This window comes from Neopsephotus bourkii, unplaced genomic scaffold (assembly GCF_033783945.1).
Source record: "Neopsephotus bourkii isolate Nb327-2 ecotype Australia unplaced genomic scaffold, CSIRO-AGI_Nbou_v1 NB_1493, whole genome shotgun sequence".
Classification (NCBI taxonomy): Eukaryota; Metazoa; Chordata; class Aves; order Psittaciformes; family Psittacidae; genus Neopsephotus; species Neopsephotus bourkii.
The window spans coordinates 4,380,360-4,668,717 of NW_026901969.1; the positions used below are offsets into that span (position 1 = coordinate 4,380,360).

The 288,358-nt window shown below is 37.6% G+C and overlaps 3 protein-coding genes and 1 long non-coding RNA gene across 4 annotated transcripts; all 4 read right to left on the reverse strand.

The window, feature by feature from the left end:
* Positions 1–11,905: 11,905 nt before the first annotated feature.
* PTPRQ (protein tyrosine phosphatase receptor type Q) lies at positions 11,906–139,869 on the reverse strand. Its single transcript, XM_061369360.1, has 63 exons — positions 139,738–139,869; positions 138,988–139,108; positions 135,838–135,975; positions 135,110–135,245; positions 133,714–133,968; positions 133,302–133,519; positions 129,955–130,141; positions 129,020–129,304; positions 126,518–126,802; positions 125,598–125,867; positions 124,019–124,279; positions 122,556–122,686; positions 122,246–122,375; positions 121,745–121,895; positions 121,167–121,273; positions 120,591–120,688; positions 117,414–117,576; positions 115,532–115,792; positions 113,972–114,132; positions 112,920–113,031; positions 111,883–112,109; positions 107,801–107,870; positions 105,927–106,126; positions 104,754–105,003; positions 102,973–103,101; positions 102,081–102,227; positions 100,495–100,667; positions 97,988–98,198; positions 96,109–96,246; positions 95,809–95,988; positions 94,892–94,999; positions 92,351–92,632; positions 89,275–89,457; positions 88,488–88,589; positions 85,994–86,114; positions 82,363–82,523; positions 80,663–80,808; positions 75,574–75,739; positions 74,818–75,108; positions 74,263–74,538; positions 73,334–73,485; positions 71,354–71,495; positions 69,679–69,948; positions 58,656–58,988; positions 52,196–52,317; positions 48,670–48,856; positions 46,182–46,426; positions 45,460–45,526; positions 44,738–44,896; positions 43,295–43,517; positions 42,779–42,852; positions 37,724–37,823; positions 36,803–36,931; positions 28,902–28,928; positions 28,154–28,235; positions 23,209–23,299; positions 21,764–21,840; positions 18,916–19,050; positions 18,678–18,803; positions 16,388–16,536; positions 14,577–14,712; positions 12,675–12,798; positions 11,906–12,403 (listed from the first exon to the last, which is right to left on the reverse strand). The coding sequence occupies exons 2-63, from the start codon at positions 139,033–139,035 to the stop codon at positions 12,366–12,368; spliced, it is 10,146 nt and encodes a 3,381-aa protein (XP_061225344.1). The 5' UTR covers positions 139,036–139,108; positions 139,738–139,869; the 3' UTR covers positions 11,906–12,365.
* A 4,704-nt stretch (positions 139,870–144,573) lies between these two features.
* OTOGL (otogelin like) lies at positions 144,574–237,784 on the reverse strand. The gene is made up of 60 exons (XM_061369305.1): positions 237,706–237,784; positions 236,702–236,741; positions 235,572–235,620; positions 233,381–233,441; positions 232,649–232,798; positions 231,316–231,414; positions 229,641–229,795; positions 226,970–227,091; positions 224,738–224,943; positions 223,336–223,463; positions 222,682–222,788; positions 220,443–220,549; positions 219,618–219,743; positions 218,793–218,901; positions 218,498–218,544; positions 216,954–217,099; positions 215,318–215,441; positions 213,532–213,709; positions 212,555–212,679; positions 210,980–211,189; positions 210,084–210,249; positions 208,731–208,805; positions 207,536–207,588; positions 206,709–206,871; positions 201,821–201,928; positions 200,458–200,596; positions 187,088–187,247; positions 186,739–186,743; positions 186,477–186,623; positions 184,665–184,784; positions 182,374–182,490; positions 179,639–179,795; positions 179,066–179,092; positions 175,827–175,994; positions 174,049–174,327; positions 173,625–173,742; positions 172,304–172,383; positions 170,963–171,412; positions 168,581–169,485; positions 167,743–167,920; positions 166,714–166,856; positions 165,316–165,339; positions 165,093–165,185; positions 164,245–164,434; positions 161,754–161,968; positions 159,776–159,917; positions 159,256–159,441; positions 158,557–158,769; positions 157,555–157,659; positions 157,164–157,271; positions 156,700–156,801; positions 155,452–155,556; positions 155,326–155,366; positions 154,323–154,386; positions 153,770–153,948; positions 153,441–153,545; positions 152,542–152,661; positions 150,530–150,575; positions 146,813–146,892; positions 144,574–145,746 (listed from the first exon to the last, which is right to left on the reverse strand). Exons 1-60 carry the CDS (start codon positions 237,782–237,784, stop codon positions 145,546–145,548), a joined length of 8,445 nt encoding a protein of 2,814 aa, XP_061225289.1. The 3' UTR covers positions 144,574–145,545.
* A 5,392-nt stretch (positions 237,785–243,176) lies between these two features.
* On the reverse strand, positions 243,177–247,464 carry RPS16 (ribosomal protein S16). Its single transcript, XM_061369372.1, has 6 exons — positions 247,376–247,464; positions 247,229–247,283; positions 246,401–246,502; positions 245,553–245,649; positions 243,521–243,568; positions 243,177–243,371 (listed from the first exon to the last, which is right to left on the reverse strand). Exons 2-6 carry the CDS (start codon positions 247,274–247,276, stop codon positions 243,226–243,228), a joined length of 441 nt encoding a protein of 146 aa, XP_061225356.1. The 5' UTR covers positions 247,277–247,283; positions 247,376–247,464; the 3' UTR covers positions 243,177–243,225.
* A 29,819-nt stretch (positions 247,465–277,283) lies between these two features.
* LOC133220899 (uncharacterized) lies at positions 277,284–284,603 on the reverse strand. The gene is made up of 3 exons (XR_009727804.1): positions 284,358–284,603; positions 279,881–280,045; positions 277,284–278,498 (listed from the first exon to the last, which is right to left on the reverse strand). It is a non-coding gene; the product is annotated as an uncharacterized LOC133220899 (long non-coding RNA).
* Positions 284,604–288,358: the final 3,755 nt, after the last annotated feature.

Sequence of the window (288,358 nt, forward strand, 5' to 3'; positions counted from 1 at the left end):
TTCCAGAATTCCAGCTGTTCAGTACTGAGATTATGTCCTGAGGCTGGGTTCAATTAACAGTGAACTTGCTTAGTGTTTTGGGGAAGTTTTAAGCTTCTCACAAAGTCATGTATCTGAAGTAAGAGGAGAAAACATGAGACTGGAAAAGAGCAATCTCACTTTCTTGAGTTGTACAACATTCTCTGACAGAAGATAAATGTGTGCTGACAGTGTTGCCGAATGGAAATTGAAGCAAGAATTTAATTATCAATAGAGAAACTGCTCGAAGTGATCAAACAATTTTTCCTCACCAACCCGAGCTGTCTAATAACAAAGACATTGTAACTCTTTTTATTTCTGAATAAAGTCACTCAGTCATCTTAGTTATACACAGCACATTCAAGAACCTCATGCACACATGCACAGACCAACAGTCATGCCTGTTAACTCAAACCAGCACCAGTATACATAGAGTTGTAAATAAGACTGAAGTTAGTCAGACTGCTTGATGAGACTTTTCAAGAGCCCCATAATTCCCAAGTAAGCCATAATCTAGGATTGTCTTATTAACTGTATCAGGCGCTTGCAAGGAATTAGCTTTCTGACTGTCATAGCTTTGTTTTGAAATGACTTGGGATTATTTTCATCACAAATGGCTGAGGTAATAGCATGAATTCTTCATTGTTTGCTTGCAGCTTGGAAGTACCAGACAACAGAATCATAGACTCATAGAACTGATTTGTGTCTGATGAGTCCAAGTTATATCAACAGCTTTCTCAGCTGAGCTGTCATTGCATGCTGCTGATCTCAAGAAGCAGCCATGCCAAACTATGGTGAAGGCAGCATGAAAGGCACTACTGATATTCTTGGAAGAGATTGCATGCTGGGATTTGTCAAGTTCTCATTGTCCTCCATAGCACTCCTTGTCCAGTTTACTAGCATCAGTTCAGCAAGATTGCATCTTAGTTCAGATCTTTATGATCTTAACTCTGTCATTCCTGAGGCAATGCAGTACTAGCAGGAACAGATTTGGATTGATCTCAGCCATTCTTACTTTACTTTCTAGCATAAGAATTCATATGTGATAAAAACTATTGAGCTGAACCAAATGTTCCTTCAACATTTTCCTTCAACAATTATCAGAGTCATCAGACCTGTCATATATATAGTCTATGGCCATCATTCACACACTTACTCTTCAACACAGTAAGCTTACAAAAGTAGTTAATGGATCAGTGTGCCTCTTCCAACTTTTATTACAATAGAAAACAAGTTCCATATAAGAAATATATGTGAGAAATTCCCTGCTGGGTCAGTCCATCCAGCAGAATATTCTGGCTATTTAGAAACTGGCCACTTCTGGTGCCTTTGTACTTCATTAGTATGAGCAGTTGTCTAATCGGGGATGTTGTAGGGCACATGCCTGCCCAGTTCTGTTAGTGTCTGTTTACAGATATGTTGAGTTTATCTAATCTGTTTTGGAGCACCCAGATAGTGTCTCACCTTCCAAAGTACTTTTTTTTTTTGTAGTTACTTACATCTATCTGATTGATAGAGCTTGCAGGAGCAGGTCCCAAAGGACAAGCCAGCGAAGGGAAACCTAGATAGATAATTCTTCTTAAACTAACCATAAGGATCTCACAGCTGCCAAGGGACAGTAGGAAATGTGTAGGTTAGCATACGGCAGTGAGTAGTAATATCATCAAGAGCTGGTTCCCCACGGGACTTAGGTGCCTGTGCCCCTAAGTGGGTTATGAGTGAGATTGCAGAAGAGTATAGATAGGCATATTCTTAAACAGTAGGAAAGAGGGACTTGGAGATGAAATGTTCAGCCTAAGTTTCTGTGAAAATACTGGAAAGTGACACATTATTTGTGTGCACCTGTAGGAATACAAAGGAGTGACTAACACCAAAATGGAATAGTCAAATTTCCATTAAAAGATCTTCAAGACTGTGCTGTGCCAAATCTGTTTATCGTCATAACATAACAGAATAATTCTTGTGACTATGGGATAAGCAGAAGTCACTTTCTTGATTTTAACGTTTTTTTATAGTTTCACATGACATCCTTATATGAAGAGTAGGAAAAAGAAACTCCTATGGCTATTCAACTCCTTGGAAACTCATCAAAGGACAAGTCTCAGATGAGGGACTTCCCAGGGTTTTGCTCTGGGAGCTCATATTTTAATTAATAACTTGGATGATTGAATAGAGAATATGGTAATCGAATGTGCAGATATTACAGAGATGACTTGAATTACCAGCTTTTTGGAGGGCATGCTTAGATTTCAAACTGATTGTTACAAATCAGAACTCTGGTCTTTAATAAGTTTTAGTTTGAAGAGGAGAAAGGCACAAATGGGCATTTAGGCAAGCCAGATCACTGCAGAAATATGGACGGAGTAACTATGTAGGTGGTAATTCTACAAAAAGAAACTGATGGTTGCAGTGAATCATAAGATGAACATATGACATGATGTTTAGAAAAAACACCCACATGGCACTAGGACATGCCAACTGGAAGGAGGTGCATGAGGTAGTCCTTTCATCCTGTTCTCAGCTGGCTGGTAAGATTTCAGCTGTAATTCTGGGCCTGTTTTCAGGCACTGCATCTCAAAACAGATACAGCTGTAACTTTGTCTACGACACAGAATGCTAACAAGAATGATGAGAGTCTTGGAGACATTGAGTAAACGTTGAATGGATGTGGTGTTAAAGAGAATAGGAAAGTTAAGAGAAAGTGCTGGCAGTGATCAAGAAAACAGTAATAATTGCTGCAAAGAAGAATATAGTAAACCATTGCTGGTGATTATGTGGATAGAAAACAATATATACAATTAGTTATAACAAGGCACATTTAGGCAAGTTTCCTGATGGAGGGATTTAGTCTGGCTTAGCTGCAGAGCAGCAGCTATATAAACCTCTCCCAGGAGTCATGTAGCCTTCAAGCAAAGTATGACAGACTATGGGACTTGCTAAGATTCCTTTTTTTGCCTGATTTTGCTATGAACTGTGCTGTCATTGTTCCCTATTAGAAAGAACTTTACTTTGTTTGGGATAACTGAGAGGAATTACGGATGGAAAAAGAAAGGCAGTCTCAGTATGAGAGCTCTTGCAGGGAGGGAGAAGATCCAGCCAGGGTTCTGTAATTTTTTTAATGCTGTACCTGGCTGAACAGTTGCTTTCCAGATTCCATGTGAGAGCCTGCCCCCCTCAGGCTACAGCCCTTTCTGAATGAGTATATGAACATTCTTGGAAGTGGCACTACTGAGGCAAGACGGATAGTGCACATGTGATTCCCTGGCAGCCTTAGCCCAGGGATCAGCATATTTGCCTGAAATGTGACAAACAAGGATAAACAGATCCCTGTTGTGAATCAAGCAGAAGATGAAAGTAAATCACTGTCTCCTATGTATTATTTGAGTGCTCAAAAGGGATTTTCTCCTGGGTTCTTTTTAGAAGGATAAATCAGAATTGGCAATTCTAACTTAATTAGACAGTTAAATCATAATTGGATGAAGGTTCCCTAACAAGAGGGTGCAACAACTATAGAGCAGTGTGGGTATTTTACTTTGCCACTTTTTATCTGCATTGTCAGTCCCTGTTGTCTCCTAAGTTCCAGTCACAGTTTCTGAGAGAGCCTTTCTTAAATGGCTGTTTTTCTGCATGCTTTCAGTTTGGCATCTTACTTGTCAGATGAGGATTCTGATCAACGGCAGGATGTCCAAGAGTTAAGCACTGTAACATTTATATGTTCCTGAAAATCTCTAGCACAAGCCAACTCCTATTTTATGTCATTACTCCTTTCCTTTTTCTATACCTCTCTCTTTGACCTTCAGATAAAAAAAATAAATAAATGAAAGAGTGAGAAAAAAAGGAGAACTTCACACACAAAAGAGCTCCATGGAATATGGACCTGATTGTAATCTCTCTGGTGTGTATACTGAAAGCTTCCTGTGCCCAAGAGCCACAAGTGTGCCTGGTATACAGACAAGCAGAAGAAGGGCACATGTTTGGAAGGCTCGCCTGCAGGAGATGGATGGCATTGACTGCCCTGTGATCTCACTGTTCCATTGTGAAACAGGACAGGGCTGAGTGTCTGGGCTATTTTGATGACGTTGGCCTCAACAGCTTCTACTGGCTCACTTCCTCCTGAAGTCAGGGGTTTGGATTACCCAGCAATGCTAGCAGACCCTCACTGCCAGTCATGGGATATTTCTTTGGCATGGAAACTGTGTTTGAATTGTGTGTAAGCTGTGTGTAACACAAGGCTAGCCTCTGCTGAAATATACAGCCTAACGTTATTTGTGCAGTCCTTCTCTATGCAGAACTACACACAAATTCTTCTACAGGATATACAATTTCGATCTCCTAAATGTGATTGAAAATATCCTATATAGACCATAAAGAATCATCTAAAAATAGCAATAGGAAATCTTGTTTCATTTGATTTGTAATCTCTTAGAAATAAATCATAAGGGTTTCCTTACAGATCTGCTTCTTTGGAAAGATTAATTTCTAACCAAAGTTCACCAAAATACTGACTTGTATTTTTCTTTCTCAGGAGAAAGGAAAACACATCATATGATGCTGAATATGAGCAGAATATAGTATTTCTTGATATAATTAATACGCTATTCTTCTCGCCTAAGTATTTTAATATGCACCGTGTCAGACACGTTGTTCACAATGGATTTTTGTTAACTACAAGGTTCTTTTCATACAGATATTGGCTCCATTAGCATGGTTTCTTCAAGCTCATGTCTACGTTTTAAATCCTTCTGGAATTGACACCAACTGTCTATTTTGACACTTGTTCATTAGTTTTCTCTCAATGGAAGCATTCTCCTTCTTTCAGCTGTTGTATCAATTTTATGTTTCACAAAGTCTCCTTACAAGACAATGCTGAACTTTTTTCCCAGTTTTGGACAACCAGATAATGACTGCCCAAAGTGATTCACAGCTCTTATCAGAGCAACTCACCACTTGTTCCAGTCCATAGTCAAAAAGTGAAAGCTGCAGTCTGACTCCCTGCAAGTTCTTTTTGGTTTAAATCAGAATCAGTTGTTTCTGTATAACAAGACTTCATGGTCATGACTGTTAATCCAAGTCATACTTCCCTTTGCTAACCTAAAGTAAGCTAATCACGCCTGACCTGACCCATTTAGATGTTTTACTTTCAAGAGCTTGAGTATCTGCTTGGGCATGTGTGTGTGATAAAGGATGTGTGGATGTGATATCTTAGCAGCAATCACAAGTTAAAAAAATATTGGCATCTGAAGTTAATTCTTGTAATTTTTCTATTATTCCAGACACACAGCCAAGAGACTTTTTTTTCCAAAGACTGGAAAAGCAGGAAGGTGCCTCTTGTGACATGCACCTGCTGGGCTCCTGGAGTGCTCACTTGGAACCTTTCTAGAAAGATATTAGCTTTCTGCAAATGCTGTCTTAGCTAATGCCCTCCCTACCACTAGCTCTTTATTACCAGGATGAGAAAACTGAAGGGATAGTGCAGGCGAAGTAAAGCATGTGTGATGGTGCCCATAGTGGCTCTTGACAATCTACTGGCCATTTCTTTGTTTTGGGATGAAGTTATAGGAGAAAGAATGCATTACTTTGACAGTGCTCTTAGTTGTGATAGGTGGTGTGAAAAGGCATTTTGGGAGAAAATGCTTTCCTCACAGACCTTCCAAATACATAGGACATGTAAATATTAGGAAAAAACGTTTCATGCAAGTTTCTTGTCTGCTTGCTTGCTTAGGGTGTTGAGATACACAGAAATTAAGTGATTTGTTTCAGACATGCAATGTCTGTGAAAACTTGGAACTAAACACAACTTTTCTCCCACACTAGCACAGGACCATCTTTCTCTGTCTGCCAGTTGGCTCTGGCAGCAATGTCAGAGATCCCTTCTGTTTCAGGGGGAGCACACCAGTATGCAGGAGAGGAATGTTTGCCTCATTAAATTTGGTGCGGAGTTGGTATAGCTGACACAATTAACCTCCATTAACCAGCAACCTGACATGGCCCCAAAACCTGCTTAGGAGTGCCAGTGAAGGATAAGAAGAATTGGAAGGGCAGAAAGAATGGGAAAATCAAGAAGTGACAAATGCATGTGCCTTCTTGAGTACTCAGTCACATTCTTAGTTTACAGTACATTCAGTAGATGTGTTCCTACAATAATGGCCACACCACAGGAAGTAAGCACATTTATGAGAAATTGCAACAATATGGACATTATTATAGAATATCTTTTATCGAAGTATCCTCCTTTATGGCTGTTTTACCAGGACAGCTCAGTATTTTCCTAAGACAGCCTATAACTATTCAAAAGTCAATATATTCCCAAATTTCCAGTCTAAAAGAGAAAAAAACCACAAAGATATAAAGGAGAGAAATGTGTGAAACTTTAAATGTTAACTGTGATAAAGGCAGCATGTCTTTGTACGTTTAAGGCACTATTAATACCAATTGAACATGAAGTTTTGCTTCTTAGTGTCCTAAGCAGCAAAGATGAGTTGCTGACAATGATGGCAATGCTAGCCTGAATTTTCTTTTTAGCCTTGGTAGAGAAAGGTTGAGATTAAAATCCTCCATACAAACATCAGGTAGTTTTGGGAACTTCCTCTGGACTCCCTGACCCGGACAGTGCCTTGTCAGATAACTATCCTGTTCTCAGAAGGGAGCAAGATTTTGTTCTAGGCAGCCAGTCCCCTCAGGTCAATTCCTTGTGCATGCCTGGGATGCAGTATTGTGTTCTTGCAGGTCATTTAAGAATTCTGTGCACAATACACAAGCCCAGATTGATGCTATGTGCATTGTTTCTTTTATACTGGCAGAGAACTAGTAGAATCTCTTAAGAAAAATAGTTAAATGGAGCTACTGTGAATCCCAGCAGAAGACTGATAAATGAAAAGGCACAGTTCTGTAAGTGCTATATGCTGGATTCTGAGAAAGGGATTACCAATGTATTAATCAAATTAAAAGTGGATAGATTTTATCGGCAATTATCCTCAACTGGTAAGCACGTGCAGACAGCAGACTGAGGGAGAGAGGAGGACATAAAGGTTTAATGCCTCCATTAGTGGAAGAAAATCTTCTTTGTCTGTACTATCTGCCCATGTTCTACATTTGTGGTGTCAAAATATTTGTTTATGTATAAAAGATTAGTGAAACAATGGACTAAATAGATTGCTTTGTTTCCTAGCACTAAGTTGAACCACAAAGGATGTTGCCAGCTGTCATAATCAGTGTTTTTCAAGTGAGGCAGGAACACTTGACAGTAAAGCTGATTGAAGTGCGATCCTGCAAGAGTGCCCTGTAGCTTGCAGTACTCAGCTCATAGGTTGTGTGATGTTGTCCCAAGTATGCTCTACGCATTCTAGGACACACTTCCTGCTCAGCACACTTTATGGAATGCAACTGTGAATGGTGGAGCTTTTGTTGCATATTAGGTTTCCAGTATCCAAGAATTCTTTTTATATCATTCAGAACTCCATCTCCTGTAAAATATTTTGGGAACATCCTTGTAAAACTTCCTTCAGCTCATTATTGACTGTAAAGAGTGCTGGAATGGTTTATACATTATTACAGTGGATAGCTGGGTGCAGCTGTCATCCTACAAAAAGATCACCCTGGTAACACCAATCAACAAGCAGAGTAAGATGATCCAAATATAACTGAAACCTTCTAAATGTTGTTTTTCAACTGCATTGCAGAGACACAACTTCATGCAAACTTTGCATGATGATGTTGGATCTGTTGTGAAAGGTACCACAGACATTGTTATTCCATGCTGCAAAGCCACTGATTTTCAGTTTTCCTTACATAGTGGAATCTGAGAAAGAGTCAACATGATAAGGGAGCTGTGAGAATAAATAATTAAAATGAGTTATTAGTTCACCATCATTTGGGAGAAGGTAATTAATACCAAACATTGGATTCATCCAATGTGCAAAATACCAAACATTGCAAAATACCAAACATTGGATTCATCTTGCTGTCTTCAGCTGGCACTGAACTGAACCAGTGCTACAGTTTGTATCAGGATTTACTATAGCAGTAGAGGGAACTTATGGGTAGGAAAACAGTTAACAATTGTATACAGTGGCAATCCTGCAAAGACATGCAACTGATAGCACAGTTCAGCTCTGAGATCAGCACAAAAGTCGGTTTGCACTTATCTCATACCTCATAAACATAGCCCCAGAGAGGATAGGGCAGAAAATGTATTCTGGGCAAGCGCCAGCACGGAAATGCAGCTGATACTCTGTGATGTCATCCGGAAACCAACTCACAGGGAAAGGGACAGAGAAAAGGTTTGAACTAAAACCAGTACACACCTTACCCAAGGTAAAATGTATAAATGTAGGTCATGCCTGCAGGATTTGAATTCAGATGATCCATATTGCTGTTTACAAGTCCTTCTAATACAGTCACAATACAGCATTAGGAAACAGAATAAAACAAAGAACAGTGTTGGGTGGACTTGTCTTTTCAACACTTTTCAACATACATGAAGTGGTGACACAACAGTCATGGAGAAGTGTTGAAAGAGTGGATCACTTTCAGTACATTTTCTGTGACTCATTTCCTTAAAACTGACAAAGATATGTCCAACCCCATGTGTCAATGGCTTCCAGTTACAGTCTATACACCCAATGCATTGCAGGTTTTGCAGCACTGAATGGGCAGGTAACTTAATTATAAAACAAACCTGAATTCAATTTTACCACATGGCTATCCCCTAAAACAGAGAGCTAACTCTCTGTTAGCTGTTTTAGAACTTTCATAGTTCTGAAAACAAAAATGAATTTGGATCTATTTTTATTGTTTAATTTCACGGATAGACAATAATCTTGTGTAACGCTTAATACACATGGAATACATATTCTGAAATAGGTACTTTTCCAGTTTAATTTTAACTTGCAGTCCAAATATTTTCAGAAAAAAATCTCTTCTGGCCACAGACCTCAAGGGGTTTTGTCTCCTAAATCTCTGCAAATTCATGTCCACATACAGAAGGCTTTGTCATACCTGTATGTAACCAGGAAAGCTTGCTTCTGTGTATCTCAGGATGAAGTATGATTGATTCATTCTTTGCTGCTTTGTCTCTTAGTAACTGCATATGAGCACACTTTGAATGGCAGCAGTACACAGATGCTGTTACAGAGATTAATACACCTTATTAATCTTTCACACAATGCTATGAAATTGAATTACTGAATAGCTCTGTATATACAGTAAAAGCACGGTTTGAATGCATAAGTATTTTTATCACTCCTGTAACAGTATAAAAAAGCATTTTAAATGATGATATTCTGCCTTTCTATTACTTTTGTAAATAGATCTGATCAGTTTTTGAGGACACTGACAGTAGCCTCTTCCAATGATATCTAACAGAACTAGCTATCAAGGCTGTTTCTTCTGTGTATGGAGATATATCTGTTTATATAGAAACTCCCCGAATAATTTAATACAGTATTACCTAATTTCAATACAATTGTAATAATCCTGCAAAATTTGTGCATTCTTCAGTTTTTGTTTATTCAGTTTCTAATTTTGATAGAGTACACTCTTGCTAACTTATGAGCACCAAGAATCTGTACAAAATAAGTGGCATCATTAAAAATGAAAATGGTCTGCTGCTTTTTATATATATTCATTCTTTAAAAAGCAATTTGAAAAATTCTGCTTGCTTCTGGCTTTCCAGTTCTGTCAGTAGCACACTACAGGTGTCACTGTGTAAATGAAGGAGGGCTGGAAGATAAGAGAGTATGTGAAAATTCTTTCTTCATGATTTAACAGTGGTATGGGGGATCTTATATACAGGTCCCCCCCTACCCCTGTAAGCCACTGGCAGGCAGGCACACAAGAAGGTCAGTGAACTACTGCTGTATTTACACTGAAAATCAGTTATTGGAAAGAACTTCTTGGAGATACTTCTTTCCCTGACCATGTATCTTATGAATTGTGGCCAGTTTGTGCTTAATATTTGCTTTTACCCTTAATACACTACAAAATGGATCAAGGTAGCATGTATCAGATTGCTTTCATCAAATTTTACAATAAACTATTTGAATTACTTTCTATTATTATTATTTTTCCCCTACAGAAATGAGAGTCCCATTTTCTAGTAGCTAAGTTGTCAGACAAGCATGCTACTGAATGTAGTGTTTGACCACAGGCAGGTCTCTAAAGGAGGATGTAGGAATCTTAGTTGTTAGGTAAAGTATTTTATAAAACATGAAGCACACTTGGAACTTCTGGAGTTCATCTGTAAGTTGCATACAGCTTCTTAGCTTTCTCTTTCAATTGAAAGGGGAATGACACACATACAGATATCCCACCACTGTGGATATAAGATTATACAAGATTATGACTCTGTAACATCAATTTACCACAGTGCTGCATGTGCTGCTACCAAGTACAAATACAAATCATGAAAAACATCTGTAAGTCCCTATAAGCAATTTGTCAGAATACTTTAAAGTGCATGTATAATAAATGAAGAACACATGTTTCATAGGAACCAAATGAAACTAGAGCTGTACTGAATGCTCTGCCAGAGACTTGAACAGCTGTGGACATCACCTCTTTCTCCCTGCATCCAGCTTTAAAAGGCATTGTTTTCTTTTTAGCTTGACAGGTGATGTTTACAATACTGTCAGTCTTCCTGAAAGACAAGTTGCCCAAAATATCTCTGCAGACCATTTCCATCTCCTTAAATGCTGTCTCTTGATTTTCATTTTAGGTATTTGGCACTTTCTGCTACATTACAAGGGGTCCTCACTGCACCATCCTTGCCAGCTTCTCCAAAGACATCAAACACCTACCGTTACTTATGAAAAAGTGTCATGTTACATACTGTATAGCATTTTCTGTCTGCGAGCTCCAGCTAAGAGATGGCAAGTTTTGTCCATTTACTATCCTGTTCAGAGTGTGTGCACACAAACACACCCACAGATACACATCCTCCAAGGTTCTAAAGAGGTTTGTCTGATTTCCATAAGCTTGATGCCTCAACAAGGCTATGGATTTCTACTGTCTAAACAGAACATGAGATGACAACCCCAAAGTCATTTTGCTATTATGTTTTGCATCTCAGATTAAGGTCACAGTTTTAGTGTTACTCAAAATGCTACATTTCTTTACACAGAGAAAACCTTAGCAAGCAATGCTTCTCCCCCATAGTATCAACTAAATACTGTCACTTCCATGTAAAACCAGGGCACAGAGTTTGTCTCTCTAGTCTTCCTACTCTACCACTTTTTACTTTGCTTCTCAAATAAGAGAAAACTTCTCTCATTCCTGTTTCAGATCTAGTTCTGATAATGATAGCCAGGGGGCATGGAAGATGGCTTTTATCATTAAATCTCCAAATATTAATTCCCAAACTTTTCAGTGTCTACAGTGATTTGCTAAATCTGAGGAAGAAGCAGCAATTTTTTAACTTGACAACTCTGTGATATAAAATATATTGCTACTAAATTTTGAGTAACCTTTCAAAATACCAGTGTTATATTTAAGAAATGTGAATGAATTATAAATGTTCTATCACTCATGTCAATTTAATACTGATAGATATTACTCTGTTGATAGATATTACTCAAGTCAATCTAATAGAACAACTGTAATATACATAATAAATGTATAGTTTTACTTTCTCTGCTTGAAAAAGTAGCAGGATTGTACAATACTAACTTCAGCACTGAACATATGCAATCACCATTGTACGTTTAAAAAACACAACCTGCTGATTATAAAATGGCTTAAATAGCCCCAAGTGTCCCTGAAGAGCTACTGTATGCTCTGTAAAACCTGAATAATCCTCCCTATGTCAGAAGGTGACTCTTCAGCTGTTCAGGATCACGAGCTGATATGCTACCACTCGTAAAAAAAAGATTTAAAATACAAGAACATACAGTTAGGTAAAGATCACTGCTGTAGTATTGGAATTAATCTGCAAGAGCTGACAACATTGAAACCCATCTAGCAAGAAAGATTCAAGGAACTGTAGCTTTTACTTCAAACCACAAAGAACACAGCAAATTCACATCAAAATAAGTTCAATGGGAATATGAAATTTTTACATCATATTTGGCTCATTTTTCTTATAACTGGAAAAAAAAAGAGTATGTTTAAACACACTTTCTATTTAAATATATACTGAATGCAATATTCATGTAACACCAGAAGTGCAAATCATTATCGCTCAGTGACCTGGATAAAATACTTTGAAGGCACATTGATAGAAGAAAAGATGTTTCAGTCATCTGTGGTTGTTTTAATCATCAAAATAGGGGAATTCACTTTGGCCCCTGTGCTTACAAAAATATGAATTTGACTTTCAAAGTTGCGTTATCTTTAATGTGTAGTCTTAGTATTTACATGGTAGTTTCTTCCCATTCAAGCTCCACATCACCTACAAAAGAAACAGATACATTTGATTAACTTACCTAGTAAATAAATAGTGACTAATGGTAGATAACTGCTTTGGCTGAATTTGAAGGATCTTGAAGGGAAAAAAGTGGAAAGCTTAAGCAATGAGTGTTTCTGTGGGTGAGACTGAAGATAGAAATTTACACTACTGAAGTCAAAACCCACACGTCAAAGTATTTTTTTCTGCTTCTTCATTTGGACAGTCAATGCACCTGCTATGAAAAAATATTTTGAGACAATCTGTAGCTCCTTACCTTCCATGGCATCCAGAGAGTCCATCTTTTGCAGTGCTGAATAGTTTACAAAACATATGGGCTGACTACTTCCCTTGATTGTCAATAGATCCAATACACATTGATGCAAAAATATGTATTGTGCCTGGAAGACATGAATTTAAAGACATTTGATTAAAAGAAAAATGTACTTCTAATACAAAAAAAAAAACTTTCAAATTTTCCATATAACATCAAGACATTCTCAAAGTAACTACAGTTTAACTCAGCAATCTCAATACTTGACTATGTCGCATATGCCTGATCCAATTTCACTCACTAGAAGGTATACTGCATTAAAATTTCTCAAACCATGTTATTCCTTATGCCCAGTAAAGATATATTCAATTAGACTAATCATAACTGAGACTAACAGGCTATTCCATCATTTTCTATAAAGTTTTGTTCTGTGAAAATACATTTGATTACTTTTTGCCACTAGACTGAAGAAAATGAACCACATGAATGCAATATTTAGATGAGAAAATTTCTGTCTTTCTAGTATAGAGAAAACCAGCAGGGTGCACTCAAATGCAAAAGTTAAGGCAAATCTAAATCTATGTGTTCTAGGAGCATACCCCATTGCTAAGAGCAAAAAAGCCCCACATTACTTTTAGTAATACTTGAACTGTAGGATCATTTTTAACGGACTATAATGCAAAGAGTAGGCATCTGAAGTTAATTGCATATTTCCAAGGACATAAAGTAACTCTGGGTAAGGACTGCTGAAAAGAGAAAAACAAAATAAGGCAGTGTAAGAATGAAACAGAGAATGAAAACAGATAGCAGGAAAATATGTACAGGCTGAAAATAAGCCAGATCACAGACTTGTCCAGATTGAAAGAGACCTCTTGAGATCATCATGTGCAACCTCCCCACTGCTCAAGCTGGGTCACCTAAAGCATGTCGCCCAGGACCTTGTCCAGATGGGTTTTCAATACCTCCATAGATGGAGATGACCAAAATAACTTTATCTCCCTTAACTTTTGCACAGGTAAATACATTAGTGTAATTTTTCTGCTCAAAAATTGCTATTTTGTTTCAGAACTGCCATCAGTTTTCAATTTAAGTGTCTCAGATTTACAAGAGAAATTTGCTTACAAGGGTATGTTTCAGGGTCACAGCTCTAGAGCCATGGGTAATTAAAGCAGATTTTCACAGGCCCCTGAAGTACAAAGTACTTCATTACATTATACTTTTTAACAGCTTGCGTACTGAAGCTATAGCACGGCAACTAGCCTTTGTACTTGACTTGGCAAGATGATAAACGGATCCACTAGACAATTATGGATTTCTAGAATAAAGGTCTTAAGTTTCAGTGGAGTTAAGATTGCTTATTCCAGTTCAGAAGGCAGACTGTGAAAGCTCCATCATCTCTTGCATTCACACAGCTACTTGTGAGCATTTAGGAATGAAAATCTTTCTGGGTTTGCCAGTGGAGAGTGGAGCATACATACCTGGGGTATACATGTGTGACAAGTTATTTTCCCAGTTAGAATGAATGACATTCTTAATTATTTTAAAGTCTTTTTTTATGACTGGAAGACATTAAATTTTCCTTCAGACTTTGCCTTATTTTCAAATTATTCTATTCCTAGTAAAAAATGCAAAACAATGATGAAAAAAATATTCCCACAATTTATCATCACAGGAAAGTCCTGGCACTTGTTTAGCTGCAGCAAGACTTCAAACGGAAAAACTAAAAGGTAATCAGGCTGCACCATACAAGAAACAGCATGACATAGTATTGCCAGAAGGTCTCACAAAATCCTCTGAAGTGCAGTTGCTGAAGATGAGGTAAAGATATAGATAAATATATAAATAAATTATTAATTTTTTATTATATATAATATATATTATTATTTATAAATATATAAATCTTACCAGATTCTGTACCATACACATTCTTTCACTTCTTAACTCAGCTACAAGCCCATAGATATCCACAAAATCATGGTCATTTACATGTTGGGTTAAATGGTCAAGTGCAATATAAACACCTGTTCTTCCAACACCAGCACTGTAAACACAATACACAAGATAAAAGAAAGTTGGGTTTGTTGGTTTTTTTTTAGCATAAAATACTTTCTTAGAATATTCTGGTTAAATTAAGCCTAAGTGTGAAAAGAAAACTTCAGAAAAATAAATCTTTTTCAGTATTTAATTGTGTGTCTCCTTTCTGAATGGGATCAAGTGAAATTTGGATTTGTGCCATGTTCTAATTTTGATTTTGCAAGGGTTTGCACCTGACGAACGAGATATAAATAAACCAAACCTTTATAAATGAAAAAATGGTTCTTCAACTTTTCTGTGAATTTTCTAGAGCAAGGTAATTAAAAGCAAAAGACATCACAAGATTTTGTGAAATCATACTTTGCTTCTGTGATTCTTTTGGTATTTGAGACAAAACAATACGGGATTTTCTCAAAATTGCTATCAGTGTAATAACTCTGCAATCAGTGTAATAAATGGAGAGTATATCACTGCAGATAATCAGGAAATGTAGAGCAAAACTCTCTTGAACCTGCAAGTTCTAATGAGCTGAAAGTAATGAATGAGTTTTCTGAACATAAGAATACATGATGCCACTTTATAACCATCAGGAATTTGAGCACAGGTGGGATATCTGGCCCTTGCTGGCCCCTTTAAGTAACTGTGTTGTGAAAAGGGGATAGGATTCACTGCAGAGTGGCCCCAGGGAACTTTAAGTGTCCTCAAAACAACAAAAGCTGTGGTTTTCTCCAGTAATAGTCTCCCTGGCCCCTGCAGTAGAGGGAAATGTCAAGCTGCCAGTGACAACCATACCAAATAAAATGAAGCTTTATCTCCCATTGTGGGTGCACTCGTAAGACACTGAGGACAAATAAAAAAAATTCCCACGCATGATAAACTGGATAGTTAGGGAAGAGATCTGTGGCACCAAACCCAGCTTTTACTTCCACATATTTTCAGGTTAATGCTAAGTAACAATGAGAAAGAGAATTAGCTGCAGACCTCTGAGTCCAGATTGCTATTTTGGAGTGTGCCCACTCATTCAGTGGGAACTCGGACCTGCGTATGAAACACAGGCACACTCACCACTTTCATGAAGGCTTAGCCTTCCCCACGCACTCTTTGAAAAGCACTTTAAGGGTGTTGAGTATGAAATCAGTGGGAACCATGACAGCTGAAGAACTGTAACCACCAAACTATTCATTTAAGAGCATAAATATAGATTTTAGCTGTTTACAGGCATCCAAGTTTGAAGTCTGGCATATGCAAACCTTTATTCCTATTTGTCATTCTCTGTGGCTCCCAAATAGTTTCTTCTTTTTGATGCGATGTACATTTTGAATACATTTTTTAAACTTACTTCTTAAGAAGGGCTATAATTATAATAGAGGTAATAAAACACGTCATTCCTCTTCTTATGATAAAGGGAAAAATGAGATAAATCTAGCAATACCTTATGGTAATTGTTAAGTGTTTCACTGACATCACCTCAATGGGTTTTTCACAAACAGAAAAATAGACATGCTCTGACATTTTAATTCCTCGAAAGGACTAAGGAGCTCTGCTAAACAAACTTTCACTGCTGTCCATACTCAAACCATACCTGTGTACTCAGTTTTCATTGTCTCCTGGCAACTTCCCTAAGCATTAATATGCATCTGAAATTCTAAGACACTAAATGATGATTTGGTGAATATGCTTACCTGCAGTGAACCACCATTGGTGTGTTATCATGTGCTCGGCTTGCACGGATAAGTTTTACAAAATGGATAATTGGTGCAGTAGTCTCAGGGACTCCATGTTCTGGCCAAGAAGTGAAGTTACACTGCCGCACCATCATGCAGTCTCCATGCTGAAGAATGTAAGATAAAGCAGTTTTTGCAGAACAAATGTGACAGAAGATCCAGTAAGCTACATGTAACCTTCTCAGCAATTTCATGTTCAAAAGGAAAGTCAGAATAGCAGCATTGTAATAGGCACTTTTATCAGGGGATCATTTGTGTTGCATGGATCTGATGGCAGGTCTTTTGAGAGATGGCATCAAGTCCATCTTTCAGGAAGTACTAATGACTTCAACAGTCACTCTCCATTTGGCTTCAATCACTGTATCAATATAATTTGTAGATTACCCGCTGAGGTTTCTATGGTTCAGTTAGAAGTTTAGTGAACTGGGATGACAAATTTATTTAGGAGAAAGCAACCATTCCATGGTTGATCTAATGCAGTGAAGGCTAACACACATACACTGGTAAACAGCTATATTTTCTAAGTAAGTGATACCCTCTCAGTGAGAGCAGCAACAACAGTGGCTCAAAGAAAAAAGCAGGTTATGATCTGATATCTAAATTAACTACGAAGGACGTAAGAATAAAAGCACAGGATCATGTCAAAGGCCTGTCTAGACCAACAAAACATGACAAAAATGTATCTAGTTCCACAGAACACCATTGCCATCTTAATAGCTTCTGACTTGTGAACTGCCTTAGTCAAGAGATGGTATCTCAAAATTTAATAGTAGTTGTCAGAATTTTCTTATACTAATTTCTCCAGGTTTTATGAAGCCCTATAAGACTGTAGTATTCACAGTATCTAGCAGCAAGGAGTACCACAGTGGCAACTGTTGTGTAATGAGCCAGTTCCTTTCTTTTTTTCATTTTGAACCAACCATTCTTTCTTTTCATATTGCAAGAAAAACTGAAAACTTTGAACAATTACATGGAGCAACTACTGTGACTCTATATTTGTAAAATTGCTAAGCGTAAAACCAAAAGAGAAATTACTCTGGACACAATATGGCAATAACTGTGAATGATTTGCCTCACATATGCCTTTTACCTTCATTGGAAGATCATAAAGACTCTACCCATTTGTGAATGGAAGATGAAGTACAATCTTAAAGCATGGCACATTCAATGACGTGCTTATAAAGGACATCATAGATTTTTTGTGCAGCATAGTTCAGCTATAGTAAATGGATCACTTAGTTCAGGTTTTCTCTTTTCCTTTTTCCTTTCTCCTCTCCTCCCTGCCTCACCCTGGTTAACACAGGTGACTTCACATTTTCCTGGCATGCATTTTTACTCTAAAAGTTCCTCTTCTGGTCTTGTTTACTCTATGTCTTGTTTTAGCTGAAAAAAAAGTTTGTCATCTCTCATTTTAAAATGTTCAGTTGTCCTGTACTATGTGCACAACATATCCTTATGGGGTGACGACTAAGGCACATGCCACAGGATGGTAATGCATGTATTTGGACAGCCAACTTCAGGTCCTAGTATATGTCTGAACTACATACAACACAGGTCAATGTTGGGAGTGAAAAAGAAGGCTAACATTGTGATTCATCATGCCCAGATTGCTTTCTGAGCCTACCTGCTGGTCTGACTTAATAGTGGGTGCTAATTATTCAGAGTGGAAACCATAGTTGCGGGTTGTGGCAAAAATGAACATCTATGCTGTTCCCCCCAACCCCCTTCTCAGGACATGGAGTGGGAGCAATACTGATGATTCTGTTTTATACTGGGCGAGTCTTCTGGGGGTGGAGGCCAATATGTCTGGTGGTACAAGGCAAAACAGCTGTGCTGCACCAGAGAATCTTGCCCTTTAATCTGAGATGGATACATTCAAAGGGATTTGTATGATCCTAGAATGGTTAGGATTACTCCTTTCTAGAAGAGACAACTGAGGTGTCCAAATAGAAACTTCACCTCCCACCAGACCAGAGATTCAGTAACCTTGACAGGCCCTTCATAGAATGTTGGACAAAAATCTGAGCTCTTTGAGACAGAAAATGGGATAATTCTCAGGAAAAAGAAACTAAACCAAACCAAAATCAAATAGGAATGAAAATAAAATGCAGAAAAAGCAGGCAGTACCGTGCATACACTTTAACAGATTAAAAGTATACTGAGGGGTACTTGGGTGGGATGGAGCACATTTTATGTTCTTTGAGGTGTTGGATGGGTTTTACTCAATCGCCTTCTGGTTTTGGCTTACCCTTTCAATTTTTAGATCTCTGATGGTCCAGTCTATTTGAATGTCTTCCATCAGTTTAGTAATCACTATATCCCCAAACACAGTCACCGGCTTATTATCTTCTGGCCAGTACTGATGACATCTTATCTGCAGGGAGATGATGACTAATTAACAATGATCATATTATAATCCTGACAGAAACTACATACAAAATTTCCAATTATCTCAAATGCTGTTAATTTGTACAGTGGTAACTCACCCGTCCTTTTTCAAAACATTGTGTAAGCATCACAAGTGTTTTTGCTCTTGTCTCCCACACCATTCTCCAGAAATCACCCACTGTTCCCGGTAATGGTCCCTGAGTTGCAATAAACTCATTTGGACATAAATAACCCTAAGAAAAAGAAAATATTTAATACAGAAGTTGGCAAGGAAGAAAAAAGTTTGCATGTGACTCATAGTTGTGCCTGTAGCTACCATGCCTAAGATTAAAACCTTGTCAGACATACTAAATGAATTGGCATAGGCCTGGCTAATCACTGCATGGCAGATGGCCTTGGCAACCTAACGAAGTAATGGCATTTTCTCCACCACACAGATAAGTTATGAATCAATGGTCCAATAAAGTTTGGGAAATGCCATCCCGACAGAAATTCATTTAGCAGAGAAATTACAGGGACATCAGGGCAGTAATTCCCATTTAAATATATCCAAGCCTTCCTATTAACCAGGATATAGTCTTACTTCAGATTTACCCAGAGGCCACCAAGAACTATGTTAGGATGTGGCCAACAACGTAGATAGCATTAAGGAGCAGCGGAGCCAGGGAAGCAATTAAGAAGTGCTCTGAGAGCTAGTGCAAGCTATACACTGCACTGATGACCTTGTCCTTCCAGTGATGACCAGGGATTGATGTAACTTAGGCATGGAGCTTACTCAAACAAACGGTCTAAGAGAAAAGGTCTTCAAGAAGCCTACTGTACATCTTGGCTTTTATTTTAGTGCTGGCTTCTGCTGTTTAGTTCATTTAGAAATTAATGTAAATCTTGGGGAGAAGGAAGTTTATTGAACAAAATCAGTGTAAATGCTGTCAGTGCATGGGTTCTTATGGATCTGTTTCTACAAAGAAACAGGAACTCTTACGTACTACAGAAAGTCTAAAATAATGACAATAGCAGTAACAGCAATAAATTTATGCTGCAGAGCTAGCTGTCTATAATATCACAGAGTACTGCCTATTGCTGAAAACAACTGACACAGTGGTTTATAGCACCACCAAAGTTCCTTGTTGGCATTATAGCCCTGTAATTCACAGCTGCCTGTTACTTACTCCATCTATAATATACAGAACAGGTGGCAGTGAGAAACCATGTTAATCCTTCCTAGTTTAAGAGTGAGGTGAGAAACTATAATTCAGGGATGCAAAGCTCATGGTTCAGTTACTGACTTCTTGTGGTTTAACCAATGAAAACAAAAGTAGAAGCTAAGTTCCCATTTGTTAAAACTATATACAAGACCACTTTTTCCCTTTCTTTATATGCACGCATATGTACATTCACCTAAATAGTTATGTAAACACACACACACATATATTCACAGCTATATGCATTTACATATACATCCACAAATATGGAAAATGAGAGCATATGAAGGGCAAAGCTTTAGCCCTGAGATATGGTAACATTACAGTTGCCTTTTCATTGATGAGCAGTGACCTAAAGTCAGCATGCAGCAAGATGTCTCTATGCAGTAAGCACATGCAAAATCTCAGCAGGGCACACTCTCTGCGGCTCGCTTTTGCTGCAGCTTTTTTGGAAGTTGCTGTTATTGTTCCCTGCCTCAGCCTTGGCATGTCAGTTAGTGACAGGCAGGGTAAAGACTAGGCCATGCTCCAAGCTGTCTGGTCTCCTTCTCAATGGTTCTGTGTATAGTCCCAACACCAGCTAACAATGTGTCATGGCTCTTCCTACCTGCTAACTGTCAGAACTAGGACATTCCATGTAAAGCGAATAAACAGCTTTTGCTAATTACAGAGGAAGATGCTGTGAGCTCTATTGCTTATTCTCTGTAAATGTCTCTTAGCTACCTGGAAATAACTATTTCTACTTGCCATTGTGCCATCTATTTAGACTACAGTCTGCATGTCTAGCTACATGTTTGAATAGTGCTTACTGCATATCAAGTCTGGACTGCATGTGAGACCACCAGCCACTACTACAATAAGTTAAAAGCATAATTATGTCACTCTTGAAGCTTCAGCAGGATTAAAATGAGATAAAAATATAGATGAAGAATATACTGAGAACACAATTGGAAAATGGAAAATCTAGGAAGAAAGCTGAGGATGAGAAACACAATATTAGTTTATTCTTCAGGAAGCCTATTATTTGCATTTTACTCCATAGAATCATAGAATAGTTAGAGTTGGAAAGGACCTTAAGATCATTCAGTTCCAACCCCCCTGCTATGGGCAGGGACACCTCACACTAAACCATGTCATCCAAGGCTCTGTCCAACTGCCAGGTATTGAGCATTCACAGCTTCCTTGGGCAGCCCATTCCAGTGCCTCACCACCCTTACAGTAAAGAACTTCCTCCTTATATCCAATCTAAATTTCCCCTGTTTTAAGTTTTAACCCATCATAACTTTCATAAAATAATGAGGACATACCAATACTGCTTACCAAAATTACTACCTATTTCTGTGAAACATTTCAGTTCAGTTATGTTTACATTGCCCCATTCATATACAGTAACTCCAGCTGCCAAACCAAGAGATCAAATAATGTCTGACCTAACAACTGACCTCAGTGGGAGTTTCACTCTTGTCTTTAACAATAACGGTATGAGACAACTTATAAAAACTAATTTGCTGGACACAGTTTTGATTATCACTGAAAATCATTGCTTAGCAATAAAAATGGGATAATTTGTATTTTAAACTAGTCATGTTCAATCCTGCAGGAGTGACTTGAACAATGCCATGCCTGTAGCAGCTATAGTGAATGAAATTAAAATTAGAATTCTGTTCTACTTGCAAGTGATTTTTTGACTCTCTATTCTACCACAAAACAGATACAGTAAAAATGTGAGAGATTTTCTACTTACAGACACGTAGCTGGCATTAATGTAGTCAGAACCAGGAATACCAGCATCAGGCATCAGCTTTACTCTGTTGTTATTATCTATCATAGAAAAAAAGTCTAGTTAACTAACAGATTTGTTCCAAAAAACCACTGACATATGTAACAGGTGTTCCTGGAGTGCTCAGAAATCAAAAATACTGTTACCGTTGCTAACAATACTTGACATAGTAGAACACTAATTACAAAGGGAATCTAAACAATTTCCATTTTTGTACCGTGCTCCTTTAATGTCCCAGACATACTTTAATAAAATACTTTTTAATTAAATGGTGACATGCCAAAACCTCCAATCTGATGTATGTATCGGAGAATCCTCTGCCTAAAGGTAGCCTGTGTACTTCAAGCCATGCTGTTCTAACATAGACAACCTCAGTGTGAATCAGACAGCAGGGTCCAGGATCTGCCAGTCTTTCCTACATACTTGCTGCCCAGGTAACAGATTTGAGCCTGATCTTGGCACTTTTACATTCTTTTACATAAGGTAAGGTCATTATTACAGAAAAAAAAACAACAAACAGTTGAGGGTTTTTTCAGAAATGACAAAACCTAGGAAAGATGTCATATGTGAATAGGTAAATGCTGAAACCAAACATTTCAAATTTTGATGTTTGGTCCTCAACTTAGAAAAAAAAAAAAAAAAGAGAATATAACATTAAAAATTTATGACACTTATCTCTTTATATTTCGTAAGTAAATTTTTAGCGACTGTAACTTGGAGTGTATCTTGAACAAGGCAAGAGATAGCAGGAGCAGCTGCTCTGAAAAGTTAATAGCACAGAATGTAGCATTATTAACCAAGGAATGCCATGCTCCTCATCTCACATCACAGCTAATGCCTAAAATAATAATGACATTTCTTGTCTTATTAACTGAAAAATGAAGCAGTGTTGAGTACAGAGAGACAGACTCCCGTCTCCTGTGATAAAATCTAGCCTTGGCTTATAAGTTATCATACAGTCACTCTGATCTTCTGTGGAACCTTTGCAGCATATATACGCATATCCACAAGAAAGCGCACCCCGGCTCCTGAGGTAGCTGAATGCACAAATGTGGATTTTATACATTTAAAAAAAATTACTTCTCACTAAAGAGGAAAAAAAAAAAAAGATGATGAGGAAGAATGTTAAAGAGTTTGAATTACAAAGCTAAGAAATTACTGAGGCTACAGTTTCTTGCACCTGTATATTAAAGCTTGTGAGAGCAAGTTTAAAGCTACTCGCAAATAAAAATGTCTTTAAAAAAACACAGTGAAAAGATAGATTACTTGACTGCAAATTATTTCATAATGTGGACATGACTGTACTGCCATTTCAAAGGCTGATCAAACAAATAGGGTTGCATTCCAAATATCTACTGCATTATTGAATGTAGAGTGCAAAACAGGAGCTGATCGGTAAATACACATACATGGCTTTATGTTCGGGAAACGATTCTTAGACCTGTTCCAAGGCAGATCAGCATCAGTTGAAGCAAGGTCATCAAGAAACTTGGGAAGTTCCTGTAGAGGAATAAATGTTTGTTGGCATACCTTTGCATTTCACCTTCTGAGAATATAAAAAATGACACAATCATCCAGTAAGATGAAGAATTCTTTAGTTCTGCAACAGAGTGCATTTCTAAGAACAGCTGGAAGCATTACAGGACATTCCACCTCACTGTCAACCCCAGTTACACCAGCAGTGTTAGATGCAGCACTGCAGACAATGCTGTCAAGTTGAACAATTAAAGCTTACATGAACTTTCACCATTTACAAGTCTGGGTAAAGTCAGCCTCTCACCTTTCGTAGTTCTTTTCTGTTTTTTCATGAAGTCACATGCTTGGTTACCATGCCCTACTGACTCAAACTTACTCTTGAATAATGCCTTTTCCTGACTCCTGTAGCTTGAGAGAGTTCTTGCCACAGCATGAGAACTGATGAGAATTTAGTTAAGTTGAGACAACTGGCAATTAGCTATTGTTCATGGGACTGTTTGTGAAAAGGGCAGGAAGAGTTATTTTGGGCTGAATTGCAGTTTCATAACTGCTCATTAGTTCTATTACTGAAAGCCAAAGATTGATAAATCATTCATATTGAGGAACTTATTTGATGGGAGTGTTTGTGTGCATAAATAGGCATAATTTCCAAAGCTGAGTAAAAGAGTGGAGATAACTTCATAACTTCTTAATGGAGAAAACATATTGATGTGATGATCTTGTGTGATAAGAGAATAGAAAGCTCAGAAAAGACAGAATTTAGCCAGAATTTCTAAGTTAATAACTACATGAACTGTAATAGATTTTTGCTTTTTCACAAATGTCATAGGCAAGTCTATTTCAACATCTAGCTAAGACACAAAGGTAGAGATCTACCTATTGCTTTGAAAGTGTACAATACAAAATTTTGCTGCTTGTGCTGAGTAATCCCTTCAAAATTTGTCTTTAATATTAATAGTCTCTAGATGGGCTACTTCCAAAACCAGGGCAGACTGCCCTACTATCAGATTCAATATTAATTATTTTTAAGTGGTCTTTTGCTCAGGTATTTGAGACAGATAAATTAAATTTAATGTGCAACTATTAGCAAATAAAAAGACAAATGAAAGAGGCAATGAAAAATGGAAAAAACAGAAGTATTTTTTATGCCAGTGTTTTTGTTTCATTGTTAATTCAAATATTTTGTCGGCTTTATTTGATGGGTTCAGATACTAAGAATAATTTAAGATAAACATTAGCAAAATGGGATAGTTTAAAACCTGATGTAATAAACTAAGTCAATAATTCATCTAATCTGATACCCTATTTTTGTACAATGGATAATACCTGACATATAAAAGAGACCTGAAAACCCTTGAACTGTACCATATGCCCATGAGAAACTTGTTTCTTTTTCACTATCTGACAAAAATCCTGTGGCCTGAAGCATGAGGACTACTCCACTTCTCTAGTTACATCCTCAATAATATAACTGCAAGTGCTTCTGAACATGAGGCAAGAGATGATTCCACAATGAAAGCAAAGGACTTTCAGACAAGGGACCTGACTTCTCTTCCTGGCTCTGACACATCCATGGGGAAAGACTTAGAGGAAGAATTGCAGAGAACTAGAAGCTCATCTCCCTTTGAAAATTAACAAGGGACTAGATCCCATCCATGCCCTTCAAAATCTAAGTACCTATGTTTCCTAGGGATGAAAAGTCTATGGTTATGCCCCTTCTAAAGAGAAAGCTTCTGACTTAGAATCACCTTATAAAGAAATGCTGATTTTACAGTTATACCCATATATTACATAATTACAAAGCATACTTAACAGACATGAAATAAATAAAAAACTAAATGAAGGATTGTAACATACTGTAGAAAAATGTATTTAAAGGCACTCTTTACAGTTAAAATATTGTATTTCAACCAACCTCTGCAATACTTAACACAGAATACTCTTTTACCCATTCAGTTGCCTCTGCCTTTCGTCTCAAAAATCCCTTAGAGAAGTAAAGCCCCAGTCCTATAACTGAACCTAGAGAACGATCCCTGTTTGCAAGACACAGTAGAGTGACTTCTGTGCATTCCTGTCAGGATTTGGTAAGAAATGTAAAACACAGCTAAGGGTGGAGATGTTAAAATTCCTCTCATTCAGAAAGTTGAAACACTCCCACAAAGTATCTGTTACTGAATTTTGCATGAAGGAAAAACAAAGATGAAATGCCTGTGGCATTTTGTGGGTGTTATGGGACATGGGATTCCTTATCCCGTGTGTGTCATGTGAACTTTAACTTGCCTCATTTGCCTCACTCCTCTGAGTCTTAGCTTGTAGAGAAGGAAAAGAGAAGCAGATTATGGCATTTCTGTAATGATGGTTTTGTATCTGAACATGTGCTCAGAAGCCCTCACCAATTCTCAGTCTAAGTGATTATTTTCAGAACTGGGGAAAGACTATTTGGGTTCCCAGATTCAATAACAGTTTGTCATAGATGCCATTCTTCTTTACAGATTCATAAAACTGAAAGAATTGATTTGCTCTTTTTTTACTATAGCACTCTCGTGGTACTATGGTGACATTTGGAGGTATTTTAAGTTTTTATTCGAGAACAGAACTTACTGTGAAACACTTATACAAGTACTTCTGTTCAGTAGTTTCACACTTACCAGAAAAACTATATTTTTTTAAACTTCTTCTCTGATAAGCAATAGATTTAGGTCCATTCTGAGGCCCAGATTCTCTTTCCATCATGTCTACAGACAGGTCATGTTCACATGTGGAAAACCCTGGAAATCTTCCAGGCACAGAAGCTTGATCAATATAGCAAATTAAATGAGACCAGGAATATCCCTGGATTCCAAGACTAAGTGAAACAGAAAGAGACAAATTTATCCTAGATAATTCCAGAACAGGTTTGTTGTCTACAAACTGCCGATTGTAAATGATACCTAGATTACTTTACCTACCAAAATTTATCTTGGAGCTGCCTGGGAAGACTGGTAGCTTAAAGAAAATTCAAGCCAGGAAATATGCTAACAGTTTATTAGTGTAAATTTTCATATTCTCATTTACAGTTCCTGGTATACTTGAATTTACTAGTACAGAGAGGCCAGAGAGCCCAAGCAAGCTGAGCACCTTGTAGTTATGTGCTTCAGACATAATGGCCCATGGTTTTACACCTTGATCTTATCTCTCCTACACACATTGTAGGAGCCTTCAGTCATTTACGTGAAACTAAATGCTCCATGTGGATGGAAACAAGGTCTGGCATTTTTTTTGTGTGCAATGCCCATTTCTGTGCATTGCCATTTCTGACGTAATTTCAAGCGCACTGTCAATCCTATTTGTCTGGTAAAACAGGTACTACGGATACCATAGATCTACCCTCAGTCAGGGACTGGACACACCCTCCAATTCTGCCTGTCCTTGGACAAGCCATCTGGGAAGTTATCACTATCCTCTGAAATATGGAAGCTGAAGCTCAGAGGGAACATTGGAAGCCCAAATGACATATGAAACTGTTGATTATAAGCTGACTTTATAATTTAGTTGAATGAGGCCTCAGCTACTTGTATTTCTCTAAATTTGAAATGGATTGCAAGGATTTTGATTTGATAAAACACTATTGTTTAAGGCATTACAATGCTGTAAGGCTTACCCAATGTGGGTCACACCTCAAGGAAGTAATATTAGAAACTTTCCAGTGATAAACTTTGATATGTGAAAATGTTATTGCTAGTAAAACTTTTCATCTGTTCAGTCATGCATAATATAACTATAATCAGTCTTGTTCGAGTAAAATAACACTTCTGCTCTTGGAAAAAAGTTCTTACTTTATTGCTCAGAGAATTTTATGGTGGTTTTTATTATTAAATCCAGACCAATTTTACCTAAGTAGCATAACAAAAAAAGCTGTAGGAAATACCATTAATCTTTTCACACTTTTGTTGGTTTTCCCTTAGAGACTGAAATATTATAATCTGGCAGAAGAAAAGCCAGTTGTTGAGTCTTCATTTTCATTAATCCAACTGCTAAGCCATTCATGGTAAATCTATAAATCCAAAATAATACAGTCACTGGAGACTGACAAATTATTTTTGTGGGGGAAAATGACTGTATGTGTTAAAAATGATGATGATGATAAAGATTCTGGAATAATGAGAAGATATTGTTAGCAAAAATATGATAGCTGTAAAAATGTTGCTTAATGAAAATAGTGAAAACTTTGAGATTTAAATTGAAAGTGTATGTGCATTATACATAGCATATATTTCAGAAGGAAAGACAAGCTTGCTGTGTTCATCTAACATAAGGAGTTGAAGGCTATTCACATGGAGGTGATTCTAAAGAGTATGAACCATTATTTGTAGAAGAAAAAAAAGCAAAGTACCATGCACAACTTTTTTACTTTCTGTACTGAGACATATGAAAGAAAAACATTTCCGAGTTCCTTGGCAGTATGACTGAGGCCTGAACATTTCACAGAATAAATATCAGCTCTGGTTTTGAGGTCATCATAACTCAGGAAAATTAACCTATTTAAAGCAGTTAAATATATCTGTGTTAGAAAAATATTTCTAAATGAGCTGTTATCAGGTAAACTGTGTAGGCATTGCTACATATGCAAAAGCATAAATCTATGGTGTTCTTGCAAATATCAGGGTCTAAAGATCATCTTTTGCTGACACTTAAGTGAATAGTTCTGATCAGGTGGCAATGTAGACTGAAGAATCCAAATCAGTGTAATATTACTTTCTAAACAATCAACCTGGTAATTGGGTATTGATTATCAAGGCCAGAGTCCTTCACGGCCTTGCCTGCTTAAAATGGACATGAAATGTGACACATGAAACGACTGAAGGTCTTGTGATGTTGTGACAACTGCTAGCAACATACCGAAAATTCTTCCTGAAACTTTAGGTTGTTGCTTGTGCAAAGCTCTTCAACATGTTGTAGGAAGGATTTCTTGCTTATTGGCCTGAAAGTAATGACAGAAGAATTAGAAACCTATAGGGAATTTCTATGTCATTCTTTTTATTCTTATTTAACTGTAGTTTATTAATAAACTGCTTTTCAGTTCAGAGGAAACTAATACTTAAGAGGCAGAAACCTGTGAATTACTTACAGCATGCTTATTTAGTTTGGTTTTAGTCACTTAAAATAGAAGTATTTTCTCCTGTTGTTTTTCCCCTCACCAAATTCCTAATGTTGCTAATGTTAACAGTACTGTAGGGTTGGATTGTTTTTATAGGTAACAGCATTCTAAGGCAAGGTTTTGACATTAATGGAAATTTGTAAAGTTACCATTCCATTCTAAAGTGTATAATACTTCTTTGTCACACAGAAAACATTTTATACATTGCGAGATTTTAGACATATAAAATATTGCAATGACTTCATTCTCATAATGACATGGTTTTTAAACCCTGAGGAGTTTAAGTATCCTTGTATTACTTCCCAAGCTAAAACACAGACATGCAGGCTTCACCCCGGAGAGAGAGAAAGCATTTCTCCAGTTACCATGCAATTAGTCATGCTTTTATGATTTATACGCAGCTTGGAGTTTTTCCCTAATAAACAGAGGAGAGAACCACACATTGAGACTCACCAATGACCACAATATAAAACTCTTTAATCAACTTACTTGAGGGATTTTCTATAACTAAGCAACCTGCAACAGAGATTTTTGTTAAACGTAGCAAGCTGAGAATTAACCAATATTGTGCATATGTATAGGTTTTAGATTAAATACGCAAATAACTGAAGTGCCAGATTCATTTCTCTCATGGATTGAAATACTATTATATGTCAGGTATCTTGTGTGACTGTCTTGCTTCATTTTTATCTCAGGTACTGGCAGATATCGATATGGTAGTTATGGTTCCTATAGATCTCTTCAGACCATTTTACAGTGCTCTGGGCTCATATAGCCCTGGGAAATCCATACTTCTAGCACACTACTTCATACACATTGACAGGCTTCATTTTATGCTATGTACCCATATTGTTCTTCTTAGGGCCGTTTCAGAGCATAACGGTAGGATAAACTAGACTTAATACTGACATCTATTTCTGAGCTAGTCACTCTGAATTCCTTTTATTATCAATGAAAAGAAATAGCTGTGATATTTACCTCATTTTATGCAGGTATCTAAAATAGGTCACAGATGAATCATGCTACAGGTGTACTACAGAATCCAAACAGCTATGGCTGTTTTCATAAAGATTTTAAAAATGAGTGGCTGTTTTTGTGATCATTTTTACATGTTCACTGCTCCTTTTGGGGCACAGTGATTTTAAATCTGTGCTACATATTAAATCTTTACCTTGAACCCACAGCACGTTTCACAAAGATAAGCATAAGCATCTATACTCAGGGGTTTTTCAGACGACCTTGAAAATTATCATCATCATCACCTATGAATCCGTTTTAAAAATGTCTCAACAGTATGCATTTAGACACTAAACTTTGGGCACTCAGACTCACAAAGCTTGTCTAAAGGACCAAGCCAAAAAGTTTGAATTTATACAGTTTAAAATATAACTTGCCTCTTCGAAAAATATAAAAATATATATTTATGTGTCTGTCTCTCCATAAATCATGCATTCTTACAATCAAATATTACAAAACCAATTTTATAATACAAATACGAATGTCTACTGCTGCCATAATTTTAGTAGAGAGGACAATTTGCCTTAAAAATACTTTGATGCATGAAGTTATTCTTAGAGATTTAAATTTTAAATAAAATAATAAAATAGATTAATGCAATTGTTGAATCATTTATTATTAAGTATCAGAAAAATTAATTTCAAAGCTGCTGAAGATGCCTTTGAACTAGGTACTTTGTTATGACAGTTCTCTTCACAAAAAGCAAACAGGCTATGAAGCCTTGGGTCAGTCTCACTGGTGTAAGAAAATGTGCAAGAATTCACAGAAAATGGGCTCAAACTGAAAGTGACAATGTCCTTTACCAGGAGAAGGAGAGCTTTAGAATGAAAAAAAGACAAAAGATGACAATGCATGCAGCTCTATTCAGACCGATCCGACATCTAGCCAGTGCTTATTGTATCACTATATTGTTTGCATTACATGGCAGATGAAACTATCTTCTAGTAATAATGGCAATATTACAGGCCTAAGGTTTATGGAAGAAGAAGTATTATTCAGTATCAATAATTAGTAAATAATAATTAAATATTAATATTAACAGTATTAATAGCTGTGCCAGTGTACTGCACACAAATTTGTCTTTGAGCAAATAGCAAACTTTTTTAGACCTTTTTTCAGGAGAAAATTATAAGCAGTTTCTGCCAAGAAATTAATTTGGTTTTCCTTTGAATTCACCTACCTTCACCATAGAAAAAAAATATCATCTCCAGTTGACATCCCAGTAGTTTTTTGAATACTACTGGCTTTCCTCCTCTCAAATTGATAGCAATTAGGGGCTTACTGCACCTAATTTGCAGCAAGCAAATGCAGATTAATCATTACTGAATAAAAATTACATATATGCTGTACAGAAGCAACCTGGGTGTACCATTTGGTGTTTCACTGCTGAAGGTACATGGAGCCAACAGCAAAGAACAGAGGAGACCAGCACAACTCAACAGCACCACATACTCAATATTTCCTTTTTTTACTTTCACTCAAAGCAGGGAAGTAAAGCATTGACACAGCTCAGGAAAGGAACTAAACACAGTGTTCCACATGCTGCTTTCTAGCTAATTTTTTATATTAATAACAGGTGATTTTTTTTTTAAGGCATAATCATATAATATTTTTCACAAGTACTAACCATTTTTAAAGAAGGCACCTACAGATTGACACTTGAATCTATCTGTGGGCATTTAAGTGAATAATTTGATTTTCAGAATTACTGAACCCACACTTTTATTGGTAGCAAGTGCATATTGCAATGTCTTGGCGGCTCAGAAAATAGAACAATTTAAATGCTCATGTGAGAAATAATGTCTAACTTGAAGATCATGGCAAAGATGTTGGCTTTATTGTGTAAGAATCTTTAGAAAAGATGAATTTTGTATGCTCAGTAAAGAGAGCTATGCTGTTTCAGCATCCTCAGGCTTCCAAAATTAGTACTTTTTACAAGTCTCTTGACTTAGAATATGTAATAATAATCTTACAGTATTTCATCAGTGAAAAAATACTCATCTACCTCTAATCTTGCTCTTCACATTTCCCAGTCTTTTCTACAAAACATAAACGTATATCACTAAATCTTGATAAGACACAATTTAGAATCAATCCATGAAGTTGCAAATTTCCCTATTTCAGATGGACAATTCCAGATTTCCACTTGTTTGGCTTTGAAACTAAGAAAGAAAAACATTCCCTAAGATAAAGAACGCTTTATTGCCTTAAATCTGATTTTCTTTTAAAACAGAGTATTGTTTCATGTGGGGGATTTTTTTGAAGTCTATCAAAAATCTGAATCCCACTCAGATTACTTATGATAGAGCTAGAAAGAAGCCATTTATTTGTGTTGGCAGTGGTAACTGAAGACCATATTGTCACACAGACTCAGCTTTCTCTCTGGGTCAATCATCTAAAATCCACAGGGAATTAAAACTTCGTCCAAATAGAAAACAACAGAAATGAGTATGTAGGCAAAAGGCTTAACTCATAAGCACCACTGACACTTCCTAGGACCAACGGAGGAACTAATTTTTAGCAAGTTAATTGAAAGCAATATGGAGCTTAACCCTTCCTAAATATTAAAAGCCTAAGGAAAGAGAACACATGGTCATTTCTGCCATTGTACCAGGACACGTACATTCATAAACGTTGTACTCCTGGGATACAAAGTTCAGGAAGCCTATTTTTGATAGTTTATTACTAAAGGGAAACTTGTTGAAGAAAAAGGCAAGGCAGGAGCTATGCCTATCCCCATCCAAAAAAAGAAGAAACAGGCTGATCTAGAGAAAACAATGTGTGTGCAGAAGTGTTACCTTGAATACAGACACCTACTGAATGTACAGTATATAGGCAAGATCAGACAATAATTTTATATGCAATACTTTTCCATAAAGAGCTCTAATTACCTGGTGTTTGCAAGGGTTACAGTGTCTGTAATTCAGAAATATTTCTTCTTAACCCGTGCCACGTTTGCTTGACAAGCTGTTTCACACAGAATGAAACAAAAGCCTCAAAGCATCCACTACAAGGTGCAACTTCTCAAGAAAAGATTTTGAGAAATGGGGACCCACATGGCTTTATCCTTTCTGCAGAAACCACTGCAAAAGGAGGGTGCCAGAGAGGCTGTCTCCTAGGTGAGCACCCAGAATGAGTTCGTAGTCACTCACCAAACCTGGTGAACCCTGAAAATTTAAAGACAGAATCAATTCACAGCAGATGAGCGTCTGCTTGAAAACGTGACTTGCAAACCCTGTGGACATGTTACAAAAAGTGATGAAAGGCCACAGTATTCATATATTCATTGTGCTTCATGAACCAATGTTTAATTCTATTTAGACTGATGGGATATGTATGTTTTAAACAAGGGTTGTTTTTTTTTTGTTATTGCCTATTTTATACCAGCTCCATCATCATGGAGATCAACATAAGTCCAAACATTCAAAGTTAGCATTTGGCTTCATAAGGCAGGTCTCAACTTGCATCAAATTCAGTAGAACTTAATTCCCTGCATGCTCTCTGAAACTACATTCTATTAATTGATTGCCTAACAAAGACTTGATGAAAGACGGTGTATATGTGCAAGCTAGTATTAGTATTTTTCCAACACTGAAGCTTTTAAAGTAAATTATTTTCTCATGACCATTATTTTAAGAAATTTCCTGGGAACTGGGAACTGCTGTGAATTACCTAATTTGAAAAAAAAGTTGACCCCCAAAAGGTTTCAAAATTGTCAAAATGAGGTACTTGCGCTTTTACATTTGATATTTTTTCTACTTAAACTGACTTTCTTAATGCAAAATAATTCATACTAAAAAAGTCATAAAAATGTGTGAAATAAAATGTTTTGATTAACCTATATTGAACATATGCTGAGTTCAGGTTCATTGAACTTTTCAAGCTGTTGAACTTTTGATCTGCTAAGAATGGTAAAAAATATTTCAAGTCATATTCTTACAGAACAGAAAAAACCTTTTCTACTTCTTTTTATTTCTCATGTGATACCAGCTGCACAAATTTTCTGAGAATATGAGCCAAGATGATAGGCCACAATCCACTAAGTATGAGAGAATGTCTGAAGAGACAATATATGAGAGAAAGTTAAGAAGGATCTCATGGAGCAGGCTAGAGTATCTTGATTGTGTCAATGAATTGTGTCAGCTGCAAGTCCGTCCCTTTACTAATTTAGAATAGCTAACGTGATAAATAATACACTGGCTGAGAAATAACAAAACTTCTGGCTTCCAAACCAGCTCCTTCAAACGAGCACTGAATGGGATGATTAGTAGGTAAAGAAAAAAATCTCTCATATTTTTTTGTCACCTTAGATTTTCACAGGAACTCCCCATTACCCTCTCAGAGTAGAAAGTATACCTAGTTGGACCAGATTTCAGGTGATTTATTGCTATCAAGGAAATACAAACAAGCTAGCCTGGAAAAGGATTCTGCCCATCTATGTTTTCCTCATGGAATTACAAGATGCTATGAACTGAAATCAGCATTCTGCAACAGAGCACGCTTTGCAAACACAGCTGAGACAGTATAGCACAGATGTACAGCAGTATGTTATGCAGATGCAGTGATACACAGTCCTTTTCAATTGTAGTCATCAACATGTAATACAATAATTTAACATGCTAATGTCACTCCTTTAACCACATATCATGAGAATGGTAAGGACAACACAAGAACTGGGACTGTGATTGACTTTTACATAGCTATTCCCCAAAGGCATCAGGTACAAGAGTTTTTTTGTCATGTAACTCTGGAAGTCTGAAAACAGGGAGCAAAAATACTAGACGTTAGGTTTTGCATTAAGCTGCCTTTGTGCATGCTGCCATGCTTCTGCCAGCTTCTTGGTATAACTCATCATGATTAGGAAGGACATATCTATATGAAAGACAGCTTTAGAGACCCCTAAAAGGTCTTCTTTGGTCACTGACCTTACCAGTATAGAATCTTCCATGCCTTGAAACGTTCTTTAAAGCTTACAAAAAAGCTGTAATAAACTAAAAAGTTTTGAGCAGATGAGGGATACCCTGTCCCTCAATACTACATACATGTTATCTAGTAGCATCCTACAGTACATTTATTGACTTCTAGTTGAAAATACGGCATGAATCCTGTCCTGAGGAACTCTGTTAGTGCCTGCAATTTCAAACTTCAACAATGTGTTTTAATATCCAGCAAGGGACCTGGGCAAGGAGCCTGCTGTAGCTTCAGTGCTGCTACTGTTTGAAAAACAATAATCCAAAATTTAACAGCTGCATCATGTACCTTACATGACTGGCAGAAGAAGAGAGTCTTTCATTTTGGCCATTAAAGGAGTGAGGAAGGAGGAAAGATTAAAATACAGATGGAAGGACATGACAAATTGCAAAACAAAATGTGAGACTGGCTCTAAAATAAGAGTGATGTAACTAAAACTTACTGTTCAGAAAAGGCCTTGCTGTACATAAATCACCTCCTGAATGTAAACTATGTAAGTATGAAATATTATAGTTTGCAATTACCCTGTAGAGTTTGAGACTGTACAAATCTAAACTACATATAATTTTGACAGAAAAGTGGCAGAACAGTACTCTGTAAACTGATAAAGGATGTGACTGTGTGCATATGTTGCTGAGATTGAAGTGGCAAAGTACAAAACAGCTGCAGCGTAAGTGGGTACAAAAAGCACTTGAAGGGAAAGATAACTTCTCTTAATTACATACATTCTAACTGCTAACTGCTGAAGGAAAGAAACATGTTTCTTCTGTCACATTTGCATTACATTTCAAGTATAGGTTATATGTATCAGTGCTATATTGTCATAATGTGTTATAATGTCCATGTAAAAATTGCCCTGATTTATTTCAAAATAGTTGAGAAATTGTTGTACCTTAACATCAGGGACTAAAAATAAACATGATTTTATGATGACAGTTACCACTGTTATTAGTATAGCTGCAAGGATGGCATTTCAATTAACTATATAATTGAAAGTAGCACGGTAGCACACAAGTTAAGAGAACACAATGGAAAACACACCATGTTGCTTCAATAATACAAAGAACTTACTGGATGACAAATATCTCCTTGCGTCTAAAGAAAAATGAAGAGTATCTGGAAGTAAAATCCATTAACACTTTAGTATATAAACAAAACTAGTACCATTCTTATTCAGCTAACAGTTTGGAAACAAGGCCATTTTGAAGATCCACCAAGATTATTTATGAGTCACAGTTATCACAGTGCATTGTCAATGGCTCTTTCTTCAGAGAATACTTTCCACTGTTATTAGAAAACATAACAATGCTATTTGAATGACACGTGCCCCACACAGAACATACCACAGCCATTATGTAGATGATTTCCAGATGATTCTTAGTATGTTTTCACATCTGTTACAAGCAGCCATTCCTGTGTGCACTATTTTGAATAGGTTTGTACATGCAACCAACTTACTCTGTACCACACACATAGACATATACACACTCAAACAAAACAGGTCAACAGCTACAACCTTTCATCTTTCAGCTATTCCTAGTCTGCAACAGTAGGATGCCTGACTGCTAAGGCAAGACTATTTTAGGCTTCTCATCTTTAAGGAGACTGCCTACTACAGTGTTTCATCTCTGACACAGCAGGGAAAATACAGTCAGGTAAAGAATGTTCACCAAACATTTCTAACTTAGATGGATGTCATATATTATTGAGAATCATTATCGTATTTATTTGGTGAATAATATCAATTTTCCTGGCAGTCAGAAAGAGCTCTTTTACTTCTGATAAATACCTGACAAGATTCTTTGTTGGACAGAAAATATAAATAGCCTGGAATTGCTGCACACACCTTAAAGGAGTAGATGTCAGGAGAGATAGTGTGCTGAGCCCATAGAAACCCAGATATGTAAATTCCCTTATGGAAAAAAAAACCTTAATCTCAAACTAAACCAAAAAAAAAAAAAACCAAGAAGAAGAAAACACTCTGTGCTTTCTGAATTTCTATTAAACAATGGCAGATTTGTTCCTGAATTAGTTAACTTAGAACTCTAGGAGTTTGACTCTCAAAGTGCGTATGGAGTTTTGCAGTCTACATAAAAAACTGGGCAATCAAAAAACCTCAGAAATTCTGCATGTTTAAAAATATGTAGCCCTCTTTTTGGTAATACAATTAAACAGTGATTTGCACTTAGATCTTTATCTTGTAGTAAAAAGAGCTGAAGATTAAGTGATTTTCTAAAAGCTAGTGAGAAGTGTCTTGAGGATGGAGGTCATTCTTTGAAAGAGGATCTCAGTGACCTGTGTAAATAAAGAACACCACAAACACTTCCAAACAAGCAAAGGTCAGAAAGGGGTCATGGCTACAGCCCCTTTGGACTGCTGTTTTGCCTAAGGAGTATGCTTACCGTGTAAATCTCTCATCCTTCAGCTCCAGGTCTGCCACTGTGATCAACTGATCCAGTTTGAACTTAGTGTCAATAATTTCAGCATCTCGTGGGGAGTATGTGCCTCCCTCTTTTTGCTTTTGCCGAATTCTGAACAGAAAAAAATGGTGAAAAATAAACATGCAAAAGATTTAAGGACACATATGTCAATACTTTGATTAGTCAGGCTGAAACTGAAAACTGCTTGTCAGCAGTCCTTCTCTGGCCTTTATTCTGTTGTCCCTTCCAAGAGTGTAATTTAGGCAAATCCACAGTTACATTGTCTAAAATTCATACGGAAAGAATCTAGACTATATATTCTTAGTTTTGCTACAAAATCCTTTGGCAATCCCTGAATGATGCAGCTGAAGAAGAACAGAACTTCTGATTAACGAGCTGACAACATCATTTATGCAGTACCCAGTCTGCTTCTTTACATAGACATTTTGTTCACAATTTGAATTAAAATTCAGATTTTATTTCACATGTAAGACTTCAAAGTATTTAACTGCTAAATTTATTAGTAAGACAGAAAACAAAGTTTAGAGTATTTACTTCATATCAAACTGTCAATAGTGTTAGCCATCACATTAACTCCAACCAGCTGAAATGCCAATCTGTATCCTCAAGTCAATAGAGAAGTGGCTCTAAAAGGGTAAGGTAGGCTACTGCTCCAATTTACCCTCTGGAGAAATTGTTTTTTCTCCTCCATCTATGGAGGTTACTGTCACTAGATTAAAGCCTTTGTGAATCCCTCACTATGTTTCTACATGAAAGACAACAACAAAAAGCAATGCATTTTGAAATGACAGATTGGATCCATTTCTAGGATTGTTTCAATTCTTTTTCAAAACATTTCTGAATGCTTGCAAACATGTTATGGTAAGGATACATAGATCTCACCTTGCAAAGGCATATACTGCAGCTACCAAAAGAACAACTGAAAGTATACACAAAGTCACAGCGAGGATAACTTCTACAGATCTTCCTGACATTCCTTCACCTGCAACAGAAAATGAAAATTTAGTATTTCATAGACCCACTGAAATTTTTACATTTCTGACAAGGTGAAATTGAGAAGCAATGAGAGACTTTTCTGTCTGTACAACTGCATCCATTTTGTGTCATTAGAAGTGCTGCTTGGGAAAGAAAAATGTAACAAAACCGAACAATTTATGTAAAGATTCCTAAGCACTGCTGCTCTATGTAATGCTAATAGTGTATGTCTACAGCCATGTGTGCAACTATCCCCTGGTGCTTTTCAGTTTTACCTGTTAAACAGGTGAAGGTGGGTCTACAGTGCAGTAACACCAGTCTGAACACTAGCCTAAGCTGAGCTCCTACTTCAGCTCAGAACAGACTGCTCTAACAGGAGTCATTAAACTCCAGAAGTGGAAAAGGAAAAGCCACAACTCTAAAGAGTGCAGCCATCACTCACTGTAAGGCAAGAACAATTTAGGCCAGAGAAAGGGAATAGAAAAGCATGTCTATAAAAAAATGTTGCTAGGGGAAAAGGAATGGAAACATCCCTTCCACTTGCTGCTCTCTGTGGTAAGGCCCAAATATTAGCAACGCTGAAGAACAGTAGAAAAAAATCTCCAGAGAAGCCTCTAGAAAAGTTCTATCTATCTAACTATCTATCTATCTATCTAAACAGTGAAGTCAATGATAAACCCTACAGTTAGTATCACTCTAAACATTGCCAATGCTATTAAACAAAACAGTGCTGTCAGAATACCCACTAAGAATACAAAAATAACTCTCTTACTTCTTTGCAACAGGGAAGGACTATACATGTCTGTAGAGGAGACCAAGGGAAAGGAAAAGAAGACAAAATAGAAGACATTATAGAATCACAGAATCATAGAATAGTTAGGGTTGGAAAGGACCTTAAGATCATCAAGTTTCAACCCCCCCTGCCATGGGCAGGGACACCTCACACTAAACCATGTCACCCAAGGCCTCGTCCAACCTGGTCTTGAACACCACCAGGGATGGAGCATTTACAGCTTCCCTGGGCAACCCATTCCAGTGCCTCACCACCCCAACAGGAAAGAATTTCCTCCTTATATCCAATCTAAACTTCCCCTCTTTAAGTTTTAACCTGTTACCCCTTGTCCTATCACTACAGACCCTAATGAAGAGTCCATCCCCAGCATCCCTATAGGCCCTCTTCAGATACTGGAAGGCTGCTATGAGGTCTCCATGCAGCCTTCTCTTCTCCAGGCTGAACAGCCTCAACTTTCTCAGCCTTTCTTCATATGAGAGGTAGGTGCTCCAGTCCCCTGATCATCCTCGTGGCCCTTCTCTGGACTTGTTCCAACAGTTCCATGTCCTTTTTATGTTGAGGACACCAGAGCTATTATGTTGTGTAATTCTGAGAAGCTACAACTCAGTACACGGTGATAACAAACTCCAATAACAGAATATCATAAAGTAGGTTTCTATGCAAAAGGCAGTGTCAGGAAACCTCGTTTTGATTATTTCCCATCTCATCAGCTGTGTATTTCACATGGAAAAAGTCTACACTTACACAGGACTACCAGCTGCCCCACAATGATTTGCTGAACTAGTTATTAGAGTTTATGAAAAGATTATAAACTGCCTTGATGTATTAGAAGTTTAAATAGTATTTGTCACCACATTTTAATTATCCCATGGAATAATCTTGACCTTTCATTGTAGTATGGATATTACATTTGCAATGTCAGTCATGGGTTATGAGGAAGAAACTGCACTTCTCCATCTCAAGAGGAGAGCTGTGGTACTCCAAGTATGGTTGAGTGGGAGCACCATATTAAAACGTACCCTTCACTATAATTAAAAAATCATTATTGCAGCTGTGCACTCCAGTAATTTCTGCTTCAGTGTTCCTCCCTAGTAAAATTCTTACTGTTTAACAAGAGCATCTGATGTCTGTCACAGAGAACTCTCTCACAAGTTTTCCATATTCTTTTTCTGCTTCAGGCATATTTAACATGTAGTATTAAATGGCACAGGCACAAGGTTAGCTTTCTGGTTTCCGAGATCTACCTATTCTGTAAGTAGACTTAGGAACCAAAATAATGTAAAATTCAAATTAGTATTTTAACTACTAAATGAAAGTGTAATATTGGAAAAACAAGTATTTCAGTGATTATTACAGAGGAAGATAACTGATTTATAATTAAATTGCAATACTGATTTCAGGCAGCATAAATTTCTTCTGAAAAGATGCTGTTACAGGTGGAATAGAAGTAATTGGTCACAAAGATACCTAAGAGCTACTGATATTTCTGATACATTTTCTGGGTTATGCTTCTAGAGCAAGTCTGAAGTTCACATAACCAGAGCATGTTCTAAAAGGAAACACTTGGGCAAGTTTCCTCATGTTATGTATCGAGAGAAAATGTGTCTTATGATATATCAATTTGATGTTATTTCACAACACCTGTAAGAATGTATAGAAGAAACTTCTACTTATCTTTTCCCCTTGTTTTGTTTCTTGTAAGACAGGCTCAGGAATTTATAAGTTAAGGCCAGACAAGAGTTTTCTTTAGTGCCCATTTTAAAAGCAGTGCTTGACATTAAATTTTAGCACAGAAGGCACTGGATGGGTATGAGAAGCCATGGATACCTGAGAAATTTATCGGGTCTATTTATTTTCCTATGACATTTTGGTCAGCATAGAAAGAGATCTGCTTCTTTATGATCTACACCAAAGCCAACAATGCAGAAGTGAATGAATTGCACTGTCTGCCATTAAAGCAAGACTTCCTTAAGCATTACAGACTTTTCTGTTAGAAACGAGAAAGTTGCCCAGAGGACTGGCTAGAATTGGACTCATTTCCAATAAACTTGTTTTCCCTGATTGGACATGCTGTCTTTCCCATAGTGGGCAAACTATTTGCTTCATTGGCTTAAAACTTTTATACTCAGAACACATAAAGACAACTTTTGTGTTGCACTTTTCAAAACATTCAGGGCTAGAGAAATAGTGCCAGATCCTTTCAGAATATTCAGGTAGTGAATTAGCATTTCAGGATCTTCAGTATCAGATCATGTAACAAATTTCTAACATGTATTAGATGAATAAGGGAGCTCCTATCACAAAAGATGAATGCCAAATGAAAAATAAGTGCCCACTAAAATTCTTCTGGGTATTCATCCAGTTGTGTTGGGATCCCTTTTTAGAAAGGCAGGGCTAATGCTTAGATAAGTAAGTTTTGGCTTACCAATATATTCAAAGAACTTACAAATCTTACTATGATCTGCCACAAGCCTTCAACATTGCCATGGAGGAATTTATGCTGGATTTGAGACCCCATAACAGCTGGTCTATTGGCCAGTGACATCAGAACCAGAGGGATTCTATTAGATGATATCAATTTATTAACTAATATGGAGTTTTGTCTGCATCTAAAGGATGAAGAGCTAAAGAGTCATGTCCTCTGAGCTGATAGTAGAAGAAATGATCTGCAACTGAAAGTTTTCCTGCACTAGGGTTACTGGAATAGAGTCACAGAATCATAGAGTCATTTAGGTTGGAAAAGACGTTTAAGATTATTAGGTTCAGCTGTTAACTTAGCACTGCTAAGTCCACCACTAAACCATGTCCTTAAGTTCCTCATCTATGTGTCTTTTAAACACCTCCAGGAATGGCAATAATCACCAAAGCAGCCTGTTCCAATGCTTGACAACCCTTTCAGGGAAAAAAACTGCTCCTAATATCCAATCTATCACTCCCCTGGTGCAACTTGAGGTCATTTCCTTTTGTCTCATTGCTTGTTATTTGCGAAAAGAAACGAACACCCACCCTGCTACAACCTCCTTTCAGGCAGTGGTAAAAAGCGATAAGGTCTCCCCAGGCCTCCTTTTTTTCCAGGCCAAACAACACCAGTTCTCTCAGCTGCTCCTCATCAAACTTGTGCTTCATCAGCTTCATTGCCCTTCTATGGACCCATCCCAACACCTCAATGTTTTTGCTGTAGTGAGGTGCCCAAAACTGAAAACAGGTTTTGATGTGCAGCCTCACCAGTGTCGAGTACAAAGCGACAGGCACTTCCCTTGTCTTGGTGGCCATACTATTTCTGGCAGAAGCCAGGATGCTCTTGGTCTTGTTGGCCACCTGGGCACGATCTCACTCACGTTCATCTGGTTGTTGAACAACACCCCTTTTCCTCCCAGCAGCTTTCCAGCCACTCTTCCCCAGGCCTGGAGCATTGCATGGGGTTGTTTTGAGCCAAGTGTAGGACCCAACACTTTGCCTTGTTGAGCCTCATGCCATTGGCCACATCCCATCGATCCAGCCTACCCAGATCCCTATGTAAAGTTTTCCTACCCTCAAGCAGATCAACACTCCCACCCATCTTGATGGCATCTGTAAACTCACTGAGGGTGCACCAGATCCCCTTGTCAAGATCTTTGATAAAGATGTTAAACAGAACTGGTGCCAGTACTGAACCCTGGGGAGCACCACTTGTGACCAGCTGCCAACTGGATTTACTCCATTCATCAGCACTTTTTGGGACTGGCCATCCAGTCAGCTTTTAGTTCCATTCACCAGCACTCTTTGGGACTGGCCATCCAGTCAGCTTTCTACCTAGCAAAGCATAACAGCAATAGCTCTACACCAACACAAAGGAAAACTACATGAACAGTAGAGCTTCTGGTAGTTCACAAAGCAAGATGAGATATACTGGCAAAATGGTATTTTTATGGGTGTAACTGAATCTCTTCTAATAAACATTGCCAATACTGCTTCTTTATTTAAAAGTCCAGGCTGAGGTGAGACGTCCTGACAACCTCAAAAAGACATACAAGGGAATGGGTAAATTTTCTTGGCCATTCTGCTTAAGCTAGGTCCAACAAAAATAGAGATTATTTACCTTAGGGGAACTATTGTATTAAAAAGAAATACGGAATTGTCTAGATTCTTTGGAAATAGAGAAATACTTTGGTAAATTACACTCTTCTTACCTAATGTTTTGACAGGGTCAGAATAGTCAGAATCTGTAAACTGTCCTTTAACATTAGTTGCTCTGAACTTAAATCTGTGAAATAAAACCAAGAAAAATAATGAAAAAAAAAGTTAATGTTCATTTTATTTAATTTCACTTAGAAACTAAGAGCCATTTGTCAGTTTTAGTATAACATAAGCTGGAATCATTATTCACCTGCTAAAGAGACATTACGACATGCATCGATGACTCAGTGTCAATAGACCTTAAATGTATAATCAAACTATTGATTACTTATCTTGAGTTTGAGTTTATTTATTTTAAGAACACAGTCAGCACCTATTGGTACCTGAAACATTTAAAAAAAATTGTCTTCCATGTTCATGCTCAGCCAAAAAAATTAAAATCAGAGATACGTGAAAGTCACTTCAATCTCCACCTTTGCATAATCGAACTACACATTTTGTATGTTTATATAAATGCATATTTCACTTAAATCTGCCTCTGGGACAAACATAGAGACAAATGTACTTACAGGTACTGCTTTCTTGGTTTTAGTGGGCCATTACATATTTTGTCTTGACTGCCTGGTATCATACAGGTAGTATCGGCACCTATGACATATATCTCTTCTTTGCCACTCAGATCTTCTTTTCCTTCTACACATGGTGGGTTTGGAAAACCTTCATTTGTAAAATATGGTCTTGGTCTGTTGAAGTAGGCATCATACCACTTAGTAACATTCCCATCATGCTGAGCTGTTGCCAAGAAAAGGAATAATCAGATACAATTTGCATTCTAACCAGACTTAAAGAAATTAAGTAGGAACCAGATATTTTAAGAGTTATCAATGCTATTTGCACAACCAAGTCTATAAATGTATTTGCAATTGAACACAGATTTCCTTATTATCAACACTATCTACATTTTGTTGACTCAGAGTAAGTTAACTAGAAAATTCCAGGGGCAGTCTTGTAGAAGACCTCTGCCCATAGATGATATCTCTTGTACAAGATTTTGAAACTGAGCATAGATAGTAAAGACAGTAAAAAATGCTTCCTCTGAAGACAGTGTAGACTGCTTCATAAATGAAATTACTATAATTCCATAAGTGAACAGCACCCAGCAACTCAGAAGAAAAAACTTTAAAATGTTGTTTAACATGGTATTTGCATCTCAATCAGCTCAAGAGAAATTTCACATCAATAGCTACGAAGTAAATGCCTGTAGGATCAGTGCTAAAATGCAAAATTCAGAAAAAGGTGACTTAATGTGTATTCACTTAATGTGGATGCTTTACTTCTATACTTTGAAAGTAAGCAAAACAAATTAATTAAATACCTGGAATTTGTCCTTATTAGGTAAAGTAACCCTGACTATATGATGTCCTATCACGAAACTCCCACTCACGTTGGTGGGCAATCATTCAAAAGAGTATTCTGGCATTGTTCTTATGTTCATCAGTCCATACAAGGAAATAGACATTCTAACCCATAGTCTACAGAAGGGATTTATATAAATTCCTCTGCCCTGTTATGAAATGGAAACATTAACTGCACATTACTGCAGTTGATATTTTACATTTACAGGCAACACTAACAGCAACAGAAGAATAACCTTGTAATAAAATGTTTCAGATTTATTTATCTTTCAAAAATGTCAAATGTATTTTTTATTCCCCAAGGAAATTGGAAATAAAGACATGCAATAAAAACAATAGGCCCAGAATAACATTGGTGACTTAAACCATCATGGATGACTCTTAGTTGGCAAGCATTCCCAAAATCCAGTATCAGCCCACAGGTCTTGTGAACGAAATTTGCTCTAAGTACTGTTGCCACAGCTAAAGTGACTTTGTTTACTGTTTTCTAACATGAAACTACTGCGACCCAAGAAAAGAAACACAAGACAAACAGCCTGAAGGTAAAGAAATAAAACACCTTGAAAACAGATTTCAAGAGAACTGATAAAATTCTACCTCCAGCTTCCACAACAAGAACTTGAATCTTCTTGATAGGGCCATGATCATCACTGTAATAACATACTGGCATTCTGATCGTCATTGTTGTATCTGTGACGAGTAACGCCCCATTGTTGTCATAAACTGGTGCTGGCTTCTTTTTAGGTCGTGGCGGTTCTGTTTTTAAACAAAGATATACCACAGAGTTTTGTTCAGGCACATAGCTGTGTTATGCAGGACAAATCTTCAGCATATTTTCAGGACAACCTAATGTCCTGCTTAATGCCTTAAGCCTCTACAACCTGTGTTCTGATAAATAACTATTCATATCAGTTTTCCATTCAAAAAGAAAACAGTAAAAAGATCAAGTCTCAGTTTTTCACAAATTCCAATCAATGACTATTTATTTCCACAATTGTGACACAATATACTTCACAATAACTCTCCGACATTCTTCTAAGCTGTTCACTGATGGCAACTAAAATATTGAAGTCAACATGATTGCTTCACCAAGTCTGCACATGGTTTACAGTATCATTCAGATACAGATAGCATATGATCAGTGACAGGGAGCAAAACTGAGCACTGCAATAAAAGTCCATTAGTTCTGTCTTCCCGTTCCTACATTATGCAGGCTCTATATAATAGACAAAAGCACACAGCTGTATAGTCATATCTAGAAAAGCAATTTCTTCAGCATTTATAGAGATTTCAGCTAAAGGATACTTTATGAGACATACCTTTGATATCCATGGTTATTTTCAGTTGAATTTTTGGACCTGCACCAGCACCATTAATTGCATATACCTTAAAAAAACCAAACACTTTTTAAAATTAGTATTTGCAATAGCTTCAATGTGGCCAAATCTGGATATATTTGAACCAACAATGAATGGTGAAGCACTCTTCTTGTCATTCACACTTTGCTAGAACTTACTTCATATTTATTTACAATCCTAAGTTCAGTAACACTTCATCGCTTGTAATGTAACTCTTACAAAAAGAAAAACAAGCCCACTTAAAACAGTTTTGTTGCCTCCTCTCATGTCCTAGTCTCTGATTATTTGAAAGGACTTCATGCACATACTTCTAGCAAGCTCCCCTTGCAGAACTGGACCTTTCATCTGAGCCAAATGAACAATGCTAGTAGTGGAATTAAGGGACAGATTTAGTCTTGTACCTGCATAAATATGTCACAGGTTGCTTTGCTAGCACACGAACTGCTGGTTCAGAGTACAAAGCTAACTACTGATGAGGTGTCTTGCTCCTACTCACTCTGTCCTCTTCATTGCTCCCCTCATTCTTCAGGCTTGTCTCTCTTTACATGTCAGCTAACACATGCCAGCTTCATGCCCCAGCTAACACTATGAATATTTCATATTTGGCCTAGGTTTGAGCTCCCTATTCAGACTAATTTTTCACTCTGAGAGAAAAAATCCAAAGAAAAGTTATCAGTTCTTACGCTGACATTATAGGTATGTCCTCCTTTTAGTCCTTCTATCATGGCAGTGACTGATTGATCTGTTTTATCAATCACACTAAGATTGTGGATCTGGATGGCAGCAGGGTCATCTTCATTGTAAACCATAGCTTGATACACCTGAATATTTCCATTTGGTTCAGATGGTGGCACAAATGTTACCTGGAACTTTGTTACTTCATCTGGTATTTTCTGAAATGTTATGTTGTTAGGTGGATCTTCAGGCACTGAAAAAAATATTTCAATGAACTACATAATCAGTTTACTACTATTAGAGTAAAACCTGAAAAATTACAAATTATATTTTTGCATATCAGTATTATTTTATTGGTATTCTCTGTTTTTATTAAAGATATCTCAAATACTTATTACATATATAAATATTTATAAAAAATTAAAAAGCTAAATACTTATTGAAATCCTATTCTTAGTGATAGCATTTAATAACAGAAACATAAAAAATAGTTATTAAATAACCCTCAGCAGTCTCTACTCAGAGAAGTTTCTTCTTATTTTCTACTCAGAAAGCGTAAAGGCATCATTATACCTTGAAGTACATCTGGGGTAAACAAATCCTTGCACTGGTTGACAAGCAAGAAGCAAGTGTTAGTCTTGAATATCCTTTTGTGAATGCCCTCTGTCAACAGCAAGCTGCCTCCCAACATATGAACAAGCCACCATGCTCCTGAGAGCCTTTGCTTATCACAGCTAACTCCAGGAAAAAACTTTCCACTAGCTGATGCCTAGACACAAACACAATACACATTTTTCCCAAAGAGAGTTTTTGTCAAACACTTATTCCAGTAGCCTATTCTCAGGACAGCAAAGGTATAAATCACTTTCCCAATACCCCTATCTGAAAGAAAAGGCTGTAACATTCTTTCTAGTCAGCTAAATTATTTATTGCTCTACCTGAGCAGACAAGTATGTAGCGTGACCTCTAAATAGTGAAATCAAGAAACTGAAGGTAAACACATTCCCTCAGCCAAGGATTTAAATTCAGTTGTCTTTTACTTTTCCCATTTTTTTTATACCAGCCAACTAATGCTTACTCAGGCTTCCCTGGAGTAAGTCTGTGTAAACTGGTCCTAACTCAGCAATATGCTAAATTGTACAAACCAAATGAGACAAGAAGATATGGAAAAAATAACTGTTCCTCTCTAAAGTTACTGCACCTCCTAATGTATCTCATTTTCACATAAGAGAATGGGCTACCAAAAAAGACAGTTTGCAGCTACTACCTGATTCAATATTCATTCATTTTTCCACAATAAAGGGCCATATCAGACCATAGGGATATAAACAGGCCATGAAATTCTTAGAATGCAATGTATTAAAGGCATTAGAGAGTTAAATATATATATATATACACATACACTCATATCATTACGGACATCAGATTTTCATACATCAAAGGAAAGATAAGTAATAAATCATTGTGTAGTAGGTCTAGATTTGAAATTAAATTGAGAATAAAGCTGAAAAAGCTGACCTCACTAGAGATAAGGCAATTACAGCTTTTACACTGTTGATAATTAGTTTGAATGAAACAAAATTTCAGCATCTTTTCAGAAAATACTTTTCTGTTGTTTGGCATGTTAGCTTGTTTAAATATCCTCAACGAGCAATTCAAAAGGGTCCTTTCCAACCCTAACTGTTCTATGATTCTATGAAAAGCAGCAAAGATATTAGAGCATAACCAGAGACTATATATGCAAAGCTAGGACTGTATCTCCCCATGTACATGTGTTTATATATACTCAAAAAAATGCTACCTACTTTTCTGTAACACAGCCTCTCAGTGTCATGAAGCCCTTACACAGTTCCTCACTCTCTCAGTGTTATTTATCTGAGTAACTTAACTACATCAGCAGCTTTTTTCACCCTAGTATCCACCTCACTCTCCAGATTGTTTTGAAGTTGTGGAACAGCTGACTTGAGCACAGATCCCTCTGGGCCTTCACTAGCAACCTCCTTCCAATGTGAATACACAGATCATGTCCTCAAGTCAATACAGGTACCATTTATAACTGGTAAGATTCACTTTTTTTTTTTTATGTTGAAATTTTGCATCAAGACCAAAGACATTGTATGGAGTTTTCAATACTCTCTTAAGGAACAGCCACCTCCACAGGGGGAGTGACCCCTTCCTAATACAGATATATACACATGTTAATACAGATAGGACCTCTCCCCATTGACATTGTAGAAGTAATCTAGATGGCTGTATTCCATTCATCCATATTTATGGGAAGCAAATTACAATCTCTGCATTACTAAGGGTAAATCTTAGTATTTATCATCACCACATTTTTTTGTTGACTGTCACCTTTTTAAATATTAGAGAAAAAATACTGTGAGAACAAATCTGCATTAGAAATGCACCATGTGTTCAAAACTCTCGTTTATTTGGCAGATGAAAAAAAACCCTGCAAAGTTTAATTCATGCAAAGTAAAGAAAAATACAAACCTGCTTCAAAAGTGGAGACAATTACTGGAGAACTAGCCTTGCCTTCAAGGAGTGCAGCATTAATATCACCTGTAAAGGCTATAATTACTACAGAATACCTTGTAAACGCTTTTAAATCATAAATTTCTAAGACTTTGCTCTCATCATTTGTCTTCAGAAATTGAGCTTTATAATTGTTATTATCTACCTGTAAAATAATAATAAAAAATATTTCAAGACATGAAGCAGTCAAAAGCAGGATATTACTATTTGAACACTTCATTTAACTTTTATTTTTCAATTTTTCTAACCATTTGTATAGAAGGATTGACAAATACACTCTAGGTACCAAGACTAAAAACTTGCACAGGGGAGTACACTCCCATCTCACCCATGTGTTCCCTCTCTAGCACTTCACGTAGTTAGGATTAATACTCGGTACTGTCTTCCACCAAACAAACATGAACCACTTAGTAGATACTGGGCAAGGGGATCTCTAGTGACCTGAAATGGAAATCTAACTGGGCAAAGATGCAGAGGATGAACAGCTATATAGCAGGAAACTGTTTGGAATATAAATTAACAAAAAGAAAATTGAGCAGCAATATATAAAGTTGATATGATTGCAGAAAATGCAATTCTGCCTGGGATTTATTAATAGAAGCAGTATTTGTTAGACAGTGTGGAGGGACTAATTCTCTCACTAGAAAGGCTAAAAGGCAGAATAATTTGAACTCAATCTAGAAAAGAGAGAATGGTGGAAGACATTATAATGACTTCAAAATACAAAAAAGAATGTTACTAAATTGAAGATAATCCATTGTTTCTAGTTTTAATGAAAACACAAATAGAAAATTCATTTACACCAAAAAAAGTTTACAATTTAAAAATTACAGAACCTGCAATGGTATACCTAAATATGCAACTAAAACTATGACTACTTAGTTGAAAACTAGAACAAGCTATTGAGGGTTGTTGAGCAATTTCAGCACTGGAAATTTTTAAGAACAGCATAATGAATCATTTGTGAGGAAGACTTCAGGTACACTTTTTTTCTGTGTCAAAGGAGGATATGGACTGGAATATGTCCTGGGATCTCTATCATCCCTACATCTCCAATAATCTGTAGTTCTGTGGAAAAAACTGGTGTGCTGGGCTTTATATCCAATTAATCACTTCTAATGTTAGTTTAAAAAAGGATTAAAAGGAAAAAATGGAAACTTTTCTAATATTTGATTAGGTATCGCTTACAAAATTATTTTTATGTCTATTCCCACTACTTCAGTTAATTATGTTTTCATTATTGTTTCTTCAGTGTGTAACTTGAAAGAGAGGGTTAGGTAGCTGTACAGTAGCTTTCCCACTGGATGAAATCTGTATTAAATGCAGCTGCTAAAACATTAGAATAGTTCAGGCATAGCTTTTATTTGACAGATATGCATATATCCCTGTGAGATTTAACCTGAACTAAACTTTCTGATGGATTAAACAGACATTCATTTCCTGGGAGGGCCATCAAGAACTGAACCACTTTTTTCTATCTGTGAAAAATCTGGCATATATTTATACAAGAGCTAAAACACAATCATAGCACTACATCATTAAATGCATTTCTGTTCTTCCTGAAGTTTAATGGTTCATCTTCCTTATTCATTTTCAGTAATGTTTTGTTCAGGACTTCTTCTAATTTTAGTAGGCAGCAAGACAAACTAAAACACGACTTGGAGGAAAATAATGAGAGAGTACTTTTTAGTTTTTCTGATCTATAAAACTGAAAGAAACATCCTAGTAACTAAAACAGAACTCTACAACATTCACTAATAAATACTAATTATTACCTTTTAGGAATAAAGACATCACTCAGAGTAGATGGAAATTATTCTGTTCTATGAGCCAATTTTTATAAATCTTTAGACACTCAGTTGAGAATTAGAAAGAGTAAAGTTGTACATACACAAAATTTGTGGAATTTGGAGTCTTCATAAAAAATTGTCCACTGGGACAATAAAATGTATACTCAAATTTTCACTGAAAAAGATAGTGACAGCTTTATTGACCTTTACAAAGAAATAGATTTGTCTACCGAGATTATCTAAAGAACTGACACCTGTAGTTACTGATTATTAGACAAACAACATCTGATTACAAGGAATCCCTAAACATAAAGCTAGATATCTGAAATATATTTGAAACAAACAAATGAACAACTTCGTAAAACCAAAACCAAAGCCCTCCAAATTGAGCATTTGGAACAGGTTTTTAAGTTCCTTCCAAATGCTGGCAGGCTCTCACATGAAACATTCCATAGTTCATCTTACATCAGGAGTTTTACTATAACTTATATTGATAAGGCATTTATAACATTTTCATAGTGTAGAATCAGGTAACACCCTGTTTATAATATAGGAATTATTAGTCATAGGAAAAATCTGTTAAATATTACACAAATTACTCTGTAGATTTACTGAGGAGCTTAAAAATATTTGGTATGTTTTTAATGATCTCTAGCAATTTTAATTGCAGAAAAATCTCAGCATTAATATTTTAGCAAATCTGTAATTCTTATACCTAATTTAGAAACATTGAAAATATACACATAATAGTCTTACTCTCTTCTCAGATAACTGAAAGAATTTTCTGTTTAAAACCTTTATATAATTTAAAGTAATTTTTATTATTTTTTTTTCCCTGTTACCTAACAAACAGGCTGATTCAGGACTTCTGAAGCCTCAAACAGCAAGATTTCCTGGCTAAAGTCTGGTAAACTGCTTCCCATTTTCACTAATATCCCTGTCTGCATAATTTCTGGAAGTACAGGGAATCTATATCCTATTCAAAACTTTTCATGTGCTCTAACTTAGAAAGTTTCATATCTTGCCACCAGGCCGGAAATGAGGTTTATTAACGGTTGTTTTAAAGAGTATTGTAAGGGTAGTAGAGGATGAAAAGAGAAAGGCCACTAGAGCTTTTCTCTTAAGTCAGCCTCTGTTTTTGCTTATAAAGATCAAGGAGGAAGAAGTGTTATTGCTGTGCTACCAAATTACAGCTAATCTCATGGACAGAGCACTAAGTGGAGAGTGGGAAATCTAGCTTGACTTGACTCTGATGCAGTGCAACTTTGTAAAAGTCACTTCCTGTAGCTAGGCTTTCTGCTCTGGTTTGTAAAATCATGACAATGAACTTTTCCTTCCTTTGAAGAATAAAAACAATATTGTTATTTTTACTGGTAAACAGCATCGTTGTTAGAAAGAGGTACACCTCTGCAAAGCTCTGCTACTGTTTTTCTGTATGCATTTATAGCTACACTTGGTTTGAATTGAAGACCTCTTATTAGCAGAATTTTTTAATACCAACTAATCTATCTCCCATTAAGGAATTTATAAATGTACAATTAATACTTGTGTGGAGTTTATGTGGAAATAGACGCAGTATATTGTTTTTCAATCCAGTTGATATCTATCCTGTAATTCCTATGAGAATATCTGCTGTGGTGTTTATATCACTAATCATCTGTATAACTACCAACAGTAAAACAGAGTTGCCTTACTGAGGTAATGTCTATGAGGTAGCATGTTGGTCCAGTAATGATGACAGGTTCATTCCAGGTGATATTAATACTGTGTGGAGACGTGGCTAAAACAGACACATTTTCTGGAGGACTGTCTGGAGCTGTAGGAAAAAAATACATATGTGAGTCATGGTCAAAGAAGTCTCAACAAATAACCCAGCAGTTTTAGCTGCCAGTAGAGAGTATTTTTCAGTTTGAAAGTAAATTTTGTGACGCATTTAACAATATACACTACTTAAATAATTATAAAACTTTTTCTTTCTCATATACAAAGCATACAGTGTGATTTAGAAACACGTCCATCTTTCATTGCAGTTACTACAACTTTTCTGGAACACTAACAGCCTACAACTTCATCTTAAATTGAAATCACAGGGTTTTTTTAATTACAAGTTATTTATATGTATTTTACATGACACAAGCAAAATATTTACAAGCATTTTATACAAATAGGCAAGTATAATACATTTATGTTGAAGAAATCATTCAAACAAGAAATTGTGTTTGCTTGTCTGCATGCTAGAAAAAAATTTCCAGCAATGTTGGAAAATAATAATACAAATAATTTTACACAGAAAAAAAATTATTTTCTAGATTTCATTTCAACTTAACATGTCGAGAAACTCCAGAAAACACACACACAAAAGTGATAGGTATTGTAAGCAGGCAAGATTGTTCACGTTAAGAAACAGGATTTTCCTAAGATTTCCTTTTGTCAAGGTGATGTGTGAATTAACCTAGTTATTTCTTATTCATGAATAAGAAATTAATGAAATCATAATAACAACATAGCAGTTCCCAGTAAGTAGTACTACTTTTTCATAATGACTATGGTGAATTTCAGGAAAACTAAAATTTGAGATAGAAGTGACAACAGATGTGTAGCTAATGCCAGAACTTGGATCCATGGTGCCTTTTTTTGGGATCTACTACTACAAAAAAGACAACTGTGATACATATCAGTGAATAGCCTGTTGTAAAAGCAACAACAGATTTGTAAATTTTTCCAGAACTTGGCTTTAGGGTGCCTTTTGTCTACTAAGAAAAAATGCAACTATGATTAACACATACCAGTGAACAATCTGTTATAAAACATAAGGAAATATCTATGTGAATCAGAAGACGTGGTCTCTTTTCTCGAACATGATTAATGCATGAATATGCATTTTTTCACCATTAGTTATTAGGTAGGAGGGCTTAATGGGCAAAATTGGAGTGTATATTCAGCTACTTAGTTTTCTAGGTACAAAACAGGTTAGGAAAAGGAAAAACAGCATGGAAGGAGGTATGTAACTCTGGAAATTATGTGTGAAAGATTAATGAGGATAAATCACAAATTTTGCACTGTGAAGGTCAAAATTTTGCACTGTAGTGGCAGAATGAAACAGGAAGACTTGAGAGTTGATAAGGTCATATGAAGAGTTTAGGGTGCTGGATATAGGGGGTAGATTGCTGTGCTGGGATTAGCAGGAATATACTAGACTTCGTAGGCAGGATCAAATTCAACCACTGGAAGCAGTCCCCAAAAATACTGAATAATGTGAACAACTGAATGAAGAGTGTAACTGAATGAACTATGAAAGCATATGAGGGGTGATGAAAGCAGAGACTGCTCAGAGAAGGCTGGCTGTTGAGTGGGGAACTAGAACAGATAAAATACAAGGGCAAGTATGTTTCCTAAAAACTAGAATTAGCACTTTCCTAAAAACTAGAATTAATTTGCAGTTAATGCATGTCAGACTTGTTGCTTAAACACTGTAAATGATGCTTTCAGTAACTATGGCAGGCTATTACCTTTGTCACCCAGTGAAATTTCTCAAACAGTATAAAGTTACAAATAGCTTAGTTTCCAAACCCACCAAGTTTTCAAGGACAATTTTTCCTTACTTTTTTCATAGCATTAATAGAGCGTTTAATCTCTCAATTTATCTTTTTTTCCAGAAGTCACTTTAGGTTTATGCACTAGACAACAGTGGTGTGAAATAATTTTAAAGCATAACCAACCTCAAGTTAATTATATGAATAATTCCCATATGCAGTTTGCATTTGATACATTTTAAAATCTTTGCAAGAAAATTTTGAGTCTGCTGCATTTAATATACTTATTTAAAATACATCTAAGCATCAACGCCTGTTTAATTTTCATCATGAAACGTACAAAACCAGACAACTGAATTATACTGAAATTTAGGAATATTTTCTGAAATAACCAGTATAATTACAAAGAAAGAAAACTAGAAAGGGAAATGTGTCTAATGGGTCTCATGTCTTACAAAAACCATCCTTTAAAAAGCTGTGCTTCAGTGGGTAACTAACTGCCATGTTCTGATTTAGGTTTGTTTGTGAAATGAATCTAGTCAATACGAGGCCACGATATCACTATACCCTTTCTCTTATAAATCACAGCAATTTACTCAGTAGAAGTGACCTAGTCTTATTCCCTCATTCCCCTATAATCCAATCACTTCCTCTCATAAGCACTTTTCTCCTGGTTTTCACAATAATGCATTTTCTGTAACTAATAACCATCATTTCCTGATTATCATGCTTCTATCCTTGCACAGGAATGTGGGTCTTATGGAGGTCAGGGTCATCTTTCCCATCCATCTGTGTCCTGATGCTAAGGCAGCAGTTAAGTATGTTAGCTTTAAGATAAGTCTGGATAGCCCATCATTTAGCATAATTCTCAAAAATAAGACTGAATAGCCTTGTAACAGAAATCTATGCTTGCCGGTTTGGTTAAGACCATATTTTTTTCTTTTTTCCTATAAAAAATTAAGTGTGAGGTTCATTTATTTTATAATCATCTAGGTTATTTTTACCTACATTTAAACATTTAAAGTTATACTAGGCCATGTTTACTTTCTGAGAGAATGAAAAGAACAAAGAAGAACAAATTTTCTCAGGCAAAACCTGCCAGAAGAAAGGGCATGCAACAAGAGATTACTTTTCACCCATTTCTTTAAGTCTACCAAGCAACCAGGTATCAGCAGGGATTGGGAAAGAAGGTGCTGAAAAGAGAAGCATAACCCTTTGCCCCATGCATCTATGTCCTAGCCTTCATGGGACATTCAAACATCTGGGATTTTCCTTTGTATCTCAGTATATCCTGGCATTAGGAGACTTGGCAGTTTACCAAAAAGCACTGCATTGTGTAACTGTATGAGATCCAAAAGGAGGTCAGTGATCTCAATTCAATTCATTTTCCACCTAACACGTACTCACCAAAATGTTTTTTCTGTTAGAAAGGCTGTTTAGCCAATCTCATTCCCCTTATAAACGTAAAACTCAGGGCAAGTGCAAGTGTGAGGGAACGAAGTATGGAAAACACTTCTTGCCCTTTCCCTTACTGTGACACAACACTGTAATCTTCTGTACTGGTAACTATATAAATCTATGTTATGTTTAAAATATTTCATCTTGCAGAATAGATTTGGCTCTTGTGTAATCCATCAGCTAAGTAATAACAGTGCCATCAAACTACTTTATGAGACAGTAGGACAATTCCTGTGAGGATAATCTGCAAGACAGAAAGCTGAGCAGTTTTTCTCTGCGATGTGAGAACTGGATGGTAGTGAACAACCTATAATATTTTCCAGGGACTAACACTATAACCACCTTCAGTACAGAGCACTTTAGTAGCCTTAAATTTACCTTCATAATGAGCAACTGAAATAAACAGCTAAAATCCTCACCTTTGTCACTGGATATTCAGAATTATTAGGTATTTCTCCTTTAGCACAACAGTCAAACCCTCAGCACTTGTAAAGAATAGGGTTTCTCTTATGTAATTTTTGCTGTTGTTGAAGTTTCATATTCTGGGAGAAAAGTCTAAGAGTTTTCAGCTTAAATGCTGTAATTTCCTGAATATAACAACTGTAATGCTTTCTTTAGGCTTGACGGAAACACAGATTTCTGAGAACGCAATTATTTCTGAAGAAAAGGCATTTGCCCATTATTTCCAAAGTAACTTTCTCTATGGCAGAAGCAATGTCTTGCAGACAATTCTTGAAAATCAGCAGCAGTGCCTCACTTTTGCCCTCATATCTGCAAACACAACTCACATTGATTTTATGGGCTAAGTACTCAGGGTATTTTACATAGCAGCTAAGCACCCTTAAGCCCTAACAGACCATGTATATTGGCTGTGCACCAGCAGGCTAATCCAGAGGATGCTTGGCCCTGTCCATGAGGGAAAGGAGAGGGAGATCAACACCTGTTCTCTCGATACACTCTGCAAGGCTGCCCAGAGTGCTGGATCTGTGCATCCTGAATTTCTCTTCTGTGCTACCTTTGGAAAAGAAAGAGGGGAACTAAGGTTTTTTAGTTGGTTTAACAATATCTCTATGGATGACTCTTTGGGAAAGTATGAGGTCAGGTAGCTAGAGGCCTGCACTTGCCAAAGCTCATCTGTTGCTCAGAGGGGCTCCCAGCTCTGCTAAAGCACACCAGAGCTGCCAGCTGGCTACCGAGCTGTGACACATCACCTTCCCCTTTTTTGCCTCCCTCAGCTGATTGCCATCACTCCAGCAGAAAGACCTGCACCCCACCACAACATCTGGAATAGTGTCCATGCTTCCTTGACTCCACAGCAGTGTGTTTTACAGGCAGTTCATCTCCTGATGTGTCACTGATTTAGCTCACAGGAAATTTGTTGCTGTCCACTTCCATTATCATAGACACAGGCCAGCAAGCCCAGACACTTAGGCTGGTGGAACTTTGTTAACTTCTACCCCACCACCATTTGTTAAACCAGCTAACAGAGCACAGAGAGGATCTACTGTTGAAAATGACACTCTACTGTCATGGAAAGGGCTTGTTCAGCCTAATGAGATTTTTATACTTTTAACTACCTCAGTAGGACTGATAGGAAACCAGTTCTCTCGTAAGGCAAATTATTACTGTCCAGAGAGGAAATCGTAAAAAGGATCCGAACTTTATATGCTTACATGTGTTTCCGTTATCTGCCTCTCTGTCCAGTTTAAATCCCTAAATTTCCTAAACTAAGCAATTACTTTAAGAGAAGTATTTGCACTTACCAGCAGCTGAAATTTATCTATCTAATAGTAAGAAATCTCCCCAGAGCTGCTGGCTCAAGAGTCATACAACTTCTACTAGCTATTCTCTGCTCCATCTGGGGTTATATGTTTTTTTTATTTTTTTTTTTTTGCCACTTCCATTTAAAATACTGCATTAATTTACAGGCATAGTATTTCTGTAAGAACCACTGGACAAAGAAGCTAAAAGCATATGAAAGTGACTCTGCAGCTGGTTCCAGTACTTTTCAATCCCAAGGACTGCTTCTGTGCTTTACATGAAAAATGGGCTGTTGCGATGTCCACTCTCATGATGTGTGTCCAAATCTATTTGCCCTTTGGGGCTTAGAATACTGCAACTTCTCATTTGCAAATTAAGACAACAATATTTCCTTACCTAGTGGGAAAACGGTGAGGTATTTAAAAATAAATGGGTGTATTGTTGTACAGAGATGAGCACTATATAAAAGCCCCCTGAATTCATATTACGTGATTGGAAAAAACATGAGTGGAACTAAATAAGTATGTGACCACTAAGCAGTCTTTGGTATACAGCTATTTAGTCCTTGGTATCTTTATTGTGATCTGGAAGGGGAAAGGAGTGAAGGAGCTGGGGTTTAGTCAGGCCAGTCATGGTGGTTCCCAGTTGTTCTACAAGGGCCAGAGGCTGGCTCTCAGACGTGCTCTGATCTAGGCTGGCTGCAGACTAGGAGGGAAGGTCATATGTCCCCATGACAACCGCCTAAATAATTTATGTCTCACATTCACTTCTCTCAAATATCTAGTGATGACTTATCTGTGAAACTAACTCTTAGAAACTAAAATCCTTAGCTGAGACATGACAGTTCTAATATGTATTATGGCAGTCCTGTAGGTGTTACATGGCTACTCTGACTTGTAATCTCTTTAGGTGGATACGGTATTGGAAAGAAATCTTAATTAATCTGAAACTATTGCTTAAATTCTATTACCAGGATCATACAACAGAATTTCAGGAAAGCATTACAATGTTAGTGAACAGATTTTTAGTCCAGGAATAAGAAAAAGGACTACTTTCATTGACACACCCCACATATGAAGATGTACTGAAAATGGCGTATCAACCTAAAATTCACACTTACCAATTCAAGACATGAAGTAGGGCTAAGGAACAAAACTGCTGTTGGGTAAGCAGTATATATAGTAGAGCATACAAAAGGCATTACAATCTGAAGCCCTGCCAATGATCTAGACCTACCACATGATTTATATCATGATATTTCATACATAAAGAGCTACAATAAATCCTTAATAACTTCACCAGTATTGTAAGTCTATGAAGAAATAACTTCTACCAACTGTTCTTGTTTAGTTGATGGCACATTGTTACGGAATTATTACACATGGCAGACATCCTTACTTACAGCCAGGAAGTGTTTGCGTAGAAATCCAAGGTGAAGAACTTCCATAACCAACATTTGTACTGGCAGCAACCGCAAATCTGTACCATCTGTATTTTTTCAGTCCATACACTGTCTCTTCCATCTGGTCATCCACCACATTTTCATATAGATATTGATACATTTCATATTCAATGCATTCCTTGGTTTCCCAGTCACTGCAGTGGGTGGACTGTAGCTGTGTGGTAATCTTGTAGTTTTGAAAGTATCCAAGGATAGATTTTGGTGATCTCCAATTCAAGGTCACACTTGTTGATTGCACATTGGAAAAAACAATATCTCTGGGAGCACTAGGAACTAGAAATTAAAACATTTGTAAGATATCTTCATTTGAATGAAAAGCGATTGCAACTATAACCCTCTTACCCAGTGTTGAAAAAAAATTCTAACAAGCATGTCGAAAGATGAAGATTCAGTTTCATATGATTAATAAGGACTAATTCCATTGGTGTAAATCACACTGTACACATACAGGTATTGTACGTTTACTATAGCTTTTGAAATAAAGAAAAGTACTTTTAGGTGTGGCATGCAGGGGCAGCTTTGGGAGGTGTGACATTTATGATGCTACATTTGGAGCAATGTCCCAGCTGAGAGAAGGCATATCAAGCAAAGTTATTTTTGGCCTGCCCATAGGATCTTTTACTGCTGTTGCTGAGATTCCTCACCTCTCACTTAGAAATACTCATTTGTCTCCCTCTCTCCTGGTAACATGTGAAATCCACAAGCAACACCTCAAGGTTTTTTAAGTAAGTGTCCTGTTTCACCTTCTGAATGCAATATGTTTTATCTATTTTTATATAAGTGCTTTACATGCTATTCAGCAAATAAATTAAAACACCAACAGGAAGAACTAAATGGTATGTCAACATAAAGCAAAAAAAAGAAACTTCCCATAAACTTTGCTTCCATGTATTTATATATATATATGTATATGTGGGTATACACAGGTTATATTCATGTGCACAGAGACAGAAGTAGTGCATGTATGCACATACATACACATACACACATGCACACCCATTTGTCCACATCTATATTAAGCCAACAGTGTACTCCCAGTTCTCACAGACTGGATGCAACATATGGTTTTGTGCTATATCACATAGTCATACAGTAAGCTAATATCTCTAAGACTCTGTCAGATAATATGAATACTGTCTGTGGCAAAAATTGTGCAGAGAAATCAGCTCAGAAATCATTTTGTGCACTTAGCTTTAAAGAGTGCTTTAGAGTCTTTAGGGGAAGAAGTATCACTAGTAAAAGAAAAACACATGATACATCCTCAAATTGAAACTAAAGAAGCCCCAAGGCTTAGGGAAGAATAAAAGGATCCCAGACCAATGTTACTGGGAAGAAAGAGAAAACCCTCTTTTCTTTTCTTTCCTTTCCTTTTTTTTTTTTTTTTAATCCTTGTGGGAATATATGATCTCTGCTTTCATCTGCAGTAATATATTTCTAAAAATCACCATAATGTAACAGGCTGAAACTTTTTCACTAAATACAAATATTTAACGAGAAATGTGAATTCCGAGTTAAAGCAAGTAGAGATGATGGAAAGGTTGAGAAATACACATCTCTTCAAATGAGCCCAAAGCAGGTGGAGCCTGCAGGAGACGAGCCAGGGTCAGGAACCATGGGCACTTTCCTTGTCCTTACACCCAGCTTACACACACGTACACGACACTGCAGCTTGCAATAGCCCTGTATGCTCCCACCCTGCTACACACTAACCAGAGACAGAACAAGAGCGAGCTGCTTAAGAAAAAAATCTTTGCTAGAAACAGCATTCATCATCATCATACTTCTTGACATGAAAATTAAAGTTGTTTTGCTCTATTGTTATTAGCATGAAGAGAAGTACAGGAAGTAGCACGTAAAAACAAACCAGGCAGTAATATTCTTGCTTGATCAGTTTTGGAGACGCAATACTGTTTGTCCCCTTTCAAAAGAAAAAAAATCACCACACTGCAATATTTTCATAATAGCTCTATAAACTAGTTTTGCTACTTGTGTGAATTATAAGAAAGGACTTAGTTATATCACTAATTAGTGGAAAATAAAGGCAGAGAAGTTTTCAATGGTTACTATAAAAGCAATCTGTATTTTCCTTAAAAAAACATGTTGTAATATAAGTTATTAATATCTGTTAAGATACTGAAAAGAAATGAACACTACACACTCAATTAGGATGATGATAAAATGTGGGATAGAATGGATAAAACTATTGCAGTGAAATGAATGTTACCATCCAGTCTCACTCGCAACTTGAATTAGAGTATTTTTAAGACGCATTACTACATATTACAAAAATTAAAAAATAAAGTGTCAGCAATTCCAAAGACATAAGAACAGGTGAAAATTAAAAGAACTTTAGAAAATTCAATTCTCCTCCTTCTTACTCAGAGGGGATTACTCTGTTTTTGATAAAGAATATGATCTCACCTTCCCAGGTACGCAACTCCAGGAACTCTTGCTGCTATAGGAACAGCCAGACCTGGCAGGTTTGGAATAAAAGTGTGAAAGTATGCAACATGGAGATAGAAACAACTGGCTATAATGCCTCTTAGTCTACTGTTGCTAACTTCCATCTGCTGAAAACTGATTATCGGACTATACTCCAATTCACATGAAAGACTGGATCAAATACTGAAACAGAGTCTTGGAATAAAGTGGATAGTAACTGGTTGCTTGGTGGCTGCCAAGAGAATGCTGGAAACACGTACCTTCACTTCACAAATGTGCAACTGGCAGAGCCATGGTTGGCACAACTGCAGCCTCTGCACTTAAAACAAGGCAGGTTAAAGAGGCTAGTCGCAGGCAGAAAGAGCAATGCCCATTGCTAGGTAGTATGATGGGCTTTCATTCTCAAGGAGAATACACTTTTTGCTCTGTTTCAATATGGATGATGACATTAAAAAGAACTGGGAGCTAGCAATGTTGCAGTAAAGATGGAAAAGATCCTTGGCAGTTTCACAGAACTAGAATTTTATCAGGAATAGTAACAGTGGCTCTGATTTGTGCACTGTCACACAGACCTAGAAAAGTCTAATAAAGCCAGCCTCTCCTTGTATTTGGTGGAAAGACAAACTCCCAGAGAGCAGGGGAAAGAATGGAAGGCAGAAAAATTATTTTTCCCTTTCCATCCTTTTTCCCACTGGGTGCAGAAGGAGCCCATATACATCACCGTCAACAAGGCTGAAGCTGGCATGTAAGTTTTTCCTGACAACACTACATGAAACCCATCATTGTGAAAGATCAACTTGCAGGTATCATGATTTCGGACATATTTGACAAACACTTCTTTCATGCAAAAGCTGTTATTCCTATTTTATGTCACCATTTTTTTCAGTTTACTATGAACCACATAAAAAAAAGTATTTCTAACCTATGAAAGAAAGGGTTGGTCAGGAGAAGACACAGGAAAATTTTCTCTGAGAATGCCTACACAGACCTTTAAAATGTAATCAGAGCCCTAAATGTTAGTCAGTTCAAAATCTAGTCAATTTTATCCCATTGCTTCCATAGACAAGCCAAATCTAAGTGTAATCTTTTATTAGATCATATGAAAAGATGTGATCTGAGTTTGGAGCAAATTAGAGGTTTGGTTCAAGGGTCACAGTGAGGAGCAGTGACACCCAGTGGCACACTGTTTCTTGCACTTGATGACTGTGTTCAATGAGACAATTTCAAGACAACTACACTATTGGGTTACAGATACAAAGAGGATTACAATTACTCTAGCATGAAGAATCAGATTTCCATTCCTCAAGAATGACTAAAATTTCCCCAACTTTTTCTCTCCACAGATGGTACTGATTTGAACAAACCATTCCATGCTTCCTAGAGTAATCATGCAGCTTGTTTAAATTTTCTAAACATGACTCAACTATGATGAAGTGATCACTGTTCACACTAAAAACAATTAAAGCAAAAAATTGCATCTTTGTCAATTATTCCTTCAGATTAAATTGAAAGCATAACGAAGATTTATGTATCTGCTCTTAAACACTGCTGCTTTGATATGTGCCTAACAGGGACTAGATTATTATCCCTGGTTTCTAGAAAGGTGCATTTAAAGAAAAAGCATGAAAAAGGCTGTGTTCATGGTGCTGTAGAACACAAAATGTGCTCTGATTAGCTAGCTGGCATACTAGTACCAATTCTATATTTAAATTTCCCAAGAATAATGGGTAGGATCCTTAAAGTCTCATCATCGCGTATCTGACAGTCTTTACCTATTGATCTATATTGCATTTGCTATAATGCAGCCAGTTCTGGGAGTAGGGAGTTTTTCAAAGTTGAAATTTTTGTTGCAATTCATTCTATCATTTTCCACTTAATAGCTTGAAATTCAGCTTCTGAAAGCCAGCCAGAGTGCTGGCAGAGAAGCTGGCCATGAAATATGGGTGAATTCAGTTTCTGGACTAGAGGAGGAATGAGGTATTGTCAGGTTCATCCACCATTGTTCACTTGATGGCCAAATTCCAACAGAAAATGCCTGAAGCGAGATCCACATTGGATTTTAAGCTCCTAAAACCTATTTATGTGCCTTAACTCCCACTGAAGTTGACAGGAAGCTAAGCACCTAAATAGAAGTTACTTTCACAGATCTTGGCCTGGTTCCCTATGCTCATCTGGCTGCAATGCTAATCAGCCTTTCCAAAGCTGGTAGATGCCTCTGAGATTAAGTTTTCATTTGAGAACCTAAATTAAAACAATTCCTGGTAGAAAAGGCACCAGGACTGTGAAAAGACTCGGATCAAGTTGAACTGGGCCAGGTGAGAACCAACAGAAATATCTGGTAGAAAAAGTCTTCTTCTCAATACAAAGATAACCTAAGGGCGGGAAAGGACAAACACACACACACACACAGAAACTACTGAGAAAGAAAAAAGTTATGGCTTTCTGTAAAGACTTCTGTGGAAAGCAATGACTACAGCTGTGCGGGCCGGGAACAGAAGACGGTAACATGATAGGGCATAGTTCCTAACAAAGTTAATAAAAAAAAGTCTGCCTACAGAACAGCTGCTTGTAGCTGGAGTTTGGATTAAAAGAACAGCGGCAGCCTAGAAGTCTGTTGGGTGGTATTAAGAGCATCAATAGGAGGAAAGTGAAGAACAAAGTAGAACAGATAGCAACGGGCACACAACCAAAAGACTTTATAAAATGGAGGTATCTGCAAAGAAATGTAATATTCTGCTTTGATTATTAGTTTTTGAAAGCTTAGTTACCCAAAGGAGTTCCCTAGTTAAGCTGATAACCCTGACCGACTAAATACTACCTTAGTATAGACTGCTAGCTTCAGGGGTCATGATATAAATTCCTGATCAGTACGAATAAGGACATCACAAATAGGTCCCAAATGATTTTACTAACATAAAACCACAAAAACCTGCAGGCTGTTTTTCCTGTGACTTGGGAGTGATACTATCAGACATGCTTTAACGGAAATTGCAAAGTTGAGAACATGTCTTTAAAAAGCCTCTCTGGACCGTATTTCTTAGTCCTTGGCCCATTAGAAAAGAGTCTCTAACTGTGGGATCTAAGCATTGACAAATCAAATCCTACAAATCTAGGGAGAAATACACATCTTTAAGATAAGCTTAGAAAAGCAGCGAAAAGCTGTGAGTACTCGTGTTTTAAATTAAGTAAGCATACTCAGCTTTCCAACAAACTGGACCACTGTCTACTGTTCAGTAAACAATACATTTGATCTGTAAATGCTTTTAGTGTCAGCTTTGTATGTATACATCACTATCATTTCTTATACTTAATGCAGAGTTGACCTAGTCCTTACCAAAAAAAATTCTTTCATCTTACACTATATGATTCTTCTATTTTTATCCACCTGCTTACAAAAATAACATCAATACAATTTCATTGGCAGCAACCAAGTGATACCTGCATTGGTCTAGTGAAGATTTGACATCAACATCAAATCCATTAATTTACATTTGGACATAACAACTAATGCAAAAATCTAAAAAAACCCTCTCCTCATTACATAAAGAAAATTGAAGTTGGGAAACAAAAGTCAGTTTCAGTCATCTTGGATAGAAGTGTTTCAAAGATTCTTAGTCATGATTCACTCCATAATTTTTGGATGCTTTTACTTTAATGCAGTTGGGAAACATGAACTTTCAGCACTGATTGAACATATGTGGAACACTGCTCTATCTGTAGTAGTGACAGGGGACACTGAAGCTCTTCCATTTTCAATGCTGTGGCTCTGCAGTAGGTTAATCATTCTGGATTATCAGGCCAACACACTTCACTGCACACTGCATTGCATACCATGCTGGGGCCCTGAAGAGCCCTTTAGGGTACAAGCTTAAATATTTTTTCCAGTGAATTATGGTCACCTGTAGTTCTCTTCCCAAGCTAATGAGGAAATCCATGCAACTCCAACTCAGAGCTGCCATGTCTTAAGACATGGATTTATGGTGAAGGAAACAGAGAATTTGATTGGATATGAAGATGGCTTTAAGCTCCTGCTATGTTTTGTGCAGGCCTAGATGAAACAAAGGCCCGTATTTTCCAACAGACACTTCCATCCTGGAGATACAAATACAGAATCTTTAAAGGCTCTCCTGTCTAGAGACAAAAGACATTTTGTGCAGAACAACAGACAATGTTAATTTGCTTCTTGCACACCAAAACCTAAGAAATTTTCCCGTTACTAATTCTTTGAGACACTACTCATTTATGCACATATGTCTGTGTAGAGCTACAAGTTAGTTTAGCCAGCAAGATTACACACCGATTAAATAAAAAAAAACGCTTTTTGGGCAAATTTCTAGTCATATTTCTTTTAAATGTAAGTTATGAATGAATCTCTGATTAGTAGATGTCATGGTTTAACCCCAGCCAGACAGCTTGTTCACCCACTCCCCCCCATTCTTGCCCTCCCCCTACTCCTGGAGGGACGGAGAGGAGAATCAGAAAGAATGCAACTCCCACAGGTGAGATAAGAACAGTTTAGTAACTAAGATATAACACAAATCACTACCTCTACCACCAATAATAATAACGATAATGGAAATAACAAGGGAAGAGAATACAACACCTCATCACCAGGCGACCGATAACTCGCCCCCCCAGCCTGACCAAGCACCGACCAATACCTCCTCCAACCCTGCAGTCCGGGTAACTCTCCCAGTTACATCCTGGGCATAACATGGTGTAGTATGGAATACTTCTTTGGTCAGTTTGGGTCAGGTGTCCTGTCTCTGCTTCCTCCTGGCTTCCTCTCCTCCCTGGCAGAGCATGAGGCTCACAAATTCCTTGGCCAAACCAAAACATCATTGTTATCAGCTCTGTTCCCAGCCCGAAAGTCAAAACACAGCACTGCACCAGCTACCAAGAAAGAGAAAAATGACTGCTACTGCTAAACGCAGGACAGTAGAAAACAAATGGTAAAGACTGTCACCATAGTACAACAGGGGCCTCAACCTGTTCCAAGACACTGTGTTCACTTACTTAAGTAGGACTAGCAGTAAGCAGGGAAAAATTACTCTGCACGTCTTAATATTACAATCACTACAATGAATATTTTCAGAGAAGAATAAAAAAATCTATCAAGAAAAATCTAAATTAAAAAGACTGAAAGAAGCAGCAGTTTTCTTTCATGCTTTGAACTCCCCAACTGTTTTATTTTTATTCTTAACTGAGTTACTATGACAGTTGTCCCGCACTTGTGAGTTAACTGAAACTTCACAGCTTTAGCATGACTTTTGGAGAGCTTTCCTACCATTTTATGGCTCTTTCTTCCTTCTAAAAATTCACCCAACCTTAATGAGATTTTAATATATGCATTTTCTTGAAAATAATCCAGCTATTAAGTCATAAAATCTTAACACATTTATGCACATACACTTGCTATATTATCTTTCATACCCTTTATAATATATTTAATCACAAAGTAATACTACTGTTAGACAGTTTTTAGAACATACTGCAGCCTACAAAAGGTGGTTTACCATGACATTGGAGCTAGATTAGAGACAAAACTACAAATCTCCTCATAAATTTAATCTCCATGATTCATATTTAACTGTACCCAGAGATGAACAAGTTTACATTAAAAAAAAAAAAAAGGCAAATAAACTTGCTAAGAATGTAAAGGTCAAACACTATGCAGTGAGACACTGAGCCAAATTCGATTTCACTTTATGTCAGAAATAAATGCATTGTCAGTGACTCAGTGCTGGCTGCATATGCTGTGACTAATCTTAGACTACCATAAATAAGAAGTTGACAACAGCTATAAAACTGTTTCCATTCCCATCCATGAATCTCCAATTCCTAGTACCCAGTCACTACAAAACAATTCATGCAAACACACAGTGAAGGAAATGTCCTAATAATAACTAGTTTGTTGTAAATATGACTAAGCAACATGTAAACCAATGCTAAAACAGCAAGGAAGGGTCTGCCCAGTGTTATGTGGCAAACGAAAACCCCCAAAACCCAACCTGTAGTGTAGTATAAATCCTATAAATCCTTCACTTAGGAAAACTCCCCATGATAAGACTCATAAGCCACATGTTGGTACAAAATAAAGTATGTTCTTTTTTTCTCCTGCTAGTACAACTCTGTGTTACATATACCACAACAGGCTAGCAGTCTGCCTCTCAAGCTCAGGCTTAATACCACATCTACAGCTCCTCCAGGCTCTCTTTGAGCACTAACTAATAGCCAACTCCAAATTTCTCAGAAATCACAATAGTTAATTTTCCTAGGTTCCAGGCTTCTTTAATAGTACTAGAAGCCTTTCCCACATCCTCCAAGAAGTGAGGAAGCCACGAAGCTTCCTGCTATCTATACCAGAGGGTAACATGCCTCTTATAAGACCATGTCCAACACCTGAAGGTTTTGGACAAGTCCAGTTTTTAATCATGCATCAGCCCACCTGTCTGCATACCCATTCCAGTCTTGCTTGAACTGTGAGCCAGGGTTTGCTGGTCAGAAACCCTGATTTAAAAGAAAGGGTAGAGAGTTTGAACTGCAATTGAGAACTGTACTTTGATGCATGATCACATGCATCCACGTTCAGCACAGTAGTTAAGCTCACTACAGTATTTCCAGCCAATGCTGTGAGATATGAGCATGCTTATCTCTAATACTTAACACTTCCTTCGAGGGTGGATTAGAAACCTTGCTGATGGACAGAAGTTTCTGAGCAAACAAGAGAGTGGATTACTCAGGCAGAAGTCTTAAATCACCAAGGTGCCAGGCAGAAGGCATCAGAAAATGGCAGAATTTGTAGGGGAGCTGTTGCTTTTGGGGAATTTAGAAGGAACATTTTTACTATAAACAGGTATGAATATGCCACCTTATAGTTCAAAAATAGGAAATGTGTCCAGGCTTTAGTGGAATGGACAGTATTATGAGGGTCAGTCATCACAGTACAACACTGTCTGTTTTCACCATGTTGGTCATATTATACCAGCAAAGGGCTGCTCTGCTTGTCCTCATTTGGAGCTCAGCCATTTGATCTGGAAACAAAGCAGCAGTAATTCAGCTGGTGATACAGACATGGTCTAGATTCATTGAGACATGCACATTCTCAAGTCTGATTGTAAGAAATGTGGAAATGACATCTTGGAGAGATCCTCTTAGGAGAGATCCAAAGGTTGAACTCGAAGAGCTGTATGCACTCAGGAAGACACCAACAGGAAGTCTGAACGTAAGGGTAAGTCTGACCTCAATGTTTAGATGTCTGCACAGGGTTCTGCTGCCCTCCTCCACATGTCAGCCAGAACCTAAACCCCCTTGCAGATACAGGCTACTATTTGACAGAACTGAGCAAAATGCACTTTTTCAGTTGAAATGTATATGAGAATGAGAGCCACAACTCATCTTTTAAGTTACTCAATATTACAAAAGCTAGGTTTGGTTTCTAAGCATCAGGGGATACAGTTTTGCTTCCCCATTCCACCCCCATGCTTCCCAGTGATCCAGCTGTCCTGAATTATAGAGCTCCTCAATTCCACTGCTTGAATTGATGCCACTGAAGAAGGGAAAAAAAACCCAAACCAAAATAAATGTTGTAATCACTCCTGTAATTCAGTAGGAAAGCGAAGACTTTTTTCTGTGTCCTGCTTGCTGAGCATTATTTTTTATTTTTATATTAAAAGATCACTGAAGAAGAAAATTAACCCAAGATAAATAATCTCAAGAGTAGAAATCATCCCTGACTGGGGAAGAGAACTGAAACAGGCATTTGCTTCCTGGGGTTGCGGTTCCTCTCCACTTTCAGTTTAGGAGCTAGGCACATAGCTATTTACACAGAAGCAACACTATATTTTGCATATAATTTCATCTCCAGGTTTCAGGTTTCAAATGAAAGCACAGCCAGGATTGGATGAAATGTGAAGTGTGCATAGAAAGAGAAAGGAGGACACACGTTGGGTGAGAATTTTGTACTCCAATGCCAAAAAGCCTGCCTAAATTCTTCTTTGGATTTAGCTCACAATTTTCTTTCTTGTTAAAAATTACTATCCATCGACAGGAATGACAAAGTTTGCTTGAAGAAGTCAAATTCTTCTGAACTGCACAAACTATGAACAGCTTTATTGTCAATCAATGCAGTCATAGCATTGGGCTCTGGTAGAAACAAAACAAGAAAAATTTTGCTCCCAAGTTTTTGTTCAGATGCACAATATCAAATATGTTAAGGGCACAAGGAGTAAAGCAGAGATTATAAGACAGAAAAATAATAGGTGATCAGAAATCAATAAAGTAGCCATTTAATTTTAACACAGAAAAAGGTAGTCTGTGCTTTTTTAAATGGCAATTAATTCTCAACACCAAGTTTATTCTAAAGCAGGACAAACAGGAAGCCCTGTTTCTCTCATCCACTATTAGCAAGAAATTTAAACAACAGAAGGATTTAGTTGCCTGAATTGAAGCTGGTATTTTGGTCTGCTTGTTTCATAGTCACCATTTAAATTAAATAGGATTAATTTGAATAATTTGTTACCTTTTTCTGGAAGTGTAGTAGCATTGCAGATCTGTTCTTCACCACCACCAGCAGACGTTGCAGCTTTTATTTTAAATTGATAGGTAATATTGGAAGGCAGATTTCTAAAAATATGCAGTGTATCATAAAATGAAAAATTTGTAGAATTTCCTTCAACTGTTATGATGTAATGAGTAATTACACCATTGGATGAAGCAGGAGGGTCCCACTGCACCAGGATCGATTGCCAACTCATTGCAATACAGTGAAAATTCTGAACGGCATCTGGTACTTAAAAGATACACACACACTGAAGATTAACATTCCCACACAATTAAAATGGCAATCACAATGTAGTCAGAGAAGCAGACCTGATGTTTATAGCAAGGGTCAAACTTTCCAGTAGCAGACAAATTGATAAAAGAAACACACAGAGAACAAAAACATGTTTTGGTCCTCATTAGATGGCTCATTTCCAAAATCTGGGCTGGAGGAAAGGAAACAATGCTGCAACTAGCAGAGCATACAATCTGACAAAAAGCTGTAAAATTACTAGACCACACTCCTGTGGGCAATGTCTTTCCAGCATGTTTTAAGAAAGTATCACAAGTATGGAACGTCAGTGATGAAATGAGGCAAGTGATGGATGACCATCGTTCTTGGGCAGGACAGCCTCCAGCTTCAGGGATCCAATTGCCAACCTGAACCAGTTCAGCAATGGCCCAGACGTCTCATAGTTGTAATTTCTGGGTACAATAAAAAGCATAATTTCTCCCAGAACCCCTGCTTTATCAGCTCTGGAAAGAATATTTCACTTGAAGTGTGGTCTTGAAAAAAATGCAGTCACCCCATGGGATATTTTGACACTTCATGTGCTCCCTTTGCTGTCAGTTTAAAGGAACCTGGATGTTCAGACACAGACCTCTAACCCATGCTAGTCCCCTGGCACTCACAGCCCTTATTAAAGTACAGGAGCCTGGGGATCACTCTGACCTGGCTAAGGAGCTACAGTTTTGCACAAAGGCCTGTTTCACATATCTGCAGAGCTCCCTGGCTCTTTTTAGTAAATGTTGAATATTCACTTTCATGTAATACAACTTTTCGTTTCAAAACAACCTTCAACTTCAAAAGATATGTAGAAAGCACAAGCCAAAACTGCACATAATTAATCAAGCCTGCTATATTGTGTAGTCCTCCTCAGTTGTTAGGAAGAATAAGATCTAACAAGTTAGGATACTTAGTGGCTATCTTCCCTTCCAAAAATAAATCTTAAAAAATGTTAAAAATTTGTACTTGTTTAACACAGTTTCCAGATCATTTGCCAATCTTTTGTCCAGCTGCTTTTGATACTGCTAAAGTTTCAGTTATTTTCACAGGGATCTGAATTAACGCTTTGATCTACAAAGACTGATATCTAATTTTCCTCCCTTTATCTGTGATGCTATTAAAAGATTTATAGTAGCCATATAAGCCTTTCATTTCAGATGAGGACATTTCTAATTCTATACTTCCGACATCAAACTTCAAACCCAGCCTATCTGGTACAATAGGAATGTGAATCAATGTTACACAGGCAGAAGACGATGAGATAGTGTTATGTTACATTTCTTTTGAGAGAAGAGGAAGACTGTTGTTCAGCCATACAAGGAAAATACATACAAACAGAAATGCAACTTAGGAAAATGTCACATCTAACCTGATTCCATTGTTGTAAATTGAACAGCATTACTGAACTGATTGCCATTCCCAAGCTTGGTAAATGCAGAGACACTGATAAAATAGGGGCTAAATGGTTCTAATCCAACAAGGTTTGACTCGTGGTTTGAACCTGAAATGTTCTTAAAGAAGGAAAAATTATTAGTATGCAGTTAATCTGTGTAAACATTGTGGGCCTCACCTTGAACCCACTGAAAAGAACAGAAGATTTACAGCCACAGTCTTGCCTCTTCTACTCTGAGTAGCTTTCAGTCAAAGTATCCGTTGAACTCAACAAAAAAGAATTCAGGGTCAAATTCTTCCTTTCCCTTATCCTCTCCCTCTTTCATTGTGGCTCACGAGGAAGATATGCCAAGGGATGGTATCATAATTACCATAGTGTTGTTAGAACAGATTAACTCCACATATGCCTTTTTTTTACCAGTATTGAAAATTTGTGTCACCTCCACATTGCCACATCACCCCCTCTCAAATTCTACTTCCTTATTACATCACTGCAGTGGAAGATGTCCTGGACCATAATTTCTTATTTCTTTTACTCTACCTTAGCCAGACACAGAGACTAATGAAGAGCTTTGGAAAAAAAACTAAAAAAGAAAAAAAAAAAAGCATGGTTCAGTTCCTGGTAGGTTTTTTTTTTTCCCAGGGAAGGCAAGGCATGTTTTGTGCAAATGTTGAGCGAACTATAATAGCAGCAGAGAAAGAGCTGAATTTCAGCAAGAAAACCTTGTGAACATCTTGTGGGATCCAAGTTATTAGAGAATTATGGTCCCTAACTACAGTATTTCTATATAAATTGCTCTGCCTGTCTTGCTGCCACAACCTAAATCTACTTTCTTGCCCATGTAAGATCACATGAAAAAAATGTAAGGCATAGCAGATGCATTCGAGTGCTCCAGCCAGTTTCTGTATTCTAATAGGGTTTGAGTCTGCCTCAGATGGATAGAAGTGAATAATCCTTGGTCGTCTCCATGAGTGCCCAAAGAATGTGTTTCCAAAGGCAGCTGGCTTTAAAAACCACTATTTCTATTCTTGTGCTCCCCTCTTCCAAGGACTATGGAAGAAACTGGGATGACGCCAGTATTTGATTCCAAAATTGGGAATAACAGCAGCCTGTATAGGAGGTAGCACAGTAAGCCACAATGATTTCCACAATACATACACTTAACAACACAAGCATTTTCTTGCATGTTGTGCAAGAACTGTATTGCTGAGGGAGCTGGGAACAATGAGGTTCCTCACAGTTCCACAGGTTCCTTACCTGCATGCTTTAAACTCGTACCTCACTGCAGCAATGTCTTTTCTCTGTAGCTTTTACAAGTGTCTCTGGTGAACAGAACTCACTATATGATTCTATGATTCTATAGTTTACAAGCCCGAGATACAATCCTGGCCTCAGCCTGCTGCCTTTACAGTCTCTTGATGCCACCCAAGCAAACAGATTTAAGCAAATACAAATGTCTTGGTCAATTTTTGCATATAATTTTATAGCATCTATTTCAGTTAAAATTTATTCAGTTATCCTTATTCTGCAAAAATAAAAAATGCAAACCTCTAAACAGATTTAGCCATTTTTCAAGATGACAAGGAACGTCTTTCTTTTTTGAATCTTGAAAGTCTGCAGATACTAAATAGTGAAACAAAGAAATCCACAAAACAAGCAGCTTCTGTCATTAGCTAACATAAAACTTACATTGAAACATGAACTGAAGATTAATAAAGCTCATCATTAATGAAATATTAGAAGCTCAAAGCAAATTAAAATCTAAGAATTCTTTTCTACCTAATTTTTGAAATTGAATTACAGGAATGGTGGGAGGCTGCCTTAATAAATACGAGTTTAAAGGAGATTCATAATTCTATGAGCATAACAGACATTTAAAATATTTGTTATATATTTTATTCCCAGAGCATGAAAAGAGTATTTTAAAAAATTAACCACTGTTAATGATAAACATACCTGATAAAATAGTTTTCCAGTGTTGTTTTGATAAATCTTAAAATTATAGCTCATAATAACACCATTTGCCTGGGGACTTGGATCCCATTTTAGCCACACAGAATCCGCAGTGTAGTTGGCAATGGTCAAATTCTGAGGTGGAGCTAGTGGCACTGCAAAAGAGAAATGCTACTGAGTTCCAGATCACAAATAAGCCAGGCAAAACCAAGCACTTTGGAGAATCAGGACTTTTGTTGCCATTTGTATCTAAACTCAACAAAACAGTACTTCCTTGCTATTTACATATTTTTCTTTCTCTTTGGCATCAAACAAATTCAATTAACCTGGAATACATGTGTAGTCAGCAAGGGATCTTTTTAAAGATCTATTAATCTATTCATCACTTAAACAACCCCATTGTCAGAACTAAGGCATGTCATATCACATATATTGCTGGAATGCAATCTACTTCACTTCCTACCTCACATATTGAGTGCAACTCAATATACATTTACAAGATCTATCATCTACCATGTGGGTGAGAAGAGGTCCATGTAAAGGAGACCTGTGTGAATGTGTCAGAAATACTTCCATGTTTTATAATATCTCAATTATGTGGAGGTATGAAGAGAAACGTATTGATGCTTGCTTCAAAATCCCTGACACTTGGCAAACTGCAACACATTCCAAAGGCAAAAAATACATTTCTCCCTGGAGTTATTTTTGTAATCCTGTGCAGAATGTGACCTCCTCTTGCACACTGTGGTGGGAGGAGGAGAACTCGGAAAAAACTCCCCTTCTAGCGTTTCCTTCTGAAAGCTCTTCACACACACACCAATGGAAAATGGATCTTTCATCTCAGCTTTTTCCAGATCTGATGTTCAGATCTAAGACAGATGCAGTAACATATGGCAAATATTTCAAAGTTGGTTACAACTGAATTTGCTCACCTGACTCATCTGTGTAAAACTGAAGCATGGAAAATGGACCAAGTCCTTTTATTGTTCTTGCAGCTGCATAAATGCTGTATAATGTGAACGGTAGAAGGTCTTCCAAGACGATAAAATTATTGGTGGTAGAGAATGAGCTATTCCTTTCTGGACCAAATAAATTTAAATCATAACTTGTTATAATACCACTTGGCTTAACAGGAGGATCCCATGAAATCATTACTGAGGTAGTTGAGAGGTTTGAAAATGTTTTGATTATAGGTGCTGATTCTGGAACTACATGAAGAAATAAGAAAAAGAAAAACAAGGATAACCTCAGGAAAATACCAGTTACAATGAAAAGTGTCTTTTAGTTATCAATTAAAGTTGTGCTATGACTGGAAAATTCTATTTCATGGTCTCAACACAGAAATGTCTAGCAGTTGTTTGTATAACAAAAAAGCTTTAAGTAATATGAGAAAAATAAACAATCTTTTCTGGTTTTCCCTTTCTAGAAAGCTATTTAGTTTTTTCTTCTACATTTCCTTAGGAATGAATAAAATATACTTATCTTACCATCTTCATCGGTTCTTATATGCAAACTTAGAGCATGCAGTTCAGAAGATCCTTTATCAGTGGCTGGCGTGATTTTCAGAATGTAATCAGTATATTTCTCCAGATTGTCAAAAACGATGCTTGTGTTGTAAGTAACGAAAGACAATACCTTACTGGTTCCCAGTTGCAATAAACTTAGAGAAACATGAAAGAAGACTAAGCCATTTGGCTGGGATGGTGGAAGCCAGCTTACATTTACAGAAGTTGAGGAAATGTTTTGATAGACCAGATTTTCAACAAAACCATCTGGGACTATGAAAGATAATAAGCAAAAAATAAATGCATGTATTACAGTAATAAAGCATCAAAAACTAAAACAGAAATAAATGTTCAAAGTATTATTAGTCTGCAAATCCCACTTGTAGTATTTTTTACAACTTTTAAAATTCATTTATGCTTCACTATAAAAAGCAAAATATTTTGAAGGCATGTATGAACAGCCATCTATGTTGAATTTGTTTAATAAAAGTCTTAATGATGGTTTAAGACAATATTTGTATTTCTGGTATCTAAAGAAGCAGCTTGTGAACTATGTTCTTAGTATTAAAAGACTCAGATCAAAATGTCTTCTTTGTGAAGAAAAATACTGTAGTACTTACTGGGTTTGGTTTTTTTTAACTTTGCCATCATAACAGTAAAATAATTTTTAAAGTTAGAGACTATTTAATAAATAGAAACACTGATATATACTGAGCACTAAAAAAGTTATTAACTTACTGTCCTGATCTGTATACACGTCTATTATTTCACTGGTTTTGTTTCCATCTCCAAAAGCTGTGCTTGCAGTTAACCATAGAGTATAATGGCTGTATTTTGCCAAGTCATCCAGAACTGCAGACTGGGACATATTGCCATTGCTGTCATTACCATAACTTGTGAAATTCTAAAGGAAATAAAATAAGTGTTGCAATTGAAAATGTTATTTATTCACTGATTTCTCTTTCCAGTTTCCCATTTAGCCATTACCACCACCAACAGATGATTCACCTTACTGTTCAAGAGACATAGACCTAAACTTTGACTCCTAATGAGTCCTGATGTTTACTGAAACACTCAAGTAATTTATTGTATGATGTCTGTTGTTACTCCTTATAAGTACTATAGAGTATGCAGTTGACTCCTCCTGTTTGTATTTGTTGACTGCCAATCCACCTTTTTATTAAAGCACATTACATCTGTAATATTGCAATGTGTTTATCCATGTTGCAAACAAGAAAACAACAAAAAGTATCATCTACTAGGTGCCCATAGATTGATTACACGATCACACATGTGACTTCCTTGCCTGATCTGAATGATGGAAAGCAAAGGACTTTCTGCATAGCAGTGTTTTCATGTTGAGCTGGATTTTATCCACCCCCCTGATGTGCTGCCGAGTACACGTTCCAGTTATTTGGCCTGCCCACAATTGTCGGTGTAACATCTTATTCACACACTCTATCTCCTTAAAATCAAAGCTGGCTTTAAATTAAATGCTTTCCTAAAAAAGAGAGGCTGTGACTGCAGACTTGCTGAAACAGGACAAAGGTGACTGTAATGTTTGTATATTTAAATTCAGAAATACCACATATAAACAGGAGCTTACTAAAACCACATGCTAAAAAATGGGTTGTAATTCCCTTGAAGAAAATTCCTGCTGAAGAAGCCACTGCGATATGCTCTACCAGTTGAGCCTGTACTGAGTGCAAACTGATAGTTCAGTATGCAGTCTTGAGGACTGCCACCAATACATATCAATTTATATAACTAATGTAACACTTCACCAATTTTTTGTAGAGACAAAATGATATTTTTTTTTCGCAGAAAGCAATAGGTGATACTCTCACTTATTTACCAGAGATTTTTACACCAATATCTGAGGACCTAGTTTCGCCTGCAATCAGTAGTGCTCACATAACACAAGTAAACAGTTTGTCAGTGAAAATGTAAGCCTTTGTTTTGGACGCAAAAGAGATGCTGCACAAATTGGCAGTATAAATTTTTACAGCCACTCCTATTAACTTATTAAAGCACACTGTAGGCTTGTCTGAAAGACAAGGTTAGGTGAACATCAGTCAAAATGCAAAGGAATTTCACCTTAATATATGACTTTCTTCTAAACGTAGATGCAAGCTTGCACCATCTTCCTGTAATTAAGCAAAAGGGGCTGTGAAGACCTTTGCTTTACATTTGAGTAAGGTAAGAGACAGGAAAAGGAGAATCAAATTCTAAGGTATTTAATTAAACTTTTCAATGCTCAAGCACAGTATAATGTTCTGACCCAGAAACACCACTTTACTATCCTATTATTATTATTAGATATTCTAATTATTAATAATTAACTTTTTTGCAATATCTAATATTTTTAAAAGACCTTAACTAATTCTCTCAATTGTCAAGGTAAAAATGTCAAAGGTATTGTAATTATTAATAATTATCTTTTTTTGCAATATCTAATATTTTTTAAAAGACCTTAACTAATTCTCTGAGTTGTCAAGGTAAAAATGTCAAAGGTACCACAGCAAGTTTTGATTCTAGATTTAATACAAATTTACTGGTACGAACAGCTGAAAATCCAACTCTTAGTTCAAAAATATACCTTAATTTAGTCAGCTGTCCAGCACTTAGGGACTCAGTGAACAAATATGAACACTATAACAATAGGATTTTTGGTGGTTCAGCAAAAGCTTTTTTAAGTGGTAGTTATCTGTCTGTGAGTAGCCCAAGGACTGGGGATTACATTAAACTTCTGATATAACAAAATAGTAGAAAAGAATGGACACATAATTAAGAGTAAGGGTGAGCAGGAAGAAGTGTGTGGGTACAAACTGAGAAAAGATGGAACTTGCACTAATTGTACCCTGGGGATAGAACACTATAGGAAGTTTTACAATTAACTGTGGCTACAGATGAAAGCAAACAGCTTGGCATCTTTGGCTACAGCTGAAGAAATTCTTCCTTCTGTCTCTTTCTTCATCCATACATGAAAGAAGTTTTGACATAGCAAAGTATCAGATTATTAAAAGCAGCTAAGTGTAAGCAATACACACAGGCCATGAAAGTGCCAGCAGAAACTAGTATCTTCACCTCAGGAAGCAGCAGAAATTTCCACTGGCATAAAGCTGTAACTAGTTGTGTACAGGCAACACAGGGCTGCTGTTCTTCACTGTTAACTTTTTTTCCTTTTCTGTTTCCTTCTTCAGGTTCATTGTATTACACCGTTGTTTTAGACTATCACACACTTGACTCTGGTAATCAGGTGAGAGTGGTGACACTGTGAGGGCTAATCTAAGCCATCCCTCGAGGAGCATAATCTACACTGTTCCAGTATCAACCTAAGTGAAGAAGATGTTTCCTTTTTATGTGCAATAGTGTATTTTAAGAAAGTTTCTCTTTATCCCTATTTTGCTCACACTGGTAAAAGAAAATGATTGATCGTTAAGTTAATGTAACACATTGCTTGCATCCCTCGTCTGCATCCTGAGGACAGACCAAACTGAATTTCACTCTGAACTCTTACCCGGGTAAGTCATGTTCACTTAGGTTGACTTGAAGTACAATGGATGGATGTTTGGGGTCTATTGTTCAGTCTCTAGAAGGGCTGCGGGCTTTTTTTGTCTACTTAGCTCCTGGTTCCAGTGCGTGATGTGCCAGAGCAGGACAGTTGTTATCTGTACTGAAATCCACACATTTCCCACTTTCTCTCTAATAAAAATATAAGTATAAAAAGCTTGAATAAAAGAGTTTATTCAAGCCAATTATATCAATTATAGATCAGTATTTAGCAATGAGACAATTACTTTTATAGATCTTTTGACTTCTTTCCCTTTACTCTGCAGCTACTAATTTCCTGATTTTAAAATATTCATAACCAGATTCTCACATATTCTCAAACTCCTCAGGCATGTTAAAGCCTGTGTGTGACAACTGAGACCTTGAGACAGCAGAGTAGCACTAGCTTTACTATGACTTTAATATCTATTTCAGATTATGACAACATTGGAAGATGTTTATTTGCTTGATATTCTTGAGCATCAGGCAGGATGGTTTTTCCTGCATCTAGAAGACATGCTTTAAGGCTTTGTCCTCTGTTACTATGTCTTGAACAAGGAAGCAGATGAAAGACTACAGAGAATGACTGCCTACAGCAGCATGTCTGAGAAGGTGGGGTTCCTAGAAATTTGAAAAGATCAGTTTTTTAATTTACCTGTATAATTTCCAAACTGAAAATACGGTTTGGATAAACATAAGCAGAACGGTGACTTAGATGCAAAGTATTCAGCTAAGGATTATTTCTCTCCAAGCTCATGCAATACAAAACTTACGAAGACACCCTGCAGCTATAGGGTTATACTCCTACACTACAGACAGTTGTAAACTGTATGTGTGCATGCACTCATACAGCTTATAACTATCTGTATATGCCACAGACCCTCACCTTGCTGGGCCACTGATACTTTGTTCCATCTTCCCTGTCTTGCTCCTTCATTTCCAGATCCCTAGGTACATCCAGAGGGATTTTAGCTCTCAGTGAAACAGTTTCAGCTTATTCGACTCAGAGTGCCACCTTCCTAAAGGCAGGAATAGCCCAAGTCAAGAGTCTTCCTCTAAAATTGCTTCTATTGAGAATTGAATAAATGTAGACACTGTTCATCAGATGGGCTAATTCGGTTATAAAGGTTTCTCCAGGGATTTGTTAGGCTAAGAAAAATTCTACCAACAGTAGTGTACAAGCAGTGCAAGCAGAGCCTGAAGCTCTGACCTGTAGCCCTTATTTTAATCTCATCATAATGTCAGTTCATGGCATGCCTGCACCTAAAATCATGCAGACAGAGCCTGGCAACCACACAACTTCACAGAAGTCGGAGAAGTGTATACACTGAAGTATGACAGCAATTACTCAGTCACAGGTATTTGCAAAATTTGTGAACACTTTTTTCTACTTATCCTCAAACACACGCATACCTCACACTAGACGTCTCTTGAGCATGAGGTTAATCAGTAGAGGTATTTTTTCATGCATTAGTTTCTTCATGAATATTTCTTTCTTTTCTTCCACATATATAAAGCTTGTGACCAAAAACCTGTATGGGAAGCTTATTTCTTCCTCTTATAAGGAAGCTTATTTTTTCTTATTGTATTTCTGTATCATAAAATATTCTTAGACAGGAGAACAGAAAAACTAGGTATAAAATTAATATATGTGGTGCATAACTAAGGATGAAAGTAGCAACAGAAAAACCTACATGTAAATGTGCATATCAAAAAAAACCCTACAAATAACTTTTTGCCTTTTATGCTTTAATTGAGGAATCTCAGTGTCTTTGTTTCAATATACAGAACAGTAATTTCCTTTGCAGAGTAACAAAAATATGAAATAATAATGTATTCACTACTTAGACATTGTCTTCCTGCTTTCAGTACTGTAAAAACATGCATTAAAAAAGTAAAACCAGAACTGTTACAGAAATGTATTCAAATTGAAAGATTAGACTAAAATAAACAATCTTAAGGATTTGTAATGAATGCAATGTCTACCTATGTTGTGCATATATTAGATGTGTATATATGCACATACATATAAACTTTGAGTATATATAGAATATACAGAAGACCTATTTGCTTTAATAGTTAGATGACTGTCCAATGAGAGGCACAATTCAAGATGTTCTTCTGTCTTTATAAGTTTAAAAACTGCCTTGTGATAAAGGACATATGAAAAAAAAACAATAAATTGTTAACCTTAAAACTGATTTAATCTTTAAAGAATCATTAGAACACTTTACTGAATTCTACAAAAGAAGAATGAAAAAAAAAAAAAGCTTACCTGTATGAGTATTCCTGAATTATTTTTGAAGTAAACTGTGTAATACAGTATATTTCCATTAGGCTTTTGAGGAGGAGACCAGGATAGTATTATTGATGTGGAAGTAAGGTTCCTGTACACAACATCTTTTGGTGGATCACTTGGTGCTGGAAGAATGTTAAGTTCAGCATAACTAACTCAAGGTTTTGTACATTTTAGTGCCCAAGAAACATTCACTATAGGTTTGACAACATCCTATGTTAAATTAAATAAATTTCTGATTATGGTATAAAAACTGCTTCTGAAAATGATGAAATAAAATAGGAGATGTAAATAAATTCTAAAAATGCAATGTTTTGGTTTTTTTTTCAATATCTGTTTGTATTTATCTGCATTTGTAAGCAGATACTCTTATAGTATTTGTCCTGTACTCACTGCTTTGGGCACTTGGTAAGTCTAATTTGCAGCCATGGAAGTTGACTGAGGCCTCTACATTCTATATATGCTTATAGGAAAAAAAAATTATTTCATGAAAAATAAATTAAAAGCATTGTTCTCCTTTTGCTAATGATAAACAGAATTTAGGCTCCCAACTCAATTAGATATTTCAGATACATAAGCCTGGAACAGTATAAGCATTTCTGTTTCTCCTCTTTTGTCAGCCTGTTAAACATGGAGGAAGGACACCTTTATGTCTTCAGTTTACCTCTCCTCCTAACAGAAATGCAGCATATGGGCATATGGTCTTTTTCAGTAGCACAGCAATGTAGGAAACTCAAATTCAGTTCCTTAAGTTGGTTTAAGAGAATTTAAATCCATGTTTCTTGCCGTCCAAGAAAGTGCTCTACACAACATGCTGCAGAATACTGAACACTATAAATTACCTTATCTCTCTCGCTTTGTGCTCTTCAAGTTTGTATAAAATACTAAAATATTAATTTGAGGGGGAACTCCACAATCAGTTCCTAAAAATCCTGCCCTAAAAAGTCAGTTTATGTTCCCACTACAGCTTCCAGAGCAAAGAAAGGGAATACCTATAGCCTGATGATTTAGATGACAGTCTTTTGACGGATGGCTTGGATGGCTAGTCCTGCCAGTGATTGTGTGATGGGAAATCAGTTTATCTATGCAGGATGGTTCTGAAATATGGCTGCACACTATCCATTTTGGAACGCGTTATAGCAAAAGAATTGACAGGAAAACCAGAAACAATAATTAAATTGAATGACTTTCAAAGCACAGTATATAGTATGATCCTTTACAAAAGTCATCTACTGTGTTGAAATTATAAAGTCATTAAAAGAAACAAATCACTGTACACTTATAGATTTCATTTTCAAATTGAAACCATTTCAGACTTGTGAGATAGACTCTAAAGAGTATCTTTTGTATTAGAAGTTGTATCACAGCAAGATAAAGCAAAGAGCTATTAAAATAGATTATAAAATTAATTTATTTCAACATTTTAAATTAATTTAGTTTAATCTTACTTGTCTTGAAGAGAAATGCAAAGTTTTTCTCAGTAAATTAACAGAAATACCCATCATAACTTTGTAGAGCCATAGATATATGTACAGACACACACGCAGACAGGCAGGTAGAATATCTCTTCTTGAGCAGCCAAATGCCACTCCTACTTCAGTAGCTTTATTAACTTAAATAAGGCTGACAGAAATGTAAGCCTGAATTAAATGAAAGAGTCATACTATACATAAGCTTACCTCCTTCAGAAGTTCTGAATGTTATAGTATCAGTTTTTATGTTCCCATCTCCAAATCTTGTACTTGCTGTTAGGTAAGCACTATATTCATGGTTATATTCCAGGTCTGTGAACTGCAGCGATGTTTCTGTTACATTAACACTCCTTTTTGACATCTTATTCCTAAAGAAAGAGTTATTTTGTTAATTATATCTACACACCATTTCTGTATGTATACAACTGTGACCTAAGACACACAATTGAAAAATGCAGTATTGTGGTAACTACAAATATTTTGACATTTTAAAAGGCTGAGATAACTTTTGACTTTTATGTTGACAAGCACACTTGTAGGGTTGCATCACAACAGTGCTCTTATTTTTGCTTGAAAACCCTCTCTCCACAAACCAGAACAAAACCCCCACAGAAATACATTTGTAAATGACATCAGCAAAGACAATGATTATACAGAATTTCAAGGAGAAGCATGTACATTTAGTAATTACTATCAAATGGTTATGTAGTACCCTTGGGAAGGACACAGTAGGGCATAACTAAACTGTCTCCCTGGACAGGAATAGCGAAATATAAAAAGATTATAGCAGGGAGCATGCCCTACTGTGACTCTGTGAAACTGGTCAGAAGGCTGAAGTTATAAATGGAATAATAGAAGATGATATGGAACAGGAATTAGCTGGTGCTGAGTTAATTCTGGTGGAATGTAGCAGGGGATCAGAATGGAACTCTAGTCAGGTCAAAACCCGCCTAGAAAGACTGTAAGATCTAACATTAATAAAACACTGGTATTAGCATAGGTATGAAATGATTATCAGAAAGTAAAATAAGATACAGAAACAGCTAACCTGAATTCAAAAAGTCTGCTATTCCTCATTAAACTAATTTAGTCTATTATGAAAAAAAAGTAGCAGGGAAAAATGCTAGATAATGTTCCATTCCTGATTTCTGTACAAGTGCATGCCCTGTATCTTTAATGGGATTTTATACAGGGATGATAATTTGACAAGTAAAACTGAATATCTTGCTCCAGAAGTCGAGCTCTTCACAAACCAGAGAAAGAGTTCTAATTCTAAAAAAAAAAAATGAGAAATGTTGATTCAAAATTAATAGATGGGCTGATTTTCATCCTTTGATCGATGAATGAATGTTCCATTAGCAAATATCGCTGTCTGATACTCCTGAAATAAAGTTATATTACTCCTGATATAAAGTTATATTACCAAACTATTGGAATGAGAAAACATGAGAATAAAAAGACTAAATTGTCCCTGTCCCTTTCAGATTTTGAGTGGAATGTCTCTTGACATGGGAAATGCTCTTGGTAACAAAGAAGGTACACAACGTTTTTCCCAAACTTCTGACATCTGGATAGTCAGTAAAGAAATACAAAAGGTTGCTGCTGCAGTTATCAAATTTCATACAAAGAAAAGACATCTTTTCTTTGATCTGTGCCTAATATATTCTTAGTATGGAAAAACATTGCTGGCTATAATTTAAGTAAGAAAATCCACAGCTTACTGCTGCAAACACTTCTGCCTGAGTAACTGCATTCTTATAACAGCTTATTTTCCAAAAAAACATTCCCCAAAGCAGGCACAATTAGGAAGAACAGGATAATGCCAAAAGGCAATAGCTATATGCAAGTTCAGCAATTTTGTTAATATGCCATTAATACTCCAGAACTGCAGACTCAGGGAGTATGAATATTGTAGACTTAAAGCACACAGAATGTTGCTTTGCTGCCTGCTAGCACCCAAAAGTACCCTGTCCTGTGACAAATTCTTTGAAAGATTGTAACAATGAAAACATTACAGATATTACCCTTTTTATACTAGTAGTTGTGGATTCTAGTTCCAAATACTTTAAAGAAAGGTTATCAAATTCTCTATAGCTGTTCCAATGTATTTAAGGGAAAGAACATTTATTTAACGTATGTATTAAATTTCTTCTTTCTGCCTTATTGAGAAGCTCTGGGAACAGCAACCTCCCCCAGAATCTATCCCAAATGCAGCAACTATGGCATGGCAGTTTACCTTGAGAAATCTCACACTACAATGCACTTTATGAAATTGCATTGACAATTCTGTTAATACTTAAAATTTCCCTCTTCTCCCTTTCTCCCTCCTTCCCCCCCCTCAAAAAAACTCCAAACAAACTCTGAGGAAGGGGTGAAGTTGTGACCCCTTTGAACGGGAGTTTTTGTCCACTGTCCTTGCCTCAAGATGATACCTAATATCTCTCTAATTTTAGACATGGCACAGTAAGGACAGATGAAACAGAGCAAGGAGAATGTGGAAGGATAAAGGACAAGGCTTACTGCAAAAAGTTTTGTGGTTGTTTGATTTATATATTTAGAAAGATGGCTCAAACAACAGTTTTAAAAAAATAATTCTTACTGACACATTTGCCATAATAACAAAAGCAATAAGCTTTAAGGCAATATAAGCATGAAAACTTGTATAACCTCAAGTCTTCGAACACAGCTTGTATCAAAGCCATAATCCTTATTGTGAATTAACTCTTCCTTAGCCAGAGGACAGTCTTCAATTTAGTGGGGTTTGTTTTTGTGGTTAAAGAGCACCAGGCCTTGCCAATACTGGAGAAGTAACCAGACAAGCCTAATTTGACTTTTCTGGAAGGAAGAGCTTACTCCTGTTCCCTTTATCACCACTTAACCAGCAGCTATAATTAAAAAAAAAAAAAAAAAAAATCAGGAAGACCTGAGGCCAAACCCTACGCCGAAACTGTCAAGTAACATTAAAATAATAAATGTAAGCTCAACAGTAGTGTGCTTATAACAACTGCTGATTTGCACATCTGGTTCACATCTTATAAGGTGCACATTAGCATTTGCTTCCTGCACCTTAGTAGTAGCAATAAAATACTGCAGATAAATGCAGTATATTAAAAGTGATCATTAACAAAATCTTCTCTCTCCCAGCAAAGGTTATACAGAGCTTTGAAGAGATACCACATCACTAGACCAAATTAAGTTATGCAGAGAGTAGGACAGAAACGGCAAGTTTTAAAGTGACAAAATTTTTGAAGGTGAAAAAGATCCCAGGAGGAACGACAGAAGAAAAAAAAATAGGGGGAAAAAAAGGATAGATAGAAAAAATCCCCAAACAACACAGTAAATAAACCCCATTTTAAGATACTCATTTGCTACGAATATCGTAAGTACAGAATGTAATAGTAGACATAACTGAAGGCAATACAAAGACTCTTAACATTGCTCTTACATGCTTTCTACAACAGGAATCAGTATTTTTCTATTTTAAGACTATTTCAAATCTCCTTCACAATTTAGCATAGGCTTGTGTCCTGACTTACAATGGGCCTAATCAGAATATAAGGAAAATAGTCATCATGCTCTAATTTAAATTTTAATTCGTTTACCATAACGTAACCTTTAGAAAAAAATGTTGGAAATGCTTACCAAAGTTTTAATACCTCAATTTTCAGCTACTGCATTATATCTGAGTTTGTATATACAAAAGGCTAGTATTTTAAGTGCTGGATGAATATTTGCCTTCCAAACACGTGTAATCAACACATTGTGTAAGAAAAACCTAACATTCCTGATAGGTTACAGATTAATATTTATCCTCAGAACTACTTCCAGAAAATCTTACCAGACGTAAACTGTGTAATAGAGGATAATTCCATTTGGCTCCAGCGGAGGTTTCCATGACAACTTCACAATGACACCCGACAACTGTTTTACAGAGAGGGATTCTGGAGGAGAACTTGGAGCTATAAAATGAGAGAACAGGACACAACATCTTATTAAACAGCTAAGATCGATGGGATGCACAGCACCCTTAAATAGGTTTTTAATTATTTGTGATGGAAAGTGAACTTTGTACAACACCGGTGTACTACCCATCAACTACTGTTAAAGCCCAGCTTCTTTTCCATTTTTGTGACAGATGATAAAAGAAGATTTTGCATGGTGGTGTTAGAACATCTGTTTCTGTGATTCAATGGAAAAAGTACTTCATGAGAAAACAGAGCAACGGGTAGGTCACAGTGATTCACCTACCATCCAAATACATTGCTGTAATTTTTTTTCCCCTTCTAATAAAAGCAAGAGCTTTTTAGGTATGAACATATGTAAAAAACAGAAAATAGTTCCCCTGAGGAAAAAGAAGTGCTGTAAAGAATTATACAAAGCACCAAAAGGTGGGAAAATGATTAAGCATGGCATTGAGAAATTATAAAAATTGGGGTTACTAGGCAGTGGCAAAATCTATTCACTCCATCAAATGAGGATCACATTCACACATTTAACATGTCACAAGGGAAAATATAAAGACAGGCATTGACTGAGACCCTTAAAATTAATTTTAAGATGAACTCTACACAACACTGTATCACAACCGTGTAGGGAAACAGCATAAGAAAACAAAAACGTTAGACTTTGTTTGATGTCATTCTGAAGTTCATATAAATACTGCTGAGGAAAAATATACCTATGTATGCGTTAAGTGATATAGCTTTGTATTAGCATGTTATAAAGAAGTACATCTTCCTTCATCTTGATTCACAGATATATGTATCACTATGAAGTAATATTAGAATTACTTTTGTTTTTCTCAAATTAAACCAAAGACCATCATGCACTAAAAATTCAGGTCATAGCTGTAGTCATGCATGAAAATTGAGAATATGAGCACAGCTATTAGCAAATCTATGAAACATTTGGTCTGAACCTTGGAACACTGTGTTCCTCTGAATAAAGAACATGTGGTGTATTATAAATATTGTTTTTCAGTTGTTCCATCTTTCACTATTTCAAAAGTTGGCATAAAGGTTTCAGAACTCTCTACATTTAAAAGAAAAACATTTTTTATGAACAAAGGTTCACTGAACTCAGTGAATGTCTGTATTTACTAGAGAAAAATGGTGACAGCTGTATTTAGTGTTTTACTTGTTATATTATCCTCAGTGGCTATATAATAAAAGACCTGTCATACTGTGAATGTCAAGTCTTTTTGGAATGTCTAGTTCATGCTACAGTTCTTATTCAGTGAATATTTTGTTGAAAAATAGAATCTACATTCTTCTAAATAAAAATACTCTATGAAAAAGATGTATTTATCCAAATTTGCTGTTCCCAGTGTGCTCCAGCAACGTTACTCTTGAGCAAAGGCTTATTCCTGACAGTATGAAAGTAAGCCCATCAACATCTTAGAGATTTGCAAAGATCCATTACCATCAAAAGCTGGATCTTAGGCAAGTCAGTGCTCCCTAAGACATGAGAAGAGACTTAACTGAGGAATGGTTGGTGGGATATTTGTGTCGGTGCTGCTTTAAGCTACATTTTCAGACACTTCCTCCCTGTGTAACAAAGGACAGACGGATCCCTCCAAAATCTGAGTCACAGCACCTAAGCTGAGATTCTGCTTTGAATTTATTTCAGGATTCCCCTCCAGAAACAATAGAGGGGACCAATGATAACTTTCTACAACTAAATTGGGTATTGAAAGTAAAATATAATTTTATAGTACCTCTGAAGATTTATGACCCACTGTACTAATTAGCAGGGATGCAATGACTGTGTTCTACCCTCAACCTGCAGTGCAGAACACTCTCCTGCTCAATTTGGAAGTCCAGAACTACAGATAATGGACTTTGAGCATTTTCATAATATTAATAATTCTACATCTATACATGTGTATCTCCACATCCACCTGTTTAGAGGACTCCACAAATCTCCAAAAAGAAGAACCAAAAATGTCCCTGAACCATTCAAATTGCCTTTTGGTGGTTTTCCCTTTCTCCAGCTCTTACACATCTAGAATCAAACAGTATTTAATCATGTGGTGTATTAGATTAAAATAACATTAGTGAATTAAGAGTCTTCAAATTAATAAGATATTGATAAGACCAAAATGTCCATGCATAGCAATCATGCCATTTCACATAGCTTGTACTCATAAGAACATTAAATAACCAATAGATAAATAGATAGATAAAGTTTGTGTGTAGACAGGTATAGATACTGATACAGAGACATAATTGCAAAAAAAGTATGTAAAACCAACACATATCTGAAATGAAGTGCAAGAATAGTTTAGGACTACAGGCAGATGATGATACATTGTAACTTCTGTTCTGACTTACCATCTTCATCAGTCAGTATATGCAGAGGTGAACTACGAAGGCCCTCCCCCACTGTGGTACTAGCAGACACTTGCACAGTATATTCTGTATATTTCTTTAAATCTAAATAAAGAAGAAGAATTCGATAAACAACCATCCACTGGGCCAAATTAGGCTGAATGAACCATAAGTAGTTCTGATGTGGCCCATAATTTACACTGATCTGTGTCTTTAAAGACTGAAATATGCATTAACAAAACTTGAACACAAAGTATTCTGCATGAACAAGAAAGGGCAAAGCCCTACTTAACAGTTCATACTTCATATTCTTAGAATGCTTTACAGTTTGTTCTTGGCTTTACTCTGAATATCTGCTGGTTAAGGTACTGAGTTCCCAGCATTAACTGCTGTGTCATGCCTCAGTAATAAAGACAGAACATAGAAAAAGATGCACAGGTGTATGGAATGGGAAGGATTTCTCTTTATCCAGAATAAAATAGGAACATATACAGAGGTGACTTGAGTGTTTACTTTGGTATGATGATAGATATGTAAAGAAATCTATCGAAGTTCCTTGTATTTTAAACATCTAAAATACAACAAGATTTATATTAGACTATAACATTTGTGCCCCATTTCACTATATTATGGCATGTCACAACAGGTTTTTCTCAGGAAATGTAACATGTAACTTTATATAAGGACAAGAAGAAAGATATCCAACCAATGAAATAATTGATCTGCATCAGCCTGTTGATCCCTTCTCAGAACAAGTTACAGTTGCCGTAAGTTCCACATATATACTGGCCTGTAATGCGTAGTGTCATAAAAGTAGTGTTTATGGTTCTTTGCTCAGTTCCATTAGTCCTCTTGAGATATATTGTGTAGGTCTGTATGATTCCATTGGGAATGGATGGTGGAAAAAATGATAATTCAATTTCAACGGATGAGATGTTCCTATAGGTTAGGTTTTCTGGTGCAGAATCAGGAACTAGAAGACAAAATTTAGACTCACAGATTACTGTCAGCTTCATTGATTTGTTAAGCATTTCCCTAAACCGGTTTAAATGAAACATACTGTGAACATTCGGATTTTTACCCTATTTTTTGCATAAAATAAATGTTAAAAGAGGCTAATTGGAAGATCAAAACCATGTCAGATACACACTGTAACAACTAGGTACAGGTCAGTAAAAATCTTAACATAACAGTTTAAAAAATCTTTAGCATGACACTAAACTTTCCTTCTAACACCCCATTCTTATCACTGCAGTTCTCCAAGTTAGCCTTTGGTAGGAATTTTCCCATATTGGCTGCCATAATTTATACTTTGTATCATAATTTGCATTTATATCCTTTTCCTTGGGTTATCTATACAAACGGTATAAATAAATACCTGTATGGAAAAACAAAGGGAGCCTAACATATTGCTGTAAGGGCCCTGAAAGCATCCCCCCTTCTGGAGGGACAGTTTAACAGTAGCATAGCTGAGGACTACCTCCTTCTCGCTCATGACATACTCCCAGGCAATGCTGCAGTGAGGCTGCAGCCAGGGCTGACTGCTGGCCCTGGGAACTGCATTCAGCTGGGGCTCTTGTGTTTTGCCCCTGCCTGAGCTACAGCTCCTGCTGCATCACTCCCATGGCTGTGCTTGGCCATGGATTCACTGATCTAGACCCTGACTTGCAGACTGATGTTGCAGCCTGACCGCAGGTTGGCCCCAACACTACAGACCTGCTCAGCTGTCACTGGTCTGCATCTGACTTGGTGTCATTGAACCTGCTAACTCATTTTCCCGGCTCGACCTCAGGGCTGCTTCATCTATGTGGATTTTGGCAATCTGAACTTTAGGGTGCTCTGGCTGCCACCCCCAAACCTCCCCTGCTCCCTTCACTGGGGGTTGGTGGGACAAGCCCCAGCTAGTGAGGACCTTGCCTTATTGGCTCAGGGATGCTCTCGGATCTTGGCTTCCCATCCCTTACAAAGCAGCTGGCCCTTGCTGTGTCATGACAATTGGTTTTTGTGTGTATGTGTCTGCCTGTCCCCAAACAAATATACAAGTATGTTTTCCATTATCCAAATTGGACTGACAGCATAATATATCTTATTCCAGAAAATCATAATCCTACAGTGACAGCACAATTTGCCCAGAAGGTCAAGTAAGCCATGGAGATGGTTTTAGGATGCCCTAAACATTCTTATAAATGCACTAACACTTGATGAAACTCTGCATGCAAAAGGCTAGATAATTTCTGGTTATGCAGTATCCAGAAAGGGGATAAATGCCATGAGAAGCAGTGAAATCAGCCTACAATTCTGCCTAATTTCATGGTAAAATGGTAATAGAGAACTCCCAAGAGCTCTTCAAACACACCAGCCCATTAATAGGCTGCATTTCACTCAAAATGCTCTATTCTCCATATCCTTCCCTAGTTTTATTCTTGCATATCACAAAATATTTTTGCAGCTTCTCAAGCTTCTCGTCTCTATCACACGCAGCCGGGATGCAGATTTTTGTTCTGAGCATCAATGGCATTAGGCATTGAGAAAGAACTGTCTTAGAATACAAATTAGATAAAAGATGGATGTCTAAGTTAAATAGAGCAATAAAAAAGTCACATCTAAGGACATTGCATTATTTGGACAAGTGCCTACATGCCTATGTACACATACCAAAATAGTCCTCAAAAGTAGCACAACCTCTTGGCAGAGATAGCTTAGTGTTCCTACTATGACTAGTGTTTCATGCAATCTAAGTGTTTGTGTCTCTGCTCCTTAAGGGCTTGAGTGGTTAGGCAGGCCTAGACTACTTCATATAAGAAAAACCAAAGTTCATTTCAGAAACAAGGAGAAAGAGCTCATCATGATTCCACTATGTCTTAACAACCAAGGAGCATCTCCCTACTCTAAAATACAGCCCTATGTGCCTGTCTTTCCTTACTGAGAAAAATGTGATAAATAGCAGGCTTAGTTCCAGTGCTAGCTCTAGGTATAGACAAAGAAGGTTATTACCTGAGGTAGCAAATTGGTGAAGATGGCACTGTTCCCCCGCCAAAAGGATGATCATGATACATTTGCTACCTGGATACGGCTGAGTCTTAAAGGAAACTAACCTTCCCACCTGTCTCCCCAGCCAACTTTCATTTCTGATTCTACAGCTTAACCCAAACATCTATTCCTCCATGTAAAACATTATCCTCAGCTTTTTCTCCAGTACCTCTCCTGTTTAGCTCCACTGAAAGTTTAATTAACTTCTGTTCATATCTTACAATCCTTTCCCTTGTCCTACCTTACAGATACTTACTTATTCAAGTCTCTTCCTGTGCCTTGCTACACCTCCTTAATGCTCAATCTTACCAATCCTCACTTTTCAATTTACTTTCCTTGCTTGGAAAAACTTCATCCACTCTAATTCTCTGCTATCTGGTTTTATCTGTACCTTCTCAAACTTATTTCAAAGAGACAACTTTTCCTGCTACAAAATAGCATTTACCTGTGATTTTATTTTTTTTTAACCATCAAGATCTAATTCTTATAAAATTTCAATTCATAATTTGAATTACAAATTGCACTCATTTTCTGAAATCCTTCCCTTCCTACAAAAAAAAAAAAAGATTTCTTGACAAGGAATCTTCAAGGACAAATAGTAAAATATATGAAGTTCATCACACATAAAACTTCCCGCTGTTTTCTTTAATTCTTAAGCTTCCGTATTACTTATTTCATTACTTTTGCCTTGTATATAAAAGAGAACACATGGTTCAAACTTACTGCTTTGCAAAGCAAACATGTACTTTTAGAATTAATTAACAGATCTTCTAGGCAGGAAAGGTCATAAAGGAATTGATTCCAGAAATTATTTTTTTTTTTAAATATATACTCACCAGTTTCAGACGTTCTCACCAGAAGTGGGAAAGATGACTGATTCCCATGGCCAAGTCTAGTGAATGCCCTTACAGAGATGTTGTAGAGGGTATATGGCTTCATTTCACTTAGTGATATACTTGTAAATGAGGCATTTTTGATAAATACATCATTGGAATCACTGTACAGAACTTCATAGTGAGTTATGAGACCATTAGGGTGCTCAGGTGGTAACCATCTCAGATTTATTTCTGTTGCAGTTACATTTATTAACTCTACATTTTGGGGTGGGGAGTCTGGTTCTGCAACACAGAAATCAAAGAGAAAAAATACCCTCTGAGACTTTCAATTAATTGAATGTAGAACTGGTCCTACTACTGGATCCTAATGCTTAGATTAGCTAACCAGGTTACTACTTTTGCTACCATTTTGTTACTCACTCACTCTCCTTCTCAAAACTTTACCACTTTTTAACTCAGTTAATTTTAGTATGTCTTCTTTTCCAGTTGTAAAACTAGGCACCTTTTTGAATCCCAGACACTTCATCTTTTCTGGAATTTCTTTTCTAATCCACTTATAAATCTATCCAAAACTTGCAGTTATTAAGAAATAATCTCTTTTGTCAACTGCTGTCATCTAGACTGATCCTCCAAACTTCTTCAAACTCACGTTCATTAAATTTAACTGAATGCCATCTTACTGCTTTTTCCTTAAATAACCATCCACCTTATTTCACTCAAGCAACCACTGAATGAAAAAGGACTGTATGCACTGTAACTAAATTCCCTTTAGTTTACTGATACAGCTGCTAATTGATGACCATGAAGACCCCAGTGTAAATCTCACATGCACTGGTGTGAAGGTCACACACAAAACAAGTCCAGCTCCAGGGTAACGTGTTGGCTAAATCCACTGTCAACATATGAGTTCATGTGACTCCAGTGAACTAATAATGCATGGAAGTGCTGAAGGAGTGAGTGGGCCACACTTATGAAGAAAATAAACAAACTTTGAATGTCAACCTTGATCCCTTTGAAGGCTTCACCACTTCACCTCTGAAATATCCTGCCTATAAAATTTAATAAAATGTACTAAGAACCCAGGATTATGAGATCCAGTTTATGTATAAATACCTATAACCCAGGTACTTCAGAATTTATCATGACTATTCTTGTCTCACAACAAAAGGCCTCACAAACAACTTTCATCCCTGACTTCAGAGCCTGTGAATGAAAAGTATTAACTGTAACAGATCACTACTCTCTGGATGATAAGACTGCCCACATGGATATTTCCCACATGAAGAAGCTTAATTTTCAATTGAGAAGCGTTTTGCAGTTTACCTGGCATGGTAAAGTATTTAAATATAACAGCCTAGGGTCTTCCACCCTTAAGTAATCTAAGACTGAGGTAGTTAACCTTTTATTTGGAGGTATCTCTCTTTTCAAGACTCAAACAAATTGTCACTCCTAGCTTGTTAAAGTTAGGAAACAACAATCTCAACCTGAATGACATCAGAAGAAAAGAGTAATTACACACAGCCTTATAAAAAAGCAGGAATTACTGGGGGGAGGTTCTCAATAGTTTCCTCAAGGCTCAACACATCTCTTCCCAGTGGATGAACTGTTAGCCTTAAACTCCGTTCTGAACAAATTTCTGTAATGCTTAAAGGCAAGGAATTGTAAACTTTCAGAGAAAAAGATATTTAAATAAGTAATTGTCTGATCTTGCCATACGCCTTTCCTCTCCAAACTACTAACGGCATAAATGGCACAGATGGATGCAACCTTTAAAAAAAAATGATGAGCACTAAGTTTCATTGTTTGATATTTTGGTTAGTTATTCAGATCATCTAAGATTCTTAAATCCCCATGATTTTTAATCCTGTAATCCTTTTCTCTCCTTTATTATCACTTAATTGTTTGTTCCTATACTGTAGTGTATTTGTCAATAAGAGAGACAAATGACAACTGGATAGTTATCTTCTTTATTACTTTGACAAAAACTAGAAATAACTTTGCTGAAGCCAGTGAAAAATATAAACTTGATAGACATGAGAAAAGATTAAGGTTTAACACTCATGACTCTACCCTGTAAATCAAGTTCCCATGTCCTCTTTGCCAATGGCAACTCCAGCTACTGACCCTGTGCCCTGTGCTCCATGGGTGGGGACTGCCATGCAAGCAAGCAAGGAACATCCAGAAATCTTCACAAAGCAGTATTATACCCTACATTAAGACTATTGATTAGTCTTAATAAAGTCCCAAAGCTGCACGAAGCCAGCTGCATATAGTATCATTCACTGTAAAAACCTTTCTTCCTTCTGTCTATCAGAGTTGAAATTAGTTGAATGCTGCTCATGCTACAGCTTTCACCATTATTTCTAGCACTTACCTAAAAATTGTCTGAATTAAGTCACCGACTGACAGAAGACTAAGAATTTCAACAAATACTGATTTTACGTCTACACTTTCTTCCCCTCCTTATGTATATGCCCAGTCATCTGAGAAGTGCAAACTTCAATATAGAAATCAAATCATCATTGCAAACAATGTATTTACCGTCTTCAGGGGTTCTCACAAAAACATCATTCTCTTCAGACAAAGAACTTTCTCCAATTGTGGTAGAAGCTGCAACTCTCATTTTATAATTTGTGTATTTTTTTAAACCTAAAAAGATTAAGAAAAGAAATCTTGACTTCTGACTTCTTAAACATATTTTTTTCCTCATAGCTACTTATAAAACTATCAATCAAAATGGTTACTGTTCTAAGAGGTTTCGATCACATCTGCCACCTAAAAGACAGAATATGCAGAATACCATTTATTTAAGGAAAGCCAAATAAGCATTCAGTCAAATTAACAGATATTGAAAGAAGTTAACCAGCTTCAAACCTGTAAACTTTATGATTTATTTGTCAAAACAAAGGATGTTTATGTTTACATCAAAATATGCATAATACTGATTAGAATTAATACATAACTGAAACCCATAAGGAATGCTTTTTGTTCAATTGCTATCAAAATTATCACCTTAGAAGAAGAAAACTTTTATTAATGTCAGATGAATGCTGGGAAAAAAAATCAAGTCTGAAAAAGAATTTACAATTTAGGAATATTTTCCCATGTGGAAAGAAGAGGCTGAGGAAAAAAATCCAAGGAGAAATCCATTTCACAAATTACTACTCAGTATATTTCAGAAATTCCTACTTGGCACATTTCACAAATTACTGCTCAACTTACCTAGTCCTCTTCTCCCATTTCACATTCCCTACATACCCCTCCACAGTAGACAAACCTCTCAGGAGTGACCCTACCTTGCTTTTACATGCAGTTGTAGTGAGTGTGTGTATGTGTCTGAGTGTGGATGGGGGAGATTTGGTCTCCTTGCAAATGGCTATATTACACAAAGTTGAAAAAAAAATTATTTTGTATAATATATCTGCAATTTTTATTTTTTTCATGAAATGACACTGTACCTGTCATAAGTAAGCTGTTGTTCAAAGTTGTCGTGTGGAATGCTCTTTTTGTATCCAGTTCCATCGCATAAACAGTATAATGAATGATCTTCCCATTGGGACTTGCTGGAGGATCCCAATACAGCAAAATAGAGGAGGAGCTAATATTCTTGTAAGATATATTTTGTACTGAGCTTGGAACTTAAAGAAAAGCACAAAAATAGAAGAGTAAGTAAATGAATTATTAAAACAAAAAAAAAAGTTCATTAAAAAAAAGTCATGTAGGTTAATTTTGATAGTAGCAGAGTTACAACATTTCACCTTGTTCATGTGTCCTGACCGTAAGAATTGATGGTGGTCCTTCTCCAACAGCAGTGAAAGCAGAGACACTGATCATGTAGTCTGTGAAAGGTATGAGGCCTTTTATAACATATGACAGCTCTTCAGCCAAAATGTTATCTGTGATTAAATGGAGATAGTTACTTATTCATAAACTGATTTTTTTCTTTTGCATTCTAAACTCCCTTTGACACAGCACCCTGGAACTGTTTTACTCCTAAAGAATCAACTTTCATGGCAATTACAAAAATAGAAAGTCTACACTTCACCTCTTTAACACAATCAAGGAGAGGCTATTATAGGTCCATTCTCATGTGTACAACAAATAGATTGGCCTAGGTAAAGGAATGATCAGGCAGAAACTACACCCATGAGGTGTATACTCAGCTGTTTCCAAAAATATGAGAGAAATCCTCTAGGAACCCTCGAATCCCCCTTTTCCCCAGGGTGGGGAAAGGATGGGAAGTATATGGCCTAGTCTTTCCAGTGACTTCAGAACCATGGCTCCTAAATTAATCTAAGTTAATGGAGATTTAGTTTGGGGTTTATTTTTGTTGGTTTTTTTTTTTTGTGGGGGTTTATTTTTTTTTTTTAATTGAGAAAGATTCTTTCACCCAGAGGTGCTATAACAACTAGAGATGGCTCCCTCATGGGTCCCTTCACACTGGTATTTTTAGCAAAAGAGTTGTCGGCAGAACGAAGAAGTTATACATGCCTACAAAGAGGTTTTGATGTATCTGAAATGAAGTTTGAAGTCACCTGCAGTCTAACTGTGGCAGTCAAAATCATTTCTTGCAAAGCAGCCATTATGCCGCTGCAACATGAAAGTGTGGGTACTTCACATATCTTGAGTATCAGCTTCAGAGTTTTGTGAGACCAACATTAAAAGGAAGGCATCTAAAAATCAGCAGACCCTGTTGGAAATTTGGCTGTCAACAGCTTTAACTACTTTAGGAACAACTATAAAATAATGCTCGTGTTAGATTACAACAGACACTGTCTGAAATCAATTTTTTAGCAACACAGACATCTTTTAGGAACTCAATATCGCAAGCTGAATGAGGCTGTAAAAAGATCTGCATTTAAAGCAATGTACTTTTTCTTTACATGACAAAGATTCTCCAGGATTAATATAGTACAGAAAAGATCCACTGTAGTTTAAACTAATGGATTAAATTTTAGGTTTAGTTACTGGTGTATATGGAAGAATTTAGTGACTTTAATAAAAGAGAATAAAAAAATAAAAACTTGACTTTCTGTCCACTGTTCAAAACTCACAGTAAAACTTCAGAGTGGTATGTTAAGTCCCTGCCTGTCAGTTGAGGCCTGCTTAATGATTTGTAAATATCCATTCATGGTAAAGAAACACTTGTCCATTGATAATACAGAACAAGTGTACACACTAATGACATCACCATGTCATGGGGTCATGTCCACCTGTTTGTCACCCATATAGAAAAGTTGTAACTTTCTGACCTATTTACCTTCACTGACATCTGAAAACCTATTAGTCAAAATGCTTACAGAAATCAAGGCCTCTGAAGGGCTTGGAGATATGTTAATCCCTGACAATCACACCTGCTTTGGCAACTGTAATAACTGATTGTCTATGCAGCTTGGCTGATGGCTTTCGGGTCCTCCTTTCACTAGGAAGAAGGTCAGCTGGGTGACAAGGGGCTAGTTCCTGCCTGTGTGGCATTCCCATTTGGTGCAGAAGGTTTTTGGTGGTAAAAAAATCTGACTCCAACAAATGACCCATTCATCATTTTCTTGAACCATGTGCTACAGATCATATCTGGGACAGTGATGGGGGTCCTTCAGAACAAAGCAGCAGGTAGAAAAATGCCCTAAAATATCTTACCCAAAGAAGAATGTAATTCTGCAGCTCTGTTTATAGCAGGCAAATTATCACCAGATACACTTGTAAATGTGACTGGGGATGCTGTCTGAATGCTGGAAAACATTTCAGCTGAACCTTCATATAATTCATTGGCTGTTTCCATTAAATTCCAAGCAGGAGAAGGTTTGATGTTTTCATTTATCATGTATGGTTCCAAAGAATCAACCAAATACTAAAAATTAGAAAGGTAGGAATGAATCACAATCACTGTCATTCCTAAAGTGTTTAATTAAATTTATGTATAACATAGAAATAGTGTTTGTATATTTGTGCATATATATTGGCATACAAGCATTACAACAATAATTTATTTTGCAAAACACAATCTTTCTCATGAAAAAGCTCAACTGCCCATAGTCTACAACCTTTTATTCATTTTTATTGTTTAATCAAACACTTCTTTTTTTATTTCTTAAAATATGTTTTTTATAGTAAAGTGGCAATTTTAAAGCAAGGCCTTTAACTTTAATGCTCTATCCTTGGAGTTACGTTGAATAAATCAGTTTTTGAGCTCTGGAGATTCCATTTGTGCTAAGCATGTTCTGAAACAGGGTTGCAGGCATTGAAAATAACAGGGCTTCAGATGCCTCTACTAGGCAAATATAAGGGAGAGGGAAAATAAGTATATATATGAAGAGTGGAAGGGAGGTAAGCGATACAGGGGTCCATAGGACAGAAGGGGAAAAAAAACAAATGTTGGAAGGTGTGGCAGTAGATTTAAGGTGAGCAAGAACTACAAAGAGAGGAAAACCAAAAAAAGACAGGCTAGAGCATAGATACAAAATGGTGTGTAAGCACTACATCATTATGCCCCTTCAGAATCTGGGACCAAATCCAGGACTCCAGTGTCTCTAAATTGTTCTGCTGTCATCTGTGAACATTCCCCACTCACACATATGGCCCACTTCACTGCCAGAAAAAGATGCTTTTACAGTGATGTAACTAATTCACATTAGCTCTTTCCCTACAGACTCTGGGTAGAGAGAAGGCAAAGCAGCTTTTTTACTGCTTTAACTAGGGTAGGATTAACCACAGGCAAAGATACAGCACCAATCCCATCTAAGTACCAACAGGTAAAAGCTATATATGCATTATCTTCACCAACTTTTTATAACAAAATAATAACCCGCATGGAAATACTTTTTGCTTCAGAGGCTTTTCCACGCATAAAACAACAGCTTTTTGCTGCTACTAGTTACTGAGTACCATTAGCACTGCGGATCTGACAGTTCAAATCCTGTAACTGCTCTGAACTTTTGTCAATGTGGTTATAAATAATGTTTATTATGACTTGTTCTGTTTTTTAATTAAAAAAAATAAATTCAATAAACTTCAATAAAGCCACAATGCCACTACACTAAGAACTCAAAAATTAGGAAATCCCATCATTAAAACAGCTCTGTGCAGATAAGTTTCATCTTTTTTGTGTCTGTACTATGATACAATCTTTAATTACAAAGTTATATACTTTCATTTTCCAAGGATGCCTGCCTGGTTTAATGAATGGATCCTTATCCCCATTTTTTCTCCCCCTTACTCCTTATTTAATGCTTGGCTCCAGGGCTCTATTTAATGTACACCATTCAGCTTGAAAGCAAACTCCTTCATTGTGCTCTACAACAAAAATGTAGATACTGTGTCAGATTCACAGAAAGACATCATTGTCTAAAAAAAAGGAATCATGAAAACTTTAGACACCTATGCTCAAAATTCAGACCAAAAGGCCCTACCTCATAAAGCACTCAATCCCAAGCTGAATGCAGGCTAGGATCTACAGTTCTGTGCTGCATGATCAGAGCTATGCCATCTAAGCATGTAGAGCTCATCAGCACCCTAAATCCAAAAGCTCTACTGACTGACAGCATAAGTTCCCTATATGATTTTATCCAGTAGATGCGTACAGATATACTTAGCATACAACCACAGCATGGAGTTCAGCATGTAGCATCAGACATGTAAATTCAAGAATATAAATAGGGGCAGAAACTCTAGGGTTTTTTGCCTTGCAAGCAGAGCACTTAACCAGCCTTGGGAGATTTCTGTTGAATTCATTTCTCCATAGGATTCACGCTGACATCTTCCAGGAGTCTGCTTGAGTGGCTATGAATCAATCTAGGCACCTAAATTTGTAGTCTCACTATTAGGTTACCCTATACTGCAAAGAACTCAAGGGCTAGAAAGGATATGACTGTGGGTATGGCTTCCTGCCTTCAGCAGCTACAAGAATCTGGATCATTCTATGAGAATTATTTGTTGTTTTCATGTTGTCGAAACAGTATTAATGGAATCTCTTTAAAACCCAGCCAGAGAAAGAGGGTGGGTTGAGGAAGGTGGATTTTAAAAGCATTAACAACTCATCTATGGTGGCTAATTCCACATTCTGTACCTATCAGATAAGGCAGAGGAACAAATTTAATCTAGCAAATAAATCCGTATTTTAAAAAAAGAAAAAAAACAAAAAAGAATACCTTATTTTTTCCTTCAAGAATAGTGTTTTCCAGAGTCACTTCAGTTTCCTGCATGTCTACCTTAACCCTGTACTGGGTAATGATTCCATTTGGTTCTTGTGGCTTCCTCCAAACAATTTTTATGTATGTGGCTTCCACTTCTGCGAGATGTAAATCTGATACAGCACCTGGGACTAAATGTTCAAGAAGAAACTTGGTTTCATTAAGCATCTGTGATTATTACAAGGTCTCCCAGCACTGCATGAAAAATACAATAGGCATTTAATCAAATTTCACACCCTTATCTCTTTGTTTGCTCCTATGCAGGTAGAGAGTTACCTCACATGGTTTCTTAGCAAACAAGTTACAGTTCTAAAAACATGCACAGTTTTTTGACATGTATGTGTGAATATGGCCAGATCCTAAGATGATGTAAATCAGGAAGTCAGTGCATTGGAAGCAAGCAGACCTTTGGTAGCTTGCTGTATGGAACCTTAAGTATATTGAAATTGAAATGTTAGTTCAAAATTCATCAAAACCATAGAAAAATGAAGTAAAAAGCAGTGGGGGAGGGGACAGGAAGAAACATGTGACATCTTTTATACCAAATTTTGGCTCAATTTCTTCTTTAAGTATGCAGTTATGATACTGAAATTTACACAGGACTGCCACAGATCAGATACATTTATATTCAATGATACTCAGATTTTATATGAAAAGTAATAGTTTCCTATATACCTCAGAAAAAGACAAACCTGAAATCATTTGCATAATGGAGATTTGTAGATTTGGCATTAAAATGAGACATTTTATGTAAATCCAAAAAAACCCAACCCCAGTACATCAACAAAAAATACCATTTTGCTTCTGACACTGAGTTTAGACAGCAATAAGCATGACTTTGCTGAGGCAGGCCACTTCTGGAAATTGTCTCTGACAGCTGAAAAAAGATACTTTGGGAAAGCATATGGTAAATAAGGATGGGTGTTCCTTTTGCTGATGCACCTTGCCAGGAAGCATTGCAGCAATCACTGTTGAGAGCTTGTCTACGTTTGTTCTGCGAGGCAAAAAATGTAACACAGAAATAACCATCCTGAAACTATCTGCCTATTATACACTGATTTTTTTTCTGGTTGCATTTGCAGATGCAGATCAAAAATCCTGCACAATCTCACATACGTGGAAATTAAAGCTGCATTTCTATACAGCAAAGGACCCTCACCACTGGAAGCCAAAACTGGAAGCGCTCTTCTTTCTTTTCCACTTGCTGCCATCTAACGGGTAAACGCGGGATCTTCAACTTAATGACCGCATCCAAAAATAATTACATTCATTCAGGCAGAAAATACGTGTCTTTCACAACCCCCACAGGCCTCTGACAGCAAGTAAATTTAGCGACAGTGCACCAACTCGAAAAAAAAATGGATAAATAAATTGATGTAATAAATATTCAGCTAATTTCTTTCATTATCTTTTTATCCCTCTTTTGTAACGCTCCTGTAACACACCCATTCTTTCCTTTGCAAAGTACCTAAAAGGCTCTGAAGGGAAACTGAAACCAATTATTATGTGCAGCACATTCACTTCACTTCTCTATGCTTACTTACCACCTGCAGGAGTGAAAACTGTAAGGTTAGCCTTTGGCCCCACCCCAGCACTTGTCTCAGCACCGACGTACACATCGTATGTTGTAAACGGCACAAGGTTACTAAATACAAACTTATGATCTTTTGTGCTGTTATCCAGAATATGACCTGGAATGAAAAATGAAGAGATTCTAGCTCAAAAATAAAAAAAAAACAGTCCACAGCCACTTTTCAGGATGATGAAAGATGGAAAGCCAAATTTGTGAAAATGCTAATTTGGTACCAACTTCGTTGGAAATAATACTGAATGTCTAGGAAAAAATGAACAGACAAACAAAAAAGCAGCCTCATGAAGGTATGGCATTTAAGAGAAAGGGATTTTTTTGTTTGTTTCTAAATTAACTCTTATTGCTTTTTCTGTGTGGTTCCATAAAAACAACAGGATACAGCTCATTAACTTCTTACTTAATTACAGGCAGTCATATAATTTCTTTATATATACATGTCTGAGAGAAAACAAAATAGAAACCCGACAAAACAGACTCATACAGTTGATCATATACTACACAGGAATTCAAATCCTCAAGAAATCTTTAACAAAAAGAAAAAGAGTAAAGGTAAGATACAGAATGATAAGCTGCTATCTCAGCCTGTCACCCCTCTGAATGGATGAGGAAAGTTGGTTTCCTCCACTTCTAAGAATATCTCATGTGAATTTAATTACATATTCTTCCTCACAACAGACTGACTTTTCTCTTAAAAATCTAAACAATTTAATAAGTCTAACCGTAAAAAAAGATACATAGCACTGCTTTCAGATACTCATTCTGGATAGGCATGGACATTAAGAATTCAACTGTAAGGTAATAATCATAAAAAAGAAATAGAAATAGAAACATCAATCCTGACTTACCAGATGGTCCATACAGTTGAACTCTGTAACTAAACTTCCCTGTTACTATGGTTGGTGGGTCCCACATCACTGAGAAAGACTTTGCTGTAATGTTGCTCTTGGCAATATTTTGTGGTGGATCTTCTGGAACTTAAACAACATTGGAAAAAGTCTTTGCATATAAAATAATTTATATTAGGATTTCCAAGAACCACATTATCAGACAATTAATTTTAAACATAAACATTAAATATTCTGAAGGGAAGCTACATTACAAGCACATCTCATTAAAATGACTTTTTTTTAATTTCATTTCCTCTTTTTAAGGTAATGAGAAGGTAAAAATGTATCACAAAAGATACCAAGGGAGTTGAAACTATGCAAATAATGCTTAAAAAACAATGGAAGCACGGATTCTACCAAATCTAGCATGCACTTTATCATTATACGGATTACATAAAGATGCTCAAATGCCTTTTTAGCAAACCACCGGCTCTAAGGCCAGCCTCTGAATAAGGTTGCTTGGCACACAGGCATGCAGAACTCACAGGGGAGCACTTTAACAAGCTGCTTAATGCTCATAAGGTGAGGATCTAACAGAGGTGGGTTCAAAAGCTTGAGTGTGCTCCTAAAACGAAGGACTTACTGAGGCTTGGGCCAGAGGCCTGACTGTGCTTGTGGCCTTGTGCATGCCACACAGAGCCACACTGCACAGCAGGCCAACTTCCCTTTTCCCAGACCATGCTTTAATGGATGAACCCTGGCTATGCAGGCACCCAGTACACAAGGACTGAAGATCTCATCTGCCAAACAGCTCACATTTTCCTATGTATTTGGCAGATCTACACCCCACTGCATAATGTTTTTATCACTTTCCAGGGTTTTCTTATGAGCAGTGCACCTACACTAGGATATTAACAGGGTGAAAAGTAAACCGGAAATTAGCCTGAGATCCTTAGGAGAAATAATCCAAAACTTCATTAACCCTAGACAGAACAGCAAACTAAGGATATTTTAAAACTATCAAAGCAATTCAAATGAACAGTGCTAGGAGGGAATTTAACTTCTTTTTTTATATCAACAGTGCTATGAAAGGGAAACCCATAACATCAACCTGCTTCAGGCAAAAGAATGACGTACTAACAAACAAACAGCCAGAATAACATTCCTCTGAACACCTTTTGGGGATGACTCTATTAGTAACGTTTCCCACTATCTAAGCCATTACAACCCTCCTGTTCCTGGACAAAGTTTGTTTCCAACTCTAACTTTTCAGTACATTGCAGGTAACCCAAAATCAACTTTTCTGGTGCTTAAAGATTTTTTCAGAACTTTCTGCAATAGGTACAGATTGCGGAACAACAGGACAGGAGTTTTCTTCATACTGCTTGTTTTTTCACAACAGCAAATAAGCTTTAAGTGCATTTCTATCTATACAATACATATGTATTTTTAATATTATGCCTGACACCTTTTCCCTTCATCTGTATTTTTCATTTTTCTCCCATTCTGTCATTAATTGCAGTTCTTAAACTATCCTCAGTTTTTCATAAAATTTGACTTACCTTGAACACAGTTTTGTATTTTTGACTTTTAATTATAACTGTACACTATTAGATACATTGCAGTTATATATAGTTTCAGTTGAGTCCATCGGGTAAAATTAATCATGTAAATACAACAGTGTGATACCGATAAAGACAGATTTGGACTGAAGTATCTTGCAAAACAACTTCAATCTGATATTCTGAAGTTGTCATATAAATCTGAGAACTGTATTTCCATTTGAAAGCAGTAAATACCTGATTCTGGTGTTCGGACAATTGCACTGTCAATGTAGCCTGCCTCAGTGGTAACTGCAGAGACTTCAAAAAGGTAGGTGGTATATGGCCTGAGGTTAGTTATAACAAAACTAATTGGTTCATTCCAAACAGAGCTCATTTGATTTGGTGCCTCTGCATTTGGTGTAACTGTAGTCCTTGAAGGAACTGTGGATTTGCCAAAAGTAGTTGAAGGAGTAGTAGTACTCCACAAAAATGATTCACTGTTGTCCTACAAAGACAAAATATGAAACATGATAAGATGCATCTATAATCTATAATTGTAAATATATGTGGAAGAAAAAAGGCAGACCACCTTTGAAATAAAATTACCCTAAATTGGTTCTTTTTATGCTTCAGTGCTTCATTGGCACTTTTCATTAAAGTACTGACCCTAACATCCTGGGGGGGAAACAAAGGGAAATAAAAGTTTGACAACTTGACATGTGGGTAACCACAACACTGCTCAGAATAAAGAAGAAAAGGAAAATAAATACTAGAAAAGACATTTTTCCTCAAGAAATTCTGAAATGCATACATTGGTTACAGGTCTGAATCTGATGAAAAGCCAAAATTCAGAAATTTTTCAAGGAAAGTTTCTAAGACCAACTCAGACTAAAAGCATTTTTTAAATCACTCTGTTAATCATGGGGCTTTTTATTTTGATATGAAAAGTATTTTTCAAATGTTGAAATGGTACACAGAATAAAGCATGCATTTAAAATATAAAAATCATTACCATGCTACATATAAAAATAAGATATTAACATTCCTATATGTTGGCATTGACCAAAAACCCCCCACCAATTCTAGGTTTTTCTACTTGAATGCTGTATAAAATAAAAATTTAAAAATTGATAGCTGAAAAAATTCTCTACTTCATTATTCCCTCTTACAAGGATGCCAAATTGAATCTTTCTTAGCATTTTTTTCTTTGATCAAACTGAGCTTCTCAAAGAAAAGCATCCATTTAATCTATTTTGAACAGAAAGGTTTTTCTTCAAGCATTATATCCTGCCCTGGGCCTAAGCCCGTAAAGTATTTGGGATTGTTCTGAAAAGCAAGCCTTAATTTTTTTATGTCTCAAAATTTAAATGTAAAACTATAGTCTCTGGCTTGAGTCTAGTTCTAATTTAAAAGGTTTATAGCACTTACATTGCATTCTGGTAACCTCCCAGACAGAAGGTCCTCTACTTTAACCAAGACGTCCTTCACTACAATTCCACTTCTTGCATGTTTCACACTAATCTTGAAACTAGTTATCTTTCCATTTGGTTGCCGAGGGAGAAACCAGATCAGATTTACAGCTGAATAGTTTAAGGCTTCTACTGTGAGATTCACTACTTTACCTGGAGCTTGAGAACGAAACAAACAAAAGCAGTGAGACACATTTTTCATCTCAGCACTGGAAACAAATACAAAAAAAAAAACCCTTTTATTTTGGTAATGACATTTCTCACTTCTAAACCCTAGAGCAAATAAATTTAACAATCATTCACAAACACATGTAAAGTAGCTGATATGCAACCAGCTCTTTTCCAATCTAGCTTAAGTAAGGATTATAATTATTTCAGTCTCAATATTATAGCGATTGGTTTGGTCAACTTTGGCCATTCTTCCTAGAAGCAACTCATCTACTGTGTCAGAAGTAGCAAATTTTGGCCCATTTTTGTTTAAGACCATATGACAGTTCCTGCAACAGCTATTCTTAGTACTAGGGAGAAAAGAGTTATGCTGCCTTAAGAACATAAAACTGTCCACAATTACAGATCTTCCACAGATGAATTGAGACAGGTCCTTCAAGCCTCATATGTAGTTCTTACTTAGGCCATGCTGAATCTTTTGCAGGGTATTCACCTCCTCCCCCTTCCTCCCTTGTATTTAAAGAATTCTAACTTTTGGCTACATTTCACACTTTAAACTGAAACTCTTCTTGTTGTTCAAGATGTTGGGTCTTCCTTTACACCAAAGCAAGAGTTAAAAGTTGAGAATGTAGAAGTATAAATGCAGTATCAGTGACACATAACTCTTGACCAGAGTTTGAAGAAAAATTCAAATTACACTTATAATAAGGGATTTTAGCTTTACTAAAAATGTACACCAAAATGCATCTAAGGCCTCATATGAAGAAATGCTGTTGTTGTCCTCTGTCAAGCATGAGTAAATAAATCTCCTGGCAATACAGATTTCTAGCTGCAATAATGTACAAGTGGCAAGTTTACTACCCTTTCTCATACTTGGTTTTATAAGTCATTGTGTTATCACAGAAATCTCATGCGGAGTGATGATTTCCTGCCATTAACTGAAATACAGCACAGCTACAGAAACCAACCAGGATTCCTAAACACAAAGGGTGGTTGCTGCTACAGCAGCACAAATTCTGTATGCCAGCGACACAGGTTCACCCTACCATAACTGACCTGGAGCCAGCTCTTCAGGCAAGCCACAAATGCTCCTGCAGCATGAGCAAGACTAAAGCCACTAAATTAATAAATATTATGCAAATTCAGATTACAGTTATGATTTTTTAATCTCCAAAACCACCAAGTTAAACTTTCATTTTATTTTTGTTTAGTTTTTTTCTTCATAATTAAAAAGTGAAAACCTAGTGAAATACATTCTGTGCTGTATTGTTTAGAGAAGGCATTTGACTCCAAGCACTAAACAAATATGGCTTTACATCAGCAGGCAATGCCTGAGCTGTTCCCATAACAAAGTCTGTTTGTCTGCACTGCTGCAGGCAACAGTAAATGGGTCCACTTGACAGGTAGCTCTGCTTTCCTGTGACCCTGCTTTCTGAAAGCAGCCTAGTAAAAAATTGGCATAGGAAAACCCCAACAGAAACAGAGTTTGCATATAAGAAACACCCATAATGTGAACGTTCAAAATGCTATTACTAGCAAATAGGACAAAATGCACCTTTTCCACTGAGTGAGAATAAGAAAAGGATTAGTTTTTTGTTCTAAATGCATTAGAATCGTTCAAGTGTAAAATGTGCCATGGATACTTAGTAGCTTTATTAAAATTACCACTTTCGGCAGTCTGAAAAAGAAAAGGATCGCTAAATACTCCAACACCAGCACTGTTCTCAGCAGCAACCTACAGAAAATGAAAAAAGCCACATTAGATAACCTACAGAATATATAGTTTCAGGGACTATGAAAACCTTCTACCTTTCAAACTGTAAGTATTTGAATGAACATGCCTTTTATAGCTTCTGCTTAATTTACACTCATCATTTAAATGTGAAAAAATATAAAATGGAATATAAAGTGGAAGACTTATGAAACAGTGTAAGAAACTGAAAAAAACATGTGGCCATATCCACACTTCAAAAATGCTGAGTCCGTATTTTAAGCTAAAATCAACAGCAAGAATAACATCAGTAACCCTCCTTTTCCTTACCACAATTCACTTACACCAGCTCCCCCATTCCAATTACCTGTACCTAACTTAAAAGATTAAAAGGAAAATAGGTTCTCGTATTTCTTGAACTCCTGAAGGACAGCATGAGCAGGTTAACTTCCACCAGGGCAGAAACCCAACGAGAGCATGTCTTTTAGCAGAAACGTAACAGGTCATGGGATGCACTTTATGGCGCACTCAATGCTTGCTATCATAGCAGAGTCTTCCTGTTGAAGAAGACTAACAAAGACTTTGAAAGTCTTTATTAAGAATTTCTTTGTTTGTTAAGATTTTTTTTTGTTTGGTTGTTTTTTTGTTTGTAAAGAATTTCTTCATATGAGAAGAAGACTAACAAAGACTTTGTACTAACAAAGTACACTGAGACTTTGTTAGAATTTATGGATATAAACACAATGATGCTACTTGCTCTGCAGTATGACTTACTGACAATTCAACCCAGTGATGGGCCATGGCATGGAATACTTACCGTGAAAGAGGAATGAAGTCTGACTCCTTATTTTCAAAAGAAGTGAAAGAGGCAACAGAAGGTAAAACCTGAGCAGAATTCCAATAATGATGGTGAGAGGTGTGTAAAAGAAGCAGCAAAGTGAAAAGCTGTCCAACAAGGTTAAAGTTGGTAGAGACATTTCCTCCTGCCAGTGTCAGGTAGCAAAGGTATGGCAGAGATGCTGAGGGAGCTGACAGTGCAGACTGTGGGGAAGGCAGGGTGAGAAGGGGAAGATGTGCAAAACTACATATGGATCATAGCAGAAGTAATGGACAGCACACAGGGGGTAATGATGGGCAAAGAGAGTGCAAGAACCAGCAGGTCAGAAGGGATAACTGCTGTAATCACTTCTCAGGACTAAATTGTGCATCTTTCAGAAGACTGTAATACTTTTTAAACAAAAACACTGAGACACAGCAGAAAAACTACAGCAATGTGGAAGACTTGCTCTAGGATGCAAGAGACTCATATGCCTGTGACCACTTCCCAGTGCAGCACATGCTCTGCTTGGTGAAGGAGAATCTGTATCACTGGCTAGCTCCTTCCCAAGCCATGCAAACACCAGCACCTCAGGCACACACACCTCATGACTCCAGCCAAACCCACCTACTTCTGTGTCACAGAGAGAATGACTTGAAATGTCCTTAAGCATTGATTTCCATATATATCTAAAGATATGTCCTCACCTGAACACTGATTTTTTTTTTGTTATCTCTCCTCAAAGTAGGTATTTCTGAAGGGGTTCAGAAAAGAAAACTAGCATTAAGGCAGGCATGGAAACTCGTGTTTCATATGTGTAGTTTCAAGAGAACTCAAAGTTACTAAGCCATAAGTATGCAAATATTTGCATGGTAAAGATGTCAGCTACACACACCAATTAGTTTTGAACAGAAATTAAAATAAATGCATACACAATGTACTGTTAGCTTCTAGAGATCACTGCCAGAAAAAGCCATTACAGAAAAAAGCTTGGAAACACTTAAAACGTTTACTATGAAGAATACAAAGTACTACCCAAAGTTAAAGTATCTGCAGTTCATATTTGGAAGGAGTATTAATTTTTATGCTTTAAAGATATTGCTCCTAATTATTTAAATTTAGAAAAAATTCTGACTGCGTATTTTTACAAGGTTATCAATGATCAGATGTTCAAAATTATACACAGCTCTCCAACATTTACCAAATGAGCACTTGTAACTGCTATTTTTCTTTTTCTTTTCTTTTTCATTTGATGCAAAGAAATCAAGACTGGGATTTTCCAAAGAGATTGAAAATCCATATTCAAAGCTTGTAAGTTTTGTTGAACTCTGCTATCACAGTATTTACCAGAAAGATTTTCACAGCAGGACCAAACCAGGTAGCCTAAACCAATACAGAATTTTCACCTATGCAAAAATCAAGAGCTACTTTTAAATGACACAACAGACTCCAAAAATTAACTAAAGAACCACAAGAAATTGCTCAAGAGAAGGATAATTTGTAATGTGTCTTTTTGTCCACATCTGTGAGGTAGAGAAAGTATTTCCACCTGAGTCATTATTTAATCTGTGAGGTTGCTTGTAGGTCAGGGTAGGTCCGGCTGTCAGGCACCCACCAAAGGAGCAGGTAACATAACAATCCTTAGCTTGCCAACAGATTTTTATTCACTTGTGAGAAAAGCCATGTGGTCCCTGATAGACAGAGGTTGTTGGGTCACAAGTCACTTTTCCAACTCAAATCCTGCTCTAAGTTCAATGTTCCAGGCACCAGCAATGGGAAAGCTTGCCTCCCACATATATCAACACAGGGCAAAGTATTATTCCTAAAAGTTGTACTAATGATTTAAAATATCCCACAGTTTTCCCAGGAAAAAATCATATATGGAGCAAAGAATGGAAAACCTCTAATAGTGTTGAACCCCATGCAAGTGTTACTGATGTACTCAAAACTGTAAATTGAATTCTCTTAATAACTTCATTTTCTCTGAGGAGATTAATCTGCTTAGATTCTAAATGATAATACTTTCCTCAAGTGGTAGCCAAACATTTTTTTTGTGGGGTTTTTTTGGTGTTATTTTTGGGGGGGTGGGGGAGTTCTTTGGAGTTTTTTTAACAGATGATTGCAGGCAAAAGATCAAAGGATAAACATTTCTCCAGCTGTGGATATACTGGCTTTTACCAGCATGGTCATCCCAACTAGATTCACAGTGAGCAACTTTCCCACAATGGCAGGCATAATTATATTTTTGCCTTCTTACATGCACCACCTTTGCAAAGAATCACTGTAAGGCCTTATTCACAGTATGGTCAACTTCAATGTTTTTTATAGCTTTGCACTATATGAACTTAGATGATATGGAATGAAGCAAAACAAGCACATAATTTCATTTCATTCTTGACACTGAAAAGAAGCATCTCTCCAAGTTTGTTAGGAAGGAGTAAATCAGGCAAAGAACTGCTTGGAAAATTGTGCCAAGAGGATAGCAATTCATTCCTGTCCACCTGAAATCATTTATTGTTGAAGGGTTCGGAAAAGGATCAGGTGTGACTAATCTTAATGTAAACAAATTCCACATATAGGTGTCATGAACTGATTTTGAAGTCATGAACACGTACTGATTTTAACAGTAGATATTCACTGTGAATATAAAGGCAATAAAATCTGTGGAAAGGGAATGAAAGAGTATGAAATCTGCATCAGGAGATAATACTATGTAAAACTCCCAGGTTTCGGGGAACCAGACTAAGGTATTTATAGGCTACAGCTAGACAAATATTCAGGCAAGAAAACTTCTTTTTAAACTCACTAAGTTTAAAATCAAAGAAAGAAGCATGTACCTACATGTTTTTCCAAATCTGGATGAGATGATTTCTCCATGTAATATTTAAAGGACACCAGTGATTTGAAAGATTGACTCTCAATGAAGACTAAGAAGTATCTGGATGTTTTTAAAAATTCTACCCTTTGATTTTTACTTTTTTACCACATAATGCCATATGTCAATAAGAATATCAACAGAAGAAACTAGTTTGGTTGGAAACTATTTAAAGCAGATTTAAAAACTACTACTGCAAAAAATACCTGGCTAATATATTTTGTTATATGACAACATTAACTAGTAAGGTCCTTCAGCAAACACCATATGGACCTAGCATAAACTCACACAATTTACAATAAGTTAGAATTCAAAATACTAAAAGGCATTCATAAAGGTTTTACCGTAATTTCATAAGTTGTTCCAGGGTTAAGGCTGGTAAGAAGAACCTCCAAACTATCTGGCTTTGTTGTGACTTGTGTATAAGCTGTTTGTATCCATGGGCAGACCTCTTTATATTTAACAATATAGGACAGAATTCTCCCATTTGAATGCAGTGGTGTATTCCACGACAGCAGAATTCCAGCAGAGCCCACTCTTTCACCTGCAAGGAATGCAGGGGGCCCAGGATCTAAAAAAATACCCCAAAAGTAATTGTTTAAATGTACACATACACAAACACACACATATAAACCAGGTTTTAATTAAGTTTCCAGATAATGGAGACACCTTCACAGCTTCTATAAAGAAATTAAATCATCTGCCAGCATAAACCAGTAAAACTATTGAAACTAAGGTACCGTTGAATAAAAATCTTTTTTTCCTGGCTGAAGTCTTGTTACAAAAATGATTAAATGAATTTTGGAACACCAGGAATATTCCTCTATAAGAATGCAAAAAATGTTAATGTTGAAGATCTTCATGAGCAAAACAGAATGCCAGTTTAGTATTTGAGGTATTCTAGCAGTTTAATTTCAGTCCCTTTCCCTCAAACCATTCAAATCCAAACTCCACTCTCTTAAAAAAACCTGTTTGATCTGGCTGCACTTTTTTTGAAAGGTCTCAAAAATATACCACTATACATATAAGTTAGGGTATCGATATTACTACATGACACAGCAAATTTTTCACAAGTTTATAAATTGTTGCCCTTTATGCCTTCCCCCTTGCCTCCCTTTTGTTCTTCTTAATAAGCCAACTAATGGATGAATACAAGAAATCACATCCAGGGCTGCTGCTTAAAAACATCTGATAAAGAAACTCGTGCTCTCATAGAATACCTCAGATACAGTGTAATTTTGAATGGTTAGAGAAGATGACAAATTCTAATGATGGTTCAAAACTGACTGTAATTTCTCAGATATTTCTGTGCATATAATAAATACATAAAAATCATAGTTCAAAAAAGATCAACCAAATTTTATCATCATTATTAACTCACTTGTCACATTTGTTGTCAATGTTCTACTCGCAGGTGAACTGTAGAGTGAAGAAGAAACTGTAGAAACTGTAACATTGTATGTTGTTCCAGGAACAGTATTAGAAAAATCAGCCTAAAACAGGGCAAAGATTTATTTCATTTTTTCACCAAGAATCATGAAAATGAAAAGAAAAAAAACCCAACAACCCAAGCCCCAGAAGTTTAAGCACTCCATTACTGAAAACTGATGTTAATAAGCTTTTAGATATACAAAACTATTTGCAAGACTAAAAATGTTTACACCTGTTAGCTACAGTATTTTGCCATCTTATTTAACTACCCTCCACAAGATCTGTATAATATTCAATATTAAAGAACAAAACCCCCTTAATTTTATCACAGAATTACCTATCAGCATATATATAGATGTTTTTCTGTATCTTTACTGTTATCAAAATAAATAAGCAGCATTATAAAATTCCTTTTTGAAAGAATAAACACAAAAGCAGCCTGAAAAACTTAGAGGTTTTTGACTCTTAAGCTACCCCATATTTTGAAATAAACATAATTAACAACTTTTAGCAAACATTTATATAAAATACCTGTATCTTTGTAGATCCAGTAAAAAACAAAAGCAAAACAACTAGAAATGCCATTATTTCTGTTAATATTTTTATATTTTCCAGACAACAGAATCAAAAAGCGCTCCTTTTTCTTTCTGATGGCTTAGCAGTGAAACATTGCCTGCATTAATGATTTAAGCACAGATCGTCCTGGCAAGTGCACAATTAATGAGTCTGTATTACTCAGTAGCTCTGCCCTTCCTTTGTTAAACTATTCATGAACCCTTGGATGACAGGCTGTATCCTTCTAGCACATGCTTAAAAAGACAAACTCACTACCTGCTGTTAGGTAACAAACTCTGGATGCTGAAATTTGCTCTCACAAATTTTTCATTAATACTTTCATATTAATATTTGCATTAAATAGCTAAGAAGGCAAACTTGAATTTCTTATCAGCACAGTGCATAAGGAAAAGCTGGCCATGCAAGTCCTGCGATAAATGCACCTACTTGATATTCTCTAACTCCAAGATCTAGGATAACAACAGAACCATGATCAGGAATAAGAGCCACGTGAAATCTGTCTACATGTCCATATGGTAGTCTCCAATACAGTGAAAAAGAATATGATGAAACATTGAAGAATTTAAGTCCTACTGGCTCTGCAGGTTCTGAAAAAGAATTATGGAATAAAAGACATTAACTTAAATAACCCCCTTCACAAATAAATTAGTATTTACAACTGAATATAAAATCATCCAAGAACAGTTTACTTGCTTCATGAAGTATGATTGCTAATTAGCATGGACAGAGACATACATTATACTACAGTTGCTGTACTACCTCTGAGACTTGGTTGATAACCTCCCAGGTATGCTGTGCAGACAATCACATTTGCAAAGAGCTAGCTCAAGTATCTTTGCCCAGTGCTCAGTTAACAAAGACTCTCTGCACAGTCATGGTGTTTATTCAGTACTCAACTTTAAAGTTAGCACCACTCCTGTCACAACTAGTGCTACAGTTGAAATTCAAGATATAGCTGGTGATTGTTCCATTGCTAGCCACAGTGTTGTTAACTCTTTTATACTCTTCATGTATTTGGAATCCCAGTAATTCCATTAAGTCTATTAAGCCCTCCAAATTTGGATGGTTTTGTTCCCCTTATTAAAGCCAAGTTTCCACCTACTCCTGTCACACCCTCTTACTTTCTTTTTCTGCCATTAAATGCACCTTTAAGTCTGTATCATCCACTCTAAGCCTAATAATGAACCAGATTGTAGCTTCTTCAATATGTCATTCAAACATTATTGACTTATAATACTGTATAATTTATCCACCTGTGCAATCCAGAGCTAGGTGCATCTGTCTCCTTTTGAATTTGGAAAACACACATAGCTAAGAGCTGTCCCTACACTTATGTCCCAGAGCAAGCCCAGTCAGTGTTGTTATTCATCACATTTCAGATTTGCCACTACATTTCATTGCTACAAAAAAATCCTATAAAAAGTAATATAAGAAAGTCGTAAGCGAAATTGGTTGAGGTAGTTCTGGTACATATTTCTGCCCTTTAAATTTAACCTGTATTTTACATTATTACATTACAGTAAACTATAAACATGTGTCAAGACTGAGATTTTTACCCCACTATGTTTTAATTACAAATCTAATAAGAAACAGGCCCTGAATGGAGCAATTTACAATATACAGCCTTAACTCCACAAACACTGTAAGCATCTAACTTAACTGACTGCAAAAAAATCCTACTGGAATCAGATAAAGTTAAAACAGCTCATGCATAACTGCACAGGGTAAGACCTTAAAAATAATGAAAGTACTAAAAATTGTCAAAAGAAATGCAGCTTGGCTAAAGAAATTGTTTCTGGTAGTGTATCACTAGATGCAGGTTGAATAGGATATAAGTAATGTCCACAACCACTGCAAACTCTTACATGCAAGATCTCTTGAAATTCCAATGTTATTCTACAAAGTGAGATGTACAAAGCTAAATGTGCGTTGTTATTGACAGCTACCATTCACCAGCAAGAAGAGAAAGCAAGAAGCCATACAGACCTGTTACAATCTCAATGGAAGCAGAAGCTCCTTCAATATTTCCTCTTAGTCTTTGTAGTGTGAAATTATAAATGCCCCCAGCAGTCAGGTCTGTAACACTGAAGTCAGTCAGCTCTCCTGGAATCCTGAACTTTTTTATAAAGGTGTTGTTTGATAAAGATGCTTTGTAAGACGTGAAGTTGGTCTTGGTTGGACTCCACATTAAAGTTGCAGAGGAAGTATTTACCGTTTTTAATGTTAGACCACATATCCCAGCTGGTTCTACAGTAAAAATTATTCAGGTTAACAAACAAAACAAAAAAAATGCATAGTCCTTATATTGGTGATTTTAGAGTTCACAACTCTGATTTTAGAGTTCACAACATCATGAAATATTCATATAAATTTTAGATGTTTGAATGAATATATAGCAAACAGCGCCATTATGCTGCACAGGGTAAAACATGAGGATGTACCTCCTGTGTTCACTACATGATTTATAGAAGAAAATTACAGACTTATCAGATCTTCTGTAAGAACAGTAACATTTCTCACTGGTGAATCAGAATGAGAACGGAACACTGTAAACAGAGATTTTTTTTTAAACAGAGAGTTAAAAGTTGTCTGAAATACATCACAGGCCATATAATTTTAGAAACCTGTCCATCTGTTCACTAAGGGATACAGTAAGTCATATAGTCTCAGTTTATTATCCTTTTTTTCCTTTTCAAAATACTCCTTTTGGTTATATTAAGATTCCTAAAATCACAGCTAATTGTTTACAAATAGCACCTCCATTAATCTGTACAGCACATCTGTGCATAGAAAGAAAAATGTTTCCATTCCTCCTAAAGAATTAGGAAATTCTTTAGGATCACTGATTTCTCTTTCTCAAAGCTCTCTGAAAACTACTAATCAGCATAATCGCATTAAGGGCTGGATTGTTCAGCAAAAAAATCCTCAACGTTTGCCATTAACATTATGACCTATCCATAATCTAGTCATATATTGGACTCATCCACAGTACTCTTGAAATATTTGCTTGAGACTAAAAAGTACCTTCAGGATCATGATGATGGCTATTCTACTGCACTTTTCATTAGCAAGAATCTGCAGGAATAGCTCCGTGTTTTTTCAGACTCACCCATCTTTGAACAACTAAGTGAAGAGACTCCTTGGCTATTAACAGGTTAAGGAGGTATAGTCTGAACAAACCACATCAAATACATCAAAGACAGGAGAGGTCTATGACATGCATCTGTATAAATTTGGTGGTTGGTTTCTTTTCTGATTACACTTAGCTGCTTTTTATATGCTTTGGCAGTCCAGAATCCAGTATAAATCTATTCCTTTAAACCTCTGCCACAAACAAACTCTCCTCTTTTTATGCTGTATCACAAAAGCATTGGAAAATCCATGTTTGCTCAGGGACAAAAATTAATGGATTAATTTTCTGGACCTTGTTAAGCTATCTAAATCACAGTTCCTCCTACTCTTTCAAGCATTCTGCAGCCTTCCACAGGAGCAATCCTCCAGTCTTAGACCACAGGCTTGCAAGAATTTAAGAGATGCAGAAACAACTGTAAAGAAAATGCAAGGTAATTCTTAAAGTATAAGATGCTCTTTTGGCAAGATCTTATTCTGCTAGAGCTGGAAGAATTTTGTGAGTCCACCTCGTTTTTTAAACAGGTACCTGCAACCATCTGATAACTTCAACCCAGCAAGTTACATGCAAGGCTCCTGTTTGAACAACTATCACAAGAGGAAGCAAAAGCTAGTGTAATTTTGAACTGTGTGAACCTTTTGAGTCACTTACATACAATGATTTAAATGTCTCTGAACATTTACTGGTTTTTTTTTTTTTAAAAGAAAACAAAAGACAACTTATAAGGTATTTCCTTACTTGTGATGACTTTTTTCTCCACAGCCAGAGAGGAATCCAAGCCCCTAACTGTCCTTAACTGAAACAGGTATTCTGTCCCAGGGGTCAGGTTTTTCACTGCAGCTCTGCTGCCATAAACGGGTCTGGTAAGCAGTTTTTCATTATTCATCAAACAATATGAAAGCTATGGAAGAAAAATAATTTCTCAGACTATATCACCTCATAACAGTAATGTTCAGAGATTCCAAATACCTGTTTATGTAAAAATATATACAAAATTTTCCACATTTTAAAGACAAAACCCGAGTTCTGAATAGAGTCTCAAGGAATCAGCCACTCAGTCATGCTCCCTGGTATACCTTGAAAACTTACTAGGTTTAGTGCCACTACAGAGAATAAAAGTTCTGGAAATAAGCAATTACAATTTGGGCATTTAACCCCTAGAGGCTGTGATAATTCCTTTTCCTGTGACAGTCCTTTCTGTGGACATAGAAAACTGTTACTGCAGGGTGTTTTATATCTGCACTGGTGAAATGGACCATGCACACTGTGTCTGCCTTGCAGAGGAGGAGTTTAGACAAGCATCTCCAACATGCACACATAGGTTTCTCAGGCATGCAGTTAGTACTAAGAGATCAAGAAGGTTTGCAGTTGCTTACATCCGTGTGTCCTGCCCTGCCACTCTATTTCCTCCAACAGAAGGATATTCAATGCGTGGCAGTGATGACCCGAAAGTACTCTGGGTCAGCTGCTATTCATTTGGGGAGGAATGATCCAATTCCCCCCTGTATTTTACCAGCACGGTACCTGTTAATACACACTAAGTCTTGGAGATTGTCATCACCTTATTAGAATTACAGCACTGCAAAATGCTAGAAGCAAAGCAAGGGATTAAAGATTTAAATCCAGTATAGACAAGTTAGGAAAGCACCTTTTGTGCACTCTTTGCTCTACAGATTACAATATATTGCATAGAAAGTTGGTGAGCTGGGATAATTAATTTTAAATGATTAGTAAAATGATCCCTTTTATGCAGGTGCACCTTACTAAGCAACCAGTCTGCGGAAGCCTTCCTCATTAAATATTTAAAGATAAGTTCATTTATTCAGACAAAGCACTGTCTAATGTGGCTGCTTGCTCTATGAGATGCTGAACAATAATACCGTGCTATGAAGATCAATATTACAGATGACAATTATTTTCCACAGGATGGTTAAAATAACCTGACCACACACAAAAGTATATCTGAACTGGTTCAGAACCTGAATGGGATAATTGAATTTTAAAACTTGTAAAAATACTCCAGGCTACATCAGCAAAATGTGCTGTTGTAAGTTAACTGGATACTCTTATTCAAATCAACGCAACTTTACACTAATTAAGAGAAAAGAAATGTCAAGAAACTAAACCAAGAATACTCTGATTTCAAGTTCTAGGTAAGGATACAACTGAAGTCATGGGGAAGGGGGAGAAAAACAATTGGGTACTGTAATATTGGGGTATAAACTGTGTAAGATCCTTAAAGCAAAGTACTTTGTCTCATGGTAGTGCCACATACTGAAGAATATCCTGGTCAAGTAAATTAACCATACAAGACTATATCTTGAAACCTTTATTGATTCAAATGACATGTTTAAAGAACAGTTTACTGCCACAAGTCTTATTGACCACATGACCATGTTCATACAGTGACTGCAAAATACAAACGATAATATAAGACAAAACAGTAAAAGAAAGGATACAAAAAGGGGACTGGTTGAATGTCAGCGATCCACAGACAAAATATATAGATGTCACAGTAGATTGTTTCTGACCAGAGAACTGAATGAACACAAATAACTCTAGATTCTGTGCTAAGCATTGCAAAGGATATGGTTCAAACTACAAGTGCTGAAGAGACACTCTGTAATTCCAGCTGTGAAATATTAACACTCAGCCTCTTTGTAAAAGTAAAAATTTAAAAGTCCATTTAAATTAATTACATTTAATAAGAAAAAAAAATTAAATTATCAAGCAAATTAAAAGGAAATTATAAGAGCAACCAAAAGTGTTACGGTATGAAAAATACTGAAATGCAACTTTAACACGATACACTACTCAAAAAGTTTGTAGAGGAAATGTAGAAATAGCAGAAACATTTGAATAAAGAGTATTACTTTAAGAAAAGATATCCTTAAAAATTGGATTTCACATCAAAACAAGAAAAATAAAACCTATAAAATTGTCTAATTCATGCAAAGCCCCACTCTAGCTTCATAAGCCCCCTTAAGATACTGGAAGGCTGCTCTAAGGTCTCTCTGGAGCATTCTCCCACCTGAACAAGCCCAACTCTCAACCTGTCTTCACAGGAGAAATGCTCTAGTCCTCTTCTGGACTTGCTCAAGCAGATCCATGTCCTTCTTGTGTTGGGGCCCCAGAGCTGAACACAGCACTGCAAGTGGGGGTCTCATGCAAGCAGAGTAGAGGGGCAGGATCACCCCCTCAACCTGCTCATCACTCTTCATGCAGCCCAGGACAGGGGGCAAGCACACACTGCCAGGTCATGTTGAGCTTCTTGTCAACCAGCACCCCCAAGTCTTTCTCCTCAGGGCTGCTCTCAGTCCATTCTCCACACAGCCTGTAGCTGTCCTTGGGATCTCCAAGACCAAGGTGCAGGACCTCGCACTTGGTCTTGTCAAACTTCATGAGGCTGGCATTGACCCACCTCTCGAGCCTGTCAAGGTCCCTCTGGATAGCATCCCTTCCCTCCAGTGTGATGACTGCACCACACAGCTTGGTGTCATCAGCGATCTTGCCAAGGGCTCACTCAATCCCGCTGTCCATGTCACTGACAAAGATGTTAAATTGTGCCAGTCCCTATACTGAACCCTGAGAAACACTGCTCCTCTCTGGTCTCTACTTGGACATCAAACCATTGACCACAAGTCTTTGAGTGCAACCATCCAGCCAATTCCTTACCCATCAAAAGGCCCATCAGTCAAATCTATGCCTGTCCCATTAGAGACAATGATGTCGTTCAAGTCACTGTCAAAGAAAGTGTCTCCTCCTATAGCAATATTTCCCTCCCATACTTAGCTGGTTATAAGGACACATATTTATTGCTAGATTTGCAATACATATATGATGATAATTTCATTGAGAAATTACCAAAATAAATAAATGAAGGATTGCATTGGTTTCTTCCCATTCTTATCTCACCTGAAACATATCAAATCCTCCCCTTGGTAGTTTCCAAGAAAAATAGACTGTATTTTCTTCTTGCCCAAACACCTGTAAATCTGATGGTGGATCTGGATCTGAGGTAAAAACAGAAGTGAATACAAAATATGATAACAAAATAATCTAGACTAATTTTAAGGAACTTGCATCTAAGGAAACCACTCCTGTAACTCATTATTTTGTTGCTCAGTGTAGAAATAGATTTCATTTTGTATTTAAGAAGAATATAAAAAATTTAAAATTCACTTCTACATATTAGCAATAGAATCAGAAATAATATCAGTGTTTGTATATTTTTATGGAAAAGTTGTACCATCCTAATATTACTGCTGATTCAGTTACTGGCAGAATCCCATTAACTACAGAGGAAACTTGTTTCTGTTTTAAAAGTAACTTTCAAGGATGCTTAGATTGAAAAGACATATCTTCATTAATCCAGACATTGTTAAGATGCATTGATTTAATAAGGAATACCTTTTTTTAGACAATACCTTAAAATGTAACAACCCTAATTATCTGAAATCATGAAAAGTTATTAATATATTGTGAACATACAGGTACTAATCTTGAAGATGGTTGGGTAACTTCTTTTTAATCCATTGGTTGTCACAATACTGATTAAGAAATCAGTGCCAGGCAGAAGACTCCCAAATTTGTACATTCTACAAAGATTAAAAAAAGAGATTGTGTTCCTTAGGATTTTAAAAATATGTGTTCATATGTTAATTCTTTATAGTATCATGGATATTACTCACACGATGTGTCTATACACGTGTATGTGCTGTCAGTCAGAAACTATTTCAGTATAATCAAATCTTAAATAGGATGCATCACACTAAGGTTCACATGAAGTTCGAGTACCAGAAAGTCTTAAAAGATTAAGCTAACTACATACAGGTCTAATGGTGCTCACTCCAGTGCAGTATTTTGTTCGTTTACACACACACATCGCATGAGATCTGTAATCTGTTAAAAAATGCAATTCTTAAAATATAGTAATAGTATAGTTGTGTAACAACTAAAACATCAAATACATATCAGGTATAAGTAACACTTCAGGCTACTTATTTTAAATACCTTGAAACATCTGTTTTGAGTTCATGGCAGTTATTTTTTAAATGTAATCTTCATACCTTACACTAGAAGGTAACATCTTCTCCTCATTGAAGACCTTACTGCTTATTGATAGAACATATCCATCATATACATTCTGGGCTGGTGGCCAGGTAACAGTTATTGATTCAGAGTCTCTGCTATAGTTCAGATATTTAACTGCGCTTGGTTCTGTGTCAATTAAAAAAAAAAAAAAAAGCATCACTTTAAAAATATAATTTTAAAATATATTCTAAATATATTACTTTATGACAGGTCTTGTATCGTCAGAATGCAATGAAAACTCCACAAAGATTATGTCATGTCTCTGCTCATCTTAAGGAACCACAGACTGATACCACTGTAGTAATGTGTATGGATTTCTGTTGCCCATGAGATCCAGAGCCAAACTGCTTTCTGCCCTGTAATGCATAAACCTCATAAACAGACAATTAGAATCATAGAATAGTTACGGTTGGAAAGGACCTTAAGATCATCTAGTTCCTCAAGAAATGCTGAATTTGACAACATTGTGGTCTCACCTGTCTGTATTTCTTTCATCACAAAAATACTGTCTCTGAAACCTTCCTTTTCTGTTCGAACTGTGAACTTGTACAGCTTGCCAGGAGTGAGGTTGGAAAACGTTGCTGTTTCTTGCCTGACCTTCTGGACCTAGAAAACCAAATATAACTTTCACAGAACAGCTTGCAAAGTTTGTCTATCTTATGTAAATGATACTTCTCCCTATTTTAATGGGAAATACAGCTTTTAATTTAACCTCTGATTATTTAATAGAAGACTTTGAAAAATAACCACGTTGCCTACACACAAGTGGTCTTTTAAGAAACATACATTGAGAGCACTTGCACAATTTGTACATGTAACTTCATACTGCTGAAAATCTCCATCAGCTCTGTCCCAGGCAATCTGTATTGAAGTGTCTGTAACGTTACCTTCTCGTACATTGAGTGGAGCTGCCAGGCCTACAGAAGAACATAAAACACCTTATTGTTCCATCCAAGATTTCTTTCAATTCAACACTTTTTATATCTCCCATGGAGACATAAAAGTGAAAACAACCAGTAGCAGAAGCAAACAGAGGGCAAAATTAGATCTCAGGCATGCAAATATATCCCAAAGTAGAAAAACAATCAGAAAGAACAGAGAAATAATATAGCCATTATTTAAAGAAAACTGCTTGCTTGTTTATCTTAAAATTACATGGGGCTGAACATGAATTTCTCCCTGAGGATACAGCTGGAACTTGTAGGTGGGAAAGCCCTCCAGAATGAAGTTAATCTGTCCAATACCATCAACACAGCACTCAGAATACCTAAAGTTTGTCAAACAGCTCTGTAAAATTGAGTACACCACACAACACAAATACACTTTGTCCCTATTTAGTAGAGTCTTGTATGATATAAGACAGAAGAGACAGAGTAAAACAAGGGTTTTCTAAGGCAGTTTTATGCTAAATGTAGGAAATGCTTTCATAAGGGCAATCAAACTGCAAGTTTTTACTAAAACTGTATTTTAAGAAAAATCAGCTTTCAAGGTTTTCACTGTATGGGGAAGATTTTTTTTCTATCTTGTCCTCATTCTTCTCTTCTTTATTCCTTGTTTCTTTTTATCCTATCTTAATTTTTCTTTTTATAACTTTTCTACTCTGAAAGAAGCAGAGCATAAAAGAATTTCAAAGGAAATGATAAAACAGGAAAAGAAAAACTTCTGTAAATATAATTATAATTAAAAGTAGGAAAGTGCAAACAGAACTTTAGCACGTAATTGTTTTAAACAGCTACGTTTTTATTAAAATTCCTTTCTTAAATGCCTTGCTAGAAGGTGTCCCCTTCCTATAATACTGTTTAAAATTGCTTTTACTGAATTTATTATCTTGAAAAATGAGAACCTCACTGCTTTTATTATTTGCTTAAAAATAAACTTACTAATTTCAAGACACAGCACTAACTCAATTGATAGTCATCTTCTTATCTAAAATAGGCAAAATGTGTCTTGTTTCCCAAAAGGACAATTTAATACAGCCTAAATTCCTGAAATATTTGCTAAACATTTTATAGAGTTGATATTAAAAAACACAATTTAGAAAGTTTAGAATTTATCAGATATTGTTATATTCTTGTTTAAAAACAGCTAGTGATAGTAGCATAATTATTAATTGTTTACATGGGTATATCAAGGTGATTTTTAAATAGCCTATGTCTTCTACTGCACTGAAATAAGAATAAAGTTAAAAGAGTTTATAAATAAAAATTTTCTATGGTGCAATTTTATAGGAGTAAATTTTAAATACTCACATGTTTTTACACCAGATACATGGTAAAAGGAGCTCAGCATTTTTCCACTCTTTGTGGAGACACAGAAATCATATTCTGCCCCTGATGTAAGGTTTTCAATTGTTATTTTACCATCACTTTTTAAAATGAATGTTGCATTAGGTCTTCCTTTACTTGTAACATGTACGCCATCAAATACTCCTGTATCAGGCATGCGAACAAATAATACCACAGCATTGCTATAAAGCATGTAAGGAACTACAATTTGAACAGGCTTGGGCTCTAAAAGAAGAAAAGAAAAATGTCACCTGTTAAATCAGTTGCAAATAAATTCAGTGAAAATCACACAATAAATCTGAAGCATCTGCCCTGAGAAATATGCTTGCCCAGTGCAAATTAATAACTACCATAATAAAACATCATTGCTCAGAAACAATAAACAACCTGATCTTTTTAGGTGTTTATTACTAGAATCCTGAGGCTTTAGAAAAATTATTTATGAATCAAAGCAAGTTAGGCTTCCAAAGGCATCAGTCAATGAATCAACATTTCAACCACACACACTCCAAGATGGTAAGGGGTAGCTGAAAAAAATATATCAAAATGTGTACATGGACATGGACATGAGCATGGAGAATGATACATCTGATAGATGCAACAGTGATGTGTTTATTTTCTTCCCTTACAGCTGCCTCTGACAGCTGGGAAAAATCCCATCTAGAATTTTCTGTCTTCTGTGTCTTTGAATGAGGTATTAAATCTACTCCTGCATAAAAAAATCTGGGAAAGACTGAGCTTGCTACCCTCCAAAATACTGTAATCATTTAGGGAAAATTACAACAGAGCATTTAATATATCTATATCCTGACAGCTGCAGCCTTTGAATACTGCATGCATAAGTGAATCCTGCTCATTCCTTTCACATATGCCAATAATTTTATACTGTGCCAAAAGCATCACAACATCTTGATAAACTAACAGGAAAGACCCTTCAATAACAATGTAAAGCTTTTATCTTTCAATTACCAGTACTTCTAACTCTTAAAGTCCTTTCCCAGCACCATCTTACCAACAGCAGGGTAATTTCTCAGAGTTCACAGAGCAACTAATGCATCTCCATAAAGAAATAATTTGTTTTGACAATTCCAATATTTTCCTATTTCAATAAAAATCAACGATTCAACAAATTTCTTCTGTCAGTGGGAACAGGATTCACAGCTGTGGTTCTCATTGCAGTTATCACTACTATGAATGTGTTTACCAAACTGCACCCTCTTTGAAAGTTAACAGCATCTACAGTGCTCTTAACAATTAGTGTTCAAGACCAGGTTGAACGAGGCCTTGGATGATATGGTTTAGTGTGACGTGTCCCTGCCCATGGCAGGGGGGTTGGAACTTGATTATCTTAAGGTCCTTTCCAACCCTAACTATTCTATGATTCTATGATTTTATGATTGTATCAGTGTATTTCACATTCTAGTTCTCATCCTTCACTATTTAGCAAATTGACTTGGTCTACCAAATTTGTTACAGTAATGATAATGAAACTGATGTTGTCTGTATTATAGTCAAGAGTTTCCACCATTAAATGATGTCTTACTTAAAGTGCATTGAATGGTCTTCGGTTCACTCATATTTCCATTAGTTACACTTGCAACTGCTATTTCATAAGTCATTCCAGGAATTAGGAGATCAACCTTCAATTCTTCTTTATTGTTTAATAGAAACTTCTTAGTTTCACCTATGACTGTATTGGGTTTCATCTGAACGTAGGATTCCTGACCCTCTTGTGGCAGCTTCCAGCGAATGATTACGCTCTCTTCTTGTACATCCTCTGGGTGAATATAGACATCTGTAGGTGGACTGACAGCTTCATCAAAGAAAAAGATGTCAGTATAAAACCATAGATCAAACTTACTAACAATGACTTTCCAATGATGCTTTTGGGGTTATCTTCTAACATTTTCATTATTTTAAACCTACTAATTCATTTCATTGTTCCTTATAATAGTTTTTAGACAACTGCCTGTAACAGGCAGATTCTACTTTCTGTTTTCTCATGACAAATAGGGACCTACTTTACAAGCATATTTTGTTCCATTGGACATAAAAGTGTAAGAAAAAAGAATATACAGTCTGAGTCACAGTATCTGATTAGATAAAAAATAATCTGTCTTCACCTACATAATTTGAGACATCATGTTTTTCTACTTTACGAAAATTAAATATACAAACCATAAATATGCATTTATCCAATAGGATGCCACTTCTTTAGTGCATACTCGTGTGCAGTAAGTAAATGAATAAATAAATAAGGGGATAGGTACACTCACTCTTTTGGAAGGTTCTGAAAATTAAAATCAGTAAATATATAATACTGAAAAGAATTGCCTCGACTTTCCCCCAGTACATCCCAATAAACCACAACCTGTACACGTCCTTAAAAATATTTTTGTATCTTGAATTTTAAAACTAAACTCTGCCTGGTGTAATAAAACAACCAGAAAATAGGTACGTCACCTGTTGTGATTAATATCGGCTTCTCGTGGCAGCTTAGAGTTCCTTTCTTTGCCACATTCTGTAAATATACCTGATACTGATGATAAGGCTTTACATTTCCTATTACTATTGAAGTCTTGCTTTTTTCAACTGGTAACTCTTCCCAAATGTTGGTTTCAGTATCCAAAATGTTGATGAGGTAGTAATGAAACGAAGCACTGGATGAATGCTGTAGAGGTTTCCAATTTAAATGTATTTCTGCAGATGAAACATACGTAGCCTCCAACTTCTGGGAGTGCAATGGTCCTATTGAAGATCAAGAATAGAAATGGCATAATAGCTTCTGATGCCTTTTACCAGTAACATTTTTCTTTTTAATATAACCTGAAAAACTGTATTAAAATTGTACAGTATGCACTTACATACATGCTAAATGTTATTAAAGCAAACGAAAGCAACTTTGACAGTGTATCTAATACTGGCACACAGGGAGATACTCATACTTTCTAGCTGAGATCTTTCTGAATCACCTAGCTCTTCATATGTAGAACTCTGTCTCCCCACCGAGGTCCTGTTTTGTATCTCAGTCAGATTAGAAACATCATCTAAGACAAATGGTATGAATTACCCAAATTGGTTAAATCCTGGTCTTAATGAATTAAGTGGCAATATCATACAAATTTCAAAAAGTTTAAGTGTTCATATTAAAACACTTCTTCACGTTTCCTATGCTTCTTCCAGCAATTCAGTCACAAGTCTAATAATCAGTAAATTTTTCTGATTTTCCTTGCCTAGACAATCATGTCTCTGTAAACAGCAATGTTACAACTGAAAAGCTGATTTCTGAAGTAAAACACGTACTTGCTTCTCACAAGAGAAAGTAAGAATATCTTTCCTTCACTATAAAGGCCAAAGTGCATTACAAGGTCTTATGTACAGAAAACCAACTATTGGATTAGGGAGCGGACAGGCAGGCACAAGAAATAAGAGGTCTTTCAAGTGCACTAAAGCAGCCCAGGAGAAGATGATGTGAAGGTACAAAATGTACTTGAAGCAGAGAAGAAACAGCTTCTTTCCCCTAACAGAAAAAAAAAAAAAATCTTATTTTGTTCTGACTTTAAGACAATGAACCTCTCTCATATTTGGACTGCCTTGCCAGAATTGGTAAAAATGTTAGGGCAGAAACAGAACATGAAGAGAATTTGCACATAAATTTGTGACCATGAAGTATTTTTTTTTCCCTTTGTAGACATGCTGCATATCTACCAGCTGGCAGGTTTCACTTGGCTTCATTCAGCTAAACTTTACTAGAACACAAATTAATCACTTCACGGTTCTTTCTTAAGCCACACTACATCATGCTGCAGGTCAAAACACAGTGTATTTTTAAACCATAAAATTTGTCTTAAACTTAACTGCATTTATCAGGGATACCTCTGCAAATTCCAACCAAATCTTTTACTTCAGATTAGAAAGTATGTTTCTGCATTTCATCAGCATGGTCAAAAATACCTTACTGCTACTCTGACATACAGCTTTGCCGTTGGACATCAGTAGGAATTCTGTGAGTAAAATTATGGCAAGAATTATCTTTGAAAATAAACTTTACAGAAGGTGTAGCTGGCTTTCTGCATGCAGCAACCAAAAACTCCTGCATTTTTCCTCATTAATCCCAATAGAATCATAGGATCATAGAATGGTTAGGGTTGGAAAGGACCTTAAGATCATCAAGTTCCAACCTCCCTGCCATGGGCAGGGACACCTCCCTCTAAACCATATCACCCAAGGCCTCATCCAACCTGGCCTTGAACACTGCCAGTGATGGAGCATTCACAACTTCTTTGGGCAACCCATTCCAGTGCCTCACCACCCTAACAGGAAAGAATTTCCTCCTCATATCTAATCTAAACTTCCCCTGTTTAAGTTTTAACCCATTACCCCTTGCCCTATCACTACAGTTCCTAATGAAAAGTCCATCCCCAGCATCTCTATATGCCCCCTTCAGATACCGGAAGACTGCTATGAGGTCTCCACGCAGCCTTCTCCAGGCTGAACAGTCCCAACTTTCTCAGCCGATCTTCATATGGGAGGTGCTCCAGTCCCCTGATCATCCTTGTGGCCCTCCTCTGGACTTGTTCCAATAGTTCCATGTCCTTTTTATGTTGAGGACACCAGAACTGCACACAATACTCCAAGTGAGGTCTCACGAGAGCAGAATAAACGGACAGGATCACCTCCTTCAACCTGCTGGTCACACCCCTTTTGATGCAGCCCAGGATACGGTTGGCTTTCTGGGCTGCAAGCACACACTGCTGGCTCATGTTCATTTTCTCATATTATCACAGAAGCAAAACAACAGTGTTGGAATCCAGTCTGCAAACTGGCAAATCCTGGATTCAGAATTCATGTTCAGATTTATTTATATTTTCAGACAAAATTTCAACATAAGAAACAGTGTAATTAAAGGAAAAATAGAAGTGTATGATTATCTGGTTATTACTGCTATTTATTTTTGCAACTTACTTGTTTCTACCTTCAGAATTGGACTTAAAATAGTCTGCGCCCCTTTTGGGTTCCTTGCTGCTAATAAAAAACTGTAGTGAAGACCAGGAGACAACTGCACAATTTTTGTTTGAGTTGTATTCACAGGCAAGTTCAAAATGCATGGTTTACTCTGATCAAAATAGTACTTCATTACAAGTGCAAAGTCTGACTGAAGCCACATGTCCATATCACTCCACATAAATACAGCTTCAGTTGTCGTGACATCATGCACACTAAATGTGAAGTTTTCTGGTATCAGAGGTACTGAAAAAGAACACACACACAAAAACAAAACAAAACAAAAAAAACAACATTGAAAATCATGAAAACATTTTTATCTTCAAAGACAAACATTATTTCAGTTCTAGTGCCCTCAACATAAGAAGGACATGGAGCTGTTGGAGCAAGTCCAGAAGAGGGCCACCAGGATTATCAGGTTGCTGGACCACCTCCCATATTAAGATAGGCTGAGAAAGTTTGGGCTGTTCAGCCTGGAGAAGAGAAGACTGTGTGGAGACCTCATAGCAGCCTTCCAGTATCTGAAGGGGGCCTGTAAGGATGCTGGGGAGGAACTCTTCTTTAGGGACTCTAGTGGTAGGACAAGGGGTAACGGGTTCAAACTTACACAGGGGAAGTTTAGGTTAGATATAAGGAGGAAGTTCTTTACTGAGAGGGTGGTGAGGCACTGGAATTGGTTGCCCAAGGAAGTTATAAATGCTCCATCCCTTGCACTGTTCAAGGTCAAGTTTGACAAAGCCTTGGGTGGCATAGTTTAATGCGAGGTGTCCCTGCCCATGGCAGGGGGGTTAGAACTAGATGATCTTAGGGTCCTTTCCAACCCTAACTATTGTGTGATAACTGGAGAAAGGTTTTCACAAATAAATGCAAAAGATCAGAAAAAAAAATTTAGTTACATTCATATTCACAAATATATGGTAGTGGTATGAAGCAGAAAAATCCTGTGAAGAAATAGCCTGGACCAGTGGGATCTCTCTGAAGGGCATAGCAGTCAGTTTCATTTTCTGGTATCATTGACAAGGTTGAGACATCAGCCTTTAGAAGATAAGGAGATCCATCCGTCCACACAAGCTGACCTTCTTCCTAAGTTGAAATGAAATATAAACCCCATGTATTTTTACATTATGTTGATGAATAAGGCTTTCCTCATTGCAAGTGTACTTTCTAAATCCAAAATTCACACAGTTTATAAAAATTAATTATATAGTAATGCTTTGATTAAATATTTCAGTGTAAAATTCTAGCTCTTCTATCACAAAAGATTACAAGGTTATAATATAAGCCACATAAGGCTAATGTAGAGTGTTTGATCATTACAAGCAATCTTTTAAAAATTGTTATTAATCAAATAATCTAATGATCATGGATGGATAATTTTCTAAAAATGTTATTCACATTAAAATAATTCATCAGGTAAAAAATATTAAGAAATTCAGTCTGAAAGCAAAAGCAGTTTGCCTAGCCAACAAAAACACAGGGTAGATTCACAGTCAGATGAGGATATGCTATTGTTTGCCAACCTCTCCTATTTGCTGGCAGCTCAGCAGTTAGGACACTCACTCATACCTGACTCCATGATTCTAAACTCTGAGGTACTTCCAGTTTGTTCAGCAGAGCTCTACAAATACTTCCAGTATTTCAACGCAGACCCCTCTAATGGGAGACATGTTTGCACTACACTAACACATACAAGCATCTACAGGGGATTAATAAAAAACCGAACACATTTTGCTCATGGCATCGGAACACTCCCAGGATGCATACTAGCATAAGTGCTTCCAGCTATAACAAGTCTGTGGTTCTACAATCTAAGTAAATGCTTTAAGTATTATGAGAAAAAGCAAGGTTTCACTACAATTTCAAGTCTTCCATTACTTTTCCATTTTGTTAAAGATATTCCAAAGGCAGAAGGAGATTAAAAAAAAAAAAATTTTTTTCCATTTCTCTGATAAAACAACAAAAAAATGTTTGTTGAAATTAAGCTGATTGAATTGAAAAAGGAAAGAAAAAAATCAAAATACTGTGATGCCTTTTGTTCTCTCAAGAAGGTAAAAAAGACTTTCAACAATATGAAGTAATTTAACTTGTCTTTCAGGAGGACTTGCGTGTCTAGCCTGCTGTTTCTAAAGTACTATGTAGATCAATGCGTATCTTTTCCTTATACTGGTCTTCCTGGGCACCAGATAACTACAGGCATGGAAAACCACAAAATACTACAATATAAACCTCTGCAGCAGGACTTGTAAGAGAAACCCTGGCAAACAGTCTTCGGCTACCTTTTCCTGGCTCTGAAGAACTGCAGAGAGTGTCAGGACACACAAGAGGGTATCACCAAAATGCTCTGTTCATTCTTAGCCAGTGCACTGACCTGCATCTCTGGGGTCCCTGCTGTCTTTCACAAGAATGCTCTTTCATCAGGAAGAGTCTGAATGGAAATGCAGATCAAAACAGGGTTCTAGAGAAACTGTGAGAACACAAATGCTACAGAACTAGTCCTGCTGACAGTGCTGCTAATTTTCATCTGTATCACAGTATTTGGCAGTTTTCTGAAATCTTCTGAGTAGGTTACAGTCCCAACTTCTTTTCATAGAATATTGCAAGTCCCATAGGTAGTGTAAGAACACTGGAAACAGAAATGTAACTCCCTAATGGTTCAAATATGAAAGAAAAACCAAAAGTACTTGAACCTTTGCTATCTTTGCTAGATTTTAAAAAAGTCCTGTGATTTCCACAGTACGTCCCAAGATCTTTGCACTCCTGGGTAAATAAAATTCGGCACAAGTAAAGTTTGGGATTCTCATAAGATGAGAGCAAATGAAAGCAGTGACACTTACAAAGATTGTAACATATTCAGATAGCACTTGAACATACTAATTAAGTACAACTCCTTCAGAAATAAGTGCTTGAAAACCAAAGCATATTATTATCCCTTGCTACTCTTTAAACTAGGTACTCAGCTAGCTCATCTGACTGCACTCCCACAAGTATAAAAATGCACATAATGATTGAACAGTTGACTAACACTGAAATTCCAAACAGACAATTAACTCTTTTTTGTGTAATCAGAGTTTAAAAAGAAAACCCAACCTTTCTAGCACTCTTTCCAACATGCAAAAATATTATGTTCTCATGGGACATCTACTTCTGGCAGCACCTTACAAATACTGCCTTAACTCTAAAATCCCCAAATGGTTACAATTAATATCACTATGGTGTAAAAATTACAGCAACTCTAAAATCTCATGCATAAAATAGTTAACACGTAAAGGCATGTATTTTGGGTACTTTGCTAAGCAGAAAGTTAGAGTGCTTCTCTACCCATAAACCTAGCCAAGTTTATGTTTCCTCATTTTGCCGAGTCATCCCATTCTGACTTGTGTAGCCCCATTAAGCTATTTAAAAGATTCTGCAAAAAATAAATTTTCTGACATGTTTACCACTTACCCTTCTGCCCTTTCAAATAACATTTACTATGTTTTTACTGTTTTTCACAGCATTTTTAATTAATTTGACCAAAAATGTATTAAATTTAGTGTTTCCAAACCAAAACCCAGTGGCTTTCTCACAGCCTTCTGATACCTACCACAAAAGAAGTTTCCACTAAGCCAAATCACAGAAAGACCAGTTCCCACATTTCTGGCAGAGTCTCTCCATCTTTCTGGGAGCTTTCTCAATACTTTTATTTATCTCTATAGCTGTTCTCCAATCACACACCACACCACACTGATTCATTATGTAAAAGCAGAGCTGGCATTAAAAGCCCTTGTACCCCAAATACGAGGAAAAGAAACTTTTTACAGGAAATACCTTGCTCTAATCCTTTCTTCTCTTGCCTATCCAGCAATCAATCTGGACAGATCTTGCTAAGCTAAACACTCAGCACTTGAGACCTGCACCAAAACTGAGAAAGCCAACCCAGACTTTGATAGCCATAGTAACATACTGAAGAAAGATTTAAAATGTGGTAATGCAGCACCACCTACAGGCAAAACAACATCCCTGTGAAACACTCAAGAGAAAAACAGTTTGTGTAAAATGTCCTTTTTTCCCAGCTATGACCTGCTAAGTATTTTAAATATTTGTAATAGGAAGAAATAATGATTTCTTTTCTAACTACTAAAAGCTATACAGACACATAACCAGTTTACTATGTAACAATTTTTATTACAAAGATTTGGGTTCTATGTATCAAAATTCTCCTGCTTCCACTCACATAATAGCAAAGAAGATAGAATATACTGACCTTTAGGTCATTAAGACCCATCCATAACATGGTTATTTGACTAATTGTCTGGAGATAAGACAAAATAAAACCATGTTCTTCTTTACTCCCTATATCAAGAAGATGTGCCCCTCGTGAAGACGTTTCACAGATTTGTTGTGCCATCTTCCACGTCTTGCTCTCCTTACTCATTTGATAGCAGCTGCTTTGGAATGCTGCCCACCCTTGCGAACACATGCCTACAGGTGAACAAGAACAGAATTGAAATATTCTGTGCCATTCAGGGCAGAGGTACAGTTTAAGATTCTTTATATAATTAGAGAGACATTTTGATGATGACAGCATTTAACTAAATCACAACTGCAAATGCCCAAAATCCAGTAATTACAAATCAACACTCCAGAGTGTGACAACAACAAACTCTAATATATACCTGTTTCAACTTGAATATCCAGTGACTGAGACACATTTACAAATTCAAGATGTAATTGTTCAAAAATAAACTTAAACTTATACAAGGTGGCAGGTGTCAAATTACTCCATACAAAGAATCCGCTGTGGCTTTTTATAATCTGAGAAGTATCATTCACTGAAACTGAAACTGAAAATTCCTTGGTCACTGTGCTCCAGTTAAAAGACACAGTAGTTGCTGTCACAAATGTTTTGATGTCATTTTCTGACATTCCACCTAGTAGGCAAAGAAAAAAGAAAAATACTGTCTTTACCACAAGGGGAGAATTACCTCAAAGTACTACTGCATCAATATTTAGTTTTTTTCCTTTAAGAAGTGATGAGGGCTACACACAGTAGGGAAAGAAAGGTAGTATCAATACAAAAAACGTCTTACAAAGCCATTAAGAAAGCCATGCTCTCCTTTATTATCATGGTATGTAAACTTACGTCTGAAGCAACCAGAAATAAAAGTGTACAGTTTAAGGAGTGTTTAACTGAGAAAGTACACACTTTGATAGAATATCAGTTAAGTAATACACATCAAGTGCATAACACAATAATTGCATAACCAAGAATTATTTCCTGTAGCTTGCTGAACATGCTTTCAGCATGTTTTCATTGACATGAAACATGCTTTCATGTCAATGGCTGCTGCAATATTTTCAGCTTGCTATGTGTTTTTCTCAGTGATGTTATTTGTATTCAGCTCTTCATCTGTATTTGAAAGTTAGTATGAGCGTGTAATGTATACAAAGGTAACCGGTATAAACTATTTTAAAGCAGTTAGCACAATTAAGTTAGAAAGCACTCTCATTCTCGTAATCAGTGAGTCTCGTGGTTCTGAATAGATTTACAGCTATAAATGATAGGTTTTTTAGGTCCAGTGGCTAGACCCACAAATTCTTACACTAAAAGGCTGTCCCAGTTACTCACAGTACTAAGATCCTCTAGCTACTCATTAATCTTTTTTAAAGAGGGACTGTCACAAAGCAGAAACAAAAATATTTAATATGTTTAATTTACATAAGAGAAGCAATCACAACCCTATACTGACATGAAATTGCCAGGCTTTAAGTAACTTTCTCCATGGTCCTCTTTCATAAATCTCTTCTGTTAGAATTCATGCAGTATAGCAAAGCCTGTAACATTTAAAAATCTCCTGAACTTTTACATCAGTCCCGTACAGCAGAATGGTTACACTAACCAAATGAGTTGTATAAAATGATTCCTTTTAGTCCTCATTGTGGAAAACATACACTGATGTGAAGTTCCTCAATACATGAGTAAGCACAGGATTTCAAGTCCTACTTCTTTCATCTTCAGTATCAGACTAACTATAATGATACCAAAATATTTTTTTGTGCTATGCTACTTACGTGTCTTAAATGATTTTACACTTAAGATTCGGCCATTTTTTAGGGATTCTATTGTAATATCATACTTCTTATTTTCTTCAAGCAGAATTGTAGTACTGACAGGTTTCTGTTCAACTTTAGAAACGTTTCTTACATTCTGCAAGTTAAAAGAATTTCTGGATATAGTGAAAGTAATAAAAATGCAATTCATAAATGATGTATGAAGTTTTTAGAAGGGTAGCTTATATTGCAGCATGTCAAACTTAAGGCTGCAATTAAACTGCAAAATACCCAATGAATTTAAACCAAAACCTTTTAGAAATCAGACTATTAATAAACAACTTCATATTAAACCACCCGTATTTTAAGGTCCAGAATATCCCGGGCTCAAAACAAGAATATCAATCTCCTACAGAGATCTGGGGGTAGTGTCTGTGCCTCTCCTGGAGAAGTCAGACTCCTTCAAACAACAGTACCTCGAAGAACTTGCATATTGTTTACTTTGAACATATGCCTATCAACCATTCAATCAGACTAAAGTCTTTTCAGTCCCAATGGCTTCAACAGGACTGCAAGAGTGCATATAAATGACATGAATTACAGAATTCGGTGTAATTTTTTTCAAATCTTCTCTTTATTTCCTATTTTACATTATATTTTTATAAACAAACACACAATGTTATTAATTACTGATACCTACAGTTTAAATACATATGGATCTACTTATCCCTTAGATTAACAACATTTACTTTTTGACTGAAAGCATCTGTTTGCTGGTATGTTACAATGTAATAATCTGGATCCTCTCCTTTGGGCAATTCAGTCCATTCCATCAAAACTGTTCTAGCAGGCTTTTTCATTTGGCCACAGCCTAGACTCTCTGAACCCTGTAACAGAAACATCCATGAATGAGTATAGTAGACAATACAGAAAATGTACCTCTAACTAAACAATTAAATAACTGCTTTTACCTAGAACTTGTCAGCTAGCAACAGTTCCTGTATGAACCAGCATCACCAGCCCTACTGTGTGACACACAGAGGCTTCATAATTCCTTACAAGTTCTGCAGTTACAGGTTCTATTCTACTTTTCTCTCCTCCAGAGGTAGCCAAACCATGTCAGTTTACCCAAACATGCCCTGCTAGGAAATGAGAAGTCTGTTGTCATTTTAGACGAGGTCAGAGATTTCACTTGCAATGTATGTATTGCAATCACAGCAGTCAGTCGGAAGCTGGAGGTCTCAGTCCTGTTCTCACATTACATGGTAAGGGCTCTAGTGACATCACTTTCACAGCTTCCCAAGAAACAGCAGCATTCAAGAGATAAACACCTCCCTATCAATCCAGTTTAGACATGGCAGTACAAGGTTTGTTCAGCATTTCAACTTTTTACAGAGACCAGTTCATTGCAGATACAAGTCTGACGTAGTTTTGACATATTTTTGACAGTACCTCTTTAATAACTACCTGCCCTTGAAGGACTTTGGCTTAGCTCTTTAGAGAAGCAGGCTCCTTCTGTGTTTGAATTTCATTTGGAACAGAAACTCACAGGCTGCTTTTATCTAACAGGATATAAACTTGAATCAGCTCTAAAATTCAGGGAAATTGGGGCATGTAATGCCAATCCCTATTATGTAACATTTCTTAAAAGACTTTTAGTTTGATTTCCTGTATGAAATCAGATGACAAATACCATAATTCAGCAATGAAATCAAAATGTAGTTCAAAAAAACAATCCAAAAGTCAAATAAGGACACTAGTAGACTAAAATAAAAATTAGGACTTTTATCATTATATTACTTGGTGTTGTCCTGTAAAGCAATCTACCACACACCAAAACCCTACAAACAACCCCAAACAAACAAAACACCATAAAACGCAAAACCACTCTGGAGTTCTGTTTGGTTTCAGGTAACTTCCTTTAGCTAATACCAACGTATTATGTAACTATAACTATAAATCTGCCAAGATCTTAATGTTTAAAGTTTAGATTATACTTTTTAAAAGTATAAACTTATAAAGTTTATAAAGCCTTTAACCTCTATATCTGTTTATAATAGGGTACATACAACCTCTTGGAAGTCCCTGAACTGACATACCAGACAAATATTGATCTCATACACAAAAGTGTTTAATGATCGCCTTTCCAGTAAAAGTAGCAGGCTTTTATCTGACGGGTGTATAGCTGGTTTGTGTTCTCCAAGAAACAGTCTAAAGAATAGGAAAATGTTCTTTTAAAGGGAATTAAAAAGTGTATTTGCAGTAATTGAATTAACCATTTCCACCATCAGCATTACTATATGCCATTTTACTGTACATAAATACATATACCCAGAAGTAAAAACAAGAACTAAATCTGCAAGTGTATACAGAAAATTCACTATACTTAGAGAGGAATTTATAATATTCCTTTTTGCTGCCAGCACCTTGTCAGTACCTTATCCAAAGACTGCAGCTATTTTAAAAAATGAATAAATAAATGACTACAAAGAGCTAGAGTTCAAGTCTATCTGCAGGCTAGCTACGCAAGTAGCCAGGGGACATAACAACACCTACTGACTTCTGCTATCGATTACTTCTCAACATATGACTTAAGCAGGCTTCTCAGGATGAAGAAGAGACGGGAGAAATACAAGAGGTCTATAAAATCTTTAGTAGCCAGAAGTGAGACTGAGTTTTTCACTTTCTTTTCAAGTACAAGAACTGAGAAGGATGAAACGTAGCCAGTATGCTCCAAATCCAGAGCAAACACAAAGAGTCAGTTTTTCACAAAATAAATAGTTTATGTGACAAAGCTTAAAATGAGCCCATTAGAACTTTCACTAGGCTTCAGAAAAGGCCAGACCAGTTCACAGAAGAGAACTACATAAGCTCACAAAATGCACTACTACATCCATCTCAAGAAGTCCTATGCTGGAAATGGTGAGAAACTAACATAGTACAGGTAATTCACATCTTTTGCTATTTTTACAGTCCTCCCCAAGGATCTGCTTTTTGCCACTGCTGGAGGAATGATACAGAACTCACTGAAGTTTTTAATTCACCCCTTTCCACCATCCTAAAGAGCCAGGCTCTCTCTACTACTCTGCAACTGTCAGGAAACTCCCCTAACTAAGGCAAATCACAGATCGCTGCACGGTGGCTTCCACAAAATACACTTGTTCTCAAGCTCAAAATCGGCCTGCACAACCAGCCACTATCTGGATATTCTTGAGGAATATACCAGGAGGCTGGGTACCACAGCAGCATTTCACCACTCCAAAATCCATGGCTCTCTTCTCTAAATGAAGGGAGTGGTATTTGTACAAGTAACTGGCAAGAGCTTTTAAGTCACCTCTGCTGCAAAGCACATTTAGCCACCTTTAAAACAAAGATTAAGACATACAAAAACTAAAGATAGATAGATAGATAGATAGATAGATAGATAGATAGATAGGGAAAAACTAAGCACGGTTCTTTCAATTAACAGACAAATTAAACACAAAGGGCTAACACACAAATGGCAGTTTTGGATGAGAAGTACACTTGGCTTAAGGTATAGCCAGAGCACACTCCTGAGTCCCAGAATTACTCTGAATTGCCACCATCACCATGCATGTCTGCTGTGTCCAAAAAGTGATACAGCGATGCAAGCTACCTTAGGACTTAAAAGATGCTGGGATTTCTTACACCTTCCAGGGAACAACATTAAACCAGAAGCAGCAAGCAATAAAGCAGATTGAGGATCTAAAAAGTGCTTCCAACAATTTAAGTAAGACAGAGAACACTCAATAGCAATAATTGAGAACTCCCTGTGACTACTAGAATGACAAAGCAGCAGCCCAAATCACAAACCATTTAATTTTTAACATTCAATTAGAATATTTATCCACCCTCAGAAAAGGGAGTATTTTTCTTACCTTGAAGAAGTATTTCAGTAAAAGCAGGAGAACAATTGCTTGATCCATAAAGAAACACTGTAGTCCCAGTGATACTTATGTGTTTGAATCTCAGCTTCAAATCAAAATCATGCCAGAAGATCTAAGACATAAGAAAAGAAAAACTAACATGTATTTATAATTCACACAGACACAGCAGCAGCCAATGGTGCACTCGAGGTTTGTGTCTTTGCTCTGGCCCTGCCTCTTCCCAGGCCCCATATAAAGTTTCCCAAGATCAGCAGAAGGCAGCCTTACTGAGCTGTGGCTGTGCCTATTGTTCATTAGTCAGTTAAAACCCTTTTGGTGGAAGAAAAACCCAGGGGTTTTGAAGTTTTACTAGTCATTACTGGGTCGAAATTCAGTGAAATTAGTGTAAACCCTTGCACTCTCCTCGAGAGGCTCCAGTTGTTTTCCACAGTACACAACTCTAGTGAGATGCCCCTTTGTCAGTGTTCAAAATATGCCTGGTAACATCTTTCAAGTGCAAGTACCATGCACAGCTGCAGAACCCACTGATAGGTCTTGCTAGGGTGTCCATGAGGAATAGTCAGTTTATGTTAATTTCTGTTGTATTTGCTCATCAAACCCAGGTGCACACCAGGAACTTCAAGTCTAAAACTGCTTACAGAAAATACAAAATGCTACTTCCTCAATGTAAAATCAGAGCCTATAAATCCCCTAACTCCCACTATATCTTCCTGACACATACAATACCTGTTACTAGAGGACTACATTTCTAGTAGGTAACCACAGCACATAACTGCCGGTAGAAATCTTTACGGCACCAGGAAGACCTGGGCATTAACCACGAAAGAGGAACAGCCGCCGCCGCTTGCTCCCGAAGGTTCACACACATATACCCCATAGGACGACTGCCCTCGAGCCGGGAGGCGCTGGGGAAGCCCAGAGCCCAGCAGGCTGGAGCTGGGCGGCGGCGGCTATCACTGCCCGTGAGCCGCATTGCGGACCCTCCCGTTAAGGGAGAGGCCGCCCTCCTGTCCGGGAGCCGGCAGACACCGCACTGCGACTGGGCAGTACCTCCGCTCCGGCCGCCTTCCTCTCCTCTTACTCGCTTTCTCTGGCCGGAGGGAGGGTGGAGGCGGGAACTGAGAGCAGCGGGTTCCTTAGACAGCGGGCAGCACCGTGTGGCGGGGCCTTAGCTGCCGGGCCTCGGGTCCCCTCATGACCAGCGGAGCTGCCTCAGGGGTTCGAACCAGGATAGTTCCGTTTATGTACCGCTGCCTGAGGCGCAGCTCCACTCCCCAGGGCTCCCACAGGCTACTGTAGCTATTAAGGCCAGAAGAAAGCTGTGCCCGTTCAGCTGTTTTACAGGACAGATATACTGTTTATTTCCAGAGCACTTTGTGATTACCGAGCACAAAGGGAAGCTTTATTAATGAGGCGGTTTTCAAGACAACTGCGGGAGGCGTCTCTCTTTTGATCTCATTAAATGAAGTGTGCATGGCACATTCCACTTTAATCAAAAGAACACTCCCAAAACATAACTCCTTCCTTTTACTGAGCAGTTCTCACGATTTTTAACGTTGTTCATTGTTGGTTTTCTGTGAGGATGGAGGCACAGACCCAGAGGTAGAGTGCAAGCTGGATCGTTTATTGCAAAGACTACATGATATTTATATGCTTCCAAGCAATTAGCCAAGCACATCCGTGTTTGCCTTGCGGTTACATCAGGTGAAAGGTCTATCTGATTTTCTTATCATCCTCTTTCCAGTTCCGACGTAGTTCCTCCTTCCCATGGTCGCTCTTAATTGCCTGCTGTAACTTCTCCTTCCCATGGTCTCTGACAGTTTTGATACATTCCACCCCCCACAGTTTTCCCCAGAATGCAGCATCAGTACAGAAGAAGCTCTTCACACTGCCATGTTCTGCATACAAAGCTTCTTGTGAAAGTAGAAACTACATATATAGATTTTTTTTAGACTATCTCCTTTGAGTGAGATTCTCAAATCTCTGATCTTAGAGAATCTTTCACCACTGGTTTGGATAGGCGTATGACCACCTAAAAGGTCTATAGAATTACTTGTCAAGATAGGCAAAAAAGGTGGTTTGAAAATGGTAAGTTTGTGGCTGCCAAGGACTAGGCAATGAATCTTCTTTGCAGTTGCTGGAGTTCATGGTTCATCAGCTCAGAATATGCCCTTGCACCCTAAATTGTGGTGACTTGTTAATGACAATGGCCTGATTTTTGAGTTTCCTTGTCCTGTAGGCAGCTTGCACATTCCATTTGGCATTTAAAGAAACCTTAGAGAAAACTTGGTACACAGTGTTACACACAGACCCTCTCAACCATCACCTTTCCTCAGTGAAAGCCTTTCTTCTTTTGAGTTAATGTTAAGTGCTAAAGTCTGTCCCTTGAAAGACCTTTTACATTCGCTTTGTGAATGTTTAGTGAAAATATATTCCCAGAATGGCTGGGAGTGTGAAATCCAGCCTGATCTGGGAAATGCAGTACCAATATCCCACTGTAACTGTAAGAAATTTCTGCTGATGGTTTTGGCCTTCTGCTCCTCCACAATTGCTGTATTGCTACGGTTACATGTGACAACTCATTTATGTTTTGTCCCCTGTAATAGGACACATGGCTGTGGGATTTTCTGTAGGACATGCACTCGTACATGATCACACCAGCAGTACAACCTCAAGCTAACCTCTGGGAAGGGATTTCATGAGACAGAGCTTGAAAAAAATTAGTTCAAGTCAGTGTTTCCCACTGCCACAATATTCCTGATGGGTGCCCACACATTTACTTGGCATTAAGTTTTTATGCAAACATGAACTTCTATAATATTTAGACATTGGATTTGTCCTTTAAATCCTTATAAGAGGAGAAAAGGAAGAAAAAGAGATAGAGATGGAAATAACTGTACTATAAATGATGCAAATGTATTAAGTTCTACTTTGATATTTAGTATACAGATTCAGCTAGCTAAAAAATGAGACTGTTAGCTAACTGTATAGCTATACTCTAGGTCTTGGATTTTATTAATGAAAACACACAGTAAGTGACTTAAACCCAGTATTTAAAAACATGCCTCAAATTTTAATTGCATACTGGGACAAGAATTGGTCTTAACAAATCCCTGGTAGGCCATTTGTTAATTCCATAAGGCAATGGAATTATAGAAGTCAGATAATGTAAGTAATATGGTGAAAGCCTTACTGTGTTACAGAGGCTTATTCAGTTACAGTCTAAATATAGAGATATATTTACATTATTGCCTAAAAAATCTGCATAATTTTATGGGTGTTTGTTCTGAGAAATTCCTTTTGCAAGCACAAGTAGGAGAACCAAGCAGTGGAAATGTAGGAATGAAGGATAGGTGGAACCAGGTATGGATGGGGGAAACTGACAGGGCTCAGCAGTCTGGAGCATAAGGCAAGCATGTGGCTGTGCACACAGCTTCTCCCTAGTTCCTTGCCTTTTCCAGTGGCAGCGTGGGAGTCTGAGAGAGGCATGCATTCCCAGCCTTTTTGTTTTAGAGGAGCAGAACTTATGTGAGCGGGGGTAGAAGGGAGGGAACTCTGTGGGTATTAAAGCTCTTTCAGTCAATAATGAGCAAACTAATTAATTTTGGTATTTAACTAGGTTAGTTTGAGTTGGATCAGCTTTCCAAAGCAGCTCACAGGGTGCCTGTCCAAACTGTGTTACACACAATTCGAGCCTGGGGGTTGAGGCAGGAATGCACCATTGAAGGGAGATGAAGAAACCAAAGCAGAACCACAAACTGCATCTCTGTTTAAGTTACAAATGGAAAAAACATTTGGAGCAGAACAGCCCTGACACACTGTAGTTCGATTCAAACCTTCTCTCTGTTGCAAAGGCCCCCTACAAAACATACCATGTCATGCCAATGTCACCTTCGTGGAGGTGATTGGGGTGGGATGGCTGCCCAGAAAATGGTTCCGAAGGTTTAACAGATGCTTGCTTTCTGACCACGCTAAAGCAGTCTGAATTTGAAGTTTAATTGTAAAATGAAAAGCAGTCTTATACCATATCCAGCTCCACTGAAAATGTGAGATTTTGCTGTAGATTTCAGAGAGGATGCTGACACAATTATATCCTGCTGATTGTTGCACTTAAAAATACAAATCAGGTAAATGGGAAACAATTAACTAATAAAATAAATACTATTACAGTTTATCAGGGAATTAATTTTAAGCATAATTGCCTTTATAATTTCTGAGTTCATCTATGATTTTCATCTTCAGTGGCACAGGTAAAGTAATTGTTTCAACATCTATTATTTTGCAAAATAATGTTTATTAATTTCTCTTTAATTACAATTACAGTTCTAAATCTTAGAAAAGCACATTGCTTATAAAAAGCACAGCTGTTCAATCAAAGCACATCAAGTGTTTGGTCACTATATGGAAAAGTCCCATTCTGCAGCAGCCTCCTTAAGTAGTTTATCAAATGCTAAATTCATTAAGAAGTTTTGGGCCAAACTGTCTTGATGTAAATATAGGATTCCTATCTCTCTGTTCATAAATCAAAAGATCCTTTTAATTTGCTGCATGAGTACACAAACTTTAGAGCTATGACTATGATTTAATTTCCATTCCTGGCTGCATGAAAAGTTGCTGTACACAAATTCCAACAGTAATATCAGAGAATATTTTGGTTCTAGGCCATAGTCTGTAACACAACTTGAAATATCTGCTGTTACAAATAATAAAAACACAAATGAAGCAAATGCTTTCTCAGAACAGCACTTTATTTGGATTGCTAGGTGATCACTGTTTCTTTATAATGGTTAAATATTTTACTGATAATACAATGGATTGTTCTTTAATTTTTAAACCAAGTCACTATTTCTAAGGAGACGGATAAGGAGATGACAGTATTGTTAGTTAAGATGGATTATATCACTGTACATGCTATTTTTCTTTATAAGCCATCAAACTGAATACAGCAAATGTTTAAAGATTTGTCACACAGAGTAGTAAAATAGCCTTGGAATTTTTTATTTTTATTATTTTTCTTTGTATAAACCAATGTGATAACCCAAACTTTTTGTAATTGAATGATGACAGCTTGAAATAAAAACTGTTTGTCAAAAAGTTTTCAGACTTTTAAACAAGAATTTTAATCCTGAAACTATTTGCATGATAAGGAAAACTGTCAGCATTTAAATCAGTTTCATTCAGCAAGTTTATAAAGCAAAGTAATGTTCTAAAACGAAGCCTAAAACTGTATCCTTATTTTTTAAGATAAGGTTATGTAATATGTTTAATAAAAGAGAGAGTATGTTCAGTTTAAACTCATGCTCAATCATGGACATTCACCATCTGATTGAACATGAATAGCTCACGAAAGCCCTTCAAAACATAACTTTTACCTGGATATTTTTTTGCCTGGACTCAAAAATGGTGAATCCTAAATTGAGTCCAAATCTCAGTATTAAAAACATAAAAAAAAAAACCAAAAAAACTTCTTATGTATTTTATAAAAATATACTCAACAGAAATGTTCGAACTGGAAAGGCCAAGTTGGATGGGGCTTTGAGAAAAATGACTGCTACTGCTGAACCCAGGACACTGGTCTAGTGGAAGGTCTCCCTGACCATGACACAGGGGTTGGAACTAGATGATCTTCCAACCCACACCATTCTATGATTCTATAAAAGAAAGGAAGAAACCCATTATGAATAGTTAATATGTGCAGTATCCTGTTTTTTAAATAAATATATATACATAGAATCTTATACTACAGCTAGTATAGAGCCAATTTCTTATTTGTGAAAGCTGATAAATGGATATAAAATAGAATTCTTCATCTCAGAAGCAGCTTTCAGATATTTTTCATAAAGGCACAAAAGCTTGAACTCTTCAGCCTTTGGCTAGTCATGCTTCATATGTATAATATATATAAAAATTAAATTAATGTCTCAAGTTTAAAGACATTATTATGATTCTACTATATGCTCTGGAGATTTACTACAGGTACTTACAGACCATAGTCATGTTGTTTCTCAATGACTTAGAGTGTAAGAATAGTCCCCTCAATGACAACAGTTTAATGGACAAAAGATAGACTTTTCTGCAAGGTAAAAATGTTTTGGTTCAACCACTATTTTATTCAGTCATTATCAAACTCCCATTTAAACATGAGAGCAATGATGGTTCTCAACAATAAGTTTCTGAGTAAAAGGAAAAGAACCACTGAGAAATTCTGAACTTTGATAGATAGCCACAGTCCAGCTGGAAACAGGCATTAACCAGCTTTCAACAGCTTGTCAGAAAGCCCACTGAGTAGAAATATATGATGGCTAAATTATACCTTTTTCAAAAGGATTTATATTTTTCTTTCTATATATGCCAGTACTTCAAAAGAAAATGTGAAGAACAAAGAACATCATCTTTACTAAATCTGTGAAAAATTACATTATAAAGCATAATTGAGCACATCTGTTTTTTTATCCCTGCAGTTGTACTATAGTCATCCAACATCAAAAAAAGTTTGGTGAAAGGAAACTCCTTTTACTTCTACAGATGAAATCATATCCACAGTAATGTTCAGTTCCATTGGCATGAGCATTCTATAGGCTCTTGAATGACGTACATAATTTCAGTGCCGTTTCCTGAGCAGCGCAGTGGCACAGTCAGATTACGTGTTCCATTTTCTCGACAACATTTACAGAATCTTAAATGGGTATCAATATTGACATTGAAAATTGTTGCAGATGGGCATTTTCCATCACAAGAAGCCACATTTATCTAGGAGTATAATAAGAACTGAAATTAGACATCTCAAATTTTGTCACAACGATACTGCATTTCAAACTTTGTGATAAAAACTTTTTTAACTTAAAAATTATTTTATCTTCTAAAATTCATTCATTCTAAGTGTAGCCACATTTTTAATATATTTTTCTTTTAAATTAAACTTTGTTATTGTTATTTAACCATGTATTCTGTCTTAAGCTTGACCCAAATTTTGTGCTGTGGATACCAAAACCGAATCCCTACTTTACAATTTAATAACTTCAAAACAGCACAGCTAAATTCATGTTCACTCCTGAACAGTTGAATTCTCATCCAAATCTTCTTTCTAAAACTAAATAAATACACCACACACTCCTACTATTACATTTTGGGAATGTCACTGTTGACCTTCTGTCAAGATGGAAATTAACCTGCTCAGCTTTCAATTTCTAATGATATTTTCCCTTTTATGACTGTATAGGTTCTTCAACAGTCTTACCAGGGGCCTTTTGGAAGTATAGAGATACTGTGCCGATTGCTTCTCCTGTAAGGGCTACATGAGAAGCACATTTGCTGCCTGGAGATGCTTTGTAGATGTGGCTACACCCAAGCTGAGAAAAAAGCTCTCTTAAGCAGATGCATAAATAAATGCCATCATGAATTTACGATACGGAGACACATGCTATGTGGAGGAGAAGACACCCAGAGAGTAAAGGTCTTCAAAGAGGAATGCAGCAGGAATTCAAAGAGAAATCACATCCTAAGTGAAAGCATTTCTACTCCTCATTTAGAGTGGGATGTTATTTCACGGTGAAGAGTTCAATGCCCATGTGAGTTATAATTATGCCGTGTACTTTTCATTTGAAGCCAGATGATTTTCCAGGTAGGAGGGCTCAGGCCTTCAGCCAATAGGAACAGCTAATTCTACTCCATTTACAAGTAGGATAACATTCCTAGGGTCAAAGGTCTGCTTTTGAGAAGACAGAAGCATTTTTTTGTTGCTTGCTGAGAGCTATAACCCACTTAATACTTGTTTTGGTATGCCATAGGCCCAGCATCATGGGTCTTCTATGCTTACCGGGCTTTGACTTATACAGTCACTTTTTCTTATGGTTGTCCTGATTGTTATTTTCTGGCAAATCCTTTCTTCTTTTTTGCCTGATAAAATACATAAAATGCATACTGAATCAATACACTTTTTGTACTGCATTTGCTACTAAAAAAGTGAAGCTATATTCAATAAATATACTTTGTTTTCATTAGTGTGCACCCTGAAACTAGGACTTCCATAATTAAATTAATTTAGGCAAAATGAATACTTCTTGTGCAGAATTATCAATTTTTTAGCTGCACATATGAAGCATCAATTGGCCCATTAAGCTAAACAGATTTTATAAATATTAAAATAGTAGTATGATTTTAAATTACACATATGGCAGGAAAAATAAAAACAATTGGAAAAAAGATGTCACAAATAATTTTTACTAGTATTTAAATGAATTCTTTTTAAATATGAATATTGAATGTAAACAATATTTAAATTCTGCATTTAAGAAAATTCTCAGACCTTAACATTTGAGAAGGCAAAGTTGTAAATATGATTACAACCATGATGCTATTTTGAATGTTTAAAATTTAAATAGAATCCTATCATGCCATATATTTTTGAGAGAGATGAAGAAGGAGGCTTTGAAGGAGAGAGATCCATATATTTGCTAAATATGGTGCAGTTTTTTACCACCAGAACTGAAGCATGTAGTATTGAGTCAGCATATGGATCTAGGATTAGGGAAATTTTAAAGTACATTCTAGGAGATACTGATAGGAGGATTTTCCTTTTATTTGAAAAATAAATCTGTACATTGCAAAGCCATTTTTAACACAATAAAAGTTGTAATATAAGACTGACACAATTAAACATACAGTATTTCGTGCTACACTCCATACCAGACTGTTACTTCTGTCTGTGTAACAGCAGTTACTTAGATCTCCTATTTCACTTCCCATCAAAATTACCTATTAGTTTTGCTATGCAACTATTTGGACATCCAACATCTCAAATAATAAGCACCAGCCAGCAGAGTTTCTCTACCTGCAGCACATGCCTTCATGGCTGGGTGTACACAGAAAAGAGCAATATTTCTGTTCTTCAGAAGACTGTGAGCTCCTTTACAAGATAAATGAGCTCTGAGTGACCAGGGATATCCTGCACCCACAGCTCCAGTGAGTATTTAAAAATTAGGCTGGCTGCAGAGCACAGCTAGATTTTTAATGTGCGCATTGCAGGATCAAATAAGATTCTGTTGCAGAGCTAGTACACCACTGTACTATTGAAGCTGTTAGCCCACAATATCTTGGGTTTTCCTTCTCAGTAGCGCATAAGAAAAAGAAGTCCCATGATATTTCCATTAGACAGTGCTTGCCAGCATTAGTATGTGCAGACAATGCAGTCTTTGTTCTTCTACAAGTCATATAGGGATACATCACTTTTCGGTGTGTAAGGTGCTGATGTCTAATGAAAACTCTGCTGTTATGCTTTTTTCTCTCCCAGTTTCAACTGTCAAAAAAATCTGCATTCTGTAGCAGGTGTGCTTTTTTTACTCCTTATTTGATTAAGGAGTTTCTGTGACTTATCTATCTTTAAAAGCGACAAATTATGATCATAATGCAACAGTTCCGTAATATTCCATAATACCTAGTGTAAATTATTTATTAATGTATGACTGTAATTGTATGCTTTTCCCCCTCCCACCCTCCCCCTCCCTGTTTTCATAACTTTGTAAGAACATGATATTTGTGACAAAAGAAATACAACATGAATCCATATCTGCACAGATAAGTTGGGCAGTCTTGCTCTACTTTAAGGCAAAAACTGCTCAGTCATTAAATTAGTGACCTGGGATCAAATTTAGAATCTCTTGGCAACAGTATTCAGGATAATAATAATTTTTAAAGTATCATTTCTAATTACAACCTCCCTGTACCGTATGAAAACCAGAAATGAGCAAGAACTATCAGCAGCATGTACCATAAATGGATGAACCTGATTCTGACAGGTGCTGAGCAGTGAAGCCTGACCAGGCTTTAGAACACCACTGATTTGGAACACCAACATGGAATCAGCATCTCTCAGTATCAGGCACAGTACCATTAACTGCGTGGTGACATTTAATGTGATGCCAGCTATATCAAGCAGTGCTTACACTATTATTAAAAAAAAAGAAAATAATGTTATTAAAAATAATACCTGGTTCACAATTAATACTATGAGTAGGCACTACTGGACTAATGGCAAAGGGTAATAGACCCAATCCAGAACCTGGCAGAATCATTAGGAATATTAAGTTTCTTGTGAAACAAAAACATTTTTATTTAAATGACATTTCATTAATTCTTACACTGCCAACTGCAATTTTTGTTAGCAAAAAACAATGAGCTTTCCTGTTAGTCTACCAAATTTGGAAACTTTGCAGCTGCTTCAAGTCTTATTAAAAATGGCTTAAACTTTATTTCCCCCCTGGTTAACACAAAACTGGAATGATGCTTCCTTGTAAATCAAACTTCTGCAATGAGTCTCTCTATGGCAAGGTAAGAATTAAATATAGGCACTCACTTTGCATGCATTGAATCAAGCACTTTCAGAAAGATTATTTTGTTCCCATTAAAACCCCAAGCTCTATTTATAAGTACTCTTTTTAACTGCTTCACCAAAGGGCACATGCTCTTAGTTAAAAATAAAAGAAAATAAAATTAAGATAACATATAATTGTATTAATTGTATCTGGGGTTTTAGCAGCCACCTCAGCAAGTATTTCTGAAGTATAACGATGCCTTTCCTGAGGCCCACAGAATACGGCCAAAATTATAGAACTTCCTGATCAACAGAAAATCAGTAGCCATTAATTCTTTACACTTTAAATCCAACCTAATTTGGGAGGGGATATTTAAATATTTTTAAATGTAGCTTATCTCGTTAAAGAAACGATAATTAGTAAGATTTTAGTACAATTCTGGTGTGTTACTTTGCTGTGCCGATTCTCATTTAAACAAAAACATATTCTGTTGTATTAAAATAGCTTTTGTTTTCTAGGGTTTGGATACAACAGAACAATAATTGCAGTTCACTTTCAAAGCTTTGCATATCTTGGAAACTTGAGTATTGTGTATTTGGTAAATATTAATATTTCCTCTTATATCACAAATTATTTACAACTCATTTCACTTCTGAATTATATTTAATAACTGTGCAGTATATGATTATAATTCTGTGACTTCCTATGCAATATTATTAAGTAAAGGTTTGTCTAAAAAAATACCAAAGACTAATTTCCTTTTATATTTTAACTCTGATGTTGAACAGAAGACAGGACAAAAATGAGGGGGAGGGTTTCCTGTGGCATTCCACAGATTTTTGCTCTGCACAATTAGCTTTACACAACAGTGTTTTATTTTTATGTACACATAATTAAATACCTTGCTAATAAAAACTTTTCTTGTCAAAACTGCAGAGCAAATTAAAATCTTTTCATTATTTTAATTGAGATAACTTCTGATCTTCAGCAGGTTATATTTGGAGAGATTTGGTTATACTCCAGAACAATAAAGATCACCATGTCAGCAGCCAAGTGAAGCAAAACCTTTTAGTAGGAGTAGTTAGGTAACTATAACAATTTTATGTGATTTATGGGGGGACTGCATGCTTTTTCCTTCTTTATGTCCCAGCAAGTGAGGTTAAAAACCAAGCCCTCCAAAACCAAAGCCAAACTAAGCACATACTGCGGCCTTTCTCACTTACAGGTCTTGCAGCAGCCATCATTATACATCTGCACAATTCCTCCGTTCTAGGAAAATAAAAAGAGAATATAGCAAAAAACAGTGGCCAATACAAAGGTGAATTTTATCTCAATACATTCCATGTTTTAAAGATGTCCAACTAATAAAAAGTAGTATCACTGAAATCAAATTACAGAGAGATGTATGAGCTGGAGGCTTGGTTCACAAATTCTTTATAGCCTTTGACACTGAAAATGAACTCATGGTTGCACATCTGATCTGATCTCGTGTCTTTGACGAAGCCACTGAGTTTCTATAAGAATCTTTTTATATCATCCACTTCTATCTCTTTCCCACCGCCACAATTTATTAGAACAGTTCAAAAAACTCATGTGTGCAACTTTGCTGATGATGTGAAAGGATTTCCAGGGATATGCTAAGGAAAAAATTAATACCTAATAAGTAGCTTTTTACAATATTAAATATATATATGTATATATACACACTTCTGAAAGAGAACATTAACTGCAGAATTTTAGAACCATTGATGTGCTCAATTCTTTTTCTCAGTTATAGTCTTTGTTACTGTTTTTTTGCTGAAGATGCCTGTTAGCTAACAGTTAAAATGTATGAAAGTGAAGAAAATGTCCTTCTGAGATTAAAAGGGAGTGCAAGAGGGAGAAAGAAAGAGGCACTGTCAGGATCTGACAGAATGGGAACAAGCAAGAGACAGGCACCCACAATTTTAGTGCATAGCCCAGAACTGCATATCAGACAACTGAACATAAATAGCACTCTTACGGTAACAACAGGCTAAAGACATTGTTAAGCTTCAGTCTCTTCATGCTAGAATGCGTTTTTTATTTCATTACAGGAAAAATATTGAGTAAGTTGTTCAAGGACTTCTTAAATGAGCACTTAAACTCAGCCTCTTAAATTCATATTCCTAAATTGGCCTAAGCTGCTTGACAGAACAGTTTTCTCCTCATCTACTGGTTCAAGTCTATACTCAGCATCTCTGAAAAACAGGTCAGAATGATTCAGAAAATTAATTTTAGGGCTCCAGTCTTTAAAAACTTAATGATTATTACTAAGGAAAGATCCTAATAGACGGTGACAAAAGGGTTCCAAGGAAGAAACTGGAGCATAAAGTCAAAGTAGAACAGACATTAATTTTAGATAGAAAGCCTTCTTCAGGATTGCAAGAAATAAGGACTCTTAAACAAATGGAGTGGATAAGTAGGACTGTGCTAAATTTATAATCTGTAGTCAAGGCAGCAGTGCTACTACCATCTCTCATGTATTTCTACATGTATATTTCTACATGTATATTTCTTTTATTATTATTTGTAGCTTACATTAAATATACGGTGTACTGCAAGTGCAAGAATTATAAGAAATGTGAAGCTAGAGAAATATTAAATTAGAAATTAAATTGTAAAAGATATATAATATATATGAAGCCTTCGCATTCTTCAAACCAGTTTTTATGGTTGTGCCCAATTTACATTTTCAGATATATGATGTAGGTAGATGCCCATTCATGTATGCTAGATAATTATTTTTTTTAATGCTATATAACGTTTAGTTAAATAATAAAGTTTATTTATACTCTGTCATCTTCCTAATCTTTGCATAACTGCAGGAATTTTTAATATTGCCCACTTTTATATGCAGCATTTCTGAATTGCTTGATCCAATTTATTTAGTGTATAGGTACTACGAACTGGGCAAAGTGTTATTCTAAACTAAAGTAAGCCATAGTGATTAGCACTGTGCTAGTGATAATCAAGTATAATTCCAATTCCACAATATTTTAAAAGCAGTCATTGTTAGGACCCAAACAAACTTTTGTACTCCTCACAGGCATTTTGTCAGTCAAAACAAGACTGTAAATTGTTCTCTTACATGTTTTTACTTACCACTTTTTTAATTTAAAGAAAGTGTATGAAGTATGCATGCGTTGTCAAGGTCCAGTCAATAATAACTGACTCCAGGTCAGTTATTGTCACTTACCTCAACCAAAGTACAAACCTTTGTACACTCAGTGTCATTAAAAGGGGGGCAGACAACACTTGATCCCAGTATGACAACCCCTGCAGCAGTCTTTGCACACTTGTAGTTAGTGCAGTTGGAGGTCCAGGTGCTGCCTTCCTGAATGTATACATCAAGACCATTGTCAGGAAATACAAAACATTTTGGCTTTATCTCCAACCCCAAACATCTGTGAATGTGGGCCCCTCATGCTGTAGTACCTACTGGAGTGAAGAGCTCCTTGCAGACCACCTACAGGCGGCAAAGACCATCCTCTAACTACCAATGACTGCTCACCCCTGCAGGCACAGTTCTACTCTCCAGAACACGGCTCAGCATTCGTGTACTAGTGCAGCCCAAAAGGACTCTGTACCAGAAAAAAAAGCCTGATAGTTTCTTTTGCTCTAAAAGCAATGGGAAGCATGAACCAAGTAATGACCACATCTAGATTTCCTTGTATGAATGCTGGAACAAACCATGAGGATCCTAATCCCCAGTGATTCAGTTTGCACACTTCCTTTCTGTAGAAACCAGAATGAGGAGAACAGTGGCCCTGGGAAGAGGGGGACATAGGAATCCTGATGCAGACTTAGAAGCTCCCAATGCATCTAGATCACCTTACATGACTTAGAGTTACAATTTCAACCCTACCCTGCACATAAAACATATCCAGCCTGAAGTAAATGATGATATTTATATATCTTTGCAGAAAATCTTACACCAAATAAACAAGGTATTCACCTAGTGTGAAATGGCAGGTCTTTAAATAAACACACTGTTTTCCCATCATATACCATAAATACTCCCTGAGTGTGTAACCAGCAGTAAGGAGGTATGAAACAAGACTTTTATTGTTGTATCATTATAGTGACTTCCTATCTCTGTCCAGAGGCACGTACCTCATACATGATTAGTGTTCCATTCTCAGTATGAAAAGAGCAGGACATGTCTTGACAGGTACCACAACAAGTATGGTGACTGGAGGAAGGAATGTATATTTGATGCTGTAAAGGAAAACAACAAAAAAGGGGGAAAAAGTGTTTTGTAAACATATATGCTGCTAGAAATTACCTTTCCAAAGAATCCTGGAGACTCAAGATACTCATCACTGTTAAGTTCTCAAATACTTAGCAAACAGGACTAGCAATAAGTCTTCACTTGTGACTCATCCTTATGGTGTAGCTGAGCTCACAAATTGCATCATTCACATTATTTTAGGAGTACTCACAGCTTCACATTGCTGGGAACAGTTCACCATTGTAAAATGCATTGCATTGTATCCTGTGTTCTGATCTTTTTCTTGTAAGCACTGTACAGTGTAACAAAGGTCTCCACCCAAGAACTGAATCACTGACTGTCCAGGATTCAGTACTGTGACCTCTTGGAAGATGCACACATCATCCTTCTCTAACACCAAAAGAAATAAATGTTACCAGAAGGGGAAAAAAAATATCATCAAGCAAATCAACAGAATCATTGTGGACACAAACAGAGGGCAAAGTCCTATGGTCTGCAAAAGTATTCTAGCTTTTAGACTTGATTGGTTTGTGGTTTGTTTATCAGATGGGGGTGGGGTGGGGAGGGAAGGGGAGAGGGAGAGGTGTAATTCAGCTTAAGAAAATGCTGCAAAATGCAACTGTCTACAGTTGATAGTGTTTTTACTATGGAATTAAAAAAAAAAAAAGGTGCTGGTCTTATTTTTAAAGAGTTCTAATATTTAACATTGGGCTACATACACTATTTGAATCATAGAATAGTTAGGGTTGGAAAGGGTTAGTTACCACAAATGTAGTGAGTGCATCCACAAGCACTGGAAACATTACTATCTATTTTTTTAACTTCTCCCTGAGGATAAAAAGATAAGAGTTTGCCAAGTAGTGGACAATTAAATGTAGTGCTAAACAGACATTTTTTTTCTTTAAAAATGTAAAATATTACTTTAATTACTTCCACCCCTGCTTTCATAAAAGAGAAAAATGTCAACATACTTAAGAAACAGTAGCACATTCAGAGTTATTAGATGTATTTATCGCTTTAAACAGGAGCAAAGAGAATGCATTTGAATAGCAGAGTCACTGAAGAGCAATTTTTCGTAGATACAAAGTTATGTCAGTAATAAACATAGCAGCAACAGACTACCTTCTATGAATTTTCTTCCAAAAGCTAGGTAATAGCTATCCAAATTTGCAACTTCTGTTTAGACTTTACATTCTTTAGACTTCACATAAGGGAAAAGAGAAGGTCAAGCGACAGGCATTTGATAGGGAAAATATCTCCATCACTGCCATAATAATGGGAATTTGAACATTCACTCATAATTGCTTTCCAGATTACAGTTGCTATTATGAGAAGGTGTGTGGGGAGCAAAATATTTATGGCTTCTCATAACAGCTACATTCAGTGATGTTAAATCATTTTAATCAAAAGCATAAAGGATTAGCAAAATAACATATTTCTTCAGATTATATATATGATCATAAAGCTTAGTCCTCATTAATTATTAAAAATAATTGGGTTTATTTGCATGGGAAACCTTCCCAGCATACTTTGAGTCAACATTGAACAGAATAATACTACAGTTGCTTGTCTTCTTTTGACACCTTATAACACACAAGGTGAAATTTCCCCAAGGAATATTTCATAATACCGTGCAGACACTTTGAGTTACATGCCTGTCCCTGTGCAGCCTCAACACCCTTTAAAACTAATTGAAACAAGGGATAGAAAGGGAGGAGTAAGAGGGTTGAACACCATTAATAAAATTATCTAAAGGACAGTGCTTACCAATTTACAGGTCAGCATAGTAGAGTTTTCACAGCTACATTCTGAAAGCAAGAAAACCATGGTAGTCAGTTACCTAGTTGTTAGCTTTTGTTACCAGCAGTGACTAAGGAATAAAGCAATAATTACCACAGTGCCATTCTGGACAACACTGCCCAGGTATTTTTTCCTTCACAAGTGTCATTTCATCTGTGCAATTCATAGGAGGCTCAGAACAAAGATTTTCATCACAAACTAGAGGGGTCAGAGAGAGAAGAAACATATGAGACACATTTCTCAAATTTCCTTTGAATTTTCTGGCTTATATTTCTCTCAATGAACCGTTCTAATGACATCTTCACTATTTTTTATTGTGTTTCTTAAGCATCTGAATTATATTTGGAACTAAAAATAAACAAAGATTTTTTAAAAATGCTTTTAGTTGCCTTAAAACATGTTGAAATTTTTCAAAAACTTCACATAGGGATCATTTAATACTCCTCTTACTTCAGAGTCACTCAAGCTGATAACTAGTACCAGCTACAAATGTGCTGTAAAGCACACTTCTGTAAGATAACAGGAGCAACTGCCCTCCTAGGATGACTCCAGTAAGCAAATATCTGCTTGCATTATCGGAGGTGGCTAACTGGGACTCTGAAAGATGACCACATACTAAGATTTAACTTTCTACCTGCCAGAATTTGGCAAAAACAGTGCCAAAGGCCCTTTGCAGAAACTTTAACCAGGGTGCAAGTGGAAGGAATAGGGAAGGACCAAAACATGGAACCAGCTGAACTAAAAATTACTAAGTTCCAGACTTGCTGGAAGACTACGTAATTAATTGAAATTACTCAAAGACTCCAACAAGACAAGAATTAATCTAAATCAAGCAGTTACACATGTAGACATTAAGAACATACAGCACAATTTCTGTGGTTTTATGAGGCTACCAAAGACCACACTGAACTGCAAATATTTTTCTTCTGTTTCTTTTTTTAATAGTACTCAACCCAGCAGTATTTGAAACCCTTGGCTGCCTAAACACTAGCAAATGGGACAACAGAGGAACAACAATATGGAATCTGTTTTATAGCGGGTGTTTTAGTATGTGAACAACTGTATATTTATACTCCAAGGATGGGATTCAGTTCCACATCAATGTATCATTACTTAGATCATCCTGAAAGTACCTATATTCTCTCTGGTGGATTAAGTAACCTCTCCAGACCCCATTGACTGGGTTGGTTAGACCAGCACTAAGTATACCAAGAAATCTGAACTCACCCCTATGCAAACACCCTAATTTAGATCTCTTAATCTCTCTTGCAGCCCACCCACAGAGTCTGTCATGTTTACCAAATTTGGTAACGTATTGAACTGATAAAGAATTATACTCACCACAGTAGTAATGAGGACAACAGTAATGTATGGTATTAAGGTCTACAGTGAGAATTTCCCCCTCATTACACAAGGGAACAGGCTCAATACAGGATTCACAAACTAAATTAAAAAAAAAAAACAGGCAAAGTTTTCAATACTAAAATGTTAGCACATGGGACTTCACATAATAAGCTATATCACAAGTCACATCATGTTTGTTACTTGGATAACAGAGCTTTTATGGATTGGCATTCAAATATAAAACCATAACAAAGTTCAAGTAGTATGTTCAAAATTATGTTTGAAATAAAAGATCCCAAAACTGAAGAATAACTTATGCTCTAGCCAGCCTGACCTGTGTGAAATCCCACTGACCTCTACACGAATTCCTGACTTAAATGATTAGGTTTAGAACTATAGACTGGTTTTGTAAATACTTCACTATTCCTTAGTTAATCATAAAAATATTAGAGGATTCTTACCACAGAGGTAAGAGAAACAACAGGGATCTTCCTGTTTTGCTTCCACAATAAATTGATCTTCTCTGCAGTCCAGGTGGGAAGCATTGAAACAAGCTGAAGGATCACATTCTGCAGGATGTGAAATAAACACTATTCTAAAAACAGCCACAGAAATAATACTAAAAAGATAGATAGAAGATATTCTTCATCTACCCCAAATTACCTGTAAGTCAAAAGTGACACAAAACACAAACACAAGAAAATATTGGCATGTGGAAAAAAGAAAAGTCATTGCCTGGTGCCATTTACTGTGTCCCACTCTGTTAACAATTAGCTTGTAAGGCAGGTTTTCTTAGAAGATATAATACAAGTGTGGAAAATGTCACAGAAACTGTGTTTGTATTTCCCTTACCACATCGGTACTGTGGACAGCAGGACAGGGGGTGGTAACCCGCCACTAATTTTTCACTGGGTTTGCATGTTGGAATAATCGTGTCACACAGTGACATGTTACATTCTGTGGGATAAAAAAACCAATCAATTTTGACACATTTGAGCAGATATGAGTGCAAGTTCTATATCTCAAGATGTATATACCATTCAAGAAAGAGATTCACAAACTAGAAGCAGCCCAAGTCAGCTTGAAGTGTACTCCATACCATACTGTAGACCTCCAAGCTCAACCCAGGACTGGTGGAACTCCAATCACGTGGCACTGTGCAAGCACAGTTATATCCCTCTTAAAGCAGGTATTTGCCTACACTGCTTCCTACACATTAAGCCAGCTAAAACGTCCCAGTGAAAATACGCCCTTAACAAATTGACAGTTCAGTGTTGGTTACAGGTGTGCAATGAGCAAAAGCATATCACTTTGACCATTTGTGCTGATTTTCCTTGAAGATGTTATGAAGAAATTAGCATCTTTTAATTAACAGTTTAGGAGCAATGAGCTTATTCCTTAACCATGGCTACACAAAATATTAGTATTCAGTGATCAGCTCACAGAATATTGCTCCTGTGAAACAGCAGTAGGTCAGAGGATACTGCTGTTGATACCAAAGCATTAATAGGAAAAGTGAACAGGCTCTGATGACTGCCCCAATTACCAAGCTACTTCTATCATCAAGTATTTATAAATTTATTTTGAAATTCAACCGAAGAGCTTCAAAATTAATTTTGAACAGAAGATTTGTTTCACAAGCAGACTTCCAAGAGTGAAAAATATATATTATTTCAGTGAGTCAGTTCTTACAAACTAGAGCAGCCTGCTTTGCTGGCCCAAGCAACTGCAAGTACATAAAAAACACTTCTGAAAAATGCTACTTTGGACCCCTGTCTAAAGATCACCCTCTGCCACTGAATGGCAAGCACTTAATCTTATACTTCTGTTACTGAAAATAAGTGTGGTACATACCACAAACTTTCTTTGGACAGCAAGCTCTTTCTTCAATGACATGGACGATAACTTCCCCTTCTCTTTCACAGACTGGTAGTGGATCCTCATTGCATTCAGGTTCTACAGCAACAATGCTTCCATTTTCTAAACAGTTGTACATACAACAGCCTCTCATGGACCCATTCCATATCTCCCCAGCAGAGCGGGGTTGTCCTTTGTTATCTGTACATGCTGAAAGAAAAAACATTATATCCCTTTATTATGTAGAGTGTGCAGGGTTCCTGCAAGCAACTATGAATTCCATAGAAGCATTGCATAAAATAAGAGTGCTGTGGAGCATTATGATCAAGGAATCCAAGAAAAGATGATGACCTCAAAAAGTCCAAATGAACAAAGGCTTCACTACGGGTGAAAATAAATACTGAGTGTGAGGGAAAGAACCTGCCCATGCTGTTCCTTCCTGAGTAATCTAGGAAAGAAAACCTGGGTGCTATGGAAGAATGACCATTATTTTTCCCTGACAGAAGTACATCAGCACTGGCTCTTGAATCCAAGTGCACTGAAAGCTCAAACTGGAGAGATAGATGAAGGCTCTGTTGAAGGGAGCTATACAACATCACACTTACTGAGGACTGACAGGGAAGTTAAACATCACTTCTCGTGAACTGCAGTTAGTATTAGCATATCTACAAAACTGCCCTCTCATGCAGCACTTACTACATTTTTCTTCTGGTATACAGAGGTCAGAGTCTGTTCTATGCAGAATAGTGCCATTTCTACAAACACAGTCCTCCCTTAAGTAGGAGCAGGGAGAATCTTCATAGAACCACTTATTTAAGCATGTCTTGGCTTCACAGGGTTGCACACAAGGCTGGTATTCCTTGCCCTCGGGACAACTCAGTGCTGCAAGTAATAAAAAAAAAGTCAGTGAGTGCTGCTGTTATTCTTTTAGCATTTAATTGGACTATCAGGTAGTAAGAAGAAGCAAGTGTATCATAGAAAGCATGCATTTATATTTCTAACAGTATTTTAAGAAACTAATTCAATCAAAATTAAATCTGATTCATGATACTTTGACTCAAACAATACATCTTAATAACTTCTACCCTGATTTACTAATTCTGTGATAGAATGAGATGGTACTCCAAATAACAATAAAAAAATATTTTTAACTCATCACTAAACACTGAAGCAGTATAAAGCCACTCTGGGGTATAGAACATAGCTATCTGCTTACAGCAGTAATCAGGTGTCCTCCATTTAATGCAGATGTCGTGCTTGTTGCATAAAGCCACATATGCAGAAAGTGCATCACATTCATAATTCCAAAAATTGGTACTGTTGATCCACATCTTCTCACAAAACTCCTGTGGTGACACCTGGGAACATATTGTAATTGAGAAATAACAAGTGGAAGAGCTTTCTGCAATTAAATCATTAATTACAAGAAATAATACAGCTGCAAGGGAAAAAATCATAAGCATTGTCTGAAGCAAAAAAATTGCATTTTTTCCAGAACACTCATTCTGCAAAACTTCAACCAACAGGATTTTTTTATGCTTATTAGTAGGCAAAGAAGACAGTCCTAATGACATTGTCACACCACTTTTGCAGTTATCACCCTGTCAGCTAGAAGTCAACAATATCAGCTAAGCATTGCTTCTATACCTTCCATAAATTCCTGCTGTGAATGAATTATTACTGAGTGTCCTGTTTCTGTGTCTGCAGGAAGACCCAATAGCCTGTGCCAACTGGGTCTGAATGCAGGTGGTGCAACCAATCTTTTTTCTGTTCTTATTTTTATAGGCTTGTAGCAAGGTGGAAAAGTCAGTTTTTTTCCTGTTTACTATGATGCTGCAACCCAGCAGTCCCTATGGTTTCAATAGTCTTCAAGCAGTTGCTCACTTTGCCATAAAGTTAATTGCCCTGATGATTGTTTCCTATCTTTGCCCAGTTGCTTCATGCTTGTGAAGAGTCTAATTTGCTCTATCCACTCTGGCTCTACCTCCATCATGTATGTGAAGGAAAACAAATTTCCTAACGGATGAAACAAGTCCTTTGCAGTTTTGATGCTATGTCATGTTTTGCTATGAACTAGTAAAAGGTGCAATTGTATTGTATTTGTGGCTATGAGAGTTCTCTTGGAAGCATTTATGAAGTAGGAATTCTGACTATTCAGATTCCCTTTAATTATTTTCAAACAAGATGTGTTAAAACAGTTATGAAAAGCATTCTGCTACCCACTGGTGCTATTCTCACTTCTTGATTCCAAACTGCTTATCACTGCTCCCTCCTATTAAGTTTCTGTGACTAATATCTAATAATCTTAAAACAAACAAACAAACAACAAAACTCTTTAACCCCTTCCTTTCAGAACTCCATCAATTGTTTCTACCTGTGGAAAGCGAGGAGAGGGCATGGAAGCTTGAAGGAAGGGGCTCAGCTGCCTGCAATACCTTTAACAGTATTTGTCTGTGATGAAAACTGGAGTATCACAGTGCAAACCAACCATGGAAAGGCAGAACAGCAAGAAGTGAATCAGGAATCTGGTCACATCTATCTCTGAGAAGGAGTGGGCCTCTTGAGTAGTTAATCCTTTCACTTTGCATTACTTGGGGAAAATAATTCAGACCTCAGAGCCTTGAGGGTCCCTAATTTAGGAAAGCAGTTGTGCTGCACTACCCACCTCTAGTGGTAGTCTGTGTGTTACAGCTAATATCCCTATAAGAAAGTACAGTGCCCAGAAACAAAAGATAATGATTTCTGTAAGAAATGTTACCAAATTGTCAACCTAATAGTGAGTATATCAAAATATGTTTAACTGGAAATGTCTTCAGTTCAAGCAGTCTCAGGCTGCATGAGTTGCTGATGTATGCAGCAGAAGCATAAGGCTTTCTGTTCTAGTGACCCGTGTCAAGCATTTATTAAAAATTGAATTATTATTTAGAATGTTCTTGTGTTGAGATGGTGATCTGATGTCTCTCCTTTGAGCTTTGCCTACTAAATAATTTAATAAAGACCATAATAGCACAGGGATCCATATAGATGTATGTATATAGTATTAAAGCCAAAATGATAGAGGTATTAAAGCCACCCATCCAGTTGTCAGCTCATGGAAATAAGCAATACATAAAAACTATACATATCTCTCTTGCTCTTTTCTTAACTATAATTTTTTAATTTGCATCTGGAATTTCTCTGATCTTTGTACTCACTTTCTTGTGACAAGGGATGAAAGTGCTTCCATTTAACAGTCCCATACAGTATGTACAGTTATCTTCAGTACAGTTTCTTACTGGCCTCCTGGTTGTTACATCAAGTGATTTCTCAATTTCCCAACTCCTAATGAACACTTCGATTTCCTCCATGTTTGTAATTATGGTCCTGTTTTCCATTTTCAGATCATCAGTAGGGTCTCCATTACAAACCCCTGGGGACAGAGCATCACATTCAAAGTACAAACAAACATGCCATATTACTTCTTTTGGGAAAGAAAACCACTGAAAAAAACACTCCACCCTGATATCCACTGGCTACCTGAATTCATTACTGTATGTATTCTGTTGATTAATCAATGAAAACATATACTTCCTATAAGCTGTCCTGGGTTCAGCAGTAGCAGTCATTTTTCTCCTTCTTAGTAGCTGGTGCAGTGCTGTGTTTTTGACTCTCAGCCTGAGAACAGTGTTGATAACAGCGATGTTTTTAGTTGGTGCTCAGTAACGTTTACTCTGACCAAGGACTTTTGGAGTCTCATGCTCTGCCAGGGAGGAGGGGAAGCTGGGAGGAAGCAGAGACAGGACACCTAACCCAAACTGACCAAAGAGGTATTCCATACCACAGCATGTCATGCCCACTGTATAAACTGGGGGCAGTTACCCAGAAGGGGGAGATCACTGCTCAGGTCGGTCTGGGTATCAGTTGGCAGGTGGTGAGAAGTTGTATTCTTGTCCTTTGTTATTTCCCTTATCATTATTATTATTGGTGGTAGCAGTAGTGATTTTGTGTTATACTCTAGTTACTGGACTGTTCTTACCTCAACCTGTGGGAGTTGCATTCTTCCGATTCTCCTCCCCATCTCTCTGGGAGTGGGGGGAGGAATGGGAGGAGTGTGCAAGTGGCTACTTGGTTCTGGGTTACTGGCTGGGCTTAAACCACGACAATGTAACAAGTCTTTAACGCCAAAATTTTAATATTAATAACAGTGTTTTACATCCCAGCAACTAATTAACCAAGGTTCCTTTATCCTTTTTTCACTTTCTTTCCACATTGCTAACCACACCGTAATTGCCTGCCTTCATGCTTCCAGCCCTGTATCCTGATACCCTCCGGCGTCCCTTGTAGGACTGGGTTAGCCTCACATGACAGGTTGTTATTCTTGGCAGCATGGAAAAACACAGAAGGTGGCATTTGCGTAATATTCTTAATACTTCTGCTTCTTGCTGCTGCCCTAATGCCATCCCACAAACTGTGCTGGTGTTAGAATTTGTAGGGTGATGCTAAAAAATACAGCTTTAAAAATAGTCATTGTGCCACATAGTCCCACAGTTTTTTCAGTTTGAGAGGGAGAGGGTAGGAGAATCCCAGACAGGAACAAAAGGCAAAGAATAGAAAAGAAGCTAAAAGAGGCTTCAGACTTCATGGCAAAATATCAGGTAGAGCAACATTTCACAGCAGAGGTTGGATTTGTCTGCAGAGTCTTCCTCTTTCTTTCCACGGCACAATGAGTAACTATTCTATAATCCTTCCTACATTTGACTGCATCTTATCCCAATCTTTTTCAGTGTGCACAGAGAAGATGGCATGATACTGGAAAAAGATGCACAGCCAGCATTCAACTTCTCTCAGTAGATCTAGAAGAACTTTCATTCAAGCAGAAGACAGAAATTGATTTTCAACTTCTTTTGTTTACAGCTATATTTAAACCATATCTATATTGGGGTTTTTTTGTTTGTTTTTTAAACTGAAAGCAGTTTAAAATACTATAAAAAGTTCATTTTCCTGTTTGATATGGGGTAGACTGTAAAATTACAATGCACCAGAAAGTGAACATGCATGGTAGAATTAGCGTAACTTAAATATTTGCTTACAATTTTCCACATAATTCCTACTAGCAGAGTTATAAGCAGGCAACCAGGGAAGCCTGAAACATGCTCAGTTTAGTATCGTTGTAAGTCTGAGACACGTCAGCACAGTTTTGGACGCTAGATCCAACCTTAACAGATCTCCATTTGGATTCACTACCCTCAGGGGACATGGACCCTTCCCAAGATATAGCTTTTATCAGTATTTGCATAGTGATAAGCTGCCACTGCTAACATCTGAGGGTTATCCTTTTCTCTCATAATCACTGAAATATACTGTTACTACCTGAACTTCTCCAGCAGCCAGTTCTCCATTGAAAATTTTACCCTTTTCTTTACCTGATTTCAACAATATTCTTAAATGCAGGCAGTGATGAGTACATTTTTTTAAAGTTAGATACAGTCTAATGATCATTCCTTGCTCTGCAAAACAGAGTGCTTTGAAACAGAGCTATTGATTTACTATTATTAATAGAATTTCACAAGCCCACCTCAAATAGGATTGTCAGGGTAGTTAATGGGGGTCACAAGGAGAGCTATAGGGACAGCAGGTCACAGACACAAAAGGCAGGTGTACATTTTAAATGGGAAATTATTAAATATAAAAAAATCATAGCCTCACCGCAAAGTCCTTCTGTCTTTATGGATGTGTTAGAGTGTAATCTATACTGTATATCGATGATGCCTGTAATGTGAGCCCACTTGATGCTAATACCAGCTGGGGTATTAACAACATACATTGCACCAGTATCCTGGATACTCAGTCCTTCTTTTGAAAACGGTAATGATTGAATTACAGAATCCACTACTACCTAAAATAAACCAAATATGTCTTAGAGATAAAAGCAGATGGCAAAGATGCATTTTATGTCTCTACATTTTATAACAAAAGGTACTTTTTATGGCCTCTGCCTCATGCAATAACAGACAGAGTGCTTAAGTCACAGAGCTTCCTGTCAGTGCCATTTCCTGTAACGGCAAATGAAGTAGGCATAAGCAAAAAAGATACAGAAATCTTTTCTAATTACAGAAGCAATAAATCTTACTTACCACATATCATATGATAAACAAAAAACCTCCACCTGCATTCATTTATTCAAAGTTATCTGTTCTCACCTGTTACTATCAGGAAAGGCAGCTTAAGTATTTATCACATTTTCGAACATTTCTGTTTGGCTCTGGGTTTTCTGGAAATACATTCTCAAGTATAAATGCTTTTGCAGCTTCTTTAAAATCTCAAAAGAGCTTTAAAGTTTCATTTTGGATAAATGGCATATAAGTGGAGCATGATGTCGGAAATGTATATTTTTTGCTTCTAGCATACTATGAATTACTGGGAACCTGAACAGCAAAAGTAATCCTAATCCTATAGTGCATTCATTATAAGTTTAATCTATTGCATTCTACAACAGAATGAGCTCTCAGCTATCTTTTAAGTGTGCACATGATATATACATGACATATACTCACTTTTCTTTCTAAGCGATTGATAAGTAATTGATATGTGCCTGTTGTTACATTTAATTTCTTAAAACAGAGCCCCGAAGTGTTTGCAGGGGGAACCTTAAAAGAAAAGCGACAAACAAGTTCAGTTACTATTTATTTTCTAATTGTGTACCAGTGCCATAGGGAATTTTTTCAAGATGTGCAATAATGATTTGTTTTATAATTAGTAAAAGAAAAAAGTACTCACTAGTTTTCTTATTGAATTTGCACTCTGAAAAACATTAGAAAGAGATTAGAAGTGCAATAATAATCAGCAGCATTCTTATTTGGGAAAAATTGGTTGACTGTTTTCTTTAAGTTATACAACCAGCTGTATAATTGAACTAATTTAATATATTCCTTATAAATAATAAAAATACACATTTCCCAACTAATGGAGCTTTCTGTGAATTATTTTTGTGAACTCTGTATGAACTATTTTTAGAAACTTGATTTGCTTGTTAAAGATTTAAATCAAAGGGATTTATGTGGAAAATAAGACAGAAAAGATAATGCCATGACCTGAACAAGCTGAATTAAAAATACAACAGATACGCCGATAAAATCTCCTGCCCTAACTCTGATAAAACTGCTACTTTACCAAGGCATCCTCCTGCACAAGATGTAGCTCATACATACCATACCTCAGCTGGCTTTTAGCTGAACAGCTTTAACATTGAATGCAGCTCATTATCAGTATCACAAGACTTAGCATATGCTGCAAGGCCCTTTCAAAAAGTGTTTCTTAGAGAACCACAGTTACAGACTTCTAAAGCTCATCTGATTCCATGAACTGTGTTCACACCTTTAGTCTGCAACCAAGAAACAGTGAAGGGAGAAATTTAAAAGAAAATCTCTAAAACAGTGTAAGACTCAGGACTTAAAATTCATGTGTACAGCTCCCCCAGTGAGAGTACATAAGAGAGCAAATAAGGATGGAAAGAATCTTGATGGAGTTCCTCATCAGGAACTTCTTTATCCACAAACCGAAGATGGAAATGTAAGCCAGTTGTTCAAGGGCTACATAAATTAGGACTATGGACAGTGCAAAGGAGGTGTATGTAAAGACCCTAAGGATGAGACTGACCTGACCTAAACTGACAGTCTAAAAATAAAGTGGCTGGATCGCCTCTGTAGGCAGTGCAGTGAGTTGGACAACTACAAAGAACAACGCCTCACACTAATCCCAAAACCATTAATACCTTCCTAAAATAACTACAACAGATTTCAGTGGCTATTCAAAGTATTTTAGTATTTTTACCATACTGTAAATTATAAATTCAAGGCCTCGGGAAGCTTTGTGGGTGGAGAACCTGAATGGAGACATGCAGATACAGAAGCTATGTCACCCTAATTAAGTTAAAAGGAACCTACATTTGAATTTCGTTTTAACATAATACAACGATTACTGTTTAATCTGCGATAAATTTCTTTGATCTAGAGAGCATGATTAACATGTTCCTTGAATATTAAATAACTTGCTATTTTTCAAAGGGTATGGCTTTTATCTGTAAGTTTTAATTGATAAAATTTAGCAGAATTTCAGTCTTATAACACAAAAAATCAAGAAACCATGACAATTATTGCAGAAATGCCAGAATCTTACCTGATTAGCAGGACATTTTTCAATATGAGCAACAATAGTTTCTTCTGGTAACTTGACTAAAATGTAGGAAGCCATATTACAGAGGGCTATGTTGTTTCCATCAAATGTGATAACACTCAGTTCAGACAGTACAGAACATTGACCTAAAAAAGAACTGTCATTTAATGAGATTACCACAAAATCATATACAGGGCATTTCTAAAAACATTCCAATTTAACAGTATTTGCTCTCTCTCCCTCTGAATGTTCATATATATATATATATATATACACTAATGACCTTGTTCTGCAGACAGTATACTGAACCAAAAGCAGAAGCAAGGGCCTTACATTACTCAGTGGAAATAGTTTAACCTATCGCTATGTGCCCAGAGTGAAAGTTTAAATTGGTGAAAATTTTCACTTAAGTCAGTGTTTTACAGCTAAGGTCATTGAATCCATACATTGTGAAATAAAATTCATGCATTAAAATGTATGCATTTTTGAGCTACTGATAACAAAATACTGATCTGTCCTATCTTGAGACAGATATTTAAAAGTGCAATATGGGTTTCAGTAATGCTGCAAGGTTATTAACATGACTTCTTTGTGGCTTTTTTGTTCCCTTGGCAGACAGCCATCTGCCAGTTTCTGTAGTTTCTGAGTAAAAACTGCAGTTAGAGCGAACTGAAATTTTGGGGTTCTGTCTTTCAGAAATGACAGTATTTAATTTGTTTCCTTCACAAAATGTTGAAATCTGAACATTTCTACTGATAGAAATTCTGAAAAGAGAGTCAGCTGGAATATGCTGATGTTCATGTTGCAGATTTCTTTTCAATCTTCTGATTCAAAAGAAAATATTTTGACTCTCTTGAATTCAAAGATACCAAAAGTTTCAGTATATTTCATTCTGGTTTGCTGATGAACAGTTCTTTTAAATTCATGTCAGTATTCAACCTCATATTCCCACTGTAATAAACCCTTAATTTATTACTTGAAATTTACAGATCAAGGCTCTATGTTGTATTTAAAAATAAAACAGTGACTTACAAGGACATTCCCATTCTGGGCAACAACTATCAGAGTTAACTTGAACCGGCATTCCTCGAAAACCACAGTCTGGCTTCTGCGCATCCTTAGGGCAGTTCCTTGAAAGGTTGTATAATATCCAGTCCATATTAACACATACGTAGTGGCTACATTTGTCAACAGGTTCAAGGTATCTCGGCTGTCATATAAGGAAAAAGCAACCAGAATCAACCTTACGTTCATTGCCCTCACAGAGTCCAAGCGACCACTTGTTCATCACCATGTTTAGAGAGAATCAGCATGACTACAAGACTCCTCATCAGTTATTTTGGAATGAATTGCTTTTTGTGACAGGTGACAAGGATGCACATCCCACACCCACACCCCTCCTGCTCCATCTAGCTTTGATGGAATATTCTATGCAAAACATTGTGCACTGAGGCTACATGTTATATTCAGCAATAATATGAAGCATTTTAAAAAAAGACAGAATCATCCATTCCCATCATTTTAAACCCTATAACAAAGAATCAAATAGAAAAAGGAAAGGTGGAGTGAGATTATGCAGAAACAAAAAATCCAAGGGATTATGGTTTTGTCTACAGCTCAAAAATGTATTTTCCTATTTAGAATCAGCACATAGCTTTAAAAGTCTTACGTCCAAGTTGCAGAATATGCTAGGGCAGTATAGGAGCAGCGATACTGCATCCATCTAAGAACAGTTGCAGATTTTAAAACAGACAAATGAAAACAAAATCAGGTGATTTTTAAAGCTCTGGTATTACATACATAGCATAACACAATGGACTGCAAATCAATATCTATTTTAACACATAGGGGCAAGTAGAACTGATCATACCACACATTCAGAAGATGTAGACATCAGTGTATGCATCATTGTACCAAAGGAAGCCTTGTCAGCTACAGCTGTCATTGTTTCTGTGCTTGCCAGAGAACTTTGTGTTTCCACAGGCTCTGGAGAGGAAGGCAGAGACATTCCACCACTAGAATGAGATAAATCTACTACAGTTCTGGTCTGATGCTCTGTGGGCTCTGTTAAACTGAAATAAGGTTTAATGGATTTCTGTGTTGGGATGTTTGACCAATCTGATATAATTACATCTGGGACTCCAGAAACAGAGAGATTTTTTACTGTGGTTATGTTTCTTGGGAAAGGTGAACTCTGAACTGGAGATACTGTCAAATAAGACAGGGAAGATTTCTCAGTTGTGGTTGACTTTGTCTTGGTAACATTTCTTTCCTCATGTGAAATCTGACCACTTTCTAAAACATCCCCAGTTCTTTCAAATGAGGTTGCATATTTAACTTCTGAAGCTGCAAGTGAGGTACTCTTTATCTGTGATAATGGACTTGTAGTACCAGTTGTTTTCATTATCATAATTTTTGGAGTCTCTTTAGTGCTCTGTGAAGCCTGAGTCACTGCAGGTGTAAATAAAGATCTGTGTGACACATGCATGGATGTTTCTGTGGTGGTAGGAACTGAAGCTGAAGCCATATAAAACTCCAAATCAGCAACAAAAGAACCAGTGGTTTTTGTAGTAATGCTAGAGGCTACTGTAGTGACAGAAGCAAAACTGCTTGAAGAGCTAGGTGGTATTTTTGCAAAAATATAAGGCGCTTTTAAGGATGTAGCATTCACTGTTGTGTTCTTGATTGTTGGTGTAGTGGATTGAGTGATGATTCCAGCAGATATGGCTGATATTGTTCCATCTTCTGAAGAACTTACCGAAGAGCTCTGTTTTCCTAGAGAAACAGTAGAGATACAAGTGGTCTTAGGAGGAGGTGAAGACATAGAGACCCTGCTGGACTGGCTTTCTAAAGTAGCTTCAGGAGTTGTAGGCATTGGAAAAGGGGGCATGACAATGGATGTTTTTAGTGCTGCTGAAAGGCTGAAAACCTTACGTTTGAAATGAATGTAGAAGAATCTAAAGAAGTTACAAAGTCTATAATTGGACTTTTTGAGGTTCCTTGAAACTGACGTTTGGGTAGCAGTTATATTTTGTGTTAATGATGGTGTCCTACTGACTGTGGGGATCAATGAAGAACTTGCAGTAAGAAGATGTCACATACAATCGTACAGATGTTGATAACAAAATATCAACAAGATTTGTTGATAAGAGATAATGATGACCTTGTAAAAGAAGGATCTTTAGGAATGAAATTGCCTGAATTTTGTACCACAGCGTCAGTTTTCATGTCTGTGAACAGCTTGGGTAATCTGTTACTTCTGAAGTGGTTATTAATGTAGCATTTACAGGTAATACCAGTGTTCTAAGAGGGAAGACTGTAGACATAATGGATTTCATTAGCTTTTTTAGAAATGGATGACGTTGAAAAGGGATCAATGTGCGTTACATGTTTTGCTTTTGCTGAGGCTCTACTTGCTATAGACACATCAGGGATTATTGGATTGACGGGAAAAGTGGAAACTGAGGAAGGTACTTTGTAAAGACTTTCGGAGGCAACGGTGACATTCACCATAGTTTTTGGTTCCAAGGAGATAATCAGAGAACACACTGTTATAGATACTGTGCGTGTTTCGGAAGGACCAAAGAAGTATTTGTAGGAATTTGAGAAGCAACTTGAGGTGAAGATACTGCCACTATGGGGAGAGTAGAAGAAACACTGTCTTTTATTAAAGGAGATACCTGCTTGAGAACTGAAATTTCTACTAAAGATAAAAATGGCTTTGGAGAAAAACTAGCTAAAAAACTTGCATTTAATGATGTCAGAGAAGTTTTAGACAAGGGTTTTGCTATTTCAAAATATGAAACAGTGGTTAATTGAGGAAAACCTGTATCAAAGTTAGCAAATCTAGTAGCTGGAATTTGAGGACAGACTGAATTCAGTACAGAAATGGGTGTTGGGTGAACTGCAGTTTGACCAATGCAAGACATGGTTCTAACAAAGTAGATATAGGAGATATAGTAGATGTGCTTAGTGGCAGCTGTGAACCTAGAAGAAATACATGTCTTGTGAAAGTTGCTCTGTCAGCCAGCAAAACAGTAAAAGACACTTCAGAGGGTACTGCTGCTCCCTTAGAATGATTTACTGAAGAAGTCCTACTCTTCCCAATCCCTGGAGGCAGCTCAGAAGTGACAAAAGATGGCTTGGAGGTTAAAGTTGTTAATAATGAGGTAGGGGGGAACAGTTTCTAGCTGAGTGGTTGATGTTTCAGGTGGAAATTGAACCACAACACATAAATGTGTTGTAAAAGAACTTGCACTGAGCGGGGTTGTTAGACTTGCTATTGTAATGGATAAAGTTATAGATGCAGAAATGACAGTATGTGATGTGACTGGTGAGGCTTGAAGAGCTGTTGGAAAATCTATTGAAGAGGTGAGTGTGGAAAGGACAGTAGGGCTGGCTGTGCTGTGAAGTACATCGGAAGGCTCCACTGTACTTGATAATGAAAACATTGAGTAGATGGCTGCATTAGATGCTTCCAATGAATAAGCGTCTGTGACGGGCTGTGCCGATGTATTCATTCCCCTTAAAGTTGTGTTTGCTTTCATGGTTATTTTGCCTGTCACATCAGCATGGGTTGACTTAGTCCCTGAAGTAACAAATAAAGGAGGTGTCTGAGGACACTCTGTGGTAGTACCCGTGTGAGAGACTAGCAATGAAGGTTTTGTTCCAATTGCTGATTCTGTAGGTGTCAAAGGTATGCCTAAAAGGAAAAAAAAAAGCATATTTCACTGTCTTTCACAGATTACTGATAAAGCAGAATAGCAACATCTCTACTCAAGTTCCATTTAAACATTAACAAACCAGAGCATCATTTTGTTGAGAAGGTAACTTGCCAGTGGTTCCACGTTGTCTAATGACTTTGAGAAACTCACCTGATTCCGGTTTTCTGATTTTGTTTGCGAATGAAGTAGGTATTTTTTTATTATTAGTGAAAATCTTGATTTTGCAAAGCAATTATAGAAGCAACAAGGGAATTCTATTGAGAATTCAGTATATTCAAAATAGTAAAACATTTTGAATAAATAAATCTTTGGAACGTAGTATACTGTGAGGTAACTTTGCACCAGCAAATGTGCACACAACCAATGTATTTAATTTGAAACTTGTAAAATAAAATAAGAGGCAGTATTAAATGTAATTGTTATGTTAGAAGAATACTGTTTCCCAGAATAAGCAAATAATGCGGTGTTGTCACACACCAGAAGTTATGAAATAGTTGCACTGAATTTGTTACTGGTGGCTTATAAACTGAAAAGTCTGAACTTTTCACCACAGCAGTATTTCCTCCATTTGAGATCTTTGTCTTATACACACATGATACACTAGCACAGTGTATAGTCAAATATAGTTGCAATTAGTATAACGTCATCACAGAAGGTTAAATTTAACACAGTATTAGAGAAATTAAAAGAAGTTAACTTTAGCTATGGCTTGTTTGGATGTAGGAGATTTGTTTTAGATTACTCAAAATGGAGTGTAAGTTCAGCAGTAAGATATTTATCAAAAAATAGAATGTTCATTTGGTTAAAACTTTTCCATGGATCTTTAGAGTGATTTATAAGATTAGACCAATATAATAAAGTATACTTACAGTCTTCTGGATAAACACATTTAAGTGTGACCTCATCAAGGATCATGTTTTTGGGACAGTATGGCAAGCATCCTTCAACCCTTTAAAACAGTGTATGGTTAATTCTAAAGCCACAGGAGAAAGGTAGATTAATTTTAACTTATTTTACTTTGGCAAAATGAAACACTTGAATATCTTCCCCATCAGAGTTTAGAGAACTTTCCACTGTAGTGACAAACACAACATTTGAGGCATTTAAGGTCAAAAAGACATTGAAGAGCACAGTTCTATTTCTAAATTGTTAATAATCAATTATTTCTAAATTGTTAACAGTCAATTATTTGCATAGACTGACAAGCATGATAGTTTTGGACCATTCTGCTTCCAAAAACAAGAGGAAGTTCAGATCCCTGCGCACAAAGGTTTCCCATGGACACAGAACTTCTTGACAAAACTGCTGTCTTACCCAGATATGTTCACTTGAAACATTTAAATATTTAGACTGACTCCATCAAAAGTCTCATTCTTGTGCATTTTCAGCATGGAAGAGTGCAGACAAGTCCATATAGTCTCTTTTTCATTTGGGGGGATTTTTTTAATGAGAAGGTCATGACATTAACAACCAGTTTCCCCATATGGAAAAAGGTAAGAATACCAACAGGGGAAGTTAGTAATACTAGTAATATTCCTAATCATAAACTGCATATGCCTAGGGAAGTCATCTGAAGTGCAAAACATCATTTCTTTTCCACCTGATTTTCCTCTTGGGATATTTCTTTTTAGTTTGTTGTGGTTCCAGACATGACAGGGGAGATCCATGGAGACAGGAAATCTTATTACCAAGTGACAAGTTATCACCTGTGTGAAATCCCTCACATCATGCCAATATCTATTATTATAAAGTTCCCTTCTCTTACAGAAGAGGACATAGCCCACCCTTACTATTTCTACAGGTTTTGATCTCATAAACACCAGAAAGATGTAGCCATTCAGAGAATCGTGGGTTAGGATGTGAATATCAATACATAGAAGGATATAGCCTGCATTTAATTTAATAGATTTCTACTCATCCACTACCAGAAGCTAATCCCCTGGGCTAAGTATAGACTTTTCTTATGCTGGTGTTGAAAGGTCAAAGGTAAACAGGAATGTATACCGTGAGAAACAAGAAGCTTTTTACAATTGTTTTCATATGACTTGTGAGACTTGCTCACAAGAATGATACTGAAATCTGGATGAGTAAATACGAGTGGATATTGCAGCTGCAGTCATTCTTAGAAAGCCTATGGTACACGTATTACAGAAATCAATAGGGTAGCAATACAAGCTTAATTTTACTTACGGAGGAAGGAATTTGCATGCTATTCCTTCAGGATCACTACAGGTTTTAACACAAGGATTAGCACAAGATTCGTATCGCCACTCACACATTCTTCTATAAGGCACAGAGGCACTGAGTTCTGAGAAAGAAGGAAAAGGTATTTTTTTTTATTATGTAGTCAATAAACTGTAAATTTATAGTCTTTTTTATACTGTACAATGGAGTTTTCAGAAAAAATAAAAAATTTGAGAAATTCTTGAGAACTTGTGAATATGTGAGATTTTGTTCATTATCAGTTTCAAGCATTTTATATTCTGTCAAGCTAAAAGACACTGCAGCGTCAAGTTTCAAGTTACAAACAGCTACTCACTTTTACAATATATTGTCTATAAAGCCTTCAAAATCAGTTAAACATAGTGAAGGTACTGCAAAATGCAAAATTTACCTTCAATACTAAAGCTACTCAAACGTTTGAATTCTTCTGAATCATCATACTTTGCCACTTTAACACCAGATGAGGTGAGAATGATGAAAAAGCCTTTTTTACTGTGCAGTTCGAAGGCGCTGAGCCCTGGACTCCAGAGGCCCTGGTGGTGGAAGAAGGTGGCTCGTCTCTGAAAGGAGTCACTTGCCTGCCACTGTTCCAACCCAGCAGTTTCATTGTCATGTACATATAGAAAGTAGTTTGGTCTTTCAGCAGATTCAAGGGAAACGAGAGAGAGAGCTTCCACAAAAGAAAAGGAAATAAAAAGAATAGTAAAATTTTCACAGAAAAAACCTTAAAAGTGGATTAAAATCTATATATTATCTGTTAAGTGGTTCCTTTTTAAACAGCTGGTTTTCACAGGAATTATTTCACGTTTATGTAACAAAGGAAAAACAAGTTTAGAAATGCAGGGTCTAAAGGAGACTTCAAAGGACCACATAATCAGAAATTAGCATAAAGCCAATCAGTTAGATCAAAACTATATTGTCTACTGCTACCAGCTTTTGAAATTATTCATAAGCAGTCTGAAACTGGGACTTGCTCAGATTGGGAGTTTTTTCTCAAATTAGGACTAATAACTAACAGTTCAACTGTACCAAGTTTTCATTAGTAAAAAACACCATGCAAATTTTGTAAGAACGTGCTTGAATTCACCTTGAAGCCAAGCTTGTTTTACATACGGTTATATCCAGCAATACAGTAAGAAAACCTGTGGCCCAAGAAAAGACTCAACCTTCTATTTGCTCTATGCATGATGGAAATCAAAAGTGAAGAAAATTCTCTGAAAAGAACTTAGAAGACTGACTTCAAATTTGGTTTTCAACTTGAATAAAATCTTGAAGTGTCTTTAATGTAGATCAATACTATCTAATTCCTCACAGATATAAAGGCTAGCTGTGTGCCACACAGACATAATGAATGTTTTACTTCCACTTTACATCAGTTGGGGAATTGACAAGACAATCAATTCTTCTGCCCTATGTACTTTCTCATTCAGAAATCATATATAAAACCCTAATTTCTCAACTGTTTGTGAATATAGTTTCAATTTTTACCAAGACAGCACTTCTCTATCTTGATTTTTCAGGGTTTGGGATTTTTTTCAACAAATTAAATTCTTTGAGAAAGCAATGACAAAATCTGTATTGACTTGATCAGCACAAATAAGTTCATGTGAAGACAGCAAAATGTATACAGAAGAAAAAATATTAAACAATTATTTTTGGTTGTATAGTTTGGATCAATCTCTGATAAGCGAAAAGTAGAGCTCAGGAATCTTTCTGAGCTTTCCACCTAAGAAACTGCCTTCTACATTGTATGGAGATGCTGTTCACTGACAGTGCAGGAGACGTATTGGTTGTTCTAAGTTGCATATTTTATAGTCCACTGAAAATTGCAAAAAAGAAGAAAAGATAAAGTAGAAGTGATATTACTGGAGATGAAAGTATCCTGCATTTATCTTCCACAAAGGAATTCTAATTACTTGTATTTTGCAATATGTTTTCAAAAACCTTTGAAAAGTTGGCTTTAAAGCTGGCAGTGAGGTTTAGCAGTTTATTTTTTTTTTAATAAGAACCCCAGCATTCCTCAGTTTTGAAGCTGGCTGCTTCAATCTCGCTTATTCCAATAACTAAAAATATCTATACTATTTTAGGAGATTCAGCAAAAATCATCCAAAATCATTCATATAGTCTGAAAAATATGCAAGCCATTAGCAAATTGTTGAGAACACTTACATAAATCTTTATCTTTGAAAAGCCCTGGAGTTATCATGAAGCTGAAAAATACATTTCCATATGCTCCAGCTCTAGGCAGAGGAAATATCCTTCTACTAGATATATTAGCTCCTATGATTGTGTCATTCTGTCCGTAACTTGCCAAAATATAGGGTCCTTCACCAAGACCTAAGGGGAGAAAAATCAAAATAGAAAAAGAAAAATCCTCCTTGCATAATATACAAAATCTGAGTTAACATAATATATTGTCTTAAATACATTGGAATTACAGCTCAATGCCCCAAGTTATTACACTGGTGTAGGTCTGTATCTGTCTGTTCAATATACCCCCTTATTCTTTGCTAGCTGCCCAGAAAACCACAGATACAAAATGAGCACAAAGAACTGTGGGCAGCTGTGCTCACAAAATGACCTGTACAAGAAAGCAATCTGGGCTGCTTTTTTATGGTGTTTAGTCTTTTACATGTCCTTGTTTCTATAATTTGAAAGAATCTGAATTCAACAGAGCAACTTTAATATTATTTCCCACACAGACACTGAAGCTGCTTTAAGAACACAAGCCAATTTCTCCCAGAAAAAAAAAAAAAAAATCAAATTATATTCAACTTCTGGCACAATATTGCTTAAGCAGTTGTGTAGTTCATCCTCTACCACAAGCCACTTGCTTCTGCCCCCCTACTGCCCCATTTATTATGCCCTCCTAAGTGCTTCAGCAGTGAAGTAGTCCAGCTGAAAATCAACCAGCTAATTTTTCCAGTCTGGTTCACCACATCATTATTCAAAAGCTCATGCCAATAGAAAAGTGACAACAGCCTCAGCTAGTACTGCTGCCAAAACAGTGCTGGCCTAACCATGCCCTGCAGCAAACCTCTGGAGCTGTTTCTGTTCCAGCTTCTGCTGGAAGGGATACATACAGATATAACAGCAACCATCTTTGTCACTATATCCCACTGAAAGAACCAAGAGCAGCATACTTCTAAAACCTTACTTTGTGAGTAATAAACAAAATGTGTAGGTTTTGTAAAAGGTTTTAATCCTTACAGTGAAAAGACTGAACCCTTTCCCAGCCTAAGACAGCTCCTTTCAAGTATGAATCTTCCAAGAGAGAAGGAATTCTCATAATAATGAGATTTGCCTCATCTAGAAGTTAAACACTGATTTCTAAACAAAACTGCTTGAAAATAACTACTGTTTTTATATGACAGCTATTTTGGAGCTCATATATACATAAAGCCCACAGGCTTGCCACTTTTAAAGAAATGGAAAGACAATTTATCTCAAAACAATCCTTTATTCTGTCATTGAATGCTTATCCCTACATACTAACAGACATTTTGCCTAGGACTTGAACAAAAGCAGGAGTTTCCTTAAAGATTAACAGTCTGAAATCATGCAGAGCAAAAGAGAATCCTAGTCCCAAAAGGTGTTTTGCTGGCACTTTGTGGTAGAAACATGCATAACACCATCCTTGACCTTAACTGTGGTAGGCAGCTAAGCACCACACAGCTGCCCACTCACATCTACATGCTGCTACTGTACTGGGCCAGACTCCTCGGAGGAGAAAAAAATCCTCCTTGTATGATGATCATTATAGGATGCAAGCCACTAAAAAAAATGTATCAAAAGTCACATTTATTTCATTGCATTTAGTCGTTTCCTTTGCTTTTCAATATCTTGCTCCACACAAAGCACATGCATATTATCTAAATATAAGTGGGGATGCTAAAAGAATTAAGAATTCCTCATTCTAAAGAACTGTCCTTTATAGTACAATACTTGTGAGACTTGTGCATAAAAACCTGTAACCTTTCTATTTTAAAATATAATAGATTCCAGTTTTTAAATTTACAGTAGAAATGCAAGGTAACATCCTTCTATTGCTTCTCCTTTACTGCCAAGATGTGCTGCAGGGTGCATTTATTTACCCCCACATTGAATATGATGAGGTTATTAATTGAGACATTAGGGACTACTAAGATTGTTCAACACAGCAGGGCCACTGACCTTTACTCATTAAAAATAGAAGCAATTTTAAAGCTACATACACAAACTCAAAGAAAAAGCCCATGAATTAATTCAACTGAGGTTTTAATTGAATCAGATCAATGTCTTTTGTATGAAAACACAGAAGAAAAAGTAAAACAAAGCAAGCCACATCAGAATGAAAACATATAAAATAATTGCATAGTGTGATAAGCATTCATAGAATTGTGAGGGTTTTTTATTTTTACCCCTAAAATTACACCAAATTAATTATTATTCTGATTTATGTAACTGTGATTAACTCAGTATCATCAGAGATGCATTATATCCACACCATTCATTTCTGGAGAAAAGCACTTGAATTTTCCTGTGTCAAAGGCAACTAGTTCAGTGAGGTGAAAATTCAAATGTTAATAACCATGTGTAACCTTCTAAGATGCACACTAGTGCATCAGTATTTGAATTCCTAACTAATGCAGGATTGTGTATGTTTGTATAGGACAGATCTCAAGTGATATATCACACAGGAAAAAAAAAACAGTATTTTAGATATCCATAGCAGAACAGGAGGAAAGAAAAAGTCACATAATGATATAATGAGGTTAAATAGACAAGGAGTATGTTGCAAAATGACATATAATGCTCCAGGCTGCTCATACAAGTCACCTCTCTTTTTTAATGGACTCGAAGGTCCAGTAAGTTCAAGGTATTGTGACTATGAAATCCTACCCTAGGGAATGGGGAGAAAGGAAAAAGAAGAACCTCCAGCACTGCTGCAACTGACAGAGATTCTCAGCGCAAGCTGCTAAGGGTTTTATATGCACAGTTCATTGTATCATGTTTCATCTGAGATGCCAGGTGTGCTGTTTTGCTTACAACTATGTTTGTTTCCATGCCACCACCATCCCTGGACATAGAGGAAAAAGGCCCATGGGGACTTGCTTTACTAACTTGCTGAGCTCGTTAATACCCACACATACCCAAATCAGGAGTGCAAAAAAACACAATCTAACCTGGGAAAGACAGAAATTATCAAACTATATTTTCTTCCATGGTTAGTCTGAGTGAACCAATGTAAGAAAAGTGTGTCCTGGGTATTTGGTTTTGAAAAAGAAAATGAGGAGGGGAGAAATTAACATCTCAAAATAGTATCATACAGAAAGAAAGATGTTAGAATAGAAAACCTGAAAAGTAGATTCAGCAACATATATAAATATAAGGATGAATCAAATATAGTAATATCAAATGCTACATACCTTGATTGTAATAATCACAGTCATAAGCTAAAAGAAATGAAAACAAGCACATTATTATTACAAAGTAACATCGGAATCTATGTATATCTGCATTCTAAAAATGTAAAGTTCACTTTCATCAGAGGGAGTTTCAGTGAATGACTTTATTTCCTTAGGCTTTTATTTAGAGACATACAGCTGTATTTAAACAGATGTGTTAGGACAGCAGACCTTAAGCATTAATTAATCTATAGCTGACAGCATGAATTATTCTACTTTTCACCATCTGTGAAAAGTAGAATAGACTGAAGCTCTATGCAGCCCTACACAGAACACTGGACGCACCCCAGGTCTGGTATACCAGTGCCTTTCCAACACTCTCTGCACTGGCACACCCTGAGCCCAGACAGCCCCCTTCAGTAATACAGCAAATTTGGGTGTATAACACTAAGAGCTAACACAGAGACAGCTTGAAAATGGTGAAGAAGGGCACTTATTATGCACCTGATTCTGTCACATTTGTATTATTGGGCAGAAAAAGGCCAAAGATGCCTCAAAGATGAGCTCCAATGTGAGGCCAGCCCAGGTACATACCACAGAGGGAAGGAGATCGCCAGTGAATCGGTGCTCCTTGCTGGCAGCACTTGTGGGCATAAGCTGCAATACTGGTACACAAGCACTCGCAGTCCCCACCAAGGTTGCAGTTGCACGTATCTGTGTGACAATTTTTGACAAAAGAAGTCACATCAATCTGGGGAAAAATAAATAAATAAAAGAAAAAGAGGGTTGGAGACTGAATTGCATGAGCTGTACAAATTCCTGTTGCACCATTTACAGCAGAAGTGCTACCTCTGGATGAACTGAAAGGATTTAACAGAAAAATAAGGTATTTTCTAAGGTTTGGGTACATTCCTATACAAAAAATACACTTTGAATGATTAGTTTGTACGTATGTTACAGGCCAAGAAAAAATTTCAATCAGTGACTATTAACATGTCTGTCCACACACTTGCTGTTCATCAGTTTTGGAGTGTATATTGAAGCTGGCAGTTCTGTTTTTGTAAGGCAAATACTGCCATCTACAGTTATCCTGTCAGTTTTGCACAAAGAACAACAGTGCAGGGAGATGCAGCTCTGATTATAAAGTAATTAAAGTAATAACTTGTAAAGGGAGTTTTGATTAGTGAAAGAAAGATCAAGTGATCCTTTGCAGAAAAATATTCCTGCACTTATAAAGACTTTAATATACTTTGCCCACAAATTTCATTAGATCAGAAACCCGTATCTCACTCTAAAATGTTATCACATTAGTTCGTGTTTTCACATGGTATACTATTTCTTTTTTGTAAGGTTAAGCCGTGTTTCCAAAACAATGTTCTTACTACTCAACACATGCAATGCTTAGAGCAATGCTTTTCTTCAGTTTAGACTCTAGGCTAGCTCAGTTGTAGAGCCCTCAAATGGCACATGTCAGATTACAGAAATACCATCACAGCAACAAAGCAGCACTTATCTAACACAGAGACAGCTTGTCAGCTGGCAGTTGCTAGAAGCTGTCAGGGACATGAAGACTTTTTTTCTGCTTTCACTGGAGAAAGATGCCATTTTGCTTTCATTCTTTTCCTCATTTCAAAAACAGGGACAGCACTGGTGTGGGGGCCATGAGTGTTGGATCTATTGAAAATGGTTCTAATAGCTTTGCAGGAACCACCAAACAGCAGATTGGATCCAAAGACCTGTCTCATGTCTGCAGGACAGCATCTCCCCATGGGTTGAAAAGATCCTGCAGTTGGGACAAACTGGGAGCCTTGGGTCAAAGCTCCTGCTGAGCTAAGGAGTTATGAGGAAGACTTCTTTACTGCAAGTGTTGAGGGTCCTCAACCCTGATGAGTTCAGTGCTCAGCTGGGCAACCACAGCCCATCAGTCACTTCCAGCCAGAGATGCAATGTTTTGTTTCCCTGAAAATGGGAGGTTCCAACCTCAGCTGAGCTCCATGAACAGCAGGATCCTCCACGACTCACACAGCAGGAGTGTAAGAGAGCTGCTCCAAAGAACATCCTGAAACCCATATCTGCACTTTCTTTTCTTTCCATGACCCTAGTGTCAGTCTCTGCTTGGGCTTTTTTCTTGGCAGCCAGTTCCCCAGCCATGCTGCCACCAGTCAGCTGCAGACATCCATAATAGGGGTCACTTTACCTTTACTTTTTTAACATAATTATGCTAAATTTTTGTCATAGTGTTTGCAAATTTTAAGGACAACATGGATAAGATACAGAAAATGAATGTTCAAGAGAAAACATCTTTCTTTATGGGTTATAATGATGCAGTTCCTTAAAAACTCTCAAAAGTTCCATTTTATTTATTACTTTCCATTTCAAAAATACCCTCATCACCATGTTCTCAGGCACATGCTCAAAAAATTCTTTACATAGTAACTGAATTCAACAGTAATAAATCTCTCGCATTAAGCTACTGCAACCTCCCCCTCCGTCAAATTCCTAACCATGTTGATATCAAGCTTCAGTCCTGAAAGTCAGGAGGTTCAGCTGAGACATCTAATAATATCATTTAGCATTAATTGTCATAAAGAAAACGAGAGACCAATACAAAATGTCATAGTGGTTCTTGCTTGCACAGGTGTAAAGAAGCAACTTCGATAAATAGAGGCTAGAACCAGATATTGGGAAAAATGTATAGGGTGTTTTGTTGATAAAAGGTGAACTAAAATGGAATCAAAGATTTCTACACAAGCTATTTGCTAGACTGAAATTAAGGATGTTCTTGTAACTGAAGCCCCAGGCTCAGCCAGGTACTGGGAAAACAAGGACACCAAACCTCAGAGTTTTGATAAAAAACGGATGATAAGCTGTCAGCCAATTAAAAATACTGATAGCTCTGAAGCTGAAATCTCAGTCGCTCATATTTCTTTTCATATTGAGCAGGACAGTTAACAAACTCATTTGAGATAAGCTGTAGGCACATCACACAAACGTTTATTTTAGAATCCTGCAATATATACAAAAAAAATAAAAATATAATTACCTCTATAAATAAAAGATATAAATAAAACCTAAAGAGAACAGAAACTTCATTATCCAGCCTGCTAACTCATGGCTCCCAGTTACCACTAGCACGTTTAGGCTCCAGCCTTTGAAAGGAACAAGGAGCTCTGCACAAAAATAGCCCACCCACAAAGAGATACTTGCAGGGCTCTACTTTGTATCCTCCATGGCATTTGGACTGACGGGAAATGGAAAGAAAAAAATAATCGCTGGAATTTTGCTATTTTCCTACAGGAGAGCACATCTTGAATATTTAATAAACTTACCACATTGCGACAAGGTGCAAAAACATCGCTGTATAAAATTGAGCATTCCTTTTTGGCATAAGGGAACTTGCTCTGATGTACCTCACATGGCCTTAGCGTTTCATTTGGGCTCTTGCACTGAAAAACAACAAAAACACCACAAGCATTTTATATAAAGATGTGTTTACCATGGACTCAGGCTCACTGTAATATCACATAATTCAATACCTGCATACTCAGAAAATCAAAATAAAGCTTAAATTCTATCTACTTCATCTCCCCCTTTTCCCAATTTGTTGTTATAACTGAAAACATTTGCACAAAAAAAAGAATCTTTGTGTTTTGTTCTGAAGTACTGAAATGTTCCTGTTGTCTGCTCAGCCCATAAAGACAAAATGTTTTCTTTGTGACACATTATAATCATTACCAGAGCAACCAACTGTAACATTACAAACAAATACATGATCCAAATCCATCCCTGGTGGTTTAGCACTGACTTTAAATGGAGCCAGAATACAGATGGCTTTAGCCTGTAAGTTCAAATAAAGAAGCAGTGGTAGGAAGAGAGCAACCCATAAAAAAAAAAAAAAAAGAATCAAAGATCATCATGATAACTCAAAAATGACTGAGTTACATCTCCCTCTCTTCAACAAGAAAAACTAGCAGACAGAAGAAATGTAACAAAATGACACTCAGCTCAGAAAACACGAGCCCATCCAAAACCATACTCTCTCGGTGCAGCAGGGAAGCCAGGAGAAGCTAATGACGGATCCATAGGCAGCAATGGGGTGTTCTGATGCCAACTCAGCGGCAGTGCAGCTGCCTGCACTACCTTCATGTGCAGATCCTTGGCCATGGGGGGACACACTGCCACTCCCAGGAGGGAAAAACCCTGGAAGCATCTCATGCTTCATGGTGCCAATGAAAGCTTACCAGTAGCAAAGTTGGGTTCTAAGCCTCCAGCTATCAAATACACATTTGAAGTACTTAGATTTTGCAGAAGAGATGACCAGGATCCATCTCTACAAAGGCCAAAGGTCCTTTCTGAAAATATCTTTAATTCCTACTGCAGAGATAGATGAAGTGTCAAGTCTGGCTGAATGCAGGCTGCCTGCAATGCCAATATCAAACTCAAATACCGAGTGCTCTGACAGCCAAATAGATCAGAAGATTATATGAGATTTTACAAATATATATATATATGGTAAAAAAAAAGGCAAGTGCAAGTTTGGGCTGCATAAGCAAAGGTCAAAACATCCTAGAAGTTAATGTGCTATGTAAGCACTACACACCTTTTTAAAGCAGCCACTGAACTGACAAACTGGAAAGAAAAATTCGTATAATTCATTCAAAGCCTTTTTACTTTTCTTTATGTACCACCTTCTAGGTGAGCAGTGTAACCACCACCACTACACACTGGCCTTGCTTGCTCACCCAATCTAAACAGATTATGTAGAGTAAAATAGATCTAAAGGGAGATATTGAGAGAGAGAAGCCTCAAAATGTTTACTCCAAATTAGAATAAGTATCATATTCTTTCATGAGGTGAGAGATTTTGGTTCAGTTTCCTGCTGTGAGTCAAGGAAAGACTAAAAACTGGTTCTCACAGATCTCCTAAGGGAGTGCTTTACAAATACTGATTTTTCAGGAGGTTTATAAGGCTATAAAACCTCACATCTCAGCACAAATTAATAAAATACCTATTCTCCTGTGTTGTAGAACACAGTTGCAGTCATCCACTCTCTATAGCTTCTTCCCTTCTCCTTGGAAACCAAGTTTCCATATTTGATTGTGCCTGTTGCTGTTCTGAGCCCTTTCTGTCTCACCCCTTCACCACTGCTGCTTCATCAGTTAGTTCTCTGTTTACAAACTGCAACTAAAAATAATCCCATTTTTTTCAGTGTTGAGAAAGAAACGTTTTTCCAGACTGTTTTTACTTTCAGTATCCTGACGCCTCCAACACCAGAGAAATTACAATTGCTTTTAAAATTGCATCCAAACCATCAGAAGCAATGTATCAAACTTTGTACAGAATTGAAATCCAGACAGCTAAGACAATTATCTGACATAGGGAAAATATATATTCTTCCCTAAAGAGATTGTTTGGTTTCATTTAAATTCAGTGTGTGTTTACTATGACGTAAGACATAAATAACAGATTTCACATCTACAGACATAAAAATTAAAATGTGCTGTTATACACTGACCATGAGTTTAGAAAACCCCTGTACATTATGTGCTTATCATGTGTTCATTTATAAATTAAAAATATCATCCTTTTTTGCTAATATTTTCCTGATCATGGGACTTACCTGTCCTAATACCCAGCTGTCTCCAAACACCTGTGCATTTCTCACCTCCATGTTGTTTGAGGTAGTCAGATCATTTGAAGTATATTTGTCAAAATTTCCACACAAACCTGCCAGTTTACCCTAAAAGAGAAGAAGGCTTATTTTCCTTTTTACATATACTTACAGACAATGATTGGTACAACCACATGTATGGAATAAAACATTCTTAAACTGAAAAGATGAATGCAACTCTAACTTACACTTTGAAAATATCTCATTCTCTGCTATGTTTACAGTTCCCATATTGCAAATTTCTATTTTAATAGAAATGTATGTTTTCCTTTTCATTCCTGTTTTCCAGAACCTGTTCTTACTGTCTGCCTGTGAAAAGGGACTGGAATCTAGTAGTATTTTTTTTCTGAAAGCTTAGTAGCGTATGCTATCCAAAAGTCAAAAGTTCAGGTGAATTACCTCATGATTGTGAAGCCTGACCAGTTATTGTTAAAACTTGCTGCCTCTAATTTTAGCTCACAGTAACTAGAACATTTGTAATAGCAGTTACAAAAGAGACAGCTGCAGCTTTCTTGTGTTGGGGCATGTGCTGCTGGTGGAAAAGGTATATATAAATGCACACACATCTACATGTATAGGGAAATATATTTGTGCACAACACTAAAATGTAGAGTTGGACTTCTAGGGTGCTGTGGCTCACTCTATTGAATTATTTTCCCTTAGGGTCTGCTGCAGACACTATCTTACTGAATTGGAGCCTCTGGAAGAAACAGTAATTGGAAACAGAGCTTGAAATACTTGTGCTGCTGCATGCAACCTGTAGAACTCAGATCCCTGCTAGCCCATACAAAAACAGAGGAATTTTTTTACACAGTGTGTATTGATGACTGATAAATCAGCTTGTACATGAAGCATCTGATGGTTACTGGGACAAAAGCCTATCATAATCTTGCTTTAAAACCAGATTAGATAATCACTGTAACTTTGACTTATATTTCAAAAACTCTGGTATTGTATTCTACCATAGAGTACTTCCTTTTCTTTTACTGGAAACAGCCCCCTCTCAATAAGTGTGTTCATGGCTGAGACAAAGCAGGAATGTAATTATTGAATGTGCAGATAAGGTTACTCTGCCAGGACCCAAAGACTGAGTTCCAGAGACACCAAGGCAGATGACGATATAGGAATGGAACAGAGAAGAGCAACTGGTAAGAGAAGGAGCCTTATATTCTTTCCTGCATAATGGCTGAGCCCTATCACAGTATACTTACTAGGTTTAAATGTCAGGTTTTGTCTAGATCCTTTCTTGCATCTTGCCTTCTTAATTTAAACCCAAGATGTGACTCCATCTTTTCATCTCAGCAGCCTCTACTACATCTCAGGGTGTGGCTCCATCATCAGCCTAATTCAATCTGTGCTACAAACTTGCCATCTTCCATATTGCTAGATATGGAAGATTCTTTTTCATTGGCTTCAGCAAGTATGAAAACATGCAGTGAACTGGGTAACACAAAACTAACCCTCTCTTCCCACCCTCAAAGTAACCTAGAGCTAAATCACTGTGTATCTGCAAGGTTGTGATGTGTGGAACAACAGAGTAAACATGTAGGAACTACTAATTCTCTTTAGGAATCCAACCATAAAATCACATTCCCTGTCTATTCTGACCTGGGAAATGCTAGCAGCTGAACACCATGATAAACAGTCATATCACTGGCAAAGTTAGTCATGAAAAGAAGACAATCAACCACAGCTATTCAACCCCTAGATCACATGGCCAACACAGGGAGCTACAAATCTCAGATTTTTATTTGGGCTCACCTTCCATCGAGGTCCAACTTTAATATGCATCATTGTCTTCTTATCCCACAGAATCGTAATATCTTGTTCTGGAAAGTGTATCACAGTATAATATCCAGCCTTCCAAAGCTGATATTTAGATTTGTTTTCCTTTCCCCTTAAGGTCTTCTGACAAAAATGAATATTTATTAAGATCTAATAGGGTAATGCAGGTATGCAGCCAATTAATAATAAAGTGTACACTGAATAATATTTTATCTTTATCATATAGCTGAATCAATACTATTACTAGAAATGTCATATTGACATATGTCATAAATGACACTACTAGAAATGTCAGATATTATGTTTTTTTAATCATTCAAGTTCGCTTTTTTTTTTTTTTTTGCTTTCTCTTTCAAAACCAAGTGGAAAGAACTGCATAAGTTCCAGTATGCTTTGATTGCTTGAGCCTCTTGAGCAGTCTTCTTTGTAAGGACAAATAGAACAGTGTAAAAGGAGATTTGTTCCTGGGACCTGCTGCTTTATCCAGACCTAGGCACTTGGATTATGTTAACACAGACTGAGAGACTTTTTCCAAAACCACGCTCGTTCAGAGTTGTAACTTTAGAATGCTTATCTTAAAGGGCAACCGGAAAAGAAAAGAAAATAACTAACCTGTTTCTCAGAAAGTTCACTAAAATAAATCTCAGTGTCTCCAACTGTGACGAAAACATTCTTTGAGCAAACAATATCATTGTCAAAGCACTTTTTGTTCTGAGCAATTATAGATATATTTGAGTTATCTGTGCTCTGCAATATGAAGAAGAAACAATTTTACTTATAGATTCAGTTGCATTTCACTCCTGCAGATTTATTCCAGGCTTACCATCACATAAAGATGGATAACTTAGTATTTACACATCTATGAAATTAAATAAATTAAATTTCAGAAAGCTACCAGAACAGAAAATGCATTCTAAATTCAAAGCTGAACCCACAACCACAACACAAAGAGCCATTACGTTCAGCTGTGAGTCCTCTTTTTGAGGACTTCATAAATTCAAAGGATCAGCCTACCTCTAAAATAAGAGTATGGTTTAGGCTTTTAAAATGTGCTCATACATGTAATCCAGTATTTACTGCACAGTATGGTTGTCAAAATCAAGACGTGCTATAAAAAGAGCTTTATTTTTAAACCAAGGTACGTGAGATCAAGCTGTTTTCATATTTTTAAAGCAAGAAACCTATCATCTGTCAGTAGTAGATAGAACAATTTTTGTACCACCACCCAACAAAATTCACAAAGCCATGAGTCATACTCAGTGTTACTGAAGAGGGCAAAGGTTTCTGCTGATATTTTTGTTTGTGGGCTTTTTTTTTTTTTTATTTCACATTTAGAAGATGTCTCTACTATGCTGGATTTTGATTTGCTGGTGTTTTAGTACCCAAAATTCAAATGTGCTGCCTTCCCACTCCCATATCTTTTGGCTCTCCAGCCTCTAAATTAATTTTGCATCCTAGGTATATAAAATCACTTTTGCACCTTTGCTTAACATACCTATTTATTCATCTACAGTTTCGGTGGTTCTTCTGTACCCTGGGGAAAACACACACTCCTTGTAATTCCCCATGTTCTAGAACCATAACCTAAGGAGATCATCTGTATTTTCAGTTGATATCACTACCACAAACAAAAATAAAGTTGAGTTACTCTTATTATTTCTTATTGCAACTTGTCTTTCAATTTATTTCTGACCAATCTTTGCAAATCAATAAGAAGCCATAACTGTAGAAATTACTTAAGAGAGTTAACTTCATAAAATTAATATAAGCCAATAAGAGTGCTTCTGAATCTGGGCGGGGGGGGGGGGAGGGGATCAAATTCAGTCCTACAGTTATTACAAACCCAAAACAGTTGTGAAATAAAAATCTTGGAGGTGGCAGGCTATGCATCTGACCCTCTGAGTCATCCAGTCTTATATGAGTACTTGTGTAGTGCTGGAAACAAAAAGACGTTTAAACTTCTCTTCTTACTCCCATCCTCCTTTAAACACCCTCCGAGACTATGACTAGGTAAAACTGATTAAAGGTGCTAATGGGCATGGTGGGTGAGATGGGAATGGTGGTTTTCAGTAGTTCTCCAGTCCTAGCAACTGCTCATGGATCCCAGCAATGCTCTTGGGGAGCTCGGCCACAATAAGAGGGATCCCTTGCCTTGGTTTGTGTACACAGCATCTCTCCCCAGAGCTTTGCTCCTTCCCTGGGTTAGTGTACCCCTGAAAAGTACTGGGTATGTACACCTCACTACTCCTTGCCTGTCACATTTGTACATTTATTTGTTCTGTGCTCATCAGAATTCAAGAATAAAAAACATATCAGCAATTTTTCCTCACCAGTGAGAATCATTGCATACAGAAAATGCAGGTGCTACAAGAAGCAGGTTTTGGGGATTTTTTACTTAATAAAAGTTATAGTGGCCAAACTGTTTAAAGAATACTTTCAATCTAAAAAGGAAAACCAACCCAACCCTAGATGAGGGGAAATATAGAGGTATTTTTGTTGCCATACCAAGGAGTTGCTACAGCTTTTGCTGTAGCAAAAACTAGCTTGCTACACAAGCCAGAGGAGGCTGCTACTTGGCATAGAAAACTCTCTACAGCAGGCATTAACAAATGCAATGAATATAAGATATGGAAACTGCAAGGTTTATGTTACCCTGATGCCAGGGCTTAAGAAACAGGTGGTATGTGCTAGCAATTTGCTTGGAAGACAACAGTTAAGATGGATAAAGTTAGCCACTAGCTGCTAGTGGTAAGGGGGTGTAGGAAATCTGTTCTTCATGATTCATCAGATAAACTCAGTTTAAAAGTACAAAAAGCTCTGGGGTAAAGCAAAGTTCATCTGTTCCATTCTGTTGTGAAATTGGTTTAGGTTGCACTCGGAGCAATATTGGTCACTACCTTTTTGGGAAATACTCTGTGTTTTAATTAAGCCAGGCTTGCTGCTGGACTCAGTCCAGTAATTATTCCCCTGCAAGTCAGATAACAGCCAAGAGCATTTTTAGATTTATTGGAGGTGATGTGGTAAATTAAAAAGGAGACAAACTCATTAGTTTGGTAGATCAGATGCAAGCTTATAGGTTCTGTGCTGGCCAAATGAAAAATGAGCAAGGAAGGGAGCTACCTCCCCACCATGAGCCCGTTTAGAAAAGGACTTTGCTTGCAGTATCTGGGTCAATTTGGTGTGGGCTGTTTTCATTGCAGAGTTCATTCCTCATCAGTTTAGCCTCAGCAAAAGGGGACGCTCTGATTTAATAGGGAACCAATGTCTTCACTGTAAGGAAAGAGATGAAGAGCTTGATTTTAAATAAGGATAGTGAATTCAGGCTAATTATCTCACAGTAAAAATGCGCCTTTTTTGGCAATGAAGGCAAGCCCTTGGAGCAGGAGTGGGTAGCTGTATTAGCTGTGCAATTGAAGCTGCTGCCTGTGCCTTCTGACAGTCCAGACCAATCCTTTCAGCTGAACAGCATCAACATACTCAAGTCAGAAGTTTCTGTGTATGGTTGGGATTTGAGCCAAGGGTAAAAGTTGAGTTATATTTTAAGTTAGCTCTGCAGCAGAGAAAAGCCTGGAGACAGGGAGTGTTTTGCTGACCAAAGCCAGAACAGGGAGTCCTGAAGACACGAAAAGTACTTCCTTACTTATAGGCCTACATGTTGATGTTAAAATGCTAGAAGTGATGCAGGATGGAAATACAGAAAGACAGGGGTGGTGGTTCAGTAGAGCTATGAGTAAACCAGACATTTAAGAAAAAGGGCTTTGCATTGAACCGAGTCTTCTGGGTTTTCTCCCTTTCTAATTAAATCTTAGACCTAAACTGAAATATCAAAACACCATTATGGATTACATATCTTTTGTGGCTCAAAGCTTTCATGATCAAATTTGCTTTGCATAATTCTCTCTTTGCCATTCTCTCCATATACCTCAATCAAAATTGAGTCTTTTCTCAGCCATACAGCCCCAGCCAAATTCAAAGTTGAATGACAGTTTCTATCATCTTCAAATTACTCCGTAACTGCTACATGTGCAGCCTCTTCTTTCAGCAGCAAAGAACTAAAGTGCAACTGAAACTTAGCACTTAACTGTTGCCAACGTGAATGGAAGAACAGGGGCTATTCAGATAAAGTGAGGATCATCTTTTAATGTTTGTATAAGACAGTGACAACTTGGGCAAATCTCGACAGCTCTTACAGACTGTGGATAATGGTTGAGTTCCATCTCTCTAATCTGCAGCGGATCCACACAGGTATGAAAACAAGTTTTTATCACTGCTGTTGGAAGAAATGTCTGACTAGACACTAGGAGCAGGTCTAATGAATAACAAGGTGGTGGGGTTTATTGGTTTTCTGTTTTTTTCTGCACAGTCACTTTCCAAGGCAGAGTCGCTCTTTACCTTTTTAGGTAAAATGCACCCAACAGGGGATGTACTACAGTTCATCATGTGAAACCTACTTATGCTGACAGAAACTAGAAATAAAATGGTTTTCCCACTGCAAGAGTATCTTCCCACGTAAATTACCATATCCAGCCTGTTCCAACTTAATATCAGTTTCTTTGTGATAACATGGAGTTGCCAAGCAACAGGAAAGACAGAGTCACAGCTCTGGGCAGTAAGTCAAAAGCTCATTGTCAGTCCTGCTTCTCAGGACATTCTTTTTCTAGACCTCACTTTTTTTCCATATTTCTTCCTAGCCGAAAAAGCAAAGCACTGCTTTCCTTTTTTTTTTTTAGTAGTGCTTGGGAATGCTAGTGTTTATTTTTATGAGAAGCTTTCTATTTCAATATCCCATTAGAAATTTTCTATTGCTATCCACCAGTAACAACACTGTGCAATGTGGTTATGCAGTCAAAATGCAGCCTGGAAGAAGACAATTTAAAAGTGGCAGCAGTTACCTTCCTTGAAAGTTTCATTAAAATCTCTCTAATTGTTCACTGTAAGGACTCATTCTTTTCCATTCTTAATATCCTCATTTGCCCATTTTTGTTTGTTTTGTTTTGTTCCCTACAATGCGCTCACTTACAAACCAGGGTAGCCATAAAAGCATTAAGGGACATACCAGGAACTGGATGGAGATAGATTAGTCCTATTTTCCTTTTGTTTTAATGACTCTTTAGAGGTTTTCATGTATAGCCACATGAACAAACAAATGCAAGAAGCTCTAAAAATACCAAAAAAGATATACAGTATTTTAGAAAGCAGAATTTGCTTTCTCCTTCCGACATATTTTCAGAGAGATACCGTTAGCTCTGTTCAGACTTAAAATTTCAGGAAATTTTATGGAAACTGAGAATTAGTTTGGTTGTTGTTTATTGGGCTCTGAGATTCCTCTGAAGGAACTTAATGTTTGAAACTATTACTTGTAGTGAGTTTGATGCCAGGAGAAGCAAAGTATCATAGCTCAGGTTATTGACCAATTAGGCATAAATATTTAAGTGGCTTTGGAGAGCAGACAAATGCCTTGGCACCTGACATGATCTTACTCTGTTAGTTCCTTGTTTCATTTTTTGGGGGTGGGGTGGTGGTGAGGGGAGGTGTTCTCCAGCTAGTCAGTGAAAACACATTGTTTATTCAAAACTCAGTCACAATTTACACCAAGAAGCGTATCCTATTAGAAGGCTTCTTTAATTTTTCTGGAGTGATAATTTCTTCTGGACATTTCAAATTTACATGTATACATTCTGCATAACTTTGTTTAATGCCCGCTTTTGAAACCTGTGAAAATTTGTATCACCAAATGGTTTCCCCCCTAACTATTCAAACGTTGGAGCAATATTGGTTGAAGTCAGCAGATGGCACTGATACACATTGTCTCCGTTTGGGAAGAAGTCCACATGAAATCTGGGAAACAATATTATGGGAAATAGAGGAGGTGGTGCTCTTACAGGAAAAAGATAAGGAATGGTAACAGTATTTTTTTCCCACTGATGTTATGTATTTCTATACAAGTATTAAACAAACAAGTAAACAAAGACACACTTAGGAGCTAAGAAACAAATTGTTCATGCACATGCACATGCACATAAACCCTCTTTTCCTCAGCATCTTCTACAGACACTGCAGATTATGTGATTATTTTCACTTCAAATATGGCAAAGACACAAAACACCTGTAAAATATGACATGTACAACTCAGTTGTAGCACAGTTGAGTAGGAATGGAGAACATGACTAAGTAGATTCACTGATGCAAATTCAAAGGGAGTGAGATTATTCCAGCTACTGACTCACCCTCAACAACTTGCAGATGTCTGCTAATGCATCCATGATAATTCCTTGCTATTTCTTTAAAAGTGACTTCCCAAAAGGATTCACCACAGGCAGAATAAAGAATAAAGAATAAAGTTGAGTAATCAGATAGAGATCACTGGGAAGGTTTTGGATTTCTTTTTTATATTCTAAGAGAACTATATTAAAAGGTCTGAGAAAAGATCATTTAAAGCAGATTTTTCTTTTCTTTCATTTAGTTAGCTTTGCCTGCTTGTGTATCAGATTTGGCTTTTGCACAGGTCACATTACTGCAATCCCTTTCTAATTAAAAATGAGCTGTTCTGAAGATCAGGGATTTGGGAACATTTAAATATCTGTTTCCAAGTGACACATTCTGCAACATGAGCTATTCTGAATCACAGATGATCAGCACAGTTGGTGGTGTTCATTTTATCTAAACAGGTATTTTTATGAGACCTATTACTACTATTTCATTAATAAGTGCATGATAAATCTCAATATTTTATCACTGTTACTTGTAACGTTAAAGCACAACATAACAGGGGAAAAAAATAACAAGATATAGTGATGATAAATTTGCCTTTTTTGAGCTCCAGCAAATGATGGCAGGAGTGAGAAAGCTGGAACCTCCACAAATCTTTTACTTTTTTAGTATAACAAATGTTAAATGCACTAATTTACACTGCTGAAGTTTGGTTTCTATGCATTCAAAACCAAAAATACTCATCCTGACCTAAATCTGAGTAAATTTAATTCACAGTTCTCGTAGTTCACTGACAACATCCAGGGTCCAAGGCCATAAACTGCTAAGCAGCATCTACAGGTGACTTAGCCTGAGTATCTTCCCACTTCAAACACAGCAAAAAGCTTTCCTTTGACTGCTGCCAACACACCATAGAGCTTCCTGAAACAACAGCACATGGCGCTGGGTCTTGCTCATCTTTTAATACTGTACCAGTAGAAGATAGGCATCAAGAGTTCACAAAGCTATACTCACCAGAAGTCATCCAACTCAGACAGTCATTCTTGCAGTGAGCTGCCTTTTCAGGCAACCATCAGATTATAACATTTCAGACAGTCTAGCCAAAGGACTGTTGGATACTGAACATTAACCCAGAAGCAGAAATTCAAGACAAAAAGGTCACTTCTTTCAAGCTGTGTGGTCACGAAATGGCAAGCTCCTCAGAAAAAGGATCCAACTTCTGAGTCACACCATGCACGCACCGCCTCCAAATTGCCATTCTCATAGTAAGAAATTTTTCCTCAAGCCTTTCCTGGAAGCCCTCCATGCTAATCTGCACAAATTGAAAGAAAACTTTCCTTTGTTGGAGAATAAAAGTGATTCATTCACTGCATAATTTAATGGCCCGGAGAATCAGGTGGTGGAGACGGAAAGGCATGTAGAGGTAATTGAGTCTGCAATCGCTGATCTGGAGAAATGGAACCAGGGCATAAATCCATTGCCAACTGCAATGAAATCTTTTGCTCGCAGAAGGAGTAGAACAAATGGAAAGACAGGTACAAGCGAACGTTATCTGAACAGTTTGCCTTCCAGCTGAAGACAAGGATGAAAAGGGTTGTCTCCAACAGGGAGCTCACTACTGACCCTTATAAGACTTCCAAAGCCCCAAATAAAAGAGAGCATCCAGAAGGTTTCCTCTGAAATCATGGGACTGGTGAAAAGCAAATTGTTGGTATTCTTTGCAACTAGAGCAGGGCAAACTACTCACACTAAATAACATTTTTCATTGAATTGCAGTCTCTTTTTGGACACAAATTTGCATGCAAACTGTCAAGAAACACATCGTTTCCACACAATTGCTGCTGCTATAAATTTTTTGACAAGTTGTTTAGGTGTCATATCACTTATTCATGAAACCATTTGCTGGAATGTGGCTTTGAGGATTAGATATGTTAATTAAAAAAGTAAAGGCAGTCTGATTGGAACCCCATGTTACAGTTTCATTCCATGTGTAGATGAAAATTACTTTTAGAGCCAGGTTTCCAATTTAAAATATCTATAATTTCAAGTACAACATTATTTACTTTCCCATTAAAATCTTCAGAGCCTTTTAAAAGAAAATATTAGCATCAAATATGAACAGTCAGCCTGACAATATTCAACAAGCAGCTTTAGTCCTCCATAAGGTGATAGCAAGCAGAATGCATTCATTTTACAAACAGGCTACAAGAGACACCCTGCAAAATACTATTTCATTCTACAGGTTTGCGAACTTCATGGATCTACAGACTGGCTACTTGGCACAAAGAATGTTGGAAAAAGATGCTCAAAAAGTTACAGGTATTCAATAAGGGGAAATGAGGTAAAGGCTACTTCTGTGCCCTTGAACGTGACAAATGAGTAATTGAAGATTTGTTGCTTTGTGTGTGATTGCTTCAGCTTTTGCCCAGTCATCATTTAACAAATTTACCAAAGGAGATAAATACATCAGCAAATGAAGGTAAAAGATTATCCGTGCATCAATTAACTTCTGCATTAAGCACTCTATTAAAAGCATCCTAAACTAAGGGCTTTGAACTTGCCTTAAGTTACTAAAGAAGGGGTATTCAAGAATAGAGCTCCCTTCCTGTATTCCCCAGGGCAGACCAGGTATCTAACACTGGGGGCTGCTCATCAATAGGATAATCATTTGGGAAACTGTAATACTGGTTCACCAGATCATGCATGTTTTGTTGAATGAACTTCTGCCTTAACAAACGGGCTCTCATGTGGTGTCTCCTGACCCAGAAGAGTTACATCCATGCTTCTAATTGACATAACAGTTCAATTATCTGATCAGATGTCTGGTTGTTGCTTTAATGATCCTCCAACACACTAAATCTGGTGATAAACTTGCCTTTAAAGCAGCTTTCATGGTTGCATCAGAAAGATTGAAAAGGTGACTTTAAAATGGCCAAACCTCCAATGTCAGATGAAAAGAAGTGAAAATATTTTTATCATATACCTTAAAGTATTACTTTAGATTAATCCATAAAATGTGAATACTTGAGGATGAGGGCTTAGTTCTGCTGACCTCTGTCTTTCAGGATACAAGAATAAAACAGCCTTTCCTTTTTTTGGCTTTAGGACCTTATTGAACACCTACTAAAGTTAATGGAAAGACCTCAGTGAGTTGTTTTGTTAGTTTGATGGGGTTTTTTTAATGGCAGATAAACATTACAACAGAGCTCCCTCACAAGTATATTCTGATGGGTAGACTAACCATCCAAATTCCTGCTTGGACACTCCCTCAAATCAGAGAAAATACAGTTCTGATTTCCAGAAGAGAACAAGTCTGAGTGGTTCCAAGGACACATACTCAACAAGCCTTAATAACAGGATTGAACTGCAGGATGTAAAACCACTGCAAAGCTAGACAAAGGCCAAGATATGTGACAGAAAGAGTAAGTTTACTATGAAGGCATAAATTTATGAAACAGACCAAGTGGAAGAAACAGACCACAAGTATAGATAACACACAGTAAAATTTTCCTAGTATAATAACACCACTTTGTTAGGGAAAGTATGTAGCCTCATCAAAGAGATAAGAAAATAGAAGAAAGCAAGCTATTTAAGTCTTTTTAATTAAGAAATTGTTGGCTTAAATTCATCAATATTCAGATTAGCTAAAACAATGTGTTTACATGATCTACACTGATAAAATTCAAATGAATTTGCTAAGATTTTTCTGGTTTTCCTTTGAAATTACTGAAGTTTTAAAATGTTAGAAGCAAGTATTGACATGTTCTCTGTGAATATCATTTATCCATACAGGGACTTCACTTCTCAGTGTGTAATGTAACTCCTAATTCCCTGAAAGAGATGAAGTTATCACTTTATGAAACATTACTGTTCTATTTTCTTAATTGCTGCATTAAATCTTTTTGGTCATTTTATGACCAAGAGATATATCTGTTGAACTAGTTATAAATAGCTTATTCATACATCTACTGTCACCTTAAACAAAAAGGCCTGACAGATGATACTGATGTTGAAAACAAAGTTTGAGGATTCATAATTGGTTGAAAGTTGATACTTGATTTTTCTCCCATAAGAGCACAAGAACTCCTTATTAAAAACATAGTAAAAGGTAAGGATGACTTCTTTGTTTGGTATAGTGCAGTACAGTGACGAATTAAAGAGCACTTCAAACAGATCACATTTAGGGAGGCTAACAGGTAAATAGTGTGAGCTGGTAACGTTGATGGGAATAGTGCATTATCATGCCACTGGGGACGTGGGATTCAGATTATAATTCTTGGACTCAGTTCTACATATGGGGAGAACTAGTATGCTAACAAATTTATGGTATGTATTACTTCCCTTATTGCACTGCTACAACACCTTTGTTTACAGTATGTAAGATAACAAAGCAATCCACTTCTTAACAGGAAAAAGATTAGAAAACAAGAAAGGACAAAGTTATTACAGCGTTTGATGTATAACATAACAACCAGTTCAGATGTTTCAATTTCAGGTGTTTGGTGAGTCTTTTAGATGTTATTCATAAAAATCAGCTCATCACAACACTGAGGACTACCAATATATCAACGGATTGTGTACTAGTAATGATCAAACCTATGATGTTCTGTACTACCTCACAGATGGGGAGCACAAAGCTCACAGCATAGCTCCCATGGTGGTGGGGGTTAGACTAGGTGTTCTTTAAAGGTTCCTTCCAACCCTAACCATTCTATGATTCTACAATTTAAGTTCAATATACATATACATATATATATATGTATATGTTGGTATGTAGAACAGGTAGCATTGTGGGGGGTTTTTTTGCAAGATTGCAAGATTGCCCGGGACAGCTGTGCCTGACAAGGTGTTGGGCAAGGCATTTCAACTTTTGCAACCACATATACTTTTCCACCTTCTATCTGGCTTTTTTCGGGTAATAGGTTATAAGAGACAGGGCTTTCTTGCATACTTTCTGAACAATGAGTAGCTCAATGGAGACTCATTATACTACTCTGATACTACTATTACAAAATGTCACTGCACAGTGTAGGAATTGTTATGAAGAGACAGCCATGGAAACCTCTGTTCTAAGAGCCACAAAGTGTATTTCAAAAGAGAACAGCCTCACCATGTTCTCATGTCTGCACATATAATGTAGTTTAGACATATCAGTATGTGGTACAACTGCACACATGTATGTGGTACAACTGTGGTGTAACTGTACATAAAAATAACGGAATATGTGAAACTAGAGAACAGAAGACACTTTGGATTATCATTCAGGCTGCCACTAGGAAGATGCCAATTACACCTGTTTCATATATTTTTCTCACATAAAATTCCATTCCTTCATAGCTGTAGCTAATTTAGTGCCTATCTTCATGGTAGCAGAGTTAAAGTTATTTTTTCTGTTCACTGATTGGTGTATTTCATTGTTGAATTTCATCCTCCATTTTATAATGCAGTGCTTTCTGCCATAAAATCCTCTGCACACTTTGGTGATCTGTTTTTCTTTCAGTCATTCAGACTGATTCTCTACCATCAGCATACTCCACCTCAGTCCTCAGACCACCTGCTCAAAATTGTTTGTGAAGATGATGAACGCAGGTCTCAGCATGGATCTGTGTGGGATGTCATTGGGGTCTCTCCATTCTATAAAAAGGCCATTTATTCCTGTATTTTAACTTCTAACTTTTAATTTGGGTCTCAAACAGTTTGCACTCTCATCCTCTGAGAAACTACTCTCTAAAAAATATTTGTTGACATTTGTCTCCAACTGGTCTTTAAGCTAAAATATGCACATATTGACCTGGTTGTCCATGTGTATATTGTCTCCATGGAATAATTCGGAAGATTTATCATGCACTAATTTATTATTTTTTTTAAGAGTAAAACTCTTCCCAATTGTCATTTCCTTATTATAATTTCCATTCATTTCCTTCATATGCAAATCAGACATACTGGTCTGTTCCTGCCAAATTCAGCCATAGAGTTGGTTATCCTGCCATCTTCCATTCCTCTGATTCCAGGATTGCACAGCACACAGGTCATCAGTTCTGTGTCTTAGTTCACTCAAAGCTCTTGGGCATTTGCCACATTATCCCATCCATCCTTTGTTTTGCCTTTTTTTTTGTTTTGCCTTTTTTTTTTAATTTTTCCTAAAACTTCTCCAAACATGTCAGTCAAAAATGAGCTCAGAGATACATTTTCCACTCCAGACATAATTATGCAGTGCCTAATTTGTGATAAACAGCTCTTCAATATAGATCAGGAAAGTTTTCTGTATGCTAAAGAGGAAAGAAAAATGGTGAACAAGCTAGGCCATACTTTCTCACATTAGCTCATTTGGGGGGAAAAGCCAGTTTGTCAAGCTGAAAAAATCTGAAAAGCAGATCTACATAGGCAGATCGTCACTTGTGTCATCGTGTTCACCTGAAGAAAGCCTGTTGGCAGTGTGCCACATGCCTTAATTACGTGGCTGCCAACTTCATTCTCGGGCTCCAAATAATCCCCATGGTTTCTTTCCAGATAGGTACTTTCTTACACACTAGATTGGCAGGTGACATTTGATTTGTAAAAGCAAAACATTCCAGTATCATACTAATGTTTGGAAAAGCAGCATAGATGTGTGTTACCCACCTCTCTGGCTGAATGGCATAAGAATTAAGAATGGCAGCCCACCTTTCCACCTCATCATACAAGCAAGATTATTTTACAGGTAAAGTAACCCCTATTTAACCCCTATAGTAACTCCTATAAAGGAGGAAGGTTTGTGCAAAGTTTCATACACCTCTAAGAGTACAAGCTTTTTTATGAGACAATATGATACACACCAGGAGCTTGTTATGAGGCAGTTCTTATTATTTTTACCAGATCTCTCTCTCCTTTTTTTTTTTTTCTTTTAACACCTTAAAAAATCTGGACCCAATCTATTTTATTTCACAGCTGTGAATACTGAAGCAGACATGAGATAAAATGTTTGCAGTAGTCCTTGTTGAGAAACCATGTTTCTCCTTAAGGTTAGACAGTCAGGGTTGACTGAAAATGAATATTCTTCTAAACACATTACTGTAACTCAGAAGACAGATTCTTAGTCAATAATAGCAACAATGATAATAAACAATAGTGTTGTTAGTAATATAATGTATTTCTAAATGTCAGTAGTGGTATTTTTAAACAAAAAAGGCTAGCAATGTACTGTAAATGTGTGCTATGAGGAACATTAGCATGTAGCTGCCAGACAGTCCCAATGAAGGATTTCATTGTTGAATTATGAAATCATTGTGTTTGATATTATACACATACACTCCAGATCTGATGCAGACTGCATTCAAGAGGGATTCCAAGCAGCCTCAGAGGTCATCATTAACTTTGTACCAAGCAGAGTTTATAGATAAGTATTAAATAAATCCATAGATTTTACCTAGTTCTATAGATAAGTATTAAATAAATCCATAGATTTTACCTAATTCTAGAACAGTTTCTATAGTGTTTTCGCTCCTTACGATGAAAGCATGGTCAAGATAGAAAACATTGTTTTCTGTTTTTGTCTAGATCACAAAGATACATTAGGACACACCCATGTACCATTTTCAAATGGCTGAACACAAAATGTCATTTTCAGATTCGTCCTTTCAGAGACATCTGTTCTGCACCTGTTTTCTTAATGCCTGTTTCTATAGATCAGTTCCCGATGTTCAAAATACTTGCCCTTTCACAAGAACCTTCGCTGGGATACATGAAAATGTATGAACAATTCTCCTACCTTTAGCAGGTAAGCTTGGCAGTCACTGATATAATCATATTCTAATCCGTCAAAGGTATAATAATGTCGATCTCCATAAACAGTGCATACAGCAGGACAGGGGTAACTAGTACAATTGAATATCCCTTTCCGGCAAACACTGTAAAGGAAAATTAACAATCACTATTTTCTCATAGCAGGGTCATTTTCTTTCTTTTTTTTTTTTTCTTTTTCTTCCATAAGAAGCTTTCTTGGGTTCTTTATTTCAAGCCATGCAGAAATTCATGAAAGGAAGAAAATTCTCAGACCTTCAAACACAGCTATTCTGTGGATTGCATTTGAAGTCATTGGTGATGCCACGGCAGAAAAGCATTGAGAATGTTGCTATCAGAACATATGTATGATAAAAATGCATAAGAAACAAATGTAAAACCTTAACATTTTTATGCCTTATGCAAATATTTCCATCACAGCCTCCAGTATAGATACCATGCCACAACATATTCATAAAACATCAATATTATTTTTCCTCATGAAATTTTGATAAAAATCTGCACATACTTAATACAAAAGACCTCCAGTTACTACCTGTAAGTATTCAGACAAGTATGGAATGAGATTAAGAAATAAATACTGATATTCTGCAGGATTACTTTTCCGGCCAGCTACATTCAGTGACTTTCATGAATTTTCATGAAGGTAGTACTGACAGCTTCTAGTTTTGCTTGTGTAAGTGTATAAACTCAACTGATTTGCCAATAACGTTTTTAACTGATTAAAAGCTGCCATGCCAAACTTAAATGCAAATAGATATTTTGGCTAGCAAATTATAATGGATGAAAAACTGGTTTGGGTCAATATGAGTCAGGTAAGGCTCCCTAATAAAGATGCTGGGCACTAGCATGTTTTCCAGTTCTAATGCTTTTTTATTTCCCCATTTTCTTCCTGTATAGTCACTCATACTGACTGGTAACTCACTGCAAACAGTTCAGTTCCCAAAGGATCGGACTGTTTATCACCATCATTCATTTGATTCCTCCTTTTTCTCCTTGATTGCCTTTCATGACATTCTATTCTCCAAAATGTCAAGTGTCTTTTCTTTCAGAGATTAACTGATACATGTGGAATCAAGCACTTGCTCTTGACTTCTTTTTAACTTGGGTATCTTTTGCGTCATTTTCAGACCTGAAGAAGCACTCACCCAAAAATCTGCCTACTCTTCCAAGTCTATGATTGAGCCTAATAAAATATAAATTCTGGAACTGTTTATAAATAAGCATATACATTTTTGATTATTCAATGTACTCAGCACATTTGCTGTACCAGATTCACTTTGTGACTAGACCAAGGTGATCTGGAAGTATGCAAAATGCATGTTACTCACCAGGTGTAACATGGTGTAGCTATCACTTCTCCTGACAGAAATTCCCTGTCTTTCCAGGTGCAGGGACAGCTGTCAGGAATATAACATTTCCCTCTGTGCTCAGCCATCCTTCAAAATAAAAGAATTATTGAAAGTGTAAATTCACAGGAAGATCAGCATGTCTGAGTGTGTTTGCCTAAACCCCACCACAAGCAACCAGCTTTGGCAGAAGCTTTCTGAATCAAATGACCTCCTGTGCACAGGTGGAGACCTCGCAAAGCTCACAGCTGCAGCTCTCCTGCTTTGAAAGAGGTATGTGGGGTGGGGCAGCAGCTCCTATGCAAGCAATGCAAGTAATGTAGTTATTCTTCTCTGCAATCTGCAGAGCATCTGTGTGTTACAGACACTTCTGAGGTTGCAGTCAGGCTTCCCTTCTCTCTTTGCTGCTTCCTTGTTCCCCTATCCCAGGAAAGCAGCTGGACTGATGTACCTGCTTCTCTGCACAGAGCAGCAACCATCCTCTTCTGAGCACAGGATAGTGAGCTAGACTATGGCAACTCTTGCAGAGTTATCAGGACAAAAATGCAGTTTACATAGGGCAGTAGACCTGCCTACCAAAGTGAAGTGGAAACAGCTATCAAGATTAAAACAAAACAGTATTATCATTAAATGCAAAAAGTGGGAAATCTTATTAGATCATGAATAAGTAAACCAGATATGTGGTTTACCACTTTTTGTTATCCTCTTGTTTCCATCTGCTTAGCAACACTAATTTTTAATAACAAATGTTACTGACACTACCAGTGCTGCTCTTTACAGGACCAATCCCTGCAGTTGTCAATGCTACACATGACTGAGGGCAAAGGTAAATGTGTTTTCAAAGAATTATCTTGAGATTATTTCACTTGAAGTTGAAATTAAAAGGAATGCACAGATGAGAGTTTTCTCCTCCCCATAATTACTGGTTCATTAAAGTTACATTGGTTTTAAGAAAAAGAATCAAGTGTTCAGAAAAATGGTTAGAGATATGAAAGCACTAGAAAGGATGGCTTGGGGAGGTCATTTAGAGTCTCTGTCAATGAAAATTAATTGTCTGCCAAAAATAATATAGTTACTGCTGATGCCACCTACGGGCAGGAGAATAGCTTAGACCCATTAGGTCCCTTTCCATACTACTCTTCTGTATTTCTGTAATTCAGCTCATCCTCTTACTTCTCCAGCTCAATCTTAGGGTGACTTTCAGTGTATCGTAGTGTGACAAATTTACTGTCATTCTCAGCTCATTTCCTTAGGAAATTTTGAGCTATTCCATTCAGTTTTTATGGCATACCAGAGACTTTCAGTGTTTCTTATGCTTTGTCACCTCTTCAACTACTGATTAAAAATCTGCAAGCTATTGTGCAAGAGCTTTAACAGTAGAATATGTAAAACATTTTTACTTGAAGAGGACCATTTTGTGCATCCAGTCATGGGTTTCCAAAGGAAAGGTTATCAATACCACTCACAAGCTGCTTTACTTTATGAGCACTGTAAGTAGAAGGGATGCTAGAATAAGGTGCCAGTCTCCAGAAGAATTCAAGATTCCACCCAAAAATGTTAGGTGATTGGCTCAGTGTGTAGTGGTATAAATCAGGTAGGAAAGAAAAAAAAAAAAGAAAAGCATCTTAAGAACCTGATCATGCACAAATCCATGGAACCTGATGAAATCCACCCACGGGTCCTGAAGGAGCTGGCGAATGAAGTTGCTAAGCCACTGGCCATCATATCTGAAAACTCATGGCAGTCAGGTGAAGTTCCCGAGGACTGGAAAAAGGGAAATATAAGCCCCATTTTCTAGAAAACGAAAATGGATGACCTGGGGAATTACAGAAAAGTCAGTCTCACCTCTGTGCCTGACAAAATCTTGGAGCAGATTCTCCTGGAAGGCATGCTAAGGCACATGGAAAACAACAAGGTGCTTGGTGACAGCCAGCATGGCTTCACTAAGGGGAAATCCTGCCTGACCAATTTGGTGCCCTTTTATGATGGGGCTACAGAACTGATGGACAGCAGCAGAGAGCAGTTGATGTCATCTACCTGGACTTGTGCAAAGCATTCAACACTGTCCCACATGACATCCTTGTCTTTAAATTGGAGAGACATCAATTTGATGGATGGACCACTCGGTGGATAAAGAACTGGCTGGATGGCCGCACACAAAGAGTTGTGATCAATGGCTCAGTGTCCAGCTGGAGACCTGTAACGAGTGGTGTCCCTCAGGGATCGGTGTTGGGACCGGTCTTGTTTAACATCTTTGTCGCTGACATGGACAGTGGGATTGAGTGCACACTCAGCAAGTTTGCCGATGACACCAAGCTGTGTGGTTCTGTTGATACGCTGGAGGGAAGGAATGCCATCCAGAAAGACCTTGACATGCCTGGGAGGTGGCCTGATGCCAACCTCATGAACTTTAACCGTGCCAAGTGCAAGGTCCTACACCTGGGTCAGAGTAATCCCAGGCACAGCTACAGGTTGGGCAGAGAACAGATTCAGAGCAGCCCTGAGAAAAGGACTTGGGGGAGCTGGTCGATGAGAAAATGAACATGAGCCGGCTTCAGTGTGTGCTCACAGCCCCGAAAGCCAACCGTATCCTGGGCTGCATCAAAAGGAGGGGGACCAGCAGGTCAAAGGAGGTGATCCTGCCCCTTTACTCTGCTCTTGTGAGACCTCACTTGGAGTATTGTGTACAGTTCTGGTGTCCTCAGCATAAAAAGGACATGGAACTGTTGGAACAAGTCCAGAGGAGGGCCACAAGGATGATCAGGGGACTGAAGCACCTCCCATATGAAGATCGGCTGAGAAAGCTGGGGCTGTTCAGCCTGGAGAAGAGAAGGCTGCGTGGAGACCTCATAGCAGCCTTCCAGTATCTGAAGGGGGCCTATAGGGATGCTGGGGAGGGACTCTTCATTAGGGACTGTAGTGATAGGACAAGGGGTAATGGGTTCAAACTTAAACAGGGGAAATTTAGATTGGATATAATGAAGAAGTTCTTTAAGGGTGGTGAGGCACTGGAATGGTTTGCCCAGGAAATTTGTGAATGCTCCATTCCTGGCAGTGTTCAAGGCCAGGTTGGACAGAGCCTTGGGTAACATGGTGTAGTGTGAGGTGTCCCTGCCCATGGCAGGGGGGTTGGAACTAGATGATCTTGAGGTCCTTTCCAATCCTAACTATTCTATGATTCTATGATTCTAAGAGAATAAAGAAATGACATAACAGTAAAACTTCTCATAAGAAGGCTTTCATGACTTGTCAATATAGATTTAATATTGTAACATATATGTTTAACATTTTCTTGTATAAAAAAGAGAACTTGTGAATCCCGTTTTCAGGATAACCCTTATGGCTCCTTCCTAGCTGGAACCATGAGCCTGAAAGGCATAATGGCCTCAGAAATACAATTTATCATCAATTATGGCATTAACTGCACTAAATGTTGCACATTTACTTTTCTATATAATAAACTGTTTATTCTCTTACTTAATAAAATAACTCGTGTTCTACTCCATTATTTGACAGAAACTTGGGATTTGGATTGTTTGTATCCCTTTTATAGTTTATAATTCAAAAAATATTCAAGTAACACTTGATTTGAAATGGTGTAATACTACTTGAATGTGAAAGCAGGGCTTTAGCTCTGCTTTTTAACATGTATTTTAATTATTTCAAATTTTCAAAAGAACTTTCACGACAACGCATCTAGTTTAAGTTCATGCAAATGTCATGTTTATGTTTAAGTAAAAATTTACTAGTTTTTATATGGTTCCTTGAACAAATTCATGCGTATTTGTGTTAAAAATAATTCCTTATTCCTGTAATGCTAATTGCCTTGAAAGCTAACTCCTCAGTTGCAGAGGTTGTAGAGGACTACAAAATACCAGGCAAGAACAACTAGTGAAATCTTAAATAGCTGTGTCTGAAATCTGTCCTTCACCAGTACTTAATCATCTATGAACATCACAAGCTGCTGGAAGGGGAATTCTGGTAGTCTCATTACATTCTGATCTGTGCACAGCTGATACACTGTCAGGCTATACATACAGTGAAATAAAATCAAATCTTGAGAAAAAATAGGGAGCACTTCATCTGAGGTCAAATTGCAGCAATCTGCACAGCATATTTGACTCTTCAAATCTGAAAATGCACATATCAGGCATCATGGGAGGGAATGGAAACAGAGGGAGTGGTAGCTGATCCTGACAGTAACTTCATAACAAATGCTCTTAGCCTTTGTACTTTGGATTGACCTCTTCAAAGCTCATGAGACTGTTTCTGGGCACCAAATCCAAATACATGTGCTGAGAAAAAAACTTTGGCTGAGTTCAAAATGGTAGAAAGCATGAGTGTGAAAAGAGCAGGATCCAGCCCACAAAACCCTCCTACTTGATCCAAGTTAGGCATCAGTACTGTAAGCCTGAGTAGAAGTCTAGGTGAGACAATTACTTGGGCAGTAAGCAGGAACACAGATGGCTTACATTGCCATTTTTTTTTATGTTTGTTTCTACACTCAAATAAACTATCCTGTTCAAATGGTGGGAGTCATCTCCTGTCTAAAGAGTCCCAAATACCAGCCAATCAAGTGGTAGCAAGCTAAATATCTCATGGGATAGTGGAATCATGGTCTCAGAATTGACAAACTCTGGAACTGAAGCAGTATTATAGCACAAAGCCTCACAACAGGAAGGAGAAAAGGGCTCTCAGAGAAGAAAGAAAGAGTTGGCCTTTTGTATAACTGCAAAAATGTAGAGAACAATAGGTTCAGATTTAGAGGTGTGATACCACTGGAATTTACAAAGTAAAACAAAATATGCAGAGTTAAATTGTGAAAAATATGTATGTAGCTTGTGTTCCAGGTTGTTCTGCCAAAGCTTACCCAGGGGGGCAAATGCAGCCGCTTCCACAGGGTGGTGAGGGGACACAGGAGAAGTTCATGGCAAGGTTCGCACAAGAGATCCCGCAATTCACACCCGCTGCCGGTAATCCAGGCACTGGAGATTTGCAGTCGTAGTAGATTTTTCCTTCAGGGCATATGTGAACTTTAAATGTAAAATGCAGGTTAAATGAGATCAACTGCTCTTTTACACTGAAGGTTTTCTATTTGTTTTTGTTCACAGTCTATTTGTTATGTGTACTGTTTACAGTACACGTAAGAACACAATCTGGATAAAATTCTATAACTTCATTTGTATTACAGCAGTATTTATGTTAAGCATCTGGATCTATGCACCCTGGATCTGATACACAGCCCATTCTTAAAGATGGAATAATTATGCCTTAGGTAGACAGAATCTTTAGAAGTGGCATAACTTTCTGGCATAATTGTACTGAAATCCCTTCTAAACCATTAGAAATTCATTAAAAATTTGCTTTCTAGAGATCAAGACTTTCAGGCTTCCTAAACATCGATAGTGAGCCTAATTTTAGGTACTCTCACAAGAACATATTGACCTACACCTCACATGCAATTATTTCATTTTTCAATTTCCCAAATGACTTACTAATACAATTTGTGCTACAGAAAAAAGACAAAGAAAAAACTTTGACAACCAAGACAACTTGTGCTCCTCACGCCTTATTTTAAACATGTCGTTATATTAAGTATCTCATAATGAAAATACATATAAGGAGAAAACCAAACGACTGAGCAATGTTAAAAACTTTCTCTGTGCAACTCTAGTATGAGACAAAATTGTAAATTACCTGTATTTTCCGTAGTGGCTTCCATACATTTCACTGTTCCGTTTAAACACTGACTGAAAAACAAAAGCAAGCCTATCTTCATTCAAGGGGAAAAGGTTAAAAAAGATAATACATGTTAAAAAAGATAATACATCTTAACCCTATTTAGAAATAAGGAGGAGAAGGAGGGTTAAAATCTAAAAGCATGAGTTCTGACCAGCAATTTCTTGATGTTTCCTAACCGGTGATCTCTAATGAGGGCCCAGACTCGCAAAGAAGTTTGTGTACTATTTGATTGCCTAAATTTCACTGAAATAAAAAAGAAGCTGTTTATGTCAGCTTCTGTGGGAGCAAAGGGCCAGGTGATTCAGGTTGCTGGCAGTGTTACACAAAACCTTATCATCTGTGTTGGGGTATATGGAAGGATACAGTAGGCAAATTTTTTGTTGCACAGACATTAGGAGACACATCTTGATTCTATTACGATAAAATACAGAATTAGAGAAAACCACATTCAACACTAAGCCTAGTCCTTATTTTTTACTTTTACTTAAAAACAAAAAAATGTGGAAAAAACAACATTGCAGAGGCATAGCAAGGGCAGAAAAATGAAGCCCCTACTCTCACCTCTTGAACTACGTGATTATCAAGCTTCAGTTATAACAACTCTAATATAAAAGACCTCAGCAAGAATTAAGCTTGGCACAAAAGTCACAAACATGATTTTAGATCAGCAGGTTGAGAGCATTTCTTGTAAAACAAACAAATTTGACCAGGAAACCTGGGAGGCTTGCCACTTGTTTCAGTGAGGTCAGGATTCCATCATGAATTAATAATACAAAATGACACAAATATAGCTCTCTGCAAGCTTTTGTTTGAAAGACTTTCCAAAATAGAATCACATTGTTTATTCTTCCAAAACCAGTCTTGTATTGCTATCATAACTCCCCCAGGTCTAAGAACAGGACTGGATCCGCTATGTGTGTGTTTTGAGATATTCTTTAGTCTCTGGCTTACAGAATTTTCCAGGTATCCTGTTGTTAAAATAAGCAGGTACGTAATCCAATTTCTACTAGGCTCCCTATTACTAAGTTTGTAACAAAAATAAATTCTTAATACAATAGACTTTCATTCTATGTGAAAGAATTCTCAATGCCCTTGAGTAGCATCCAGACTGTGATACATCAAAGGTAAAATTCTTGGAGCTCAGACCTACCAGGAGCCTGTTGGTGTAGGGAGGATTTCTCCAGGCTGGAGGGCTTTGCCCTTGTAATGACAATGACAGGCAGATCTGTTAAAAGAGTATTTATGTAACTACAAAAGCAAGATGAAATGTGGATTTAACGGCAATCCATTTATGAAGCTAATATGATAAGCAGGCCTTACAATTCATTAACTTAATATTTACAACACTTTTCTAAGGTCAAAAACTAAAGGATGACCGTCTGACTGTACTGAAGTCAGTAGCAAAACGCCTCCCCTCTTCAACAATGCCAGGATTTTCCTCAATCTCTGTATCATTTATTTGCTGTTTCTGTTCATTTGTCTTACAGAAAGGAGATTTCCTTCCCAGTTATGGGAATAGTAGGGAAATATGTAGTTCCCATTCAAGTTACTGTGAAAATCTTGGGATGTAAGAATTGCTATAGCAAAATCTATTAACTCTGTGATAAGAGCCTGATGGGATAGAACAGCAACAGAATTCCGTAGAAACCATGGAAAATATGGGAATCCGAGTTACCTCACACTCTTTAATAGTTTGAAATGGTCTTTATCCCTACAATATGAACTTTACTGATCTTTTCAAAATATATACAATGAAAAGCAATAGCTCTGTATAATTCTGAAATTAATACAAGTTTTCATTCCAATTTTTAATTCAGTGCCTGAACTCAGTAACTCCACATGACAGTGAGCTGTAAAATGTCAGTACACAATCATAGAATCTTAGAATGGTTTGGGTTGGAAAGGACCTTAAGATCATCCAGTTCCAATCCCCATGCCATAGGCAGGAACATCTTCCACTAGACCAGGCTGCTCAAGGCCCCATCCGGTCTAGCCTTGAACACTGCCAGTGATGGAGCATTCACAACTTCTTTGGGCAGCCTATTCCAGTGCTTCACCAATCCTACAGTAAAGAATAAAAACTATTTCCTTTCATTGAGTGTTTCCTTCCATTTAACTGAAGGGGTTTGCATTGTGAGATAGAAAAAAAGACACTCCTATCTACTTTCACTGTACGATCCCTCTTTACAGATTGCTACTACATATATACTTTCTATTTTTTCTTAAGTGTTAAAAACATGCTTTCCCGTGAATTAATAAAGTTTCATCACCCTTCTTTAAAGCAGTAATATATCTTCTCTGAAGTGCAGTAAATGACTGCACACAAAGCAACAGATGAGGCCCCATTATTGATTAGTACAAAAGAATATGAAATCTTCATATATTGTTTGCTAGCCTGTTTAGGTGGTCTATATCTTGAGGAAGACATCAGAAAAACTACTTTAAATCTTGCTGGAAAGAGGAAAATGTGCTTATGCATAGATTCTATTTTCTTATGACTTACATCGACACACAAAAGTTGACTGACTCTTCAAAATATTTCCCATCAGGACAATTACATCCTTCTGCACAGTCATCACCACAGATATTTGCCATAGAAAGTGAAGCACAGGAATGTTTACAAAAAGAAGAACACTGATGATAAAGCATACCACTGTGACACATCACAGCTGGAGGAGAGAGAGAGAAAAGGGAGAACACACTCTTAAAATGTGAAAAATAGAAAACGAAGCAGCATATCATGGAATTGCAAAGCAGAAAAGCAAAATGTTCTCTTCCTGCACTGGGGTGAGTTGAAATGCATGAGAAAAACATGCTGGTTTACTGATTTCATAAGTTAGAACTATTTAGATTCAGGTGGGTTTATGTTCCTTGGCTGGAATTGTCTATTTTGTACGCAGTAGACCTCTATTCTTTATATGTGTGGGTGTGTCTATCTAGGAACTTAGCCATCCAAGAGAGGAAGAATGGTCTAGTTAAGGTTGAGGCATTACTGTATGGTTTAAAAATGCCTTGTTTAAAATTATTGCTATATCGTACTTGGCGAATCATTTTCCACCCTGCCCTGCCTGACCTGGGGAGCCCCTGCCACCCTGGCTTGACTTCCCTTAAGAACAGTCCTGTTCCTGCCACTACCTGACTACTTTAGCCTAATAGAAGCTTCCATATATATTTCTCTCTGTAGCTAGTGGAAAGGGCCAGGCATTCCCTGTAAGACAGCTCAGGGTCCCTCACTCAGATGCCTAACGTAAAGGCTATTTGTGTTTTCCCCTGAATATGTCATTATCCCATGGCACAGTTCTAGTTTCCAGCAAAAAAAAGGTCAATCCCTGTACTTTGTGGAGTGAATAGAATTTTAGTCATTTCCAAAAGATGTTCCATTTTGCAAACATTACTCACCACAGTAAGAAATATGAGATCTGAAGTCAGCGACGACCCCATGCTTGCCACACACGTAAGCATAGTGTGCCAAAGCATTACACAAACAGCTGCTTCCACATTTGCACGCATCAAAGCGGCATTGCTGGTAGTATAACCCTGGACTGATGTAGGCATGACAGGGAGCAAAAACTTCTTGGTTGATGATATCACAGTGAGATGCATACCCAGCTAAGAGAAGGCAACAGTGGTTTAGCCTGATCCATTTTAATGTGACAGTTACTCAAATGAATAGCACAGAATATTTTTTACAAGGAGTCACATGGGAAAGACAAGGAGTTATAAAGACAAGTTACTCCTGAGGAGATTCTGGTTGAACGCTACAGGAAAGTTTTTCACAATGAGAACACTCAGCCATTGGAATAATCTCCCCAATGAAGTGGTGGATTCCCCAACACTGAACACTTTTAACATCCAGCTGGACAGGGTGCTGAGCCATCTAGTCTAGGTCACGCTTTTCCTAGAAAAGTTGGACCAGATGAACCTTGAGGTCCCTTCCAACCCAGTATTCTATGATTCTGTTGAAAGAGCATCCCTACCCTTCATCCTCTCTGTTCCTTCCCACATACATAAACACACACTGACATAAGGATTTCTGTAGTCTCAGTAAAGTAGGTTCAAGGAGTAAACTAAACTTGGTTGAAAAGTAACCTAACAAAACAAACAAGCAATTTCTTTTTTGTTTCATCAGATTAAGCTCATCACAAACCTGGAAAGATGCTTGTGCTGGCTCAGTACAGGTGGTATCATGGGGCAGGGCCATTTAATCAGGGACTGCTTTTTCCAGTGATGATTAAAAGATCACAAGAAAATTCAGGCTGGAAGGGACCTCAGAGGGTCATTTAGTTCACCTTCCTGCTCTAAGCAGCTTACATTTATGTCAAACTTTGCCTTCACTGAGGAAACACAAAACTGAAGGTGGGCATGAAGTATTTTGGAGAAAGCTAACTTGGCTGAGATGTACTGCTTTAGAAGACAGCCAATGCTGAAGGCATAGAAAGCCAGAATGCCCCAGATTCTTAAAAGTTTATGGTTGTTCTAGGCTTGCTCCCACAGGCTCCAAATATGGCCAAATCCCACATCCTTAGTGAGGCCTTATGTCTGAAACATTAAAAACATGAGTTTAAATTCTGTCAAAATTGGCAATTACTGTCTGCCCATTGTCTTCATTAATTGAAAAGAACAGCAACATGGAAAGGAGGAGACAGTGAAAGTTCAACACAAAACATAGGCATGTCAACCAGCCAAAAGTCTTACTCAGGAATTTGAACAAATACACAAAACTCAGATTGTTTGCATCCATTTGTGTCAAAGAGCATAGATGAAGGATAAAGAAACTTTTAATTCAACAGGCATTGAGAAAGCAGAGACAGGACCTTTGATCTGAACATTGTCTTGGCAAGACACTGTCTCTTGTACTTCCTTCATCAAGCTAGAAATGCGCATCGTATCATTCCTCTTGACTGGCAGAGAAAACAAAAAATGTCCCATAATTATAAGATACAGGTAATTCCAGACTCACATGTGAAAACATACCATTCTGCTGATTAACATTGCAGGGATCAACCACAGGAATGTTGATAGGCACAGAACAAGCTGAGGAAACCTTCCATGCATTTGCATGAAGTTGTGGGGTCCCTTCTATCATCCCTGCTGGAGAACTGAAAAGGAAAAAGTCAACACTGCAATTGTCCTGCTGACATTATGGGCTACATGGGTGAGGATACAAGCACATCAAAAAACCTTAGATGCATAGTCACACTGAACATAATCTGTCAAAAGAATTTCCATCTGTGAGGAAGAAAGCTTTCTCCTCAATATGGTACTCATGAAAAAATACTTCTACAAAGTCTGACCTCACACCTAATTCAAGCACTCTGAAATCAGCTGGAGAAGGCATTTATAAAGAGGAGAATTTGGCCTTTATTTTAGTTCTTACATTCAATGAAATGTCAAATATTTAACCTCTTAGTTAATGTCAGTGTTCTAGAAGGGAGCTGTTTGCATTTTGATGCTGGGTTTCACCGAGTATTTCAGAAGCATTTGTTATTGCTAGAGAATTTTTATGATATTGTAGGTTGAGGAACTTTAGAGGAAATGAAGCAAAAGAATAAGTAAAATCTGCCCTTCTGATAAAATTATTCCTATGGTTCACAATTACATTCTTTTCTCCATTAAAACTTGATGGGGAATCAAGAAGTAATAAGCGTTAATCAGGTGAGATGATCCTAGTATTATCATCCACTCTTCTTGTCACTGCTCATCTATTTGCTCTGATCATAAGGGAGAAGCAGGGAGGGGGAAAAGTACATTCAAGAAATATCATTATCTAATAGCTTCTGTAAGTAATATGGTAGTTTTCTATGACCTAGCTAAATTTATATGTTTCATATTTTTAAGTCACTAACATTTTAATTTAGAGAGTTTACCTTGGTTAGATTAATAAAGTATGCGCATGTTAACGAAATTAAATTCTTCTTAAAAACAATCTAAATGTACAATGTGCAACTTACAGAAAATCATCTCTTAAATTCCCGTTGTATGTTCCACATAGTCCTAATGTTCTTCTCTTCCAGCCAATATCAACTTGAACATAGATCCTCTCTCCATCTTTAGCAAATAGTATCTTCAAACCAAAACGAGTTTTCAGTTGAACAAACAAAGAAGATACGTTCTGAATTTCAATAGCCCCTGCACATAGCAAAAGAAAAACAAAGGCACTGAAATCCAGCTTCCAGGTTGTATTTGTTTACCTCTTCAGCAAAACAGACTTTCAAAACTCAAAAATAAAATGAGAAACTGCACAGCCTCACCTGCAGCCAAATAACCTCACCCATTCTCCATCTGAACTTACGAGACTACATCTCTTTTTCATTAGCAACGCAAATCAGGAATTGCAACTACTGTCAACAGTAAAAAGTCTCTCACCTTTCTGTACCTGTGAGTTATCCAGAATCCACTTCTCACATTTATTTATTTTTTTTGAAGAAAGCAATGCTACTGTATGCCTCCAGCAATAAGACAAGAAACCACTTGTTTCTTAGTCTCCAGGGATGTTACAAGATTAATTAGCAAATGTCTGTAAACTGTATTGTAATCTTTAGATTGAAGGTTCTCTCTTGCTACTATTGACATGACATCAGTACAGCTCTTTGTTTAGGCTGTATGTGAACTAAGGCCCTATCAAATTCCCAGCTTTCCTTCCCAGCAAATCCATTATGCAAGAAAATGGAAATTTCACAGCCAAAGCATTCATTTGATACACATTGTGGGGCTACTTGCAGCTGCAGGGTTAAAGCAGATCTACCTTCACAAACAGCCTTTACACATGCACACACATACACACTTTGGTGCATAAACTGAGAAGAGGCAGACAAAGTGTGAGCTTAAAGACGTTCTTCACTGGTAAGACTAACTAGATACACTCAACTATCAAGAATCTAACACCAAAATATTTGTGATCAATTATATTTGTCACAGGGTCTGGAAACAGACAAAGCAGTGAATAGAGACTGATGCAAGAGACATAAAATTAAATTAAAACAAAGTTATGAAGTAGAACTGTCAACATAACTGAAAGTATATCTGATCTATGAAGCTCATTGCATAGGAAGCTGTGAATGTCAAAAGCAGTACTGTGACTGGACAAATTCAACAAAGATACAGTTGAAAGCACCATCACAGAACTCCGTAAACTCTGTTTTGCCAGAAGCTGGAAAAGAGGAACACCCACTTCACTCTTTCTTACTACAGTTCACTGTAAGATACAAAATTTAGCAATATCATTTCCACTTTCAATGCTGAATTTTATAAAATCCTTTTAAGGCTGATTTATTTTATTATCCAGTCTGAAAAGATGAAGTAACCTGCCTGAAATCAGGCAGACATAAGTCAGCACTGAAAGCAGTGTAGATCCCACAATGCGCATGGATTCCATGCCATTTACTCCAATAAGCTTTAATCAAGCTAGACCTTAACATCAGTCTCAAGATGATTTTCAGCCTCTCTTAGACTCCCTTCTTTTTCTTACCTCTTCCCCCTTTAACAAAATTAGTGGAATTCTAGGTACTCTCTAATGTAAGAAATACAAAGAAATGAGGGCATAATGAAAGGCTCCATTTCACAGGCTGGAAAAGTATATTTTTAGAACCACTACTAAGGTTATAAGAAATAATCAACTGTGAGTTTCATAAGTTATGCTTGAAGGAATTCCTTTCCATAGACAGATATTATTAGAAAGCTTCGGAGCATATAAAAGACAGAATGTGAACTCTGATATCTACTCCATGCACTTCTTACCATTAAGGTTAAAAACTTGATTAGGGCCAGTTTGGACTTGACCATATCTCGTGAGAGTTACTTGTTTGCTCACATCATCTTCAAGGACTAGAGTTATAGACTCAATGCAGGCGTGGTCAAAGTTCTAAGTAGAAATGAGTTTCACCATCAGAAACGGAGACATTAGTGCTACCATGGAAAGCAAAGCCAAACAAACAAGAAAAAACAGCTGTATAGAAAGGAAGTACCTGAACTGTCATCAGGTAGTAAACTGTCACTCAAAGCATTAAACAGAGTACCCTTAATTGTATCTAGAATATAATAAAACATGCATATGCATATAAGAGCTAGGGAAATGCATTTTAGCTCTTATGGCAATCTAGTGGCGATTGGGTTGAGGTCGCCAGTACTGGTACTGGGTTGAAAAGGCCATACTTGCATGGCCTCCCTGGGTACGCCTCACTGCTGGGTTAACCAGTGTTTGAGCAAGTCTGACCCCATCTATAGCAAGCTGGTGCAACCAGAGCCCAAATGCAGCCAATCCAGCAGAAAGAAACTATTGTACACATGAAGGTACTTCTCGCCTTGAAATGTAGTCATGCTCTTTGACTGCAGACCAAAAGGATATATTTTCTCCAGAATTATACTGCAATAACATATCAATATCTGACTGTCAAAAACTGGTAACTTATAAACTAACTCACACCCATCATTTTAAGAGTACTATCCGGGCAAAATTTATGAACCTAAGTACAGGACAAAAGGTGATACATAACTAAACCAAGCATCTTGTGGTTCCCAGGCCCCCTGTGTTTTCATCTTGAAACTTTCCAAGGTACTTAGAATTGTGATAAGGGTTATTTCCGGTGGCTACCTAACCAACCATTTCATGAGGCCACCTGAAATGCAGAAACAGGAAGCTCAACACCTATGCTTACAAAGGGAGGTGCTTACAGAAAAAAGCATACACCAGCTCATAGTCTATCTTTTGAGAGACAGTCCCCTAGTAGGGCAGATTTAATGTATCACTCCCTGCTGATGAGTTCAGCCATCCCAGCCCTCAGCACAGGGGTAGCTGTGAGTCACAGTCTGAGAGCTCCTTCTCCTGAGAGCCTAGGTGACTAATAATGTCATTAAATCCAGTCTCGCAGATAAGTGTTTTTTATAAACACCTCTATTAGTAAAGCCTGTTGTTGGATTCCTGCCAAAATATATTCAAACAAAGATGCGTGGTGGCTAGTCTCTTCAGTAGTTTTCTAAAAGGCATCTTTCCAACAAAGTAAAGATGCTATAACATATCAAATAAAAAACTAACGTTACCAAAAAAAAAACCCTCTTGCCTACCTAGCAGCGTATTAAATCTGTTCAGTGCTGCCAGCAAGAGCTTTTCTCTGTTTGTATCATAACCATGTATCTACTTGTTAAATGTGCATAAGTCTCTAGACTTTATCCCTCTAAAGATGCAATTTGTTTTACAAAAGGCAATACAATATGTAGGAATACAGCTTCTTACATAAAAAACTATGAAATTGTTTCAGTTTACATTTTCTGTTTAAAGCATAAACAGGAAACACGAAACATAAACCATAGCCCAGTAATTTACAGTAGAACCTATACAAGATTGCCTAAAATATGGATGGACATGTTTGTGACTTACCTGTCCACAAGGTGCTTTCTGTAAAGTTATTGTGAATTTGTTTTTCCCAGTGCCTTTTACCAAAATGTACTGGCAAATCCCAAGAAAGGTGAAATGACGTCCATCAAATGTTGTGAAATGAGAGCTACCTGTTATAGAGCACTCAGCTTGGGAGAAAAGGGATAAACAAGAATGTTTACTTGCATAAAAATGTATAATTATTCTGTGAGTTTTGTAAGAAACATAGATAAGACATTTTCTCCTTAATTCTAAGTACATAATCCAGGGTAACTTAATCTATCTAGCTGTTATGGCATTTGGAAATAAAATACTTTATATACCACTATTTTCTTCAGATATACCATTTCACATTGCAGACATCAATGTGCAGCAACTTCGGATTATAACTAGATGGGATGTCTTTGAATCATGAGTTCTCTAAAATTCAAAAAAGTTTTCTCTTTATTAGAGTTCTGAAGTTTCCTAGAATCTCCTTCCTCGTCATCTTTTGGCATGAATGAGTCCAAAGGCAATATTCTTTCTCTTTCCTTCTAGGTACTCTGGCACTGCTTGTTACTGCACGTATGAAGAGGCTGCAGTTGGCTGTCCTCAGGTCACATCTATATTCATTTTCCAATTCAGATCAAGACTGCACTGCTGAAGCAAGTCTCCAGTGATCCCTACTTACTGCACTTCCATTCACACGATGGAGCAGTGTCAGAGCACATGAACTAGATTCATTTTGGCTGCAGCTACTGCAGGAGGTGCTCTGTGGGAGCATATCTCACCTGCTCCTGCTACTAACAGGCATTCAGTCCCTAGGACCAGACTACAGTAGTTATAATTAAACCCCACATGCACATACTACGCAGACAAGACACATGAAGTGGTTCTCAGTGTCAATTGTTTTACACTACAGATCCAACCTGTCAAGCTTTGGTTAGTAACTGTTAAGCCTTGTTCATTATCTCAGTCACAGGGGGCTCCTTAATTTGTAAACAATTCTCTCTTTCACAAGTTTCATAGTATAATCTCATCTAGGATACGGAACTGTCTAGGGAGTTTCCCTACCCAACTAATGCATGTTCCGTTGAGTAACTCAGTACAGAGACATGTAATCTTTAAAGATAAGGATCATTATCCAAACATAAACTGCTGTTACAAGGGAGAAAATACAGCACACTGATCATGAGAATGATGGGTTTCTTATTATATGCATTACAATTGCACCTAGAAGCGAGAAGATCCTTGTACCTGGCCTAGGTACTGCAGAGGCAGTATAACTAATCCATCTTCCCCAAAGAACATAAACAGAAGACAGAAAACAAGAGGTGGATGTAACACACTGAGTTAAGGAAGCAAATAGGAAAAGGTAAAATGAATATGGTCGGGCAGTTAGCAGCTTTGTACCAGCTGGCTCACTGCTACGCTCAACATCCATCTGCTGTATCTTTCTTCTTAAATTAGCATACCAAGCCCTTGGATCATATTTGCTTCTGTTGTCTTCTGAAAAGTTTATCTCCTATGTTCACTGAGGAGATAAAAGAATAATGCAATACAGATACCTGGGCAATCATGATCAGTGCAGTTCCAAATGCCACCAGTGCAAATACTAGAAAGAAAAACCACAAAACAGAAAATCAGTGTTCAGATCTTTAGCAAAAAGAGAAGCACTGTGCTAACTAATGTCTTGAATTCAACCTTTCCACAGATTAGCATGAATAATTTAGTAATAGACAGGGCCAAGACTATAAAACATAAACACTAACTATTCTTTAAAATGCAAATGTGACTATGATGTTAAACAAACACTGGGGAGCACTCACAGAGAGAGGAAACAAGCATGAGGCTTTCACATACCAGTTGCTACATTCTTGTTCAATTTTTGAGCCTACAGGGAAGGCAGTTCCATGATAAATACAAGGACAATTTGACACGGAGATACAAGTTCCATTTTCCATAATGAGACCTATCAGGAGGGAAGTTAACAAATGAAATGAAAACCAAGTTAACACCCTGGATCACTGCTTTTCCCCCATCTGACTGAAACACTCAAATCTGCCAGAAGATAATCCCACCAGTCTTACCCGGGGACCAACAAAAAGAGTTGCCTGTGAGTGCAGAGAGCTCACAGTGATGAACAGTGTTGCTCTCTCAAAGCAGTTGTCACTCTGAAGGGGCTGCTTTATGAAAAATGTCTGCCTTAAGCATGCAAAGCTGTATAGACTCAAAAATGGAAAAATTCTGGTATCACGTATCTTTAGTCCTTCTGAAACAGGACTGTTCATAGTCCAATACCTGATTTTTGTTGAGTACAGGTCTCACATATTTGCTTCCTTGTACAGAGCATATATAAGACACACTCTGTTTAACATAAATCACAACAGATTTTGGAATAATTCAAATAAAAGCAGATTAAATATATGCAATATCTTATTGTAAAAAGCATTAGTGATGGCTCCAGATTTTAGCTGGTATTTCATTCAGAGACACCTTTGTATGCTAGAGAAATGTTTAGAACACAATAAAATGAGGAATCATGGTTAGAATAACAACAGCTAGAGCAGAATCTACAGTATTCATATTTTCAGGCTTTAACTTAAGCATAGTCTATTTTGACAACTTTATTATGAAGTTGAATATTAGCTTTACACATTTTATTCATATAAAATTGACAGTACTTACCATCTGGACAGTAACAGCCATCTAAGCAGTGTAGGTTGCTGCCAAGACAGTCTTTTTCAAATGTGCAGGTTGGTGGACAACAACTGATGCAGTCACGGTGTACAAAGCTGTCTTCACACTTCTCAGCTAGAAAAAATACATGATACATTGAACATCAGTGCAATTTCTCCTTCCATACTGGAGAATTTCCTCTCTCAAATAAACAGTCGTGCAGTGTTTCAGCTAATTATTATAGTTAATTATTCAGATCAAGTACAATGGATTGTTTGGAGAGGTTTTAACTGACAAACTGTGGTGAATCTCTCATCAGTAGTTAAGTCTTTCTTTAGCAAATTCTTCCATCACCCCTCCAAAAGAAGTTATAACTTCTGTGACAGCGGAACGTGTGCTCATATCTCAGCTACTTCAAAATTTCATGCATGAGACTAAACTGCAATTGATGGGTGGTGGTGATAACTAGAAGAAGCTGGATTAACAGTATTCTGTAGAGCCAGTAAAGGCTGAAAGGTCATCCGGGAAGAGGGTCAACATGAAATGTCTGCAGATGTTTGTTCTTTGTCCTAGAATATAATCAGCACACATGATGTTTCAAATGATCTGTTGAAACATGAGTTTTGTATGGATCTAGATCAGATCATAATGGAATTAAAATATTCCTCTAGCAAGACACTGACTTCATTGTTTTCCAGCAACAGTGAAGCTGGCTGATCTGCTTCAGTAACAGGTTGAGTCCTATAGTGACAAAGCTGTCAAGATGGAATTATCTGAAATTAATACATTGGGTATCTCAAAGGTCACATAGTATGCTTTGTTAAAGGGTCTTACTACAGGCAGGAAAGTCATCCCTCCAGTCCCGCACTGGGGACCCAGCGTGAGAGCATGCTCTAGCGTACTCTGTCACCGCCCTGCAGTATGTTTCATCATCATCTGCTCTGAAATGATAAAACAAGAGAGTAATGAAGGAATTCAGATCCTATCTACAAATCTCTGCCACAGGACACTGCTCAGGATTCTTCACACATAGCTGACACCACTCAGTGATAATAGCATAATAGTGAAAATACTATGAAAAGGAGCAAGCTATACTGAACACACTGATGTGTTTTTATCATTTGGTAAAAACCACCATTCCTGCATGACGTGAAAACTCTGACCTGTACTGCCAAAAGACATTCTGGTCCAAGTAACAAGTTCAAGCTTCTAATTGCCTGTCAGTCCTTGAACTTAGGCAAGAACAGCCCTGTTGGCAGACTTCTGACCTTGTGCTGAAGTGCTCAGCACCAGAAGCATTATCCACTGAATGCCGTAGACAGACTCAGGGACTTATACCACAACCCTGGGCAAAGGCATTATCTCTGTCTTAGTCTATACAGAAGAAGATGTACAGGATGCTTTTACCAGGACCAAGTAAAAAGATATTCATCCGTGTTAGGTAAACACAAATTTTGCTCAGATTAAGTCACACAATATGAGATATCACCAATGTTTTTTTACTGTGAAAGTCCAAAAGCTCCCGTCACTCACTGTGAAGGACTTGATGCCAAAATGAACTAGTCATAACAAGACATTTCTATTATAAGCATGACTGTGACAGATCAGCTGAGTTTGTCTTTCAACACACAAGATCATGTTTCCAAAATTAATGGTCTTAAGAATATATTACATTGTGTTTGTATTCTGCTTTCAGCACATCTGTTATCAAATCAAACACTACTATACTCTTTCTTACAGTGATCAGAGTCTCTCCAGCTTTCCTTATCTAATCCAATTAAATGGATCTTAATAAAAAGAATACTTGGCATATACTATGACCCTACAAAAAAAACTTCATAAACTGACACTAAGCCACAAGAAGAGAGGTCTCTTTTATAAATGAAATAAGCCTAAATTAATGAGGTTCTGAATCACAGAAACTTTCTTCAAGGTTTTTAACATTCACACAATTCACATGAACACACATATACAACACACATGTATATATGTTCACAAAAATCAAATCTGGCTTTACATCATGACACTGATGCAATATCACATTTGAAAACTGCTTTTTTGAAAATTTGCCTTTCATTATTCTTCTGCAAAAGTCACAATAAATTCCTGAGTTACAAAGAGACCATACAGAGACAACTCATTTCTTCTCTGAGTGTAATCAATGTACAGATCATAACCTTCAGGAGGCACACTCTGGAGATTTGCTTAAAAACACAAATTCTTCCATCTTGACTTCATAATAAATAGGAAAACCAAAAATTCATCAATAATGAACTAATGAGTTGCAATGGATTATGCTGAGTGACTTTTACTTTTAGTCTTCTGATCGTTTTGTATGGTTTTGATTAAATTGATGATAATCTGAGAAGGTTATAATAGTATCTGGTAAAAATCCTGCTATTTAAGACAATTACTTCTTAATTAAAAAAAAACAAAACACTAAAAAGGAAGTGGTACAGAGCTCAGTCATCTATTCAATTACACTCTGGAGCATCTCTTTACCTTGAATGACAAAAACTAAGCAGGAGTCTGGAGAGTTACAGAAAAAATAGCAGGGTGCATATAATTCCAGCAGTTGAGGGGTGTAACTCCCACCAAAGCTGAATGATGAAATTCTTTTGACAACTCTGAATATACATAAATAAAACAATTTTGAGAAATTTTACTAATTTGAACCATAGGGCTCATAAAAAAGTCCAGTTGTGCCAGACAAATGATCCAGCCCTAGTATCATCTTCATGTATTTTTGATTCAGGGCCTCCAAGTAGAGGTTTCAGGGGTTTTGTGATTAGCAGCTCCTCTTTTATTAGTAGTGTTTCTCCGTGGATTTCTCTGCCATGTACTTGCCTAGTGTTTCATTAAGTCTGTGTCAACCTTTAGTAATCAAAATATCCCTAGGCAGGCTTGTTCTGTGACCTTTGTTTCCACACTAAATCACCCACTGAGAAACCCCATCTATTTCATTTTGAGCTTGGCTCTTCCTAAGTTCCCTCAGTGCTGCTCAGTTCTTGCCTCCAATAAAAGTGTGTCATTTCATGTGTCAAAACTAAGTACAGAAGAACTCCAGTCTTACCTGCAAAGATCATTCATGCAGCTCGAAATATAAGAATATGGATCTATGCTTTCATGACAGCTGAGAAAAGGAAACTGTAGGAATATTTGGCACTTGAAGAATATGTCCTGTGCATTAAGGAGAATCAGTAAACAACAGTTAGTAAATACTTTCTGCACATAATGAAAAATTCAGAATCTCTCTGTCTCATAATTTATTATTACATCTCCTTCGTTAGTCTTCCAGAAATTTGTCCTTTCTGCCTAGGCTGTCTTGATTGTATGCTGCTCCTAAACCATCTGGGATGAAAAAGCATGAAATGACAAAAAAAAATCATTTTGTTTCAATGCAGGAGCTGAGCATGTTACTTCTGCAGGATTTCACAATTTCCAAAATAATAAGGTGCAAGATGCCAGGACTGGAATCTGAACCCAAGTTTACTGCAGCAAAGAAGAGCTCTGCCAGCAGAGCTGTGCCACTTGGCACATCTTATCTAAGCCTTTGTACTTCTAAGCTAAACATCTGAAGATCTTCAGACATTTCCTAGCAACAGTCCTGATCTGAATCTTCCCTTTTTCAAAGCCTCAATTCATTTAAATCTTTTTTCAACATGGTGTATATTGCTAGATTCTTGTACCATCACTAGGCCATGGGGATTAAGAATGATTAATTTACCTCAGTGGATTCTGCATCAGCTGAGCAAGGACTGGAAAAATTTGAGGCAGTAGGTACACAAGCTACATCGTCTGCGGTCTGCACAGCCCAGCTATTTGCAAATTCAGCAATGTCTTCTGTATATTCATCTACTGCACAAAAATATTGGAAGAGCACCCAGGAAAAAAACAAAACAAAACAAAACTGTCAATACAAATTCCAAAGACAACTTGGAAAATTCTGGTGTTTTTCAATGTGTTCATTGCCTCACTTACAGATATGTTCAGAGTACAGGTGGTGTAGAAAAATCTCATTTTTCTTTTTTTGTTTAAGTATTTTCTACTGCATTTAAATGAAAAGATTAAAAAAATATATGACAAAGCATTGATTGGGTTTTTTTTAAGAGCAGTCAATGACAAATTTATTACAAATATTCAAATAAAGACAAGCATAATGTATTGAAAACTTAAGAAAGAATAAATTTCTTTAAAACAATTTAAGGCTTTCATCATGCTTCACAAATGTTAGTCTCACAAATGAACACTATTATCTCCTTCCATTTCCTTTGCTACAGAAAAGCCCTTAAACAAACACACCACTACATGCCCAGCGCTCCTCACAGCATGAGCATGGGAGAATTAATGAACAAGATGCATGACTGGAAGTCATGGCAACAGGCTGAGGAAGACACATGAACATACAAGGAGTTTGGCAGTAAAGAAACAGACCCCAAATGTCCATATTTTTGTGGCAAGAACTAAATATTATATTTTCTGTATGTTAAGTGTGTTAAGAAGACCCTTACAGTAATTGGTATCCATGCTAAAATTATCGGTATCTGTGCATGGTTAGGAGTCAGTGTACTGAAATTAAATCAGATACAGTTCTTTTCACACAGCTGTACTATCCAAGATTTAATCTAACTGCTTCTAGAACAAGATGTACAAAGTTTGACATGGCAATGTGGAAAGCCCCAAAGCACACTAATCAGATATTTGTTCTTGGATCTTCACAAATAAAGATAAGACCCTAACTATCAGTCTATTTTACTTAACAGCCAGGGAGACTTAAAGCATTTCTCCCTCTCAGACAGAGCAGGTCTTTGCACAGAAAACCCTTCCCAAACATCTAGAGGTAAACCTGTTGACATAACTCTGCTTCTGCAAAAAATATTAAAAATATTTTATTTACATTTCTACATGGCTTGAAAAAAATGTGTATCTTCTCAAAAAAAAAGCCACAAAATAAAATCATTGTCCTTGAAGCAGTTGCCATTAAAGATGAAGGAAATGGAATAGGAATTTGGTTTTAAACTGTGCTTTGAAATGGAGTATTACATGCCTTGCAGCAACTTATTTACTTGGGCCATTGCAAATAGAGGAACCTGTTTGCACAAGGGTGTATTTCCAGGCTACTGACTTACTGTTTTGCAGTTTCAGGTCATCATGTTTATTGCCATTAAAATCTCCACAGAGGCCACAAGGTTTTCCCTTTTGATCTTCTGTCAGCTTAATATAAATACCAGAGTTTCCATCCCAAGCAAGAGAAAAACCAAAGGTGGTCTTCACCAGAATATAGTCAGCCAGTCTCTCAAAGAAAGCATTTCCAATTGTCTGAGGCAACACTAATCTGAAAAAATAAACAGCCTGCTTCAGTTAAGTTAGTGCTAGAAAACTGCCACATAAAACATCACCTTCTAACTCCCTAAACCCTCTTTTCCAGGTGTATACAGTCACTTCCATTCAATTCTTCATCATGTTTTTCCTATCTTTTCTTCTGTTTACTTATCTATATGCAACATCAAAAATGAATGCTGTTCTGTATACATCTATTGGTTGTACAAATTAGAAACCTGAAAGAATAATGAATCTTTATTTTCAAAGCCTAGCATGGGCACACTGAGGAATACACAACTTCATGAGCCTGGTGCATTGTGTGAGGAGCTATGAATGACATTATGACCACCAGCAGCCTTTTTGGGCACAGGGTCATCACTGGGTTAAACATAGAATAGAATCACAGAATAGAATAGTTAGGGTTGGAAAGGACCTTAAGATCATCAACTTCCAGCCCCCCCTGCCATGGGCAGGTACACCTTGCACTTAACCATGTCACCTAAGCCTCTGTCCAACCTGGCCTTGAACACTGCCAGGGATGGAGCATTCACAACTTCTTTGGGCAACCTATTCCAGTGCCTCACCACCCTAACAGGAAAGAACTTCTTCATTATATCCAATCTAAACTTCCCCTGTTTAAGTTTTAACCCATTACTTCACCTGACTGCCATGATTTTTCAAATATGATGGCCAGTGGCTTAGCAACTTCATTCCTCAGCTCCTTCATGACCCATGGATGGATTTCATCAGGACCCATGGACTTGTGCATATTCAGGTTCTTAAGATGGTCTCAAACCAGATCATCTCCTACAGTTGGCCTAAGCTCTTCATGCTCACAGTTCCTGTGTCTGCCTTCCAAGACTTGGGTGGTGTGGTCAGTGCCAGCGAAGACTGAGGCAAAGAAGTCATTCAGAACCTCAGCCTTCTCCAAATCCAGGGTAGCCAGTTCTCCTGACAGCTTCCAGAGGGGGCCTACATTGTCCCTAGTCTGTCTTTTATTTTCAATGTACCTACAGGATCCCTTCCTGTTATTGTTCACATCCCTAGCCAAGTGTAATTCTAAATGGGCCTTAGCTTTCCTAACGTGGTCCCTAGCTTCCCAAACAGCATTCCTGTATTCTTCCCAGGCCACCTGTCCTTGCTTCCACCTTTTACAAACCTCTTTTTTCCCTCTAAGTTTCCTCAGTAGCTCCTTATCCATACATGGAGGTCTCCTGGCCGTCATCTGCAAATGGAGGAACTTACAGCACAGAACTATTGACCAAAATACTCTGTCTCTTCCTCCTTTGGACAAAGACCACTGGACAATAACATGGCAGTACAGATCTAATACTAATCTTCCAAAGTAGTTTCTGCTGGGATGACCAGGATCACAGTAGCTATCACTCTCAGATGCTAACAGATACATTATATTGAAAGGTATGGCCACAACTCTTTGAAATTTTCCTGTACTTTATTAACCAGTAAAACATGATAGCCTTACATTCATCTTTTTACTTATTTAGGAAAAAAAAAGGTAAATTTGAGGGTTTGATGTACCTCAGATATGGTTTGTGGAATTTTTGCCCAAAAGGGGGCTTAAGATCTTTGATTCAACCAATTCAGATTTGTCTAGAAGATTATGTCTTACATTAAGTATTGCTACCAAGAACAAATAATAACTGCCTTGATAAAAATGGTATCAGGATGCACCAAGGATTAGCTGGAATTGCCTGATACAGACTTTGTCTATATAAAGTATGGATGGGTAATTGTTAGGTTGCAGCTGAGAAGTTGAAAACAAGATTCATGTGGCAAGTGTACGCTATCTTCACTCAGGTATTACATCTGCACCATTACATCTGCTCACACAAGAGCTCTGTCAGAGCAGAACAATATAGAACAGTGAGCAATCAATAAACATATGTATCAAACCATTTTCTCTGGCTGATGTAAAAAGCATTAATTTCCCAAACTCCACACTATCTTTTTGCAATTAAATTCAACCATTTAAAATCAAACCATTAGAACATGCTAAAATCAACTGTTAGAACACTTACCTGATTCCATCTTTTCTTACTTCATGTCCTGAAATAATTATTTCTTCTTGGTTTGAAAAAAACAAGCTGATGGACCTCTGACAAGTATATACAGAACCATAACAGTGAGGACTGTTATGAACCTTAGAGAGGAAAAATGTACGCACAATAAGAATAAATGTTCTCAATGATGTCATCATGCAATTTTTCATAAACTCATGTATGATATTCCTCATTTCTATGCACTAATTACTGAAAGAGTTTTACAAATAAATACTGCCACCAGCTGAACTACAGCACATCTTCCTGAATCACTCAGGATTTGCTGAGATTTTGGATGTCTACTCTTTGTCTACTGCATGTCTACAGTTTGATGGCAGCCAAGTAGATCTTGCATAAAAAAATGTGTAATCAGACCTTGAAACCAGCATGATAAACTAGCACTCTTCTTTTGTATAATCTGGCAAAAAGGAGGCTTCTTTGCACTGCCAGCCTTCTGCATGGCAGATCACAGTTCCTGCAGAAAAGTCCCTGTTCCCAGACATCACATAGTTTCGTTGGCCAGGACGTTCTCTCAGGACTTGGAAACTGTGGGTTCACATTTACTCTGACTGATGTTAGGGATGTAGGTCTCCAACTCTCTGTGCCTATGCTCTAAACATTTAACTACACAGTTAATTACACTCACGTAGTCTGAATGGGTTTTAAGCACATACCTACTCCAAGGGCTTGAGCAAAACTTCAACAGCTTTCATTAATATCAGTGAAGATGAGACACCCAGTCCTGTGGGATGCCCTAGACTATGGTCTGTGAGATGAATTTAGACCACACTGATGAGACAGAGGAATGAGTTGTGAATTTTACGTACCTATAATTTAGGTAAATTAAAATGTAGACAGAGTTTAGATAGCTGGAATATGATTCCTATGAGTGTGTGTCACTGTTCTTTGAGAAGGATGGGAGTTGCATTGCCAATTTATTTGACAATGCTGTGAACCTAAACAGGTTACTAACTGGGAAACATCTTGCCAACATAGCAAAGGAAACTTCAAAAGTGACTAGCGCTATCAGGCTTTTTAGAAAAGATCTGTTGGTAAATACGTACAGTGGTAACACATACTCAAATTAATCTTCCTAAACTGACACTTAATCCTGGAAGTAAAAACCAGTTACTGTTTCTCTGAGTGAAATAAACCAAAGGAGGAAAGCATAAGAGTTTTTACTTATACTTTTTACTTATAGTTTATACTTATGTGTAAAGATAATAATAACTAAAGACATCATAAAAGTTATTGGTTCTGGTTTTTATGTAAACCTGGACCAAGACAGAAACACAATCAAGGAAAATTAAATAATTCTTGTATTCCCTTTCAAGACAGGTGGATTATTAAAGCCAGAAGGACAATAATGTGAGGATCTGACAAAGTTCTTGGCTTTCCATTGCCCAGCCTGTAGAGACTGCATTGTTTCAACCTTACTTATGACTTTTCTGAATAAACATTTTCAGTTTTTAGCAAAGCGTGACATTTATTCCAGCAATTGAATGGTAGTTTCTCTCTTTCCAGAGCAGCTGGAATCCACTCAAATATTGATTTTAAATTTTAATACAAGCTTGAGCTTTGGTACAGCATTTTCTGAAAAGTCTTAAAAGACAGCTGCACACAGAATCCAAAGAATTAAAATGAAATCTTGGAAGACAGATGTACCAGCATCTGTCTATAACCTGAGTGAATGGAAATGGTAGTTTTAATGGCAGATTTATCTTCACTAGGTGATATCTGGGGGAAGAGGAGGTTGTGTGTTTGTAAAGGAAAACTAGTTCTTGGAGCAGAAATCAGCATCTAGGTCTGCCCTTGCCCTGGGGGACTTTGACCACCAGGGCTCAGAATTAGGATCCCTCGTGTCTCCTCTCCCCTGCCCAGTCAGCACCAAATCCCAGTGTGTAAAATGTAGTACAATGAGCTCATATCCTCTCCCCACAGTAACCAACAGCCTGATAAATAAGGCATCTTCCTTCAAAGAGGGTACAGGTATGAACTCTCCCTGACCCAAAGTCATTAACCACTGATATTTGGCAATTTGAGGAAATTACTAAAAAGAGTGCCTTCCATGCTTATGAGAAAATGAACGCTTTTGAGCTGTTAATATTTGCTGCATGAGGTAGAGATAACCTAAAATTAGAATGCAAATCCACCAAGGGGACAGCATTTTCCATGGGTGATGGAGGCAGCTCCCCATAGGCATGCCAATGGCTGTGAATTGGTATTCCAGTATCCCACTATCCCAATATCCCAGTATGCTTGGGAGCCCAGCTCTCAGGCAGGTGATAGCTGCTTGCATTTTACTCAGCAACTCAAATTTTTTTACAACCTGATAGCTAAATTTTATTGCTGTTTCCAAGGTCTGCTTTAGGACTTTTGCTTCCAGAAAAGAGAGATCAGAGATCCTTTTTAGGATAGGGGGAGTAAGAAATACTATTTTTAATATACTGACTGTTGATTATCATTTCATCAGTGGTTTGAGTTACTGCACATAGGCTTAGACATTTTCCAGCAGCACAGTTTTATATGTAAGTAAGCAATGCAACAGCCTGATCCACTTATTGTCTCTCTATTTATTTTACTTAAAATAAAATTCCTGTAATGCAGGAATGCTCAGTGTGTTATTTCGAGCATATGCTCACACACTTACCCAAACAGTGTACTGTGGTTCTGGAGTACTGCAGTCTTTTGCAAAAATATAGGAGCAATTTCCTGGGACGTAGTAGTAGATGCCATCAAATGTTTCAAAGTGATACTGTCCCCACGATTTGCAAATCCCATCTCGGTCCTTACCAGTATTGGGTACTGGAGGCAACATATTGAGCTTACAAGCAGCACAGTAAAACACTGACAAGTGTCACAGGCATCTACAAAAGTAAGAGCTCAGAAAGGGAATAAGAGCTTAAAAGGAAATACATAGCAAGGACAAAAGATAACCTAACTTCTTCAACTTTAAATATAGTCAATTTTTTTTTAAATCCTTATGATACGGTTTTAATCATGTGAGATCATTGTAAGTTTTACATTTTATTCAGTGGAGACATTCTAATTATTATATACTTCACCTCATGAATCTCAATACCTCATGAAGTTCAACATAGCAAAGTGCAAGGTCCTACACCTGGGTTGGAGCAATCCCAGGCACAGCTACAGGTTGGGCAGAGAAGAGATTCAGAGCAGCCCTGTGGAGAAGGACTTGGGGGTGCTGGTCGATGAGAAAATGAACATGAGCCGGCTTCAGTGTGTGCTCACAGCCCCGAAAGCCAACCGTATCCTGGGCTGCATCAAAAGGAGGGGGACCAACAGGTCAAAGAAGGTGATCCTGCCCCTCTACTCTGCTCTCATGAGACCTCACTTGGAGTATTGTGTGCAGTTCTGGTGTCCTCAGCATAAAAAGGACATGGATCTGTTGGAACAAGTCCAGAGAAGGGCCACGAGGATGATCAGGGGACTGGAGCACCTCCCATATGAAGATAGGCTGAGAAAGTTGGGGATGTTCAGCCTGGAGAAGAGAAGGCTGCATGAAGACCTCATAGCAGCCTTCCAGTATTTGAAGGGGGCCTATAGGGATGCTGGGGATGGACTCTTCATTAGGGACTGTAGTGATAGGACAAGGGTAATGGGTTAAAACTTAAACAGGGGAAGTTTAGATTGGATATAAGGAAGAAGTTCCTTAAGAGTGGTGAGGCACTGGAATGGCTTGCCCAGGAAATTTGTGAATGCTCCATTCCTGACGGTGCTCAAGGCCAGGCTGGATAGAGCCTTGGGTAATATGGTTTAGTGTGAGGTGTCCCTGCCCATGGCAGGGGGGTTGGAACTTGATGATCTTAAGGTCCTTTCCAACCCTAACTATTTTATGATTCTATGAGAAGTAGAGGCAAGAGATTTAGGTCTACTGCAGATCTTGGAAGACAATTCTTGTTGGTCCCTACACACAGAAACCAGAACCCTGCTCTGGTTCCAGTGCATTGAAATAGCTGGTAATTTTATTTGAAATAAGTCACTATTTGTTAGAAAAATGCAGTGACTTTTTGGTTATTCAGCTAACTACAAAAAAATGTTGGCCGGCTACTGTTGTACTAGACAGTGATCTATCTGTTACAGTATCTATGCATCGTTATAGCTCAAGTGCTAAAATGGAGGCATTCCTGATATTGCTTTTTATATACCCTTAATACATATCATTTTAATCTTATTAGGTACTAGTGGAATGACAGTCCTACCACAGGGGAATCACAAATATGCTGTTAACAGTGTTGTTTCAAAAACCCGCACCTTAAGTCTCACTTGAATCTGAAACTCGTCTCTTTGGGCCCAAAACTCACCAATTTGGCACCTCTTTCCTTGAGCCTGAAATAACTGACAGTCACAGTCACCTGCCTCTGTGCAGGCTGCTCCATTAAGGCACTCCAGGGGACATGAACCTATAAACAAGCATAGCAGCCTTTTAGCAGACACAGCATTTTGCAAACAGGCTGAGAGATCCGCATTAAATCTGTTTATTGTTAAATCATAAGCAGTTATATCAGCTAAGGAAATTAACCAACAACAGTCTCCAGTTTTTAACATCTACTTCGTTTTATCCTTTGTGTTCCTTGGTTAAAAGAGAAGCAAGGTTCTCTCCCATTTGGTTTGAGACTTGTAAACTAACAAAGGAGCAAAAGGTCAACCTCCTCCCAGCAAACAAAAGGTCAAGTTCCCATGTAAAGAAATCAAATCCCAGTCCTGCTGATCTTGAAATACACAGGACACAGATTATTCTAATTGAGTAAATTCAGCACAGTTTATACACGTCCAGCTCCTCCCTCCTAAGCATTCCAGCAAAGGGTATAGTCAGTTTTGAGCAGTTCAGAATATATAATTTACAGAGTAAAAAACAATTATAAATAACCTTCCCTCCATGCTAAAAAAAAAGGTTATTTCTTCATAAGTGGTGACTGGAGTCAGAGGCTTCGGATTCCATGGGAATGGTTCGTTTGGTATTATAATTAGTAATTGTTTCCAAAAGCAGTTTCATTAAGGGGTTTATAGCCTGTTTGGAAGCTTAAACCTCACTGTCATCTAGTAATGATTTGCTGAGGTGGGTTTAAATCACAGTTCCCCAAAAAGTGGGGAAGAAAAGTAGTCCCTTTCCCCACAAAAAGCAAAATTTCATCACGTTTTGCAGATAGTTGCTTTCCTTCTTGGGGGAGCATGAAAACTCTAGATATAAATGCTTACAATCTTGCTGACAGATTAAAAAAGCATTGCGAAAAGCAAGAAGTAAATGACATAAACAGGCCCTTCCATGCCATGGTAAAGCTGCTAATGACATTAAATGGGAACAAAATGGGACCTTCATAATAAAGCACACACAGAAGTTACCAATGACTAAGAACATCAGCCTTCACTGTGAAAACTCATTTCCATGCTTAGTTTTGAATTTTTTCCATTTAAGAATTGCTTTCCAAATATACACAGATACTCTGAAAATACCGACAAAGCAGAAAACGCTGTTTATAGAACAGCACTACTGTGGAAAACTTCTTTGCTGTTGTTAGAATTGTGGGTTGTAAAATTACATATATTTATTTACATGGAAAAACACAACAGAAAGCACCTACCCAGACATACGTATTTTCCAGGAAGGATATCAAAGTTCAGTTGGATACAAAATACTGTTCTGCAAAACAGCTTCTGTAACTTGGACCTGCTTTATGTGTTTGTACAATGCTAAAAACCCTTCAGGAGCAGCTGCATGCTCATTCCTTGAACACCCCTGTCCCTTTACATAACCAGTTACATGCCTCTCAGACATGCTTACATCCTCTGCCAAAGACAGAAAAAGGGGGAGAAAACAAAAATTACAACAAAACTACACCTCTAAACATTTTTTTTTTAAAGTATTGGTTTAGTTTGCTGTTCCTGTTTTTGAAAGTATTTTAAAAGTATTATTTTAACACGAACTTCCATGCAATCATAGAATGGCTTGGTTTGGAAGGAACCTTAAAAATCATCCAGTTCCAAACCCCTGCCACTAGACCAGGTTGCTCAAAGCCCCATCCAACCTGGCTTTGAACACTTCCAAGGATGGGGCATTCATAACTTCTCCGGGCAACCTGTGCCAGTGTTTCACCACCCCCATAGTGAAGAATTTTCTCTTACTATCTAATCTAAATTTCCCTTCTGTCAGTTCAAAACCATTCTCCCTTGTCCGCTCATTACATGCCCTTGTAAAAAGTCCTTCTCCAGATTTAACATGGATAAAACTAGTAAATAAGACAAGGCCCAGTTCTGTAGGGGACACAATGAAGAGGGCTTCCACAACCGACAGTAACACAGGAGAGCTGGTGGGAAGGCAACGTTTTCAGGACCATCTCTCCTCTTGCAAGTAAGGAGCATGGCACTGACCTCCTGGAGGACTCCGTGTCAAGGCCCCATGAAGATGTGACAGAGCAGAGGAAGCTCGAACCTGTCAGAGAAACATAAAAGCAAAATCAGGGTGTTTGCTTTTTAGAAATGAGCCGATACGAGCTTGAAGCCCTGCAGCCTAACACTGGGTTGGGATTTCTAATACAGAAGAATAATTTGTGGCTCAGCCAGCACACTGAACAGCCATGGGTGCTGAAGGAGGGATTGGCAGCATGAGCCAGTGTGAAAGGCAGTGACTGCAGCAACCAGCATCATGGGGAGGAGAAGCATGGAAGGATACAGCTGTGCTGTAGGTTCACTGATGGCCTCCTTTCCATGCCCTCCAGCACCAAGGAACCAGCAAGACTGCACCTGAAAAGTTTTGCATTTACATTTGGAAAGACGAGTAACGGGACAGAGAACACTCCTGCCCTTTTCACTGTGGTCAAATACCAATAGTTGGAGGGCTCAAAGATGTGATATCCATCCATTTCATCCTCTCTTCTAGATCTTGCTCTGTGCTGCACACTGTGGCCACTTTAGCTGCAATGAATTTCATGTTCTCCTTGAGACCCTTCAGAATTGCATTTTGGTTCACCCAAAACAAAAGAGGAGGCAGATCTGCCTGACTTGCTCCCTGTCTTGTTTAGGAACCAAGGAACATTGGACTATAAGGAAGCCTTGGATCAGACCCAGCACTCTGCTACTACAGCAGACGTTGCATCGTCTCTTCCAGGAACTGATCCCATCCCAGGCTGAAAGCACTCAGGGGTTTTTGCCCCCACTAGTCTGATTGGGAAGTTTATCAGGGTGAAGTGCTGGGTAGTTGAATATTTTATGGCCAGTTTAAATCGTTTAGCTTTATAAAGCTTGGCCCTTTTGCTTAAATAGCTCTTCCCTGTGGTTATTTGTTCCATCTCTGATGTTCTATGAGAAAAGAGCTAACCCTCTGTGCTCCCACAGACGTAAATGCCAGCCTTCAGCTGCACAAGTAAGCAAAACAAATTGTTAAAGTCTTTACTTGTAAGCTAATTTCTTTCTTCCCTCCTGCCACCAGTCATTCTCCACTTCTGGAGTTTGAACTAATAGATCTCAAAGCGAACATGGAACGGGTTAGGTGAAGTTTCCCTAATGCCTTGCACAATGACATTAAAACTTCCCTTTTCCAAATGGAAATACTATGTAGGATGAATCCAAGTAGCACAATCCATCTAAAATCAACTTGAAATGGACTTCATCAAATCACCACTTGAACAGCCCCTGCACCAAAACTATTCCTGGTCTCCATGGCCTGCTGCTAACTGGAGAGAATCCTTTCCCTTCCTGAACAAGACCCGCGTCCATTTACCCTGATAGCTACCCAGACCTGTCCTCATCTGGAAAGCAGTTCTTGGCCTTTAAGTTATCTCAGGAAGGCAGAGTGCCCTTGCTGCAAAAGCACTTTCCTGCTGATCGCCCTCCTGAGACACCATCAGTCCTGAGGGCCTGTTTTCCTCAGGGGTTTGATTCACCTTAGTGCAGCGTTTCACACCAGCTACCTTCTGACTCGGCCAGGAGGCACATGGATCTCAAAGAGACTTGGAGAAAACCATCCATGGTTCAGCTGCGGGCTCCCCACAGGACCATGAGGAGCAATCACCTTGGGCGACCCATCTTCCCTCATCAAACAGGGTTACAAAACCCTGATTGGGCTTCTGTAGCCTGAGATGTGTACCAGCTGGGGAATGATATTCCACCATTTACTATTAAGTTTCAGCACAACATTGCTGAGATACAGCACTGAGGCAGCAGTGGACCAGAGTGGTAGGCACCAGGGCTGGGCTGGAAGGACCACTGCACCACATGTGCGAGGGGTCATTGCTGTGGTGCCGTCATCATGGCTCCCACCAAACTAACAGCTTTCCACAGCTTTCTGTTCCCCCTCATAACAGACAAAGGAATTGCAGGTTTGTTTCCTGTGGTGTGCGTCAGTCAGCTCGTCAATGGGTCACCCACCAGGCGCTTTGCTGAGTGAGGATGAAGGCATGAGGGTATGGGCTCAGGAGGGGGGTGAGCTACTGCTCTTCAACACTGTCCTCCTGTTACCGTTGTCCTTCTCCTCACAAAGGCTCCTTTGTAAGCATAGCAAAAGCCCAGAGCAGAAAAGCAGGAAGGGTTTTCCCTCCCTCCTGCTTTTGGAAGTATAACCTACCTCGGCTGTTATGAGATCTCTTTTCTGTCTAGTTGCATTAAAGTCATTTCTGGAAGAAAACAAAAAGGATGTTGTATAATCAACGGTCCCCGGAGCAACCTGAATTAGCAGCTCCCCAGAGAGAAGTGTTTCTCTCTGATTACCATCGCTTTATCAAAGCAGTCTTTCTTGGGTTAACATTTAAAAAGGTGGGTTTTTTCTTTCTTTTTTGTGTGATCTCATTTTACAGAATTGGGCAGCACTCTGGTATCTGCTTGCACAGGGAGGTACCTGGAGCTTGTGGGGGAGACGTAAATAGGCAAAATAGGCTTACACAACAGGATACAAAGTTGTAAAGCAGCTTCATATTTACTTGATACTGCATGTGAGTGGCTGTGAGCTCCCTCAAGTATTATTTCAATATACCATGATGGTACTTGCAATAGCAAGAGATAACTCTCCATCTTTTATTGCCTTAAATTTCTGATTAAGATTAGAAACAAGAACATCAAACTACTTACTTTTATCAACAGTCCAAGATGGCATATCATCTGACGTGCGTTCACTAGATGTGTTAGACATCATTAAACATCTGAAGCTATGTCTGACTGGGTGCTTCTATTGAAATTGATGGCATAGTTCCCATTTAATTCAATGGGATCAGGAACATTCCCTAGTTTGGGTTTTGTTTGGATTTTATCTTCTACATGAAAATTTGTATTGAAAATGTTTATCTTAAGGCTGTATAGCACTTAATTTTCTGTGCTTCAAATAGCAGCTAGGATTTTACCATGCAATTAAAACTGCTGAAGGATACTCATTTAATGTATTTTTCCAGTCACAAAATCATGATCTCATGCTGGTTTCATGCCATTATTCCTCTAAGCTTTCTCAACAGCATAGAAGTATCACTTTTCATAAGGACCTCCATTTTCCAAGCAATTTTCAAACAAAGGACCCATGCCCTTCATGTAAGTCTTTGAAAAGAGTTGTAAACATTCTGAAGGTGTGTTTTACAGCCAATGTACATGTACATAGCATTTTACATGTCAAAATCAAGGCTGTATTTTACTTTCTAATTTGCAATGTGTCACACTTTTTTCATTCTTGTTCTGTTTGTAGGACTTAACAAGTAAGGGGAAAAAAATTACCTGAAATTTCTTCTCAAAAGAGAAACCTTGCAATAAGATCCTGTAGATTAAAAAGTCACCAAGTTAGATGTTTTTTCTACAGTCTGTGAAGTTTAAAACAACTCTATTGAATTTTGTTCTTTAATGATCCTAAGTTTTCCAGAGCACCTTCACACAAACATTTTCTGTTTCCAAAGGATGTAGCGCTATATGCTTTTCTTTGTAAGGATTTGACTCTTAAGTACTGACCATCTAGTTCCCATCATCTCAGTTCTGGTATGTGCTACCAAGGAAAAAAAGCAAAACTTTCATAGTTCTTCAGAGGCTCGAAACAAAATTGATAAAATACAAGAGGTGCTCAGAGCTTTCCAGAATCAGACTTCTAGGGTGGATACCTATAATCGTTTTCCGAATGTTACTTGTAAGACTCAGCTGAAAATCATTTAAAATGCTCTGGAGTTCAGGCTTTTTAAAACAAACAATATAACCCCCCCCCTGCTTTTTTTCTCATATTGCTTAGAAATCTTTATAATTACTGCAAGAAAACTATCTACAAGATTCATTTGTATAGAAAATAAGATCATTTCTATAACCAGAAGAGTGATTATTCACCCTAGCATTCTAAATATGTTTAAACAAATGGCAGGTGCAGTATGTTCAAACAAAATCATACCCCATTGAAGATCATTAGGTGCTTACTCATCTGACAATAATGACAAGATTAAAAAAAAAAAAAGTCTAAAATTTAGTTCCTAAATAATTGTTTTGTAACAAATTCAGGCATAAAAATGTATCTTAATAAAAGGAAAAAGAGCTGTGTTTTAGTTTCTGCACCTGTGAGAGAGAATGGAGATATACAGTATTTTAACCTGTGTTAAAAAACTTTTTTTATGTATGAATTCCAGAAAGGGTCAAAAAAGTTGCTTTGTAATGATAGAAAAAGAAGAAGTTGTAATATTAAAATATTTAGGAAAAAAATCCTCATAAAAATTAGCATTATATAGAAAATTGAATAAATTTCTTACCTTGCAAAGAGGACAGCAGTGAATGAAGCATGAATATACTCCACGGTACCATTAAACTGAGTTTTCCCACAATGTTCATTTCAGTATAACTTAGTAACAGGGAATTTATCCAAATTAATGACTTTGATTATGATGGCATCTTAGAAGTAGGTATTTCTACAGTGTGTTTAAATCCTTTAAAAGCCAGATAGCTGGATGCATTATTTAAAATAACGCAATGCAAAAAGTGAAAAGAAAAGGAGACATCAAGTTTGGTAGCTACACACAGCTTCAGGAGCTTTTCAATCACTGCATACTACTTTCTGGCTGCATGTCTCTCATTAGTAATGCATAGTAACTCTTCAGCAGAGTCTGTATTAGTTACACTTTGACTAGACCTGCGAGTATTACTCCTCTGTTGAATTGAATCAGCCCTTTATAACATAGCAAACAATGACACACAAATGTTGCCACAACATGATAGTTGTTTTAGAGTTCCTTCAGTCGTCACACACCTTTGTGTGCTTTGAGGCTTGAACTGAGTGTTGCTTTACTGCTTATTACAGTGAAATACCTTTGCAAGACACTGCAATGATGCTACTCTGTAAACTATAACTAAACGGTTTGAGAAAGTAACATATAATGTTCCTTATCTATCCTAAAAAGAGAGACATGAACTTCCATTTCACCCAAATTAAAAATTATATTTTAAAACAGAAAAATCTTACCTGCTTTACCCAAATATTAACAGAATCATTAAAAATTGTGCTTTTAAAGATACATATAATGCTAATTGAAACTCCTACTACTCATGTTATTTTGAGATTGGGATCACTGGTAGTCCAAGGATAATTACTGCAAAATGACATGTGTTATCACACTGTGCTGTGTTTGGAGTATCTCTTAAGAATTAATTTATTACGGTTGGATCTGAGAAGCTAACATTCACATAATTCACATTTCAAGAGGTTTTTTGCCTTGTTTTTACTTCTGACTATCTAGGGATAGAGACCACCAGAGTGGTCCGAAACTACTTTGGAGTGCCAGAGAAGCAAAAGAAGGAAGTTCCTGATCCAAATTAACAAACTGCTGTAGTTATACTTGCAGACTGTGAACTATTTGGTGGCACCTATCAACATTTCACCCTCTCATAAACCTACTCTTAAAGGATCAAGTGGAGATGAACTCAAGCTTTAGAGTTTCCAAATTCCATTACCAGTCCCTATGCTATCTTACTTTCAAGCTATGTCTGGTTTAGAAACTCTTTCAAACTCTTCTGAGAAGTCTGATCTTGAAGTCTTTCATTCCTCAAGACTATTTCACACCATGCTTCATAAGCAGCTTTAAAAATAAATCCATTAATACAAATGAACTCTTAGTTTAACTGAAATTATCCTTTTAATATATATTAATATATATTTATGTATTAATATACATTAATATATTTATATATTAATATTTGGTCAATGTTAGTATTTTAGTTGTTTAACTTCTAATATTTAAGAAGTAGGTTAAACCTCATCAGCTGCAAAGGGATTTTATAAGAGGCAGAGCAAGAGGCTTCACTAGGTCTGGGTATCTCTCCTTAAGGCAGGGTAGGAACCAGCACATTCTCAAGTATATTAAGGATGTTAGCTAATAAGGAAAAAAAATTATTCAGCCACGTACACTGAACTCAGAGGACTATATTAATAATCAAATTATATTGAGGTAATGATACACACTATATACCCAAATAATAAAATACTAGTAGATTGGGACTTCTGAAACATCTGAGCAGAAAAAATGCATTAGAAAATACTTTTGTAAGAAAACAAGCAATACAGTGATCTACACTTAAAAATGCTACTGTTACATTTTTAGGTTACAGATTTTTCTTTTAAAATAATATTTAAACATTTGAATATTAATACATTTCTATATTACAGTGAAAATTTGCCCCACATTTTCCAACAAAACATTTGCAAGGACTTAATTATATATATATCTTACACAGTTTATTAGGGTTATAAATAGTGGGCTAGAAAATAACTGCCTTCAGTGCCATGGGTACAAGCATGCCCTGGTTTGGAATTGGATCCGTTGTCATCATTAACAAAACACTGTACTTTTTAGAGCTCACACTCCAGCCTTCACTGAATTGGTATTTTCAGTTCAAGTGAGGCCACATCTTGATGTGTGCACCTGATCTTCCTAAGGATTGGCATCAGTGAAACTAAGGAAGGAACTGGATGATAACAAGGTTATGAGCATTTCTTCCCTTCCAAGACCCACCTCCACAACTGCTCAAGAACCTGGCCAGGGGCTTGAAGACCAAACTGTTACTGTTTCTCTGTGGAAGGGTGCCTCTGGCCAGAGCAGATGCTCAGTGACAAGAGCTTGATTGCCATCCCTGCAGAACCAGGGCGTTATGAAAAGAAACATTCCTATGAACAGGTTCTCTCCTTGCACCTCCAAACTTCACGGTAGTTATGCTTCCCCAAAGAGGTTAAGCCCTCTAGTGGGTGATCAGTAACTAACCATTAGAATAAAAGTCTCCAGCCACCTAGGACACCAGCCTGATTCCATGAATATTCCTCATTTAGAAAGCAAGTCTGTGGGGATGACAACACTAACAGGATTAACGGAGCATTTTTATAGGCTCAGAGTTCAGTTCAGAAAGCATTTTTATTACACTAAGAGCCTTCTGGTTGAAGGAATGACATGCAGATATCATCTCTGGATATATTAGTAGCAGTGTAAGTTTTATTTTCAGCCTTTCCATAAAAGAACAGCAAAATAAAAATCCCCAATTGTTACAAGCCCTTCTGTGGCCAGAAAAACTGATACAACAGGTTTTCCCCATAACTGTGAAATCTACCCCTCAGGTTATTGGCCTCAGGTATTGCATCTCCCCTTGACTTCCCCAGTTTCACGCCACTGTAACCTTGTGTCCTCTCTTTTTTGCCTGCAACTGACAGCTCTAACAGCTAGGTGAAAATCACTTTTGGACAAGCCATGGCATAGCGTGCATATGTGCCAACTAGCAGGCCAGTACACGCTTCCTAAACGATGAGTGAGCCCTTGCTTTTCAGTCATCACATGAGCCAAACAACTAAAAGGCTTATTCTTCCTCAGCCAAAGCTAATTAACATCCATCAAGATGCCAGTTTTCACTCATAGGAATTCAAGTAATCACATTTGAATTTAGCCCTGTGTAGCATCTTTTCCTTAGAAAGCCAGGCTAGGAGGCAGAACATTACAATTTTACAGCAGCACAAGAGCTGGAATAATTTGTGAGCAACTTTACAAGAAGATAGAAACTCTTGAGGAACTCACTGGATGAGAAATGGGTGCAGAAAGGAGAAACTGAGGAAAGCAGACAATGCATGTTGCCAAACAGAAAACAAGTGTCTGGAATAGAATAGCTCATTCACTTGGTGTAAGCCAAAAATACTGTTATGTAAATCAGTGACAGAATATGCAACAGTGCCCTCTGCTTCAGCAGGTGCATGAGGGGTTTGAACAAGAGTGTTCTGCTTCTATTCAGGTCATGTAATGCAGTATTTTGTAGCAGATGCCAACAGCTAAAATGGGAGATGGATGGAGAACTCCTTTTCAGAAGGAATTTGGTAATGTTACACATGTAAGTCTTGAATAACTACACTTGAGTGAACATGCCTTAAATGCCTTTCTACAGAAAAAACAGATACATCATCACAAATGTCAACATTTATAAAAAGCCATGAGCACCTATTTTCCTAAACTAAAGCAAAAGGGCAAAATTGCCCTATTCTTTTCAGTTCCCCAGCCCAAGTCACAGAGGAAGATCGTTTAACTTTGTGTTGACCAAGTACACTGAAATGACCTACCATTAAACAAGTGACAGAAGTACCACACCACTAGAAAGCCGAACAAAAATCTTAAGTGTCAAGGTACTCACACACCAATACTGAAATTGCAGTGTAAGTGTAAAATAGAGGAACACCAGACTTAAGAGAGCAACTCAGCAGAAGCCAGGCTTTCAGTTGGTTAGTCTCCAATGCTTCTTCCAATTTCTCTTCAAACTGGTTTTCAAAGAACAGTCCAGATTTGTGCCTATGCCTTATGGGTCAGCTCACATCCAAGACCTCACTTGCAACTCTTTCACGGGACAGAACAGGCCTTTCGTACAGCCTTTTGTTGGCACATCCTATGTCTTCCTCAGAAGTTAACTCTTTTTTTTGTCCCTGGGAGATCATTTCCAGAAAGAAAATCTTCAGTGGACAAGAAACTAGAACTTCCCCAACATTTCATGTTTGACAGGCATACATCCTAGCCAGATCTTTGAAAACCACTGTCAGATTTTCAACTCCAGTTTTTTCTCATTCACTTCCCTAAGGTCTTCAAATTGTCTCACTTGGCTGATGACACAAGCAACTGTCTGGCTTCTAAAGGGATTTTTCCTTTTTGTTGAATTAAGGTTGTTCTCTGGGTCTACATCCCTCTGTGCCTGTACTGTGCATGTGGTTGAAGGATGACTAACTCAGGCCCAATCTTATTTGTAACACAAAATCCTTATGTTCTACATTTACAAAATACTATTTTGAATATGATTATATGGTGCGTGTTATTTTAAAAATAAGTTTCCTACACTTACATATCCTGATCCAGCAAGCTGCCGGTTATTTCATATGGCAAGAATTCAATAAACTTCCACGACTGATTTGGTTTTGACAACATAAAACTTAAATACATACTTCAGAATGGCTGCTTGAATACCCGCTTAGTCCTATGCTGCAGGAATTAGCCTTGAGGGGATAAATTCCTTGCAATGAGCAGGCACAAACAGCAGCCCATGCTGTCGGACAGTATTCACTGACATGTAATATTCCATAGTGGTGTTTGGAACATCACTCTTGGTGTGGGATTTCAGGTGAACATACAAGGAAAATGGAAGTCCTTTGCAAGAAGATGAACTGCCAGCATCAACATGCATGTGGAGACATACTTCACGTGTTGCATTACACTAGGGTGGCATACTAATGGAAGCCACCTAACATACAGTGTAGAAGGTTATTACCTAGGAGTCACATCCACATTCTTGCACATTACTGAATAAGCCTGTAAACAGACTAAGACATTTTCATATGGGAAGAACATAAGCTACTTACTTTCTGGTTTGTGACACCAGGAAGAGTGGCCATTTAGGAACCAGAAAGTCTGCACATTTGTTTCAATTTCCCAGAAAGGCAAAGATTGAACCCTGCTTTAACTAACTACTATACCATTGCACATACACACAAAAAACCAGGATGTAAACCTTCACATGCTGCTAACTACACACTGATCAACAGGAGAAAGTTCTTCCTTATTCCCAAGACCCAGTATATCTAGACTTACTTAATATGAAGGCATAAAAGAGAACTGCCAACAGCCCTCTGATTTTAATGTCCATAAATTTGTGCATCAATCTTAACAGTGAAAAAAAACTGTATTCACCCACACAGAAAAAAACACCATTTACAAACATCAAAATTATCCAATCATGTTTATTGACTGCCACATGACTGTAGAACAATTTTAACGGTAAGACTTCTGGTAGCGTGCACGAGCACCAGGTCCTCCAAATTTCTTGGATTCACAACGGCGTGGATCTGCAACCAGCAGAGTCCTGTCATACTGGATTAGAATATCCTTGATCTCTTTCTTGGAAGCTTCATCAACATCTGTTTAAAAAAACCAAAAATTAAAATCCTCAGTTTAGGAAGTTTTCTGTGGAACAAATCTGTATTAACACTTCCCCCCCCCCCCCATCAAAACTACCAGAAGCAATACATTTCCACTTAAGGTTAACACAACAATCAAAACAACTTACATTTTTGATAGTAAGCCACCAGTGCTTTGGAAATAGCTTGACGGATAGCTGTTAAAAAAAAATAATGGATCAGCAAAGATTGCAACTGTATTTAAAACCTAAACACAAAGTGCCAGTTATCTGAGAAGCTGTCTTGCTTTCTTCCAGTTTGTCCTTTCCCTCCTTCATCTGCCCTCCCACGTATTCCATGTGACCTTTACTTTGGCAAATCTGAAGGAACTTGTGCCAAGGGGCCACCCACAATTCATTTGATTTGAGAGCTGACAGCCAAGGAATTGTTCAAGGGCAGTTTCAACCATCTCCCAAATACTAATGTAGGTTCATCTTCCAACTACAAGCCGCCAATTTCTAAATCCTTAGAAACACAGTTATCTGAAACATCTGTACTTTTTGACAAGGATAACATTGATCACTGTGCTCAAAGACTAAGGAGGCAAAAGGGACAGTAGGAAGGTATAAGCAGTTCTAGCAATCCTCAACACAACAAGCCTGTAACATAATACTACAGGAACCTAAATTCAAAGCATATGTATGGGAATAACTGCAGAAGTGCAGTTAGGTTGTTACCTGTCAGAACATCGAGATGAAGATTCCTATGATAACCTGAATTTTCTTAGAAAAACCAAATGCAATCAACTCCTAGACTAAAACATGTCTCTGCTCTTTAGGCAGCTTCAGCTCCGCTTTAACCTATATCCAAACCAAAACAGTAGAACAAGCTTATAATGTGTAAAGAGTAACTATCAACAACTAGCCCAAGTATGTTCTCAATCTTCTTTGCAAGGGGAGAAAACTGACCCTTTGCAGGTCAGCTGGAATATGCCTTGAATAACATGGTAACTTGCAACTGAAGATATAACCTCTAACAATAAAACCCCTTTTCCCTTCCCAAAATCTTTCTGCTCAGCTGAACTGTCCTATCACACTGCAAGATGCAGACTGTTTCCTCACATTCCCTTAAAATTTTACCAATTCACTTCATTCATCTTACTGCAGATGTTACAGCTTTGCACAGAAAATACAACCAATAAGACCTTATGAAAAACTACATTTACACAGTGGAAAAAGGAACAGAACATAAAGATGCGCAAGTTACTATTCTAAACTCAAGCCTCTTAAATACATGTCTGTGTTGGGTCTGGCTGAGCTCAAGCCAATTTTTCCCACAGCAGCCTTCCTCGTACTACTATTGGTAGCTGGAAAGGTGTTTATAACACACTGGTGTTTTGGCCACTGCTTAGCAGTGCTTGCACAGCATCCAGAATGCCTCTCCAACATTCCTTGCTCACCAGTAAGCCAGGGGTGAGCAAGATATTGGAAGGGGACACAGCCAGGACAGGTGACCCAAACCAACCAAAGGGATATTCCATACTGTATGACAATAAAAGCAAGGAGGAAGGCAGACATTTGTTATTATAACATTTGTCTTCCAAAGCAACACTGTGTACTGAAGCCCTGCTTCCTGGGAAGTGTCTGGACATCACCACTTGATGGGAAGTAGAGAATAAATCTTCAGTTTTCCTTTGCTTCTACACAGAGCCTTTGCTTTTTAAATGGCCTTCATCTTCGCAGATGGGAATTTCTATAAGAGCAAGTAGTGATAGGACAAGGGGAAATGGCTTTAAACTGAAAGAGGGAACATTTAGATATTAGGAAGAAGCTCTTCACTATGAAGGTGGTTAAGGCGCTGAAACAGGTTACCCCAAGAAGTTCTGGCTGCCCCATCCCTGGCAAGTGTTTAAGGCCAGGATGAACAGGGCGTGGACCAACCTCGTCTAGTGGAAGGTGTCCCTTCCTGTGGTGTGGCAGGGGGGTTAGAACTGGATGATCTTTAAGGTCCCTTCCAATCCAAACCATTCTGTGATTCTACCTGGACCCATGAGTTTTTCCATCTTTTTTTCTCTCTGTTCCTTTCCTGCTGAGTAGGGGACTGATAAAAGCAACTTTGGTGGCCACCTGGCATCCAGTCAGAATTAACCCAGTGGCCTGACCTGTTCTAGCCCACACCAGAGATTCCTGCAAAAAATCATACCGTAGATTTGTGCTACATGACCACCACCCTTCACACGGACTCTGATGTCAACACCAGCAAACCGTTCCTTCCCCAGAAGGAGGACAGGTTCAAGCAGCTTGGAAATAAAACACAGAAAGAAAATTCATTGGTGATCAGAAACAACAAAGATTAGCACTAAGTTTACAAGATGCGAAGTTATGCAAAGTTCTGAAAAACAAAGCCATGATTTTAGAAGCATACACCCAAATTAAGTACAACTCTTGCAGGGTTCTCTGCTAGTTCATCTACTAGTGGTGTTATAAATCTGCTAAGTCTTGAATTTACTTAAGTTTCAGAAATCTTTAAATCAAAGCACATGCACACAGGAATTAAGAGCAAGGGAATAGTTTAAGTAGAATGCTGCAACCACATCATAAGACCAAACTGAGTTTATTAAAATTGAAGATCTGAACTAGCCTGTAGGTGTTTTTTTCCACTATTCATTACACCTTAGTCATGTAATCAGTTCTAGATTCAATCAGCAGTGTTTAAACAAGTATTTCATTAAGTCCTAAACAATCTTTTAAAAAGGAGGGCTTTAAGTCCTCCATTTTAATTTAATAAAATAGATGTAAAGTCCCCAAAATACTTCATATAATTACATTACCATACATGAAACCAGTTAAGAAAAAGCCCACCCTTCCTCATAAGGAAACCACAGGCGGACAGGTTTCTGAATTTTTCATGACAACATTTCCATTTCAGCTAAAAACACAGCAAAAATTTTGTACTGTCAGTGAAGCAAGCAACTCTTCTCCATCACCAAGCAATTATGTATATAATGACATTTTAATATCTAAGCAGGAGGAGTCTGGGTCGATGCTTACCTTATACTGCAGAGTTCTAGGTTCAATCATTTCCAGAGGTCTTCCATTCACCTTAATGAGGCCATTTCCCCTCTTGCAGTGGGCAACAGCAGTTGCTGTTTTCTAAAAATCCAAATGCATATTAGTACAGAATTTCATTTTGGCACCAGCAGTGTTAAATTCTAATTAGTAACGTAAAAAACTTAGGTTCAGGCTCCAGACCGACATATCACACTAAACAACAACCCCTCCTTACACTCCCCAGGTATCAAGGCACCATCTTAACAAAACTATATTTAGTTCATAATTATCAATGTAACAGTTGTTAAGACTTAATTATAAATGGAAGATATCCTCTCCGTTCTTCAACAAGTATTTCCATGACTCATTTCCTCCAAAGCGCCTGTTACCTAGAATTACTGGAGCAGTGGGAACTTTACCTTGCCACCACCATCTCTTAACACGGCTCTCACACACCGGCAGTAAGGCAAGCCGCTGTGGCCTGGGGACGACAGCGGCGGTCACTGCCGAGTACTCTCAAGAAACCGGTCAAAACTCCGACCCAGGGGCCCCAGGCCCATTCCCAAAGAAAGGGAACCCATCCCCCCACTTCGGCACGGCGCCGGGGACGTGACGCGGTGCAGCACCTACGGAACGGGACACGTGGTCTACGAACAGGCCTCGCCACCTCGGGCCCTCCCTCGCTCCATCCCCGCCACACGACCCTGCCGAGCAGCCGACGCTGCTGTTTCCCGCCTGGGGCCGAAAGACACCGCGTGTGGAAAACCAGAGTGCGGCCCAGCCCGAGAGTGAAGAGACGATGAAGCGGGCGCCGCGCTCCAGCCTCACCTTGCGGCCGAAGACCTGGACGCTCTGCAGGGGCCCCTTGGCCGGCATGGTGACTTCTGCAAGAGAGAGAGAGGCTGCGTTAACGCGGCCTGGGGAGAGAGTGCAGGCACGGTAGCGGGGGCCAGAGGCCCCGGACACTCACCCTCCCCTCAGCGGCGGCACCGGGAAAAGGCCGAACGGGGCTTCCCAGCCTCTTCTCAGGGGCAGCCGAGCCGCAAAGCGCAACGTCGTCTTCCAGCAGTGCGACAGTGTGCCCAGACGCTTCTTCCCCATGCGATCGCGCTTTGCGGCAGCTGGAGCTGGGCGGGCCGGGGAGCGCGGTTCCCGCTAGTCACTCGGCGCGGCCCTCCCTGGGGAGGCGGTGAGACTCGGCGGAGGGGGCGCGCTTCTGGCTCTGCTCTTCGTTCTGGCGAGGCTGTGTTTGCTGCCTCCCCGCTAACACAGAGGCGCGGCACCCGGACCTGCAGCCAGCCCGAGGGGATTGGTGGGCGCCGGGGAAGGTTTAGCGGGGTGGACCGGGATTTTTGTGAGGCTTCCCGCCTCCACCTCGGCATGGTGGTGTAGGGTCAGTTTCCGAGGTCGCACACACAGAATTACCTCACTTTATCCGTTGGTCGCCTTCATCCGGAGTGCTGTTGGATTCTGCAGACGCTGGGCGGGCTTTGTCCCCCTTTCAGAAGCCAGCTTCTGTCATCTGAAGCTTGCGTGCCGCCTTAATGCTGCCGCTTCTGAATGTGCCCTCCGGGGATGTCTCGCCGCTCCGCGGGAGGAACACGGCGAGCCCTGACCGGGACTGGGGCCTGGCGCTTCCAGTCACGTCTGGGTGACCGGTTCAGCACCCTGGGAGAAGGCAACCCGTCTTGAGATGGGTGAGGTTAGGATAGGCGAGGAGGACGGGCGGGGAGGGAGATAACCCACGGCCCCAGCTGTGACATGGGTTACAGCAGCTTGAAGGACCTCTTCAGAGGGATAGAGGGGATGCGTAGCCCGGGAGAGGCTTTTTCTTCAGTTACTTAGAAAACATCGAGTGCCGACACCGAAGTGTACTTTCCGCTGGGTATTGCTATCACAAGCAGAACCCACCTGGGCTTCTGGTACAAGGACAACAAAATGGTGCCTTCTCTAAAAGGCTTACTGTCACTCTCTGGACCTGCTTGAGATACAGCAGTGCAAAATACATAGCTCTTTTAGCTCTAGTTTGGTAAGCTGACAGAGAAGATGAAGCATTAAACCCTGTATTCTGTTCTAGCACTGGACACTGAGACACACTTAGGCAATTCTCTATGCCCACTAAACTGTCCAACAACCATCATGTTTAAGATCGAGTTGTTCTTAGATTCAAGGCATTCACAAATCAGTTGGAGCTTTTATCTCTGTTTTCCTAGTTTAATGTATGTCATAAAACATGGAATTTAAGTTGTTTTCAGACTGAAAATATTTTACTGCTAAGGCTTGGTATTTAATATGCAAAATTTTCCAGAAGGACAAAAAGCAGACTCTATCAATGAAGTAAAGTCATGCTCCTTACATACTTTTTAACAATAGATATTTAAATTACTGTGATTAATTAGAAAGTTGACTGTTCGAATGCAACAATCAGTTCCTTTGTATTTGGACAGGATTTTAAATACTGAACATTAGTCATCAGTCATGTGGGGATTTGAACAAGCACTTAGCTTTATGCAATTTGAGTGATTAGTTCTATTCAAGTGAGTAGTACTGTGCAGAACGTGTAAGATTTAGCACATCTCAAACTCCTGATTGTACAAAGCTTTAACATGTGACCTGAAAAGCGTTGTGTTTTCTGAGGGCTTTTTTAAGGCTGTTTCCAAAGGAACAATGTTTATGCAGTCACACTTGTCTATCATCTTCTCTTTCCCCATCATCTGGGGAAGGGGAATGGTCACCAATCATTGGCCAGTTTCAGTTAGTTTTCACAGAAGAATGAAAATTTCAAAACCAATTTAGCTTGTACATGTTTGGTAAAAATAGGTCTCTATAGAAGAGAGCTTTTACTTGCATAATGAAAGCAGCTGCAGGAGCTGAAATATTAAGACATTACAAAACCATTATTTAGGTGAAAAGTAATACCTAATTAACCCAGTTAGACAAAAAAAGTTTAACTAAGACTTACAATCAACCCTAAAGTGAGCCATCAGTACTGAGTTTTGTTGGGTGTTCAGGGCACTTTTAAAGGAAAAGAAAGCAAATCTGGATCTGCTCCTGCTGTGGGCATCATGCGAGATCTGCTAATGAAGACCCATATTTTAATACCAACTACACCATTAAATAGGCAGATTTCAAATATCTGCTTGTATAAAGCTTGTATTTTAAGAGTATAGTTTCTGAGGTACTTAAAAATCTGTGCTCATTTGGGTGTTCATCTGGTGCATGTTCTTCCTGGAACTGAAAGCATTCATCCTAGAAGAACCTGTATATAAAACCAGTGATATATCTACACATATATATCTTCCTGTTTTCTGTTAGCAAAATAAGAAGATGACAAATATATATTGATAGTGTTGCCTGGAAGTTAAGGTTAAAGGCCATTTACTGCTTATTTGCTTTGCTTTCTAGCATAAAAATGGGAGAAGGAGCTAAAAGACATTTAGAAACCATGTATCATAGAAATGAGGCTGTAACATTGGAAGAGAAAACTAGATCATAAACATCACCATATGCAAAAGAAAAAGAAAGATACCAGAATGGAAATCTATTAAAAAAAAAAAAAAACAAAAAAACCAAGCAACTAAAATAATATACTTCAAAGCCCAAGCACTAACAAAATACCTATGTATCCCTGCAGAGCACTTTAAAATGGTAATGTATTCCTGATTCAGAAAGCAACAGTAAGAATCTCCAAACACCACCTACAAATACTTGTCTTCACTTCCTTTTTATTTGTAAAATAATTACACCTGTGGAATGTAAGCCACTTGTTTTGCAGCCTTTGGTTGGTTGTTTTGTTTTTTGTTTTGTTTTTTTTTTCACTTTGTAGCAGTTCAAAGAGTTACTCAGCATGCAAAACTGTGAATAACCAGGCCCAGAGAAATTAAGGCTTATCTGCAGATAAATCACTCTTACCAGAAAGAGCCTTTCAAGAGAAAGCTGGCAGGGTTGAGCCCCTCTTGATAGGGCATTTTTATTATTTCCTAACAGGAGGAAAACTGTTTGGATTTGATTCTTAAGTCCTTGATTTCACAGTGATTTTGTACTGTGCTAACAGTTGATCTCTTGTGTATCTTTGTGCTAACAGGTATCTTATAACTACTAAATCTTTTATATGGGCGTTTAGTGAGTCTTTAAGGGATTGAGAGTCTCTCACTGCCTGACCTCCTCCACTGGAGCTGCTGACATCCTAGCAGGCTGTACGATGCTGCTGTGACCTATTCTCCCGCAGATCAGGCATACACACTGCTGCTCTGTCTAGTGTTTAGTGGGAACAGCAAGGGCATGGCGGCAGGGTATTGCACAGGGGGATGTCTCTGATGTCTCCAATTGTTTCCCCACTTTGCAATAGGAGCATAAACATTGTGTAGCTTACATGGCTCCATGGGGATGAGGGCAGGAAGGGCATGACAGAGGATGGGCAAAAGTGAACTACGCAGAGTCCAGTGAGCAGGGCTGAACAGAGCAGCATTGTATTTTGGAAATTTGCCAGTATGGAGCCCATGGAAAACTGCCATTCAAAACGTGGGTGTCAATCCATTGCCCACCTATGCTGTCAGGCTGAGGTAGTGCAACCAGTGAATTTTAAATGTAGTCTTATCTGTTACTTGAGTGTTAACAGATTTTATGTGATGACACTATGCAGGGTCACCCTATGCAGGAATCAAATATATTGAAGATTTTTGCTATTTAGGTGTTTGGGTGGGTATTGTTTTGTTGGGGGATTTTTTTTTTATTATTATTATTGGGGGGTGGTGGTTGAGTTTTGGGTTGGTTGGTTGGTTGGTTTTCTGGGATTTTATGTAGTTTGGAATTTTAAATAGCAAGGAACTGGACTTCCATGTGAAGTCATGATGTTGGTTCTCCACTTGAACTTTGTCATCTCTCAAATCAAATTCACATGTAAGTTAAAAAGGTAAACATTCCAGGAGGGCGGCATCTTAGTTTCCACTTAACACAGAAGTATGTAGCTACTGAGAGTGTAAGGCACAAAGAGTCAAGGTCAGTATGTTAACAAGGCCAGCTGTAATGTGACTCTATGAATTTCCTCATTTAAAGGAGAGAAAATCCTCTCCATGGAAAAACAGAGTGAGAATTAGTGAGATTATCTGCCTCATGTATTATCTGAAACATTAGTAGAAAGATGAGAGGTATGGCAAAATATGGTCAGCTAGTTCTATATATATGTTGTCATAGAATATAACAGAAAAAGTCATTGTAAAAGTAAAGGGGTATTTAGGAAGAAATATAAAGAAGCATTTCTTCTACATAGTCCATAATCACATTAAACAAAACTTAATGCCTTGTGTCAAAGTATCCCAATTTGCAATCAAATCATACATTGTAGGATTTTTTTAGCAGAGTGGATAATTTTAACCAGGGAAAAGATAAGTTCATATTTCATGCATGGTAAACAAAGCATATTCCCTGCAACTTCTACTTCAGACAGCAAAAACATCTCTACGTGCTTCTGAAGGCAGATGTTTTGTCTTGTACAGATTTCGATGTTTTGAAAATCAGTGAGTTCCCTCACTGAGAAGTATGAACCATTTCAGGAAAGAACGTGGGGGTTTTTATGGCAGCTCTTACAACCTGAAAGATCTGGAATACCAGAATATAGCTCTCATATTACATTTTACAACTGGTGCATGTTTGATGATAAAGTGTAATTAGCTAATGGATCCCATTATTTCTGATGCTTGCTTTTCACAGATCATATTCATCCAGGCTGCAGCTGAAGAGTTTTCTAAACCCAATTAGTGCAAGAATGCTATGACCAATGGAAAAATGTTTGATGCATGCCAGAAAACAAATCTTCCCAGCTCTTGGAAATATGTTCTGAAAACAAATAAGGATCACACAAGATTTTCATATTAATAAATACTTTTTTTTCTTAGGAAAATATTTAAAATCTAAAGCAAAATTTTCAGTTTAATTACCCTTCTCTAAGGAAGGTCTTACAGCATAAGCTTGGGAAGACAAGGATTTATCCTGATTGGTGTGAATACTGACTCCCACTTGCAGATTATAAATGTTAATATCACACTGAGATTGAAAACACAAGTAATGCAGAAATTAACACAGTGACAGGCATATTCACACTGAAATTCTTCCAATGTAAGTAATTAGCAATACAATAGGTTACTCAGGATGCCACACTTAGCATTGCTATTTGGGAAAAATCACAATTAATGATGGTCTTGACTTTAGTTTTGCATGAATAGTATAGCTCTTTCAGTACAATAAAGAAAATACAAAGCCCATCTTTGATCTGAACATAGAGAGACATTATTAACTTGTTATTTTAGCTCTGTTACCTGACATTACTGGAATCTGTTGTGATTTAAATTTACAACATGCATCCTATTTACAGTGGCTGGAAAATCGTATTAATCAGTTAACACAATTCAGCTGGAAAGTGTATTAGCTGCTCTGTCCATATGTTAAAGGATAAAATCTAAAAATCTAGGGCTTAGATTTGGAATATGACTTCATCTGTGTTTGATCTTTCTTGCAATACAAGGCTTTCGTGAAATTTGTTGACACTAAATTTGAATTACTTAAAACTCTCCTGTTGTATATTCACAGAATCTGCTCTTAAGTACGTGTGTGTGAGCTCATACACTCACACTTTCATATTTCAACAGGAATCAAAGTTGTAAGAAGCTGATCAGGCAACAACCCAGGACCCGCAAGCTACACAAATAAGCCAACAAATAAATAAAATCATGTACATGAAACAATTTATTTTTTTTTTTTTTTAGAACAGAACGGCATCTCAAAGCTTCCTGCTGTATTTTGCTGCCCCTGGAGGCTGCTGCTCAGTTTAGTTCCCTTTTTTAGAAACTAAACACAGCAGGGTCCAGTGGGATCCAGCTGCCCTCTCTCAACTCTTCTGCAGAGAGAGGAGTTGTCCTGGGTCTTAGCTTCCGCAGGCATTTTGGGATCCTTTCTGCTTTTCTGTGTTCAAGAAATCTGGGACCACAGAAAGTGACACCTATTTTGCACATGTATAAAATGCAGGCCTTTTGCCCTTGTTGGTTTAGTTATGTTCAGATTACAAATACGGTATTGCACTCCATGACCTGTAGGTCTTCATTTCTCTTTAAATCTCGCGTTTGATGTAACGCATAGAGCAAGTTGCTGTTCTCTAGGTAGATAAAAAGATGTGATTATTGTTACTGGCTGCAGAAATAGACAATTATGCACATGCTTCATTTGCTGAAACATCAGTCTTGGTTTAGAGCAGAAAGAGGTAGATTTCTATGAAGCTATATTGATCTCTACTGAGGTAATTCCTTTTTCTGATTTTGAATCTGCTTGTTGTTTCAAGTGAATCATTTTCCATTGCTTGTGGTAAGACGACAGATAAGGCAGAAGTATCAGAGCTCATGAACTGTTGTGTACTTAGTGATCTACCAGAGGACTGAGACATTTTCTTCAGAAACTGGAGCAGTTGAACTCTGAAGAATAATGAACCCTTTTGGCAAGCCTTTGTAGGGGGTCCGGATGGAAAATCTTGTGTTTGTGAAGCAGAGAGAGTGAAATGTAGTGACTGCCCAGCTTGTAGCACTAAGGGAAATAAATACATTTTCATCACACAGGGCTGAACACAGCTAGGTTATCTGGACACTGCATGCTGCCGGGAATCATGGCATCATCAAACCCGACGAGTTTCCATCTGATACAGGATCAGTAAGGTGGTGGTTACCTGCAGCTCTTGAACTGAGACAGAGGTCAGTTCTCAGTGCCTTGTTACATTGTAATAGCCAATGCATTTTAAAGTAACATCTCCACCCTCACCTAGCCTTTGCTCAGGGAGGGTGGTGAAGAAGTCATAGGGTCTGGTATCTCCAAATATCTCTTTTGTAGTTTTTCCCTCCACTGTTCCCAAGAGAATCTAGCCCATAATATCTACCCACTAGGAGATCTGCACAGTTCACAGAAACACAAACACATGCAGTATTACAACACACATTTTTTTATTATTTTTTTTTACAAGATCAAAAACAGATAGAAAAAATAAAGTGCTGTGGGAAAGCTTTTACCAAATAAAAATGTCTGTGGAGTCTTGATCATATGTGGGCCTGTGAATAACACTCAGGAGACTATAAACTTTAGACAAACCAGATGGTTAGACAGCAAACCAGATGCTTTTATTTATGCAGACAAAGTTCACATTTTGTGAGGTACTTTGTTCTTCTAGAGAAGGTTTTGCCCAAAAAGTAAAATTGTACTTGTGCCCTGTGACAATGGACTGGAATGTTCATACAAATGTAAGTCTTAGTAAGTAGTCCGTTGTCCTTTGGATAGAAATATTATCATAATTGTATCATTGGGGTACTCATTGGCTGCTCTGGTCCATGATGTTTCTTCTTTTTGCTGCAGTAGCATCCAGAGGCTTTAGTGATTATTATGAACAGCTTCTGTTACATGTCATAAAATTGCATAGCAAGATGCAGTCCTTGCTCAGAAGGATTTAGAGTCCAAGGAAGATGAAATGTAACACAGGAGTGGTCAATGAGGAAAGTAAGACAGAGACTGTAGGCTGTTACTGATGGGTTTCAACTAGGAACTGACCTTTTCAGTATCTATGAATCTTCTAGACCTGTGGGTTTAGTTTTACTGCAAACACAGAAAGTACATTTGTATTAAGTATAGGCACACCAACTTCCTTCTCTTTAAAAGCTGCTTCATCAAAACCTGCTAAAATCTCAAGGTCCCTTGAAATGCGCCTGTTTTATGAATTGTCATCTGTACTCATTCAGCTGGGCTTCAGCCACTCCAGCTGAAAGAGAAAGTAACTGTTGCCCTGTATGGGGGGGTCAGTTCTCTGACTGAATGATAAACATATGTTTAATTCCAGGTTATTTCAATGCAAAGTCAACATCTTAGGCTAAAAACCTTACATTAGCTTTACTGTTCAGGCAGTAGCCTCCAGCAACACAGCAGTCATAGCAGCTTCTCATCTATAATGTCTTAATACAACTTTTTTGAGTGTTTATGTCATCCTTTCATAGGAGCATTTGACCCAGATTTTTTGTGTTTATTTTTTTTTCTGATGGTGCTACCTATAGCTTCTTGCTGATCTTGGAAAAAATTATTCTGGAAAGTGTATTTCCACAGTCTTAATGTAGGTGTGGCATAGTGCCACATGCATTGTGATTAGCAGATTAAGAAACAAAAGAAATTGCTTTAGTGATTTTCTTAATGTAGTTTGAAAAAACCCTGAACAAACAGACACATGAACTTTTATCATCCATTCCTTATAAAGAATGGCACCTAAATTGTAAACATCTCTTCACCAGAGATCTATTCTGGACTCTTCTCCTATTTACATTCCATCCAAATTTCAGCTTTGCTGAAAAGTTCTTCTTCCCTGTATTGCTATTCAGCTATTGCTTTTATGAAAGTGTTCTTTAAGTATTACTTCTGCTCTGGAGATTCAGAAGATACAGAGGAGATAAAAGATTTCATTGATAGCAAAAGTGTCAGACTGATCTAAACATTAGAAAGATCACCTCATGATTTTTCCTGGAAAGTAGTAGCTTTCCAAAATAAATATCACATAAATCATAGCAATAGCATTACATCTATGAGCTACAACAAAAGGAAAATGCATATTTCTAAAACCCAGAATCACTTATTTAATTTTATTGCAATCAAAATCAAGGAAAAAATTGAGTATTTCAGTATTAGAAAAAACTGTCCTGGGAAAAATAACCAACCACTGAGCACATCAACACAGAAATTACAGTTCCCATACAGAATAGGAGACCATGTACATTTTAAAGTGTAAAAGAAATGAGGTAAGAGTTTCCTTTAGCTATTGAATACAGACATTGAATGGACGCTGGAGAAATAATAATGTTTTGCCAAAGCAAGACACCTCTCACAGTGTGAGATACTTACGCTTTGTACATGACTCTTCATGATTGTAACAGGCACCTTGGATGTTGTTTCACTTCTGTAGGTGAGGTGCTGCTTTGGGCTCCATGGGAATGCCTGAGTTTGGCACATTTTCTTCATGATTAATAAAATCATGTATCAACCATATAGCATCAAAGATATTACTCATAACAATGAAGAATAATCCTCCCAAAGTGATCATTGTTGTACATCAAATACTGTGTTGCACCTTGAATACTGTGTTCAGTTTTGGGCACCTCACTAGAAGAAAGACATTGAGGTGCTGGAGCGGGTCCAGAGTAGGGCAACAAAGCTGGTGAAGGGTCTAAAGAACAAGTCTGATGAGAAGCAACTGACGGAAATGGGGTTGTTTAGTCTGGAGAAAAGGAGGCTCAGTGGAGACCTTATCATTCTTTACAACTACCTGGAAGGAGGTTGCAGCGAGGTGCTGGTCATTGACTTCTGCCTAGTAATAAATGATAGGACAAGAGGAAATGGCCTCAAGTTGCACCAGGGGAGCTTTAGGTTTGATATTAGGAACAATTTCTTCACTGAAAGTATTGTCAAGCACTGGAACAGGCTGCCTGAGGAATTGGTTGAGTTACCATCTCTGGAGGTATTTAGAAGGTGTAGAGGTGGCACTGAGGGACATGGTTTATTGGTGGACTTGGCAGTGCTAGGTTAAGGGTTGGATTCAATTAAGTTAAAGGTCTTTTCTAACCTAAATGATTCTATGATTCTAGGATCACTGTCTGCAGTCTTACACAGTGAAAAATACTTTTGATGCAAGCTTGCAAAGTCTTGTAAAGGAATTTGGAGAGTAATGTAAGTATGGAAGTGCAAATTCTGGTGATTTTATACCACACAGAAATCAGTACTTAGATGGGAAATGAACCATGCAGTTTTCAAAAATACTTGAAATGTATATGGCATTTAAGTGCCTAACTCCCAGAGGAATACAGAACTTCACTGGAATTAACTTTGGAGCCTGAGTTCTGTTTGCAGAATGACACAGATATATAGTCTACATGTGACTGAAAGTTAATTAGACTTTTAACAAGTACCTATAACTTCTGAGAATAGGACTCCTGTTCATTATAATTAGAAGCCTTGGAAACATTTACTTTCCATCTAGAATGCTGTCTGTAGTGAAGGGAGTAGCCCTCTGTTCTAGCAAATCCTGAAAGCAAACAGGTCAAGGATTTTGCATACAGGCCAGGATTGTCCTTGGGACAAATACAGCAGAGTATTAAGGATTGAAAAAATGTATTCCATGGGCTTTAAAGATACACTGAACTGTTACTCTTATAGAAGCACTTTTTTTTTAAGAGCTAAAGGTTATTCAGGTCTGCTTATTGTGCATTCTGGACTTAGTTGCTAGTCATTTATTTTAAGAATTAAAGTATTTAGACAAAAGAAATCCTGTATAATCTCTACAATGTAATTCCATTCCATGGGTGGTAACATTTTAGATAGATAAGCTATCAACATAACTTTTCACAATCTTCCATCATCCCAAAATCAGTTTAATGGTAATTATGTATTTTTTCCACCTCATATGGAGTTGATAAAAATAGGGGGGTTTGCCCATAGACAGCATCAGTTTTCAAACCTGTTGGAGTTCAATTTTAATGTATTTGATGTTTACACCTTCCAATTAAAATAACAGAACACTTGAGATTTTCCATATTGTGTTAATTTTAAAACCATTATTCATACAGTTTGCATATAATAGAAATAATTTAATCATGCTTCAATAAAATATTAAAATACAATATAGAGATTTATTATTTTGAACATATTTTTTTGCAGTTAGCTGTCTCTCCTATGAGCTTAACAGGATACAGGCCTTTCAACAGCACAGAGTCAAACCATCGTTTGTGGAAAAAGAAAAAGAAGATCATCTTGTCTTTGTGTGATCTCAGCCTGTGCGTGCATGAATTTCCTCTATGCAATTATCAAATCCTCCGAATACAAATACTTAAACAAACTAACCAATAGTTATGACTGAACATGCACAGAACTCTTGCCTTTAGCATCACAAGCTGCACAGTCCCTGTCAGTCTTCGTGATTTAATTTTAATTCAGTGCCTTTATTGATTGCTCGCAAACTGTGGCCATTTGGAAACCATAGCAACTGAAATCCTGCTTTATATAAAGCAGTGTCAGTGCAAACTCCTCAGAGTTTGCAACCCACATTTGATCTAAAGTCTCTAGATTCCTTTAATACCTGCCTGTTTGGGCTTCAGATTTTGTTGGCATATGTCCTGATGTAACGTGGCAACAGTTCAATAGGTAGCTCTGGTCCAAATGACAGAACTCTGAAGAATATTCTTTTCCAAAATTCCAGAAGAAATAACCACTTTATGACCTGTTCTGAGAATGACAGAATAATCTCAATATGCACTTTATTTCTGCTATTCCTGCATTAATTCTCCAGAGGGTTTAGATCAGAGGGTTTAGACCTTTTACCATGCAGCTCATACCACTCTAACTGCACTGTAAGGACCAACGGATGATTTCATATGTGAGTTGCATAACTATCTAGTGATCAGACCTCCAGCCCTTCTGATTTGAGCTAGATTGCAAATCAGTTCACTTACAGTGACCTTGCAACTTCTGTCATCTTTTCAGGGTCCTGTAGAAGTGCTGTTACCAAAGGCTGCCTCAAACACCACTGAAAACCTCAATGGGGTGTTTTTCCAGCCAATGATCTATTCAACCGTTTCCCACTCCACATATGTATTCCTTCTATTTCTCCCCTCCTTGCGAATTCACTCTTCATCTTTCATCCCTTTGTCTCTCTTTACTTTGTCAGAGGAGTGTGACAAGCCTGGAACAGACTCAGTGCTGATCTAAGTGCATGTGGGTGGTAGGGGATGGGGAGGGTGAAGCCAGGCTAGAGCATACCCCTACATAGCTGTGAGTGCCCTTGGGACATGAAAGGGGGCACCACATCGGGTGTGAGTTACTGCCAGCTGCCATGGGGGTGAATGCTAAAGCTCCCTTAGCTTTTCCATCACCACAGAGTGAGAGTCACACCTCAAACCCCATCATTACATAATGGACAAGCTAAACTCAAATGTGTTTGCACTAACTGAGATTCACCTCTTCTAATCCCTACTAAAGAACGGCTAGAAATCAGCTGGTTTACACTAGTTTCACTAACTCAAAAGATAGTGCTTGGAAAACTGCTGTAATAAACTTTGATGTGGATCCAAAACCCCAATGCTTTTCAGGCTGACGCTGTCAGGGAGCAGGAAGAGCAGGGCTGCTTGTCAAGGTGGGATAAGCCAGGCCATGAGGGCTACCCCAGTGCTGCACCAAAGGGGCACCATCGCACAGGGGCTGAGCCAGGGGCTGCTAATGGGGCCCATTTCACCATTTACTATTTGGCTTTGCAAGCTGGCTTTGGTTTTGATTTGTCTGTTTCCATGAAAATCCTGCAGTCCCTGAATGCTACCGGCTTCTCAAGAGAAATACAGACCACCTTAAATTGTTGGCATTTTAGTATAAAAATGTCATGAATTGATTACTTTTTTGTGAGCTTCAGTCATTTTGACCTCTTCCATGGCTCCCCTGGTAGCTGCAGTATGAGAAGCAGTGCTCTAACCAATAGTTTGTATTGTCAGCAAACTGCTTTGTTAAATTAACAAATTAAAGATTAAATTATTAAATTTAACCTTAAAGTAAGCAGGTGGCTTTCTTGAACATGGAACCATTTTTTTACTGAGATGCCTCCTGGGGTGTAGATATTTGTAGTGAAGTTGTCTCTAGAGGCCTCTACCACACTAAAGCATTTGCCGTTCTCCTCTCCTTTGGCATGTGCATCCGGTGTCACCCCACAACCAAGAGACTTGACAAGAAACAGGAACCTGGTGGGTGGTGAGAAAAGCTACCAAAAGGACGCAGGAAAGGACGAGCAGGCAGTGTAGAAGCAGAGCTGCGTGCTGAGCTGCTGAGCCCTCACCTGCTGCTGCCTTCACTGCACTCCGCTCCCCTCGCCATTACAGTTCAGTCTCCTCTGTTTACACATTGTCACCGATGCCTACATGCTTCCCCCACCTCCCTTTCTCGTGATTCAGTCTCAGAAGGTTGTTTCTGCTGCCCCAGGAGAGCAGCAGGAAGCCCCAGCCGCTCTGTGTGTCCCACTCTGTCATAGCCCAGAGAGATCCCTGCCTGTGCCAGTTTAACTTGCACACCAGGCCTCCATCTTGTGCAAGAGCAGGAGGGATTAGGGTTCTCATTTATGACTCGTTCCGCAGCACTGAAACACATGCCTTCCGGTACAAGCTATACTTACCTCTGTGTTTAGGTTACTTTAGCCCACATATTTCATGTTTTTCTAACAAAAAAAAAAAAAAAAGCCCCCCAAAACAGAACCCCAAAATCATCATAAGCCAGCTTCACTAGTTTGTTCAATCTGCTCTGTGGCACTCCAGCAACACAAAGCAACTGTAAAACCTGCTTAATTGGGCAATTAAACTTTATGACTGCTCTGCAACTCTGAAGTGGTGAAAGGCAGCCAGAACCCACCAGGAAATCTCATCAGCTGAATTTCCATCAGCTGGAAAAACTAAGGATGCACAAACAGCTCCTCAGACCAGCCCCCAACCTATGCAGAGAGCATCATCTCTGGCCCAGCTGGGCTGTACTGGCTATAGGATGTCCAGAAGACAGATGTACACAGAGGCTAGGCAGAGTTTACCTTTGGAGGAATGCAGGCATAGCTCCTTCTTTAAAATATACTTTTCATTGTTTATAACGCAAGTCCACCGAAGATAATGGTGCTTGAGGCATAAAGATGGGACCTCGATCTTGTCAAACCCTTAGGCTATGTGTGAGCACAACGCCCCCTGAAATCCCCGGTGATGTTTTTAAGATCAGATCTTACTTTTCAGGAGCACCGCTGAGGTAAAATTTTGTCTTTGCTTCTATAGAAAATAGAACAATTCCACTGCCAGCAGCCTCATCACCATTTTGTTAGGCTTTTTTGGAGACTGTTGCAGTCCCTGGCACTGTTTGTTTAAAACCTGAAAGTAATTGAAGTGTTCTGAGCACAGGAGGCAAGTCTGGGAGCAATGCTGGTCCCTGTCTGCACACTGAGTCTGCTCCTGATCCCCTGCCTGACAGTGAACCGAAGTCCTGGGTCTGAGCATTACCTCCTTTGGCAAAGCTGAGGTCTGGGTTTGAAGCCTGCATTTTAAACCTACCCCTTCAAATGTTTTCTGTGACTATCTGGTAGTATTTGCTTGAAACACCTCTTCTGGAGGTGAGGTGTTAAATATGCCAGGAAGGGGTTAAGTGGGTCTGGCTGTTTCATAGAGGCAGGAGTTTTGCTATTCCCTAAGGAAATAGGAGCTACTTTCTAGAAAAAGAAGGGACATGGGCTGTGCATGGGTCTGAACTACCCACAGAAAGGCTCAAGATAAATCACTTTGAGATTGTGGCTCGAATATGAAGTTATTGCTCATACCCTTGTCAGTGTCAACTGTCTCTAGGAAGAAGAGTTTTTATTCTGAAGCAAGAAGATTTAGTTTAAGGTTATGTAAGTAAAGCACCCACACAAAACCTGCTATTCCTTTTTCTCACTCCATTCACATTAAGGAATATACTTGTTCACTTACAAAGGACTTGTTTTGTACTTACTCTTAGCAGTGCAAGTAGCTGGGAAATGTCCCTTTTAGGTTTTGTGGCTGCTTGGTTACCACAGCTTCTTGCTATCCAAATAGTCAGGGTTGTGAGATGGGGAGAGATAAACACAGGCAGCAGTTGTGGCTTCCTGCCACCAGCCCTGCTCAGAAAGCAAGAAAGCTATAGCAGATGAACTGTTTCTGCAGCAGCAGTGGGAAGCTGTGGCCTCACAGGAATAGGACAGCTGAAAAACACAGCCAAATTATCCTGAGAGCAGGATAAGTAATGTCAAATAATGGGCTCTCCTCTAGATCCACTTTGCTTGTGCAACAGTTTTGAGGCAGCCGTTGCTCTGCCAGGAAATAGACTGTGTAGATCTGCATAGAAAGTATCAGGTTTGAGGTAATGCAGTGACAGGATGCTGTATATGCAAAACTTACTTTGGTGGCAGCCAATATAACATATACAGTGATGTAATATAGTAATTTATCAGCTGCGATCCTTGCATCAGCATTGGCTAAAATAACTGTCAGGTGCTGAGTTTTGTCACCTGACCATACATTTTCCTTGTTTATTCAGTTTTGGAAACCATGGCTAGAAAGGAACCAAAAAAACAAAAAAAATCAGCTGATGGAAGAGAAAATAAGAGAAATGAAACAAACCAATAAAGCTGAAATTAGAGAAGCACCAGTGGTGCGAAAGAGGCCAGATCCAAAACACAAACAGCTCTCAAGCAAACCAGCCTTTAGCTTCACTTCTGTGGGATATGGAGCAGGCAGTTTTCCTATCAGAAACTGCAGGACTTGTTTCTGCTGTCGTGGGGCTTTGTAATAGGAGTTTAATCAGAACCACTACTGCAGAGAGAGGGAAATAACATCTCCTGTTTGTTGTTTTTTAACTTTCAGCAAGGTTGCGTGGGGTGCAATTAACCAGTGCTACCAGTAGCTAAGCCCAACTGTGTTTCACACTGAAGGAAAATTACCCAATGCTGTAGGTGGCATCTGGGAGGCACACTTTGCTGTGGCCTTTGATTGCATCACTTCCTGAAATACAGATTGACTGATGTGATATATTTTTATTCAGCTTCTTTCTCAAACCACACGTTACATTTGTGTGCCATTTGCAGAGTTAGGTTTTGAAGAGATTCTCAAGACAACGTGCACTGTATTTTAACATAAGCTCTCCCTGACTTATCCATATTTTTTTTTCTCTCTGGCATCTCAGAATAGAAACTCTGCTAAAGCACTGATAAAAAGGGAATGGCTTTATTGAGTTAAAATTATATTCCTTGCAATATTTATCATAATTTTAATTCACTTTACTTTGGGCTGTCCTCAACTTTTGCTTTCTTAATGTGCTACAGATTTCCAAGTTGACAGCGGGTAACTGAGGATCCAAGAGGTGGTCAGGATGCAACTGGAGTTTTAACTCACAGGAAAGTGTAGGAGGTAGTTTAGAATTTAAGGATTTCTTTTTTTCCATGGGAAAAAGATACCTCTTCCTTGTCCTCTGTGCATGGGAGAGATGTGAATGAAGGGAGATCTGGCAATTGCCTGCTTTCCTAGTTAGCAAACCCATGACAGCAACTGTCAGCATCCTACCCTTTAGCCTACTATTTAGCACCAACTATGTATTTCAGATGAAATTATTAACAAAATTGTATTTAATTATGATATATTACACACTCAGATTCAATTTCTACCAGGACTAGAGCAGAACACAACTCCAGGAAATGGTGTTTCGATTTGTCTGGTGTTTCTCTATGACATTGTTTAATCAAACCCATTTGTTTCATTGAATTAGTCTTGATTATGTTTTTACTATTAAATGTGTACTAGACAACAAGCTTAGCTTTGAGAACTAGAATTTATTCTTTCTTGTGTTACAATACTGAAGGATGCAGGATGACAATCAAAAGTAAACATGGTTCATCTCTCAAGATCACAGCTCATCCACTGAACTGTGTGAGCATTCAACTGTAATAAAAACACAAATGTGCTTTTTCTGTAGTTGTTTAAATCTACATATTTAATTCTTATTTTCAACTCATGTATATCTGATGAAACAGCTCAGAATCCTGTTTCCAACGATTGCTTGGGAAAAAAAAATGTTGGAAGAGTCATGAACCAGCAAATTTCCTCCCTTTCCTCTAGACCTCTAAAGATGACGCTACCACTGCTTACCAAAACTGATCACAGTATTCACATCTGGATCATGATTGCACAGTCATCTTTTGTTTCGTTTTGTTTTATTTTATTTAGCTTTTGACCACTGGTGATCATTGTGGGCATTTCTAGCTGAATATCTACTAAGTATTTCTTAGATTACCCTTAGATACATGCATCTCCCTGTGTTCTAAAGTGGAAGCCTATCTTCCAGACATGGTTTTGTATTGCAGTTTGATGGCCAAGTCCCTAATCTTATATAGTCTGCTCTGGAGTTAGTATGTATTCAGAGGATGAAATAGCGATCTTCAGTTTAGGAAACAGGGGATTATCAGAGATTTTTCTGACAGCAGAAAACCAGTTTGCGTTAAAAATTATTCTGCTTTAAGTCTTGTGCTTGTCTGCTCAATAATGTGTCATTTCCACAAAGGCTATGAGACACTAGAAAAAATAAGCAGTAGGCCATGATATGTATTAATTAAAATTATAACCTTAATTATTATAGTTTTTTATATTAGCATTGAGGCATAATATTAAAGTACTTAATTTAACATAGTGAAAATACCAGAGCTATAACAAGGCATACTAAGCTGCATTCTGTTTTTTCCTGCTTGGCGGTGCTCCTCATGGATCCCTACTTAACTTACTGCCTATAAAAAGAAACTAAATGAGCAGCACCTGGGAAGGTCAAAGAATGAGTCTTTGAAAACTCCTGTTCAAATACTCCAACAAGAAGTGGAAAGAAGTTACTGTAGCACTAGCACTGGGATTTGTAAGAGGTAATGAAGGCTGGCTGTAGCCATATTAGGGCTGTGGAAAATGCACGATTCTGCTTCTTCAGTATTGATTGTATCTGAAAGATCCTGTTTTCCTTCTTCTCCTGCACATGTCTTCTACAGATTAGATGGATATCTGTTTACACTGAAAAGAGGTTTTGCTCCTACCTTAGCTCTTTGTTTACCCTGCATAATAACAGCTTCTAAAGAAAACCATATATTTCTTGCTGTCCTGCTCTGTAATTGTTGATGGAATCTGTCTTATTCCAATTAAAATGATAAATCATGGGGCCATGGTAAATTTCCCATGCTTTAATAGAGCCTTGCTTGAGACAGTTGTGTTCAGTTTGTCGTGTTGTGTGGAGGCTTGTTACTCAATACCTCTCAGTTTAAATGAAAGCTCCTTTTGTCTGGGAGCAGGAGCTGGAATGCCAAAACACGGCACTGCTGCAGCATACAGCTTTCCTTGCTGCCATGGGGAATAGGTGCTGGGCTGCTAAGCCACCAGCTTCCCTCTGCTCAAAATCAAGATCTGTTGAAATGAGCACACCTCTTAAATGCTTCATCACTCTGCAGCTTTTGAGCAACATCCTCATCAACCTATTATTTTGTCTTTTATTAAGGATACATCTCTCTCCAGTGATGGATGAAGCAGATTTGTGGGGCACCCCAGGACCATACTCTGCCTCCTCTATGACCAGAATGGTGCAAGTTCCATTTGCAAAGTGTTCCTCAAAATAAACAAGCAAAAATATGGAAATACTCAATGCTGCCGTTGTGCATCCACAGATGCAAACAGTTTATAGCATAATGGAAATAATTTTTGCTTCTAGTCAGTATTTCAATTTTAAAGATCTTCTCATTAAAATACTGTTATAGTTTCATTTTCATCAAAATACTGGCTTTGAAAACATGATTTTGCACTTAAAAATTTTCACCCAAATTTTGCTGAGTTTTGGGGATGTCAGTCAACGTTTTGCTTGTAATTCTTTTTTGACTGAGAAAATGAAGAGCAAGAGATATAAATATTGCTTTGTCTTATAAACATCTTTTGGGTTTTTTTACCTTGCCCACAAAGAGAGGAAAATAAGTAAGACATCATAATCCCATACTTCCTCCACTGTTTTTCACTGTTTCCTAACTCTGAACTATGCTTGTACAGAATTGCACCAGTAATTAGGTAATTTGTTATTCTTATTTGTTTGTTAACCTTTTAAAGCAGTATGAATTACTCAGAAAGACAGTGAAGCTAAGGCTAATGTTAAAACACTATTATGTTTATTTAGCAGGATGTTTTAGGCAGTCTGTATTTTGCAAGTTCCTTGAATGTGGGCATTAATAATTTTTTTTAAGGAAGACTTTCTGCTTCTTATAAAGCCAACAGAATAAGAGATGGTAATCATAAACATAATAACACTAGGAATAAACATATACAATTCAAATTATTTCTCCCAATTTTGATTATTGAGTTTTAACTTAAAATATTGAACATCTCATTTTACCCCATAATTTCCGTCGTAGTTAAAATCCACCACTGAGTACAAGAAATTCTCCATTTGTTTCATTGGAATGTGGGTGATGTCCTTTAGATTTAAATTATTTGTAGTTTTGAAGAGTATCAAAATGAAAGTACAACTTCTTTAAAAGCTGTCTGCAGTTTTCATGTTTCCAGCGGATTGCTCATTTAGAATGCCAGACCTGAGAGTTGTATGTATCTTTATATTTGAACTTGGGGTCTATTGTATCAAGGATGACTTGACATTTTTGAAAAATAAAAGACATTTTTCTGCCCTCTTCATATGCTAACACATCAGTGAGCAACTGTTCCAGCACACAAAAGCAAGGGACGTGAAGTTTATTTTGATTTCTGAGGGCTTTACATTTCTGCATCCAAAGAACAGGAGTAGTAATGAAGTGCTTTAAGTACTTGGAAAAATAGCACACCAGGATTAGCTATTGAACAAGTTTCAAGATCATGATGGGGGCAGCCTGGGCTGTCTCTGAAGTTGCACAGTTCCCTCTTTTCTGAAAAGAGGAACAGTATGAGGCAATAGATATTCAAAATAAGCAGATTTTACCAACCTCAGAGGGTGATAGGTAAAGTCAGAAGGAAACAAATAAGCTGGGAGACTGGTGAGTGGGAGAGCAAGATACCACTGCAGAAGGTTCTGCTACCCACCTGGGTGCAGAAGAACTCTAAAAAACCCAGCATGGCTGCAACAGTAAGAGAGCAACATGCTGCTGGGAAGGGAAAAAGCAGAAAGGCTTGGCTGTAAGGAGTAACAGGAAATCTTTCTGTAGCTGCACTAACAGTAAGAGGAAGGCTGAGAAAGCTTTGGTCTGCTGCAGCGAGGGGAAGAAAGACCTAAACAGATGATGTTGGAAAGGCTTAAGTGTTTAATGCCTTTTTGCTGCAGAACTCTCTGCAAAGGACATCTGCTACCAGATGGCTGGCACAAATCACCCAAGTGACAAAGAGCTAGGGTAAGGGAAACACAAGCACTTAAGTAAGTTTCAGGATTCCAGAATCATCTACTGAGAATGTCACCTGATAAAATTCATCCTGAAGCATTAGTCAGAGTAAGCCTAGATCTACTATGGGGGATTAACCTCATTCAAGTGTAGCCAACTGAAAGTTTGGCATCCAGTGCAAACTCTTTCATTATTTTAGAGATCCCTGGCTTCCCCCCTAGAATTCCCCCCACCCTGCCCACAGCCCAGTACCCCATTTCAGTCCCCTGGGACCATCAGTCCCAGCTTCAGTGATGCTGCAGCAGGGCAGGTCTCCAGGTCCCCACAGCCCTGCCCTGCATTAATACTTAAGCTTAAAAATATATTACCAGGTGGTCTCATTCCATTTTCAGTAAATATGTCTAAATAAGGAAGGGAGAGATCCACCAGCCTCTGTAACAATGCAGATTAAATCTTTTCCCTTGCATGCTCCAGAGTGCATGGAAGAACCATTCCAAAATATCTGCATCTGACACCTGTTCCCTCCACATCCTGACCCCTGTGCAAAATGACTTTGTTTTCCCAGCATGTCATTTTAAAGAAGGTATTCGCTCTGCACATATCTGTAATGCTTGCTCAGCTCTTAGAAGCTGCAAGTATTCTGCACCTGGCAGATTGCATAATCCAGCCTGATGAAAGAGAAATATGGTCAATAAGTCCTTAACATAACCCTTTCATCTCTCTTCTTGCCAGCAGCTTGTCTCTCTGCAGTTTCCTTTTACAGGGTGATTTGGAAGTTCCTTTTGAGTAGCTTACATTTTATCTCTGGTTGGACATGAAATAACTCCCTAAACTGTACTGGAGGGAACATGTTGTTCTGCTATCACAGGAGCAGCTGCCTGGGCAGAGGAGAGACTTATTAACAATAAGGCATCCAGATAAAGTACGTAGATACCTGCAAAAAAAATTGCTACTTCACTGGAGATATTCTGTCTTGCAGCACAGCTCTTCTGAGAACCCATTTGGCTACTGAAATGAAATAAAAGGAAAGGACAAACACACAGATGATCCTTTTTAATCAGTTTAATTAAAAAGGAAGCCTAGTACCTACTTTCACTTCCTTTCATTTTAATCAAGGAAAAAGTGCAATGCAATCTGTGTAACACAGGCAGCCCAAATAGTAGAAAAAACCTGCTGCACAGTTTTATCAGCTTAATCTTTATCTTCTGAATGTCATTTGGTGTTTGTGCTCAGAACTCATATGGACAAAATCCTTCCAAAAACATTCAGAGGGAATGCTGCCAGATTTGGTGGCTGTGTCCTACTTAAACTCTCTTTCCTCTTTTAGATTTTGCTCATGAAAGATACCCAAACAAGACCATCTATCAGCAGAAAGGTTGATTACACAGGTGCCCAATTGCTCTGTCAATAGAGAGGGAAAGTGATTTATTTCTTTTTAATGGGAAAGTACCAGTCCTTCACCAAACATACTTCTTGTTCAGCAGATGTGACTGCAGTGGTGACTCCAGAAGAACCATGATAATCTCAGTCCCCTGTTACCCCTGAGTCAGGAAACTGCCTCTAGCACCATTTCAGCTGCTTTCCGAAGTCCTCTGAGTGTGTGGCTGTTTCTGCTAAAGAAGCACGAGTTGGAAGGATCGAGGGTATTTGTATTTCTTTAACTGTTCTGAAGGGACTTCTCTTGCTTCCTTACCACGCTCCTTTCACGTTATTTTGACTGGCAGTATTTTCAGTTCTAGATTGTCGCTGCTCAAAATCTGTATATTCCAGATCCTCTTGCCCTCAAAAGAACTCATGAGAGTTGGTATTTTACTAACTTTTCTTCAGCTGTTTTAAAAAGTTACTGAATGCAGACAGGCCTTCTCATTTAGGTAAACTTGAATCCCAAATGAAAATTGGTGTGACAGTCTATTTTGCCTTTGAAATTGTCTCTACTAGGATGACTAAACAACTGAAATTGTCTCTACTAGGATGACTAAACAACTCTTCAGAGAGGGAGAGAGACAACATGGGAAAATGTTCCTACCTCAGGTCTTTGGTTTACTAAGAAAAAAGATGGCTCTGTGATCATATTTGAATGGTCTTCCTGTTACTAGGGATTGCTCCAGGAAAGGGGACAAAGCAACTGCATAGACTTTCCTCCTTTGCAGTGCCTCTTGCTTCTCTCTTTTTGATCATCATCTTTCACTGTTCATTTGCTTGTGTGTACAACAACCTTTTGATTGTATTTTTTTTTTTTTTTTTTTTGTCTTCTCCCATTTACCATTTACTTTCTGGGATTTACTGTGAGTATTGAGAGTCTTTAGTACCAGAAGGCAGAATTCCAGCAATTGAAAACAGCTTGTGTCTGGTCTCTCCATAGAAAAAAAACCCATGAGCAGCTCTGGACAGGGGTGCGTTAGCAGAGTTATACAGGCCAGTTTATCCACCTGACATCAGTCTTGCTTAAGAAGGCAGGACAAGAGCACATTGCAAAATGGTTTGGGTTTGCAAAATGTCATACCCTAGTGCTTCCCCGCCTGCCCTGGTTTCAGGGTGCTGGTGCTCTTCACTCCTTTCCATGGCGGTTGAGGTTCCCTTCTATCACTGTGTCTGCATTTGAGTGGCTCTTCCAGTTGTGCTCAGAACTGCTGCATGGTTCACCCCTTGCAGAAGGACCTTGTCTCCCATGGGGATTATCATGTCCTAGGAGATAATCTGTGGAACTGAGCCCTCTTTGCAGAGTGATCTGGGAAACTTTTAGCCAGAAGGCACATCTCATGAAGCTCATTTGCTCACATTTATAAAATTGCCTATGAAGTGTTTACACTCACATTTGTCTAATTTTAGAAAACAGTTATAAGCATTCCTTAGGTTCAGTGTCAAGAATGAAGTATTTGGATCCTTTTGAAGTTAACCTTTCTCATTCTTGACCTTATTTACAATCTTTAAATGCTTTTTTATTCACTGCAGGGTTATTGAAAACCTTATGTGTTCAAGCCAAACTTGTTCACCACTCTAGCACAAAGATTTTATTTTTTACCTCAAATCATAACTTTGTAGAAGAGGCTACTGAAGAGCAAATTCATGGAAGTCGACAAAGAAGACAAAATTGCCTGTGAAAAATTCTTCATTGCTTTTGTAATATGAACTACAAAAATCTGTCTGGATTTGCAGGCCACTGGATGTCACTTTTGCTTTACACTTATCTGTGTTAAGTGCACTTACAAGTGATCAAATGCTATCTTGATTTTTAAGATCACTTGCTTTTTCTGTATAGATATATTTCTGGTGTAGTGTTTGTAGTACTAGAGGATTGCATGTGGTGTCTTCTACTTCTTAATTTCCAGACAAATGTTTCTAGGGATTATCCATTCCTCTGTGTTGTATCATGGTAACTGAGGACAATAGCAGTAAAACAGCTTTTAAGAAGGTATCCAAAAGGGAAGATTCTGTCAGAGACCTTAACCCAGGTCCCTCTGTGTGTGGCAATCAGTGAAGAATGGTATGGACATGGCCTCTTCAATCATACTGGAGGTAACTCTGGTCCCCTGCTAAGGCTTAGGTAGGAAGTAGGACTGAAACACAGCTTGAAATGCCATTTTAAGTATCCCAGTGATGCAAGATGATGGATTGTTCTGTTACTTTCTTGTATTTGAATTATATTAATAGAAGACAGTCCTGGGAGAAAGCCTGTAAGACCCTGCTGACAGTGAATTCTTCCGTGGCTGAAAAAGAACACTGCTATGTAATTATTACTTTAAAATCATTGTATCATGACACTCCTTGCATGGATATTCTTTTTTACTTTTTGGTGACAAGACTTGTCCCTGTATTTCCCAGGAAGAAGAATTTGAATTTAAATTTTAGTAGTCAGCTATTAAGGCAAAGCAAGGGACAAGGGACCAAGTGAAGCATAAGACAGACTTCTTCTTAACTTTCGTAAATCATAAAGGCTTGGTGCACAGAAAGCCAAAGATGAGGAGCAAAGATCTTTTGTGCTAGAAAATCTCACAAATCTCACAGAAACACAATGGGAAATACACTTCTGGAGATGGATTATTGTGGAAAATTCCCTTCACCCAACCTGTAAGACAAGTGCCTTTCACTGCACAAGTTCACATGTAGTGAGCCAGAACTAGACAGATGGTGGTATGGCTGGGTCATGGTGCCGTACTTTCATACCCTTGTTCACATACAAGTTACATGCAACAGGCTCAAACTTGTGAGATAGGAACCACAAGTAGGCACTAAGGATGCATCTACAGGAAAGCCAGGTGCACATGTGGTGGTACCACAATTGCTGCTGCTAAGACTCCAGGTACCACTAGAGCAAGGTCTGATCACCCTCAGCCTGGATCATCCCTACAGTTTGTCATATGGTTATTTTTCTCTGTATTTAAGTGCTGTAAATGCAAGGAGGTGTGTTAGTGAAGGAAGACATTAACTTATAGCAAAAAGAGTTGATGTTTGCCCTGCTCTTGCTGATTTGTCCCTCTGCACCATGTAGGACCTACAAGCAGGACCAGGGTGATATCATGGATATCATGCTATACAGCATCTCCAAAGCCCCAGGCAGAGGGAGTGAGGCAGGCTGCACAGAAGCCAAGCATAAGTAAGTGGCAAACCTCAAGCTTCATGTCAGGCTGCTGAACCAGACCAGGATTTTCTGATGTATTCCAATGACTGTTTAAGAAAGTGGAGGCAGCTCACTTTCTGAAAATACATACAAGGAACATACATACAACTCACAGGAAAATACATGCAAGGGGTTTTTTTTAGTAAGTATATATGTTTATAAATCTAGTTACAGACAATAAAGGATATTTTTAATCCTAAGTGCTTACATCCACATTTCATTAAAAATTTAAGTTATTCAAGATAACATACTTGAATATGTATGACTAATATCTCCCTTTTTTAATGTTAACATGATTTGATTTTGTAAATCCAGTGGTAATGGGACATGGAAATTGGCATAATTAAGTAATGACTTAGTCGTGATATCAAAAGAAAGCTGTTCCTAAAAATACTGACATTTCCCGTGGATGTCTAGGAAGTTTAACAGAAAAATATGGTATAATAAAGTATTTTTATAATGATTGGCATTTGCAAAAATGCCACGCTTGAAACCTGCATAAGGTTTCATATATGTCGTAATACTTCTGTAGGCCTCAGTTGCCATAGGAACAGCTTTGAGGTGCTAAGTATTTTCCTAGCATCAGTACTTTACCATCTATTTCCTCCTGCAAACATCATTCTCAGCAGCAGACAAAAAGGGTAAGTAGCAGCAATGAAAAATGGTAGAACTATAAAGTAGGAACACAGTATATGAAAACATCTACTCGCAGGGTGGACAGAATCACCAAGGAAAGCAATTTTGGGGTTTAGTGCAGTGAAACAAAATAATAGTACCACACTGAACCACTGCTGCAGTTTTAATGCCATATGGTAAAATACAAAGTACTTGCTAATGTTTTTAAGTTACACACAGTACTTGACATAAAACTAGATTGGAAGCAATTGTGCATGAAAGATAATACAACACCACAGATTCAGGGATTCTTTTCAAGATCAGTAAACAAAAAAGGCCATAAGTGATGCCATTTTTAGTCTTCTTCAGTTTCTATGGCTACTGAAAACCATTAGAAATTGAATAATGCATTAGATGAGAATTAGAAATTGAATGATGCACGTTTAACATGCCAAATGAGTGAAAGCATAAATACCAGTTTACTTCTGAACATTATTCTAGGTTCTTGTACTTGAGTTTCCTTTACATGAGCTCAAGATGAAGTAGAACATAATTACCTGTTACTTAAGAAGATTAATTGTTAAGAAGACAGACTGAAAGATGTGCAGCACCAGGAAAAGTTAACAGGCATGAAAATACTGGTTTATATTTAAGCTCAACCTTGATAGGTTTATGATCAGCTGTTAAGATTCAATACAGTTACCCGAATATAGGCATCTTGTGTAACTCCACATGAACCAAAGGCTATCCGCCCTTGTCTCTACCTATTCCAATCGCAAGGATGTAGGTCTCCCGCGGATTTTGTTATCAGTTCTGATGGGTAGCTGATACCCCAGATCTTCTCAAATAGCATCAGGCACCCAAGTTAGGCAACTTAGTTGCTCTCTTTGTGACTGAAATAGCCTTCAGGCTACTAGAACGACAGCTAAAGAAGTTCCACGGCTATGCTCAGGTGGCAGATAATGAACTAAAGGCATTATGCTGGGACATGCAGATTTCTTTGAGAAATTAGCAGGAAATGAATGGAAAAGTTCATCTGGGAAGGGAACACGAGAAAAACAGTTTGGGAAATGATGCATTAAACAAACAAAAAAAAGGGGGGGGGCACAGGTTTTATGTTCTGATAAGATCAAGATGACTGATGTAACCTGCTTGCCTCTTGACATATCAGATCATACTGGTACAACTTACATGCACTGGAATCATTATCTGGCACAGGATACTGGAAAGTATTCAATATCTAAGTACTTCTGCAGGCAAAGCTCTTTCCTCCTAACAGGCCTTATACCTTGGCTTTCTGTGTATTCCTCTTCTAAACACAGGCTTTGTTTCATAAGGTGCTATTCAAGCCACACTCAGACTTTGTTGAACATGTGCATTTTTCACTTTATAGGAGCACATACAGTGTTTCCTACAGCAAGAAAAGCCATAATATGTAATTAATTGCTTGCTTAAATTAAGTCAATTTGATCTTTTCTGGTTTGGCTCTGCTGTTTGCTACATCTGCTCTTCTTCCTGCAAGGCCAGCGTCCACTGTTTCCCTCACAGAGGCTCAGCTCCATCCTCTATGCCTGGAAAGGCTTCACCTCCACTGGCCTTATTTGTGCCTTTGTCATCCCTGAAATGGCAACCACGCCGGCGTCACAGCCACACCTGGTGGGTTCTGCCAGTTATATTGTGTTTAATTCCAGGCAGATAGCATGCTTCTCTGAAGCTTCTTTAGATCACACCTACAAGCAGAAACCAAAAGCTGTTCCTTCAACTGTAAATATGAACTTGCAACAATTATGCTTTAAGAAAAGTCTCTCACATCTAGTGCATCTCCGCTTTTTATGATTTTCACCTTACTGAAAACTTGGCATAAATCCAGCAGCACATTTATATAAGTATCCAATTAAGTTGGTATAAATGTCGCTAAATCTGTTTCCTTTTATCTATGTAGGAGACAGGAATGACTTTATGTCAGATGATTTAATTCAATTAAGACACTGTGTGAACACCAAAATCACCTTTATCATGCATCAGTGTCAAAAACAAATTAAGAGTGATAGGCAGTGTAGTGCCTTGCCAAGTGAAGGTACTCCGAGAGTCTTGAAATGTAACAGGGTCCAAAGGTAGTGCATTGCGTTCCTTCAATTTGCCAGGCTGTTACTTCCTTTCATTTTGGTTTTGAGTCTTCAGCAGTTTGATTCTCTTCTCCCTCTGATGCCATGTAAAGTTGTCCCAGGTTTTATCTGATTTCTTTTCTTTCGTTACACAAACAGTATGTGAGGATGGATGCTAAATGTTCTCTCAACAACTTTAGTCAGGACAGAAAAAAAGAAGGCCTTCATTGGAGGCTTTGCTGTAAAGTGTGAGTGCACCAGAGAGTTTTCATTTTCAAATGAGTGATACTTCATTTGAATCATTTATTGAGGTATCCAGATAAATGAGCATATAGCCTGCTGAGCTGTCTTATGGGCTTCTAGCTGCAATAATGTGATTAGTTTTATTGCTGCAGATAGAAGAGACTTATTTGACCCTTGTATTCACATTTCTTTCATCTAAAATATTCCAGAATGCTGATTAACAGGGATAGCAGTAGTGAGCATGGAGGAAAAAGCCACAGATGTAAAGCAACACAAGCGCTTTGTCCAGTTGCTTTTGTCTAGGATGTGTTTAAATAAAGAAATGCATTCTGTACAGAAAGACATGTACACAGCTTGGCAGAGGTTTTATAGCTGAACTTGAACTACTCCCCAGCTACAAAGAAGAGTCCCAAACAAATCTGTTAAAAGCTCCTTTTGCACTTCTTTGCACCAAAATAAATTTCTAGGAGTGCATCTAAGAAACCCATTGTATTAACATTTTTGCCAGTGTTTACTGTGAGAATTAACTAATTCCATCATGCAGCCTGAACTACAGTGTTCTGTGTTTTAATATTTTTGTTATTATAATTATTATTTTCTGAATATAATTATGCTGGCCTCCAAAAAGGGATTAGGCAATTTTCCCTGTTTAAAGGGAATGACGAAATGTTGTAAGTATTTGAAGCTCAAGGAGCTTCTGAAAAGATTTATAGAACTTACTGCTATAACTGTCCAGCCCTGGAGAGCTGCCACTTGGAAGGGCCCTCCTAAGACTTTGAACTTAATTTGTCAGCATCATCTCTTTAAAATGTAATCTGCAGCACTTCAGCTGTCTCCCCAAAACTGTAACACCAATGCACTGGTAAACCAGGACAGATCTGTGTGAGTACAGGATCCTAGGAGTCTATTATAAAGTGAAAACCTCATATGCCATAATCATCTTCTATTGCTCCCTCACTGCCTGTTATTGGCACAAGGCAGTCAGAGAGCAAGGGCTTTGTGGTTCTTTTATGCCCCAATAATCTTGGCTACCAAAATAGCCCTTTTGAGACTGCTGGCATCTATGCTAGCCTGCAAGCTTTCTGCTATACAGCGGCCCCAATAGGGTTCCACTACTGGGAGAAAATAAAGTTGGCTTAAAGCTGGTTTTGCATAGCCTGGGTGCTGCACTGAACCCTCTCCACCACGCTGATGATTCAAGCTTGCTTTTGTGTTGAAAAGTTTATGCAGAAATATCAGGATTGTGTTTTTACATAGTGAGCTTTTATTATTTTGTTCCTGCTCCGGTTGAAAGCCTAATGGTAAGGAAGATAGCATCTGTGAAATGTGTATTATTGTGTAGTACACATAGGCCAAAGTATTACCGATGTAAGCTCCAAATTCAAGATGCTGTTGTTTGGTGTATTAAGAAGTTACTAATCTTCATGGTGTCAAGTGACAATTGAATTTGCTTAGCTAAAGAGCACTACTGATCAGCTGTCACTGAAGCAACACATTGCTTTTTAAGACAGAAATCCTTGGCTAACATATTCATCTTCTTTGTCAAGAAAAATGCCTGCATATTGTGCCATCCACAGAACCTAATGCACAATTATGCATAACTTGATGCATAACCTTCTAGCACAATTAGAAGGGCTTCTAAGACAACCAGCCTTTGACATTAACAGCTTAAACTACCTACTCTCGACTGATGCATGGTTTAAATAAATCATAGCTATGTCACACACTAAATATCTGGAGTCTGTTTCTCTCTTAGTAAACCAAAATCTATTCTAGATGCAAGTTGCTGAATTTTTAGCAACAAATAAAAGCTTTAACCAGGCTTAATTTAACTGCCTCTGGGTATTGACCAAGTCATCTTACACTAGAATAGAAATGAATGCCTTATATACTTGTATGTTGAGATTTCTCTCATTTGATTGTTAACACAGTATTTAAGATTTTCTCCAAGAAATACTCCTTGAGTGAAATCCTGGTCCCAATTAATGTAATGGCAAACCTCCCACTGACATTTGTGGCACTGAGATTTAACTCATAGTCTGAAAGGTGAGAGTAGCTCTTGAATTCATTGGACAGAAACCTGATATCCAACAGGAAGAGCATATATTAAATAGATAATCAGTTTATTTCTAGCCTTTATGCCAACAAACGAGTAATAACATGTTAATATCTTTTGCAATGACACAAGGAAAGCAATTACTCCCTGTAAGTAATACAAGCCAGTATTTGTCCCACCCATTTTTTTCTATATTCAGAATGATAGTCTATATTCTGAAGTATTTAATTTACTTCTTGAACTAAGATAACAGTCGCTGCTTCTTAGAAAAAGAAATCCATGTATTATACGTTTAGATAATGGCATTCATATATAACGTGCAGAATCCTAAACACAAAATTAAGTAGGATGTTTGATTTTATTATGTACATATACACACTACTTAAAAAGATTTATCTGCATTTATGAATACTTTACAGATTACTTTTAGAGTTCAAATTATAGAACAATTGATCTGTTGCCAACTAATAATTAAATAAAACACAAAACAAGATTTGTAAACAGTTTTAAAATCGACTATAGAGATCTCGGGAGACACTTCATTATCTTTTGAATATTACATGTGCTTTTCTCATGGCATGGTCTGTCAAAGCATCAAGGAGACAAGAGTTTTTTCCCCAGATTCACAGTGCAATAAGCAGCATAAAAGCAGTTAGCCAGCCACCTACAAGTACATATAGACAGAATTACCTGTGGTGAACTCAGAGGGGAGAGCACATGCTGCAGGGAAGCAGAGCTTGGAGGCAGCAGAGACAGGCAAGTTGTGTGCATCTGATTTGCTAGCTCAGTGTCCCGGTACATGAGGCTGGCTGTTAATAAAGAGACAGTTCAATTTTAGGAACAGGGAATCCTCTTGTGCTGATGTGTACCAGGCAGTACATGAACCAGGGCAGTCAGAGAATTGTTTCAAGTGTCCATTAGTTTCTTCACCAGGTGAGCTGGCAAGAGGAGCTCATGGACACAGAAGGGGCTGCCTAGTTATAAAAAAGATATGTGCTTTGAAGCTAAAAAAAGTTAAGTTCCTCAGAAGCTTTTCCATCCAGAAGGATAGGGTCCAAGTAAGCGTTAGGCCTGCCTACCTTTCAAGTGAGACATTGTCTCATCTCACCTCAACATTTTCCTCCTCAAGTGCTCTGTTCCTACCAGTAAGTCATATTTCGCTTGGGAGAAGCCTTCCTCAGTCACTGTGCTTACCTTCTAGGGCCCAGCTGCTGAAGGGCAGTCTCTGGCAAATGTCAGATCCAGTTGGACCTGCTGCGGAGCAGTGGCTGAGTGCTGGAGGATCCAGGGCTGCAGGTGGGAGAAGATAGCATCTCCACGTGGGGACCAAGGGAGGGACAGAAGGCACCGCCACGGCAGAGAGGGTGTGTGGGACAGGCCAGCAAGGCAACCCAGGGTGGCTCCGCTCCTAGGTATGCAAATAGCTGCTTTTACACAGCTGCTATTCACAGCACCTTTCACACAGAGCTGTCTTCTTCTGAAGCCAGGCTAAGGTGGCAGTGGTGATCCTTAAAGAAAAAAGGAATTAAAAAGAGCTCCAGATAGGTGAGCTGTACCAGAACAACTAACCCTTCTGTAATGAGCATACCCTCAGCTGATAACCACAGGAAACAGGACAGGGAGTGTTTAAATAGTCCTGGTCTCATTCTTCAACGTTATGCTATAAATCAGATTTCCACGGAAAGGAGCTTTTCAGGAGTACACTGCTTCCTTGTTTAATCTTAATATTAAAGCTTAGCCATAGAAATTTGAGTTATGTCAAAGCTTACTCCAACTTCCATCCCTGAATGAAAATGGAAAATTAAGTTTTATTGCTGTTTATACATAATGAATGACATGGCTACCAAAATTTTTCAAAGATCCGTGGTCAAATAAGGCATGTAAAGAGCAAGTGCCTTGAATTAAGGTATGTCCTGATGCACTGATGTTAACGGTAAGATTGCTATTTACATGAGTGAAAAAGATATCACTCCATTTGCCATACAATTTCCCGTTCTAGGTAGGGCTGGACCAAGAATTGGTCCAGGGCTATTCAATCTGGTTACCTTAGATTTGCATTCAGAAGGTCCTTTCTCATTGGAGCAACAGGTAAAGGTTTACCAGGGAGAAGCCAGGAAGCTTTCCAGTCTCCTACACCACCAACCCCCACCTGCTCCTCTTTGCTGCCCCATCTCTTAGCAACTTCATGGCTCATACTGCCAAATCACTTCCCTGTAAAGCCTCTTCCAAGTAAATCTGGCATGTATTCAGCCCTGAAGGGAAAGGCAGGGCACTGGATAGTAGTTAACACTGGACAAAATATTATTTTTTTTTAAATAACAACAACAAAAAAAGCACTCCCTGTAGTTATAACAAACAGTCTCTGCACTTGCTTGTCTTTTCTAAGCCTGAAAGCTGGAAAATCCTTCCCATTTTGGAGACTCCCATAGCAACTAGATGATCTTAAGGTCCTTTCCAAACCTAACTATTCTATGATTCTACAATTCTATGTGTGTGTGCGCATTTGTGTTCACTTTCAAAAGAGCTCACTGTTTTCTCTCCACATCATGATTAACCAGTGACTTCTACTCATTTTGTCTTCCTCTGAGCTCACAAACATGGTGAATCAGTGACATAATTTCAAGATGGAGCCTCCTTTTTCTGAAAGGACTGCACAGAGAACAACTCGTATTGTGTTGTTTTTCTGTTTAACTTTCCAATAACTTCCTCTTAAGGAAGATCTTATGTTTCCTTACTATTAGTATACAGTCACAAGCACACATAATGGTGTATTGCTATCTTTAGAAGATGACAGCTACATGTTGCTTTAATGACACATATGTAATTGCTCTCAGTCAGGATCATTGACCACTACATTCTCAGAACTATTGCAAATTCATTTGTTACTCACATGAAATAGGAGAAGTAAAGGGATGGTGTGAATATAGGCATAATCTTTGTGGCCAGGCAGGAAAGGCCCAAGAGCGATTCTATTTGGGACACACACACAGGGTGCATTGATTTTCTAACATGGCACTGGAAAGCCGTTCCAACAGACTTGAAACTGTGGCCTAAGCTGTAAAGGAAAGAGCAAGCTTCTCAAATATCCTTTATAATTTTTAATTAACTCAAATAAATCACTTAAATAGCATCATATAGAGGAAATATCACCCTTATATATAAGGTGAGTTTCCTCAGCTTGCATTACAATAGCATTTGTGAGTCCATATGAATAACTGGTGCAATAGAAAAAAATGTGCCAGACTGAATTTATAGAATATAAAGCAGATAAAACCTTTATGTTAGCTTTTAAGTAAAAAAAAGTGATTTCGGCAGTCCTGTTGATGTTAAGAATCAAGGTTATGAACAACAAAGGACAGAATGAGTAAAATAGGTTTGTGGTGTGAATCACACCACTGAGGTAACACTAAGAGGAAGCAAAGATGATACATTTATCATCATAATGTGCAATTCATGACTCACCCAAATGCAAAAATATGAAGTATGTGAATGATCAGGCAATGAAGATAGGTGTTGAGGGAGGGACAATGGAAAATGTTATTAAGCTTATAAAAACGACTTGACCTATTCATTATTTTGAAGATAATCTGTCGTTTTTCCAATTATCCTAAAAATAACCAGTTTTTTTTTTTTTATGAAAGACAATTCCAACGATTTGGATGATAGTCAAATATGCTTGAATGACAGTCTGCATAAAATGATTTAAGGCTTTATTTGGCACATACTTTTCATGTGAATCAGCCAGCTGGTACTTTTTATGATTCTTCACTTCCATGCTTGTAGGGGCCTTAAATCCAATCTTTAGGGTTCAAAAATTAGAGGAAGAGTGACAGCTGTAACATCTAAAGCCTCAAGCCAAACATGTAAACATTTTCTCTATGAGATCATTTTGGAGATTGCAGTCTCTGTTGATTTGGATTTTGTTGTAACTTTGGTTTATGCATAAGATACAAATTGCCAAGTTAAAAGGTCAATTGCATGGATAACATACAACGATGGATAGTTGTTTGGTACTGCCAAGTCTGATTTTTTTTTGGTTTCATGTTTACTGCTGGCATTGCGGTTTTCACCATCTCCCTTTTTCAATCTTCCTTTGGCTTCCTCCAGTCCAGCAGAGCAGGACAATCAAAGATCCATCTGACCAAATGTATCTCGATTGGGGCTATCAGCTGTTGAGCCAGTTATCTGGGCTACTAGTCAGTGGAAGAAAGAGGGTGCTCCAAGATTTAAGTATTTTCATTCAAAGGTAAGAATCTAAAATGTATGGGATGAATCATGTCTCCAAGCACCTGTTTGTTTTCTACTGTAAGGCAGAAGCAGAGGCTGGCTCAGGGGTTCATTTCTGAAGTCATGAGAGACAAGTTCCACCCTGAAAGTCTGATCTGAGACTGAGTAACTCAGAAAAAAGTACAGAGGAAGGACACAGCAAGCACATCTCATGGTTACAGGGCATGACGTGGATTTGATAGGTCTTATTCACCTGCCTGTCTCCTCAGATGTTTAAAAAACAAAGCTAAAGATACTGACAGACAGTGGCAGGAAGCAGGGAGCTGATAGCAACTGACGTGTGGAAATGCAAAGCAAGATGAATGACCTGGTGAATTATAGACCAGTCAGTCTCACCTCTGTGCCTGCCAAAATCTGGGAGCAGATTCTCCTGGAAGGCATGCTAAGGCACATGAAAACAACAAGGTGCTTGGTGACAGCCAGCATGGCTTCACTAAGGGGAAATCCTGCCTGAACAATTTGGTGGCCTTCTATGATGGGGCTACAGAACTGATGGACAACGGTAAAGCAGTTGATGTCATCTACCTGGACTTGTGTAAAGCGTTCGACACTGTCCCACACGACATTCTTGTCTCTAAATTGGAGAGACATCAATTTGATGAATGGACCACTCGGTGGATAAAGAACTGGCTGGATGGCCGCACACAAAGAGTTGTGGTCAATGGCTCAATGTTCATCTGGATACCAGTAACAAGTGGTGTCCCTCAGGGATCAGTGTTGAGACCGGTCTTGTTTAACATCTTCATCGCTGACATGGACAGTGGGATTGAGTGCGCCCTCAGCAAGTTTGCCGATGACACCGAGCTGTGTGGTTCGGTTGATACGCTGGAGGGAAGGAATGCCATCCAGAGGGACCTTGACACGCTTGTGAGGTGGGCTGATGCCAACCTCATGAAGTTTAACCATGCCAAGTGCAAGGTCCTACACCTGGGTCGGAGCAATCCCAGACAGAGCTACAGGCTGGGCAGAGAAGAGATTCAGAGCAGCCCTGCAGAGAAGGACTTGGGGTGCTGGTCGATGAGAAAATGAACATGAGCCAGCAGTGTGTGCTTGCAGCCCAGAAAGCCAACTGTATCCTGGGCTGCATCAAAAGGAGCGGGACCAGCAGGTCAAAGGAGGTGATCCTGCCCCTTTATTCTGCTCTCGTGAGACCTCACTTGGAGTATTGCATACAGTTCTGGTGTCCTCAACATAAAAAGGACATGGATCTGTTGGAACAAGTCCAGAGGAGGGCCACGAGGATGATCAGGGGACTGGAGCACCTCCCATATGAAGATAGGCTGAGAAAGTTGGGGCTGTTCAGCCTGGAGAAGAGAAGGCTGCATGGAGACCTCATAGCAGCCTTCCAGTATCTGAAGGGGGCCTATAGGGATGCTGGGGAGGGACTCTTCATTAGGGACTGTAGTGATAGGACAAGAGGTAATGGGTTAAAACTTAAACAGGGGAAGTTTAGATTGTATATAAGGAGGAAGTTCTTTACCTGTTAGGGTGGTGAGGCACTGGAATAGGTTGCCCAGGGAGGTTGTGAATGCGCCATCCCTGGCAGTGTTCAAGGCCAGGTTGGACGAGGCCTTGGGTGATATGGTTTGAGCGAGGTGTCCCTGCCCATGGCAGGGGGGTTGAAACTTGATGATCTTAAGGTCCTTTCCAACCCTAACTATTCTATGATTCTAAGAGATGCTGAGAGAGAAGGTGATGAGGGGCAGAAGATGTAAGGGAAGATCTTATTTGGCTGTTATCATACAGGGGCTAATTCCTGTATTCTGTAATGCAGAATAACACCATGCCATTAAAATATGTCCATTTCTATTTCGAGGATTAGTATTTTCATGAATAATTGTATGATATGGAGGGCCAAGAATAAATGTAATTTTTAAGAAACAGTGGTCTGGGATCTCTTTATCTGAAAACTATACCTGGATAGTATGACAAAAGTCACACTCCTGTGATACTAGGCATGTAAATATTCAAATTGAATGGCTTTTGTAAAAATTAAACTTTCCTATGTATTTCATTTAAAAAAAATAATTGAAAACAGAAATGGCAACACCTTAAATCACAAGAAGATATTAATCCAGCATGCCTCAGGTTTCACTGGAGATTAGAATAAACCACTGCTGAACTCAGCTGAAAACCTTTATAAAATGCTGGATTCTCCATTTAATATGATAATATTTGTATGATGTACTCACTTTTGTTCATTAAAGTGGGAATAATTAATCATTTCAGAGAAAAAAATATTAATTAGGTGCAGTCAGATTAACAATCCAGTAGGGAATAGGGATGAGCTAGACATCCCCAAGTATTTTCTATGCTTCTTTTAGGAAAATACTAATACTAATCAGTACTGTTGGCAGGAATGATAACTACCCTGTTAACTCTTTGGACTGAGAGCTAGGGGGTCTAAATTTAGTTCTGGGTTGTGGCCCAGATATCACATGTAATCTTGTGTGGATCTTTTTAAAAGTGTCCTTTTATTCCTAATTCCTTGATTCCTGAGTCATTTGCCTGAATTTCAGATGTGCTAGGTGCATACAGGTCCTGTTGACTTTAATTGAAACAGCAAGTGTATAACAGTCTTGAAAATGAGCTTCCAAGATGTGTCAGTTTGGTTAATCAGAAGTTAAATGACTCAAAGCTAACAATTGCTTGTAAATGGAGTCTTAGTGACACTGCCTCAGTTTCTTCTTTTGCAAAATGGAGATAACATTTTCCATTAATTACCTAACAAGAAGTCTTCCATAAAATGACTTCACCCTATATATGTTAATGTAAATCTATCAGCTAAAAGTATGGATAAGGAGTGGCTTATAAACATTTGAGATAAGCAATTGCACATTGATTGCTTCATATGGAAACTTATTTCTTCCAGATTTTGGTAATGAAAACAAAGTATGTGTGAAAAATGACTCTGGGGCTCCACTAAATCATTTACCCAGTGTTTGAATACTGTTTCCCATAAAGGAGCAGAAACATTGTCAGCCTTGTGACTACAGTACTGAGGGAGGTGAAAGATAGCATCTCTGGAATGAGACTGGAGAAGTATGACTCATCCCTTTTTTGTCACTTGCCAAGCTTACCTTGACATTTATTTCTTCGCTGGAGTGCAGAACATGTTTACAGAAGTTTACTCCATGCAAATGCATCTGGATTTCCTCTGAACTGTCAGCAGCTTGCACAGCGAGAAGCGAGATTCAGTTTACCTCCTCATGAAATATTCTTTGTTCATGACGGTAAATTAGACGGTACTGTGGGTCTGAATGATGATGGCATACATGGGCAGACTTGTATTTTGGAAACTTCATATCCCAGTGAGAACTCTGTAACTTCCTCCTGTCTGTAAAGGATGAAAAGAAAACTTAGATGTAAGCTGGATCAGACCTATCTGGGTAGCAACTTTTCATCTTAGTCCATGTCTTCAAATGACAAACACTGCAATTCCTGTGAACATTGTGACTGTTACCAAGGTTTATAGGGCTTTTAGTATTTAGGCATTTATGTCTGCACGAGGAGCTGAAACCATGTATTCCTGATCTGTTTCAATGTAAAGCAAAATGCATTTGTTTAAATAAATCATTAGTGATTTGTTCTGTATAAGGAATACACATGCAGTTAGGAATCACCTCTTTGGTAAGTGAGGGTAATTTTTCCCATTTTCTCATTAACTGGAGTGGATATAATGGTAACACCAACCCAAAATTTAGTTTGTTTAATATGGTAATGTATCGGTACAAGCATAACCAGCTTTTGCATGGCTTATGCCTTCCAAACACATGTTCCTAAGGGGTTTACGTGTGTAACTACACAAACATCTTAAATATAGTCAAATTCGTGTAGTTTTTACAGTCTAGACAAACTATCCTGATGCCATAGAAATCAAACCAATTCTGTTTACCTTCATAGGCATTAAATGCAATTGTTGTGTAGTCACAAAAGAGTCACCAGCACAAAACTTAAGTGTCCATAGTCTAAAGCAACTGGAGCTCTAAAATGCTTTCCCGTTTAGACATTTACCAGTATTTGCAGGTATGCTTTTTACTTCAAATATTTTTATCTTGTAATCACATTGTCAAACCAAAACCGTCTATATTATTGCATATGTTATAGAAGAAATAGAATGGGTAATATTTCTCTCATTTAAGCACAATATGGTTCACATGACAGAAGCATGTAGGCATTAAGCAACATCCTTTGCATAAGATTTCCTTGTTGTTATGATGACATCAGACCCATTTTTTCCACAGACTCTTTTATTTAGCAATATTATTTACTCTTGCCTACTTCACATTTATAAAATGAGAGGAAAAAGTAACAATTGTATTCTTGCAGGGGCACTCTTCAGTGGCAGCAGCATTACAGACATACCAGCACCTTTGTAATTAAAAAAATCTGAAGCTACTATAATATGTAATTAAACTGAACCAGCTAATTGTACCCTGGGTTGTATCTCCTCTTATTTGTTGTGTTTGGTAAAGATGATTACATATGTTTAAATAAGTTTTCTATTTTGTACACATCTGTTTGATCTTAATGTTGTATATAATTGACTACATAAGTTGCTCTTTATTTAGTGCTTTTGATTCATTGCCATAAGACAAACTACCCAAATACATAAACAAACGAACCCAAAGAGTTGCGTGAATATTTGATACCTTGACAGGACCTATAAGGACCCTAAGAACATATACTCCAAAAGAGATATGTTTTTCATCTGTGAATACTGGTGTCGGGCTTCTTCATTTTGAAGAGCACCACCATCTTTGAAGAAAATTAAATTTATAATTTGGATTAATTTTTTAATACCCAATGTTTCAACTTTGAGAAATTTAATGGAGAATGATAAGGACCTATTTTAAGGTGTAGAACTTCTTTACAGTAGTAAACAGCTTTTAGGTAAAGTTTGCTCCTATCTCTTTCTGTGCTAATCTTCTCCAGGAATGTACAGACTAATTCATATTGTTGTATGTGAGATCCTTCTCTCACTTTCAGCCATGTGATAAGAAAAGCCATACTACTGGGGAACCAAACAGATCAAGGACTAATTCTCATTTACATTTCCTTCTGCTAGTCAGGATCAAACATCCCCTACAAGCTATGAACCTGCTTACTTAATGGAGCCAAAGTCGTATCTCCTCAGACCATTGCTTGCAATCAATTTCCCAGAGACTTTAAGGGCAACTTTGGGAATCATATTTGACATGAATATTCTCTGACCTCTGTATGCTTTCAAAATGTCCTGTACAAACACAGCAACTGAAGGAACTTTGAGGTGTAAAATGTGGTACTGATACTGCCTTGTATTTTGGGAGTCTTGTGCCCTCATGTAATTTATTTTGTCAATTAGGCCCACTGGAAGTTTCCCACTATGAATCAGAACCTACCTCAAGACAAGACCTCATTTCTCTGACCTAAGTGTACTGTCACCAAACACAGCCCAAGAACCTACATCTTCAACAATGTCCCCTTTCCTTTCATTCAATATTTGACCTAGCAGACACTGAAAAGTTAATGCCTATCCCAGCAGGCATGAGTGCAATGACAGGAACAGTGTAGATAAATGTACCTTTTGGCATTCCCTTTAACCATGCTGAAGCCGTCTTTTTAGGTTCCCTGCAGTCTAAGTGGAGGGTCCTGACTCAGGATGTCACCATAGAGGGTATTTCCAGGCTAGAAATGCTTTTAACCTAGCTAGGAGAATCCAAAAATACAAGGATTCCCCTTTGCACTCTGCCTACCTCTTATAGAATTGCCTTTTCCCAGCAGTTATCAGCAGGACCTTTCTTTACAGGTGTCATCAGTTCTCAGCAACAGTGCTTAACACAGTTTATCATGCCATCAACCTGGGTAGCTTTACTTTGTCCCCCTAACAGCATCAGCCTAGAGCATCAGAGAGCAGCTAATAGACATCATCTCCTCAGCAGAGCACCACCTCCTCCCTTGCATCCACCTAAAGGGCTGTAATTATTAGAAGTGCATTCAAGCGGCTGATTTCACTCAAAGTGATAAAAAAGACATTGGTCTGCCCTAGATCAGAAACTACATCTAAAAAAGACTTAATACTTGTCAGATGGTTTAAGGTCCTAGGAACAATCTATTTTAGAAAAATGTAAGGATTTCCTTAGGCCAGATACAGCATGTTTCTCTGGTCAGATGTAGGCTAGGGATCCGGCTACAACTGCTGGCTAGTTGTAAGAATCAGCCTTTTCTGGGGAGAGGGTCTCTAGAATGGCTGGACTGGATCTGGGGTAAACCACTTTTACATCATTCCTTATGTCTATTCTAGACCAGATAATCATACCAAAGCCTTACTATTCTGGTAGTTGACTAGCCTGTGCTTGCTTCCCACAACAAGCAAGCTGTATGATAACAGTGTATTTTCTTTTGAGTTAGCTTAGTTGGTGCCTTCCCTGGGATCAGAAAACTGCATATTAGACTTCATAATTTCTTGCTAGAAAGAAAAATGTTGAAAGGGTGTTTATTAAAGTCCTATTATTCATTTGATTGGTTCATTTTTATAAAGTAATAGATGGCTGATCATGCTCTATTTATACCCCACATGAACTGTATTACTCCACAAATAGTCTCATTGAAGTGACAGACATCCTTGCAATATGGAAACCCTTGCAGAATACAGATACTGTCTTCTCAGTTGTTAAGAAGGCAGTAATCAAGAGAGAATAATTGAACTTGATGTGGGTGAAAAGAAAGACACAGAAAGCCAAATGAAAATTTCCAGCTGCACTATGGATTTGAAGATTGGACTATATTCCACAGATCTCTTGAATACCACTTAGAAAAAAAGCTGTGAACTACAGATGCTCTACTAATTTTAGGTTTGGGTCTACAAGCACTCTAGAAAGGTAAATGAAGTTCCAATACAGTACATATTTCTTGCTTTATCACTGGTACAAGATAAACACATGTTAAAAATAAAGATCAGTACTTATTATCTTATTTTAAAGTTCAATATTTGATAACATTTATTCTATGTAATAGTATTCATTCTTTGTGCAGTGAAAAGAGCTGCCAGTGGGATTCATTACCTCCCTATTTAACTGCTGTTATCTAAAATTCTAGTCAT

What these genes read in the sequence shown, in the direction of transcription:
- PTPRQ (XM_061369360.1), bottom strand. Translation starts at nt 139,035, where the DNA reads ATGGATCAAGCAATTGTTCTCCTGCTTTTACTGAAATACTTCTTCAAG. An exon ending in GAACAACTTATGAAATTACG is followed by an intron (nt 107,871 to 111,882) that starts GTAAAACCTTTA and finishes CATTTTCTGTAG; the next exon opens with GTTGCTGCTGAGAACAGTGC. An exon ending in TCTTGTTGTGGAAGCTGGAG is followed by an intron (nt 43,518 to 44,737) that starts GTAGAATTTTAT and finishes TCTTGGCAACAG; the next exon opens with CTCAGCATGATGGGAATGTT.
- OTOGL (XM_061369305.1), bottom strand. Translation starts at nt 237,784, where the DNA reads ATGAACATTGTGGGAAAACTCAGTTTAATGGTACCGTGGAGTATATTC. An exon ending in CTGATGCAGAATCCACTGAG is followed by an intron (nt 222,789 to 223,335) that starts GTAAATTAATCA and finishes CTTAATGCACAG; the next exon opens with GACATATTCTTCAAGTGCCA. An exon ending in ATGCACTCACTACATTTGTG is followed by an intron (nt 153,949 to 154,322) that starts GTAACTAACCCT and finishes TTTTGGTGTTAG; the next exon opens with AGAAGGATGATGTGTGCATC.
- RPS16 (XM_061369372.1), bottom strand. Translation starts at nt 247,276, where the DNA reads ATGCCGGCCAAGGGGCCCCTGCAGAGCGTCCAGGTCTTCGGCCGCAAG. An exon ending in TCCAGGTCTTCGGCCGCAAG is followed by an intron (nt 246,503 to 247,228) that starts GTGAGGCTGGAG and finishes TTGGATTTTTAG; the next exon opens with AAAACAGCAACTGCTGTTGC. An exon ending in CTAGAACTCTGCAGTATAAG is followed by an intron (nt 245,650 to 246,400) that starts GTAAGCATCGAC and finishes TTTATTTCCAAG; the next exon opens with CTGCTTGAACCTGTCCTCCT.